This window comes from Oncorhynchus nerka, linkage group LG25, assembly GCF_034236695.1.
Source record: "Oncorhynchus nerka isolate Pitt River linkage group LG25, Oner_Uvic_2.0, whole genome shotgun sequence".
NCBI classification, from domain to species: domain Eukaryota; kingdom Metazoa; phylum Chordata; class Actinopteri; order Salmoniformes; family Salmonidae; genus Oncorhynchus; species Oncorhynchus nerka.
Window position 1 is genome coordinate 36,994,960 of NC_088420.1, and position 288,358 is coordinate 37,283,317.

At 43.2% G+C, this 288,358-nt stretch overlaps 3 protein-coding genes across 3 annotated transcripts; 2 read left to right on the forward strand and 1 right to left on the reverse strand.

Annotated features, from left to right (window-relative positions):
• The first annotated feature begins 11,178 nt into the window (after positions 1-11,178).
• Positions 11,179-113,069, forward strand: LOC115109800 (voltage-dependent calcium channel subunit alpha-2/delta-1-like). Its single transcript, XM_065009935.1, is given in 40 exon segments — positions 11,179-11,390; positions 14,190-14,271; positions 14,387-14,503; positions 35,416-35,482; positions 39,137-39,165; positions 39,703-39,832; positions 53,502-53,593; positions 54,483-54,650; positions 55,231-55,326; positions 55,955-56,033; positions 56,153-56,202; positions 56,320-56,409; positions 56,532-56,606; positions 56,898-56,978; positions 57,181-57,255; positions 62,192-62,263; positions 62,772-62,843; positions 63,709-63,770; positions 64,087-64,160; positions 64,434-64,439; positions 64,932-64,944; positions 67,165-67,169; positions 71,560-71,620; positions 71,859-71,953; positions 72,957-73,038; positions 75,211-75,273; positions 79,387-79,490; positions 80,133-80,135; positions 81,917-82,003; positions 82,180-82,247; positions 82,332-82,370; positions 82,475-82,546; positions 99,893-100,036; positions 100,200-100,252; positions 100,328-100,383; positions 102,157-102,283; positions 110,875-110,987; positions 111,913-111,995; positions 112,919-112,934; positions 112,937-113,069. Coding segments are annotated over 40 exon segments (3,105 nt in total). The 3' UTR covers positions 113,029-113,069.
• Positions 113,070-137,784: 24,715 nt separating this feature from the next.
• Positions 137,785-166,440, forward strand: LOC115109462 (hepatocyte growth factor-like). The gene is made up of 18 exons (XM_029634369.2): positions 137,785-137,967; positions 139,621-139,777; positions 140,733-140,845; positions 141,176-141,290; positions 142,165-142,307; positions 142,937-143,057; positions 147,473-147,591; positions 148,756-148,921; positions 149,011-149,144; positions 153,368-153,461; positions 160,794-160,930; positions 161,085-161,117; positions 161,214-161,319; positions 161,477-161,551; positions 161,665-161,814; positions 161,918-162,024; positions 162,129-162,271; positions 162,394-166,440. The coding sequence occupies exons 1-18, from the start codon at positions 137,919-137,921 to the stop codon at positions 162,571-162,573; spliced, it is 2,142 nt and encodes a 713-aa protein (XP_029490229.1). The 5' UTR covers positions 137,785-137,918; the 3' UTR covers positions 162,574-166,440.
• An 82,517-nt stretch (positions 166,441-248,957) lies between these two features.
• LOC115109463 (leucine-rich repeat-containing protein 4-like) lies at positions 248,958-252,970 on the reverse strand. Its single transcript, XM_029634370.2, has 2 exons — positions 252,667-252,970; positions 248,958-252,436 (listed from the first exon to the last, which is right to left on the reverse strand). Exon 2 carries the CDS (start codon positions 252,311-252,313, stop codon positions 250,250-250,252), a length of 2,064 nt encoding a protein of 687 aa, XP_029490230.1. The 5' UTR covers positions 252,314-252,436; positions 252,667-252,970; the 3' UTR covers positions 248,958-250,249.
• Between the last annotated feature and the right edge of the window lie 35,388 nt (positions 252,971-288,358).

Consider the following 288,358-nt stretch of genomic DNA (forward strand, 5'->3'; position numbering starts at 1 on the left):
TTTCATAATAAAATAATTAGACCACCCACAAATCATTACACTATTGTTCAAAATTCAATCACCCTCATTATTCAGATCAATCAAATTCAATCATCCTCTTCATTCAGTTCATTGAAGTTACATGCACCATTATCAGTTTCTATCTGGTTTCTATCGTTCATTCATCCATTGTAGCCTATTTTATGTTACTAGCTGTTGCTTACTAGCCCGAGCAATGCTGCCGTGCAAGTGGTCATGTGCTGAATGCATGGACAGCACAGATATTCTTGGAAAAAGTGACATTTGGAAAAAGAGCTGCACCTCTTAAATTTGTAGTTATATGATGAAGGTAAGTGTCATAGGAACTGCAGAATATGCCCTTTCTAGTACTATGTAGAAATCAGAATGATATTAACTGCAGGTTGCTCTTGATTTGATAAAGTGATCCTCCTTTCCCTGCATCTGTAAATTACAAGACGCGACCATCTCCTCATGTACAATTTAGCAACTGATAGGCCTGATATTGTCACGAATCAGATTTTTGTTAACTTAATCTTGTCTATAGGCTATCTCATATTATGTGGGAAATTAGTTTCAGTGTAGTTTAGATCAGGGGCGCAACTTTGGTTTTAGAAGTGGGGAAGACATAACCTGGCGGGTGGTCTGGGGGTCCTAAGTCAGAATTTGTTTGGGTATCTAAAGATAATTTCCTGCATTTATACACAATCTAGATATGGCCCTTTTGGGGTCACGTAAATTGTAAATAAGAATAAAATGTGTTTCTAAACACTTCTGCATGAATGTGGATGCTATCTTGATTGTGGATAATCCTAAATGAATTGTGAATAATAAGGAGTGAGAAAATTATAGATGCACAAATATCATACCCTCCAAAAAATGTGAACCTCCCCAAGATGGCGTAGCTGTGCAGACGTGGTTTGACCTCCTCTCGTTTACTTTTTGTATTTTCCGTATTCTTTGAATATATTTACATTTATTTTTCAATCTCTTCCGGTAACCCGCCTCACTCAATGTGACACACTGATCCGCAATTTTTTTTAGACCTTATAGCCAAAACTTTTCTCTGAAGCTAGCCATCAGAAGCTAACCAGCTAATTAGCTACAAGCTATTTAGTCATTGTTAGCCACTGCTAGCGGCCTTTACCCTCTGCACAGGCAACGGAAGTTTTTTAGCCTGGATAATACCTGCCAGCCTCTGACTGTTTTTCTGCACTACAACGCCGGATTCCTGCCGTAAACCCTGGATCATTACTCCTGATCATCACAGCTAGCTAACTGCCACCGAGGGAACCAGCCCCAAAGCTAGCCGTGAGCCAGGCGCATCTCCCGGATAGCAAACAAAATTACTACAACTACAATACCTCTTTCGCCATCTGGCCCGGTCCCTTCGTCGACACGGCGCCCCGCCGTACCACCACGACTGGTCCGCAGACCGAATTCCATCCGCTGTGCCCTCAACCGGCCTTTGCCGGACGTCGGAGCAGAAGCTTCTACTTACCCCGGCCTGCTAACTTTAAACGCTGTGTCTCCCGCGTGCTAGCGTAGCAATGACTACCCCGCGGCTTACCTGTTCAATCTATTGCTGTTCACTGGACCCTATGATCACTTGGCTACATAGCTGATGCCTGCTGGACTGTTAATTTATCACTGTACACCACTTTGTTATCTTTTATTTATCTGTCGGCCCTAGCCCCGAACTCAGGCCCTGTCTGTAGTTAACCGACCCTCTCTGCCCATTCATCGCCATTTTACCTGTTGTTGTTGTTGTCTTAGCTGATTAGCTGTTGTTGTCTTACCTGTTGTTGTCTTAGCTAGCTCTCCCAATCAACACCTGTGATTGCGCTATGCCTCGCTTTAAGTCTCTCTCAAATGTGAATATGCCTTGTATACTGTTGCTTAGGATAGTTATCATTGTTTTAGTTTACTGCGGAGCCCCTAGTCCCACTGTACATGCCTCAGACACATCCTTTGTCCCACGTCCCACACATGCGGTGACCTCACCCAGTATAACCAGTGTGTCCAGAGATGCAACCTCTCTTATCATCACTCAGTGACTGGGCTTGCCTCCACTGTACCCGCACCCCACCATACCCCAGTCTGCACATTATGCCCTGAATCTATTCTACCACGCCCCAGAAATCGGCTCCTTATTTCTCTAGAAGACCAGTTTTGTTAGCCTTTAGCCATACCCTCATCCTACTGCTTCTCTGTTCCTCGGGTGATGTGGAGGTTAACCCAAGCCCTGCGTGTCCCCAGGCACTCTCATTTGTTGACTTCTGTAATCGAAAAGCCTTGGTTTCATGCATGTTAACATCAGAAGCCTCCTCCTTAAGTTTGTTTTACTCACTGCTTTAGCACACTCCGCCAACCCTGATATCCTTGCCATGTCTGAATCCTCACATCTATCTTCAGAGTTTGTTCTGTTAGGTGACCTAAACTGGGATATGCTTAACACCCCAGCAGTCCTACAATCTAAACTAGAGGCCTTCAATCTCACACAAATTATCAAGGAAACCACCAGGTACAACCCTAAATCCGTAAACATGGGCACCCTCATAGATATTATCCTGACCAACTTGCTCTCCAAATACACCTCTGCTGTTTTCAATGAGGATCTCAGCGATCTCTGCCTCATTGCCTGCATCTGCTATGGGTCCGCGGTCAAATTACCACCCCTCATCACTGTTAAACGCTCCCTAAAACACTTCTGTGAGCAGGCCTTTCTAATCGACCTGGCCCGGGTATCCCGGAAGGATATTGACCTCATTCTGTCAGTCAAGGATGCCTGGTCATTCTTTAAAAGTAATTTCCAGGCCTCCCGGGTGGTGCAGTGGTCTAAGTAACTGTGCCACCAGAGACTCTGGGTTTGAGCCCAGGCACTGTCGCAGCCAGGCGCGACCGGGAGGCCCATGGGGCGGCGCACAATTGGCCTAGCGTCGCCCGGGAGACGCTAGGCCAGCAGGGATATCCTTGTCTCATCACGCACTGGCGACTCCTGTGGTGGGCTGGGCGCAGTGCACGCTGGCCAGGTTGCTAGGTGTACGGTGTTCCCTCCAGCACATTGGTGCGTCTGGCTTCCGGGTTGGATGCGCGCTGTGTTAAGAAGCAGTGCGGCTTGGTTGGGTTGTGTTTCGGAGAACGCATGGCTCTCGACCTTCGCCTCTCCCGAGTCCATGCGGAAGTCGTGGCGATGGGACAAGACAGAAACCTCCAGAATTTGGATACCAGGAAATTGGGGAGAAAAGGGGGTAAAATAAATGTTTTTAAAGTAATTCCCTCACCATCTTCGATAAGCATGCCCTTTTCAAAAAATGTAGACCTGACTGCCCTCGACCAGCACAAAACTTCCTGTGGCATAATGCACTAGCATCAAATAGTCCCCACGATATGCAACTGTTCAGGGAAGTCAGGAACCAATACACGCAGTCAGTCAGGAAAGCAAAGGCTGGCTTTTTCAAACAGAAATTTGCATCCAAAAAGTTTTGGGACACTGTAAAGTCTATGGAGAACAAGAGCACATCCTCCCAGCTGCCCACTGCACTGAGGCTAGGTAACACAGTCACCACCGATAAATCCATGATACTCGATCATTTCAATCTGCATTTCTCTACAGCTGGCAATGCTTTCTTCCTGGCTACCCCAACCCCGGCCAACAGCTCCGCACTCCCCGCAGCTACTTGCCCGAGCCTCCCCAGCTTCTCCTTCACCCAAATCCAGATAGATAAAACCTGGACCCGTACAAATCAGCTGAGCTAAACAATCTGGACCCACTCTTTCTAAAATTATCCGCCGCCATTGTTGCAACCCCTATTACCAGTCTGTTCAACCTCTCTTTCGTATCGTCTGAGATCCCTAAAGATTGGAAAACTTCTTCAAAGGGAGTGACACTCTAGACCGAAACTTTTATAGACCTATATCCATCCTGCCCTGCCATTCCCTGCCATTCTGAACGCCAAGTTAATAAACAGATCACTGACCATTTTGAATCCCACCGTACCTTCTCCACTGTGCAATCCGGTTTCCGAGCTGGTCATGGGTGCACCTCAGCCACGCTCAAGGTACAAAACGATATCATAATCGCCATTGATAAAAGACGGTACTGTGCAGCAGTCTTCATCGACCTGGCCAAGGCTTTCGACTCTGTCAATCACCGTATTCTTATCGGCAGACTCAATAGCCTTGGTTTCTCAAATGACTGCCTGGTTCACCAACTACTTCGCAGACAGAGTTCAGTGTGTCAAATAGGAGGGCCTGTTGTCCGGACCCCTGGCAATCTCTATGAGGGTACCACAGGGTTCAATTCTCGGGACGACTCTTTTCTCTGTATATATCAACGATGTAGCTCTTGCTGCGGGTGATTCCCTGATCCACCTCTACGCAGATGACGCCATTCTGTATACATCTGGCCCTTCTTTGGATACTGTGTTAATTAACCTCCAAACAAGCTTCAATGCCACACAACACTCCTTCCGTGGCCTCCAACTGCTCTTAAACGCTAGTAAAACCAAATGCATGCTTTTCAACCGTTAGCTGCCCACACCCACCCACCCGACTAGCATCACTACTCTGGATAGTTCTGACCTAGAATATGTGGACAGCTACAAAAACCTAGGTGTCTGGCTAGACTGTAAACGCTCCTTCCAGACTCATAACAAACATCTCCAATCCAAAATCAAATCTAGAATCGGCATTCTATTTCGCAACAAAGCCTCCTTCACTCACTCCGCCAAACTTACCCTAGTAAAACTGACTATCCTACCGATCCTCGACTTCGGCGATGTCATCTACAAAATAGCTTCCAATATTCTACTCAGCAAACTGGATGCAGTTTATCACAGTGCCATCTGTTTTGTTACTAAAGTCCCTTATACCACCCACCACTGCGACCTGTATGCTCTAGTCGGCCGGCCCCTGCTACATATTCGTCGCCAGACCTACTGGCTTCGGGTCATCTATAAGTCTATGCTAGGTAAAGCTCTGCCTTATCTCAGCTCACTGGTCACGATAACAACACCCACCCGTAGCACGCGCTCCAGCAGGTATATCTCACTGGTCATCTCCAAAGTCAACACCTATTTGGCCGCCTTTCTTTCCAGTTCTCTGCTGCCAGTGACTGGAACGAATTGCAAAAATCGTTGAAGCTGGAGACTTACATTTCCCTCATAAACATCAGCCATCTGAGCAGCTAACCGATCACTGCAGCTGTACATAGTCCATCTGTAAATAGCCCACCCAATATACCTACCTCATCCCCATATTGTTTTGATTTACTTCTCTGCTCTTTTGCACACCAGTATCACTACTTGCACATCATCATCTGCTCATCTATCACTCCAGTGTTAATCTGCTAAATTGTAATTACTTTGCTACTATGGCCTATTTATTGCCTTACCTCCTCACGCCATTTGCACACATTGTATATAGACTTTCTTTTGTTTCTATTGTGTTATTGACTGTACGCTTTATTCCATGTGTAACTCTGTGTTGTTGTTTGTGTCTCACTGCTTTATCTTGGCCAGTTCACAGTTGTAAATGAGAACTTGTTCTCAACTAGCTTACCTGGTTAAATAAAGGTGAAATAACATTTTTTAAAATAAAATAAATATTGTACTGGTGAGAGGTTAGCATGTCTTGGGGTTGATATTTGAGTTTCTGTAACTTTGTCACTCATCATTATTCACAATTCATTCAGGATTATCCGTAATCATGGTAGCATCTACATTAATGTAGAAGTATTTAGAAACAAATGATATTCTTATTTGCAATAAAGTGACTCCAAAATGACATGATACATTATTTACAAATGTATTCAACAAACGTGTAGTCACAAGCTGGATGTAATCATTGTGTGCTATGAATGTGGAATCAAATACTTCACTTTTTACTACTTTAATACACATTCAAGTGAATTTGTCCCAATTATTTTGCTCCCCTGAAATGGGGGGGACTATGTACATAAAGTGCAGTAAGGTTCAACCGACATGGACGAACATACCCTAAAATGAAAGCTAACAGTCTGCACTTTAACTTCATAGTTTGATTTCAATTCCAAACTTTGCCATTGTGACATTGTGGGAGGATAAAAACCTTCAATTTGTTTATTAGCCACTATACAGTAAATGCTAGGTTACACAATTTCTTCAGATAACAGTCTCCAATATCAACCTTTCCAATCAAACAAAAACAGGGAGAAGAGACAATCTGTAGATATGCTGAGATAAAAGACCATACTCTTTGCCAGAATTCAGCCAGCCTTCACAAGAGCAAAACATGTGCGAATATATCCCCTTTTGTTTTTTTACACCTCCAGCAGAGGAATTATATTTCTGAGTGCACTATATTCAGTTCCACTGGCGTATATACTGAACAAACATAAATACTCCTCAGTTTCATCAGCTTCCGGGTGGCTAGTCTCAGATGATCCCGCAGGTGAAGAAGTCGGATGTGGAGGTCCTGGGCTGGCGTGGTTACATGTGGTCTGCGGTTGTGAGGCCGGTTGGACGTACTGCCACATTTTCTAAAAACAAAGTTTGAGGCGGCTTATGGTAGATAAATTAACCATAAGTTCTCTGCCAACAGCTCTGGTGGACATTCCGTCAGTCAGCATGCCAATTGCACACTCCCTCAAAACTTGAGACATCTGTGGCATTGTGTTGTGTGACAAAACGGCACATTTTAGAGTGGCCTTTTATCATCCCCAGTACAAAGTCCAGCTGTGTAATCATAATTCTGTTTAATCAATTTATTGATATGCCACACCTGTCAGGTGGACCCGATTCAGGAAACTAGGCGTAATATCACAACTTCACAGGAGAGACTTTTGAACTTAAACATTTAAAAAAAATCTAAATACATTGTTTGGCAGAAATTCCTTCTCGAACATGTGAAATTTCATGTGCCTTAATATCAAATGTGTATGTCATCTGTAAATACGAATAAAATTGTTAAATTACGAGCCTAGTTCGTTTAGCCACAGAGAAATACAGCAACCTTCCCGCTAGTCCTGATTGTATTGAGACAATGAGTGGGCTGGACATACCGAGAGATGAGTTTGGATTGGTCTGCAGTGTTTAAAATGAGCTGCTTGTAATGCGTAGATAGTCCTTTCTACTGCAGTTTTTTCGAAAGATATACAGCTGAAGTCGGAAGTTTACATACACTTTAGCCACATACACCTCAGCCAAAAACAGTTTTTCACAATTCCTGACATTTTATCCTCGTAAAAATGTTCTATCTTTGGTCAGTTAGGATCACGACTTTATTTTAAGAATGTGAAATGTCAGAATAATAGTTGAGAATGATTTATTTCAGCTTTCATTTCTTTCATCACATTCCCAATGGGTAAGAAGTTTACATACACTCAATTATTATTTGATAGCATTGCCTTTAAATTGTTTAACTTTGGTCAAACGTTTCAGGTATCCTTCCACAAGCTTCCCACAATACGTTGGGTGAATTTTGGCCCATTCCTCCTGACAGAGCTGGTGTAACAGAGTCAGGTTTGTAGGCCTCCTTGCTCACACATGCTTTTTCAGTTCTGCCCACACATTTTTATAGGATGAGGTCAGGGCTTTGTGATGGCCACTCCAATACATTGGCTTTGTTGTCCTTAAAACATTTTGCCCAACTTTGGAAGTATGCTTGGTGATGGCTTCGTCCATTCGGAAGACCCATTTGCGACCAAGCTTGAACTTCCTGACTGATGTCTTGAGATGTTGCTTCAATATATCCACAAAATGTTCCCTCTTCATGATGCCATCTATTTTGTGAAGTGCACCAGTCCCTCCTGCAGCAAAGCACCCCCACAACATGATGCTGCCACCCCCGTGCTTCACGGTTGGGATGGTGTTCTTCGGCTTGCAAGCCTCATCCTTTTTCTTCCAAACATAACGATAGTCATTATGGCCAAAGAGTTCTATTTTTATTTAATCAGACCAGAGGATATTTCTCAAAAAGGTTTGAGCTTTGTCCCCATGTGCAGTTCCAAACCATAGTCTGGCTTTTTTATGACTGTTTTGGAACAGTGGCTTCTTCCTTGCTGAGTGGTCTTTCAGGTTATGTCGATATAGGACTTGTTTTACTGTGGATGTAGATCATTTTGTACCTGTTTCCTCCAGCATCTTCACAAGGTCCTTTGCTGTTGTTCTGGGATTGATTTGCACTTTTCACACCAAAGTACGTTCATCTCTAGGAGACAGAACGCATCTCCTTCCTGAGCGGTATGGCGGCTGCATGGTCCCATGGTGTTATACATGCATACTATTGTTTGTACAGCTGAACGTGGTACCTTCAGGCGTTTGGAAATTGCTCCCAAGGATGAACCAGACTTGTGGAGGTCTACAAAAAACAATCCCATGGGCAGCTTGCCTTATAAAAATAAAACAATTAAAAGTTGATATTAAAAAAAAAGTCCAGCCCATATGGCATTAGCCAGAATTGCTAGATGGCCAATCCCCCTTGATTACAGTATTTCTTCACATACCATTGTTTTAGTTCTTCACCATTAGGAATCACACACACCACACAAACACAAATAATTAATCAGTTTTACTTACAACAGTTACACAACCAACAACTGGGATTTGACAAGCTAGGCGGGAATTTGAATTGTATCAAGCCTACTTACATGAGTTGTGTTGGAAACTGCGACAGCAGACAACTATCCGACGATAACAGTAAAATCAACACGGCGTGTGGTCTGTAGGTGTCCATTCCCAGGCGTCAACTCCCTGACCAAACAAACCTGCACACTCACACGCTGCGCCCCCGCTCCGTCGCCCTTTCCAGCTGTGTAGAATGGTCCACGCCAACCGAGCAGTTTGTGTCACACACTCGGAAATAATAACCCAGCCCCGCCACAAATAATCGACTCAACTGTCAACCACGCTCTAACAGGTACCGGATTGGTTATTTATGTCGTCTCTCTCGCTCGCTCTTTCTCAACCACACCAGATTTTACTCGGTTTCATGTAAAATCATTTATTTATCTGGGAGTCTTTAATATAATAATTTGGGGGCTTCTTTACGGCCCAGCCAACTAACCTCAAAGCTACATCAATCCCCCAGACAGACAGACAGACAGTGTGAGTGACAAGTAGCAGTGGACTGATAGCCTGATGACTCACACTAAATTATTCCACTGCTCTGTCGTTCGCTACATACTTTAGTCTGAGACTGCCATAATTGAAGTTGTTTGTGTACAAAACAAATTCATCAGTTAATTGCATCGTCTCTAACCAATCAGAGTATCAAAACCAATGACGGGTTTTCAAACCGCCGCTTTTTCCACATGTGTTCTGGCTCAACCCATTGGTTTCTGGACCAATTAGATGGCCCCGAATGTGTTTGGGGAAGGGACATGGGGGTACTTAATTCTAGACTCATGGCGGAGAAAAAAACATATCCTTGGGCGTGGCGTTTGGCTGAAGCAGGGAGTCTGGGGAGCCAGGCCAGTGGACTGATAGCTATTTGAGCGCGCAATTGAACAGACTTTTAGATATAGTGATTTATAGCATTGGTCTTCAACCTTTTCTTGCACAGGGACCCACTGCCAGAAAAACCGCCGACCAAGGAACCCCCATCATACATTAGCAAAACACTTTCTTGTCTTATCATCAGGTGACTGATAATATAAAGGAGAATCAACATTTTAAAATTAATAGATTTGGTATATAGTTTTTCAGTTTTTCGATCTCCCCACATTATAATTGGAAGAGGAATTTTTTTTCAACATTTTGTTAAAAATCGCGCAAAATTTCAACGTCTTGCTACTCATGCCAGGAATATAGTATATGCATATGATTAGTATGTGTGGATAGAAAACACTCTGAAATGGTTAAATCATGTCTGTGACTATAACAGAACGTGTGTAACAGGCAAAACCCCAAGTAAAACTGTTCACAAAAAAATATATATATATCCATCCGCCAGTTGGCTGTATTGTCTATGGCAAGGGAAAATAGATATCTCCCAGTTTACAAGTCCTACAGCTTCCACACGATGTCGCCAGTCTTGGCAATTGGGTTGAAGTTGTTCCTTGGTGAAATGAATAAGAGGCACTTCATGTCATCCGGTACACGAGAGGATGTTTTGAAAGAGACCTGCAGCTATTGAATACACATACCCCGTGATCAATTTGATCGATTATTAACGTTTACTAATTTTTTATTTAATTTTTAATTGTACCTTCATTTAACCAGGCAAGTCCGTTAAGAACACATTCTTATTTTCAATGACGGCCTGGGAACAGTGGGTTAACTGCCTGTTCAGGGGCAGAACGACAGATTTGTACCTTGTCAGCTTGGGGGTTTGAACTCGCAACCTTCCGGTTACTAGTCCAACGCTCTATCCACTAGGCTACGCTGCCGCCCCTACAAAAGTAGTTTGAAGTGTTTTGTCAAAGTTCATAGGCAACTTTTTTAATTTAAAAAAATGACGTTGCGTTTTGGAAAGCTGTTTTTTCCTGGATCAGACGGGCTTCATAAATGGACATTTTGGGTATACATGGACGGATTTAATAGAAAAAAAAGACCCAATTGTGATGTTTATGGGACATATAGGAGTGCCAACAAAGAAGCTCGTCAAAGGTAATGAATGTTTTATATTTTATTTCTGCGTTTTGTGTAGCGCCGGCTACGCTAATTATTTTGTTTACATCCCCTTCAGGTATTTCGGGGTGTTGCATGCTATCAGATAATAGCTTCTCATGCTTTCGCCGAAACCATTTTAAAAATCTGACTTGTTGGCTAGATTCACAACGAGTGTAGCTTTAATTTAGTACCCTGCATGTGTGTTTTAATGAAAGTTTGAGTTTTAGCGAGTACTATTAGCATTTGGCGTTGTGCATTTGCATTTCCTGTTGGCTAAGTGAGACGCAGACGTCTCCTTAGCCTTAAGAGGTTTTAAGGGGCCAAGCCAAATTTCTTAAGTCTATTTCAGGTTGTCTTTGATGTCCACAACGAGGAACTTGAAGCTTTTGACCCTCTCCACTGCGGCCCTGTCGATGTGGATGGGAAGTGTTTTCTCTGTTGTATCCGGTAGTCCACGATTAGCTCCTTCATTTGGTTAACGTTGAGGATGGCACCACTCCTGGCACCACTCCGCCAGGGCTCTTACCTCCTCCCTAAAGGCTCATCATTGTTGGTAATCAGGCCTACCAGTGTTGTGAGTTGGATGTGCATGGCCACGCAGTCATGGGTGAACAGGGAGTACAGGAGGGGGCTGAGCACGCACCCCTGTGGGGCCTCTGTGTTGAAGATCTATGTGGCAGAGGTGTTGTTGCCTACCTTCACCACTTGGGGTCATCCTGTCAGGAAGTCCAGGACACAGCTGCACAGGAAGGGGTACAGATCCAGGGACCTGAGCTTAGTGATGAGCTCGGAGGATCTACGGTGTTGAAAGCTGAGCTGTGGTTGACGAACAGCATTCTTACGTATTTACTTTGTCTAGGTGAGATAGGGCAATGTACAGTGCAATGGCAATTGCGTCGTCCGTGGATCTGTTGGGGCTGTATTCAAATTCTTGAAGCGGGTGAAGAAGGTGTTTAACTCATCTGGGAGTGAGGTGTTTGTGTTTGCGACGTGGCTGGCTTTCCCTTTATAATCCATGATTGTCTGGAGTCCCTGCCACATACGTCTAGTGTCTGGGTCGTTGAGTCGCAACTCCATTTTGTCCTTGTACTGTCGTTTTGCCTCTTTAATTGCCTTACGGAGGTCGTAGCTGGTCTGTTTGTGCACGTCGATGTTCCTAATCACCTTGCCATGGCTAAATGTTGTGTTTTGCACTTTCAGTTTTGCACCAATGCTGTCATTTGACAGCGGTTTTTGGTTTGGATCGATTCTAATTGTCACAGTGGGAATAACGTCCTCTATGCAATTCCTGATGAACCCAGTCACTGTATACGTCAATACTGTTCTCACAGTTGACCCGGAACATTTCTAGGCCGAGGTATCCAACAATCTTGAACCATAGATTCCTTTTAGTCAGACCAAAGTTAAACTGTCCTTACCATGGGAGCTTCCTGTTTAAGTTTCTGCCTATAGGTGGGGAGGAGCAGAATGGAGGCATGATCTGATTTGCCGAAGGGAGGGTGGGGTAGGGCCTTGTAGCCATCCTGGAAGGGATATTAGCAATGATCCATGGTCTGTGTTGCGAGTTGATATTATTTCGGTAGTGCTTTCCTCAGATTTCCTTTATTAAAGTCCACCGTTACAGTAAATGCGACTTCAGGATATGGGGTTTCCAGTTTGCACAAAGTCCAGTGTAGTTCCTTGAGAGCTGTCGCGGTGTCGGCTTGGGGGTAAATATACACGGCAGTGACTGACCGAATACATTTTTCTTGGGAGGTCATGCGGTCTTCATTTGATAGTGAGGTATTCTAGATCAGGAGAACAAAGGAATTGAGTTCCTTTACCAATCACACCGTTGTTAGGCATGAAACAAACCCCACCATCTTTCTATTTCTCTGAGAGTTCTTTCTTCCTGGAGGAAGAAACTGCTGACTTGAATGCACAGGAACAATATACCTGGAAAGAGAGCCATGATTCAGTAAAACAGAGTATGTTACAGTCCCTGATGTCTTTCTGGAAGGAGATCCTCACCCTGAGCTTGTCTACTTTATTGTCCAGGGACTGAACGTCTGAATCTAGGGTCTCACTCATTCCACCTCTAATCTGGCGTCAGTGTTTTGGTGCAGCCCCTGGGATGAATAGAGCTGCCTCGGGAAGTTCAAACAAAGGATCCAGGACAGGGAAGTCTAATTTCAGCTAATTTCTGAGCAAGTAAGGAAAAACACTAAACATTTTAAAATACTCCAAAGTTGGCTAGGAGAAAAAGGAAGACCGTGTCTGTTTAGTGTTCTAGTAGGGAATATTTACACACACATCAATGCATGGATGGAGGCACACACACACACAAACACACACACACACTGTCTGCTCAGATCTCGGGGCTTTAAATCTCAGGCACTATAGAGAGGAGAGGAGAGGAGAGGAGAGAAGAACCGGATTAGGGACACAATTATTCCTTATACCTAACCTCCTCTCACCCCTCCCCCCTCTCTCATTCCCTCTCCCCAGTCACAATCCTCTGGACACATTCAAGTAACCAGCTTTACACTCATTACTCTCGGGGACTGTGTGAATAGCTGCAAATGACACACGGATGTGTGTGTTTGAGTGTGTGGCGTGGTCTGTGTGACAATGAATGACAATGATATCATCTACATCCCACTCCAACCCCCAGCCAACTGCATGCAATATTCTCTCTTCCTGTCTCTATCCCAGTGTGTGTGTGTGTGTGTGTGTGTGTGTGTGTGTGTGTGTGTGTGTGTGTGTGTGCACAATGTTTCACAATGTTTCTAAAGGTTACAGAATAAAAACAATTCTTAGTAGGCAGACCCTGATGTTTTCATCAGAGCTCTTTGTTACTCTAAGCAACACCACAGTAGCTCAGCCCAGGATGTCAGGAGGTATGCCATCAATGTGATCCCGGTGAAATAGAGAGAGCCTGAGAGATATAGAGAGGGGGAGGGAGAGGCCGTGAGATATAGAGAGAGGCAGAGATGGAGAGAAAGAGACAGACAAAGGTACTGTATGTCAGTAGTGATATTATCAAGAGCTCAGTGAGTTAACTTTAGGCTCCATTGCACTTGGATATGAAGTGGACCCATTTGGTTATGGTTGCTCTAACAAGGACGCACACATGCACACACACACAGGTAGATTTCTGCAGAGGCCTGTCCACACACATCACTGTCTGAATCTCATTGGTTTGACCCAGCTTGAGACAGCTACCTGTTGACATTGTGTGTAAACCTAGTAATACGTATTTGAATGTTTGACTTTTCCTTTGACCCTGAGAGTATGATCTGATTGGCTCTGGCAGTGTTGATGGCTAGGCCAGTGATCTTATTGGGTGACATTGTATTAGAGTGATTGTTGAGTGATTTGACTGGACAGGTGATGCCATGTTCCATTCTTGAGTCTTCTGATGTGGTTATATTGGCTTTGAAACCATCTAAAGTTATCTGATTGACAGGGATGTTGGCAGATGATAGGCTGCTACTAGTAACATAAACGCTGGCTAATTTAGGTGAGGAGGGAGTTATTTATATGAACTACTGGTATGGGATGTTTGATGTCTGTTGTTGTGATCTGATTGGTTGTTTGTGCCTCTCTCTTGTCCTATAGGATAAAGGAATGGGTGGATCAGATACAGATAGAGCTGGTGACACTGGCAGACACCGCCAGTGCCAGGAAGAGCCTCACACAGGTGACCTAACCCTTCATAACATGTTATAACGCATAGTAAGCACTATATAACATAAAACATGGATATTTATCAAGAGACACTATGACAGTATGTGTAACCAGTGCTCACTCTCTAGATCTTCCTGGACAACCAGAACCTGTACACAGTAGAGTCTAACGATGCAGAGGAACTAGTGGCTAGGGCAGCCAGGAACATAGAACAGCTGTTATTGAAGAGGGCTGGCGCTCTGGAAGTAAGACACAGGGTTTCTATGCTCCTCATATACCTCCAACAGCAAAGGCACAATGACTATTTGAGCTTTTGAAACAAGTGTGCTTGAGCGTTGAGGATGCCACTGCTACTATAATGCACCACAATGGAGTGGAGAGGGATTGAAATGAATGACACATTGACTCTTGGGTGTACGTATCTTATGGGGGTAATCACATGAATGTTAGGTTCCACTTGTAGAAAACTGAGGTGAGATGTGACAGTACAGGCCAGGACCAGGTGATGGTTAGAAGACCATGGTAATGTGAGGTGCAGGTTGGTAACAGGTTGGTGCAGGTTGGTAACAGAGAGGAGTGATATACTGTATGGCTGTACATGTATTTCTTTGAGCAGAAGTAGATCAGAGACACAACTCTCATCTTCCACTGGAATATGAAGTATGAATATATTTTGTATTCGAACCCTTTCTAATATACAGTGGGGTCCGAACACCCTTGATAAAGGAAAGCAATAACGACAGTATAAAATATAAAATTCAAACACTGAGCTATATTGTATGCAAAACAAAAAGGTAAATTATATTATTTTATACTAATAGATGTGTTCGGATTAAGAGATTTTGTTTAACAAGAAATACCCCAAAAATCTATTTATAAAAAGGAAGGGGTACTAATTATTTTTTATAAATAAAGTAGTCAAAAGTTTAATATTTGGTCCCATATTCGACCCTCTAACTGTCACGGTTCATGAATCCACTGCCTCCTTTTCCTTTTCTCTCTCTCTCTCTCTCTCTCTCTCTCTCTCTCTCTCCCGTGTTTGTGTGGGCGTGGTTCCCAATCTCGGCCTGATTGTCTGCGCCAGCTGGAATCACTTATCTTCCCTTTATATGTTCTGTAACCAGTGTTTCTTGTTGTCAGATCGTTGTTACTTCCCTGAGGTTGTGTCGTGTGTCCGTGCTCATCTCTCGCCGCCCTTGTGTGGATTATCTGCTGTGCTCCTTCCTACCCATCCGGACACTCTCCCCTGGGTTTCTCAGCACGCTCACATAGGAGGATGCGCCCTAGTCCCTGGGTCGGATTCCGTCTGAGTACAGTCTGTCTGTCCTGTTGCTGCTGTAACCTGTATTCATTAAACCATCGTTGCTTGCATCTTGCATCCGCCTCTGTATTGTTACAGAACGATCTGACCAGACCATGGATGCAGCGAGTTCAACGAGTCTGACCGAATTCATTTCCCGTAGTATCACGAGAATGGATCAACAAGAGGAGAACATCTCCAGCACAGGTCGGGCAGTACAAGCCATTGCGACGCAGGTATCCCAGCTGACCCAACAATTACAACATCTGAGGGGTCTCGCTGCGCCACCTACACCGGCAGTTCAACCCGCCCGCCAGAGCCGGATTCCCAGCTAGAGCCACGGCTACCGACACCAGAGGGTTATTCAGGTGATCCTGACTATTGCAGAGCTTTTCTTACGAGATGTTCCATGCATTTCTCGTTGCAGCCACGGACCTTCAACCGTGAACAGTCTAAGGTAGCATTCGTACTCACACTGCTATCAGGCAAAGCGGCTCTTTGGGGAACGGCGGTGTGGGCGAACCAGGACCCATGCTGCACCTCTTTCCAGACACTCTCCGAGGAGATGAGAAGGGTCTTCGATCGGGCCGTGGCGGGTAGGGAGGCGGCCAGACTACTCGCTGACCTTCGCCAAGGAGACCGTTCAGTATCGGAATACTCCATCCAATTCCGCACTCTGGCCGCAGAGTGTCAGTGGAACGAGGAGGCGCAGTGGGACATGTTCCTGCATGGGCTGGAGGACCGGATCCAGAAGGAGATTTATGTTCTGGACCTTCCCAGGAGTTTAAATGGACTAGTGGAACTAGCCTTGAGGGTCGACGCTCGTCTGAGTCGTGTTGGCCGCCGAGCATGCCCTAACAGACCGTATAACGACACGGAGGGCTGGCATGCCAGCGGCGGGAACACGGCCAGTTCAGCCTCCGCTCACGAACCCATGCAGCTGGGAGAGCTCGCCTCTCCCGGGAAGAGAGGGAGAGGCGGAGATCCCAAGGGCTCTGTCTCTACTGTGGTAGAGCGGGCCACTTTATCCACTCCTGCCCGGTAAAAGATTAGGCCCGGTAGTAAGAATGAGGCTACTATCGGGTGGTGTCACCACAGAGAAGACCTCATCATCTACTCTCCTCCCGGTAAGACTAAGATGGGCCAACCACACGCACGACACCCAAGCCTTACTGGACTCAGGAGCAGAGGGTAATTTCATGGACTTCAAGCTCGCTCACAAACTCCAGATTCCTATCACCTCACTCACGCACAAGATATCCGTCAACGCTCTCAATGGTCAAGAACTACCCAACATTTCTCACACCACTGAACCTATCACACTCATCACTTCTGGCAATCACACTGAGACACTATCATTTCTACTCATGGACTCACCCCTTGCACCATTAGTTCTCGGCCACCCTTGGCTCACCCAACACAACCCCAGAGTTGACTGGGGTCATAACTCTATATCCATGTGGAGTAACAAATGTCTTGAGTCCTGTTTAGTGTCTGCTTGTTCGTCTGTGTCTGATTCTGTGTTTCTAGAGGAGGCAGTGGATTTGTCTAACGTGCCCGTTGAATACCTCGACCTGAAGGAGGTGTTCAGTAAGTCCCGTGCTGCTTCTCTTCCTCCGCATCGTCCCTATGACTGTGCAATAGAATTATTGCCAGGTGAGTCTCCGCCTAAAGGCAAGTTATATTCACTCTCTGTTCCTGAGAGGGAGGCTATGGAGAGATACATCTCTGGTTCTCTGGCATCTGGATTCATTCGTCCTTCCTCTTCTCCAGCGGGGCGGGGTTCTTCTTTGTGGAGAAGAAGGACGGATCTCTGCGTCCTTGCATTGATTACCGTGGGTTGAATAACATCACAGTGAAGAATACCTATCCCTTACCGTTGATGTCCTCAGCCTTTGAAAGGTTACAGGGAGCATCCGTGTTCACTAAGTTGGATTTACGTAATGCATATCATTTGGTTCGCATAAGGGGGGGGACGAATGGAAGACCGCGTTTAACACCCCCAGAGGGCACTTCGAATATTTGGTCATGCCTTTTGGGCTATCCAACTCCCAGCGGTTTTCCAGGCACTCGTAAATGACGTGCTGAGAGATATGATTGATCAGTTCATATATGTTTACCTGGATGACATACTGATTTTTCTTCTTCTCTCCAGGAACACGTTCAGCACGTCAGACGAGTGCTTCAGAGGTTGTTGGAGAATGGACTTTTTGTCAAGGCGGAGAAATGCATTTTTCATGCACAATCCGTTCCATTCCTAGGTTACATCGTCTCGACTGAAGGTATTCGCATGGATCCTGACAAGGTTAAGGCTGTGGTGGATTGGCCAAGCCCAGATTCCCGTAAGGCCCTACAGAGGTTTCTGGGATTCGCCAATTTCTACCGGCGTTTCGTTCGCAACTTTAGCCAGATAGTCGCTCCTCTTACCGCCTTAACCTCCCCAGAGTGACGTTCAGGTGGTCCGATACAGCCGAGGCTGCATTCGTCAAACTCAAGAGCCGCTTTGTTTCGGCTCCCATCCTCATAGCTCCCGATCCCTCGCGTCAGTTCGTGGTGGAGGTGGACGCTTCAGAGGTGGGGGTAGGTGCGGTACTTTCCCAACGTTCCTCTTCTGATGACAAGATGCACCCTTGCGCGTTCCTTTCCCATCGGTTATCACCTGCGGAACGCAACTACGACATTGGCAACAGAGAGTTGTTGGCAGTGAAGTTAGCACTGGAGGAGTGGCGCCATTGGTTAGAGGGTTCGGGGGTACCTTTTATAGTTTGGACCGATCACAAAAATTTGGAATATATCAGAACCGCCAAGCGACTCAACTCCAGGCAGGCGCGGTGGGCACTCTTTTTCGGACGTTTTGACATCTCTCGTATCGCCCGGGTTCCAAGAATGTCAAACCCGATTCCCTTTCTCGCATTTTTGACCATTCCGAACGCCCATCCACTCCCGAGTGCATCCTACCCGGGACCCTAGTGGTCTCCACACTCACATGGGAGGTTGAATCGAGGGTCAAAACGGCCTTAGAAGGGGTAACGCCTCCGCCCGGTTGCCCGCCTAATCGGTTGTTTGTGCCGGAGGGGTGTCGGTCCGATGTTATTCGGTGGGGGCATTGCTCCAACGTAGCGTGTCATCCAGGAGTCAGTCGCACTAGCTTTTTGGTTAAGCAACGCTTTTGGTGGCCACTGATGGCTCGTGACATTCACAGTTTTGTCTTGGCTTGCTCGGTTTGTGCCACTGGGAAGACTTCTAATCGACCCCCAGATGGGTTACTCCAACCGCTGTCGGTCCCTTCGAGACCCTGGTCCCACATCGCGCTAGATTTTGTTACCGCCCTCCCGCCCGCCCTCCCAGGGCAAGACTGTTGTTTTGACCGTGGTGGACTGGTTCTCGAAGGCGGCTCATTTTATTCCCTTGCCTAAATTATCATCTGCCAAGGAGACAGCGGTAACTGTCGTGGATCACGTCTTTCGCTTACATGGTCTGCCGATGGACGTAGTTTCTGACAGGGGGCCCCAATTTGTGTCCAAGTTTTGGCAAGAGTTTTGTAGGTTACTGGGAGCGAGTGTCAGCCTGTCTTCAGGGTTTCATCCCCAGAGCAACGGTCAAGCGGAGAGGGCCAACCAAGATTTGGAGAGAGTGTTGCGATGTTTGGTTTCTAAGAATCCCTCTTCCTGGAGTCAACAACTCTCTATGGTTGAGTACGCTCACAATTCGTTGCCAGTGGCAGCCACGGGTCTCTCTCCGTTTGAGTTTAGTTTAGTTTAGGTTACCAGCCACCTATCTTTCCCAGTACGGAGTCCGAGGTGTCTGTTCCCTCTGCTCACGCTTTCATCCAGAGGTGCCGTCGCGCATGGAGCAGAGCCCGTGAGACTCTTCTCCGGGTGGGGGCGCGCACCAAGACTAAGGCCGATCGCCACCGGTCGAAGCCTCCGGTATACGTCGTTGGCCAAAGAGTGTGGCTTTCTACTAAGAACATTCCACTCCGATCCGTTTCGAACAAGCTTGCCCCCAAATTTATCGGCCCGTTCAAAGTCACCAGGATCATTAGTCCGGTGGCGGTCCGGCTCCAGCTTCCTCCGGCGTATAGGAGAATTCATCCTACCTTTCATGTGTCTAAAATAAAACCTGTGTTTCAGGCACGCATTAACCCACCGGTCCCGGTTCCCCCGCCGCCACGACTTGTTGATGGGGAACCCACCTTTTCTGTCAATCGTATTTTGGACTCTAGAAGGAGGGGATGCGGATTCCAGTACCTGGTGGACTGGGAGGGTTACGGCCCGGAGGAGAGAAGTTGGGTACCTGCTAGGGACATTCTGGATCACTCCCTTATCGATGATTTCAATCGACAGGTAAATTCGCCTGGGAACGCCAAGAGGCGTTCCTAGGGGGGGGGGGTATTGTCACGGTTCATGAATCCACTGCCTCCTTTTCTCTCTCTCTCTCTCTCTCTCTCCCGTGTTTGTGTGGGCGTGGTTCCCAATCTCGGCCTGATTGTCTGCGCCAGCTGGAATCACTTATTTTCCCTTTATATGTTCTGTAACCAGTGTTTCTTGCTGTCAGATCGTTGTTACTTCCCTGAGGTTGTGTCGTGTGTCCGTGCTCATCTCTCGCCGCCCTTGTGTGGATTATCTGCTGTGCTCCTTCCTACCCATCCGGACACTCTCCCCTGGGTTTCTCAGCACGCTCACATAGGAGGATGCGCCCTAGTCCCTGGGTCGGATTCCGTCTGAGTACAGTCTGTCTGTCCTGTTGCTGCTGTAACCTGTATTCATTAAACCATCGTTGCTTGCATCTTGCATCCGCCTCTGTATTGTTACACTAACTTTCTCACTCATCATTATTCACGATTCGTTCGGGATGAATACGGAATGATTACAGATCATGCAGTCTCATTCAAGGTGAGAAATGCAGCATGTCCTATTGGCAATATATTTGTTCTATGTACTGAGCTGTGACGCAGCTACTCTCTCGTATCTTAGCAGCCAGCTACACAGATTTTTAGCTAGCTAGCTAACGTTATATCCCAACAACATTGACGCTCAATATATTTTTGTTCTCAGCCATATTCAAAATGTAATTATTGAAATTGTATCTGTTTCGTTAGTTGACATTGTAACATCAACCTCTCTACCTGTAATGGTTTTCTTCTGGGGAAAGAGAGGCGGACCAAAATGCAGCGTGGTTAGTTTTGTGCATCTTTAATAAAGATGAAAGTACAACAATCTACAAAACAAGAACCGTGAAAAAACCAAAACAGTCCTATCTGGTGCCACAAACACAAAGACAGGAACAATCACCCCCAAAACCCAACACAAAACAGGCTACCTAAATATGGTTCCCAATCAGAGACAATGACTAACACCTGCCTCTGATTGAGAACCATATCAGGCCAAACATAGAAATAGACAAACCAGACACACAACATGGAATGCCCACCCAGCTCACGTCCTGACCAACACTAAAACAAGGAAAACACACACGAACGATGGTCAGAACGTGACACCACCATAGCTATTCTAGTTACCTACATTGGCTAATCAAACCAATGCTCAAATTACATACAATAGCATAATGGCATGACAATTTCATCAAACAGAAGTAGGAATATATAGCTATGTCTTACCTTGATCATTGGTATTAGATACTCCTTGGCCATATCTCCAATATAATTTGGAGTCTCATCACAAAGCGTCCAATGTTGTTGCAGCATTTTAGCCTGATTTATTCTCACTTTCTGACAATTATGTAATTCATTAACAACTTAGCTATTGAAATGGAAACAGCAGGTGATGAGACCAATTACAGAAAACATTACAATACCAAAGCATAAAAAAACGTAACAATATTTCACTCAAGTCAACCTTACCAACATAATTATAATACATTCATCAGTACTATTCATATCAACCTTAGCTGAAACAAAGATCATTCACTTTTTTAAAGTGATGATGTAATGGTGAATGAATCACACATTGTTAAATGTGGTAGCTGCAAGCTGTCTGTGTTTCCATCCCTCTCAGTCCAATCACCAAAGACAGCTATAGTAGAGGGAGAGAGGTTAAAAACTTCTTCAGGATCGGTGTCCCTGTCACGGGACGGTTGAGCTAACGTAGGCTAATGCGATTAGCATGAGGTTGTAAGTAACAAGAACATTTCCCAGGACATAGACATCTGATATTAGCAGAAAGCTTAAATTCTTGTTAATCTAACTGCACTGTCCAATTTACAGTAGCTATTACAGTGAAAAAATACCATGCTATTGTTTGAGAAGAGTGCACAGTTTTGAACATGAAAGGTTATTAATAAACAAATTAGGCACATTTGGGCAGTATTTTGAACAGAAATGCAATAGTTCATTTGATCAGTCTAAAACGTTGCACATACACTGCTGCATCCTCCTTCATGCGATACCCTTCCTGCAGGCTCACCCTGACATGACCCTCCAGCATGACAATGCCATGTCCTCATTCTGTGCGTGACTTCCTGCAAGACAGGAATGTCACTGTTCTGCCATGGTCAGCGAAGAGCCCGGATCTCAATCCCATTGAGCATGTTTGGGACTTGTTGGATCGGAGGGTGAGGGCTAGGGCCATTCCCCCCATAAATGTCCGGGAACTTGCAGGTGCCTTGGTGGAATAGTGGGGTAACATCTCACAACAAGAACTGGCAAATCTGGTGGAGTCCATGAGGAGGAGATTCACTGCAGTACTTAATGCAGCTGGTGGCCACACCAGATACTGACTCTACTTTTGATTTTGAACCCCCCTTTGTACAGGGACACATTATTTCATTTCTGTTAGTCACATGTCTGTGGAACTTGTTCAGTTTATGTCTCAGTTGTTGAATCTTGTTATGTTCATACAAATATTTACACGTTAAGTTTGCTGAAAATAAATGCAGGTGACGGTTAGAGGACGTTGCTGAGTTTACATATGAGATGAGAAATGCAAGATGTGTAAACATTATTAAAGGGGCATTAAAGTGGCAACCAATCACAAGGGGCAAACTATTTGCCCTCCAGGACACCTACAGCACCCAATGTCATAGGAAGGCCAAAAAGATCATCAAGGACAACAACCACCCAAGCCACTGCCTGTTCACCCCGCTACCATCCAGAAGGCGAGGTCAGTACAGGTGCATTAAAGCTGGGACCGAGAGACTGAGAAACAGCTTCTGTCTCAAGGCCATCAGACTGTTAAACAGCCTCTAACACAGAGAGGCTGCTGCCTACATGCAGACTTGAAATCATTGGCCATTTTAATTATGGATCACTAGTCACTTTAATAATGCCACTTTAATGTTTACATATCTTGCATTACTCATCTCATATGTATATACTGTATTCTATACCATCTATTGCATCTTGCCTATGCCGCTCGGCCATCGCTCATCCATATATTTATATGTACATATTATTATTCCATCCCTTTACTTAGATTTGTGTGTTTTAGGTAGTTGTTGTGGATTTGTTAGATTACTTGTTAGATATTGCTGCACTGTCGGAACTAGAAGCACAAGCTCGCATCACTTCACTCGCATCTGCTTTACATGTGTATGTGACCAACACAATTTGATTTGATGCAATGTTAAGCTAGTGGGTTTGATTCCCGGTGGTACTTATATGTAAAATGTATGCATGCATGACTGTATGCCTCCTTGGATAAAAACATCTGCTAAATGACATATGTTTTCTTGTACAGCTCCTATCACAATTTTGTCCACAGCTCAAGATGCAGCGTGTGTGTAATCTCAGTCCCCACAGTAGGGTGAGGTCCTTGCCAATGACTAATGGCCCAGTCCAAAACCTCACCCAGAGTAATACCTCATACACAGACGCAGTGTGTGTGTGTGTGTGCTTATGTTCCTCTCTCTGTCATAGAGAAGCTGGACCTCCTGAGGTGTGTAGTATATTTTGTACTTTGGTGGCCTGATGTCTGTGTAACGTTGGTTGGTCTGTGCCTGTCTAATTGACTTGGGTTTGTCACAAGACTATTTTGGGCTGCTGAGCTAAAGGCTTGGCTTCAGTCTCATGGGAGTGAACCACCTGTCTAATCAAATTGTATTTGTCACATGCTTCGTAAACAGCGGGTGTAGACTAACAGTGAAATGCTTATCTGCGGGCCCTTCCCAAAATTGCAGAGAGAAAAAAAGAGAAATAATAGAAAAATAACACAAGGAATAAGTCAACAATGAGTACGATAACTTTGCTATATACACAGGGTACCAGTATCAAGTCGATGTGCAGGGTTACGAGGTAATTCAGGCACAGGAGGTTGGTAGCACCTTAATTGGGGAGGTCGGGCACGTGGTAATGTCAAGGATCTTCCTTGCTAAGGAGTTGGCACAGGGTATCCAATATTGCTGGCGAAGTCTAGAAAGCATGTGACCTCTCCCAGAGTGGCCAACCTGCTCATGGATGTGGAGTAAGATCAGTTTGGAGATGTGGGAGTCTTTGGGGAGGATCATAGGATTCTTTAGTTCCGTAGGCATAGCAGATTTGCTTAACTTTCCTCCCACTCTCAGAATGTCATTGTCAACAATTGGATCAAGCTTACAGATTGATCCAATTGCCTTCTCTTGGCACATTGTTTTCCTTTTACAACTAGTGCAATTTCTTGTTTAAAGTGCTGTCATTGCTCAAATCGAATGATGACCTTTTCTGCTTCATCTAGGTCATCCACATACAGACTTTCTTTTCCAAATGTCAGTTTGAACTTGTCAATTTGTTCCTTCAGTGAGTTTGTTAGACTCTGATTTGATCCTGGATCAGTTTGTGTGAGAACTTTCCTTTTCTGGCTTAACTAGAATAAGTCTCTTCAGTTTCAGCATCCAGGCAACTGCTTTCTTCAAGCTGTTCCATGTTGAATAGTACTCAATCAGTTTGCTGGTTGGACTCTTTTGTTCCACACTTGTACTGTTTACGATTACGTCTTTTCTCACCTCTGGATCATCCAGAGGGATGGAGCCAAGCTCCTCGGGGACTTTCAGCCATTGAGTTTCTGTTTTTTCCAGGAATTCTGGTCCTTTGTGCCATCGCTTTGAGTTCAGGAAAATGTCAACATATAATCAATCCTCTTGAGGCATCATCGGCTGGGTTGTGTTTGGAGTTCAAATACCTCCAATGTTTTGCTTTCGATAGGTCACGGATCATAGCAACCCTATTAGCCACAAAGGTATAGAATCTCTTGGTATCGTTGCGGATGTATTTTAGCACAGACTGGCTGTCTGTCCAGAAAGTTGACTCCTCAAGTTCAATCTGGAGCTCCTGTCTTAACATCCTGTCCACTCGCACTACCAATGTTGCTGCACCAAGTTCCAGTCTGGGGATTGTCATCTGCTTGAGTGGAGTCAACCTTGATTTCCCCAGTATGAATGCGATGTGGACCTTTTCCATACCGTTTGTGAACCTAAGGTAGTTTGCCGTGCCATAACCTTGTTCACTTGCATCACCGAAGTGATGCAGCTGTGCGGTCTTGACTTGACCAAAGTTCTCAGGCATCATACACCTGTCAATGTGGAATCTGGAGAGCTGGTCCAGCTCTGAGAGCCATCTCTTCCATGAAATAGAGTGTTCTTCAGGGATGACTTCGTCCCATCCACACTAGCTTGCAGAGCACTTGAAGAATTTGCTTTGCCTTTAATACGAATGGGGCGAGGAAACCTAATGGATCATAAATAGAGCTGACAGTTGAGAGAATACCTCTTCGTGCAAGGGGTCTGTTCTTGACAGTGACTCGGAAGGTAAAGTCATCACTTTCAATGTTCCATCGGATTCCAAGTGCTCTTTCAACAGGCAGCTTTTCTCTGTCCAGGTCCAGTTGTTTTATCTGCTTGGCTTTGTGTTCATCAGGGATAGAATCCAGCACAGTGCGGCTGTTGCTGACCCACTTGGTCAATTTGACCCCACCCTGAGAGCAGACATCCCTGAGGTTTTTTGTGAGAGCTATGGCTTGTTCTTCTGTGGCCACTGACTTGAGGCAGTCATCAACATAGAAGTTGGACTTGACTGTTTGAATCACCTCTTCATCGTACCTCTCACAGTTGTCTTCTGCTGTCGTTCGCAGTGCAAAGTTTGCACAACTTGGAGAGGATATAGCACCGAAAAGATGTACCGTCATTCTGTACTCCTCCAATCTTTTGTTAGTATCACCGTCCGGGCACCATAGGAAAGTATTCTTCATGGACACGTACTTGATGGAACATTCCTTCGATGTCTGCCATCGTGGCAATGTGCTCTTGCCGAAATCTTAGCAAGAATCCTATAAGCGTGTTTAACCTCTTGCTTCTACTTGGGACGCTTGCGTCCCAACTAGAGCTCTGGAAATGCAAATGCGCTACGCTAAATGCTAATAGTATTAGTTAAAAATAAAATGCACATGCAGGGTATCAAATTAAAGCTACACTCGTTGTGAATCCAGGCAACAAGTCAGATTTTTAAAATTATTTTCGGCGACAGCATGAGAAGCTATTATCTGATAGCATGCACCAATACACTACAACACAAAAGCACAGCAGGGGACGTAAACAAAATAATTAGCATTTCGGCGTTACACAAACCGCACAATAAAATAGAAAACAGTCATTACCTTTCACCATCTTCTTTGTTGGCACTCCTAGATGTCCCATAAACACTATTGGGTCTTTATTTCGATTAAATCGGGCCATATAAAGCCAAGATATCGTTATATGTAGACTGTGTGATAAACGAAAAAAACAGCGATTTCACAACGTAACGTCATTTTTTAAAATTCAAAAAGTAGACGATAAACTTTCACAAAACACTTCGAAATACGTTTGTAATGCTACTTTAGGTATTAGTAAACGTTAATAAGCGATAAAAATCATCCGTAGGCGATGTAAAAATCATTAGCTGTCGTCTTGGAAAAAATTTCACGAGAGAGCTCTTCCGGAATGATCTGGGCGGAGACCGGAGGTAAGTGGTGCCCCTGTTTCGGTTCAACCAAGAATCAAAGATGATTCAATTCACAAGACTCTAGACAACATGGGGATGCTGTGGGAGTTGAATGCTCGGTCTTATCTAATTCGGCTCACTGTTAACAATTGCTGGAAGTGGCGCAAGGATATTTATTTCCATTTTCTGTGATCAGGTTTTCCTGCGCTTTCCGATGTAACGCACGTTATGTTATAGCCACAGTCGTGATTTAACCAGTTTTAAAAACGTCCGAGGGTTTCCTATCCACACATTCTAACCATATGAACGTACTATATTCCTGGCATGAGTAGCAGGGCGCTGAAATGTTGTGCGATTTTTAACAAAATGTTCAAAAAAGTAGAGGGTAGGAGCAACTAGTTAACAGGTCAGGGCCTTGAAGGAGTTCACTGTTAAGAGATGTACCTTTTATAGGATGATGAACAGTCAAACACCACTCGTATCGTTCCTTTGCGCTTATGGTGAATGCCATGGTGTGGTATGTACCATATCGTGCCTTTCTATCTGAGGAGCTGTTCTTGTGGTACCTTCCCGGCATAACCTTTTGTTATCATCTCTTCCATGAAGCCTTTGTACTCTGCAGCGTAACCTTTGTCCTTCTTGAACTTCCTGATAATATTTAGAGCCCGCTGCTTTGCCATGTCACGATTGTTTGGCAGGACAACATCTTTGTTGCGAAAGGGCAACGGTAAGTAGTAGTGATGGTCTTTGAGGGTTATGGAGCTTGATACGATCTCCATAAACCTACGATCCTCAGCTGACATCTCACTTTTCTCTTCATACTCTCTTTCAGGGAAGTCATGGTTGAACTGATTTACAAGAAGAACCCCCAGGTCGGCCATTGAGATATGATTGGCCATCACCGTAGGATGCCCAGATTCTTCTGCCATGGTACAACTGTCAAGAGGACCGTTCATCACCCATCCAAAGAGGGTTTTCACTGCATACAGTCCGTTGCCTTGACTATTTATGATTTGCCAGGGTTCCATTGCCTTTGGAGCATTTACGCCAATCAGGAGTTCGACGTCAGCATCAATTTCCTTCAACTGAACCTCTTTCAAGTATGGCCACCTTTTGAGATCTGTTTGAGTGGGAATATTCTCTCTTGTCACTGGGATCTTATTTGGGGTGTAGACCTTTGGTAATGCAAGAAATGTGTCGCCTTCCACATTGCCAATCTCTATCCAGATATCTCAAAGCTCTTGGTAGGACTCTCCTGCCCCATTGTTCGTAGCAGAATTTCAGTCTCACTGCCTTTAGCTTGCAACTGCCTCATGAGTCTCTCCGTACAAAATGTTTCTGAGCTACCGAAATTGAGAAACGCATAGGTTAACGCAGACTTGCTTCCATTTGCCATCTTTACTTGAACTGGCACAATTGCAAGTGCACAATCTGTACCGGCCCCAGTATCTTCACCAGCTTCCAGTGAAACAAGAGCACTGTTGACAGTCTCCTCCCGCTTTACTGCTACACCCCTCGTATCTGCCTTAAGAGATCTAAATCTCTCTCTTCCTTCAATGTGCAGGATAGTGGGGTGCTTTCTTTGACAGCTCTGACAGGTCATCATTCTTTTACATTCTTTGCTTAAGTGTCCTCTCATCAAACAGCCAAAACAAAGGCCTTTTGATCTCAGAAACTCAACCTTGGCTTCGTGTGGCTGTGCCGTCACCTGTTGGCAGTCGACCAAGAAATGCTCACCAGCGCAAAATACACATGAGATACTGGTAGCATTAGAAGGGTAGGTGCCTGGTTTCTTGACTTTGAATGTTTGTTCTTTTAGAGGTTTTTCAGAGTCACAATCTGCCACTACAGCTACTGCAGTGGCAAAGCTGCTTCCCCTACTCTTGGACTTGAACTGCTGTTTAAAGTCAGCTTCTGTTTTGGTTAAAAAAAACTTTTTGTTGGTCTTGAATAGTACAATGGATCCTGCAGTATTTTGGCCTGTTTTTCCATGAACGTCACAAGGTCACTGAACTGGGCCCTCAGGTGGCTTCTCTCTAAAATATCACATGCCGTAGACCTCCATTTGTCCCTTAGTTTGTAGGGAAGTTTTGACATGATCAACTTTATGTTGGAAGGAAGATTAAGCTCTTCCACGTTCTGTAGGTCTTGCATAGCGCTACAGCAACCTCTAAGATAGAGTGCATAGCCACCCAGTCCCTTTCCATCATCTGGTTTCATGTTTGTCCAGTTCCAAGCTTTTTCCATGTAAGCAGTGGTGACTTTGATTTCATTGCCAAAGTGTTCCTTTAACAACCTCTTAGCCTCTGCATAGCCTCTTCTGGCTTTCATATGCAGACAACTACGGACCAGATCCTTGGGCTGACCAGAGGTGTACTGTTCCAGGTAATAGAGCCTATCCTGGTGACTGCTTGTCTTATCTTCTATACCATGCTCAAATGCACGCATGAATGGCCTAAAGTTTAGACGATCACCGTCAAACATAGGTATCTCCCTAACAGGGAGTGTGGCCTGTTTGTACTGTAGTACAAGGAGGTCAGCAATTTCATTCTGCCTTTGCATGACAGTACGGAGGTTAACAGGGGCGCTAAAATAAGGTCAATTGTACGGACCAAGGCGATGTACAAAAGTGAATGAGTTAACGTTAGTTAGATAACTAGCAGGAGTTAGCTGTGTATTGTCAGCTAATTTGATGTGTAAAGCGAGAAAATAAACCCTTTTAATTGTCTGCACATGTTTGTGAATTATTGTATTATTCAACAGTGTGAAATGGTTTGGTTGCATTATTCCATAGTGTGATATGTTTTAGAGAGAAAAGTTACTAGGATTGTTAAATAGTTTGTGCTTACTGGCTAGTGACTAATGTGACACTTACGGTCAATTTGAATGTGGTGTTGCCAGACACAACGAAAGGTAAGGTAAGGGATGGATGTGATGTGAAAAGTAGAAATCTATTTTGGCGCTCCGCTCCTCCGACTCCTTCATCACCTGTAGTGGGAACAAGGAAAGGAAATAATACCCCCATTCTCTGTGTAATGTGATTGAAGCCATTTGTTTGTCTTTAGTATTGAGATCTCAGTGTGATCTCAGTTTTGTTCCTTCTTTTCTCTCATGTAATTACATTTTTCTATCAGTTCAATCAGTCTGATGATTTGTACAACACACATATATATCACACACACGTCAGTCTTCTTCTGTTTATGCATGGTAATCTTTCTGTGTTAGGATATTCGTTACATTTGGATTCCCTGTTGCCACTATTGCATTTTAAAACCCTGATAATAAATGAGTTAATGAGGTGTGCAATTGTTTTGATTGATTTAGTAACTTGTTTATGATGGCTGTGATGTTGGTGATATTCTGGTGTAGTGTACTTGTTATTGTATTTTGTTGTATTTTTTTTTCTTTTGCATTGTGGTCTCAGGGCACCATTGAAAATTAGACCCTGGTCTCAGTTGGGCTCCCCCGATTAACTGAAACTTAGTACAATTAGATATGCAACCAAGTGATTTTGCAAGCTAGCATATAATGCGTATTGCCTTTAATGGATACTTTGAGATTTATGGCAATGAAACCCTTTAACGACTTCCCCAGAGTCAACTTGTGGATACCATTTTTAGCATTGGCTCACAAAACTACTTCCAACTTCCTTCATACTGGACGCAGAGACATAAACATGGTATCCACAAGTTCATCTGACATTGTCAAAATTTCTCTTTTTCAAGTGTATTTTAAGAATGATGCAAATAATGTACAGTAGATGATGATGCCCTTATTGACATTTGAATCCGTGTTGAGGGGAATATCTGTCTAGTGGGTTGTCTATGTACAATGAGGTCATGAAATTGTTGACATCCTTTGTCATGGTTCCTCCTAACACCAGAGGGCGGAAGAGACCGCCACCGAGACTTTTATTGGACTTAGGTGTGTCTTATTATTTCAAAATTGTGTCCCCGTATTAAGAGATGTGTTTTCTGTGGTCCTTTGCAGAAGCTTGAATTGTTTACAGTGTGTGGTCGTTTCCTGAGTGAGTGGTCGAGAATTAGTGTTTATTGTTTTTTCAAGTGTACTGTGATCCTGCGGCTACCGTATCTCAGTAAAGTATTATGTTTATCCTTAACCACTGATTCCTTGTCTGGTCTCTTCACTTCTCTGCACCTACAACCTTCCATCACACCATTTATAAAGATGAACAAAAATGTTTGTATAAAATAAATTATTCAAATACCGAGCTATATTGCATGCTCCAAAAAACTGGGAAATGATATAATTTTATACAAGTACCAATTGCTTAGAGAAAACAACTTTGTTTATTGACAAACCGGTGTTCAATACCTCACCGTGAATAACGGCACTAAAGCCTTTTCCTAAAATGTTTTATGAGTTGAAGAACATATTGGGAGGGATCTTAGACCATTGCTCCACACAGAATCCTTCTAGATCCTTGATATCCTTCTCATGCACGCATGGACTGCCCTCTTCAATTCAAACCACAGGTTTTCAATGGGATTCAAGTTTGGAGACTGAGATGGCCGTTGCAAAATGTTGATTTTGTGGCCAATTAAACATTTACAGTGCAGTAGGGACTCTCCATGTGTTTACTGTTTGGTTATCTGTGTAAAACCTAGCTATGGTCTGGTGTCATTGACCTTATCATTACACATCACATAGACACGTTAATGATGAGATAGTATGGAGGGAAATGGATGGCAGGACTGAATGGACAGAGACATATTTATATAGTGTGTATTCGTGTGTGTGTGTGTGTGTGTGTGTGTGTACGTCAGTATATGTACGCGTGTGTATATTTGCCTGTGTATTTGTGTCGGTGTCTGTATTTATAGCTCCTCACAGCCTGTGCAGAGGAGGTGGAAACAGAACCAGGTCTGGAACACAGCCGAGGTCTTCAGGAACGCACCGGGGAGGTTGTTATAGTCTTACTTTTCTAATCAGGAATGTGACGGAATGTTTCCCCTTTCCTGCCTGTTCATTGTTTTGCAAGACTTTTGGACCATCATAAGAGGGTTCATGTCTATTCTTGTATTCTAATTCCTAATTCAATGACGCACAAGCACACACACACACACAACCCTAACACCATGTAATTCCACAAACACATTGTATCCACGGCAACTTACAGTTAGTTACACATGCACCTTGCTAACATACTGTGGCTACTGTGTAGTAACGAGGGTGCTGGACTTCCCGTTAATGACTTGGGGCTGACAGGAGACCCTAGGCCTGTGGACTTCCTAACATTCCACATGTGATATTTTAAGTTTCACGTGTGCTTTGTAGCCGGCGGGATTAGAATCCAGGTCTTCCACGGGAGAAGCCAATGTCTTGAGCATTAGACAAAGAGGTCTGACACTGGGTTTCTATTCCAATGTATGAATATCTCTCAAACTCACAGTATTGACTGTTCAATTCAAAATACGTCTGTCAAACTGTAATCGAGAAAATCAAAGAATTTGCTCAAATTGTGTGATTTAAGACTTATTTTAATATAAAAAGCATTTCAAGAATATTGACGTCTTGATTATTTCCAAAGTAAAGGTTACCAAAATCAAATATATTGATAAAAGCACACTTTAACCTCAATGTCAACTTGTTTTGACATTGCATTGTTGATTTTAGCTCTCCATATGATGTATTTTGGATGTTTTCACTGTATTTTGAATACTTTCAGACAATACGATTCATCACAATGCACTAAAATGACAAAGTTAACTTATTAACTCTGACAGCCTTACGCCCAAAATCATCACTTTGTAGGAAAGTACAGTAAATACACTCAATTTGAGCCCTTGTTCTTAAAAAACAATGATTAACGGAAATAAGAAATCATCCGCAACTGCTTCTTGTGCTTATTGACTAGCATATTGTTTGTTTTTATAGCGTTTAACTTGTACATTTTAAAATTGTATGATTTGTGTTCATGCGTGGCTCTATTGAAAAAGAGGCCTTGGTCTCTAATGAGATTTTCCTGCTAAAATAAAGGTTAAGTAAATAAAATAAATACAAGAAGCAGCTACTTAGCTTGGCTACACTCGTGAATGGGAAAATCTTTAAAATGTTTCACTCGGTCACAACAAATTATACATCAAAATGACCAGAAAACTTAACACAGTTTAGTTAAACATCTCTAGATACAAGAAAAACAGATCAAAAGAAAACAAGGCGACATGTAAAGCTTCTCTGTTCTTTTCACTGGGCTTCTTCCAACGGCCACGGACCAATGTCCAAAAAAGAGAATTGCCTCCCCGGTATGTATGTATGTATGTATGTATGTATGTATGCTCATTAATGCAACACCATGGAGGACTACAATAATAATGGAGTGGATGGCTCAGAAATAAAAATCGATTATTTTTAACGCACTTGAATTATTACACACAGGTAGATGTTTTCTTAAACCTGATAACTCAAATGTGACTTTCACATGTTCGTGTTTTTCAATGTGAACTTGCAATTCACATATGAGATGAACACATGTTCCTCCTCACGTGTGAAAGGTGGATCTCATACACGTGTTTAGCAGATGTTATTGTGGGTGTAGCGGTGTTGCTTCTGTTTCTAGTTCCAACAGTGCAGTAACATCTAACAAGTAATATCTAACAATTTCACAACAATACACACAATACTCTCAAATCTAAAGTAAAGGAATGGAGTTAAGAATAAACTCAGCAAAAAAAGAAACGTCCTCTCACTGTCAACTGTTTATTTTCAGCAAGTTAAACGTGTGTAAATATTTGTATGAACATAAGATTCAACAACTGAGGCATAAACTGAACAAGTTCCACAGACATGTGACTAACAGAAATATAATAATGTGTCCCTGAACAAAGGGGGGGTCAAAATCAACAGTAATAGTCAGTATCTGGTGTGGCCACCAGCTGCATTAAGTACTGCAGTGCATCTCCTCCTCATGGACTGCACCAGATTTGCCAGTTCTTGCTGTGAGATGTTACCCCACTCTTCCACCAAGGCACCTGCAAGTTCCCGGACATTTCTGAGTGGAATGGCCCTAGCCCTCACCCTCCGATCCAACAAGTCCCAGATGTGCTCAATGGGATTGAGCTCCGGGCTCTTCGCTGGCCATGGCAGAACACTGATATTCTTGTCTGGCAGGAAATCAGGCACAGAACGAGCGGTATATCTGGTGGCATTGTCATGCTGGAGGGTCATGTCAGGATGAGCCTACATGAAGGGTACCACATGAGGGAGGATGATGTTTTCCCTGTAACGCACAGCGTTGAGATTGCCTGCAATGACAACAAGCTCAGTCCAATAATGCTGTGACACACCGCCCCAGACCATGACGGACCCTCCACCTCCAAATCAATCCCACTCCGAGTACAGGTCTCGGTGTAACACTCATTCCTTCGACGATAAACACAAATCCGGCCATCAGCCCTGGTGAAACAAAATCGTGACTCGTCAGTGAACAGCACTTTTTGCCAGTCCAGTCTGGTCCAACGACGGTGGGTTTGTGCCCATAGACAACGTTGTTGCCGGTGATGTCTGGTGAGGACCTGCCTTTACAACAGGCTTACAAGCCCTCAGTCCAGCATCTCTCAGCCTATTGCAGACAGTCCGAGCACTGATGGAGGGATTGTGCGTTCCTGGTGTAACTCGAGCAGTTGTTGTTGCCATCCTGTACCTGTCCCGCAGGTGTGATGTTTGGATGTACGGATCCTGTGCAGGTGTTGTTACATGGGGTGGCAGGGTAGCCTGGTGGTTAGAGCGTTGGACTAGTAACCGGAAGGTTGCAAGTTCAAACCCCCAAGCTGACAAGGTACAAATCTGTTGTTCTGCCCCTGAACAGGCAGTTAATCCACTGTTCATAGGCTGTCATTGAAAATAAGAATTTGTTCTTAACTGACTTGCCTAGTTAAATAAAGGTAAAAAAATAAAAAATAAATAAATGTTGTCTGCCACTGCGAGGACGATCAGCTGTCTGTCTCCCTGTAGCGCTGTCTTAGGAGTCTCACAGTACGGACATTGCAATTCATTGCCCTGGCCACATCTGCAGTCTGCATGCCTAGGCATCTTTCTTTTGGTGTTTTTCAGAGTCAGTAGAAAGGCCTCTGTCCTAAGTTTTCATAACTGTGACCTTAATTGCCTACCGTCTGTAAGCTGTTAGTGTCTTAACGACCGTTCCACAGGTGCATGTTTATTAATTGTTTATGGTTCATTGAACAAGCATGGGAAACAGTGTTTAAACTCTTTACAATTAAGTTATTTGGATATATACGAATGATCTTTGAAAGACAGGGTCCTGAAAAGGGACGTTTCTTTTTTTTGCTAAGTTTATATAAATATTTGGGTGAGCAATGTCAGAGCGGCATAGACTAAGATACAGTAGAATAGGATCGAATACAGTATATACATATCAGATGAGTAATGCAAAATATATAAACATTATCAAAGTAGTGAGCGATTTCAAGTCTATGTATATAAGGCAGCATCCTCTAGTGTGCTAGTGTTGGCTATTTTAACAGTCTGATTGGCTTGAGATAGAAGCTGTTTTTCAGTCTCTTGGTCCCAGCTTTGATGCACCTGTACTGATCTTGGCTTCTGGCTGATAGTGGGGTGAACAGGCAGTGGCTCGGGTGGTTGTTGTCCTTGATTATGTTTTTGGCCTTCCTGTGACATCGGGTGCTGTAGGTGTCCTGGAGGGCAGGTAGTTTGCCCTTGGTGATGCGTTGGGCAGACCACACCACCTTCTGAAGAGCCCTGCGGTTGAGGGTGGCGCAGTTGCCGTACCATGCATTGATACAACCGGACAGGATGCTCTCAATTGTGCATCTGTAAAAGTTTGTGAAGGTTTTAGGTGCCATCCCAAATGTGGATTGACTGGTCCTCAGATAGTACGTCAAAATTTAGTGGTATCGAGATACTGTATGTAAAGTATACATTTTTAGTGTGTTACCTTTCTTTTCTAGACTCTGGCCACGGCTGCTGAGAACTTTCAGATGGAACACCAGTGGGAGGATGAGTATGCGGTAAAACTGTGATTGTAATTATAACCAACATTACAGTTACATGATATACTGAAAGTGTAACTTGTCCCTCCCACCATCAATGTGTAATAAGAATGTGGGTAATGTGTGGCATCTGTTTAGTACTGGAACATTCACCACTCATTGGCTGAGAGACGGCAACCTCCGATGACTGTACAGTACATAGTGTCTTATTACTGCTCTCTTTATGTGCTAAAAAGGGAATATAGGGTTTCAATGCACACACACATATTCACTCACACTCACAAACACTGGCACGTTTGAGTTAGTGGCCATATATCTTGCTTAATAATACCAATATGGTTTAATGCTGTTGTCATCAAGAGATTTAACTGTTATTATTCATTACATATGGTGGGCCATTAAACCACTTATGTCCACAGATGGCCTTTACCTCACAAATACCCCCCCCTCTCTCTCTCTCTCTCTCTCTCTCTCTCTCTCTCTCTCTCTTTCTCTCTCTCATATCTTATCTTTAATCTTCTACTATTTTTTATTGTTGTTGCATTGTCGAGAAGGAACCTGTAAGTAAGCATTTCGCTGGATGATGTATGTGTCCCGTACATACGACTAATAAAACTTGAAACTCTCTCCAACAAACACACACACACACACACACACACACACACACATACACACACACACAAACTCATTTGTTACAGGATGGTGACATTGTCCGGTAGCCTCTGGAACTGCCGATCTGCGGCCAACAAGGCAGAGTTCATCTCAGCCTATGCCTCCCTCCAGTCCCTCGACTTCTTGGCACTGACGGAAACATGGATCACCACAGATAACACTGCTACTCCTACTGCTCTCTCTTCGTCCGCCCACGTGTTCTCGCACACCCCCCGAGAGCTTCTGGTCAGCGGGGTGGTGGCACCGGGATCCTCATCTCTCCCAAGTGGTCATTCTCTCTTTCTCCCCTTACCCATCTGTCTATCGCCTCCTTTGAATTCCATGCTGTCACAGTTACCAGCCCTTTCAAGCTTAACATCCTTATCATTTATCGCCCTCCAGGTTCCCTCGGAGAGTTCATCAATGAGCTTGATGCCTTGATAAGCTCCTTTCCTGAGGACGGCTCACCTCTCACAGTTCTGGGCGACTTTAACCTCCCCACGTCTACCTTTGACTCATTCCTCTCTGCCTCCTTCTTTCCACTCCTCTCCTCTTTTGACCTCACCCTCTCACCTTCCCCCCCTACTCACAAGGCAGGCAATACGCTCGACCTCATCTTTACTAGATGCTGTTCTTCCACTAACCTCATTGCAACTCCCCTCCAATTCTCCGACCACTACCTTGTATACTTTTCCCTCTCGCTCTCATCCAACACTTCCCACACTGCCCCTACTCGGATGGTATCGCGCCGTCCCAACCTTCGCTCTCTCTCCCCCGCTACTCTCTCCTCTTCTATCATCTCTTCCCTCTGCTCAAACCTTCTCCAACCTATCTCCTGATTCTGCCTCCTCAACCCTCCTCTCCTCCCTTTCTGCATCCTTTGACTCTCTATGTCCCCTATCCTCCAGGCCGGCTCGGTCCTCCCCTCCCGCTCCGTGGCTCGACGACTCATTGCGAGCTCACAGAACAGGGCTACGGGCAGCCGAGCGGAAATGGAGGAAAACTCGCCTCCCTGCGGACCTGGCATCCTTTCACTCCCTCCTCTCTACATTTTCCTCTTCTTTCTCTGCTGCTAAAGCCACTTTCTACCACTCTAAATTCCAAGCATCTGCCTCTAACCCTAGGAAGCTCTTTGCCACCTTCTCCTCCCTCCTGAATCCTCCTCCCCTCCCCCCCTCCTCCTCTCTGCAGATGACTTCGTCAACCATTTTGAAAAGAAGGTCGACGACATCCGATCCTCGTTTGCTAAGTCAAACGACACCGCTGGTTCTGCTCACACTGCCCTACCCTGTGCTCTGACCTCTTTCTCCCCTCTCTCTCCAGATGAAATCTCGCGTCTTGTGACGGCCGGCCGCCCAACAACCTGCCCGCTTGACCCTATCCCCTCCTCTCTTCTCCAGACCATTTCCGGAGACCTTCTCCCTTACCTCACCTCGCTCATCAACTCATCCCTGACCGCTGGCTACGTCCCTTCCGTCTTCAAGAGAGCGAGAGTTGCACCCCTTCTGAAAAAACCTACACTCGATCCCTCCGATGTCAACAACTACAGACCAGTATCCCTTCTTTCTTTTCTCTCCAAAACTCTTGAACGTGCCGTCCTTGGCCAGCTCTCCCGCTATCTCTCTCAGAATGACCTTCTTGATCCAAATCAGTCAGGTTTCAAGACTAGTCATTCAACTGAGACTGCTCTTCTCTGTATCACGGAGGCGCTCCGCACTGCTAAAGCTAACTCTCTCTCCTCTGCTCTCATCCTTCTAGACCTATCGGCTGCCTTCGATACTGTGAACCATCAGATCCTCCTCTCCACCCTCTCCGAGTTGGGCATCTCCGGCGCGGCCCACGCTGGATTGCGTCCTACCTGACAGGTCGCTCCTACCAGGTGGCGTGGCGAGAATCTGTCTCCTCACCACGTGCTCTCACCACTAGTGTCCCCCAGGGCTCTGTTCTAGGCCCTCTCCTATTCTCGCTATACACCAAGTCACTTGGCTCTGTCATAACCTCACATGGTCTCTCCTATCATTGCTATGCAGACGACACACAATTAATCTTCTCCTTTCCCCCTTCTGACGACCAGGTGGCGAATCGCATCTCTGCATGTCTGGCAGACATATCAGTGTGGATGACGGATCATCACCTCAAGCTGAACCTCGGCAAGACGGAGCTGCTCTTCCTCCCGGGGAAGGACTGCCCGTTCCATGATCTCGCCATCACGGTTGACAACTCCATTGTGTCCTCCTCCCAGAGCGCTAAGAACCTTGGCGTGATCCTGGACAACACCCTGTCGTTCTCAAATAACATCAAGGCGGTGGCCCGTTCCTGTAGGTTCATGCTCTACAACATCCGCAGAGTACGACCCTGCCTCACACAGGAAGCGGCGCAGGTCCTAATCCAGGCACTTGTCATCTCCCGTCTGGATTACTGCAACTCGCTGTTGGCTGGGCTCCCTGCCTGTGCCATTAAACCCTACAGCTCATCCAGAACGCCGCAGCCCGTCTGGTGTTCAACCTTCCCAAGTTCTCTCACGTCACCCCGCTCCTCCGCTCTCTCCACTGGCTTCCAGTTGAAGCTCTCATCCGCTACAAGACCATGGTGCTTGCCTACGGAGCTGTGAGGGGAACGGCACCTCAGTACCTCCAGGCTCTGATCAGGCCCTACACCCAAACAAGGGCACTGCGTTCATCCACCTCTGGCCTGCTCGCCTCCCTACCACTGAGGAAGTACAGTTCCCGCTCAGCCCAGTCAAAACTGTTCGCTGCTCTGGCCCCCCAATGGTGGAACAAACTCCCTCACGACGCCAGGACAGCGGAGTCAATCACCATCTCCCGGAGACACCTGAAACCCCACCTCTTTAAGGAATACCTAGGATAGGATAAAGTAATCCTTCTCACCCCCCCCCCTTAAAAGATTTAGATGCACTATTGTAAAGTGGCAGTTCCACTGGATGTCATAAGGTGAACGCACCAATTTGTAAGTCGCTCTGGATAAGAGCGTCTGCTAAATGACTTAAATGTAAATGTAATGTAAATGTAAATTGTTTACTACAATGCAAAGGACAGTGTGAGTATTTTTATTCCTTTTCTGCCAATGAACAAACACATGGGTCTCACACAGAGCTGTATCTATAATCAACCCATAATCTCAGTCAGCAAAAGACTAGTGGTTTGGTATACCACAGCTCCTGCCTCTCTTTCCAACTCACTCTTTTCACTCTTTGCTCTCCCTCTTTTCTTACCTCTTCATTCCCTTTCTCTCTCCCTTACACCTCCCTCTCTCCCTCCCTGTCTAAATAGCCCTTGCCCCTCTTCCTCTCTCTTAGGTGAAAAGGTCCCTGGTGTGCTTCCACTTTAATTGACATTTGAGATGTATGAGCTGCTACTGTTGCTTTATTACTACTGTTGTCTCTTCCTACCACATGTTAATCCACAGAGTTTGGGCTAAACATGTTTCGGCTTGAAAATGAGGCAGGTTTAACCGTGTAGTATAATAACTAGACATGTGTCTAATGAGGGACAGTGGATTCGACATGTACACCTACTTGGTCTTAGCATCCCTGTTATAAATCACGGTCTAATATTCTCCTTTCCCCTCTTCTAGTTGGAGGTGAATCATACAGAGGGTAGGAAGAACCGGATCAGGCCAGCCTTTAAGGAGGACCCGTTGTTTAAACGCTTCACCTCTGATAACGACACTGCTGTACACATCCCTACTGACATCTACGATGGCTGTGAGTACACACCAGATGAGGCTGATGGGAGGAGCTATAAGAAGATGAGCTCATTGTAATGGCTGGAATATGATAAATGGAACAGAATCAAACATGTGGTTTGATGTGTTTGATACCATTACCAACTATTCTATTACAGCCTTTACAATGAGCGCGTCCTCATATAGCTCCTCCCACCAGCCTCCTCTGGTACACACAAACACATACTTGCACTATACACACATGCACGTATGTATGCATGAACACACACACACACACACACACACTACACTCCCCTCCACAAACACACATACAGCGTAACCATAGATATGACACAGACTGTACAAATCCCTAGATAAATGGTTCCTTTATTAACAGCAGAGCAACATTTTAATGTTTATATTCTTTGTGTCTTTAACTGTAAAATGACCTTGGGGTCATGCACAGACAATTTTAGATCAGAACTCTAACACCCAGTGTTAAATGTCACACTTGTGTGTATATGTGACCCATTGAAAAAGTGTTCAACTAAGTGTTGAAAAAAGTGTTGAAAAACATACACCCCTAGAGTGTTGGTTCCCTAACGCCATGGGTTTTTCAGTTTTTTTGTGTTATGGAACAACACGTAGTTTTACAGTATTTGAGTTGGAGGGGTTATAACACTGTAGGGTGTAAAGTCTTATTTTCATATTTCCCAGCATGCCTTGCGAGTGAATGTGACAGATACCCACACATGACTGTGTTTATTAGTGACAGACATGGTTGTTGCATTCATTAGGTTTCAGTCCAGAAGCATTTACCAAGTGACTGCCTAACTGAATGTTTTTTAATTGAAAGTAAGCCCTTCATGACCAATATATTATACATTTCACAAGGCCTAGTTATTCTCAACATTGTGGTCTGAAAATCCTGACTAATGGGGAACATCAGATGGCTATACTACAAAGCAGGATCAATGAGTTAGCCAGCTAACTTGTCCAAATAAAATAAACATATTTTTTAGAAGGCTAACCTTGAATGGGCATGGTGTAATTAACTCAACAACCCTAAACACTATCTAAGTTTAGCTTACTTAATGAACCAGCATACAGTGGCTTGTGAAAGTATTCACCCCCCTTGGAATTTTTCCTATTTTGTTGCCTTACAACCTGGAATTAAAATTATTTTTTTTACAACATGCCTACCACTTTGAAGATGCAACACATTTTTTCTTGTGAAACAAACAATAAATAATACCAAAAAAATCCTGAAAACTTGAGCTTGCACAACTATTCACCCCCCAAAGTCAATACTTTGTACAGCCACCTTTTGCAGCAATTACAGCTGCAAGTCTCTTAGGGTATGTCTCTATAAGCTTGGCACATCTAGGAACTTTGCAAATTCTTCAAGGCAAAACTGCTCCAGCTCCTTCAAGTTGGATGGGTTCTGTTGGTGTTCAGCAATCTTTAAGTCAATATCACAGATTCTCAATTGGATTGAGGTCTGGGCTTTGACTAGGCCATTCCAAGACATTTAAATGTTTCCCCTTAAACCACTCAAGTGTTGCTTTAGCAGTATGCTTAGGGTCATTGTCCTGCTGGAAGGTGAACCTCCGTCCCAGTCTCAAATCTCTGGAAGACTGAAACAGGTTTCGCTCAAGAATTTCCCTGTATTTAGCGCCATCCATAATTCCTACAATTCTGACCAGTTTCCCAGTCCCTGCCGATGGAAAAACATCCCCACGCTGTCACCACCATGCTTCACTGTGGGGGTTGGTGTTCTCGGGGTGATGAGAGGTGTTGGCTTTGCACCAGACATAGCATTTTCCTTGCTTTTCCAACACTCTTCCGTAATGCACAGCTCTGTGGAGTGTACGTTTTAAAGTGGTCGTATGGACAGATACTCCGAACTCCGCTGTGGAGCTTTCCAGCTCCTTCAGGGTTATCTTTGGTCTCTTTGTTGCCTCTCTGATTAATGCCCTCCTTGCCTGGTCCGTGAGTTTTGGTGCCATATTCCGTGTTGTGGTGCCATATTCTTTCAATTTTTTAATAATGGATTTAATGGTGTGCCGCGGGATGTTCAAAGTTTCAGATATTTTTTTATAACCAAACCCTGATCTGTACTTCTCCACAACTTTGTCCCTGACCTGTTTGGAGAGCTCTTTGGTCTTCATGGGGCCGCTTGCTTGGTGGTGCCCCTTGCTTAGTGGTGTTGCAGACTCTGGGGCCTTTCAGAACAGGTGTATATATAGTATACTGAGATCATGTGACAGCTCATGTGACACTTAGTTAAATAAAGTCCACCTGTGTGCAATCTAATGATGTGACTTCTGAAGGTAATTGGTTGCACTAGATCTTATTTAAGGGCTTCATAGCAAAGGCGTGAATACATATGTACGCACCACTTTACTGTTGCTTTTTTTTATACATTTCTTTTCATTTCACGTCAACAATTTGGACTATTTTGTGCACGTCCATTACACGGAATCTAAATTAAAATCCATTTAAAATACAGATTGAAATGCAGCAAAATAGTAAAAACACCAAAGGGGATGAACACTTTCGCAAGGCACTGTATCTGTAGTTAATTCTGGTTGTTAATCCAAGTTACCTTTGTGGTATACAGCTCCTACCTGCAAATCATAATATGCTGGTTTGTGAAGTGATTAGTAATTATATCAGAATCCAACCAGAGGGAAGATATCCAACAATTTGACTATTGTATCACCCACAACCTGCATTCAGAATGACTGCTGTGGTGAAGACCTTGACAAGCAAGACTAACTAAATCATCTAAACTGGAACAACCATCTCAGTAGCGGGGCAATAATTCCAACCACTTATAGATTGGATTAGTTTAGAAAAATGTAAGTTATTTATATTTGCATTGTGTAAGATCAATTAATGAATCAGTGTGCATTAAGAAACATAGCTATTAAATCAAACTATTCTAAAAATCAACCTGCAACAAAGCTTGCGGGGGAAACATAATAATGAGGCCCCTCCCATGTCTGATAGAGTTAATGGAAATTAAATTGACACAGTCAAATAACAACAACACCTTGCGGTGTTGATTCCACTGTGTTTCAGATAACACTTCATTTATTCACAACAGGTGTTAACCCCACTAGAATCAACACTCAGATATAACACTTACACTTTTTACCCCGACAACGAGTTTTCAGCACTTGCACATTTGCTGTGTGGAAAGTGTTCTATTGATAAACTGTATTATTGTTCAGGTATACAACATGCTCCCTATAGAGAGAACCTCCACACATGAAAAGACAGCATGTCCTCTCCCTGTTCGCTGCATAATATTAAGGGACAGAATGTGTTAGATTTGGTTTGCTAGTTGGTTGGTGTGGTAATGGGTTGGTTGGTAGCAGTGTGGTTCACTAGTATTTACCTGCTGTCTGAAAGGTGTGTCTCCTGAGTCCTTCTGACATTAAACCTGGCTGCTTTGTCTAATATTGACCGGTGTGCTGCTTTCTGTGTGTGTTCGTGTGTGTGTGTGATTGGACTTACTTGCGCACGCGTGGGTGTTCGTTACTGAGTCAGTGTGTTTGTGTGTAGGGTCAATAGCGTGTGGTGTGTTGCATCAGCCCTCACACGTAGAGGCAGCAGGATGGAGTCCCTCCTTCAGCATGCACCTCGGCCTGCTGGGATAGCGTCTGGATCCAAGGTTACCCACTACTGACCTCACAGAGAGGGAGAGGGTGCATGTGGGAAATTAGTATGTGTGTGTGTGCAGGTGTCCGTGTAAGCTAGAATGTGTGTGTATCTTGTCCCTTCCCAGACTCTGCTGGCAGGGGTTGGGGCTTGTTGCCATGTTTCCTCCTGCGTTCTCTGGGGGGGAAGATTTGTGATTGGTGGACCGTAATGAGTATGTGTCAGCCCAGTGGCCTACTGGGTAATAGTACAAGCTGTTGCTATTTATAATCCTCATACAAATCAGTAAAGAGAGCGAGAGGGAGAGAATATATATATATATATTTATATATACTGTATATATATACAGTTGAAGTCGGAAGTTTACATACACCTTAGCAAAATACATTTAAACTCAGTTTTTCACCATTTCTGACATTTAATCCTTGTAAAAATTCCTGTTTTAGGTCAGTTAGGATCACCACTTTTTTTATGAATGTGTAATGACAGAGTAATAGTAGAGAGAATGATTTACTTTAGTTTGTATTTCTTTCATCACATTCCCAGTGGGTCAGAAGTGTACATACACTCAATTAGGATTTGGTAGCATTGCCTTTGAAATGTTTAACTTGGGTCAAACCTTTCAGGTAGCCTTCCACAAGCTTCCCACAATACGTTTGGTGAATTTTGGCCCATTCCTCTTGACAGAGCTGGTGTAACTGAATCAGGTTTGTAGGCCTCCTTACTCACACACATTTTTTCAGTTCTGCCCATCCATTTCATATAGGATGAGGTAAGGGCTTTGTGATGGCCACTCCAATACCTTGACTTTGTTGTCCTTAAGCCATTTTGCCACATCTTTGGAAGTATGCTTGGGGTAATTGTCCATTTGGAAGACCCATTTGCGACCAATCTTTAGCTTCCTGACTGATGTCTTGAGATGTTGCTTCAATATATCCACATAATTTTCCTCCCTCATGATGTCATCTATTTTGTGAAGTGCACCAGTCCCTCCTGCAGCAAAGCACCCCCGCAACATGATGTGGCCACCCCCGTGCTTCATGGTTGGGATGGTGTTCTTCGGCTTGCAAGCCTCCCCCTTTTCCCTCCAAACATAATGACGGTCATTATGGCCAAACAGTTCTATTTTTATTTCATCAGACCAGAGGACATTTCCCCATGTGCAGTTCCAAACCGTAGACTGGCTTTTTTATTGAGGTTTTGGAGCAGTGGCTTCTTCCTTGCTGAGCTGCCTTTCAGGTTATGTCGATATAGGACACGTTTTACTGTGGATATAGATACTTTTGTACCCGTTTCCTCCAGCAACTTCTCAAGGTCCTTTGCTGTTGTTCTGGGATTGATTTGCACTTTTTGCACCAATGTATGTTCATCTCTAGGAGACAGAACACGTCTCCTTCCTGAGTTGTATGACGGCTGCGTGGTCCCATGGTGTTATACTTGCGTACTATTGTTTGTACAGATGAACGTGGTACCTTCAGGCATTTGGAAATTGCTCCCAAGGATGAACCAGGCTTGTGGAGGTCTACATTTTTTTTATGTCATGGCTGATTTCTTTTGATTTTCCCATGATGTCAAGCAAAGAGGCACTGAGTTTCAAATCAAATCAAATTTTATTTGTCACATACACATGGTTAGCAGATGTTAATGCGAGTGTAGCGAAATGCGTAACTTTGAAGGTAGGCCTTCAAATACATCCACAGGTATACCTCTAAATGACTCAAATTATGTCAATTAGCCTATCAGAAGCTTCTAAAGCCATGACTTCATTTTCTGGATTTTTCCCAGCTGTTTAAAGGCACAGTTAACAATTTAGTGTATGTAAACTTCTGACCCACTGGAATTGTGATACAGTGAAATAATCTGTCTGTAAACAATTGTTGGAAAAATGACTTGTGTCATGCACAAAGTAGATGTCCTAACCGGCTTAACCTTGTTAACAAGGAATTTGTGGAGTAGTTGAAAAACAAGTTTTAATGACTCCAAACTTAAGTGTATGTAAACTTCCCGACTTCAACTGTATATACGTGAGTGAGGTTCCAACTGTTCAATTGGACCCAGAGTCCATAAAGGTTTCAGGAATAGACCATGGCTGGCCTATCTCTGCTCTGTGCGAGAGGGTTGTGTATGCGGCGTGGGTGGGTGGGCGGGTGTTCATTGTCCTTGGCAGAAGATGTTATAACAGAATGTTATATTATAACAGAAGACTAACATAGGTGGAAAACCGCAGCTCATCTACCTCACAAACAAGAGAGGGGATGGAGAGGGGGAGGGAGAGGGTGCATTACATTCACTATGAACTCACTAATGGGCAGGAGCCATAGTCAGACCTCCCATTGCTGCCTCAGAAAATGTTAAACAAGCAATCCAATACAGAGAAATCTCCAGGATACTCCTCTTGATGATATCATCTTTACCAAATTTACAGGAACATGTTCCAGCCGTCTCTTGAGTTTCTGCTGCGTTTTTCCCAATATGCTGCCGACCTGAACATTTTACATTTTGTATTGCTTCATATGAACTTGATTTGGCTTGTTAGGCACAAGATAACCAATGGAATTGTCCAAGGTGTGACTTAAGTAAGAGACCCAAAGACTACAGTTGTAAAGAATTTCACAGAGAGATAGAGAGACCCCTACAGGCCCCCCCCCCCCACACACACACACACACACACACACACACACACACCAGATACCAGGTTCTCTATGTACAGTCGTGGCCAAAAGTTTTGGGAATGACACAAATATACATTTTCACAGAGTCTGCTGCCTCAGTTTGTATGATGGCAATTTGCATATACTCCAGAATGTTATGAAGAGAGATCAGATGAAATGCAAGTAATTGCAAAGTCCCTCTTTGCCATGTAAATTGGTCTTGCAGAGTTCTTGAAAAAGAATGGTCAACACTACAAATATTGACTCTTGACTCTGCATCAACTTTGTTATTGTCAATAAAAGCCTTTGACACTAATGAAATCCTTGTAATTATACTTCAGTATTCCATAGTAACATCTGACAACCTTTAGAAGTATTCATACCCCTTGACTTATTCCACATGTTGTTGTGTTACAGCCTGAATTCAAAATGGATAACAAAAAATGCAATTGCTAGACAACCATTTTCAGGTCTTGCCATAGATTCTAAAGTAGACAGGAACATTCCCCATCTTCTTGGTAAGCAACTCCACTGTTGATTTGGCCTTGTGTTTTAGGTTATTGACCTACTGAAAGAGTAATTAATCTCCCAGTGTCTGGTGGAAAGCAGACTTTCCTCTAGGTTCTTGCCTGTGCTTAGCTCCATTCCTTTTCTTTTTTATCCTGAAAAACTCCAAAAGCATACCCATAACATGATGCAGCCACCACTATGCTTGAAAATATGGTGAGTGGTACTCAGTAATGTGTTGTATTTGTCCCAAACATAACACTTTGTATTCAGGACAAAAAAGTGAATTGCTTTGCCAGTATTACTTTAGTGCTTTGTTGCAAACACAATGCATGTTTTGGAATGTTTTAATTGTGTACAGGCTTCCTTATTTTCACTCTGTTTCATTTAGGTTAGTATTGTGGACTAAATACAATGTTGTTGATCCATCCTCAGTTTTCTCCTATCACAGACATTAAACTCTGTAACTGTTTTAAAATCACCATTGGTGTCATGGTGAAATCCCTGAGCGGTTTCCTTCCTCTTCGGCAACTTAGTTAGGAAGGACGCCTGTGTCTTTGCAGTGACTGGGTGTATTGATACACCATCCAAAGTGTAATTAATAACTTCACCATGCTTAAAGGGATATTCAATGTCTGCTTTTTTATTTTTACCAATCTACCAAAATGTTGATTATCTATAATCCAGGGGTTCCAAAAGGGTTTTTCGGTTGTCCCCATAGGTAGAACCTTTTTTTCTCATAGTGTACCATCAAGTATTCTCACAGCTTGCAAACACGTAAATTGCTGTAGTGTAGTGGTCTGAGCGGTGTGCTTTGCTGCTGAGTATTATGAGTTCACACCCAGTGCTGGGCAATTGATTTTCTTTTGTTTTGGTGAGCACTGAGGAAGGTATATACCGATGTTCTCAGGATCTTTTCAAATGTCCAAAATCAAAGTATATTCCTAGTGATCAGGCTGCTACAACAGCCCTAGAGTGCCATTCAGAGAACCATGGGAAATAATTATCCATCACTCTCTCTTTCTACATCTCCCTCTCTCTTTCTCAGACTACACTCAACTAGAACCAACTAGAAAACCCAGAGGTTGAAAACAACACTAATGCATTAATAAACCCTGATAAAAACCATGATAAAAACAACACTCTTTCCATCCCACCTTCCTTCTCACCCTCCTCTCCATTTAATAGATTAGGTGATACAAGAGCACATTCTATTATGAGAGTGTATGTACGTGTGTGTGTGCATGGTTTGGTTTTACTATCATTGTGGGGACCAGAAGTCCTGACAAAAAAACTAGATTCAGACGAGTGGCGACATTTCACCGGTCCCCACAATGATTTTTATTTTTTTAGGCTTAGGGGTTAGATTTAAGGTTAGTGTTACAATTAGGGTTAGTGTTAGGGTATAGGTTTAGGGTTATGAGCTAGATTTAGTTTCAGGGTTAGGGTTTTGGGATTAAGGTTATGGTTAGGTTTAGGGTTAAGGAAAATAGGATTTTGAATGGGGAATATTATTTTTTGGTACCTACAAGTATAGTAAAACATACTTGTGTGTGTATGTGTGTCCATGCTGGCTTCTAAGCTTAGTCTTCATGTCAGGTAGAAACCTTCAAATTACTCTTCCAAGTCCGTCACTCAGTTATAAATATCAAGGTTGTCACACACACGCAGATATCCACGCACATTTACATTACATTTAAGTCATTTAGCAGCATCCAGTGGAACAGCCACTTTACAATAGTGCATCTAGGTCTTTTAAGGGGGGGGGGGGTGAGAAGGATTACTTTATCCTATCCTAGGTATTCCTTAAAGAGGTGGGGTTTCAGGTGTCTCCGGAAGGTGGTGATTGACTCCGCTGTCCTGGCGTCGTGAGGGAGTTTGTTCCACCATTGGGGGGCCAGAGCAGCGAACAGTTTTGACTGGGCTGGGCGGGAACTGTACTTCCTCAGTGGTAGGGAGGCGAGCAGGCCAGAGGTGGATGAACGCAATGCCCTTGTTTGGGTGTAGGGCCTGATCAGAGCCTGGAGGTACTGAGGTGCCGTTCCCCTCACAGCTCCGTAGGCAAGCACCATGGTCTTGTAGCGGAGACACACCTAGCCAGATTCTGCTAGTCTCCATGGATGCATGTATATCTGCTCTCCCCATTGGCTGATTAACAGTGGCACATTGATTGGTTCAGATCAATGGGTTGCAGCACTGTTTAGAAAGACAGTACAGCCAACTTTTGGCCTAGCTTCTCTGCATCACATAATTACTATGATCACAACATTGTCAGTGTTTTGTCTGTCTTATATCTGTAGCTGTAGGTCCAATAGGTCTGTGCAGGTTTCAGAGCACTGATGACTTGGCTAACAAGGTGTGTGTGTGCGGGGATAGCTAGTCAATTGCATTCAACTAATGTGTCTTCCGCATTTAACCCAACCCCTCTGAATCAGAAAGGTACTGGGGGCTGCCTTAATCCATAAGAGTCTTAGCCGGGGAAGGGGTGGCGGTACTACTAACCTATATTGAATTGTTTTAGGAAGGTCATACCAAGGATATTTGGCTATTTGATTAGAAATTTTAAGACCCCTTATAGTACCCCCCCCAAAAAATGTTAAAACATATTTGACGAAAAACACGTTTTGGCCTTACTGCTATTAGCCCATACAAACACATTGAATAACAGATTCACTACATGGAACAAAAGAGAGTCCCCAAAACAATATACAAAAAGTTTGTTCTGAAGTGTCTGTCCAATATATGAGACATAAGAAAGAGCCCTTATTTGTCACTAAACAGTACAGATACAGTACCAGTCAAACATTTGGACAACCTACTAATTCAAGGGATTTTCTTTATGTTCTACATTGTAGAATAATGGTGAAGACATCAAAACTATGAAATAACACATATGGAATCATGTAGTTACCAAAAAAGTGTAAAATATTATATATATATTTTTTTTGTTTGATATTCTTCAAATAGCCAAACGTTGCCTTTATGACAGCTTTGCACACTCTTGGCATTCTCTCAATCAGCTTCTTGAGGAATGCTTTTCCAAAAGTCTTCAAGAAGTTCCCACAAATGCTGAGCACTTGTTGGCTGCTTTTCCTTCACTCTGCGGTCCAAATCATCCCAGTTTGGTTGAGGTCAGGTGATTGTAGAGGCTAGGTCATCTGATATATATTTTTTACATTTAACCTTTTATTTAACTAGGCAAGTCAGTTAAGAACAAATTCTTATTTACAATGATGGCCTACCCCGGATGACGCTGGGCCAATTCTGTGCCGCTTTATGTGACTCCCAATCAAGGCCGGATGTGATACAGCCTGGATACGAAACAGGGACTATTGTGACGCCACTTGCACTGAGATGCAGTGCCTTAGACAGCTGCGCCATCCGGGAAGCTCTGATGCAGCACTCCATCACTTACCTTCTTGGTCAAATAGCTCTTACACAGCCTGGAGGTGTGCAGGGTCATTGTCCTGTTAAAAAACATTTGATAGACCTACTAATCAGAAACCAGATGCGATGGTGTATCACTGCAGAATGCTCCTGGTAGCCATGGTGGTTAAGTGTGCCTTGAATTCTAAATAAATCACAGACAGTGTGGGGGTGCTTTGCTGGTTGCACTATCACACCTCCTCCTCCATGCTTCACGGTGGGAACCACACATGCAGAGATTGTCACTCTGTTATAAAGGATTTGGAGACAGGCGCAGGAATACATCATCTGGGTTTTTAATACACCCAAAACAAACACATATACAAAACACTGGGATATACCCATACAAAAGAGCAAGGGTAAACCTCGTAAAACAACACAGCACGAGACCCGTAATAAACTATTCACAAAACACGCAGCACAGGTTGAGACAACGCATAGGTGCTCACACGAGCAACGGACATGGGAACAATGATCGACAGCCCAATGGGGAAACAAAGGGCAGATTTTTACAAACATAATCAGTGAGGAATTGAAACCAGGTGTGCGTAATGACACAGTTCAGTGCAGCCTAGAAGGCTGGTGACGTTGACCTCCGGAACTGGTGAACAGAATGAGCAACAGTACCGGTGGCATCCGTGACAGAGATCATCCGTTCACCTGCTCTGCGTCTCACTACAACATGGTGGTTGGAACCAAAATTCTCAAATGTGGACTCATCAGACCAAATGACAGATTTCCACCGGTCTAATGTCCATTGCTAGTGTCTCTTGGCCTTATGTTACGAATCCCTTTTGGCCCGACAGTCTAGGGGGGATGGTAATGAGACCCGTAACATAACTCATGCAAATTATTATTGTGACAAAGTAAAAGTGTGAACGAAATAACCACGACAACAGAAATCTACCGTCAAACTCTAGGTTTATTTATAAACACACGGTAATGGGGGGAGCAGGAAAAGGGGCTGAGCTGGACCCAAGGAAAGAAACAATAAGCATCCAAAACACCCATAAGCTAGACTAGCCTACTTTAACAACAGCTAACTAACCAAAAATACAGTGGGTGGTCCGCCCAGTTCTAACTAGTGTATTTAACAAAGTTCACCTACGGGTAGTGTATGCCCATGGGCGACTTGTCTTGGTTTCCCCCTTTTCCCACCAGCAAACAAACAAACACCATAACCAAAAACAATACTCACAGGTGATGACAAAGTGCTATGGAGGTGCTTAAACAAAAGAGAGGTTACGACACAAAGCAAGAGTGAAACACAGAGACCTACAGACATGGCATTTACAGAGAGATTGAGCTAGAGCAAACAAATGATGGGGTTTTTAAACCATGGGGAAGGAACTGTGATAGGGTAGGAAATAGGAGGAGGTGTGTCTTCTGATTGATGATTGATTGTTGACTGATTGGGGAGTGATGATTTTCACCTGTGAGGGGAGAAGGAGAGAAAAGAAACACACACACAGGATACACACACAGGATAACTGTATCCGTAACACCTTAGCAAGTGTTTTCTTCTTATTGGTGTCCTTTTATAGTGGTTCCCTTGCAACAGTTCGACCATGAAGGCCTGATTCAAGCAGTCTCCTCTGAACAGTTGATGTTGAGATGTCTGTTAATTGAACTCTGTGAAATATTTATTTGGGCTGCAATTTCTGAGGCTGGTAAATCTAATGACTCTCTGGAGCAGAGGTAACTCTGGGTCTTCCTTTCCTGTAGCGGTCCTCATGAGAGCCAGTTTCATCATAGCGTTTGATAGTTTTTGCGAGTACACTACAGGAACTTTCAAAGTTCTAGAAATTTTCCGCATTAACTGACCTTCATGTTTTAAAGTAATGATGGACTGTCGTTTCTTTTCTTATTTGAGCTGTTCTTGCCATAATATGGACTTGGTCTTTTACAAATAGTGCTATCTTCTGTATACCACCCCTACCTTGTCACAACACAACTGATTGGCTGAAATGCATTAAGAAGGAAAGAAATTCCAGATATTAACTTTTAACAAGACGCACCTGTTAATTGAAATATATTCCAGATGACTACCTTATGAAGCTGGTTGAGAGAATGCCAAGATTGTGCCAAGCTGTCATGAAGGCAAAGGGTGGCTACTTTGAATAATCTCAAATATAAAATATATTTTGATTTGTTTAACACTTTTTTTTTGGTTACTACACGACTCCATATGTGTCATTTAATAGTTTTGATGTATTCACTATTATTCTACAATGCAGAAAATGGTAAAAAATAAATAAAAACCATTGAATGAGTAGGTGTCTCCAAACTTTTGGCTGGTACTGTACACAGTGCATTCGAAAAGTCTCTTACATTCCAGCCTTATTCTAAAATGTATTAAATAAATAAAAATCGTCATCAATCTACACACAATATCCCATAATGACAAAGCGCAAAAACAGGTTTTTAGAAATTTCTATGAAATATTTAAAAATACTTATTTCAATAAGTATTCAGACCTTTTGCTATGAGACTCGAAATTGAGCTCAGGTGCATCCTCTTTCCATTGATCATCCGTGAGATGTTTCTACAACATGATTGGAGTCCGCATGTGGTAAATTTAATCGATTGGACATGTTTTAGAAAGGCACACACCTGTCTATATAAGGTCCCACAGTGAAATGCTTACTTACAGGCTCTAACCAATAGTGCAAAAAAGTTATTAGGTGAACAATAGGTAAGTAAAAAAATAAAAACAACAATAAAAAGACATTGAAAAATAACAGTGGCAAGGCTGTAACAGTAGTGAGGCTATAAAAGTAGTGAGGCTACATGCAGACACCGATTAGTCAGGCTGATTGAGGTAGTATGTGTATGTAGATATGGTTATAGTGACTATGCATATATGATGGACAGAGAGTAGCAGTAGCGTAAAAGAGGGGTTGGCGGGTGGCGGGACACAATGCAGATAGCCCGGTTAGCCAATGTGCGGGAGCACTGGTTGGTCAGGCCAATTGAGGTAGTATGTACATGAATGTATGATGTACTGGGCCGTACACACTACGCTCTGTAGTGCCTTGCGGTCGGAGGCCGAGCAATTGCCATACCAGGCAGAGATGCAACCAGCTCCGAGACAGGATTGTGTCGAGGGAAGTGTACCAACAAAGTCTGCAGCGTTGAAGGTCCCCAAGAACACAGTCCATCATTCTTAAATGGAAGAAATTTAGAACCACAAAGACTCTTCCTAGAGCTGGTCTAGGTCAGGGAGGTGACCAAGAATCTAAAGGTCACTCTGACAGAGATCCAGAGTTCCTCTGTGGAGATGGAAAAACCTTCCAGAAGGACAACCATCTCTGTAGCACTCCACCAATCAGGCCTTTAAGGTAGATTGGCCAGACAGAAGCCACTCCTCAGTAAAGGGCAGTAGACAGCCCGTTTGAAGTTTGCCAAAAGCACCTTAAGACTCTCAGACCATGAGACACAATATTCTCTGGTCAGATGAAACCAAGATTGAGCTCTTTGACCTGAATTCCAAGTGTCATGTCTGGAGGAAATCTGTCACCATCACTCCACCACATCATCATGCTGTGGTAATGTTTTATAGAGGCAGGGGCTGGGAGACTAGTCAAGATCGAAGGAAAGATGAACGGAGCAAAGTACACAGCCTAGACAACGCAATAGTGGGTTCGTGACAAGTCTCTGAATGTCCTTGAGTGGCCCAGCCAGACCCCGGACTTGAACCCAATCGAACATCTCTGGAGAGACCTGAAAATAGCTGTCCAGCGACGCTCCCCATCCAACCTGACAGAGCTTGAGAGGATCTGCAGAGAAGAATGGGAGAAATTCCAGGTACAGGTGTGCCAAGCTTGTAGCGTCATACCCAAGAAGACTCGGCGGCTGTAATCGCTGCCAAAGGTGCTTCAACAAAGTACTCAGTAAAGGGGCTGAATACTGATGTAAATGTGATATTTCATTTTTACCATTTTTAATACATATATCTCTAGCTTAAGCTGATCGATTTTTATATGATGCTGAATAGTTTTTCACAGGGGCTAGGTCATCAACCTTAGGGTGTTAATCAACGTCATCAGCACCTGGGAGCAGTTGGGGGTTAACTGCCTTGCTCATGGGCAAAATTGCATATTTTTCCACATTGCTGGCTTTGGGATTCAAACCAGCAACCTTTAGATTACTGGCTCAATGCTCTTAACCGCTAGGCTACCTGCCACCCTGTGTGTGCATGTGTGTGTGTGTGCGCGTGTGCGTGTGTGTTTGTGCGTATGTGGTATTTCCACTCTAATGAGAGTGAGTTGGTAGAGGGAGTCTCGTTTCCATGGTACCAGCTCATGATCCTGATAGAATGCAAAGTAATTAGCAACACTTGATGAATGTGTCTGTTTACCACGCTATGATAAGGCCAGGTGTGTGTGTGAGTAATCCGTCTGTGTGCGTGCGTTTGTCTAACCCCTATCTGTCTCCCTCTACCAGTTCAACACCAGAGTGAAGAACACAGCGTGTTTTGACCACCTGGTCCAGGCCAACGTGAGGAATAAGAAGATCCTGAAGGATGCGATTCAGAACATCTCTGCTAAAGGCATCACCAACTACACCAAGGGATTTGAGTTTGCCTTTGAACAACTCTATGCAGTAAGAGGCACTATGCTCTGTTCATAACGCTGTAGTAATAACAGATGTACAGTATAACGACAGCCCTGCTCCTTGTTATTTTACTTTGATACTTCAGGAACATACCGCACTTCATTTAAAATGTACATTCTGTTACCTTTGAGCTCTGCTCTTTCTCGTATGATAGATAATTGTCAGACACTGACCTCTACTGCAGAACTGAGCCATTACCGCTAGATGGGCATGCTGCAAAGTTAAAATTGTCTATATTGTAAAAATGTATGAAAACTAAAATGTGATTTTTGATCTTAATTTAAGGGTTAGCTGTGTGCATAAAGTTAGGTTTAATGTTAGGATTAGGTTTAAAATCTGATTATATGACTTTGTGGCTGTGCCAGCTGGTGACCACTCTGCAGTTATGACTCCAGGGCACGTTTCATGACAATAAACGCCAACCTGTGTGTTCAACCCTCCTCCAGTCTTTTAAAACCCTGATTTTTGTCATCATCTTCTTAATCCTTGATTACAGGATTTGGTGGTGGTGTGTTAGGATGGGGGATAGCAACCCCTGTTCTCTACCTTGTGTGATTTCTCTGTGCAGACTATCACTAGAGCCAACAAGATCATCATGCTGTTCACTGACGGAGGAGAGGAGAGAGCATCGGCCATACTTCAGGAACACAACTCTGACAAGAAGGTACAGTTGAAAGCACACACACATTTTAATGTATAATCCACCTAGTCGGTGACCCTTCTAGTAAACACAGAGTAATGGGTTGGATCAAGAGGAAATTGTCTGATTGCTGAACCTATGGTTTATACAGGTGGAGGGCAGATGATTATTACAAATGCACACACACACACACACTCTCTCTCACACACACACACACACACACACACACACACAACCTTAAACCTTAACCCTAGCTCCTAACCCTAAACCTAACACTATTTCTAAACTTAACCCTAAACCCCCTAGAAATAGCGTGTTGACCTTGTGGGAACTAACAAGCAGATATGAAGTGTGGTGATAACTCTACCAAAGCTAAAGCTGTTCTAGCTGCTCTGCACATAGAAAGGAAATGGGTATGATGGGGGGTAGACAGAGCATGGTAACACCACCCCCAGGTCTTCACAAAACAACCCACTGTGTGCAATGTAACAGTAGCCCACCCACGAGCAAGATTTAACATTCTATGGCTCATAATAACCCCACAGTGTCTTGGTTCATACAATACCTAACTATGGTTGATTAACTTCCATCACACACAATATGGTTCAATGTGGATGTTGCTATAACAGATTCATATGTTCCTGTGTTCTAGGTGCGTATCTTCACCTTCTCAGTAGGTCAGCACAACTATGATCAAGGTCCAGTCCAGTGGATGGCCTGCGCTAATAAAGGTATGTTGTTGTTGTTTGTAATATTGAAGCACTGCTACAGCTGTGTATGATTTGAGGTCCATTTTGGTCAACTAATATAGTTAATATCCTGATCTTAGCCCATTCTCTGTTTCTCCCAGGATACTTCTATGAGATTCCCTCAATTGGAGCCATACGCATCAACACTCAAGTGAGAAGCAATGTGCATGAACATGTGTGTGTGTTTAATGTTGTCCCAGACGTGTGTCTGTGGTTGACTTTGTCTTTAAGGTGTGTATTTGAAGGAGAGTATGTGTGTGTTTTCTAGGAGTACCTGGATGTACTGGGCAGACCCATGGTTTTAGCTGACCAGCTGGCCAAGCAGGTCCAGTGGACTAATGTCTACCTCGACGCTCTGGTATGACATCACTTCCTCCTATCCCACAACGCACCTCACCAAAATGTACCTCTACGCTGGAGGCTTCTGAAACCCAACAACGATGAGTTTAATTTAGCTTTCTTTGTCTGTGTGTGTGTTAGGAGCTAGGTCTGGTCATCACAGGAACCCTACCTGTCTTCAACAAGACCAAGTATAAAGATGAATTGGGCATAGAGGTAATCCACATACACAACCAGGAAAACAAACTCTTTACATTTACACAGATGCTCTTTCCCAGAATGACTTACAGTAGTGAGTGCATATTTTTTTTTTACTGGTCCCGCATGGGAATCAAACCCACATCCCTACCATTGCAAGCACCATGCTCTACCAACTGGGCCTCACGGGACCATTTTCAGATAATCCCATCCCAGCATTAGACGCCAATATCCTCTAAATCAGCACGACTCTTACTATTCAGACTGTGATTTGACATTTTAATTTTGAACTCTTTCCCTCTCTCTCAGATTCAGAACCAGTTGATCCTAGGGGTGATGGGGATTGACGTGTCACTAGATGACATCAAGAAGCTCACACCGCGTTACACTGTGAGTGACACACACACTAACACACCAGAACACTCCTTATTCTCTTACTTCAGTCTCAGTGTTACCTGTGACAGCCCTACCCTCTCTCGCATCAACACAATCATGTTGATGATACATTAATAATCCAGAACAGTGATGTATTGAGAAGACATGGTGTACAGCCTATGATCAACTGTCTCCTCCAACCCTCTCTGTTTCTTAGATCGGACCTAATGGATATTATTTTGCCATCGACCCCAACGGATATGTGCTGCTACACCCCAACCTCCAACCTAAGGTATGTTCTATTCTTACCTCTTCTATTCTGTTAACACGTTTTACAATCCCAACTCACACAGAGTAGACTGAGGATCTTGAGGTGCTGCTATGACTACTGTGGATCTTATGCATGTTCATATGAACACACACACATGATTGTAGCAGTGTATCTAGCCACAAGGCCACCATGATGGTCCTGACCCACCTTTAGAGAAACACAACCCACTGCTCCTCCCTACCTCTTCTATTTCTCCTCCCCTTTCTTTTCCTCCTCTCCTGACCTCCTCCTCAACACCCGCAGCCCAGGTCTTGACAGGCTACATATGGCCATGTGTGGCCCAGGACCAGGCTCTCTTTTGGGGCATGTTGTGTTCAGAGGGGGGCCTCTCTGATTCTGAGTTTTAGTTCTCATGGGACACATGTTCACATCTCATCCAGCCACAGCCAATACTATGTTCTGCTATAGTAGAGGCTAATCAAAATGGATACACACTCATGGATCTAATCTATACATACACACACAGGCACTGACCAACACACAGCATACACATGGTGTGCATGCGTGTGTGTGAAGGCATGCAGCCTCTTTCAAAGGGAACCAGTTCAAAGTGACTGGGGGTCTTGCAGAGTGTTGTATACGTTTCCTATGGAAGAACCATCTGTGTGAGTGTGTCAGTCAGGTTTTGGAGCAGGCTTCACATTACAGAGAGGGGATCAGAGATGAATGCCATCAGAAGGCCTTGGTCTGACTAATGTGATTTGAACCATGCTGATATAGTAGCCAGGTCACCCCATGACACAAGTCATTATTCGACGTCCACCCACGTCTGAGGACGTCAAGCGATGATGTGGAAACTGGCCACGAGGGGCAACAGTGACTACTGTTACCTTCAAGTAGGTTCCGGTTTTGCCGTAAGAATCTGCCTCTTTTTCCAAAGGTTGCAAATTGAAATCATACGATAGAAAGTTATTTTTGTTTTAAGCCTATCCAAAACCTTAACCCTTACCTTAACCATTTGGAGTTAATGCCTAACCTTAAGATTTCTGAGTTAATGCCTAAACTTAACCATAACCTTAAAACTTAACCTTAAACTTAAAAACCTTGAGAAACATAAATGAACATCTAATTCTGATGTGAAACTGAGAGCTAGTTGGATATACACTGAGTATACAAACATTAAGAACACCTGCTCTTTCCATAACAGACTGACCAGTTGAATCCAGGTGAAAGCTATGATCCCTTATTGATGTCACTTGTTATTTCCACTCCAACCAGTGTAGATGAAGGGGAAGAAACAGGTCAAAGAATGATTTTTTTGCCTTGAGACAATTGAGACATGGATCGTGTATGTCTGCCATTCAGATGGGCAAGACAAAATATTTAAGTGCCTTTGAACGGCGTATGGTAGTAGGTGTCAGTCAATGTTTCTGGGTGTTTCACACTCAACCGTTTCCCATGTGTATCAAGGACAACTGTGGGAAGCATTGGAGTCAACATGGGCCATCATCCCAGTGGAACGCTTTCGACACCTCATCCATGCATCGATGCATGGAAGCTGTTCTGAGGGCAATGTTAGGAAGGTATTCCTAATGTTTGGTATAATCAGCGTATAATACAGACTACCCATACAAGCGGGGCACATGCAAACCTTTGTTGAAGGTTGCAACAGTCATGGTTTGATTCCTGCCTGGCCACATGATTAAATCTTTATTATATTTAGATAAAAGAGCCTGGCCTATGAATTCATATTATTATCAAATGGAGAATAATATGTCTCCCACTGAAATGCTCCCTGCGTCACTCTCATTACAGTATGTGTCTGTTAGTAAAGGATCTGTAACTGCAAGACAAGACTCAGTAAGCCATGTGCCATCACTCTCCATGAGCTGACAATAGGACCGAGAGAGTGTAGATGTACTACACAGAAGGTTGGTGGCACCTTAATTGGGGAGGACGGGCTCGTGGTAATGGCTGGAGTGGAATGGTATCAAATATGGTTTCCATGTGTTTCATGCCATTCCATTTGTTTTGTTCCAGCCATTATTATGAGCCGACCTCCCCTCAGCAGCCTCCACTGATGTACTACAGTAGAATATAGTACAGACTTAGATTATTAGCCCTTAGGTGCTGATCTTTAACTGTAAGACCATTGAGTAGAGTGTGTGTGTACAGTAAAATGTGGTCAAGTGTTGGCATTTCCTGATGCTATAGCCCTATGAGCAGCATGCCCCTACATTCCAGGAGGAATAGATACGAATAGTGACTAGTACGTATTAGTTAGTTACTAACCTCCAGTAAAATAACGTCACATAATTAGCTCAATGTTTCACACTGTTTATTTAGACTCAGATTTTCTATGTAACGGTTTCTTTCCTCTAATCCATCTGTCCTGCTGTTATTATGTTATGTAAGTGACTAGAGACGTTTGGGTGTGCGGTTATGTGTGTGTGCGGTTATGTGAGAGGGAGAGGGAGTGGGAGAGAGAGAAGGGTGGGTCCTTGAGGAAATTATAGATGTTGTAGATAAGGCAGTTAGTTTCCTGTGATGAGTTAAGTCATTGGAGCTAGAGCTGTCTGGCAGAGAGAAGCAGTGACTAAACTAACACATGATGACCAGGGTTATAGCGGGTCCTTCCTTTGTACTGCTGCAGGTTTTCCTTTCTCCCTGGATCAATTCTTGAAACTGTATTTCCTATTTATATTCACACCATATGCATGCTTTTTAAATGATGTCCATTATCCAGTGAAAGAGTATTTTCTCATGGACCCCTGTGCTGTCTATTTTTCTCTCCTATGGGGGCCCACCCTGAAACACACACCCTGTCAATCTTACTGTGTATGATGTGTGTGTGTCCGTGCCTGTGTGCGTGCATGTGTGTGTATCTGTGCAAATGTGTGATCAGAGAAACAGAGGGGTGTGTGAATATTGAGGGTGACCTTTGACTATTTGAACATATTCTCTCTTTTTCTTGTGTTTCGGTCTGTATGTGATTATGGTTGTATAGAAAACCCATTTCATATTCATCACATAAATCCCTTGCTACATTGGAGTTGGATTTTGATCTCTCTCCCCCACCCACTCACTTACCCCCTCTCTTTCTTTCTCTGCCATATACTTTCATCCTCCCACAGACGAAACGATTTGACTGTTTATCAATGTGCATGCATTTTCTGTATTATCTAATGGCCTCTAACGCAACTAGCTCTCACAGTCTCACGTCAGAATTAGACATTTTTCAAACGTCAATTTTTGCAGTTGTTGCAAATGTCACATGTTGAAGTGTTTAATGTTAAGTTTAGGCATTAACTCCTAATGGTTAAGGTAAGGGTTAAGGTTTGGGATAGGCTTGAAAAAAATATTTAAAACAACTTTCTTTTGCAGGATTCAAACTTGTAACCTTTGGAATCAGAGGCAGACACTTATGCCCAACCCCGTACACAACACCCTAGCATAACTGTTACCTACTTGAAAGTAACAGCACTCACTGTTGCTCCTAGTGGCCTGTTTCCACATCATCTCATGACGTCATCAGACATCGATGGACATCGAATACTGACTTGTATCAGATTTAGTTCTTTATTTAATGCTAAGATCCTCTTCATCTTCCTTCTCCTCTTCTCCACTGTTCCATGTGTATTTTCTCTCCATCTAATGTAAGGATCATTTATTAACCACCATCATCACAGTGTGTGTCTGTAGCTTTTGCAGAAACTAAATCCATATGAACCTTCCATAAAGGGTAAAGGGTAAACAGTCTAAAGGTAGAGCAGCGTTGTTTTAGACCAGAGTATCAGGTTCCATCCATTTACTGGTGCTTTAATAGAGTAGATGTGTATTTCTGCTGCTACTTACATTATAACATTATAAAGTCACTGATACGCACAGAGGGTTTCACTGCTGACATTAACACTGTGTACAGTCGGTCTGTATGAGACACACAGACTCTAACAGGCATGCAGACAACACACGCACAGACTAAACCATCATGCACACAAGCAACACACACAAAAATACACACACCCACATTCCAGGAAAAAGTGCATCGAGGGCGTCGTCCCCACAGTGACTGTACGTACATACCCCAACCAGAAGCCATGGATTACAGGCAACATTTGCACTGAGCTAAAGGTTAGAGCTGCCGCTTTCAAGGAGCGGGACTCTAACCTCTGCTACTCTCTGTTTATCATATATGCATTGTCACTTTAACCATATCTACATGTACATACTACCTCAATCAGCCTGACTAACCGGTGGCTGTATATAGCCTTGCTACTGTTATAGCCTTGCTTCTGTATATAGCCTGTCTTTTTACTGTTGTTTTATTTCTTTACTTACCTATTGTTCACCTAATACCTTTTTTGCATTGGTGGTTAGAGCCTGTAAGTAAGCATTTCACTGTAAGGTCTACACCTGTTGTATTCGGCGCATGTGACAAATAAACTTTGATTTGAAGTATTCAAGTCAGTGGTAAACCCCTACCTGGAATTGATTCTCAGCTTTATAAACGGTCTGATTGTATGTACAACTATACAGGTTATCCTCTTGTGTCGAACATGACTCAAAGGGTAAGGAGCAGAGTTTTACAGTTTGGCCTGAAGCCATGCTAAGAACCAAGCACTGAAAAACATACAAACTACTGTGTTTCATTACAACTCACTGTAACAACTCAACATGCTTCAGAAGGGCCGATATAAACAGGGTCATTCTACTGAATTAACCAGCTTTATTTACTTCAATAACCCAGTGTTTCTCTCCATAGTGATGTTGTTTTCACTGGTTTCTTGTAAATATTGAATAAATGTATAAATGGGCACCTTGTGTGTGTGTGTGTGTGTGTGTGTGTGTGTGTGTGTGTGTGTGTGTGTGTGTGTGTGTGTGCTTGCTTGCCTGAGTGCATGTGTGAGCATGTGTCATGCTAACTCATCCACCAGACTAAACACCCTCCTCTCTTCAGAACCCTAAATTACAGGAGCCTGTCACTCTGGACTTCCTCGATGCGGAACTGGAGAACGACGTTAAAGTCCAGGTAAACGCGTGCGCACACACACACACACACACACACACACACACACACACACACACACACACACACACACACACACACACACACACACACACACACACACACACACACACACACACACACACACACAGGTGTTAGTTGTGTCCTGTCTCCTACTAAATCTAATTGAGTGTGATTTACACAGTGACTGGCTGTAAATGAGAGGACATATTTACAGGAGCAGTGACAACCACAACTCTGTCTGTCTCTCTCTCTCCTTTAATATATACGGTTGGAGTGAAGTTCAACGTATACAGTATGTGCTACAATCTCCTTGTTGTTATTCCGCTCTCCTCTCGCTCTCGCTCTCTCTCTCTCTCTCTCTGGTGTACAGATGTGCACTGTGTTTTAGATTATACAGAGAATGGTAGAGAGATCAAACCTTGTAACCATTCAGATATCTGACACAGGGTACAGTTGGAGACGAAACATTGTTAGATTTTGTTATTTCTCTCTCTCTCTTTCTCTGTAGATCAGGAGAATTATGATAGATGGGAACCCAGGTGAAGAGACCATAGAGACTCTGGTTAAAACTCAGGATGAGGTGAGATCAGCACAAATGACAGATCAATATGTTACTAATACTGACTCACTGATGTCATCTCCCAGTGAAAACAGTGAAATCGGGGAAGGATGAGTCCCCAGTCCAATGCTGCTGCTCCAGTTTCAACTTATGACCATGTCCCAGGACTACCTGACATGATGACTCCTTGCTGTCCCCAGTCCAATGCTGCTGCTCCAGTTTCAACTGTTCTGCCTTACTATTATTCAACCATGCTGGTCATTTATGAACATTTGAACATCTTGGCCACGTTCTGTTATAATCTCCACCCGGCACAGCCAGAAGAGGACTGGCCACCCCACATATGCTCTTCAAATTCTCTTCTTTCTCTCTCTCGGAGGACCTGAGACCGTGCCCCAGGACTACCTGACATGATGACTCCTTGCTGTCCCCAGTCCACCTGATGCTCCAGTTTCAACTGTTCTGCCTTATTATTATCGACCATGCTGGTCATTTATGAACATTTGAACATCTTGGTCATGTTCTGTTATAATCTCTACCCGGCACAGCCAGAAGAGGACTGGCCACCCCACATAGCCTGGTCAGGTTTCTTCCTAGGTTTTGGCCTTTCTAGGAGTTTTTCCTGCCACCGTGCTTTTACACCTGCATTGTTTGCTGTTTGGGGTTTTAGGCTGGGTTTCTGTACAGCACTTTGAGATATCAGCTGATGTACGAAGGGCTATATAAATAAATTTGATTTGATTTGATTTGAAGGGAGTTATATGTTGTTTAGGATTAGGACTGTTTTAAAGCCTCTGTTTGTGTGTGTATGTGTTTCACGTACATTGTGCATGTGTGTTTGCTTGTGTGTGTGTGTTTGTGTGCATGTGTGTGCGCTCTTTGACAGAGATACATCGACAGAGGAGTAAGGACGTACACCTGGGCTCAGGTCAATGGAACAGACTATAGGTGAGCAGGAGGACTGACAGATGTTGAATCCAGTTCAGAGACAACCCTTAACCCCATAGCTGTAGCCCTAGAAACTAGTGGCCATCTGAAAGCATTGGATAGGTTGCTGTAGTATTACAGTTGTCTTAGATCTCGCATTCATGAATAATATACGTCTGGCCAGTAGGGGACACTCTATGTCCCTTTCCATCACAGTAAAACAATCACTCAAATGTGTTTATGCAGATTATCAGTGTTCTGTCACCTTCTGGATGAACATGTTTTTCCAAGCATTGCCATCAGTCTGTCAACAGTGACCATACCTTTATTTCCCCAGCTTGGCCCTAGTCCTGCCAATGTACAGTGAACACTACATACAGGCCAAACTGGGAGACACCATCAGACCATCAGGCTATGGGTGAGTACACACACACAAACACACACACACATCAACACAAACAAAACCTTCTTCAACGACTCTGCTCTCAGATCAGCGAGTTTGCAGATGTCCCTTGTTTATAGAGTGCTTTTGGAACTTCTGTGAGTAATGTTTACTGTTCATTTTTATTGTTTATTTCACTTTTGTATATTATCTACTTCACTTGCTTTGGCAATGTTAACATATGTTTCCCATGCCAATAAAGCCCCTTGAATTGAATTGAAATGAGTGGCCCTCTAGACCAGTCTCCAGTCCTGCTACTCATAGACTTAACCACACATACTTTGATCCTCCCTTTGTCTCTCCCTTTGTCTCGCTCTCTCCTTTCATTCTACCATCCCGCTCTACCTCTCCTGCTCCCTCTCTCTCCTGGGCTCAGGAGTTTCTCTCCTCCCTCCCTGTCTCCCAACCCTTTCCCACTTCCTTTGTTCCCTCTCTCACTCTCTACCTTCATCCTTTCCATTACTCTTTCCTCTGTTCCCTCTCTTGGAATCCGAGGGCAGAGGGGACATATTACCCTCTACAAAGCTTGACTCTGCTCCAGGGCTTTCCTCTGGACTGTAAATCTGTCTGTACCTCTTTCTCTACCCAGACCTGGTTTATAGCTGCTCATAGCGGCTTTATCACATGGACCATGTACCTCTGATGTACAAGATAAATCCACCTCTACATCCAACTCTCTGTTGACTTTAATGTTCCCCTCCTGTCTTCTCTCTATCTGCTCCTTTATTGGATCCATACAGCCCCATGGGGCAAGTACTCAGTGTATTCTCTGGTGTATCTCACTTTTCATTATCTCTCCTCCAGTCTCTGCATGGTCATGTGTCTGTGTTTGCTTGATGAAGTATATTGATTCAGAGGGAAACAAGAGGAAGTGAAAAGAGTCTAAGACAGGAAAATGAATGACTAATCTACGGTGATAGGGAGTAATAGAAAGAGCAGTTAAGGTCCATGTGATCCCTGTCCGGCCTAGTCCTTAGAGGAGATGCCCCAAATCTACCTGTCATGTTTAACATGCTATTGAAATGATTTATTTTGTTATTTGATTTAACCAGGCAAGACAGTTAAGAACAAATTGTTATTTACAATGACGGCCCTCCCTAACCAGGACAACGCTGGGCCAATTTTGCGCCGCCTTATGGGACTCCCAATCACCGCCGGTTGTGACAGCCTGGACAGCCTGGAATCAAATCAGGGTCTGTCGTGATGCCTCTAACACTGAGATGCAGTGCCTTAGACCGCTGCGCCACTCGGGAGCCCATAAGAAATTCCTTGATTATGGACCAGATACTCATGAACCTTTTGATACTGAACCATCAGTAAACGATTTCACAGACTCCTGACATGACTGTATCGAGTTTAATGGAATTGTTTCTCATGATGTCTTCTTTTAAAAGATGGGGTGATGAACATTGATGTCTTTACGAGTGTAGAAACTATAGAGCAAAGTAAAATCCCAAGCCAAGGATTGTCACATGAAATGATAGGAGAGACAAACACTGTGCTGGAGTAACTGTGGATGTCTGTGAACAAACTATGCTTTATTGCGTGTCTCTGCATGGTAGCACATCACCGTTTTGATAGTGCTGTTGTTTTAAATCCTTCCTTTTCTAGAATTTTTAATTGGTGTAATATCAATTTGGCAAGACATCTGAAATCCCAATGGTTCTGTTTTCTCTCTATCTACCTACCCATCTCTTTCTCTCTCTCTCTGGGGTACCTACAGGGCAGAAGGGCAAGTATTCCTCTTCCCCTCTTCTGTTTGTTCGATCACTTCAGTCTCACTCCACACCTTCTCTAACTCTCCACACCACACCACACTTCATCTCTGTCCAAAACTGTGTGCGTGTGTGTGACACACATTAACTTGTCACCACTGTAACCAGTCTGTGGTTGAGATGAAAATATTTGGCATGGGCCATCAAATCCTCAACAAGTTCTACAGCTGCACCATCGAGAGCATCTTCACTGGCTGCATCACCGCTTTGTATGGCAACTGATTGGCATCTGACTGCAAGGCGCTACAGAAGGTAGTGCATGGGCCGAGCTCCCTGCCATCCAGAACCTCTATACCAGGCGGTGTCAGAGGAAGGCCCAAGCGGTACCAATGCACTCAGTCTGGAACCAACAGGACCCTGAAAATCCACAGGACATCTAAACAAGACCGTTAATAGCTAATCAAATGGCTACCCTGACTACCTGCATTAACCCTTTTTGCACCAACTCTCTTGAACTGACTATGCACAAGCACTGGACTCTACCCACACACTCACACATACTTACACTGACTCCCCAACACACACCCACGCCCACACACCCTTACATCATGCATATGCATACAGACACCACACACACACGCCCACACACCCTCTCATCATGCATATGCATACAGACACCACACACACACACAATACATACAGTGCATTTGGAAAGTATTCAGACCACTTTTTCCACATTTTGTTACATTACAGCCTTATTGTAACGGTTTTCTAATGGTGAAGGAGAGTCGAACCAAACTGCAGCGTGTAGATTACGATCCATGTTTTAATAAACAAACGTAACACGAATCTAAATACAATATCTACAAAAAACAATAAACGTAATGAAAACCGAAACAGCCTAAACTGGTGCAAACGAACACAGAATCAGGACATCAAGACACTAAGGACAATCACCCACAATACAACCAAAGAATATGGCTGCCTAAATATGGTTCCCAATCAGAGACAACGATAACCTGCCTCTGATTGAGAACCACTCCAGACAGCCATAGACTTACCTAGAACACCCTACTAAGCTACAATCCCACTAACATACACACCAAAACCCCCAGACAAAACACACCACAATACAAAAACTCCATGCCACACCCTGGCCTGACCCAATACATAAAGATAAACACAAAATACTTAGACCAGGGCGTGACAGAACCCCCCCCTAAGGTGCGGACTCCCGAACGCACCTCAAAACAAATAGGGAGGGTCCGGGTGGGCGTCTGTCCATGGTGGCGGTTCCGGTGCGGGACGTGGACCCCACTCAATAAATGTCTTAGTCCCCTCTCCTCGCGTCCCTGGATAGTCCACCCTCGCCGCCGACCATGGCCTAGTAGTCCTCACCCAGAACCCCACTGGACTGAGGAGCAGATCGGGACTGAAGGACAGCTCGGGACTGAGGCAGCTCGGGAGTGAGAGAAAGCTCGGGAGTGAGAGAAAGCTCGGGAGTGAGAGAAAGCTCGGGAGTGAGAGGAAGCTCGGGAGTGAGAGAAAGCTCGGGAGTGAGAGGAAGCTCGGGAGTGAGAGGAAGCTCAGGCAGGTAGATAGATCTACCAGATCCTGGCTGGCTGGTGGTCTCAGCAGATCCTGGCTGACTGGCAGATCCTGGCTGACTGGTGCTACTGGCAGATCCTGGCCGACTGGCACATTGGGAAGATCCTGGCTGACTGGCAGATCTGGAAGAGTCTGGTTGACTGGCAGATCTGGAAGAGTCTGGTTGACTGGCAGATCTGGAAGAGTCTGGCTGACTGGCAGATCTGGAAGAGTCTGGCTCACTGTGCAGATCTGGAAGAGTCTGGCTGACTGGCAGATCTGGAAGAGTCTGGCTGACTGGCAGATCTGGAAGAGTCTGGCTGACTGGCAGATCTGGAAGAGTCTGGCTGATTGGCAGATCCTGGCCGACTGGCGGATCCTGGCTGACTGGTGCTACTGGCAGATCCTGGCCGACTGGCACTTCTGGCGGATCCTGGCAGACTGGTGGATCTAACTGATCCTGACAGACTGGCGACGCTGGGCAGACTGGCGGCGCTGGGCAGACTGGCGGCGCTGGGCAGACTGGCGGCGCTGGGCAGACTGGGCAGACTGGCGGCGCTGGGCAGACTGGCGGCGCTGGGCAGACTGGGAGCACTGGCGGCGCTGGGCAGACTGGCGGCGCTGGGCAGACTGGGAGCACTGGCGACGCTGGGCAGACTGGCGACGCTGGGCAGACTGGGGGCACTGGCGGCGCTGGGCAGACTGGTAGCACTGGCGGCGCTGGGCAGAGGAGTACTGGTGCCTCTGGAATGAGGGGCTCTGGCGCCTCTGGCATGAGGGGCGGTAGCTCTGACAGCGCCGGACAGGCGGGAAGCTCCGGCAGCGGCGCCGGACAGGCGGGACGCTCCGGCAGCGGCGCCGGACAGGCGGGACGCTCCGGCAGCAGCGCCGGACAGGCGGGACGCTCCGGCAGCGGCGCCGGACAGGTGGGAGGCTCCGGCAGCGGCGCCGGACAGGCGGGACGCTCCGGCAGCGGCGCCGGACAGGCGGGAGGCTCCGGCGCCGGACAGGCGGGACGCTCCGGCAGCGGCGCCGGACAGGCGGGAGGCTCCGGCAGCGGCGCCGGACAGGCGGGACGGGAGGCGCCGGACAGGCGGCGCCGGACAGGCGGGAGGCTCGCAGCGGCGCCGGACAGGCGGGCGGCGCCAGACAGGCGGGACGCTCCGGCAGCGGCTCCGGACAGGCGGGACGCTCCGGCAGCGGCGCCTGACAGGCGGGACGCTCCGGCAGCGGCGCCGGACAGGCGGGACGCTCCGGCAGCGCTGGACAGGTGGGACACACTGTAGGCCTGATGCGTGGTGCTGGCACTGGTGGTAATGAACCGAGGACACGCACAGGAAGCCTGGTGCGGGGAGCTGCTACCGGAGGGCTGGGGTGTGGAGGTGGTACTGGATAGACCGGACCGTGCAGGCGCACTGGAGCTCTTGAGCACCGAGCCTGCCCAACCTTACCTGGCTCGATGCTATTCTAAAACTGATAATTGTTGTTTTAACTCATCAATCTACCCACAATAGCCCATAAGTCGCTCTGGATAAGAGCGTCTGCTAAATGACTTAAATGTAAATGTAAATAATGACAAGGCAAAAACACGTTTTTAGAATAAATCAATTGAAATGTATTATAGAAAAATTTGAAATATCACATTTACGCCAATATTCAGACCTTTTACTCAGTACTTTGTTGAAGCATCTTTGGCAGCGATTCTTGGGTTTGACACTATAAGCTTGGCACACCTGTATTCTGGGATTTTCTCCCATTCTTCTCTGCAGATCCTCAAGCTCTGTCGAGTTGGATGGGGAGCGCCGCTGCACAGCTATTTTCAGGTCTCCAGAGATGTTTGATCAGGTTCAAATCCAGAATCTGCCTGGGCCTCTCAAGGACCAGAGAATTGTGTTTCTCTCCTTTAGGTGCCTTTTGACAAACTCCAAGTGGGCTGTCATGTGTCTTTTACTGTTTTCTACCATAAAAGCCTGATTGGTGAAGTGCTCCAGAGATTGCCCTTCTGGAAGGTTCTCCCATCTCTACAGTGGAACTCTGGAGCTCTGTCAGAGTGGCCATCGGGTTCTTGGTCACCTCCCTGATCAAGGCCCTTCTCCCCCGATTGTTCAGTTTGGCCGGACGGCCAGATCTAGGAAGAAACTTCCAAACTTCATCCATTTAAGAATGATGGAGGCCACTGCGTTCTTGGGGACCTTCAATAATGCAGACATTTTTTTGGTACCCTTCCCCAGATCTGTGCCTCAACACAATCCTCTCTCGGCATTCTATGACAATTCCTTCAACCTCATGGCTTGCTTTTTTACTCTGACACTGTCAACTGTGAGACTTTATATCGACAGGTTCGTGCCTTTCCAAATCATGTCCAATCAATTGAATTTACCACAGGTGGACTCCAATTGAGTTATAGAAACATCTCAAGGATGATCAATGGTAACAGGACGCACCTGAGCTCAATCTCGAGTCTCATAGCGAAGGGTCTGAATACTTATGTAAATGAGGTATTTCTATTAGTGTTTTTTTTATACATTTAAAATATTTTCTAAAAACCTGTTTTTGCTTTGTGATTATGGTGTATTGTGTGTAGATTGATGAGGAAGCATGTTGATTTTTCCCATTTTAGAATAAGGCTGGAACGTATCTAAATGTGGAAGAAGTGAAGGGGTCTGAATACTTTCCGAATGCACTGTACACTACTGATACTGTCTATCTATCCTGTTGCCTATTTTATACCTACCTACAGTATATGTACAGGACATAGATGCATCAATTACTTCGCTCCCCTGCATATCGACTCTGTACTGGTACTCCCTGTATATAGCATGTTATTTTGTGTTCCCCTGTATATAGCATGTTATTATATGCTCCCTGTATATAGCATGTTATTTTGTGCTCCCTGTATATAGCATGTTATTTTGTGCTCCCTGTATATAGCATGTTATTTTGTGCTCCCTGTATATAGCATGTTATTTTGTGCTCTCTGTATATAGCATGTTATTTTGTGCTCCCTGTATATAGCATGTTATTTTGTGCTACCTGTATATAGCATGTTATTTTGTGCTACCTGTATATAGCATGTTATTTTGTGCTCCCTGTATAAGCATGTTATTTTGTGCTCCCTGTATATAGCATGTTATTTTGTGCTCCCTGTATATAGCATGTTATTTTATTTTGTGCATGTTATTTTGTATATAGCATGTTATTTTGTGCTCCTGTATATAGCATGTTATTTTGTGCTCCATGTTATTTTGTATATAGCATGTTATTTTGTGCTCCCTGTATATAGCATGTTATTTTGTGCTCCCTGTATATAGCATGTTATTTTGTGCTCCCTGTATATAGCATGTTATTTTGTGCTCCCTGTATATAGCATGTTATTTTGTGCTCCCTGTATATAGCATGTTATTTTTTTGTATATAGCATGTTATTTTGTCCCTGTATATAGCATGTTATTTTGTGCTCCCTGTATATAGCATGTTATTTTGTGCTCCCTGTATATAGCATGTTATTTTGTGCTCCCTGTATATAGCATGTTATTTTGTGCTCCCTCTGTATATAGCATGTTATTTTGTGCTCCCTGTTTATAGCATATTATTTTGTGCTCCCTGTATATAGCATGTTATTTTGTGCTGCCTGTTTATAGCATATTATTTTGTGCTCCCTGTATATAGCCATGTTATTCGTTATTCACTGTGTATGTATTCCTTTTGTCACTATTTAAGCATGTGACATACTGTTTTATGTGATTTGATTTTATGAACCAGTATCCGTTGGTTGTCAGTGAGTTTAAGGATTGCCTTGTTCTAGGAAAGGCCTGACCGAGACAGTCAGCAAAGTCTTCTGTCCTATCAGCCGTGAAAAGTCATGCTGACAGACTAGTGGTAATACCAAGCTTAAAAGATGGAGTTTAGCTCCATAATCACTGTCTCTCTTTCTGTCATTTCTTGTTACACTCATTCATCTTTTTTTCAGTTCTTTCTTTTCATAATGATCAGTCTATGTACTGTGTAGGCCATGTGTCCTCCACAGTGTGTGTAAGGTTCTAAGGATGTCTGTCTATTCTCTTCAGCCATGGACACTCTGCAGGTGGAGAGGTTTGATGAGTTGGGACATACCTTCATTGCCCCCAGGTGACTGGCTACAGCAGCATAAATGAATCTCCTCCACCTCAGATCATATACAACCATCGATACTCCTGTAGTTTACTTACAGACAAGAGTAGCTAGTTAATCCACAGTTTATGCCAGCATTGAGGAGCACTGAATAGCATTGAGGACAAGTTATAAAAGGGGTTGAGTATGATGTTGTGCAGATGTTGAGTTAGGTTTGAGACTACTGTAATGTATCTAATGTGTCATATTGAAATAGGGAGTATTGCAAAGGCCTGAAGGACAAGGACAACAACACCCAGTTCCTCCTGGACTTCAACCAGTTCATTGACAGGAACACAGTGGAAGAGCCATGTAAGTTGCCATGCCTGTCCCACGCACGCACACACATGACCACACGCACACACACAGGTGGAATTCTTCTGCATGCACACACACACACACACACACACACAGATGGAATTCCTCTGCATGCACACACACACACACAGATGGAATTCCTCTGCATGCACACACACACACACAGATGGAATTCCTCTGCACACACACACACACAGATGGAATTTCTCTGCACGCACACACACACACACAGATGGAATTCCTCTGCATGCACACACACACACACACACACACACACACACATACACACACAGATGGAATTCCTCTGCATGCACACACACACACACACAGATGGAATTCCTCTGCACACACACACACACACAGATGGAATTCCTCTGCACGCACACACACACACACAGATGGAATTCCTCTGCACACACACACACACACACACACACACACACACACACACACACACACACACACACACACACACACACACACACACACACAGATGGAATTCCTCTGCCTGTTTTGTTCGATAGCCAGTCAAGGTTAAAGAAAGAGTAGCTTTAGATCAATACAGTCATTAATAGGCAGTACGCCCACCCAGGAGGGAGTGGTTAGTGGGGTGAGTCAGGCCGGTTTCCCGCCACTGTGATATCATGGTGATCCATAGCCCTGTGACGGTCAGAGGGTAGCATCAGCCTGATCGAATGAGGTATAGGCGTTTGATTAGTCTAGTCTGGCCAAGGGGTGATATCATCCTGATCGACTGAATTTCCTAGAACCTGATGTTGTCATGCTTCTATGTGACTCAAAACCTCTATAGTGGTCATCATCTAATGGGTATCAGCTACTGTAGATCCTACCATCTTCCTCATCGTCAGCTAATGGAGCTCAATGTCCTCGGTGTTGTCTAATCAAGGTCAAGCTATCTTCTCCTATGTGTCAAATTTGCAGTTTGCCATGGGGTCTACTGCGGATGGTACTTCAACAACAATGTCTTCCTCTCTAGGTAATATGGCTCTGGTCAGTAGGCTGCTGTTGGATGCTGGGTTGACGGCTGATCTGGTCAAACTGTGGAAGGAGCAGACATTGTGAGTGACACACACACACACACTTCCCGTCATCACTGCATTGCATTACAGTGATCATGTAAACATTGAGAGTCAGTTAAGTGAGTCATATAGAAAGTCAGGCTATTCCCTGTTTTATTGATGTCTTATTGGAGAAACACAAAGCAGCTAATACTGCTACAGTCTAATGTATAGGTCTGTTGCTCTGAGAGTCTTCGCCTTGTTTTGCCAATAAAACATGATGAAAGAAAAACCCAGGACCAGCCATGCCAATAATTAGTGTGTTCTGAAGACACCCCAGTAATTACAGTTAAAGTTAGAAGTTTACATACACTTAGGTTGGAGTCATTAAAACTAGTTTTTCAACAACTCCACAAATTTCTTGTTAACCAACTTTTGTTTTGGCAATTCGGTTAGGACATCTACTTTGTGCATGACATAAGTCATTTTTCCAACAGTTGTTTTTTCACATATAATTCACTGTATCACAATTCCAGTTGGTAAGAAGTTTACATACACTAAGTTGACTGTGCCTTTAAACAGCTTGGAAAATTCCAGAATATGATGTCATGGCTTTAGAAGCTCCTGATAGGCTAATTGACATAATTTGAGTCAATTGGAGGTGTACCTGTGGATGTATTTCAAACTCAGTGAAATCAGCCAAGACCTCAGAAAAAAAATTGTAGACCTCCACAAGTCTGGTTCATCCTTGAGAGCAATTTCCAAACGCCTGAAGGTACCACGCTCATCTGTACAAACAATAGTATGCAAGTATAAACACCATGGGACCATGTAGCCGTCATAACGCTCAGGATGGAGACGCGTTCTGTCTCCTAGAGATGAACTTACTTTGGTGTGAAAAGTGCAAATCAATCCCAGAACAACAGCAAAGGACCTTGTGAAGACTCTGGAGGAAACAGGTACAAAAGTAACTATTTCCACAGTAAAACGAGTCCTATATCGACATAACCTGAAAGGGCATTCGGCAAGGAAGAAGCCACTGCTCCAAAACCGCCATAAAAAAGCCAGACTACGGTTTGCAACTGCACATGGGGACAAAGATCGTACTTTTGGGAGAAATGTCCTCTGGTCTGATGAAACAAAAATAGAACTGTTTGGCCATAATGACCATTGTTATGTTCGGAGGAAAAAGGAGGAGGCTTGCAAGCCGAAGACCACCATCCCAACCATGAAGCACGGGTGTGGCTGCTTCATGTTGTGGGGGTGCTTTGATGCAAGAGGGACTAGTGCACTTCACAAAATAGATGGCATGAGGGAGGAATATTATGTGGATATATTGAGCAACGTCTCAAGACATCAGTCAGGAAGCTAAAGCTTGGTTGCAAATGGGTCTTCCAAATGAACAATGACCACAAGCATACTTCCAAAGTTATGGCAAAATGGCTTGAGAGCAACAAAGTCAAGGTATTGGAGTGGCCATCACAAAGCCCTGACCTCATCCTAGAGACAATTTGTGGGCAGAACTGAAAAAGCGAGTGAGAGCAAGGAGGTCTACAAACCTGACTCAGTTAAACCAGCTCTGTCAGGAGGAATGGGCCAAAATTCACCCAACTTATTGTGGGAAGCTTGTGGAAGGCTACCCAAAACATTTGACCCAGGTTAAACAAATTAAAGGCAATGCTAGCGAATTCTAATCAAGTGTATGTAAACTTCTGACCCACTGGGAATGTGAAGAAAGAAATTAAAGCTGAAATATATAAATTCTCTTAACTATTATTCTGACATTTCACATTCTTAAAATAAAGTGGTGATCCTAACTGTCCCAAGACAGAGAATTTTTACTAGGATTAAATGTCAGGAATTGTGAAAAACTGAGTTTAAATGTATTTGGTTAAGGTGTATGTTAGCTTCCGACTTCAACTGTATATTGAACATATATTGATGCATTCATTATACCATAGACACATTTTTGTCCATTATAATCCACACACACTCAAACAAACCAAATCAATTTACTGAACAAACAACTCTATTCAGAATTAGGACATCATGAGAAGTGACTCTCCGGAAATATAGCAATCTGTTTTTAAAGTTTCTGGACACAGAGGAACAGAAAGAACACGCTCGCTCACTCTCTCACTCAGTTCATGCCTCTTTCTGAATTGTCTTGATGGTCCCTTAGCCTCTTTTGTTGAACTGTGATTGGTTTCTGTGTGTTCTTTCGGTTCCCAGGCACGGAGTCCTGGCCAGGTTTGTAGCCACTGACGGAGGGATCACTAGAGTCTATCCCAGAAGGTACGCTCAGATTTCTCCTTCTCAGTCCTACTATTAGTTAGTTAGCCTCATGCTCCCATACTATACTGTATGTGCCTTGGCCAACTCCTATTGTATAAAGCCATGAAAACTAACAAATACACTGGCACGATTCGGTGTTATGTAGCAACATTTGAAATTGTTTATTTTTTTAACGTTGGATAAAAGTAGAGACTCAGAGATAGAAAATGTTATATAATACACTACAGTTGAAGAACAATGGGGAAGTAATTCTGCTTTGAAAGTTTATAAACTTTCTTTATAAACCAGACTTTTGAGAAAATATCCCTTGAATGTTTTCTTACACCTACTGGAGAGCTCTTCTTTGTCTACACCCAGTCGGCATCGTTCACACCTTCTTAAGCCTTTGCCCCACCCATCTCTTTAAGGATTCACATGTGAGGCTACTGTATGTGCTGAACAGAATGAGTACAGCAGTGTACTAAATAACCAAAGATTTCAAGACTAAAGGCTTGTTTAACCTACGCAACGTTGTCGCAGTGACATCATGAACATTTTATTGTCCTCCGACATAACGACAACTTGTCATTGTCATTATGAAAAAGTATAAACACAAAAACAACAGGCTGCATGAGTAGCCTGGTGGTCCAAAATAGCACAATTGGTGTATTAGTATATGTCAATAGCAAACCAGGCAACTAACAGCAACTTTCTAAACAATGTTTTGGTTCGTTTATAGCTTGTTAGCTAGCTAGCTAACGTTAAGTTATCTGGCTGGCCAGTTCAAATAATGACCATATCAGAGTGTGACGAAATAAAAGCAGGACATTCTACCAGAGACTTTCAGAACTTGGACACTGTCTCTTTGGCCTAACGTTGTATCCTGATTTGACTTTGTTGCAGGTCATGATGTTCATCACATTACTGTCTCTGGTAAACACACGCTATATCAAATAAAATCAATGTTTATTTGTCACATGCACAGGATACAGAAGGTGTAAACAGTACAGTGAAATGGTTACTTAGTGGAGTCTTTTGTTCTGACATGTAGCTACCTAGCGAACCTAACAATGAACCAGAATCTCAACTCATAACATTGCTACCATGCATAAATCTGCAGTTATGCAAATGGTTCTGAGATACGAATAATATTACTACACAGATCTTACACGTAACGCAAGCTAGCGAGCCAGCCAGCTAACATTAGCTAGCTAGCTAACAGTACACTTTAACGGACAATGAAAAATACTTTCTGGGAAAAAAAATGTAGCAAGCTAGACTCTCTTACCTGTGTACATGGATGAACGCTTCTCCCTCTCTGTCAAGGATGCCATGGTTTCCCTTAGTTTGAAGATGTAATCTGGAGACAGGTGTTTTATAAATCAAATCAAATTGTATTTGTCACATGTGCAGAATACAACAGGTGTAGACCTTACATTGAAATGCTTACTTACAAGCCCTTAACCAACAATGCAGTTCTGAGAAAATACAACAAGTCAAAGATAAGAATAACAAATAATTAAAGAGCAGCAGTAAATAACAATAGCGGGGCTATGTACAGCGGGTACCGGTACAAGGGTTACCGGTAAAAAGTCAATGTCAATGTGCGGGGCCACCGGTGTCGAGGTAATTGAGGGAATATGTACATGTAGGTAGCGTTATTAAAGTGACTATGCAAAGATAACAACAGCGAGTAGCAACAGCGTTCCAGAGGGGGAGGGGGGGGATGCAAATAGTCTGGGTAGTCATTTGATTAGCTGTTCAGGAGTCTTATGGCTTGGGGTTGAAGCTATTTAGGAGCCTCTTGGAACGAGACTTGTCGCTCCGGTACCGCTTGTCGTGCGGTAAATAGAGAACATGCTATGACTAGGGTGGCTGGAGTCTTTGACAATTTTTAGGGCCTTCCTCTGACACCGCCTGGTATAGGTCCTGGATGGCATGAAGCTTAGCCCCGGTGATGTACTGGGCCATACGCAATACCCTTCTGTAGTGCTTTGCGGTCGGAGGCCCATACCCATACCAGGCAGTGATGCAACCCGTCAGAATGCTCTCGATGGTGCAGCTGTAAATCCGTTTGAGGATCTGAGGACCCATGCCAAATCTTTTCAGTCTCCTGAAGGGGAATAGCTTTTGTCGTGCCCTCTTCATGACTGTCTTGGTGTGCTTGGACCATGTTAGTTTGTTGGTGCTGTGGACGCCAAGGAACTTGAAGCTCTCAACCTGCTCCACTACAGCCCAGTCGATGAGAATGGGGGTGTGTTCTGTCCTCCTTTTCCTTTAGTCCACAATCATCTCTTTTGTCTTGATCACGTTGAGGGAGAGGTTGTTGTCCTTGCACCACACGGTCAGGTCTCTGACCTCCTCCCTGTCTCATCGTTGTCGGTGATCAGGCCTACCACTGTTGTCATCAGCAAACTTAGTGATGGTGTTGGAGTTGTGTCTGGCAGTGCAGTCATTAGTGAACAGGGAGTACAAGAGGGGGCTGAGCACGTTCCCCTGAGGGGCCCCCGTGTTGAGGATCAGTGTGGCGGATAAGTTGTTACCTACCCTTACCACCTGGGGGCGGCCCGTCAGGAAGTCCAGGATCCAGTTGCAGAGGGAGGTGTTTAGTCCCAGTGTCCTTAACTTAGTGATGAGCTTTGAGGGCACTATGGTGTTGAACGCTGAGCTGTAGTCAATGAATAGCATTCTCACATAGGTGTTCCTTTTGTCCAGGTGTGAAAGGACAGTGTGGAATGCAATAGAGATTGCATCATCTGGCCCTGAGGCCTTGGGAATGTTTACCTGTTTGAAAGTCTTATTCACATTGGCAGCGGAGAGTGTGATCACACAGTCGTCTTGAACAGCTGATGCTCTCATCCATGTTTCAGTGTTACTTGCCTCGAAGCGAACATAGAAGTTATTTACCTCGTGTGGTAGGCTTGTGTCACTGGGCAGCTCTCGGCTGTGCTTGTCTTTGTAGTCTGTCATAGTTTGCAAGCCCTGCCACATCCGACGAGTGTCTGAGCCAGTGCATTACGATTCAACGCAGTGTAGTACGATTCAACGAACAACGCAAAATAGCATGGTTCATTGAGAGCCGATGAGACGGCAGCCCTCCCCTCCGGTGCCAACGTGATCCTTTACAACAGCCTTCTGTGTGTTCTATTTTCAACTCCCTCCACATATTCGCAATCAAATCTCCATCTCCTTAGCTATCATACTCTGCTTCCACCGGGCACACTCCAATGATTTCAAAACTCTGTCCTTCAGAAAGTGGAGAGTAACATTTTTGCATTTCTTATCTTTCCATTAATACGAGTTAGAAAGCATTACCTACACATACTGAGCATGTTATAGACAGAAGCGTGCTACATCGCCGACCAATCCGAACTTATCTCTCGGCACATCCAGCGCATCCATTATCTCAGCCAATCATGACTAGCGGGAACCTTCTTGTCTTTTCCTGTGGCTAAACCAACTATGCTCGTAATTGTTTTATATTTTTTGTATTTACAGTTGGCATACAAGCTTGTTATTAGAGCATAGTTCACATTTTCCAGAAGGCATTTCTAACAAAAAAATGCATTTTGATCTAAAATCTGTGTTTAAAATGCCTCTCTGTGAAATAGCGATGCACGGCATACGCCTAGTTTTCTGAAACGAGTCACAGATAGGAGTTGGCTAAAGCACAAAGCCATTGTAAAGGTTACAGTGTTTTGGATATGGTGGATATGATACTGTTTTACTCCCCAACTTGTTCAGCTGGCTCTGTTCACATTGCATGGACAGTTAGTCCTCCTAAATCACCAGAACATGATTCCCATCCACATATACACTGGAGACATACTCAGTAAATATGGACTCTCCCCCCCCCCCACCCCCCCCCCGCCCTCCTCTCTCTTTCTTTCTCTCCGCCTTGGTGATTGTTAGAGTACAGCAGTTAATCACAGAAAAAAACATTGAAATATTTTCATATAAAACATACATATTTTTTTCTTTATCTCTGGGCCAATTCTATTCCATTTTCCCCGTGCTTTGTGCTTTGGGTGTGACTGTTATATTTATCAAAGTTTGGCCTCACATTTGAATAAATCTTTCAGACATCTGTATCTTAAAACGTTCTGTATGTGTGCACGTGCGTGTGTGTTTCAGTGCTGGGGAGGAGTGGACAGAGAATGCCGAGACCTATGACTCAAGTTTCTACAAGAGGACTCTGGATGACGACATCTATATTTTCACTGCTCCATATTTCAACAGTATGTTAACACACACACACACACACTGATCCTCTCTTCAGTGTGGTCTTCCAGCAAATCCCGGATAGCCTGCTCCACTGGACATGATAAGAGATGAGAGGCCTTCTAGTCCTCCTCTATCTTTACTTCCTTTCTATGCTGCTCCCTCTCATCTCTCTATCTACCCCCCTCTTCTGTCCCACCCCTTTCTCTTCCCTCTCTCTCACTCTCTCTACTCACTATTTTAACTTATCTAATGCTCTCTGCTACTTTCCACTCACCTTCTCTATATGTCCCTGTGGTGTTGCAGCAATCTACAGATGAAGTCGGAAGTTTACATACACCTTATCCAAATACATTACATTCAGTTTTTCACAATTCCTGACATTTAATCCTAGTAAAAATTCACTGTTTTAGGACAGTTAGGATCACCATTTAATTTTAAGAAAGTGAAATGTCAGAATAATAGTAGAGAGAATTTATTTATTTCAGCTTTTATTTCTTTCATCACATTCCCAGTGGGTCAGAAGTTTACATACATTCAATTAGTATTTGCTAGCATTGCCTTTTAAATTGTTTAACTTGGGACAAACACTTTGGGTAGCCTTCCACAAGCTTCCCACAATAAGTTGGGTGAATTTTGGCCCATTCCTCCTGACAGAGCTGGTGTAACTGAATCAGGTTTGCAGGCCTCCTTGCTTGCACAAGATTTTTCAGGTCTGCCCATACATTTTCTATAGGGTACCTTGACTTTGTTGTCCTTAAGCCATTTTGCCACAACTTTTGAAGTATGCTTGGGATCATTGTCCATTTGGAAGACCCATTTGCGACTAAGCTTTAACTTCTGGAGATGTTGCTTCAATATATCCACAATTTTCCTCCCTCATGATGCCATCTATTTTGTGAAGTGCACCAGTCCTTCCTGTAGCAAAGCACCCCCATAACATGATGCTGCCATCCCCGTGCTTCACAGTTGGGATGGTGTTCTTCGGCTTGCAAGCCTCCCCCTTTTTCCTCCAAACATAATGATGCTCATTATGGCCAAACAGTTCTATTTTTGTTTCATCAGACCAGAGGACATTTCCCCATGTGCAGTTCCAAACCATAGTCTGGCTTTTTTATGGAGGTTTTGGAGCAGTGGCTTCTTCCTTACTGAGCGGCCTTTCAGATTATGTCGATATAGGACACGTTTTACTGTGGATATAGATACTTTTGTACCCGTTTCCTCCAGCATCTTCTCAAGGTACTTTGCTGCTGTTCTGGGATTTATTTGCACTTTTTGCACCAATGTATGTTAATCTCTAGGAGACAGAACACTTCTCCTTCCTGAGTTGTATGACGGCTGCGTGGTCCCATGGTGTTATACTTGCGTACTATTGTTTGTACAGATGAACGTGGTACCTTCAGGCGTTTGGAAATTGGTCCCAAGGATGAACCAGACTTGTGGAGGCCTACATTTTTTTTCTGAGGTCTTGGCTGATTTGTTTTGATTTTCCCATGATGTCAAGCAAAGAGGCACTGATTTTGAAGGTAGGCCTTGAAATACATCCACAGCTACACCTCCAATTGACTGAAATGATGTCAATTAGCATTTAGAAGCTTCTAAAGCCATGACATCATTTTCTGGAATTTTCCAAGCTGTTTAAAGACACAGTCAACTAGTGTATGTTAACTTCTGACCCACTGGAATTGTGATACAGTGATTTATTAGTGAAATAATCTGTCTGTAAACAACTTTTGGAAGAATTACTTGTGTCATAGACCAAGTAGATGTCCTACCCGACTTGCCAAACTATAGTTTGTTAATAAGAAATTTGTGGAGTGGTTGAAAAACAAGTTTTAATGACTCCAACCTAAGTCTATGTAAACTTCTGACTTCAACTGTATTTATTTATTCATGCAGGTCAAACAGCAGTATGTGAATAGATCCAGTAGACTAGAGTAGGGTTTACTTAATAGAGAGCTGAAGTACACTATGACACCATTCCAGGAATGGGGATAGTTGACCCATGATAGATCTTTCTCTGCTAACATGCAGAGTCAAATATCTTTATGGTCACGTTATCATTCCTTGGGTACCAATCAGTGACCTAGGCCAATTACTTTCAGTGTGCTTCATTTAGCTTCACATACAGGGTAGGCAGGCTTTTGCACTTTTGGGACTATTCCATTTGTATCCCATCTGCAGCTGTTCTGTATGTGCTGCTACTGCACTGCCACAGACACATGACCATTTACCCACATAAAGACCTAGAGACCAAACAAACAAATATGATATATTCTATCATATTTGTTATGTCATGAAACATGATTTTCACTAAATGGGTTTTTAAAGCCTCACACAATTCCTGTCACTGTCATTGTCATGCAAGTGTCACTACATGTGAATGTGTTGAAACTCTTACCTCTGCTCTCCCTCACTCTTCCTCCTTCTGTCTCTGCTGCAGAGAGCAGGGAGTCAGGCTATGAGTCAGGTATTCTGGTGAGCAAGGCTGTAGACCTCAACATAGACAGAGTCAACCTCAAACCAGCGGGTGAGTGGACAGTACCGCCCCCATCTCCTTAGCTGGGTGCTTAGTTGTTGTATTGGGTACTTCTGAATTAAACTGACAGCCTAGAGAATTAGATGAAACATCCATAGCTCCTTTTGTACAGGATTATTAAATAACATGTTTCTGAATATCCTTTTTGTTGTTTCAATGTCCTGTAGTGGTGGGAGTGAAACTAAACGTCTCTGCCTGGATGAACAGCTTCATGAACGCCACCATCAAAGTCAACGTAAGAGAAACACTTTCTTTAGTTATGTTTGCTAAACTTGTGACCATTCATTCATGATGGTGTGTGCTTTTATGGCGTTTACAGTGCAAGGATGAAATCTGTGGCTGTCTGAAGAATGATAAGGTACAATGGCCTATCTCACCCTTGGAAATCTTTAGAAATGTTGATTATGTTCTATACTGACTGATGTTCTCTTTCTATCTGTCACTCTCTCTCTCTCTCTGCAGCATGTTGACTGTGTCATCTTGGATGATGGAGGCTTTCTGCTGATGTCCAATCAGGATGAGTATATCACACAGGTGAGTCTCTGTCACCTAATCAGATTGCTCTGTCACAGACATGTACATTTGTCGTACCAGAGAAGGGTCAACAGTCTGTCTGTTGGTCTGTCTGTCGGTCGGCAGGTTTCCCAGGCCTAGTTCTGGAATAAAAACATGGTCAATTTTTGGGACAGGGAAACTAGCCTTTATAAAATGCTGATCTGTATTTAGCTAACTACTCTGACTAGCCAGATAATATTTTGTTGCCTGTTTCCACAGACATTTCCTTTGCGTCTCTAAAACCCCTTTAATACCAATGTCATATCATGTTTGGCATGACAACAAACAAAACAGAGTTTTTAAAGCACAGATCTAAGCGATAACGGCTCCATAGCATCTACAGTATTCTGAAGTTAGTAGAACATAAACCCATAGTCCCAAAGCCAAGACACTCCTTTTGGAATGAGAACTGAAAGGTTTTTGTGGTTTGGCTGGCCACCAGATCTCTTCTCCTGCTCCTCTCTCCATCCCTGATTCATCTGATCTTTTGTTATTATATTTTATTTAAACTTTATTTAACAGCGAAAGACCGTGGGTCTCTTTCGCAGATGAGCCCAGCATGAACACATCAATAAACAACAATGAGATTATTCATACAGTATCTACAGTATATATACATCAGTTACACAATACATGAAAAGCAAACACGATAAGCAAAACACAATCGAATAAAACAAAACACATTCTTCAGTAAAAAGGCCCTCTAACGTCTGCATGACTTGCCCTAGAGGCACCAACTCCACCTATTTAAAGCAGATTTACCTAAATCGGTGTAGATTGACAGGATCTCCAGGGTTAGCCATTCCAGAGTCTTTGTCTTGTAACTTAACAATGAAGTAAGGTATGGCGGAAGTTTATGCAAGAGAGCTTTATTGAGAAATAATGTGCAATGCATCGATCTATAGCAGGGATGGGCAACTTTGATGGGTGTTGGGTCCACAAAAAAATATGTTATTTTATCATAGGGGGCCACAGTAGCTCGCGGGTCTGCGTGCCCACATCCATACACGCACATGTAGTCAGAGCCTTAGCCCTTTGGGGACCCTAAGCAAAACATTGTTTCCCCCACCTTGCTATCAAACATTTTAGCGACCCCCTCCCCCTCTTGACAGCAGAGAGAAACAATTGTTTTAGAGTACATTTTCTGGAACTCTATATATTTTTCCATGGGGCGTAGAGAACATGTAACAGTTGTAAAGAAAGTTTGCTACAAATGTATACATTTTGCCATGGGGGTGAGTGAGAGAAAATTGAGATTTCAAATTGTACACATTCTGCAATAGGGTGGGGAGAAATGTTTGCCGTTTTTATATGATATCAGAGTGAGAGTGACCAACAAAATGAATAGGGGCTCACCGGTCGGTAATTTGACCATAATTACTACACATTTGGATAGCTAGCCGCTAGACTGACTTACTATACCAATAAAGAAATACAAAAAGTTGAGAACCCGACTGAGTCTTCTGCCCGCCTCACATTTTGCAATTGTATAACTAATTTCATGCAATTCTACAAATTTTGCTTAGGGGAAATGTTTCAGTTTTACAGATGTACAGTGCCTTCGGAAAGCATTCAGATCCCTTGACTTTTTCAACATTTTGTTACATTACAGCCCTATTCTAAAATTGAGTGAATAAAAACATTTCCTCAGTCATCTATACACAATAACCCATAATGATAATGCAAAAACAGGTTTTTAGAAAAACAGAAATACCTTATTTGACGTAAGTATTCAGACTCTTTGCTATGAGACTCGAAATTGAGCTCCAGTGCATCCTTTCCATTGATCATCCTTTAGATGTTCCTACAACTTGATTGGATTCCACCTGTGGTAAATTCAATTGATTGGACATGATTTGGAAAGACACACACCAGTCTATATAAGGATCCATAGTTGACAGTGCATGTCAGAGCAAAACCAAGCCATGAGGTAGAAGGAATTGTCTGTCTGTAGAGCTCTGAGACAGGATTATGTTTAGGCACATATCTGGGGAAAGGTACCAAAAGATGTTGGCACAGTGGCCTCAATCATTCTTAAATGGAAGATGTTTGGAACCTCCAAGACCCTTTCTGGAGCTGGCCGCCCGGCCAAGCTGAGCAATCAGGGGAGAAGGGTCAGGGAGGTGACCAAGAACCCGATGGTCAGTCTGACAAGGCTCTCGAGTTCTTCGATAGAGATGGCAGAACCTTCCAGAAGGACAACCATCTCTGCAGCATTCCACCAATCAGGCCTTTATGGTAGAGTAACCAGACGTTGGCCACTCTTCAGTGAAAGGCACATGACAGCCCACTTGGAGTTTGCCTAAAGGCACCTAAATACTTTCAGACCATGATAAACAAGATTCTCTGGTCTGACAAAACCAAGATTGGAGGATACCTGGCACCATCCCTACGGTGAAGCATGGTGGTGGCAGCATCATGCTGTGCGGATGTTTTTCAGCTGCAGGGACTGGGAGACTAGTCAGGATTGAGGGAAAGATGAACGGAGCAAAGTACAGAGAGATCCTTTATAAAAACCTGCTCTAGTGCTCAGGACCTCAGACTGGGGCCAAAGTTCACCTTCCAAGAGTACAACGACCCTAAGCACACAGGCAAGACAACACAGGAGTGGCTTCGGGACAAGTCTCCCAACCAGAGCCCGGACTTGAACCCTATCAAAGATCTCTGGAGAGACCTGAAAATAGCTTTTCAGCGCTTTCAACGCTCCTCATCCAACCTGACACAGCTTGAGAGGATCTGCAGAGAAGAATGGGAGAAACTCCCCAAATGCAGGTACCCAAGAAGACTCAAGAAGACGCAATGCTGTAATCGCTGCCAAATGTGAGTAAATGGTCCGAAAACTTGTGTTAATGTGATATTTCTGTTTTTAATTTTTAATGTATTGGCAAACATTTCTAAAAAACAGTTTTGCTATGTCATTATGGGGTATTTTGTGTAAATTTATGAGAGATTTTAAAAATATTTTTAAATAAATTTTAGAATAAGGCTGTAACGTAACAAAATGTGGAAAAAGTCAAGGGGTCCGCGTACTTTCTGAAGGCAATGTATGTCCTGCAATTCTACACAGGGTGCAGAAAAATGTTCTCAGTTTTTAATTTGGATATTGATCCGCGGGCCTGCAAAAGGTCGCCAGTTGCCCTTCCCTGATCTACAGTAGACGAGACTTGAAAAAGGGCAAACCTACTTTCTGATACAAAATGCAATGATGTGTATCGGCCAAAGTAAAGTTCAATACACTATGAAAAACTATGTCCAATGGCTTCAGTAAAGTGGCAGCTTCATTCACATAGACGATATCGCCATGGTCAATAACCGGATTGAATGTTGACTGAAAGTTTAGTTTCTTGGTATTTAACGAAAGACGGGACTTGTTCTTATTACAGAAGCCTACACATGCTTTTTGAAAAACATATTTTCGGCAATCCAGATGCCCAGATATTTATAAGCGGGATCACAATGAATGAGAGCACCATGTGGTTTAGCCACAGAAAAAGTCAGGAACCTTCCCGCTGGCCATGATTGGTTGAGATAATGGATTGTCTGTGAGATTAATTCGGATTGGTCTGCGATGTAGCACTCTTCTATCTATAACATGAGCTGCTCAGTGTGTGTAGGGTAGACCTTTCTAATGTGGCATTTTTGAAAGATATCACAGAGTGACATTTTTTTGCTAATGCTCTCCACTTTTAATTTTTTTATTTCACCTTTATTTAACCAGGTAGGCAAGTTGAGAACAAGTTCTCATTTACAATTGCGACCTGGCCAAGATAAAGCAAAGCAGTTCGACACATACAACGACACAGAGTTACACATGGAGTAAAACAAACATACAGTCAATAATACAGTATAAACAAGTCTATATACGATGTGAGCAAATGAGGTGAGATAAGGGAGGTAAAGGCAAAAAAATGGGGTGCAAAGGAGCTAAATAAATCAATAAATTAAATACAGTAGGGAAAGAGGTAGTTGTTTGGGCTAAATTATAGGTGGGCTATGTACAGGTGCAGTAATCTGTGAGCTGCTCTGACAGTTGGTGCTTAAAGCTAGTGAGGGAGATAAGGGTTTCCAGTTTCAGAGATTTTTGTAGTTCGTTCCAGTCATTGGCAGCAGAGAACTGGAAGGAGAGGCGGCCAAAGAAAGAATTGGTTTTGGGGGTGACTAGAGAGATATACCTGCTGGAGCGTGTGCTACAGTTGGGAGATGCTATGGTGACCAGCGAGCTGAGATAAGGGGGGACTGTACCTAGCAGGGTCTTGTAGATGACATGGAGCCAGTGGGTTTGGCGACGAGTATGAAGCGAGGGCCAGCCAACGAGAGCGTACAGGTCGCAATGGTGGGTAGTATATGGGGCTTTGGTGACAAAATGGATTGCACTGTGATAGACTGCATCCAATTTGTTGAGTAGGGTATTGGAGGCTATTTTGTAAATGACATCGCCAAAGTCGATGATTGGTAGGATGGTCAGTTTTACAAGGATTATGTTTGGCAGCATGAGTGAAGGATGCTTTGTTGCGAAATAGGAAGCCAATTCTAGATTTAACTTTGGATTGGAGATGTTTGATATGGGTCTGGAAGGAGAGTCTAACCAGACACCTAAGTATTTGTAGTTGTCCACGTATTCTAAGTCAGAGCCATCCAGAGTAGTGTTTGTGGACAGGCGGGCAAGTGCAGGTAGCGATCGGTTGAAGAGCATGCATTTAGTTTTACTTGTATTTAAGAGCAATTGGAGGCCACGGAAGGAGAGTTGTATGGCATTGAAGCTTGCCTGGAGAGTTGTTAACACAGTGTCCAAAGAAGGGCCGGAAGTATACAGAATGGTGTCGTCTGCGTAGAGGTGGATCAGAGACTCACCAGCAGCAAGAATGACCTCATGATGCATACAGAGAAGAGAGTCGGTCCAAGAATTGAACCCTGTGGCACCCCCATAGAGACTGCCAGAGGAGGACCGTGTTTTGAAATCAGTGGGATGTGGAAGCAGAGTATGATAGCTAATGAGATGGAGAAAATTCTGGAATTTGATTGTAAATATGCGAAGGGAGTCGAAATGAGAACACACAGAAGGCTGTTGTATAGTACACATCTATTCAGATTACATCTTCAAACTAAGGGTAACCATGGCATCCATGACAGAGAGGGAGAAGCGTTCATCCATGTATACAGGTAAGAGAGTCTAGCTAGCTATAGTTTCGGATATCAAATGTTTCTAATTTAGTCAGAAAGTTGTTTTCATTGCATGTTAAAATGTGCTATTAGCTAGCTAGCTAATTTTAGCTGGCAGTCTCGCTAGCTAACTTTACATGTTTGATCTGTATAGTAATATTATTTGCATCTCAGAGCCATTTGCATTGCTAGTTATAGCCTAATGTTAGCTAGCTAATATTAAACCTAGTTGGTTAGCGTTAACTACCTGCAGATTACCGCAGGGTAGTAACGTTATGAGTTGGGACTATGGTTCATTGTTTAGTTAGCTAGCTAGCTACGTGTCTAAACACAAGACTCCACTATACAAATAACCATCTCACTGTACCGTTTACACCTTCTGTATCCTGTGCATGTGACAAATAAACTTGGAGTTTTATTTGATATATGTGTGTTTCCCAGAGACAGTAATGTGATGAACAACATGACCTGCACCAAAGTCAAATTAGGATATAACGTTAGGCCAACAAGTTCTAATATTTTGTAGAATGCCTGCTTTTATGTTGTCACACTCATAACGTAAGCTATTTTCTGTAATTAGTTCAGCATTAACATGTAAATAATTATCTTGTTTACTTTCCTTTAATAATGAATACAAATGAGATAAGGTTAAAATGTTGTCAGCTATATGATATGTTCATCATATAAACTGGCTAGCCAGCTAACTTAACGTGAACTAGCTAGCTAATAAGATTGAAACAAACCATAGAATTGTTTAGAAAGTTGCTTTTAGTTTCCTGGTTTGCTAGATTGACATATACAAAAAAACTATTTCAAAAGGATGGGTTTATTGGTGTTAAAATACACCAGTTATGCTATTTTGGAACAATAGGCTGCTGATGTCATGCAGCCTATTGTTTTTGTGTGTATACTTTTTATTTTTCCAAAAGTTGGGTTACAATTATATCAACTTTCAAAGCAGAATTCCTTTCCCATTGTTCCTCAACTGTAGTGTATGATATATAATTATCTTCCTATGAGTCTGTAGTTTTATATCATGTAAAAAATACAATTTCAAATGTTGCTACTTAAGACGGAGCCGGTGTATTTGTTTGTTTTCATGGTTATATACAATAGGAGTTGGCCAAGGCACATACTGTATAGTATGGGAGCATGAGGCTAACTAACTAATAGTGTAGGACTGAGAAGGAGAAATCTGAGCGTACCTTCTGGGATAGACTCTAGTTATCCCTCCGTCAGTGGCTACAAACCTGGCCAGGACCCCACCTCTGGGAACCAAAAGAACACACAGAAACCAATCACAGTTCAACAAAAGAGGCTAAGGGACCATCGAGACAAATCAGAAAGAGGCATGAACTGAATATTCCAGTGTGTGTGTGTGTGTTATTTCTGTTTCACTGTGTCCAGAACCTTTAAAAATAAATTGAGCCTCTACTTTTACCCAATGTAAAAAACACCATTTCAAATGTTGCTTCTAAAGACCTAATCAAGCCGGTCGGTCACGTTTGACAAAATATTTATGGGGAGGTCATAATTTCATGGAGTCTTTGAAGGAAGAACCCACATGGTAAAAGTGGAAAACAAGTTAGGTCGAAAGAGAACTGATTTTAACCAAGTCAAATGAATTGATTGTGTTAGAGGTTTTATGATGCTTGTACAGTGCATGTGGAAAGCATTCAGACCCCTTGACTTTTTCCCACATTTTGTTACGTTACAGCCTTATTCTAAAATGATCAATTTACACACAATACCTCATAATGACAAAGCAAAAAACAGTGTTTTAGATTTTTTTGCAAAAAAGATAATACAAAAAAAGAAATATCACATTTACGTAAGTATTCAGACCCTTTACTCAGTACCTTTTTGAAGCATTTACAGCCTCACGTCTTCTTGGGAGTGACGCTAAAAGCTTGGCACACCTGTATTTGGGGAGCTTCTCAAATTCTTCTCTGCAGATCCTCTCAAGCTCTGTCAGGTTGGATGGGGAGCGTCGCTGCACAGCTATTTTCAGGTCTCTCCAGAGGTGTTCAATCAGGTTCAAGTCCTGGCTCTGGCTTGGCCCCTTAAAAAGGACATTCAGAGACTTGTCCCATAGCCACTACTGCATTGTCTTGACTGTGTGCTTAGGGTCATTGTCCGGTTGGAAGGTAAACATTCGCCCCCAGTTTGAGGTCCTGAGTGCAGGTTTTCATCAAGAATCTCTATGTACTTTGCTCCATTCATCTTTCTCTCGATCCTGACTAGTCAGACTCCGGACAAGGGCACATCGCGCACCACTCCCCAGCATTCTTCTTGCCAATGTCCAGTCTCTTGACAACAAGGTTGATGAAATCCGAGCAAGGGTAGCATTCCAGAGGGACATCAGAGACTGCAATGTTCTCTGCTTCACGGAAACATGGCTTACTGCTATCCGATGCGGTGCAGCCAACGGGTTTCTCCACGCATCCGCTGACAGAAACAAACATCTTTCTGGTAAGAAGAGCGGCGGGGGCGTATGCCTCATGACTAACGAGACATGGTGTGATGAAGGAAACATACAGGAACTCAAATCCTTCTGTTCACCTGATTTAGAATTCCTCACAATCAAATGTAGACGCATTATCTTCCAAGAGAATTCTCTTCGATTATAATCACAGCCGTATATATCCCCCAAACAGACACATCGATGGCTCTACGAACTTTATTTAACTCTTTGCAAACTGGAAACCATTTATCCGGAGGCTAGCTGGGGATTTTAACAAAGCTAAAAAACAAGACTCCCTAAATTGTATCAGCATATGGCAACCAGGGGTGGTAAAACCTTGGAAAACTTCCCGACGCATATAAGGCCCTGCCCCGCCCCCTTTCAGAAAAAAGCTGACCACGACTCCATTTTGTTGATCCCTGCCTTAGGCTCCCACGCTGAGGTCTGTCCAACGCTGGTCAGAAAAAGCTGACTCCACACTCCAAGACTGCTTCCATCACGTTGGGACAAGTCAGATGGAATACGCTGATTGGTGTAGAGTTCATTAGAACGTGCGTGAAGATGTCGTTCCCATAGCAACGATAAAAACATTCCCAAACCAGAAACCGTGGATTGATGGCAGCATTCGCGTGCGAACCACTGCTTTTAATCAGGGCAAGGTGTCTGGTAACATGTCCGAATATAAACAATGCAGCTATTCCCTCCGCAAGGCTATTAAACAAGCTAAGCGTCAGTACAGAGACAAAGTGGAATCTCAATTCAATGGCTCAGACACAAGAGGCATGTGGCAGGGTCTACAGTCAATCACGGACTACAAGAAGAAACCCAGCCCAGTCACGGACCAGGATGTCTTGCTCCCAGGCAGACTAAATAACTTTTTTGCCCGCTTTGAGGACAATACAGTGCCACTGACACGGCCTGCAACGAAAACATGCGGTCTCTCCTTCACTGCAGCCGAGGTGAGTAAGACATTTAAACGTGTTAACCCTCGCAAGGCTGCAGGCCCAGACGGCATCCCCAGCCGCGCCCTCAGAGCATGCGCAGACCAGCTGGCCACCATTGTTCCTGTTCCCAAGAAAGCTAAGGTAACTGAGCTAAACGACTACCGCCCCGTAGCACTCACTTCCGTCATCATGAAGTGCTTTGAGAGACTAGTCAAGGACCATATCACCTCCACCCTACCTGACACCCTAGACCCACTCCAATTTGCTTACCGCCCAAATAGGTCCACAGACGATGCAATCTCAACCACACTGCACACTGCCCTAACCCACCTGGACAAGAGGAATACCTATGTGAGAATGCTGTTCATCGACTACAGCTCGGCATTCAACACCATAGGGTCATCAAGCTCGAGACCCTGGGTCTCTACCCCGCCCTGTGCAACTGGGACTGGACTTCCTGACGCCCCCAGGTGGTGAGGGTAGGCAACAACATCTCCTCCCGCTGATTCAACACGGGGGCCCCACAGTGCGTTCTGAGCCCTCTCCTGTACTCCCTGTTCACCCACGACTGCGTGGCCACGACGCCTCCAACTCAATCATCAAGTTTGCGGACGACACAACAGTGGTAGGCTTGATTCGAGACGGCCTACAGGGGAGGTGAGGCCCTCGGAGTGTGGTGTCAGGAAAATAACCTCACACTGTCAACAAAACTAAGGAGATGATTGTGGACTTCAGGAAACAGCAGAGGGAACACCCCCTATCCACATCGATGGAACAGTAGTGGAGAGGTAGCAAGTTTTAAGTTCCTCGCATACACATCACAGACAAACTGAATTGGTCCACTCACACTGACAGCGTCGTGAAGAAGGCGCAGCAGCGCTCTTCAACCTCAGGAGGCTGAAGAAATTCGGCTTGTCACCAAAAGCACTCACAAACTTCTACAGATGCAATCGAGAGCATCCTGCTGTATCACCGACGGCAACTGCTCCGCCCTCAACCGTAAGGCTCTCCAGAGGTAGTGAGGTCTGCACAACGCATCACCGGGGGCAAACTACCTGCCCTCCAGGACACCTACACCACCCGATGTTACAGGAAGGCCATAAAGATCATCAAGGACATCAACCACCCGAACCACTGCCTGTTCACCCCGCTATCATCCAGAAGGCGAGGTCAGTACAGGTGCATCAAAGCTGGGACTGAGAGACTGAAAAACAGCTTCTATCTCAAGGCTATCAGACTGTTAAACAGCCACCATTGAGTGGCTGCTGCCAACACACTGTCATTGACACTGACCCAACTCCAGCCACTTTAATAATGGGAATTGATGGGAAATGATGTAAATATATCACTAGCCACTTTAAACAATGCTACCTTATATAATGTTACTTACCCTACATTATTCATCTCATATGCATACGTATATACTGTACTCTACATCATCGACTGCATCCTTATGTAATACATGTATCACTAGCCACTTTAACTATGCCACTTTGTTTACTTTGTCTACATACTCATCTCATATGTATATACTGTACTCGATACCATCTACTGTTTGCTGCTCTGTACCATCACTCACTCATATATCCTTATGTACATATTCTTTATCTTCTTACACTGTGTATAAGACAGTAGTTTTAGAATTGTTAGTTAGATTACTTGTTGGTTATCACTGCATTGTCGGAACTAGAAGCACAAGCATTTCGCTACACTCGCATTAACATCTGCTAACCATGTGTATGTGACAAATAAAATTTGATTTGATTTGATTTGATTTTGAGTGTCCCAGTCCCTGCAGCTGAAAAACATCCCACAGCATGATGCTGCCACCATCATGCTTCACCGTAGGGATGGTGCTAGGTTTCCTCCAGACGTGATGTTTGGCATTCAGGCCAAAGAGTTCAATCTTTAGGTGCCTTTTGGGAAACTCCATGCGGGCTGTCATGTCCCTTTTACTGAGGAGTGGCTTCTGTCTGGCTACTCTACCATAAAGGCCTAATTGGTGGAGTGCTGCAGAGATGGTTGTCCTTCTGGAAGGTTCTCCCATCTCTACAGAGAAACTCTGGAGATCTGTCAGAGTGACCATTGGGTCCTTGGTCACCTCACAGGCCCTTCTCCCTAGATTGCTCAGTTTGGCTGGACGGACAGCTCTAGGAAGAGCCTTTGTGGTTTCAAACTTTTTCTATTTAAGAATGATGGAAACCACTGTGTTCTTGGAGTCTTTCAATGCTGCAGACATTTTTTAGTACCCTTACCCAGATCTGTGCCTCGACACAATCCTGTCTTGGAGCTCTACGGACAATTCATTTGACCTCGTGACTATTTGCCCTGACATACACTAACAACTGTGGGACCGTATAAAGACAGTTGTGTGGCTTTCCAAATCATGTCCAATCAATTGAATTTACCACAGGTGGACTCTAATGAATTTGTAGAAACATCTCAAGGTTGATTAATGGAAACTCCATTTCTTGTCTCATAGCACAGGGTCTGAATACGTCTTTAAATAAGGTATTTCTGTTTTTGCTTTGTCTGTATGGGGTATTGTGTGTAGATTGATGAGGGAAAGAAATAATTTCATCCATTATAGAATAAGGCCGTAACGTACCAAAATGTGGAAAAGGTCAAGAGGTCTGAATTCTATCCAAATGCACTGCATGTAAACCAAAGTGTTAAATATTGTTATATGCATCAGTTGGGGTGTCTATAAGCTTTAATTTGAGGTACTAAATCTTGCATGAAAGTGCATCCTTGTAGCGGTGAAGGCTAATATTATCAAAATGTTTACCTTGGAGTAAGTTGAGCCAATGTAAAGTTTAACAAATTGAAGTGTTTCTTCCCAGGCGTAATGCAAGGCATTATTTGGGATATAAGGTAACAACAGGGCCTGTCCAAAGCTAAAAGTGTAAAAAATGTAATGTACAAAGTGTTTGTTAGGTGTGTTAATATCCGAACGTGATTGGGAGTCCCATAGGGCGGCGCACAATTGGCCCAGCATCGTCCTGGTTTGGCCGGGGTAGGCCGTCAATGTAAATAAGAATTTGTTCTTAACTGACTTGCCTAGTTAAATAAAGGTTACATTTAAAAATAATTTAAAAGATGCTTAAAATGTTTAAAAGACAAAAAGATTATTGTGATTGTGTTGAATTGTTTTTGAATTGTTTTAAAAAGAAAGTGGTAATATTTAAATCAGTACAGACATTAATTTACCCTGTCACGCGGCTCAATTTATCCCATCCCCGGTTTAAGCGGGGTAAAGGGACCACTTTTTTTGGACAAGCTATGTTTTGAAAACTGTAATGTTTACATGAATTCTGATTATGTCCAGGTATACACAACATCCTGAAATCTATGTAGATATCTTTGTTAGAAATAATATTATATTTCCCTTGATGGTGACTGCCGGGTTGGGAAAGACTAATGGCGTCCGCATGCTTTCCATCCGGAAGAGTTCCGAATAGTTCGTACATACACTACCATTCAAAAGTTTGGGGTCACTTAGAAATGTCCTTGTTTTTGAAATTGTTTTTTTTGTCTACCACAGTGTAGACATCATTTTTTATTAAATATCTGCAAAGGCATACAGAGGCCCATTATCAGCAACCATCACTCCTGTGTTCCAATGGCACGTTGTGTTAGCTAATCCAAGTTTATCATTTTAAAAGGCTAATTGATCATTATGGCTAATTGATCATTATCAGCACAGCTGAAAACTGTTGTTCTAATTAAAGAAGCAATAAAACTGGCCTTTAGACTAGTTGAGTATCTGGAGCATCAGCATTAGTGGGTTCGATTACCAGGCTCAAAATTGCCAGAATCAAATAACTTTCTTCAGAAACTTGTCAGTCGGTTCTTGTTCTGAGAAATGAAGGCTATTCTATGTGAGAAATTGCCAAGGAACTAAAGGTTTGTTTTCACAGTATTTTACTGTTATTACAAGAGATTGGTGCAAGAAGGTTGACTGGGGTGGCAGGGTAGCCTAGTGGTTAGAGTGTTGGACTAGTAACCGGAAAGTTGCGAGTTGAAACCCCTGAGCTGACAAGGTACAAATCTGTCGTTCTGCCCCTGAACAGGCAGTTAACCCACTGTTCCTAGGCCGTCATTGAAAATAAGAATTTGTTCTTAACTGACTTGCCTGGTTAAATAAAGGTAAAACTAAAAAAATTAAAATAAAAAACACATTACAGAACATTAATGGCGAGTTGGCATTTTATATAACTTTCACTTCAAGAAGCCTTAACAAAGGCTTCCAAACTGGCAGTGACTACAGGGAAAAAACAGACATGGCAAAAAGCTAGCTGTCACATCAATATGTCCTCTATACATCATACCTTGACCAACACTATAACCACAGGGTTTAAATTGGTAAGCATCCCCTCTCACGGGTGCAACAAATAAATCCTGTTACAAGGCATGCCCCAAAATATGTTAATGAAACAACAATACCATTCACCCACTAGTAGTCAAAAGTTATTTGGCTCTCAAAAAAGATACGGTACTATATTCTGTGGGGTGGAATTACAGTACATTTTTGAAATACAGCAATTTTCCCAAAATGCACAATAATTTACAGTAAGCGGCAATAAGCGTTTCAGCATTTTTGTTTTACTGTTGATAATAACTCAAAATACTCTATAAATACAAATATTTTGTTATTGTGGGTCAACGCTTGCTAAAATACAATAAAAAGGTACATTTCCCCTCAACTGCCCCAATAGACAGGTTAGCTGACAATGTCACAAAAACAATGCACGCGATTCAATGACGCAGAAGTCAGTGTGTTGTTGTGATTCCAGGTGGCTAGATAGCTAGCAACAATGACAAGAAGCTGCCATGTGGGGAATCATAGGTGGCTCCTTTCAGCTAGTTGTATCTTGTTCTTGACATCATGTCTTGTTTTGAATTGTTTTGAAGGCATATCTATGCAAAATTAGACGTTTTGTTTTTTACATTGAATAAAATTGGAGACTCCAAGCTAGAAAATGGTATTTCATACACTGCAGAGGAACTGAAGAGAAAGTAATTCTGCTTTGAAAGTGGAACCCACTTATGGCATGTAAAATGTTTTGGTACACCTACTGGAGAGCTCTTCTTTGTCTAAACCCATTCAACATCGTTCACACTCTCTTAAGCCTTAGCCCCACCCATCTCTTTAAGGATTCTCAGTGTAGTAAACAACCAAAGATTTCAAGACTAAAAGTGGTGAAAGTAGTAGCAAAAAGTAGTAGTAAAAATGTACTTTATCTACTCCTTTGCCTATATACCATTCTGATTGTGGTGCAGGTCATGTTGTTCTTCACATTACATCTCTGATAAACACATACTATATCAAATACAATCTAAGTTAATTTGTCACATGCACAGGATACAGAGGCTGTAAACAGTACAGTGAAATGGTTACTTGTATAGTGGAGTCTTTTGTTTAGACATCTAGCTAGCTAGCTAAATAATTAACCATAATCCCAACTCTGTCGCATTCAAAACAACTCGGGACTCTGGCCTCTTTCTAGAGCTCCGACACAGATCATGCACATAACTTTAGCTAGCGAGCCAGCCAACTAACGTAATCTAGCTAGCTAACAGTATGCTTTAAATTGCAATGAAAACAACTTTCTGACAAAATTAGAAACAAATAAATTCAAATCAAATGTCATTTGTTACATGCGCCGAATATAACAGGTAGACCTTACCCTGAAATGCGTACTTACAAGACCTTAACCAACATTGCAGTTCAATAAATAGATTAAGAAAATATGTACTGAATAAACTTAAGTACAAAATACAAGTAACACAACAAAATGACATAACAAGGCTATGTACAGGGGGTAACGATACCGAATCAATGTGCAGCGGGTACAGGAAAGTCGAGGTAGTTTGTACATATAGGTTGGGGTAAAGTGACAATGTATAGATAATAAACAGCGAGTAATAGCAGTGTAAAAAAGGGGCCTTCCTCTGACGGCGCTGAGTCGGTCCTGGATGGCAGGAAGCTTAGCCCCACTGATGTATTGTGCCGTACACACTACCCACTGTAGCATCTTACGGTCAGGATGCTCTCGATGGTGCAGCTGTATAACTTTTTGAGGATCTGGGGATCCATGACAAATCTGTTCAGTATCCTGAGGAGGAAAAGGTGTTGTTGTGCCCTCTTCACAACTGTCTTGGCATGGACCATGATAGATTGTTGGTGATGTTGACACCAAGGAACTTCAAACTCTCGACACGCTCCACTACAGCCCCGTTGATGTTAATGGGGGCCTGTTCCGCCCTCCTTTTCCTGTAGTCCACGATCATCTCCTTTTTCTTGCTCACATTGAAGGAGAGATTGTTGTCCTGGTATCACATGGCAAGGTCTCTGACCTCGTTCCTATAGGCTGTCTCATCATTGTCGGTGATCAGGCCTACCAAAAGAAAAAACATTTGTCCAGTTTGAGGTCAGTAATCGCTGTTCTGATGTCCAGAAGCGATTTCTGTTCATAATAGATGGTAGCAGCAACTTTTATGTACAAAATAAGTGACAAACAATGCAAAAACAAACAAAATAGTACAGTTGGTTAGGAGCCCGTAAAACGGCAGTTAGACTCTTACCCGTATACATGGATTAATGCTTTTTCCTCTGTTATGAATGCCACTGTTGCCCTTAGTTTGAAGATGTTATCCGGAGACAGGTGTTTTATACAACATTCCTCTTTCAGTGTTCTCTTTTTGGACTCTCTCCGCATTTGACAATCATCTCTCTGCTTCCACTAGGAATTCCAACGATTTCAAACATATTCCATGACAACATATTCCATGACAACGACACCATTATACCATTTATTCCTCACCATTATAATCAGAAAACTGTCTGGTTCAATGGAAATGTTTTTACCTACAGTACCAGTCAAACGTTTGGACACACCTATTAATTCAAGTGTTTTTCTTTATTTTGACCATTTTTTACATTGTAGAATAATAGTGAAGACATCAAAACTATGAAATAACACATCATGTTGTAACCAAAAAAGTGTTTAACAAATTCTTTAAAGTAGCCACCCCTTCCTTGCCTTGATGACAGCTTGGCACGATCTTGGTGTTCTTTCATCCAGCTTCATGAGGTTTTCACCTGGAATGCATTTCAATTAACAGGTGTGCCTTGTTAAAAGTTCATTTGTGGAATTTCTTTCCTTTTTAATGTGTTTGAGCCAATCAGTTGTGTTGTGACAAGGTAGGGGTGGTATACAAAAGATAGCCCTATTTGGTAAAAGTCCATATTATGGCAAGAGCAGCTCAAATTTGCAAAGAGAAACGGCATATTTCTCTGCAGATCTATTTAAGCTCTCTGGTTGGACGGAGAGTGTCGCTGCACAGCTATTTTCAGGTCTCTCCAGAGATATTAGATCGGGTTCAAGTCCGGGCTCTGGCTGGGTCACCCAAGGACATTCAGAGACTTGTGCCGAAGCCACTCCTGCGTTGTCTTGGCTGTGTGCTTAGGGTCATTGTCCTGTTGGAAGGTGAATCTTTGCCCCAGTCTGAGGTCCTGAGCACTCTGGAACAGGTTTCGCTTTGTCATTGTGGGTTATTTTGTGTAAATTTATGAAGAAAACAAATAATTTAATGCATTTTAGTATAAGGCTGTAACGTAACAAAATATGGAAAAAGTCAAGGGGTCTGAATGCTTTCCGAATGCACTGTAGGTAAGCTATTTGGTTAACTATTTAACTAACTATTTAGCAGTCTCATGGTAGAATCTATTCAGGAGCAATTTGGTCCCAGACTTAACGCTCTAGTACAGTTTGCCATGCGGCAGCAGAGAGAACATTCTATGACTTGGGTGACAATTTCATTTGACACCACCTGGTCTAGAGGTCCTGGATGGCAGGGAGTTCAACCCCAGTTATGTACTGGGCCGTACGTACTACTCTCTGTAGGGTCTTGCGGTTAGAAGCAGTTGTGATACCAAGCGGTGATGCAACCAGTCAAGATGTTCTCAATGGTGCAGCTGTAGTACTTGTTGATGATCTGAGGGCCCATGCCAAATATTTTTAGCCCTCTGAGGTGGAAGAGGCGTTGTCGTGCCCTCTTCCTTACTGTGTTGGTGTGTTTTGGATTATAATAGATCCTTAGCGAGTGGACACAGAGGCACTTGAAGTTATCGACCCGCTCCACAACAGCCCAATCGATGTGAATGTGTTGCCTACCCTTACCACCTGGGGGCGGCCCATCAGGAAGTCCAGGATCCAGTTGCAGAGGGAGGTGTTCAGTCCCAGGGACCTTAGCTTAGCTTAGGGCTCCTGAGTGGTGCAGCGGTCTAAGGCACTGCATCTCAATGTAAGTCCCTGGCTCGAAACCAGGCTGTAACATATCTGGCCGTGACTGGGAGTCCTATAGGGTGGTGCACAATTGGCCCAGCGTCGTCTGGGTTTGGCCAGGGTAGGCCCTCATTGTAAATAAGAATTTGTTCTTAACTGACTTGCCTAGTTAAATAAAGGTTACATTTTTAAAAATATACAAAAAGTAGTGATGAGCTTGGAGAGCACTATGGTGTTGAATGCTGAGCTGTGGTCTATGAACATTATTCTCACATAGGTGTTACTTTTGTCCAGGTGGGAAAGGGCAGTGTGGAGTGCAATAGAGATTGTGTTATCTGTGGATCCGTTTGGGTGGTATGCCAGTAACAGTGGGTCCAGTGTTTCTGGGATGATGGTGTTGATGTGAGCCATGCCCAGCCTTTCAAAGCTCATACATTGAACACAGCTCTCTGTTCCCTGAACACAGTTCTTTGGGGAGGTGGACCCAGTCGTGATGATCAGTCTGGTCAACACATCTCTGTACTCCTTCAACAAGACCTATGACTACCAGTCAGTCTGCAACCCTGAGAGAGACTGCAAGGCTGCTGCAGGGCCACGATCTGTCTACGTGGTGAGACACACACAGCGCGCACACACAGCACATACCCACATGAATGCATTAATGCATGATCATGCTTTGGTTACCTTTCATGCTACACATACTGTAATGTATGTGTATATTTTGTCCATATGTTATGAAGTGTGCACTCAGTGTTCTCCTCTCCCCTCTCCAGCCCACTATAGCAGACATGCTGAGTATAGGCTGGTGGGCCTCCACAGGTGCCTGGTGAGTTGACTGGCTGGATAGTTTAACTACGGTCGTCTGCTATTTGGACCGAGCATAATGTGTTTGTCTCTGTAGGTCGATAATGCAGCAGCTCTTCTACAGTCTCATATTCCCAAGGTTCCTAGAGGCAGGTCAGTTGTAAAGGATAATATATTGGATGAAATATGTGCTTCCAAAACGGTGAATTTGTAGTTATAATGGTACAAGATGTTTGTTGTGGCTAAAATGGCTTTGGAAAGTATTCAGACCCCTTCATTTTCTCCACATTTCGTCATGTTACAGCCTTATTCTAAAATGTTTTAAAGAAAAAATTGTCCTCATCAATCTACACACAATAACCCATAATGACAAATCGAAAACAGTTTTTTAGAGGTTTTTGCAAATGTATAAAAGGTAATCAGACCCTTTGCTATGAGACTCGAAATTGAGCTCAGGTACACCCTGTTTCCACTGATCATTCTCAAGATGTTTTTACAACTTCATTAGAGTCCACCTGTGGTAAATTCAATTGAATGGACATGATTTGGAAAGGCACACACCTGTCTATATAAGGTCCTACAGTTGACAGTGCATGTCAGAGTAAAAACCTAGCCATGAGGTCAAATGAATTGTCCGTAGAGCTCCGAGACTGGATTGTGTCGAGGCACAGATCTGGGTTTAGGTACAAAATATATATGCAGCATTGAAGGTCCCCAAGAACCCAGTGGCTTCCATCATTCTTAAATGGAAGAAGTTTCGAACCACCAAGACTATTCCTTGAGCTGGCTGCCTGGCCAAACTGAGCAATCAGGGGAGAAGGGCCTTGGTCAGGGAGGTGACCAAGAACCCGATAGTCACTCTGACAGAGCTTCAGAGTTCATCTTTGTAGATGGGAGAACCTTCCAGAAGGACAACCATCTTTGCAGCACTCCACCAATCAGGCCTTTATGGTAGAGTGGCCAGATGGAAGCCACTCTTCAGTAAAAGGCACATGACAGCTCGCTTAGAGTTTGCCAAAAGGCACCTACAGGACTCTCAGACCATGAGAAATAAGATTCTCTGGTCTGACGAAACCAAGATTGAACTCTCTGGCCTGAATGCCAAGCATCATATCTGGAGGAAAGCAGGCACTGCTCATCACCTGGCCAATACCATCCCTATGGTGACGCATGGTGGTGGCAGGATCATGCTGTGGGGATCTTAATCAGCAGCAGGGACTGGGAAACTAGTCATGCTCGAGGGAAAGATGAACGCAGCAAAGTACAGAGAGATCCTTGATGAAAACCTGCTCCAGAGCGCTCAGGACCTTAGACTGGGACGAAGGTTCACCTTCCAACAGGACAACGACCCAAAACACACAGACAAGGTGATGCAGGAGAGGCTTCGGGACAAATCTCTGAATGTCCTTGAGTGGCCCAGCCCAGATTTAAACCCGATCAAACATCTCTGGAGAGACCTCAAAATAGCTGTGCAGCGACGCTCCCATCCAACCTTATAAGCTTGAGAGGATCTGCAGAGAAGAATGGGAGAAACTCACCAGATACAGGTGTGCCAAGCTTGTAGAGTCATACCTAAGAAGACTTGAGGCTGTAATTGCTGCCAAAGGTGCTTGAACAAAGTACTGAGTAAAGGGTCTGAATACTTATGTAAATGTGGTATTTCAGTTTATTAAATTTTTTATCAAAATTGTACAAAAATCTAAAAACCTGTTTTTGCTTCTTCATTGTGGGGTATTGTGTGTATATTGATGAGGTTACTGTTTTAGTAAATCAATTTTAGAATAAGACTGTAACGTAACAAAATGTGGAAAAAGTGAAGGGGCTTTGGACTATTTATTTGGAGGAGATGTAAGCACAGATGTTTTTGTGTTGTGTTTTTGGTTGTGTATGGTAACAGTTATGTAGTCTCTCTCTCTGTCTCTCTAGTGGACTCAGATGATGACATGTCTGCTAACATGTTTAAGGAGAGTTGTATCACAGAGCAGACTCAGTATTTCTTTGACAACGAAGAGAGATCCTACTTGGGAGTCCTCGACTGTGGAAACTGCTCCAGGTGTGTGTGTGTGTGTGTGTGTGTGTGTGTGTGTGTGATGTAAGGGTCGATTCCAATTTCCTCTTTCCTGGATAATAGCTTGTTGTGGGCAATAATATCTTAAATGTGAATATGCAGTATATGTGATATTTTATACAACGGGTGCGTCTCATCCTGAATGCTGATTGGTTAAAACTGCATTCCAGACGGTGTTTATTCCACAAGTTACCACTAAGACGCTTTAATGCCTATTTACTCTGTTCCATCTAACTGCGCAATCCACTCTCTCATCGGCCCAGCCAGACAATTATATGAACTTGATCTCCACTATAAAAAGCATCTACACTTTATCTCACATTTCTTTTTGACTAACTTTTAGTTTTCGACAGCGAAGATTTCTGTAAACCTTGATTTCTGTCTCTCTGAAATTTGCAACATTGTTTCAATATACAAATTCGATCTCCAGTTGTTTTAATAAAAAAATGTCTAACTAGGCAAGTCAGTTAATAAGAACAAATTCTTATTTCCAATGTCGGCCTACCAGGGAACAGTGGGTTAACTGCCTTGTTCAGGGGCAGATCGACAGATTTTTAACTTGTCAGCTCGGAGATTCAATCCAGAAGCCTTTTGGTTACAGGCCCAAAGCTCCAACCACTAGGCTATAATGAACATGTCTGGAGTTGGGATGAGACAGACAGGCAGCTTTTCTCAGCCAGCCGAGATCATGAATCAGCATAATTTTTATGGATATATACAAAGAAAGATCAATAGAAAACAGGTCAAACGAAACGAAGTGCAGCTAGTTTGCAGTCTTTCCTGCTTCAGTTTGAAGTGATTGTGTTAGCTGTGTTGTTGGATAGCTCTGAACAACATTGTCCTGACGAGAGAGCACATTTTCTTTGCCAGGTGAAATTGTGCATCATTAGCTTATTGTTATGGATGTATCCAAATAAATGTCACTAGAAAACAGCTTAAACAAATGCAAATTAAGCTACTTTGTTGTTATTCTGGCTGCACTGTTTGACGGGACTGTAAATTAGCCATTCGTTGGCTAGCTATCAAGTAAGGGATGATAACGTTGCAAGCCAGTATGGCGATAGAACATTTATAATGAACGACTGGATCGCTTCCATAGATACAGAACAAAATGACTTAACCACTGGGTAACGTCTCTGGCATCGGAACCGATAGACCGAACGACCAGCCGGCTTTGGTAGCAACCCTAGATTTGTGTCAGGAGTATATCTGGTGGATTAAATAGTATGAATAAATTCATTAAAATAACGTTTTTAATAAAAAATACTATACCAGTCAAAAGTTTGGACACACCTACTCATTCCATGGTTTTTCTTTGTGTTTGACTATTTTCTACATTGTAGAATAATAGTGAAGACATCAAAACTATGAAATAACACATGAAATCATGTAGTAACCAAAAAAGTGTATTTGAGATTCTTCAAAGTAGCCCCCCTTTGCCTTGATGACAGTTTTGCACAATTGTGGCATTCTCTCAACAGCTTCATGAGGTAGTCATCTGGAATGCATTTCAATTAACAGGTGTGCCTTGTTAAAAGTTAATTTGTGGAATTTCTTTCCTTCTTAATGCATTTCAGCCAATCAGTTGTGTTGTGACAAGGTAGGGGTGGTATACAGAACATAGCACTATTTGGTAAAAGACCAAGTCCATTTTATGGCAAGAACAGCTCCAATAAGCAAAGAGAAATGACAGTCCGTCATTACTTTAAGACATGAAAATCAGCCAATACGGAAAACTTTAAGATATTTTAAAGTTTCTTTAAGTGCAGTCGCAAAAACCATCAAGCGCTATGATGAAACTGGCTCTCATGAGGACCGCCACAAGAATGGAAGACCCAGAGTTACCTTTGCTGCAGAGGATAAGTTCATGAGCGTTCCCAGCCTCAGATTGCAGCCCAAATAAATGCTTCACAGAGTTCAAGTAACAGACACATCTCAACGTCAACTGTTCAAAGTAGACTGCGTGAATCAGGTCTTCCTGTTAATTGAAATGCATTCCAGGTGACTACCTCATGAAGCTGGTTGAGAGAATGCCAAGAGTGTGCAAAGCTGTCATCAAGGCAAAGGGTGGCTACTTTGAAGAATCTCAAATATGAAATATCTTTAGATTTGTTTAAAACTTTTTGGGTCGCTACATGATTCCATATGTGTTATTTCAATGTTTTGATGACTTCACTATTATTCTACAATGTAGAAAATATTCAAAATAAAGAAAAACCCTTGAATGAGCAGGTATGTCCAAACTTTTGACTGCTACTGTAGGTCCCTAAGGTTATCTTACAGGACAAAGCATGAATAAAGATATGTGTACTAGACCAGAGGTCTAGAAGCCTAGCAAATGAGAATTGATCATACAAAGGCATTTAATTTAATTTAATTTATAGCATCTGAAGAAGTAACCTTTCATCCCAAAACCAACCACCATTGACCAATCAAATGATATCAGTAACTTAAACACTCCCAGGCCCAATCTCCACAGGGTGTCACAGCATTTAAATGTTTGTGTGGGGAGTGAGACCAATCTAAATAACACAGAATTCCTGAGAAGATCATAAAATCTTTTTGCATATAGTAATTCAGAGTTCACCCTATACAGATACAACTAACCCCCGAGATTATGTACATACATGTAGATAACATCAAAGTTATCCTCAGTGAACAAGTTTCAGATAGATACCATACATGGATACTATACTATTCTTATATCACATTTAATATTCATTGCTCTGAATACTGTAACAGAGATATTTACATGTTGACCCTTCAGAGAGGGAAGGGTTGACTAGTCTTTGGGCATTGTCCTTTGTTCCTGCACCAGGTGTCAGAGAGCATATAAAATTAGGGCCGAGCCTACAAGCTCATCCCGATATGTCATCCTCTGGTGGGGTAGCTCCGGAATGAGATCAGTTTCCTGCCCTCCTCTGTGTTTTCCTGCTCTTTCCAGGCAGCTGCTGCCGGCTTGGCTCTGATCAGATGCACATTACCTTGATCTGTTAGGAGCTGGACACAGAGGGAAGCACTGTTTACTGAGAGCTCTCTCCCGTTTACCCCTGTTTATGTACTGCAACTCACACATGATGTGGGGGTTGAATGTAGGTAGAAATGCAGTGGGTATATGAGCCACATGTGCCTGACTTTCTTTCTCTTCAACATTAACAACAAAAGACACTTAAACTTTGAGTGCCATAAAGAAAGAGCCATTCCACAGACGGCGAGTGTTGCTCCATTGCCCTGTAGTATGTGTGTGATTTAGTATTGTCTCTGTGTATGTCTGAACCAGATTTTTATCACCACGGTAAGCACATGTGTGTGATGATGCGAGTGGCAGGAACGGACAGCTTTTTAAAAACTTCTTATGGCTAGGGGTTCCGCTAGCGGCACCCCTTGACAACATTCCGCTGAAAAGGCAGCGCGCGAAATTCAAAAATATTTTTTGAAATATGTAACTTTCACACATTAACAAGTGCAATACACCAAATGAAAGATAAACTTATTGTTAATCTACCCATCATGTCCGATTTCAAAAAGGCTTTACAGCGAAAGCACAACATATGTTAGGTCAGAGCCAAGTCACAAAAACACACACAGGCATTTTTCCAGCCAAAGGGAGCAGTCACAAAAAGCAGAAATATTGATCAAATTAATCACTAACCTTCATCAGATGACACTCATAGGACATCATGTTACACAATACATGTATGTGTTGTTCGATAAAGTGCATATTTATATCCAAAAATCTCAGTTTACATTGGCGCGTTACTTTCAGTAGTGTTTTGCTTCCAAAACATCTGGTGATTTTGCAGAGAGCCACATAAATTTCCAGAAATAATCATAATAAACATTGATAAAAGATACAAGTGTTATTCACAGAATTAAAGATGGACTTCTTAATGCAACCGCTGTGTCAGATTTCAAAAAGACTTGGAAAAACGGAAAAAGCACATCATGCAATAATCTGAGTACGGCGCTCAGAGACCAAACCAGCCAAAGAAATATCCGTCATGTTGTGGAGTCAACATTAGTTAGAAATAGCATTATAAATATTCACTTACCTTTGATGTTCTTCGTCAGAATGCACTCCCAGGAATCCCAGTTCCACAATAAATGTTTGATTTGTTCGATAAAGTTAACCATTTATGTCCAAATTCCTCCTTTTTGTTAGCGCTTTCAACCCAGTAATCCATCTACATGAGGCACGAGTACTAGGTCCAGACAAATTCCAAAAGTTCCGTTACAGTCCGTAGAAACATGTCAAACGATGTATAGAATCAATCTTTAGGATGTCTTTAACATAAATCTTCAATAGTGTTCCAACCGGAGAATTCCTTTGTCTGTAGAAAAGCAATGGAACGCAAGCTACCTCTCACGTGAACGAGCTTCACAAGCTTGTGGCCAGACCACTGACTCAAAGAGCCCTTATGAGCCCCTCCTTTACAGTAGAAGCCTCAATCAAGTTTCTAAAGACTGTTGACATCTAGTGGAAGCCTTGGGAAGTGCAATTTGACCCCATAGACACTGTGTATTCAATAGGCCAAGCTTTGAAAAACTACAAACCTCATATTTCCCACTTCATGGTTGGATTTTTCTCAGGTTTTCGCCTGCCATATGAGTTCTGTTATACTCACAGACATCATTCAAACAGTTTTAGAAATTTCAGAGTGATTTCTATCCAAATCTAGCAGTTCACTCAGGGCACTCTTTTCATCCAAATGTGAAAATGCTGCCCCCTATTACTCTCATCTGAGACAGTTGAAGAACATGTCGTGTGAAAGCTTTGTTAGTCTTTTGGTAGTGTGTTTTCCTATGTGTTTGGGTTGGAATCTGGTAGAGCTGTTTCTCTCCGGGCCTCTCCTGGAATAATAGTGAATTACATTGAAGGAATAATAGGACATTCCATAGAAGGGAAGTGCAGTGGCATGTGTTCACGGATGCCAAGGAAGGCCAAGCTTCTCCATATAAAATCAAATAATTATAAAAATGTACCTTTCGTTTCTCTGTTTCATAATGTTCCTTCAATTGGCAAGTGGCTTTCTCAACTGAGGAATCAGAGTGAGGAATCAGATCCCATGTATCTGATGCTATATGGTCAAAAAAAGAGTATGACATGTTGGCATGTTGCTGCCAGTAGCATTGAATTCAATAGCAAGTAACACCAGCTAGCATTTGGGCTCCCTTGATAATTCCGATAACCAATCAGTGTTGATCTGAGCTGAGTGAGCTCAACTGTGAATGGTCCTGGCACAGCAAAACATATGTAATTTCAAGGAAGGCCATTTTGGATTTGACTTCCTACCAATCAAATCACACCAAAGAAAAATGTAATTGTTAGCTTATGGTGTGTGCCGTTGTCCTTCAGTAGCTAGCTATGGATAGAGATGGGGATGAAGAGTATCTAGTTTAAAACGATTTTGTAGCAGCTGAAAATCAAGGAGAATGGGAGGCCAAATCCAAAATAGGGTATGGTGCAGGGGAGATGAGCATGGGGTGGAACCTAATCTTTTAACACTGAAAATTACAATAGGACCGACTGGCTAGCTGGGAGTGCTAGGCTAAAGAAGCTGTTTTGCTGGCCATGCCTTCTATTAGACAAAATTACATATTTGCTCAACAACCATTGGGACACCACTGTTTTTTCTAATCTTGTAAACCTGGGCAGGTCCCTTGACCGACATAGAAAGAAAAAAAACACATTATGGCAAACCTAAAACTTAATCTCTTTGGTAGAGTTCGGATCAACAAGACTTCGACCAGGCTGCAGTGATCCATGTCCAGAGTCCACAATGAATGTGTGAAAAAAAACAGAGACATTTTAGTAATGACATTATTACAACTTGAGCAAACCAGCTGTGAAATTAACTTTGCCAACTAAATTTAACTTGCATTTGCCTATGCTGTGTAGGTCACGTAACTATTTGTTAAATGCAATATTTTCTTTGTACACTTAAACATAACAGATGTTGCTCTCCGGTTTTAACTGTGATGAAACACAAATGTACAGTGCCTTCAGAAAGTATTCACACCCCTTGACTTTTTCCACGTTTGCCCGACAACCTCGATTCTGTCTTATGTTGCAAAATGTGTAATTGTGTGTTTACATTGAAAAGGTATATCATAAACTGCAGTTGAGGAACAATGGGAAAGTAATTCTGCTTTGAAAGATGATAAACTTGTATGTAACCCCACTTTTGAGAAAATGTAGTTCGCACAAGTAGTTAGCAAAACAATGAACCATAATCCCAACAAATACAGTTCAAACGGATTGTCAAAGCTAGCCACCATGCATGAAATGCTGTAGTATGAATCTTCAGGTAGATGAAGCTAACCAACTAGGTTCAATGCTAGCTAGCTAGCTAACATTACATCAAATCAAATTTTATTGGTCACGTAGACGTGTTTAGCAGATGTTATTGTGGATGTTTTGAAATTATTGTGTTTCTAGCTCCAACAGTGCAGTAATATCAAACAAGTATTATCTAACAATTTCACAACAATACACACAATACACACACATCTGAAATAATGGAATGGAATTAAGAATATATAACTATTTGGACAAGCAATGTCAGAGTGGCATAGACTAAGATACAGTAGAATAGAATAGAATACAGTATATACAGTGGGGAGAACAATTATTTGATACACTGCCGATGATTTTGAAGGTTTTCCTACTTACAAAGCATGTAGAGATCTGTAATTTTTTTATCATAGGTACACTTCAACTGTGAGAGACGGAATCTAAAACAAAAATCCAGAAAATCACATTGTATGATTTTTAAGTAATTAATTAGCATTTTATTGCATGACATTGTCAATGTTATTGTCAGAGGCTACCCGGAACATATCCCAGTCCGCGGGATCAAAACAATCTTAAAGTGTCGATTCTGATTGGTCAGACCAACATTGAATAGTCCTTAGCACGGGTACTTCCTGTTTGAGTTTCTGCTTATAGGAAGGGAGAAGCAAAATGGAGTTGTGATCAGATTTGCAGAAGGGAAGGCGGGGAGTGCCTTGTAGGCATGCCGGAAGTTGGAGTAGCAGTTGTCAACTGTAGTAGCAGCGCGAGTTCTTCAGCCAATGTGTTGACAGAACTTTGGTAGCATTTTCCTCAAATTTGCTTTGTTAATATTCCCAGCTACAATAAATGTTGCCTCCGGATATGTGGTTTACAGTTTGCATAAAGTCCAGTGAAGTTCTTTGAAGTCCGTCGTGGTATCAGCTTGAAGGGGAATATACACGGCCATGATTATAACTGAATATAATTCTCTTGGGAGGTAATACGGTCAGCATTTGATTATGAGGTATTCTAGGTTGGGTGAACAAAAGGACTTGAGTTCCTGTATGTTATCACAATAACACCAACTGGCTGTACAGACTCAGACAGTATATCCCGAGAAACAGAGTATGTTACAATCCCTGATATCTCTCTGGAAGGAAATCCTTGCCATGAGCTCGTAAACTTTATTATCCAGAGGCTGAACATTAACGAGTAATATACTCGGTGGGTGGTGTACCTCTTCCCCCGCCGGCGATGTTTTGGATCAGCCTCTGGAATCAGTTCAATTACACTGGGGGGGTAAGAACAAAGGATCAGATTTGGGAAAGTCTTATTCCTGTTTGTAATCCTAATAATGCTGGTGAGTTACCACCTCTCTGATATCCAAAAGTTATTCCTGGCTATATGTAATAACACAAAACATTTTCTGGGCTAATACTGTAAGAAATACACACACAAAAAAATCTGCAAATTTGCTTAGGGCCTAGATGCACGGCTGCCATTTCTATTGGCGCCATTTTCTGTGATTAGGCTATAACTGGCAATACAATGCAAATACATAATGCAAATACCAATAATATTACTATACAGATCACACGTAACATTAGCTAGCGAGCCAGCAAGCTGATATTCACTAGCTAGCTAACAGTACATTTTAACTTGCAATGAAAATAACTTGACATGTACAATACCTGAAAATGTAGCTAGACTCTTACCCGTATACGCAGATGAACGCTTCACGGCAGACTGCAACCACTTTCACTGAGTAAGACGTCCTGAGTTGTTTTCATTTTGATTGTAGCGAAAAAATTATCAATTTAATCCATTTTGAATTCTGGCTGTAGCACAACAAAATGTGGAATTAGGGGGGGTATGAGGGGTATGAATATTTTCTAAATGCACTGTATGTGGTTGAATTTATTCTGCCACTCTGTGACACCTGTATTTTAGAACATTGTCTGTGATATGGCATTATTGGCCTCATTTCGGCTATCACAGTGCCTTAGAAATGCATTTTTAACAGAGCAAACAACACAATTGTCAAAACATATGTTGGAAAGAAATATATATCAGTTTGGCTTCCCCATTGATTTTGTCCACGCACCGCTACTGGGGAAGTGTTCTCTCATGTGTGTAGTATTTAGATGGTTAGCATTCCTCTCCTCTCATCCTTTTAGTATGTACAGTATAATGTTGAGTAGCTTACTAAGACGTGTGTGTGTGTGTGTGTGTGTGTGTGTGTGTGTGTGTGTGTGTGTGTGTGTGTGTGTGTGTGTGTGTGTGTGTTTTTTTTTTTTTTCAGGATGTATCGAGCTGAGAAGCTGTCCAACACTAACCTGGTGTTTCTGATCACTGATGCCAAGACCACCTGTCTGTCCTGTGACCCCAGACCACTACGACAGGCAGAGCAACCATGTTTCCTTCCACACACACCCACACACATCCTATTGCAATCATTTTCTAGTCAGTATTACTGCTCGATTAAAACTTTTATTCTCATAGTATAAATTAATATGGAGCTGTGTATCTGAGTGGAACATCTGGAACCCATGTTGGGATCACTTTCAATCAGTGTAAAGTGTAAGTGTGTGTGTGCATGTCTACGAGATATGTGTTTGGGGCTTTAGATTCCTGCTGATGTAAAGTGTCATCATCCCAGGTCAGAGAGGGTTCAAACAAAAGGCCTGTAGTTTACAGCTCAGTTTGAGGACAAACACACACACTCATCCACACACACACAGCATACATTTAAAACATACACACTACACTCTATTGCACACAACTAAGAGGCTGTCCAATCACAGTGTCATGTTCAATCATAGGGGTGATATTTATAATGGAATTGTTAAAGTGTAACACTCTTCCACAGACAGGGTGATACACAGGTTAGTGTTTTTCGTTATACATCTTGTTCTGGAGGCAGCTCTGCAGAGTGGTCACCAGCTGGCACTACTACAATGTCATACAATCTGATTTTAAACCTAACACTACTCTCAACCCTAACCTTAACCACATTGCTAACCCTAATGCCTAACCTTAAATTAAGATCAAAGCAATTTTTTCCCCCATAAATTTTTACAAAAGAGACTATTTTGACTTTGCATCCGGCCCATCTAGTGGAAATCACTCAGTTCTGCCTCCAGGACAAGACTCCCAATAAACATCAACCTGCCGGTGATACGTATGAGCTTGTAAGGGAGTGTGTTAAAGATGTGATTTGGAGATGTATGTTTGACCAAGATGCGTCTATATTTAAGATCAGAGTGTGTGTGTATATTTTTGAGGTTTGTGTTGCAGATTTGTTTGTGCGTTAGTATTTCCTTAGTGTGTGCATGTGCAGCCCAAGGTCCAGATCGCTGTGAGCTAGCTCAGAACCCCAGGTACAGGAAAGGACCTGACGTGTGTTTCGACAACAACGTAGACGTAAGTCAAACACGTGCGCACACATATTTTATTTTTCTCCATCTCTCTCTCTCTCTCTTGTTCTCTCTCCCTCTTGATCTCTCTCTCTTTCCATTGCTTGGTTTGGATGTTCTTCATTGCCTGATTGCATGAATTGGTTTGTGTGTGTCTCTGGCCTGTCCCCTTCCTCATGTTGCTGCAGGAGTTGATGCTGGGCCCAGGGATTATCCCTGTCAATAAAAACTGAACTGAGACCTGTGTCTCTCCACCCTGTGTTACACACAGCAACTACAAACTGACCGGAAATCTACTGATAGGCCTTAAACACAACCACTACTATCTATGTGTTAATAATGATGACCAGGATTCTAGTACTGTAGCTACTTCCTTCAAATAATTAAACACACTTGGATAATCCCAGAGCAAAAGGAAAATAAGGTACCAATACAGTATATCATGTAATTCTCTACCAGGTGAATAGTGTACTGTAGAGTAAAAGAGATCTACCACCTGTTATAGACCTGTCACACACACAGGCCAGTAGTGATGTTTAGGGTGGCCTGGGAATGGAAGGTACGGGTATTGTACAGCAGATGTAGATCCTCTATGGAGAGTGAAAGTAGACCTCTCCCCACAACTGAACTATGGAAGTTGCTCTGCAGTCTATATTCCCTGTAAATAGAGGAAGTGCCAGATGGGTTTCCTGCCTTTGACGGTGTGCAGTACTGTACGACACGAACACACACACACGAAGGCCAAGGGCACGCATGGATATCCTGAACACTGGCATCAAACAACAGGAGGCTACACACACACACTGAACATTCTATAATGTTGCACCCTTCTGAACGCAAAAATGTATGTTCTCTATTATTTGCCAGCGTAATCTGAGTTTGAATTGTCTGATTGGTGCTTGTCTGATTAACGGATGTTGTGACCAACAGAAGGATGATTCTGACTGTGGGGCGGGACCTCTCTAAGCCCCTCCGCTTGGCCCATGTTGGGACTCCAACTACTGCTGCTGTGGCTCCTCACTGGCCCCCGACACTCATGACCCCTACACACACACACACATCTCAACCAGACAGTGTTTTACATTGGACCGTTTTCTGACTCTCCATCTCCTGAATGTCATCACTGATCTGTTAACGCACTGCCAATATGGAAGAGAAGTCACTCTCCTGCTCTCCGATCATTCTCCAAAGCCAAAGGGGTGCTCTTTCCTCCCTCTCCTCTCTTCTCCACCATGTTGACTGAGCTATTCTATTATATGGTGTATTCTTTGGAGCTAACCAAACCCTTTAATTCGTCATCATAAATGTACTTATATGTTTTGGTTGGAGAATAAGAGGGAGGTTGAGTGTCTGTCCTTTATAATTCACTGATACGAATGATTTAGGCTTAGTTTCTGTTGTTTATGATATTTATTATACTGTACAGTACAGAAAAAAATATAATTATGAAGACAACGAAACCTGTAACTGAAATGGAAAGCAAAGTTATTGATAATCCAACGGTTTTGAGTTACAGTTGAAGTCGGAAGTTTACATACACCTTTGCCAAATACATTTAAACTTTTTCACAATTCCTGACATTTAATCCTAGTAAAAGTTCCCTGTCTTAGGTAGTTAGGATCACCACTTTATTTTAAGAATGTGAAATGTCAGAATAATAGTAGAGCTTTTATTTCTTTCATCATATTCCCAGTGGGTCAGAAGTTTACATATACTAAATTAGTATTTGCTAGCATTGCCTTTAAATTGTTTAACTTGGGTCAAACATTTTGGATAGCCTTCCACAAGCTTCCCACAATAAGTTAGGTGAATTTTGGCCCACTCCTCCTGACAGAGCTGGTGTAACTGAGTCAGGTTTGTAGGGCTCCTTGCTCGCGCACGCTTTTTCAGTTCTGCCCACACATTTTCGATGGGATTGAGGTCAGGTCTTTGTGATGGTCACTCCAATACCTTGACTTTGTTGTCCTTAAGCCATTTTGCCACAACTTTGGAAGTATGCTTTGGGTCATTGTCCATTTGGAAGACCCATTTGCGACCAAGCTTTAACTTCCTGACTGATGTCTTGAGATGTTGCTTCAATATATCCACATAATTTTCCTCTCTCATGATGCCATCTATTTTGTGAAGTGCATCAGTCCCTCCTGCAGCAAAGCACCCCCACAACATGATGCTGCCACCCCCGTGCTTCACAGTTGGGATGGTGTTCTTCGGCTTGCAAGCCTCCCCCTTTTTCCTCCGAACATAACGATGGTCATTATGGCCAAACAGTTGTATTTTTATTTCATCAGACCAGAGGACATTTCTCCAAAAGGTATGATCTTTGTCCCCATGTGCACTGGCAAACCGTAGTCTGGCTTTTTTATGGTGGTTTTGGAGCAGTGGCTTCTTCCTTGCTGAGCGGCCTTTCAGGTTATGTCAATATAGGACTCGTTTTACTGTGGATATAGATACATTTGTACCTGTTTCCTCCAGAGTCTTCACAAGGTCCTTTGCTGTTATTCTGGGATTGATTTGCACTTTTCTCACGAAAGTAAGTTCATCTCTAGGAGACAGAATGCGGCTCCTTCCTGAGCGGTATGATGGCTGCATGGTCCCATGGTGTTTATACTTGCGTAATATTGTGTGTACAGATACACATTGTACCTTCAGGCATTTGGAAATTGCTCCCAAGGATGAACCAGACTTGTGGAGGTCTACAATTCATTTTTGAGGTCTTGGCTGATTTCTTTTGATTTCCCCATGATGTCAAGCAAAGAGGCACTGAGTTTGAAGGTAGGCCTTGATATAAATCCACAGGTACACCTCCAATTGACTCAAATTGTGTCAATTAGCCTATCAGAAGCTTCTAATTCCATGACACAATTTTCTGACATTTTCCAAGCTGTTGAAAGGCACAGTCAACGAAGTGTATGTATACTTCTGACCCACTGGAATTGTGATACAGTGAATTATAAGTGAAATAATCTGTCTGTAAACAATTGTTGGAGAAATTACCCTTGTCATGCATAAAGTAGATGTCCTAACCGACTTGCCAAAACTATAGTTTGTTAACAAGAAATTTGTTTTTGGTTGAAAAGTGAGTTTTAATGACTCCAACCTAAGTCTATGTAAACTTCCGACTTCAACTGTATTCATTTATTCATGCAGGTCAAACAGCAGTATGTGAATAGATCCAGTAGACTAGAGTAGGGTTCACTCAATAGAGAGCTGAAGAACACTGTCACCATTCCAGGAATGGGGATAGTTCACCCATGATAGATCTTTCTCTGCTAACATTCAGGGTCAAATCGTACTTTCATATCTTTATGGTCACGTTAGCAATCCTGGGGTACCAATCAGTGACCTAGGCCAATTACTTTCTAATACTTTTGGTGTGCTTTGTTTAGCTTCACATACAGGGTAGGCAGGCGTTTGCACTTTTGGAACTATTAAATGTGTTCCATTGCACCAGGCAAGCTATATTTAGTGTAACTCAAGTCTTTGAAAGTACAGTATGCATATGACCCAGGTCTGTATAGATACTGTATAGATACTGATACAGTATAACTTCATTTGATGCATCAGATTCCCAGTGCCTATGTAGCTTCAACATACCATTCATTTATCCAAAGTTATTCTTTGATGGATAGCCATTGGAATTATGTCCCAAAGTGTCCGTTGCTTGCCGTACTGTATGCTATGTGTAGTAGTAGAGCAGGAGCAGTAGCTCAGAGATATGTTTCTTATGTTCCGTAGCTAGCTGGTATCTACCTAGCCTGGGTGGCAGTCTGTTTCAGCTTCAGACTGGCAGCTAGGCTTGAACAATATGCTCCTGGAGTTAGTTTCCTACTGTATCCCCAGACTCAGGATTTCAGGAAGGTGAAAGACAGAAACGCTTTCCAAAAGGCTTAAGTTGTTTCACAGACCCTGGTGAGCAGACAACTGGAGAATGATATCAGCATATCTAAAGACTGTTTCTTTCTCATCTTCTTCTTGTTCCTCTTCTGCTTGTTTCTTCTTTGTGTTGCTTTCTAAAATGTGTAAACGAGAGTTAAGTTCTCAGTTACACATTACAAAACCGCAGCACTGTAACCCTAACCCAAAATGAAGTACTTGCTGTATGATCTTTGCCAATACTGTCCCCTCTGCCATGGCCATCTAGTGACCACCAGATTTGGAGCGTTCAGGATCATGCCTGTTTATTGGAGTAGCGTGTCGATGTGTGTACAATGCCAACGGCATGATGTAGCCATGGAATGGGCATGTCCCTGGAGTATCTCTGATTGTGTTTTAATACATTACTTACTATTTTGTGGAACTTGACTAGTCTGATTTTTTTTGTATATATTTGTTCAATAATGACATTTAGTGTATAAAAAAGAAACCGAAAAAAAAGGAAAATAATGTTCATAACATGGTGTTGATTCTTGTGCAAATATATATTCACAATAAAAGTGTATTATTGTTATGGTCTGTTCATTCAACAAGAGACTATTTATGGACATCCAACTTGGCATGAAATGACTGCTTACTGTTTGAGGCTCCCCTGTTCTCACAAGCAATAATGAAATCATATTTTTTACATTTTAGTAGACACTCTTATCCAGCGCAACTGGGGTTAAGTGCCTTGCTCAAGGGCACATCAACAGGTTTTTCACACAGTCAGCTCAGGAATTTCAACCAGCGACCTTTTGGTTACTGGCCCATTGCACTTAACCGCTAGACTACCTGTCAGTTAATAATGAAGGTCACTGTATGCAATTATAACCACTAATCTCTGCCATCTAGCAGTGTTTGGTTTAGTATCATATGGTACTGACAGACATGAAATGACCATGGTGGTCTAGTTAACAGACAAAACAAATATGACATGTTCTTGTGCTCTCCAGCACACTGGTAATGCATTTTGCAAAATGCAATGTTCCTCATATTGCTCAGATTATCTGAAAGAGCAATATGTTATTATGCAACCATTAGTTACGGCGAGTCTGCCAATGACATACCTTTTGTGTATTATTCTTCAAGGCTTGGGATTCATTATGACAACTTTAATTTCCATGCATTTTCTCGGAATGATAATTAGACTGTATAACTAACTGTTGATACATCATGGTTCTAGTCATAGTATAAGGGTTCTCACTGTGAATAACCTGGTTCCAATGGGACATTATTGAACCACAAAGTGACCCACACTCTAAAAGGCCTGCCAACTCTCATATTACCATTAGATAATGGGATATTATGGATGCAAATTTTGTCTATAATGTGCTATTGGAGAAAGATAGTGTATATGCCTTCTTTCTTTAAGCAGAATGATTTTCCTAATATCTAAGTATATTGTGATGTGAGTGCTGCTTTCTGTGCCACACATACATACAGTACACAGCATTACAGAGGACAGGCATGCTTGCAGACGAAAGCCAGGGAGATGTGTAGTGACAGAGCATGTCCCCTGTACCAGACTGTGTCCCCACTCTCCTGACAGGGGGATTCACAGAGACAGGCCTGGCCTGGCCTCTTTTCTGATCTGGTCTTTCTTACAGACCAGATGTCAGCATCACAGCTCTGACAGGACACAGTGTTGTTAGGTTTATGTTGTTGTTTATCTGATGTTATCTTTGGATGAATGCAACCACAGCTCATTTTAAGAGCTTTGTGTTTGTTAAACTGGGCAACAAAACCTCAAAAGGATCACGTTGGGCTGTACTGGGGGGTCTTGTTGTTTTGTCTATGTGTGAAGGGATGGTTACACTGTAAAAACATGAAGCACTGTAAACGTCAGTGTTTAAAACTTAAACATTAGGCATTTAGATTTGCCAATAAGTGTTCTCATCTTAAACACAGGTGTTGAGAATGCAAAATTAAACATGATAGTCAGCTTTTTCCAGTCAGTTTAAAAACAGGAAAACACCTACAGTTGAAGTGGGAAGTTTACATACACCTTAGTCAAATACATTTAAACTCAGTTTGTCACAGTTCCTGACATCTAATCCAAGTAACAATTCCCTGTCTAAGGTCAGTTAGGATCACCACTTTATTTTAAGAATGTTAAATGTCAGAATAATAGTAGAGAATGATTTATGTCAGCTTTAATTTCTTTCATCACATTCCCAGTGGGTCAGTAGTTTACATTCTACCAAATACTAATTAAGTGTATTGCCTCAATTGTTTAAATTGGGTCAAACGTTTCAGGTAACCTTCCACATGCTTCCCACAATAAGTTGAGTGAATTTGTCCCATTCCTCCTGACAAAAATTATGTAACTGAGTCAGGTTTGTAGGCCTCCTTGCTCGCACATGCTTTTTCAGTTCTGCCCACAAATTTTCTATAGGATTTAGGTCTTAGGGCTTTGTGATGGCCACTCCAATAAATCGACTTTGTTGACCTTAAGCCATTTTGCCACAACTTTGGAAGTATGCTTGGGGTCATTGTTCATTTGGAAGATCTATTTGCGACCAAGCTTTAACTTCCTGACTGATGTCTTGAGATGTTGCTTCAATATATCCACGTAATTTTCCTCCCTCATGATGCCACCTATTTTGTGAAGTGCACCAGTCTCTCCTACAGCAAAGCACCCCCACAACATGATGCTGCCACCCCCGTGCTTCAGAGTTGGGATGGTGTTCTTCGGCTTGCAAGCTTCCCCCTTTTTCCTCCAAACATAATGATCATTATGGCCAAACAGTTCTATTTTTGTTTCATCAGATCAGAGGACATTTCTCCAAAAAGTACGATCTTTTGTCCCCATGTGCAGTTGCAAACCGCATTCTGGCTTTTTTATGGCGGTTTTGATGCAGTGGCTTCTTCCTTGCTGAGTGGCCTTTCAGGTTAAGTCGATATAGGACTCATTTTACTGTGGATATAGATATTTTTGTACCTGTTTCCTCCAGCATCTTCACAAGGTCCTTTGCTGTTGTTCTGGGATTGATTTGCACTTTTCGCACCAAAGTACGCTCATCTCTAGGAGACAGAACGTGTCTCCTTCCTGAGCGGTATGACGGCTGCGTGGTCCCATGGTGTTTATACTTGCATACTATTGTTTGTACAGATGAATGTGGTACCTTCAGGCGGTCTACAATTGCGGTCTACAATTTTCTTGGCTGATTTCTTTTGATTTTCCCATGATGTCAAGCAAAGAGGCACTGAGTTTGAAGGTAGGTCTTGAAATACATCCACTGGTACGCCTCCAATTTACTCAAATTATGTCAATTCGCCTATCAGAAGCTTCGAAAGCCATGACATAATTTTCTGGAATTTTCCAAGCTGTTGAAAGGCACAGTCAACTTAGTGTGTGTAAACTTCTGACCTACTGGAATTGTGATACAGAGAATTATAAGTGAAATAATCTGTCTGTAAACAACTGTTGGAAAAATGACTTGTGTCATGCACAAAGTAGATGTCCTAACCAACCTAAGTGTATGTAAACTTCCGACTTCAACTGTATATCTGCTAGGTGTTTCGATTTTAAACGCTAGTGTTAACTTTCCCATCGTCCTATTTAGAGTGCATTTAGTCGTAAAAATGTCACTTCCCATGCCTTTTATTCAGATTAGAGTTAGTAATGTCTGTCACCTTACCTACATTTCTGCACAACTGAACAGGACATTTGATTCAATAAATATTTTCAATTACATGGTGTTGTTGTTACTCTGCTGAGTTCATTTCCAATAACTCAGAGTGAAAAAGATGTGGTAGGGGTGCTATTATCATATTTCCCAGCATGCTTTGCAGCAGGTAGATTTTTCAATATTTTGTTTTAATATCTATAGTTTTTCATGCATATTGATTGATTAATTTATCTTATACTATACAAAGATAAATGAATAACGTTTTTCTAACGCTAATTTAATCTGTAAGGGGTTGGATTTATTGCACTTGTTACTGAGATGGTTGTTCCAGTTTATATGATTTTGGTAGTCTTTATAGTTAATTATTTTACAACAGCAGTCATGCCTAGTGCAAGTTATAGGTGATAAAATATTAAAATGGTTGAATATTCTCCTTCTTGCTGGATTCTGATGGGAACTATTAATCACTTCACGGACCTGTCACTTGAAGGTCTGTTGTTGCACATGAGCCAGTGATTTCAGACCAAATTGTGGAGGATAACTAGGCTGTAACTGAAGGCCTTGTGAAATGTGTAATATGTTTTCATAAAGGGTTTACTTTTAATTGAAACACATTCACTTAGGCAGTCACTTGGTGAAAACTAAATTTACAGAAAGTTATTAAATGCAATAATCATATGTCTGTCACTAACAAACACAGCTGATCATATTTATGAATATTTTACCCTATCATGGAGAGATGTACTGCTTGGATTCTCTACCAACAATATAAATATTTTTTTATATAATTAATTTCATTATAATTTTGGACAAATTGAACATTATTTGAAGACAATAAAAAAAAAGATTTTAGAAATGTGAAATCTTATTTAATCTATTCATATACACCCCCAAGAGAAATTTGTCACCTCATTTTTTATTATTATCTGCGAGCACTTAAATATGGTAATGTTCACATTTTCATAATGTCGTTCCACTTCATGATTGTGTCCCACTTGTTGTTGATTCTTCACAAAAAAATACAGTTTTATATCTTTATGTTTGAAGCCTGAAATGTGGCAAAAGGTCGCAAAGTTCAAGGGGGCCGAATACTTTCGCAAGGCACTGTATGTGTTCAGATCCTAAACACTTGGTTTTACAGTGTAGCCTGGGGGGGGGGGGGTGTATGTGTGTAATGTGATATCCTTGTCTGTAGTGATGGGGGTCTTAGCTGTTGCCATGGCTGCCATCTTCTCACATGCCAGTGCTAAGCATTAACAGAGAATGAGAATAAGGGATAAAGAGAGGGGGGGGGGGTGAAGGAATTACCTCATCAACTTCACAAATGGTCACAGTAAAAAACGCTTATTTCTGAATGAAGTAACATTACCCAAAATAAAAGTTTCCACATAAAGAGTCAGCACACTGCTATGTGTATCTGAGTTGTGATATACTGAATGTAGGAACTACGATGTTCAACTGAAGGAAGACAAGCTCAATCTCTGCACAAAGCATTGACCATTGATATTGTAATTTGATCCTCATTAGTAAAACAGGCCACAACCACCCTAAGGCCAAAACTAACATGAACCTAACTGTAACCATACGGCCATTAGACCTAGCCTGTATAAACATCTCTTATCAAGTGGCCCTAATTTAGTTGACCTCTGACCTTCATTCAAATTGGTTGTAGATTAGCTCTTCCAGTCAGAGCAAAGAGAGGGGTGGGGGGAGTTGTTCCCGTAAGCAGGGTCCAGAACAGGATAGAATAGAAAATAATAGAATAGCATGGAACACCACTTATTGAACATTGTTAACATTAAATGTAAGGGTATTTTGCCCTCTACTTTAATCAAAGAGGGCTCCCTTCACATTGCTACGTGTGAGGTGAGCATATTGGACGCAGCGTATGAGCTGTCTCCATCTATTATCCCTAACACCATCCCTTTAGGAATTTATGGTTCAGCTTAAGCCTCTGCACACATTCAGAGACCACAGGCTTTGCCAAAACCTTAAACCTGACCACATAATCACTTGCTCTTACTCTCTTTTGCTTCGTCCTTGCTTTCTTCTCACCCTCTTCCTCCCTCTCCCAACCCAGAATTTAGCCACATCCTGGATGTCCCAGCATGAATTTACAATCAGTCAACAATAAATCCCAACATTCCCCAGTATTCCTAGTATCCTTCTGTGAGGGCTGGAATTACAGTCAACATTCCCAACTTGACTTACAGGACCAGCGGTCGGTGGAAAACGTAGAACTCTCTCCAGGTGAGTATTCTCAGTGGCACAATGAGTGGAGTTGATCTCTGCATTTCCAATCTGTTTGGAATGGGGCCCAAGCACTCTCTGTACTACATGATGACTAGCTGTAAGTTTGGCAATTACTGTACAAAAACACATGTACTGTAATGAGTGATCTGTTGGTGGTTTGAGGTACATGGCAGTCATCATAGTTTAGTGGTCTGCCTCTGGCTGTAAAGGCCAATTAGATTCCCACCGAACACAGACAAACATGAGACTGAACAATGCTTGTGTAGAGGGGGGTGCAAGTGTATGTAGTAGCTAGATCTTTCCCAGCTTCTACATGCTTCATCAAATGGTAATATCACACACACAGACACACACACAGGGACATAAGAGAGGGGTGCACAACCAAAAGCAGGTGTGTGTGAGACCCCAGCTGCAACTTGTCTGCTAAATACACATATCAGCTCTGACACAAGCAAAACCACAAACACACACATGGTGAGAAAACTGCCTGACCAGATAGAGCTATTTCTCTCTCTCTCCCTCCACAGCAGTGTCCACCAGACAACATAGGCTGATTGTTACCTCATAAGAACAGGCCATTGTGAAATAGAAGTAAGGAAGTATTATAGTGGTAGAAATGATCCCAGTTATTAGTCACCAAAGTCACATTTTGAGGAGACTGTAGGTATAGACACACCCATTTGGAATGTTATAACAATCTTTATCAGCTAGCAAAACAATAGTGGAAAAAAATATTTCTTTCCTCTTCAAGTGTAATGGTCTTTTATGTCAAATGGGACCTATTCTGTGTGTGTGTGTGTGTGACGTGTATGTATTGTACGTTGAAGGATTTGTGTCTTAAACAGTTATGGTTAGTGTGATATACAAAAGGACATGGTTTTCTACTCGGGGATTGTTTCACATCAACACCCATAAACACAGGAGATGAAGGACAAACACTAGTCTGAAAGAGAGATAAGGTGTGTCATTGGGTGTGTATGCTTGCGTGCATGTATGTGTGTATCTGGCAGATTGAAAAGGAGCTGCTGTATTTCATTGGGGAGTGTGCACCTAAGGTCGATGTCCGCACATTGGCTGCGTCTCAATCCAAAGGCTAGACTATTATGACCACGTTCCTGTTTTGCTCTAGGATGCCCACAGTACCAGTCAAAAGTTCGGACACCTACTCATTCCAGGGTTTTTCTTTATTTTGACTATTTTTTACATTGTAGAATAATAGTGAAGACATCAAAACTATGAAATAACACATATGGAATCATGTAATGTGTGACTTGATAAAAGTTTATTTGTGGAATCTTAATTTTAATTTGTGTCTTAATTTGTGTTTGAGCCAATAAGTTGTGTTGTGACATGGTAGAGGTGGTATACAGAAGATAGCCCTATTTGGTAAAAGACCAAGTCCAGATTATGGCAAGAACAGCTCAAATGAGCAAAGTGAAATGACAGTCCATCATTACTTTAAGACATGAAGGTCAGTCAATGCGGAACATTTTAAGACATTTTTTTCAATTGCAGTCGCAAAAACCATCAAGCGCTATTATGAAACTGGCTCTCATGAGGACCGCCACAGGAAATGATGACCCAGCGTTACCTCTGCTGCAGAGGAGTTACAAGCCTCAGAAATTGCAGCCCAAATAAATGCTTCACAGACTTCAAGTAACAGACACATCTCAGCATCAACTGTTCACAGGAGACTGCGTGGATCAGGCTTTCATGGTCAAATTGCTACAAAGAAATGACTACCAAAGGACATCCAATAAGAAGAGGAGACTTTCTTGGACCAAGAAACACGAGCAATGGACATTAGACCACTGGAAATCTGTCCTTTGGTCTGATGAGTCAAAATTGAGATTTTCGGTTTCAACCACTGTCTTTGTGAGATATTTTGATGTGTTTAACACTGTTTTGGTTACTACATGATTCCATGTGTTATTTCATAGTTTTGATGTCATAACTATTATTCTACAATGTAGAAAATAGTAAAAATAAAGAAAAACCCTGGAATTAGTAGGCGTGTCCAAACTTTTGACTGGTACTGTATATATGGAGACTGTTTAGTGCTAACATCTTTTTTTTATCCTTTATTTAACAAGGTAAGTCAGTTAAGAACAAATTCTTAATTACAATGACGGCCTTCTTTTTGTTGAGTTTAGTCACATAAATTCTCAATTTGCAGTAAGTAAGCCAGTCAGATGTACAGCCAGACTTATTAGCCACTCCTTTTGCCCCATCTCTTTCAACCATTCAGTTTTTCAATTCCTCATCAATCCATGGAGCCTTAACCGTTCTAACAGTCAGTTTCTTAGCAGGTGCATGTTTATCAATAACTGGAAGAAGCAATTTCATAAATTCATCAAGTGCAGCATCTGGATGCTCCTCATTAATCACATCAGACCAACAAATATTTTTAACATCATCCACATAAGATTCACAGCAAAATATTTTGTATGATCTCTTATACACTATTTTAGGCCCAACTGTTGAAACTTTGGCTTTCCTGGATATAGCCACTATATTGTGATCACTGCATCCAATGGGTGCGGATTTAGCTTTAGAACAAAGTTCTACAGTGTTAGTACAAATGTGATCAATACATGTGGATGATCTTGTCCCTGTAGTATTTGTAAACACCCTGGTAGGTTGATTAATAACCTGAACAAGATTACAGGCACTGGTTAGAGTAAGAAGCTTCCTCTTGAGCAGACAGCTTGATGAAAACCAGTCAATATTCAGGTCCCCAAGAAAGTAGACCTCTCAGTTTACATCACATACACTATCAAGAATTTCACACATATTATTTAGATACTGACTGTTAGTACTTGGTGGCCTATAGCAACACCCCAAAAGAAAAGGCTATCGATGTGCCAATTGAACCTGCAACCACAACACTTCAATAACACTTGACATAAGTTATTCTCTAAGCATTACAGGGATATGGCTCGGAATAGATACATCAACTCCTCCCCATAAGCATTTCTGTCTCTTCTACAGATGTTATATCCTTGTATTGCTACTGATGTATCATGAAATGAATTAGCTAAGTGAGCATCAGAAATGGCTAATATATGAATGTTATCTGATGTTAGAATTATAGCCTCAAGCTCATTACCATAACGCAACGTTAACTATTCATGAAAATTGCAAATGAAATGAAATAAATATATTGGCTCACAAGCTTAGCCTTTTGTTAACAACACTGTCATCTCAGATTTTCAAAAATGATTTTCAACTATAGCTACACAAGCATTTGTGTAAGAGTATTGATAGCTAGCATAGCATTAAGCCTAGCATTCAGCAGGCAACATTTTCACAAAAACAAGAAAAGCATTCAAATAAAATCATTTACCTTTGCTCCAGCGGAGTCAATCACCACCTTCCGGAGACACCTGAAACCCCACCTCTTTAAGGAATACCTAGGATAGGATAAAGTAATCCTTCTCACCCCCCCCCCCCCCCCTTAAAAGATTTAGATGCACTATCGTAAAGTGGCTGTCCCACTGGATGTCATAAGGTGAAAGCACCAATTTGTAAGTCGCTCTGGATAAGAGCGTCTGCTAAATGACTTAAATGTAAATGTAACTTCAGATGTTTTCAATGAGGAGACTCTCAGTTAGATAGCAAATGTTCAGTTTTTCCAAAAATATTATTTGTGTAGGAGAAATCGCTCCGTTTTGTTCATCACGTTTGGCTAAGAAAAAAATCCGAAAATTCAGTCATTACAACGCAAACTTTTTTCCAAATTAACTCCATAATATCGACAGAAACATGGCAAACGTTGTTTAGAATCAATCCTCAAGGTGTTTTTCACATATCTATTCAATGATAAATCACTCGTTGCAGTTTGGTCTCTCCTCTGTTCAAAATGGAAAAATGCACGCACCTGGAGATTACGCAATAGTTTCGACGGAGGACACCGAGCGGACACCTGGTAAATGTAGTCTCTTATGGTCATTTTTCCAATGATATGCCTACAAATACGTCACAATGCTGCAAACAACTTGGGGAAACGACAGAAAGTGTAGGCTCATTTCTTGCGCATTCACAGCCATATAAGGAGACATTGGAACACAGCGCCTCCAAAATCTGGCTCACTTCCTGTGTGAAATTTCATCTTGGTTTCGCCTGTAGCATTAGTTCAGTGGCACTCACAGACAATATCTTTGCAGTTTTGGAAACGTCAGAGTGTTTTCTTTCCAAAGCTGTCAATTATATGCATAGCCGAGCATCTTTTCGTGACAAAATATCTTGTTTAAAACGGGAACGTTTTTCATCCAAAAATGAAATACTGCCACCAGAGGTTCAAGAGGTTAAACAAACATCCGGTGAAAGTGTAGAGAGCCACATCATATAACTGAAATACTCATCATAAACATTGGTAAAAGATGCACGTGTTAAATATACGAATAAAGATACACTTCTCCTTAATGCAACCACTGTGTCAGATTTCAAAAGGCTTTACGGTGAAAGCACACTTTGCGATTATGTTAGGTCAGAGCCTAGCCACAGAAACCCATACAGACATTTTCCAAACAAGGAGAGGTGTCACACAAGTCAGAAATAGCATTAAAATGAATCACTTACCTTTGGTGATCTTCATCTGGTGGCACTCCCAGGTCTCCATGTTAGACAATGAATGTTTGTTTTGTTCGATAATGTCCTTCTTTATGACCAAAAAACCTAATTTTTGTTCGCGCGTTTTGTCCAGTAACCTGAATGCACAAGGTGCGTGCACTAAGTCCAGACAAAAAGTCGAAAAAGTCCAATAAAAGTTAGTAGAAACATGCCAAACGATGTTTAAAATCAAATCCTCCAGTTGTTTTTGTCATAAATAATCAATAATATTTCAACCGGACAAAAGCTTCGTCAATAGGAAAGGAGAAACAAGAAAGGCGCGTTCCCGATCAGGCGCATGGCTGATGTCTGGAAATTTCCACTGTCCACTGATTGAAAGTGCTGTATCTCCCTCATTTTTCAGAGTAAAAGCCTGAAACAATGCCTAAAGACTGGCCACATGTAGAGGAAGCCACATAGCTTGTGAACTGGGTCCTAAGTCTTTGTATGGTGCATAGGCTTTCAATGGAAAAACAGCATTTCAAAATAATAGTGCCATATCAGTTCTGTTATACTCACAGACATGATTTTAAACAGTTTTGGAAACATTAGAGTGTTTTCTATCCAAATATACTAATTATATGCATATCCTAGCTTCTGGGCCTAAGTAGCAGGCAGTTTAATTTGGGCACGCTTTTCATACGAAATTGCAATTGTTCCCGAATGAGTGAGCGTTCATGTGCAAAGAATTAGCATTTCAATTGTTATAATTATCAACTCTGTAGTGACTTTTCAGCTGACCCCCACTCCCCTTTTGTCTAACAAGCCGCCATGCCGGTTTAGCCCACTAGGGCACATCTGCTATCATTTCTTTGTAAACATATCTATTTTGTTTGTTTGTGTTATGCATTTCTGTCAATTACTTAGTTAGGAAATACATGTTTTAAGACAATTGATGTATGGATGACTCATAGTGAAGACTGGGTTCGTGCAGATAACCAACCATTTACGACGTTTGGAATGAGACTAACGTGAGGTGAAGAATAATTCATTAATCAGAAGTCTATTGATCAGATATGAAAATATCTGAAATTTATATTAGGAAAATTATAACTTTATAATCGGAATATTTTCCTTGGTGCCCCGACTTCCTAGTTAAAACCTGTTACGGATCATGCACGTTTTCGCAGCTTTTTGTTAAAAATCGCGCAACATTTCAAAGTCCTGCTACTCATGCCAGGAATATAGTATATGCAAATGATAAGTATGTGTGTATAGAAAACACTCTGAAGTCTCTAAAACTGGTTAAATCGTGTCTGTGGCTATAACATAACGTGTTTAGGAGTAAAAATCCCTAAAAAAACTAAATATATTAATCCGCCCAATTGTGATGTTTATGGGATATATAGGAGTGCCAAGAAAGAAGCTCGTCAAAGGTAATGAATGTTTTATATTTTATTTCTGCGTTTTGGGTAGCGCCGGCTACCGCAAAATCTGTTGTTTTAGGTGACGTTCCAGTACTTTGGGGGTGCATGCTATCAGATAATAGCTTCTCATGCTTTCGCCGAAAAGCATTTTACAAATCTGACTTGGTGTCTAGAATCACAACGAGTGTAGCTCCAGCAGGTGTATCTCACTGATCATCCCTAAAGCCAACACCTCATTTGGCCGCCTTTCGTTCCAGTACTCTGCTGCCTGTGACTGGAATGAACTGCAAAAATCGCTGTAGTTGGAGACTTTTATCTCCCTCACCAACTTCAAACATCAGCTATCTGAGCAGCTAACCGATCGCTGCAGCTGTACATAGTCTATTGGTAAATAGCCCACCCATTTTCACCGACCTCATTCCCATACTGTTTTTATACTGTTTTTATTTATTTACTTTTCTGCTCTTTTGCACACCAATATCTCTACCTGTACATGACCATCTGATCATTTATCACTCCAGTGTTAATCTGCAAAATTGTAATTATTCGCCTACCTCCTCATGCCTTTTGCACACATTGTATATAGACTCCCCTTTCTTTCTACTGTGTTATTGACTTGTTAATTGTTTATTCCATGTGTAACTCTGTGTTGTCTGTTCACACTGCTATGCTTTATCTTGGCCAGGTCGCAGTTGCAAATGAGAACTTGTTCTCAACTAGCCTACCTGGTTAAATAAAGGTGAAATAAAAAAATAAAAAATGTAGTACCTTGCATGTGTGTTTTAATGAAAGTTTGAGTTTTATCAAAAACTATAGGTGGCGCTCTTGAAATTTCCGCTGATTTGATCCCGACAGAGGGACCTAATCCCTAACAAGTTAATTACAATTGTTCTTCCGGCGCCGACAGAGATGGCCGCCTCGTTTCGCGTTCCTAGGAAACTATGCAGTTTTTTGTTTTTTTACGTGTTATTTCTTACATTAGTACCCCAGGTCATCTTAGGTTTCATTACATACAGTCGAGAAGAACTACTGAATATAAGATCAGCGTCAACTCACCATCAGTACGACCAAGAATATGAATTTCGCGACGCGGATCCTGTGTTCTGCCTTTCAACTAGGACAACGGAATGGATCCCATGCGGCGACCCAAAAAAACGACTCTGTAAAAGAGGGAAACGAGGCGGTCTTCTGGTCAGACTCCGGAGACGGGCACATCGTGCACCACTCCCTAGCATTCTTCTCGCCAATGTCCAGTCTCTTGACAACAAGGTTGATGAAATCCAAGCAAGGGTAGCATTCCAGAGGGACATTAGAGACTGTAACGTTCTTTGCTTCACGGAAACATGGCTCACTGGAGAGACGCTATCGGAGGCGGTGCAGCCAGCGGGTTTCTCATTCATTGTAGCTGGGGATTTTAACAAGGCTAATCTGAAAACAAGACTCCCTAAATTTTATCAGCATATCGATTGCGCAACCAGGGGTGGAAAAACCTTGGATCATTGTTACTCTAACTTCCGCGACGGATATAAGGCCCTGCCCCGCCCTCCTTTCGGAAAAGCTGACCACCACTCCATTTTGTTGATCCCTGCCTACAGACAGAAACTAAAACAAGAAGCTCCCACGCTGAGGTCTGTCCAACGCTGGTCCGACTAAGCTGACACACTCCAAGACTGCTTCCATCACGTGGACTGGGATATGTTTCGTATTGCGTCAGATAACAACATTGACGAATAGTTCATTAGAACGTGTGTTGAAGATGTCGTTCCCATAGCAACGATTAAAACATTCCCTAACCAGAAACCGTGGATTGATGGCAGTATTCGCGTGAAACTGAAAGCGCGAACCACTGCTTTTAATCAGGGCAAGGTGACTGGTAGTAACATGACCGAATACAAACAGTGCAGCTATTCCCTCCGCAAGGCTATCAAACAAGCTAAGCGTCAGTATAGAGACAAAGTAGAATCTCAATTCAACGGCTCAGACACAAGAGGTATGTGGCAGGGTCTACAGTCAATCACGGACTACAAGAAGAAAACCAGCCCAGTATGTCTTGCTCCCAGGCAACTAAATAACTTTTTTGCCCGCTTTGAGGACAATACAGTGCCACTGACACGGCCTGCAACGAAAACATGCGGTCTCTCCTTCACTGCAGCCGAGGTGAGTAAAACATTTAAACGTGTTAACCCTCGCAAGGCTGCAGGCCCAGACGGCATCCCCAGCCGCGCCCTCAGAGCATGCGCAGACCAGCTGGCCGGTGTGTTTACGGACATATTCAATCAATCCCTATACCAGTCTGCTGTTCCCACATGCTTCAAGAGGGCCACCATTGTTCCTGTTCCCAAGAAAGCTAAGGTAACTGAGCTAAACGACTACCGCCCTGTAGCACTCACTTCCGTCATCATGAAGTGCTTTGAGAGACTAGTCAAGGACCATATCACCTCCACCCTACCTGACACCCTAGACCCACTCCAATTTGCTTAGCGCCCAAATAGGTCCACAGACGATGCAATCTCAACCACACTGCCCTAACCCATCTGGACAAGAGGAATACCTATGTGAGAATGCTGTTCATCGACTACAGCTCGGCATTCAACACCATAGTACCCTCCAAGCTCGTCATCAAGCTCGAGACCCTGGGTCTCGACCCCGCCCTGTGCAACTGGGTACTGGACTTCCTGACGGGCCGCCCCCAGGTGGTGAGGGTAGGCAACAACATCTCCACCCCGCTGATCTTCAACACTGGGGCCCCACAAGGGTGCGTTCTGAGCCCTCTCCTGTACTCCCTGTTCACCCACGACTGCGTGGCCACGCACGCCTCCAACTCAATCATCAAGTTTGCGGACGACACAACAGTGGTAGGCTTGATTACCAACAACGACGAGACGGCCTACAGGGAGGAGGTGAGGGCCCTCGGAGTGTGGTGTCAGGAAAATAACCTCACACTCAACGTCAACAAAACTAAGGAGATGATTGTGGACTTCAGGAAACAGCAGAGGGAACACCCCCCTATCCACATCGATGGAACAGTAGTGGAGAGGGTAGTACGTTTTAAGTTCCTCGGCATACACATCACAGACAAACTGAATTGGTCCACTCACGCAGACAGCATTGTGAAGAAGGCGTAGCAGCGCCTCTTCAACCTCAGGAGGCTGAAGAAATTCGGCTTGTCACCAAAAGCACTCACAAACTTCTACAGATGCACAATCGAGATCATCCTGGCGGGCTGTATCACCGCCTGGTACGGCAACTGCTCCGCCCACAACCGTAAGGCTCTCCAGAGGGTAGTGAGGTCTGCACAACGCATCACCGGGGGCAAACTACCTGCACTCCAGGACACCTACACCACCCGATGTTACAGGAAGGCCATAAAGATCATCAAGGACAACAACCACCCGAGCCACTGCCTGTTCACCCCGCTATCATCCAGAAGGCGAGGTCAGTACAGGTGCATCAAAGCTGGGACCGAGAGACTGAAAAACAGCTTCTATCTCAAGGCCATCAGACTGTTAAACAGCCACCACTAACATTGAGTGGCTGCTGCCAACACACTGACACACTGACTCAACTCCAGCCACTTTAATAATGGGATTTGATGGGAAATTATGTAAAATATATCACTAGCCACTTTAAACAATGCTACCTAATATAATATTACATACCCTACATTATTAATCTCATATGCATACGTATATACTGTACTCTATATCATCTACTGCATCCTTATGTAATACATGTATCACTAGCCACTTTGTTTACATACTCATCTCATATGTATATACTGTACTCGATACCATCTACTGTATCTTGCCTATGCTGCTCTGTACCATCACTCATTCATATATCTTTATGTACATATTCTTTATCCCCTTACACTGTGTATAAGACAATAGTTTTGGAATTGTTAGTTAGATTACTTGTTGGTTATTAGTGCATTGTCGGAACTAGAAGCACAAGCATTTCGCTACACTCGCATTAACATCTGCTAACCATGTGTATGTGACAAATAAAATTTGATTTGATTTGATTTACATGATTAATGAGTTTAATCGCGTAATAGTAATTACAGAGAGTTATTTGATAAAGATTAATCTTCAGTTTAATGATGCAAAAGACACGACAGTAGCTACCAATATACTTTTAAACAACACACTTTGCAAACAAACAAAACCGGCTCTTCCTCATTCTGCGTTGAATCTTTTTTTCATCAGACCAGGGAATCTAGTTTGTCATGGTCTCAGAGTTAACCTCTTGAATCTAGGGGGCACTCTTTTCATTTTTGGAAGAATAACGTCCCCAAAGTAAACAGGCTATTTTGTCAGGACAAGATGCTAGAATATGCATATAATTGACAGCTTAGGATAGAAAACACTCTAAAGTTTCCAAAACTGTAAAAAATATTGTCTGTGAGTATAACAGAACTGATATTGAAAGAAAAATCCAATCAGGAAGGGACTCTTATTTAGAAAGCTCTGTGTTCCTATGCGTCCCTATTGAGCAGTGAATGAGATATCAACCAGATTCCTTTTTCTATGGCTTCCCTAAATGTGTCTAGTGTCACAATACATCGTTTCAGGCTTTTATTTTGAAAAATGAGCCTGAACGTCAACATTTCGTCAGTGGTCAGCTGAAGTCTCTCAGAGTATTTTGTGCGTAAAGGACAAATGCGGCCATTGTTTCTCTCTTTCCTACTAAGAAGCCACCAGTCCCGGTTGATATATTATTGAATAGATATTTGAAAAACACCTTGAGGATTGATTATAAACAATGTTTGCCATGTTTCTGTCGATATTATGGAGCTAATTTGGAATATTTTTCGGCGTTGTCGTGACTGCAATTTTCGGTCGATTTCTCAGCCAAACGTGAAGAACAAACTGGAGCTATTTCGCCTACAAAAATAATATTTTTGGAAAAAAGGAACATTTGCTATCTAATTGGGGGTCTCGTGAGTGAAAACATCCGAAGTTCATCAAAGGTAAACGATTTAATTTGATTGCTTTTCTGATTTTCGTGACAAGGGGTCCTCTGCCGTAGACCGTGTGTTCCGGGACCTTAAACACTGCTTCACCACTGCTCCTATTCTGATTCATCCTGACACTTCCTGTCAGTTCATGGTGGAGGCCGATGCTTCAGATGTCGGAGTGGGGGCTGTTCTGTCGCAACGTTCTGCCCTGGATCTTAAGCTGCATCCCTGCGCCTTCTTCTTCCACCGCCTCAACGCCACAGAGAGGAACTACGATGTCAGGAATTAGGAGCTTCTCACGTTGAAGATGGCATTGGAGGAATGAAGACAACTGGCTAGAAGGGGTGGAACTTCTGTTCATTGTGTGGACCGACCACAAAAACCTGGAGTATTTCTGCACCGCTAAGCGCCCCAACTCCAGGCAAGCGAGATGGACCCTGTTTTTTACCCGGTTCAAGAACGTCAAGCTGGATGCCCTGTCTCACAGCTATAACCCCACGGTTACCACCCCAGAGCCCAAGACCATCCTTTCCACCTCGTGCCTGGCATCAGCACTCAGCTGGGGTATAGGGAAACAGGTCCGAGAAGCACAGTGGTCCCAGCCGAACCCTGGGGGGACCATATAACCGGATGTTTGTGCCTGACGCTGTCTGCTCTGCGGTCCTGGAGTGGGCCCATTCCTCCAGGCTTGCCTGTCACCTGGGCTCTCGTCGGACCCTGGCCTCCGTGCGACAACGCTTTTGGTGGCCTACTATAGTTCCAGAGGTTTCCATGTTTGTCCCCACCTGCACAGTCTGCGCACAGAACACGACTCCTCGGCAAGCTCCGACTGGTCTTCTCCAACCACTGCCTGTCCCTCATCGTTCCTGGTCCCATATATCCCTGGATTTTGTCCCGGATCTCCCCCTGTCTGAGGGCAACACACCATCCTGACTTTGGTCGACCGATTTTCCAAAGCGGCCCATTTCATTCCTCTTCCCAAAATACCCTCGGCCAAGGAGACGGCCCAGCTTATGGTGCAGTACGTCTTCCTGATCCACGGTCTCCCAGTGAACAATGTCTCCGGCCCAGGGTTCACAGTTCTCGTCCCAGTTCTGGAAGGCGTTCTGTATGCTCATTGCGTCATTGGCCAGCCTGTCCTCCACATTCCACCTCCTTGTCCAACGGCCAGTCGGAACCAACCAACCAGGACTCTTCGCTACCTTGTCTCTGCCAACCCTACCACCTAGAGTCAGCAACTGGTATGGGTTGAGTGCGCTCACAACACCCTTCCTTTCTCTGCCACATGTCTCTTGCCCTTCGAGTGTTCCTTGGGATATCAGCCTCCACTCTTCCCTGATCAAGAGGAGGAAGTCAGCAATCCCTCTGCCCAGATATTCATCTGCCGCTGTCGCCGTACCTGGAAGAAATCCCGGGCCACTCCGTTGAAGACCACTTCCAAGTATAGGCGACAAGCGGATCGCCACAGGACCCCTGCTCTACGCTATCGGCTCTGGCAGAGGGTATGGCTCTCCTCCCAGGACCTGCCCCTCCGGGTGGAGTCCCGTAAACATTTCATCGGCCCGTTCCCCATCTCTAGGGTCCTCCGTATTCATCCTACTTTCCTTGTGTCTAGGATTAAGCCCATGTCTCACAGCCCTTTGTCTTCAGTTTCCAGGCCCTGATGGCCATCCAGGGTACACGGTGAGAAGCCTCCTGAGTGTTCGACCACGGGGCAGGAGTTTCGAGTACCTGGTTGACTGGGAAGGTTATGGCCCAGAGGAGAGGTGTTGGGTCCCCGCTAGAAACATCCTGGACCCAGCCCTCATCGTTGACTTCCACCACCGGCACCCTGGTCAACCAGGTAGGACGCCAGGTGGCACCCCTAGAGGGAGGGGTACTGTCACACCCTGATCTGTTTCACCTGTCTTTGTGATTGTCTCCAGCCCTCTCCAGGTGTCGCCCCACTTTCCCATTATCCCCTGTGTATTTATACCTGTGTTCTCTGTTTGTCTGTTGCCAGTTCGTCTTGTCAAGTCAACCAGCTGTTTTTGTGTCTCAGCTCTTACTTTTTCCAGTCTCTTTTTTTCTCGCCCTCCTGGTTTTGACCCTTGCCTGTCCTGACTCTGAACCCGCCTGCCTGAACACTCTGCCTGACCCTGACCCTGAGCCTGCCGACCTGCACCTTTGCCCCACCTCTGGATTATTGACCTCTGCCTACCCTGAGCCTGCCTGCCGTCCGGTACTGTTGCCCCACCTCTGGTTTTCTGGCCCCTGCCTGCCTTGACCTGTCTATTGCCTGCCCCTGTTGGATTATTAAACCATTGTTAATTCGACGTTGTCTGCATCTGAGTCTTACCTTCATACCTGATAGATGGTGGTCATTTTCTGTTCTGTGCATGGTGATGACCTGATAAATGACTTTACTCACATCAGCTCGGACATCGAGATCACCCAATCCTCTGGGTCGGTGGCGGCCCTAACACCAGGCGTGATGTTGTTATTGTCGAAGTATGCATAAAATGCATTGAGTTCATATGGTAGGGACGCATCGTGGGGCAGCTAAAGGCTATGTCTTCTTTTGTAATCCATAATGGATGGTAGTCCCTGCCACATATGGCGGGCATCGGAGCCTGTGTAATATGATTCCACCTTATTCCTATTTTGTCCTTTTGCTCATTTGATGACTCTGCTGAGGTCATAGTGGGACTTCTTGCACTTGTTCCTGTCCTCAGCTGTAGCCTCACGGTTGTCTGCTATAGTCCTGTGTGCAGTAGCCATGTCCTTAAATTTAGCACCAACCTCTGTGTTAATCCAGGGCTTTTGATTTGGAAAGCAGCGAACCTTCACTATGGGGACAAAGTTGCTGATGCATTTCCTAATGAAGCCGATGAAGGAGGTGGTTAGCTCGTCGATGTTATCGGTAGAGTCTTAAAACATATTCCTATCAGCGATAGCAAAGCAGTCCTGTAGCATAATCTCTGATTCTGGTGACCATTTCTCAATGGAACGAGTCATAAGTACTTCCTGTTTGAGCTTCTGCTTGTAAACAGGAAGCAGGAGTACAGAGTCATGATCTGTTTTGCCAAATTGCAGACGACAGAGGGCCTTGTATGCTTGTTTGTTGGTAGAGTAACAGTGGTCTAGGACTTTATCGCCCATAGTGACAAGGGAGATGTGTTGAATTAAAATCGCTGGCAACCAGAAAAGCAGCCTCTGTATGTAAGGTTTCCTGCTTTTTTATAGCCTCCTACAGTTCGTTAAGTGCTAGTTTGTTATTTTTATTGTCCTGAGGTGGAATGTATACAACTGTCAATAACAGCTGAAAACTCCCTCTGGAGGTAGAAGGTTCGGCATTTGACCATCAGGTATTCCAAGGTGGGTGAACAATGGGTTGTTGACACTTGCACCACTTTCGAGTCAGCTCACCAGTTGTTATTGATGAAGAGGCAAACCCCTCCCCCTCTAGGTATCCCTGACTCCACTGTCCTGTCCGTGTGTGTGTGTATAGAGTCGACTGTCCCTGTCAGCACGTCTTAATTAGCAGTAGAGGTCTGACAACAGGATCAGTGTGTTTGTTTACAGGATGATCTTCTAACACTGTGTCTGTGATTACACCCTCTACACGCACACACACGTACACACATTGTATTTGTTTGAGGAAGAACCCCTCATCCTCCAGAATCTCGCCATCTCACTCCCCTCTTCTCTTGCTCCCTCATTTCTCATCTGCCTTCCTTTCTCCTCAGGCCTGGTGGGTCACTCCAGGTCTGAAGAGAGAGAAGAGAAAAAAGGGAGTGAAGAAGAGAAAAAGAGGGAGCAAGGAAGAGAGTGAAAGAAACAGAAAGGGATGAAGGGTAAGGGTCAGCTTGAGGTCCAGATAATTTATAGCAGATGAAACATGACCTTTGTGTGCATGACACACACACACACACACACACACACACACACACACACACACACACACACACACTGCCCTGGTGCCTGCAAATCTGGAGGAACTCAAATGGACCCCTCTGCCCTAGTACCCAGCACCCCTTCTCCGTAAATGATGCCCAGTTCCAAACCAACCTTTTAAGAATCAAATAAACTTTTATTTGTCACATGCTTCGTAAACAACAGGTGTAGAGTAACAGTGAAATACTTACATGCAGGTCCAACAACGCATAGTAAAGATGACGATACAAAATAGATGACATAGAATGTGCCTGGACCTTTATTAACTCCTAAATGTGGCAGGATGAACTGGGTGGTTACAGAGTGCATGTGGAGGAGCTGTTAAGTGGACATTCTTAGCCATATCTTACAGAAACAAAACAAACCAAGGTGCTGAACACTAAATCGTGCAGTCTTAAATGGTTCCAGTGGTATGTAACAGAGCGCTACCAGAGTTCTAATCTCAGTCTGATATCTGAAAGCACACACACACACATGCTTCTATCAGATCGTTAGATTGAACTAATGGAGTTTTACTCAACCCAAAGCATGTGAGTGATCTGTACACATCTGCTTCTAGTTACGAGGGTATGAGGGTGTGTGTGTGTGTGTGTGTGCATGTGTGTGTGTGGTTATGAGAGTGAAAGTCCCTGATTCATTGGCAGGGATTGTTTATTATCATGGAGAGTGACTCTGCGGTTTCTAACAAAAAACAAAAAACCTCCTATTAGTCATCTACAAAAAGAGAGATAAAAATGAAGATGCATAGTGTGTGTGTATGTGTGTGTGAGAGATCGATTATAAAGGAGACGAGGTGATTCCCCAAGTCCCAGGAGATATGGAGGAGAGGATGTAGTTCATCCTGGTTGAGGATGATGTGTGTCACCCATCAAGACAGAACTGTTTATAGAAGCTGAGATAAACTCTGATACTTTTGCTCATGTGTATCATGCTGTCATCACTGGGACTTTTCCACTGATATTCCACTGATATACCTACCCAACATATTGTTCAACAGTGAGTGAGTGGGGTAGAGGAATAAAGTGGGAGGAGAACTGACAGTGTGTAATATGGCTGGCGCTGAGAGAGAGAGAGAGAGAGAGAGAGGTCCACACGATGTGTTTCTACTCAGAGGCATCTCTGCTGTAGCTGAGTGAAAATCCCCAGTCTCTTCGTACCGTCGTCTGGACTTTATCAACAGACGGCAATACCTTTACTATTATTGGGATATCATATAGGTAATAGTTTGGATATCGTGAACAGCCTTTGAAACAACCATGTGGATTTACAACATTATGTTTATGCTCTTAATTGTCCACTATTCCGGTAAGTTGAGGAGACAGTCGTAATAGAAATTCAGCCTTGCAGCTTGTTATTGAGGTTCAGCATAGTTGTTTAACTTTTCTCCAGCCTGGTCCCACCAAACTTATCTCAGCCTACATTGCATTTGTGATTTAATAACATCTTATTTTATGAAGGTAGGCTCTGAGCCTAATGTCGAATGGTGGAGTTTATTGATTTTTATTTTTTTTGCAACACAGCACAATAACCTGTGTAAAATATCTTACCTTGCAGTCAGCTGAGCAAGTTTTCCATTCTAACTGACTACCATCTCTTCGATCTTGCTAGTGTAACATGTCAGGGCAGAAGAGCTTTGATTAGTTAAAAAAAAAAACTGCCATCCTACAAAATTAAACTGTAAAAATAAACAACCAAAACATTTTGCGACGCTCTCTGTGGGGAGAAACTGTGAACCCCATCTCTATAGACTTTCAGTCATGATTCTACAGCAAACTTGCATAACATTATTTTATTTTTGAAAAGCCCAGAGAACCCTGTGTGCTTGGCGGCCCACCTATTTTTATATATATTAAACTGCGTCTAACGATCTGTAGCACGAGATGCAGCCTCTCAGGTAGAAGCACGTGCACCATCTCCACCTCTCATCTCTCCATTCAGCTATAGATGTGCTGGTGGAACTATAAACGATGTAAATTTGCGGTTTTCTCTCATGATAATCACTCATTCTAAAGCTTCTAGAAGAGTCTGACATGGACTCTGATCCCCGTGCTTTCACTATTTAGAAGGAAAGTATATCATGTTTGTTACAGGATATTGATAATACTTGTGTAGACAAGGTATTTGTCCATAATATGGTTCATATTAACTTAGACTTTTTTTCTCTATTACTTTTATTGAGGAAGAAAATACCGGAGTTTTAAGAAACATACACATAGCCTGACTGTCTGCTACTGGGCTGTTTATGTATTCACGTATGAGTCAACACAGCATGGTGTGGAGATGAGAAACAACATAATTAGTCTATCAATCCCTGCTGGAGAGAGGAAGGGGGACTGAGAGAAGCTGTGTGTGTGTGTGTGTGTGTGTGTGTGTGTGTGTGTGTGTGTGTGTGTGTGTGTGTGTGTGTGTGTGTGTGTGTGTGTGTGTGTGTGTGTGTGTGTGAACGTGAGAGAGAGAGAGATAATGCATCCCATTAAGTCATGTGGCAGTGGAACCAGGCTAATTGACACATCATGATGCTGCTGGTTTTGTCTCAGTGCTGATGGGAACATCAACACAGCCTCACTGGCCAGGGGATGGACACTGCATTCAACACCTTTATTTCATGCTGTGTGTGTGTGTGTGTGTGTGTGTGTGTGTGTGTGTGTGTGTGTGTGTGTGTGTGTGTGTGTGTGTGTGTGTGTGTGTGTGTGTGTGTGTGTGTGTGTGTGTGTGTGTGTGTGTGTGTGTGAACGTGAGAGAGAGAGAGAGAGAGAGAGAGAGAGAGATAATGCATCCCATTAAGTCATGTGGCAGTGGAACCAGGCTAATTGACACATCATGATGCTGCTGGTTTTGTCTCAGTGCTGATGGGAACATCAACACAGCCTCACTGGCCAGGGGATGGACACTGCATTCAACACCTTTATTTCATGCTGTGTGTGTGTGTGTGTGTGTGTGTGTGTGTGTGTACACTAGAGTGCAGGAGGAATGCATTGCAGGACTACCAGAGAAGCGATAGTGTGCGATTGGTCCAGCTGCCAGACTCTGCCCTCCAGACTATAAGCAGGAAGTTGAGCGTAGTGAAGTGTGCCCGGGGCTGCAGCCGCAACAAGCGACTACTCTTCACCTGCAGGTACGTGTGGTGCATCAGTGAAAGAACTCCTGGGGTTCTGTGCCTGTAGCTTCACCTGCTGTGTTTCTATAACTTTCCCATCTCCGTATGATGTTTTGGCTACTCTGGGGATTGTTTTTCACCTGTAGGTAAATATATGTATTGTCCATGCCAGTTTGACATCATCCCCTGGCTTTCCTTGGCAGCAGTCCAAACTCTCCATTGTAAATATGGCAGCTCTAACTCTTACTATAGTCTAATACCCTCCCATTCTCTAATGAGAAGTCTGGTTTCTCTTAGTGTCGTTCAGCAGCAGCAAGCTTGAGTCTGGTGTGCAGGACTAGGTTGCCCCTGGCAGACTGAGTCCTCTCTGATATCTCCTCTCAGCAGTAGCAGGCTAAGGGTCAATCCTATTTCAATTCAGGACACATACTGTATAGTCTCAGCCAGATTGCTCAAGACCCACTTCGAAATCTGACGTCCGTCCAGGTAAGCAGGACGTTGAGAGATGACTTCAAAACTGGCCACTAGGGCCAATGGTGAGCACTATTATCATCAAGTAGCTTGGGGTTTGCTAGGGTGTTCTGGACGGGGATGGTGGATAGACGCAAGCCATGAGTTCCGGCTCTGAGGTTCGCATGTTCAATCTCAGTGCTAGGCACTCATTTTTTAATTTGTTTGTTTAAAACCTATCCCAAAACTTAACCCTTACCATTCCAAATGAATGCCTAAACTTAACCATTATGTCATTTTTTTTTCCTTATCCCAAACCTTAACCCTTAATTTAACCATTCAGAATGAATGCTTAAACTTAGCCTTCGAAATGTGACGTTTCTTCAGTGAGACTGAGACCATGTTAATAGTCTACTATCTGCATGTTAATTGTAAGTTGCTTTGGATAAACATGCCTGTTAAACTATTATATTACGTAAATCAATCAAGATCTCTCTCTTTCTCTCTCTGTTTCTCTCTCTAGAGCATTTCTGTACGATCAGAAAAACAGGAAATGCCAGTGGCTTTCATTCGACAGGAACTCACCAGGAGTCCATAGCCAACACGACTTCAACTACCAACTCTACCAGAAGAAATGTATTGTACTATATTCTCTCTCTCTCTCTCTCTCTCTCTCTCTCTCTCTCTCTCTCTCTCTGCGTCAGTAGAAAGGCACTGCAGTGCTTACACTATGTGTCTAAAGCAGGGCTGCATCTCTTTCTCCTTGTATCATCAGAGTTTGGTTGCCGGGTTAGTATTCTAACATATTGGAACAGTGAAATGGAGCATTATGGTAGATGTGAGACCTGTCTTAATATGCTCTGTCAGATGAGTAAAACAGAAAAACATATTTTTCAGATTCTGTTCTTTCAAACACTCACAGTCTGTTTTTCCATTCCTTTGTTGACTCTTTCTCTCTCTCTGTAGCCTATGTGCAGGAGTGCATAGTAGGGACAGGAGTGAACTACAGAGGGAGGAGGTCAGTAACAGCCAGTGGAATAAAGTGCCAGGCATGGGCCTCTCCTATCCCTCACGAACACAAGTAAGCTAGAGCCTGTGTTTGTGTGTTCATGTGTGTGTGTGTGTGTATGTATATATAAGTTGGTAATTAGTCCTAAGGGACCGGTTATTCATCAGTACTAGTCCATTCTGACCTCACTCTTAACACTACACAGTCAGGGATCATTTCCTGTTGTAGTCACACTGTTTATATATGTGTGTGAGAGAGCGAGAGTTTAGTAAAACCTAATTAATTTAGTGATAAAGTATACAACCTGTGACAAACAGCAGCCCTGATACAGAGATAGTAGTAGAGGATGATGACATGCAGCCTTGTTACGGGAACAGAGAGAGAAAGTGAGTGAGATAGAGAGGGACAGGGAGGAGAGGACAGCGAGAGAGAGATAACAGAGACATCTCGTGCCAGAAGTTCATTAGAGCAGCACAACCAGAGGACAACCAACCAGAACAACCCCCGCCTTCCTCATCCTTACTCTTCCTCCCCATTCTCATCTTTTCTCCTCTTCTCCTTCCTCCTCTCTCCTCTCTCCTCTCCAGTGAGCTCACACTGGACAAGCACACACACCTCCATCACACCGTTACCATATGTTGCATTATGTTGCCTAACTCTGTGCCTTCCAAACTGTTTCAGCTGTGACCCATCTAAACCAAATGATCATGTGACTCAGCAAACAAAACCACAATCTAGTGAGGACCTCAGTCAGTACGTAGATGTGTATGACTCAGTGTTGTTTAACTACCACATGTTTCACAACACATGGAGCAGGCCTGGTCTACACTACGCAATGGAGATTTCCCTTCTTCTTCTCAACTTTCTGCACCAGATAGAAAGGGAATATTGTCCTGATGTTGGGAGGTATTGATTGACACTAACTGAAGTCCTTCTCTCGCTTCAGTTTCCTACCAAGGAGGAACAGGAAGAAGGACCTGAGAGAGAACTACTGTCGTAACCCTGACAATGCTACCTCAGGACCATGGTGTTTCACTACAGACCCCAATGTCAGACACCAGGACTGTGGAGTACCTCAATGCTCACAAGGTAGGACACATACACGCATGTCCATTTCCTTTTTCAGAATACCATTTAAGTGTACTGTCAGATGTGAGCTCTCCCTTCTCCCTGTGGCACTGGACCATAGCCTGCTGTGGTATCTACAACTGAAGGACGCAAACTGTCACATGATAAATTATCCTCTGTGGATCTTTTTTTATGTATGTATAGTTAATAAACAGCTGACAGTGATGTGATTAGGTGTGTATGAGAATATACAAGACTATCAGGGATGTGTGTGTGTGAGTGAGGAATCTACTGGGTTGTTTTCAGTCTGAGGAAATGTAGTGGGTCTGTCCAGAGAGAGTGTGTGTTCTGGTCAAAGGAAAAAATGACTGGTTAAGTTGATTTGAAAACAGGTTTCCAGTAATGACAAACACTGGAACATGAGATAACCAAACCCACAAACGGACGGAGAGACGGACGGACACACACACACACACACACACTGATTGTTGACTCATTTTACATTACATTCTAAATAGATAGACAGGACAATTATCCGGAAACATTTGTGGTCCAGCACCTCATGTTGATTATGTATATTACAGTATATGCAAAAAATAATGTCCATGGCATGTGAGAAGATAAAAAAGATCACCATTGTGTGTGTCCAGTGGAGTGTGTGAGCTGTAACGGGGAGAGCTACAGAGGTCCCATGGATCACACAGAGACAGGATGGGAGTGTCAGCGCTGGGACCTGGAGGAACCACACAAACACCTCTTCCACCCCAAGAGGTAACACACACATATGCACGCACACACACACAGAAACACACACACTCACTTTCTCTCAGTATGAGGTTCTGGGGCCTCTTCATTACAGAAACAAGGGGGTGATTAAAGACGTGTTAACAAGTCTAACACTAATCCACACCACCTGCTGCTGGGGCAGGACGCACACACAATCACACACACACACGCACACACCCTTCACCTCTGTGATGAAGATGCCCTCAGCACCTCTGAATCTCTGTTAGTATTACATTAAAAAATATATATATTATTATATATAGATATGTTTTTATCAGGGGAGCCCAATTGAGACCATAGCCTCATTTCCAATGGTGCCCTGAGACCACAAAGTAAAAGAACAAGCACACTACACCAGAACATCACCAACATCACAGCCATCATAAACAAGTTATTACATCAATGTTTCAAAACAAATGCACACCTCGGTGAACTCATTTATCATCAGGGTTTTAAAATGCCCTAGTTGCACCAGGGAATCCAAATGTAATTAATTGTATAAGTGATTCCAAAAATGTGGCGCATTTACCTACTAAAAGCTGATTTCCCAAATTCCATGGAGACTCAAGGAATCTGAATAGTTACCAAACCCGTTCACAGGGTTGGTTATCTCATTGTTTTATACGTTAGCAATGAAGTTAGGGAAGTTGGAAGCTTGTGTAGTAGGGCTTTGTAAACACAAATGGAGTAATGCATTTATCTAAGGGACTTTAATGAGGGCCAGCCAACCTTTTGATACGGGATGCAGTGGTGAATATTAAATCTACCACCAGGAGGAATGAGATGGAGAACACCTGCACTATAAAAAGTAATCACTTCTGCTAACAACATTTTTGGCTGGAAACCAGTTGCCTAGAACCATTCAAGTAACCCAACTCAATGTATTTCAATGTTCAATACGCACAAAAAGCTTATTTCTCTCAAACGTTGTGCACAAATTTGTTTACATTCCTTTTAGTGAGCTTTGATCCTTTGCCATCTACCTGATATGTGTGGCATATCAAGAGCATAATCATTACACAGGTATACCTTGTGCTGGGGAGGATAAAAGGCCATGCTAAAATGTACAGTTTTGTGGGAGCATGCAATTGGCATGATTACTGCATTTTAGAGAATTTGGTAGTACGTCCAACCGGCCTCACAACCGCAGACCACGTGTATGGAGTCGTGTGGGCGAACAGTTTGCTGATGTCCACATTGTGACCACAGTGCCCCATGGTGGCGGTGTGGTTATGGTATGGGCAGGCAGGCATAAGCTACGGACAACGAACACAATTGCATTTTCATCTATAGCAATTTAAATGCACAGAGATACCATGATGAAATCCTGAGGCCCATTATCGTGTCATTCATCCACCGCCATCACCTCATGTTTTAGCATGATAATGCACGGCCCCATTTCGCAAGTATCTGGAAACAATTCCTGGAAGCTTAAAATGTACCAGTTCTTCCATGGCCTGCATACTCACCAGACATGTCACCCATTGAGCATGTTAGGGATGATCTGAATCGATGTGTATGAGAACGTGTTCCAGTTCCCGCCAATAATCAGTAACTTTGCACAGCCGTTGAAGAGGAGTGGGACAACATTCCACAGGCCTCAATCAACAGCCTGATTAACTCGATGCAAAGGAGATGTGTCGCGCTGCATTAGGTAAATGGTGGTCACACCAGATACTGACTGGTTTTCTGATACACGACCCTAGCTCTTGGTATCTGTGACCAATAGATGCATATCTGTATTCCTAGTCATGTGAAATCCATAAATTAGGGCCTTATAATTTTTTTCAATTGGCTGATTTCCTTATATGAACTGTAAATCAGTAATAAAAACTGTTGCATGTTACATCTGTTTTTGTTCAGTAATACTTTTGATGATCTAAAATATTCTGCTTTTAAAAAGGTTTATGCTGTTTTCAAATGAAACACAATACCTTGCTCTTGTTAAAGTTTTTTGAATTAATTTTTTCTATGGCAAGACCTGAAAAGAGTTGTCTAGCAATAATCAACAACAAATTTTTAAAGAATAATGGACAAATGTTGCACCAGGTTTTGAAAACTCTTACATGCTGACTAGACCGGGCACACACGTGCGTCTGCGTGCGCAAACACGCACATATTGATTTTGTTCATTCATGCTAGACACGATCAGGACACACAGGTTAAAATATCAAAACGAACTCTGAACCAACTATATTAATTTGGGGACAGGTCGAAACACATAAAACCATCATGGACATTTAGCTAGCTAGCTTGCTGATTCTAGCTAATTTGCCCTGGGATATAAACATTGGGTTGTTATTTGTGACCAACGGCCTTGATTCGGTCATATGTAGCAAAAATATGAATAGTGTTTTTTACATTTGATAAAAGCAGACACAGAGAGCTATAAACTGGTATATCATACACTGCATTTGAGGACCAATGTGAAAGTAATTCTGCTTTGAAAGTTGATAACCTCTACGGGACTTGTGTCCCTATACCAGGACTGTTGAGCTAACGTGCGCTAATGTGATTAGCATGATTTTGTAAGTAACAGCAAACTTTCCAGGACATAGACATGTCTTATATGGGCAGAACGCTTAAATTCTTGTTAATCTAACTGCAGTGTCCAATTTACAGTAGCTATTACAGTGAAAAAAATACCATGCTATTTTTTGAGGAGAGCGCACAACAACAAATAACTTTTATCACGGCAACTGGTTTGATACATTCACCTCTGAAGGTATATAATGTACTTACATTCAGTAATCTTGCTCTGATTTGTCATCCTGAGGCTCCCAGCGATAAAATGTAGCATAGTTTTGTTTGATAAAATACATTTTTATATTCAAATGTAGGAACTGGGTTCTACAGTTTGAATACCTGCTGTCTTTGGCTCCACATCCACCCCGCCATCTAGATTTGTGAAAGTTAGTGTAAGGTAATGATCCATAATGTAAGACATTCCTGGGAGTGTGTAAACTTACCATATAATTGTTGTATGTTCTCTGTAGTTATTAACTTGAAAATGTATAAATTGACCAATTCGGCACATTTGGGCAGACTTGATACAAAATACTGTGCAGTATTGCAATGCTCCACTGGATCAATTTGAAACTTTGCACACACACTGCTGCCATCTAGTGACCAACATCTACATTGAGCCTAAACTGCAATATTATATTATGTCCTTCAGGTCCTGAGCAACAGGCAGTTAGATTTGGGTATGTAATTTTAGGATTTTTTTTTTTTTTAATGGTCAGATCCTTGTAACCTCAGTTTTGAGAAAATGGTCTATGAATGTTTTGGTATGCACTGACCTCATAGTTGTCTACACTCATTCAGCATTTTTTTACACCCTCTTAAGCTTTAGCCCCACCCATCTCTTTAAGGGTTGATCCAAGTGTTCTGTCCTAACAACAGCAGTCAAGCACCTAAGCTAGCTTTTTCCAGACACAAATGAGACACAAATGAGAGATCATTGACCATTATACTCACCCTAGCAGAGCTGGTTAGGCTATTTTTTTATGTTATCCAGAGCGTTGGTGACTGCAGCTGCGCTCCTTGCAACAATTAACACTTTTTCCACAACGTTTACTGACACCGGCCATATTCAAAGGGTGTTGAGCATTCATAAATTTGTCAGTTATTCTGCACTCTGGCACAATCAGAGTGCACTGAAATTGGAGAAGATAGCCAGAGCGACTTTACCAGCTATGTCTATCAACAGTTACGAATAATAAGATCATGCACGTAATGTTAGCTGGTGAGCCAGCCAGCTAACATTAGCTAGCTAGCTAACAGTATACTTTAACAATTAAAAATAAAAACATTTTCTGCCAAAATTAGAAATGTGTAATATTTAAAAATGTAGCTTGCTAGACTATCGTATACATCATCCCTGTCACAGATGCCAATGTTGCCCTTTGTTTGAAGATGTAATCCATAGACAGGTGTTTACGTTCTAATGGCTCTGCTGTGAAGTAGTGACCAGAGACATATACCTAGTTTCCTGAAATGAGTCACATTTTACCTTGCATGCACAAGCACAAGGTCCTTTTTTTCTGGGTCTTTGTAGAATTTGGACCCATTTTGAGTCATACAAAATTGAGTGTTCTCTACTCAGACAATTAATCCACAAATTAAAGGGAAACCTAGTTAGTTTCTAGTAATCTTTCCTCCTTCAGTCTTTTTCTTCTTCTTCTGTGGACTCGGGGCGGCAGGTAGCCTAGTAGTTAGAGCATTGGGCCAGTAACTGAAAGGTTGCTGGATCGAATCCCGGAGCTGACAAGGTAAAAATCTGTCTTTCTGCCTGTGAACAAATCAGTTAACCAGTTAACCTCATTGCTCATGTGTATCTCTATCTGTCCCAATGACTTGTTGAAATCCTACTCTTCCCTCTGTATGTTGTGTTGCAGGTATCCTGATAAAGGCCTGGTTGATAACTACTGTAGGAACCCAGATGGACGTCAACGACCGTGGTGTTTCACCACGGACCCACACACACTCTGGGAGTACTGCAACATCACAGCCTGCTGTGAGTGTCTGTGTGTGTGCATGCATGTGTGTCTGTGTGTGGTGTGAGTAACTACTCCAAATGTACAGCTTCCTTTACCTGTCATTCCGCCCCCTCCTCTCTCTCTGATTGGGTGAGGAATGCTGTTTGAAGGAACACACACCCTTTCATTTTACTCTGGTGTCCTGCTTCATTCACGGTTTATTGTTCTAAACAGGCCCTTGCAACTGTCCTGTAATTCTAGTACTTTTCACACACACAAACACACGCACGCACAAGCACAGACACATGCATGCACGCACGCACACAAAGCCACACACATACAGTACATGCGTACACAAACACAAACGTATGTGCACACACACTTTAGAAAGCTCAGGTACTCTGTTATATAAACCTCATATCAGACACACTAAGTCACACATATTATGGTCCAGTTACATACAAGATGAGGGGTGTGTGTGTACCTGTTTATACAAGAGAGTAAGAGAGAGAAATACATCTCTATAGTCATCATATTTCTGCTTGTTGAGGGCTGAAGTGAAGAGAGTCTATCTATAGAAGGTTGACAGAGAACAGCACTTAAACGCTGCAAGTGTTTTGTTTTTCTCTGTCTGGCTCTTCACTGCTCTGTTTGAGTAATCAGGAGCTCTGGAACTCGGTCTTTACAAGATGGCGTCTTTTCAGTTGGACTCTTTCTTTGTCTCATTGTAGTATCTGATACAGGCCTTGGAAGTCAACCCAGTCTAGTTTTATGGTCTAACCCTTAAACGTGGTGTTATTGAAACCAAGGCAGAAAGAAAGACATAGAAACAAAGAGTTATATTGTTTTGGCCTGTTCTACTCCCTGTACCTGTCTTTATTATCCTTACTAGTAGCAGTCTATTTTCAGACAGATCCACAGAAAACTGTCAGTTTAGATTCTGGACAGCTAATATGCTACCGTATATTTCTGGGAAAATTGAGTTAGAATTATGTCCTTCTTATTGCAACTTAATTCATCAGCTAATTGAGTACAATGTATTGTATAGAGCAGTTAAGTCCAAGTCAGCCTTGTCCTTGTTACAGTGTCCGTGTGGCACGTTGGCCTCAAGGAGAAACTATTTCAGTATAACAGGGTATAGGTGATATGGCTATGTTTAATCTGTCTCTGTCTCTTTCTCTCTCTCTCTCTCCCTTTCTCAGCCACAGACAGTGTGGTAGAGTTGGAAGTGACTACTATGTGTTTCTGGGGTCAAGGTGAGGGCTACAGAGGGTCAGTAGCAGTAACACCCAGTGGGGTGATCTGTCAACGCTGGGACTCACAGTACCCCCACAACCACTCATACGTTCCCCAGAACTACCGCTGCAAGTGAGTGAACCACACTTGTATCGACAGCCCTACACACAATATGTTTGTCTTTTTGTGAATCTATCTTTTTGTGTGTGTGTGTGTTTCAGAGACCTGAGGGAGAACAACTGCAGGAACCCAGATGGACGTGACCTCCCATGGTGCTTCACTTCAGACCCTAACGTTCGCACAGCGTTCTGCACTAACATCCCCCGCTGTGGCAAACAGAACACTGAACCTCAAGGTGAGAGCCTATTGTAACATAGCTCCAGGAGATGATACAAGTCTTCAGGTCTCAGACAGTCATAGTTCAATGAGTGCTGTAGAGTGTGCAAAGCTGTCAAGGCAAAGGGTGGCTAATTTGAAGAATCTATTTTGATTTGTTTAACACTTTTTTGGTTACTACATGATTCCATATGTGTTATTTCATAGTTTTGATGTCTGCACTATTATTCTATAATGTAGAAAATAGTACAAATAAAGAAAAACCCTGGAATGAGTAGATGTTTCCAAAATTTTGACTGGTACTGTATATTTAAGACCAAAAACTTTTAGACTTTTACTGAAGTAGTATTTTACTGGGTAACTTTTACTTGAGTAATTTTCTATTAAGTTATCTTTACTTTTACTCAAGTATGACAATTGGCTACTTTTTCCACCACTGTGAATTATTTTGCTGTAACAATATTAGTAAAATGAAGATCCCACATCTGTAGGACTCTGGTAATGATAGCCCACTACACATAAACAAACTAGCTCTGACACATTGGACAGTGAGGTGAGGCTCTGTCCCATTGGATAGAAGCTATAAACCATGGGATAGAGAGGAGAAAGAAGCTACTGTATGTCCCATTGGATAGTATCAAAAAGAAGGAGCTGTGAGGGACTCTGTGGGATTCATATTATGTAGGGTTGTGCTTTTCTCACACTCAGATGGGAACCTCGGGCCTGGGACAGTTTTGTGACAGTTGTTTTATGGTCATTATACTCGACTCGCTAAAAGTACAGTAGCCCTTATTCAGCTATCCAGTTAGCTAAACACTCATTCAAATAACTCAGTGAGAAGCAGGGTGCCGTCTTGGAAGTTTCTTGAATCACAGTGTGAAACTGCAACAAACACAAAAGTACATGTTTTCAGTTACAGTAATATAGAGCACAGAATGTCATCCACAATAACTGTACTAAATGTATGAAATAAGGAATAAGAGTATTCACTCGAGAGCCAAGTATAAAATAAAGTTACTAGAATGCAACTGTATGCTTGATATTGCTCAGCTACGTGTCCCTAGGGAGAAATAGCATTAAAGCTTATGCAAAGTACTTAAACTACCACAAGGGGGTGCTAAACAACTAACAGGTCCAGAACACTCCACGCCTGGGGTCTTTAACGATCCCCATTAACCTAACTCTGACCACTGGGGTCTTCTGAAGAAAGAACGATAACCACTTCAGAGGTAGGCCGGGAGAAGACCTTCAGAGTTCCCTCCTCGACAATTCTCACATTGACTTTCCTCACCATCCCATCCCAGCTGTTAAGGGTGTTCACGATGGCCATAGGCCATTTATTTATTTATTTCAGGCTGACTGTCCTTTATTAAGACAACTTCCCCTTCTTTAAGATCTGTGCTCTTGTCCTGCCACCACCGTTTTCAAAAGGTGTCAGCAAGACTTTGTACCTGCTTCCACTCTTGCTTGTAGAGTTCTACTTCCCAGAACATGCCTGTTGGAGGAGGGGGGACACCAGTCTTCTGTGTCAAGAGCATAGCTGGGATGAGGATGAGGGGTGATTCCGGGTCTGAAGATACTTGGATGAAAGCCTGGCATTCGTCACAGCAGTGACCTCAGCCATCAGTGTTGTCAGGACTTTGTGTGTAAGGCGTGAAGTTCCACTTTAGAGGATCATGCAGTCGAGGATGCGACGTGCAATACCAATCATCTGCTCCCATGCACCACCCATATGGGATGAGTGAGGAGGGTTGAACACCCAGGTACATTTCTGTTCTTGGAGATACCTCTCCATGCTCTCTGAACTGGAGCTTGATCCATCATCCTCAGTAAGCACCAACAAAGTTTGTACTGCAATCTGAACGTATCTGTTTTGCTATACCTCTGATTGAGAATAATCTTCTCAGGAAATTTATGAAGCTGGAAGCACTTAGTGATTCAATTACTTCTTTGTGTACAGCTCTTGTGCATAAGCACAAGAACATCGCCACCCACCATTTGCTATTGGCATGACCTCCTCTGGTGCGGCGTGAGGCCACCTCCCATGGTCCAAAAACATCCACACCGACGTAGGTGAAAGGTGGTGCTACCTGTAGCCGCTCAGCTGGCAGTTCTGTCATCTGCTGGTGTTCCGTCTTCCCGTGGAGCTTCTTGAACACGACACACTTGAAGAGTGCACTCCTGATACATCTCTTAGCTCCAGCCAACCAGAGTCCATCTGCTCGCATGGCATCCCCTGTGAAATGTCTCCCTTGATGTTTCATGGCGGTGACACACAAGTAAGGTTGCCAGGTGGTGACGAACTGGATTGATGATGGTGTTGACATGGTTTGTTCCTAATTTAGATTACTTGATTTGGTCTCCAACTCTGAGCAGCCCATCACTGTCAACGATAAGATGCAGACTTCGTAGACTGCTGTCAGTGGGAAAACTGTGTTCTGCTGTTATGCACCTAAATTCCTCTGCATAACACTCGTCTTGGACACTTTGGCTCTTTCCAGTTCTTCTTCAGTGGGATTCTTCAGACAGATGTTCCATCCATGGCAGCTGCTCTCTTGTGCAGACTGAGAGAAGATCCGAGCTATGTGGATTAAGCGTGCTACTGTCCTTATGAGACTGTTCCATTTGGAAAAACGCTCAAAACGTTTGGAGCTCAGCAGGTTCTTGAAGACTTGAGTGACATTAGAAGTCACCTGTGGCCGTATCTCAGAGTCAGAAGCAGAGTTGATAAGGCCAAACAACTCTAGATATTTGGAGGAGTGCAGGGCAGGATTCTGAAGAAAAGCTGGTCCAGACAGCCATGTCGTGTTGCTGAGGAGGGCTACTGTTACGGATCTAAACTCATGGTCAGCTGGGTTGAGATCTGCGGGCACGTACCTCCATTGGTCTGGGGACGTGGATTGCCAAATACGCTGAACTCTGTTGCTCACGTAGCCGTAGCACCGCCTTGTTTGGTTGTGGATGTACACAAGCACCACTTTGCTGTCCAAATAGTATGTGATGCTGTCAAACTTCAGATCCATCTTCTCAACTATCAACTCTGCGATCTGGACTGCCACCATGGCTGCACATAGTTCCAGTCTAGGGATAGTGAGTTCTGACTGGGGAGCCAGCTTGGCCTTTCCAAAGACAAAGCCAACTTCACTTTTTTTGCTTTGGCAATAACTATACTAGCCCTTGAACTGGCTGACGACCTCGAACTGACTGATGATTTGTAAGAGCGCGAACTTATAGACTGTGAATCGAATGCTCCATGTTTCTCTTTAATGTTTTTATCTTTCTGCGTAGAATTGTCCTTACTACTTTCCTCCATGATGTGAGGTAAGCGTGGCATGTAGGGGAAGACTTAAGTTGGCGATGTCGTGATGGCTTGTTCTGCGCCGAGATGACAGCCCATTAAATCTTTAATCCTTACTGCTAAACATGGAGGTTCCTCTCTTACGGGTAGCCATGGAAGTTCCTCTCTTACGGGTCTTTTCACTATACTGGACTCGCTAAATGTACAGTAGCCCTTAGCCAGCTATCCAGTTAGCTAAGCATTCATTCAAATAACTCAGTGAGAAGCAGGGTGCCGGTTTGGAAGTTTACTTGAATCACAGTGTGAAACTGCAACAAACACAAAAGTACATGTTTTCAGTGACAGTAATATAGAGCACAGAATGTCTTCCACAATAACTGTACTAAATGTATGAAATAAGGAATAAGAGTACTCAATCTAGAGCCACATATAAAATAAAGTTACTAGAATACAACTGTATGCCTGATATTGCTAAGCTAGGTGTCCCTAGGGAGAAATAGCAGTGAAGCTAATGCAAAGTAGCTAACAGCTAACTCAATTATTCATATTTTACAGAAACATGAACATTATGTGATAAACATTTATCTTGTGTTAATAAACACATGTACTTACAGACGTCATATGCGTCATATGAAGCTTATAAAGAATGATGTTGAAGGATTGTAACTACTCTGTCACACTTACACATTGCTTCACATCTGAAACTGCTTCCTGTCACATGACACAAACAGGTAAATTCTACACTGCTGCACATAAACTGCCACTAGGTGGTGCTAAACAACTAACAGGTCCAGAACAGTCATGTTGTGGACTACCAGTCAGGACAACAGAGATCAGTAGTGTTTTCCTAATATATTCCCCTGGGGCTGGTTTGTAATATTCTATTACATTAACATAAATATGTTTTCATATTTCATTAGCTTGGTCTCATGTATGTGTTTCAGACTGCTACACGGGTAGTGGAGAGAACTACAGAGGCGAGGTTTCCAGGACCAGGTCAGGTCTTCCCTGTTCCCTCTGGAGTGACCACAGCAACAGGTAACAAAACCACACACTACACATCTTTGTGTGTGTGTGGGTGGATGCCAGAGGGAGTGCCCTACCTATATGGAAAAAACACATGCATTTCGCATGTAAATGGATGTAGTGTCCCAAAAACACTTTTTGTTTTTGCATGACCTGACATATCAAACAAAATGGATGACGTAATACACAATTTGATGACGTAGTAAACAAAATATGTGAGCACTACTGTCTGAAATCATACAAACGTTTGAGAGTGCGTCTTTAACCTGTAGTTGACCCCCTTGTTGGGACATTCCCCACGTCCCCATAAAGACAAAGGCTATTTTAAGCTTACAGTAGGTGTTAGGTTTAGACCTAGGGTTACAGTTAGAACTAGGGATAGGGGTTAGGGAAAACATATGCTGTGTGTGTGTGTGTGTGTGTGTGTGTGTGTGTGTGTGTGTGTGTGTGTGTGTGTGTGTGTGTGTGTGTGTGAAAGCATCTGGGGGACATGCTTCAAGCCTCACCTCTGAACCTCACCTCTGAACCTGAGCCTCCTCATTTTTCGGGAACACTTCAAATCCAAACAGCTCCTCTGCTTGGCTCCCACCCAGGGGTTAGACGTCAGAGGTCAGGAATAGAGTTGAATATTTTCCTGGTAATTTACAAATGTTTCATCCCGAGAATTAATCACTTTTCCCCCGGGTGACCTGGTATTTCCAGTCAAAACCGGAAGTGTCATTCTAAACATATAAATATGTCTCAATTTGATTAGAGCATAAATGGGCATGACAATTCAAGCATGATGCTACCTGAGCTTGATGAGCCATACATTAAAGACATTTTAAGAGTCCATTCCCAAAAGAGTGTAAAAGATTGTGCAGTTATCCAAGACAGCATTTACGGTGCATTCGGAAAGTATTCAGGCACGTTGACCTTTTTCACAATTTGTTACGTTACAGCGTTATTCTAAAATGGATGAAATAGTTTTTTCTCCTCATCAATCTACACACAATAGCCCATAATGACAAAGCAAAAACAGTTTTTAAGACATTTTTGCAAATGTATTAAAAATAAAAAAGGGAATTTACATATTTACCTCAGTATTCAGCCACTTTACTCATTACTTTGTTGAAGCACCTATGGCAGCAATTACAGTCTCGAGATCCTCTCAAGCCCTGTTAGGTTGGATGGGGAGCGTTGCTACACAGCTATTTTCAGGTCTTTCCAGAGATGTTCGTACAGGTTAAAGTCCAGGTTCTGGCTGGGCCACTCAAGGACATTTAGAGACTTGTCCCGAATCCACTCCTGCGCTGTCTTGGCTATGTGCTTAGGGTCAATGTCCTGTTGGAAGGTGAACTCTCTCCCCAGTCTGCGGTCCTGAGCGCTCTGAAGCAGGTTTTCATCAAGGATCTCTCTGTACTTTGCTCCGTTCATCTTTCCCTCGATCCGGACTAGTTTCCTATTCTCTGCAGCTGAAAAACATCCCCACAGCGTGATGCTGCTACCACCAAGCTTCACCGCAGGGATGGTGACAGGTTTCCTCCAGACATTACGCTTGGCATTCAGGCCAAAGAGTTAAATCTTGGTTTCATCATACCAGATAATCTTTTTTGTCATGGTCTGAAAGTCCTTAAGGTACCAACTTGGCAAACTCCAAGCAGGCTGTCATGTGCATTTTACCGAGGAGTGTATTCCGTCTGGCCATTCTACCATATTTTTTATTTTATTTTATTTCACCTTTATTTAACCAGGTAAGCAAGTTGAGAACAAGTTCTCATTTACAATTGCGACCTGGCCAAGATAAAGCAAAGCAGTTCGACACATACAACGACACAGAGTTACACATGGAGTAAAACAAACATACAGTCAATAATACAGTATAAACAAGTCTATATACAATGTGAGCAAATTAGGTGAGAAGGGAGGTAAAGGCAAAAAAGGCCATGGTGGCAAAGTAAATACAATATAGCAAGTAAAACACTGGAATGGTAGTTTTGCAATGGAAGAATGTGCAAAGTAGAAATAAAAATAATGGGGTGCAAAGGAGCAAAATAAATAAATTAATTAAATACAGTTGGGAAAGAGGTAGTTGTTTGGGCTAAATTATAGGTGGGCTATGTACAGGTGCAGTAATCTGTAAGATGCTCTGACAGTTGGTGCTTAAAGCTAGTGAGGGAGATAAGTGTTTCCAATTTAAGAGATTTTTGTAGTTCGTTCCAGTCATTGGCAGCAGAGAACTGGAAGGAGAGGCGGCCAAAAAAAGAATTGGTTTTGGGGGTGACTAGAGAGATATACCTGCTGGAGCGTGTGCTACAGGTGGGAGATGCTATGGTGACCAGCGAGCTGAGATAAGGGGGACTTTACCTAGCAGGGTCTTGTAGATGACATGGAGCCAGTGGGTTTGGCGACGAGTATGAAGCGAGGGCCAGCCAACGAGAGCGTACAGGTCGCAATGGTGGGTAGTATATGGGGCTTTGGTGACAAAACGGATTGCACTGTGATAGACTGCATCCAATTTGTTGAGTAGGCTATTGGAGGCTATTTTGTAAATGACATCGCCAAAGTCGAGGATTGGTAGGATGGTCAATTTTACAAGGGTATGTTTGGCAGCATGAGTGAAGGATGCTTTGTTGCGAAATAGGAAGCCAATTCTAGATTTAACTTTGGATTGGAGATGTTTGATATGGGTCTGGAAGGAGAGTTTACAGTCTAACCAGACACCTAAGTATTTGTAGTTGTCCACGTATTCTAAGTCAGAGCCGTCCAGAGTAGTGATGTTGGACAGGCGGGTAGGTAGCGATCGGTTGAAGAGCATGCATTTAGTTTTACTTGTATTTAAGAGCAATTGGAGGCCACGGAAGGAGAGTTGTATGGCATTGAAGCTTGCCTGGAGGGTTGTTAACACAGTGTCCAAAGAAGGGCCGGAAGTATACAGAATGGTGTCGTCTGCGTAGAGGTGGATCAGAGACTCACCAGCATCAAGAGCGACCTCATTGATGTATACAGAGAAGAGAGTCGGTCCAAGAATTGAACCCTGTGGCACCCCCATAGAGACTGCCAGAGGTCCGGACAGCAGACCCTCCGATTTGACACACTGAACTCTATCAGAGAAGTAGTTGGTGAAGCAGGCGAGGCAATCATTGGAGAAACCAAGGCTGTCGAGTCTGCCGATGAGGATGTGGTGGTTGACAGAGTCGAAAGCCTTGGCCAGATCAATGAATACGGCTGCACAGTAATGTTTCTTATCGATGGCGGTTAAGATATCGTTTAGGACCTTGAGCGTGGCTGAGGTGCACCCATGACCAGCTCTGAAACCAGATTGCATAGCAGAGAAGGTATGGTGAGATTCGAAATGGTCGGTAATCTGTTTGTTGACTTGGCTTTCGAAGACCTTAGAAAGGCATGGTAGGATAGATATAGGTCTGTAGCAGTTTGGGTCAAGAGTGTCCCCCTTTGAAGAGGGGGGATGACCGCAGCTGCTTTCCAATCTTTGGGAATCTCAGATGACACGAAAGAGAGGTTGAACAGGCTAGTAATAGGGGTGGCAACAATTTCGGCAGATAATTTTAGAAAGAAAGGGTCCAGATTGTCTAGCCCGGCTGATTTGTAGGGGTCCAGATTTTTCAGCTCTTTCAGAACTTCAGCTGAATGGATTTGGGAGAAGGAGAAATGGGGAAGGCTTGGGCGAGTTGCTGTTGGGGGTGCAGTGCTGTTGACCGGGGTAGGAGTTGCCAGGTGGAAAGCATGGCCAGCCGTAGAAAAATGCTTATTGAAATTCTCAATTATGGTGGATTTATCAGTGGTGACAGTGTTTCCTATCTTCAGTGCAGTGGGCAGCTGGGAGGAGGTGTTCTTATTCTCCATGGACTTTACAGTGTCCCAGAACTTTTTAGAGTTAGTGTTGCAGGAAGCAAATTTCTGCTTGAAAAAGCATAGACACGTGTGTGCCTTTCCAAAACATGCCAATCAATTGAATTTACCACAGGTGAATACCAATCAAGTTGTAAAAACATCTCAAGGATGATCAATGGAAACAGGATGCACCTGAGCTCAATTTTGAGTCTCATAGCAAAGGGTCTGAATACTTACGTAAATAAGGTATTCTGTTTTTATTTTTTTTTACATTTGCAAACATTTCTAAAAACCTGTTTTTGTTTTGTCATTATGGGGTATTGTCTGTAGATTGATGAGGATTGGATTTGATTTAATGCATTTTAGAATAAGGCTGTAACATAACAAAATTTGGAAAAGGTCAAGGGGTCTGAATACTTTCCGAATGCACTGTATAATATACTGTTTATGCTACCGCACATTAAGCATGACAGAAAAACATAAAAGGCCATAAATGTAGCTATGCTCTCTTTGGTTTATAAATGTGTTAAGCTCCAGTAGGCTAATATTTTTGAGTGTGGATTGTATTACTGTACTGTATTGTATTGTATTGTATTATACTGTATTATAGGACTGGAATTACTAACCTCTTTCAATGAAGCTCGGTGAGAACATGCGATGCTGGTGCAGGATATGTGTTCAACAAGTCGGTTTGCGATATTTCTGCCCTGCTAGAGCTGCCCTGGTCAACTGTAAGTGTTGTTATTGTGAAGAGGAAACATCTAGGAGCAACAACGGCTTTTCCTCAAAATGGTAGGCCACACAAGCTCACAGAACGGAACCGCTGAGTACGGAAGCGTGTAGCGAGTAAAAATAGTCTCACTCACTACCGAGTTCCAAACTGCTTCTGGAAGTAATGTCAGCACAATAACTGTTTGTCTGGAGCTTCATCGAATGGGGTTCCATTGCTGAGCACACAAACTTATGATCACCATGCGCAATGCCAAGAGTCGGCTAGAGTGGTGTAAAGCTCGTTGCCTTTGGACTCTGGATCAGTGAAAATGCCTTCTCTGGAGTGATGAATCACGCTTCACCATCTGGCAGCCCTACGGACTCATTTTGGTTTGGCTGATGCCAGGAGAACGCTACCCGCCCCAATGCAAGATGCCAACTGTAGCATTTGGTCTGTGGCTGTTTTTCATGGTTCGGCCAAAGCCCCTTAGTTCCAGTGAATGGAAATTTTAGCGTTATAGCATGCAATGACATTCTAGATGATTCAGTGCTTCCAACTTTGTGGCAACAGTTTGGGGAAGGCCCTTTCCTATTCCAGCATGACAATGCCCGTGCAAAAAGAGAGGTCCATACAGAAATGGTTTGTCGAGATCGGTGTGGAAGAACTTGACTGGCCTGCAAAAAGCCCTGACCTCAAACCCATCGAACACATTTGGGATGAATTGGAACACCAACTGCAAACCAGCTTAATCACCAAACATCAGTGCCCGACCTCCCTAACGCTCTTCTGGCTGAATTGAAGCAAGTCCCCGCAACAATGGTCCAACATCTATTGGAAATCCTTCTCTGAAGAGTGGATGCTGTTATAGCAGCAAAGGGGGGACCAACTCAATATTAATGCCCATGCTTTTGGAATGAGATGTTTGAAAAGCAGGTGTCTACATACCTTTGGTCATGTAGTGTGTACAGCTCTATATACAGTTGAAGTTGGAAGTTTACATATATTATTCAACAATGTAGAAAATAGCAAAAATAAAGAAAAACCCTGGAATGAGTAGGTGTGTCCAAACTTTTGACTGGTACATAAAAAAAAAAAAATATATATATATATATATATATATATGTCAAAAGTGATTTTTATACTCCCAAGTGATGATTTAAATGTACAATTTATATCAAATTGTTTGCAAATGTTATTAGAACACCACACATAAGATTTAGTGTTTTTTGGTGCATATTTGTTATGCATTTTGTTGTAGAGAATTCCAGCTAATACTAGCTAGCAACTTACTGTGTCTGGTGGGGGGTTCGTATATATTTTGTACAGTGCGTGAGTGCAGAGTTGGATGGTGAGCCGTGCCTTGCATGACGTGCAATTTTGTGCTGTTTCTATCGGAATAAATCTCCATGACTGGTGCTACAAGTTGGAGTTTGTGTCGATGATTGATTGTACACAACGCAAGAAGAGTACTGTTACACTAGCTCTCAAAGTCACACTTCAGAATTAGACGTTCCTCCATGTTTCTCAAATGTCAAATTTCGAGGTTGTTGCAAACGTCAAAGTGATTAAGGTTAAGTTTACGCATTAACTCAACATTTTTAAGGTTTGGTTTAAATGTATTAATTAACTCTGAAATCTTAAGGTTAGGCATCAACTCTGAATGGTTAACGCAAGGGTTAAGGTTTGGGATAGGCTTTCTATCGCTGGATTCGAAATTCCAACTTTTGGAATCCGAGGTAGATCCACCATCCCTGTCCACAACCGAAACCTATCCCCGTCTACAACTGAAACATACTTGAAGGTAACAGCACTCACTGTTGCCCCTAGTGGCCGGTTTCCACATCATCTCCCAACATCCTCAGACATGGATGGATGTCGAATACTAACTTGTATCAAGAGGGACGTGGCTGATGCTGCAGAAAATGTACCTGTCACATAAAAAAAGTTACCATGATGAGATGATACATGCATTGTAAACTGCGCTCCTACTGAGATGAGCTGTCTGTCCCCACCCTGCGCATTGATTTTTAAATTTATTTAACCTTTATTTAACTAGGCAAGTCAGTTAATGAGAACACATTTTCATTTACACTGACTGCCTACTTGTAAAGCCTCCCCAGCCAAACCTGGGCCAATTGTGCACCACCCTATGGGACTCCCAGCCGGTTGTTGTACAGCCTTGGATCGAACTTGGGTCTGTAGTGACGCCTCTAGCACAGTGCCTTAGACTGCTGTGCCACTCAGGGATTGAGCATGCAGATAGAAGGCCATAGAGAAGACAGATTTAGACATTGCATACAATTGAACAGTTCCATTTCACATCATGCTGTTCATAGAAATAATTTATTATAATATACCGGTTTTCTCGCAGTTATTTATCCCGTGAAAAGGAAGTGGGTTTGGGCAGGAAATCTTGGTAACCCGTTTCCCGGTATTCAACCCTAGTCAGGGATCAGCGGTTTATTGTTTGTGTTAAAGAGACTCAGAGGGATCATCCCTCTCTCACACTCAAACTCACACTCACACACACACACTCGCTGTGCGTCAGTGATGGGTCCTCCTCTGAATTCCCCTCTTCTTATCATCCAGGAATGTCTGGGAAAGAATTCTGTTGGTCACGTTCCAAACATTACGATAATTTCTCTGTCAGTGGAGGTGTGAGGGTGTGTGTGAGAGAGAGAGAGAGAGAGAAAAAGAGAGCGAGAAACCATAAACACCTGTGGTAGGCTCAATATTCTAGGCTGACTATCTCTTACACTGTTATATAAACTCTACGCTTCTTCTTTGCGTGTGTTTAGTGGTGACAGAGATGCGGCGGTGCTGACTGTCAGACAGGAGGGGAGTTTCTGTAGGAACCCAGACAGAGATACATACGGCCCCTGGTGTTACACTAACAGCACTGCTATACCCTGGGACTACTGCAGCATCAAACTATGTGAGTCTCACACACACACACACACACACACACACACACACACACACACACGCAAACACACACAGCATATGTTGTAGTGGCATCATCACTGTGTTGTCACTGAGACCTGAGAGACCTAAGACCTCCATCTTGTGTTTCATCCTCTGTCATACAGGTGAACCATCAGAGAACACCATTCCACAGAGAGGTCAGTCCTTCAACTCACGCCTTCTGGTTTTCATCTTGTGCCTCTTCGGGTAAACCATGTTTTTTCAACATAGTTTCCTCTTTCTCAACTTGTCAGTGGAGGTGTCCAAGGTGTTGTGTTTCATCCATAAGAGGACCAGGATAGTAGGAGGAGCTCCAATTGCCATTACAGACGGAAGCTGGATGGTCAGCATACAGAAAGGGTAACCACACATAGACACACAATTGGCTTTGCATCTCTGTATTATATAGGTGTAAACTGCTCTTGTGACAGAAGTATAGACCATCTGTCCCAGTGGTGGAGTTGGCAAAGGTCCATCCCCAGTGTGTGATATCATGTGTGTTATGTTTCTTCACCAGGTCCAGTCACTGGTGTGGAGGTTCTCTTATACGGGAGGAGTGGGTTCTCACTGACAGACAGTGTTTCTCCTCATGGTAACTGGACCTCTCTCTCTTTCTCTCCCTCTCAATATTCATTTTTAGCTCTATTCATTTCTTCCTCTGTACCTATTTCTTTATTATACTTACATCTACCTGTCTCCAACCAGTGTTCCAGACCTGAGTGAGTACCGTGTTTGGTTGGGTGTGTCAGACCTCCGTGGCTCGGCTCCTAACGGCTCCTTCAGACAGGAAGTCTCCATCTCCCATGTGGTCTGTGGTCCTGAGGGCTCCAACCTGGCCCTCATACGGCTGGCCAAGTGAGTGCATAAACAGAAATATACAAACACAGCTGGTCGTTTTACATAGTTCTACTCCTGAAATAACTTTTTGTTGATATGATTATGTCTTTGTCTCTGTAAGGCCTGCCCTCCCTGCAGACAGTGTTCACACCATTCAGCTGCCGGTGGCTGGGTGCTCTATTGCTGAGGGTACGATGTGTAGCATGTATGGATGGGGTGAAACCAAAGGTACACACACATACCGTCATACCCATCAGGATTTTATCATCTAGATAAGGAACTGGTTATTCATTAGCTCTACTGATCAAAATCTCCCCCCTTCTCTCGCTCAGGGACGGGTCATGAGGGTGTTCTGAAGGTGGTCCATCTGCCCTTGGTCAGTAATGAGAGGTGTAGAGAACAACACAGAGGGAACCTCCACATCACAGACACCAAGATCTGCGCTGGGGGGAGGAGGGATGAGGGGGTCTGTGAGGTAAGGAGGATGGTGAACTGCTAATGAAATGTTCTGCACTGAAACACTTGAACAGAGTTTGCCCTCACCAGGAGAGTACTGTATGTCCTTACTAACGTATGTTTTATGTCTCTCTCCGTCAGAGGGACTATGGCGGCCCCTTGGTGTGCCAGGAAGGAGAGAGCAGGGTCATAGTGGGAGTCAGTGTCCATGGCAGAGGCTGTGCCCGTGCCAACCGCCCTGGCATCTTCATCAACATCCCCTTCTACACACAGTGGATCCACAAGGTGTTCAGACACTACCCTGAACCTCAGATCAACTAGAGACAAACCTTTATCCCATCATCAACTAGAGACCCAACCTTGAGACATCCTACAACCAGTGGATCCATAAGATCTTCAGACACTATCCTGACCCTTACCCTGATCTGACCAACTAGAACCACCTTGATATAGATACGTGTAAGTCCAGTAAGGAACAGCTGAGTCCTTGTGCATTTGAAAGGGGGGGAAATCCAGCCGTATTGTAAATATCAGACGCAACTCCAGACTTGATGTTGGACTGCTAAAAGACTCATCATGGGCTGTGGAGTGGAACATAATTGCGTTGATAAGACTGCTGGATTGATCTGTAGATCATATAAATATGTATTGTTACAAACATGCTACTAAGGACAACAGAAGTGTGGATATGTTGTCGGCCAACGACCATGTCCTGAAGCTGGTAAGGTTTGGAGTCAGAAAGACGCTGTAGATAAGATGGTAAAAGTGGGAATACACTTGATTCCGGACGTTACTTGAATGTACTGAAAACCAAAAGGCAGCAGCTCTCCACTTCTGTAGTGTGCTTCTGTAGGGCACTGTCAAGGGAACTAAAATACAGCTGGGTCGTTCCACCAATTCGGTGCCTTTTGAGAAGTGTAAAACGTTTCATTTGACCAAATTCTAACATTCTGCCACAACGAGCACATGTTCAACTTAATAAAACATAAAACATTTCCCATCTCAAGAGGTTAAATTAAAAAAGAGGTTGATCATTTCATCTTAAATCAGCCATAAAACCCTTGTGAAAGGGGGATGGAAGCGTCAATTGAATGCCAGCTTCACAAAATGTTTTAAATTGTTAAAACATTTCTAGCCTGTCTATCTATGGATTAACACCGTTGACCTGTTTTGCTTGACCGGCTCCGTTTTCCACCACAAAACACCAGAAAATTGCCAAAAAGAGTATAACCAGCTCACCTGCTTTTACATTATGATTTGACTATTAGATGTTCAATGTTTCTTTTGATTCAAATATTTATGTAGGAATAGTTTCACCATATTAAAATTAGAGTTCAATTCACAGAACAGGTTTGACCTTAAAATGAGGGACAGGGGTAAATGAATCACAAATGACACGAAATAAATAATAATCTTCAGAAATGACTTTACAAAGCAACAAAAATAACTAGGGCTTTACAATGACGGTGAAAACATGGAGAAATGTGGTTAAGGGGGTTAAAATCATCCTAGAAGTCACAGAGGGTTCATGAAAAAACATGTAAAAAGGCTGACTTTATCAAGTCTTTATTCATATAAAAATCTGACATATTGAATATATTGACATATGGAATTCTCCATGTGGTCTATATTAAAGGGCACTTCATTTAATGTAACAGACTTTCAAAATGCAATATTGGTGCACAATTTCTACTTTAATATCAAAGGGAAGCAAAAGGCTCTCTTTTCGTGGAACAACCCAGATCTGTACATCTGAGGGCATTTTACTGTACTATGCCTATAAGTGTCTCAGTGTAAATAGTTTTCTGAGTGTAAATCTGACAGGCTGAATGTGATATGGGTCTTATAGACCTGTGAGAGGATGGGGATGTTGGCCTTTTTAGGAACACGGAAAGATCAACATGAAGCCGTTGAAGGTAAATACATGTGTAAATATGTTTTATTTCTGTGTATGTATTGTAAAGGTGAAAGGGTATGCAGCTACAAGGCTTTCCAGTTTCCACTGACCCTCTCCCTCTCCTTTCTATCAATTTGAACTCTCCTTGTCATCTATTCTCCCCTTCTCTCTTCCTGCAGTGATGTATTCTGTTTGATACACACACAATCAGTATGACTGATTATGTGTGTGTGTGTTTGTATGTGCGTGTGTGTGTGTGCGAGTGGGTTCTGTGAATATTCTGTGAATAGTTCTATTCCCTCACCTCCCTCAGCCTCTGGCAGACATCCAGTAACTATCTACTCTGGAAATGAATTTTCATAGAATCTGTCATTGCAAACTGTTATCAAAATGGAGCTGTTGGCTGCTGTATGTTCAGTGTTATTGTGAGAGTATTAGCCTCTATCTCTATCACACATTGATCTGACTATTTCACCTGTGAATGTGAGTGGTCCCTCAAACAAGTATAGCTTTCATTGTTTTCCTGTGTGTATTTGTAAATGTAGTGAGGTTGCATTCTGTGTCTGTGTGTATATGCGTGATGTGAATTTTTTATGCTGCTATACAAGGTTGTAAAATATTACATTATATGTACATGTATACTATAGGCTACTGTTCATATATTGTTTTTAATTTGAATACTCCATGTCAATATTACAGTACTATGATATACCTGTAGTACACCGTGTTCCTACCTTAATGTATCTGTAAGTTAATCATTGAATACTGTTTTGATGTGTTTATATTTTAGTGTTACAGTATATTACGTCATGGTACTATACCCACATACAATGAGTTTGTTCATTTCATTTGCATTAGGTGGTTGTGAGTGCAATCATTAGGCCTAATTTCAATTTCAATGTTTGAGCGAGAATTTGATGCGTTCATCACCAGGCGTTATAACAGTAGACCTAGGCTTCTAACAGGTGTCTATTCAATTCGATTCAGAAAGCATCCATCGAGGGATGGAAGGAAGATGTATTTGACGCGTATCTCACATAGGTCTGTAATGCATATTGAAAACTCCAACATTGACATACATGGGACAAGAAAATAAAAGGTAGGCGCTAATGTCTATAAAAAAGTATGGAAATGTATGCACTCACTACTGTAAGTAAAATAAAATAACAATAATAATGGCGCCGGAGGGGAGGGCTGCCATTTTACGGACTCCTAACCAACTGTATTATTTAGTTTTTTCGCATTGTTTGTAACTCATTTTGTACATACTGTTGCTTCTACTATCTATTATGACCGAAAAGGGCTTCTGGACATCAAAATAGCAATAACTCACCTCGAACTGGACAAAGATTTTTCTTTAATATGTCCGATGCAAAGGATATACTGCTTTGTCAAGAAAAAGCCCAAATCCTTGTCAGTGTGAAGAAAAGAGTAGAAAAAGGGTGAGGAGGGCGGTGTGCCTTGTATAAATTTGCAGATGAGTAGGTAAACCACCACTACCCTCGGAATTATTGGCCAATGTGCTATCATTGGAAAACAAACTAAACAATCTGTGATTAAGACTATCCTACCAACGATATATTAAAAACTGTAATATCTTATATTTCACAGAGACTTTACTGAACACCGATAATAGATAAATGAATACATTTAAAAAATATATATATATGGAATTAAGGATTTTTTGTGGATGTTTGCTTTTGCGTTGAATTTGTAGCCTACTGTAGAAGAAGCCTGGTGGGAGGCCGGGAGCAAATTGTTGGCCAGCCTCAAGGTCTGTCAGAGGGCGCTATTATTCCATACAACATTCACCCTCTGATGTCCCAATGCAGCAAAATAAAAACGTAGAAAATATGTCTTAATATAACACAATGCTAGTGGCTATTTCTACTTCCTGAGGTTGCGTATGGAGCTCAGTCAGGTTGCAGCAGTCTGTTGTTTACCCATAGCTTTAGATGGAGAATTCTAATGCCCAAAAAGCATATTTTAGCATGGGCTGCACCATTGAGGACTTTCACCATTTTGAAGTACTGGGTGGGACTTACTATCGACGGGTTGGTTGATAACGTCACAAAAATTATACAAGCTGAGGAATCTATGGTGGCTCGTTTCAACTCATTGTCATTGCTACCATGTCTGGTTTGTGGTGTTTTGACTCATGTGAAGTCTATGCTAATATGGCAAAAATATTGTTAGCTAGCTAACAAAGAACTGTAGCAATGTATTTGAGAGACAACAAGTGCTCATTGTGAAAATGTGTTTCCGTTTTCAATAAATATGTGGAGACAAAATATAGTTTACATGTTGTCAACAATCTAAGCCAACCCCATCTGTTTTGCCACATAGTTGTGCACGCATTGGTTTTCTTGCACGGGTCGGTTTTGTTGCTAAACAACCCACCCGTCTAGTTGTTAAGGAAGGATCATATAATTCCATCCAGGTCACCAGGAGGGATCAACCAATTAATTATACTTGTGAGAAAACATTCCAGAACTGCAGCTGGCTGTAAACAGCCAACCTTGGCTTTATACCCATTCAAACAACACACTCCAGGTGGCACTATGCATCTGTTCAGTTTGTTTTCCAACACATAGAAGTAGTAAACGAAGAAACTTCAGTTTGCAGTATGCACCCATTCAGTTTGTTTTCCAACTCATAGTCAAATAAGAAACTCAAGGTGGCATTATGCACCCATTCAATTTGTTTTCCCACTCATAGTCAAATAACAAACTCAAGGTGGCATTATGCACCCATTCAGTTTGTTTTCCCACTCATAGTCAAATAAGAAACTCAAGGTGGCATTATGCACCCATTCAGTTTGTTTTCCAACTCATAGTCAAATAAGAAACTCAAGGTGGCATTATGCACCCATTCAGTTTGTTTTCCAACTCATAGTCAAATAAGAAACTCAAGGTGGCATTATGCACCCATTCAATTTGTTTTCCCACTCATAGTCAAATAACAAACTCAAGGTGGCATTATGCACCCATTCAGTTTGTTTTCCCACTCATAGACAAATAACAAACTCAAGGTGGCATTATGCACCCATTCAGTTTGTTTTCCCACTCATAGTCAAATCAGAAACTCAAGGTGGCATTATGCAACCATTCAGGTTGTTTTCCAACTCATAGTCAAATAAGAAACTCAAGGTGGCAGTATTTACCCGTTCAGTTTGTTTTCCAACTCAGAGTAAAATAAGAAACTCCAGGTGGCAGTATGCACCTGTTCAGTTTGTTTTCCCACTCATAGTCAAATAAGAAACTCCAGGTGGCAGTATGCACCCGTTCAGTTTGTTTTCCAACCCATAGTTCAATAAGAAACTCCAGGTGGTAGTATGCACCCGTTCAGTTTGTTTTCCAACTCAGAGTAAAATAAGAAACTCCAGGTGGCAGTATGCACCTGTTCAGTTTGTTTTCCCACTCATAGTCAAATAAGAAACTCCAGGTGGCAGTATGCACCCGTTCAGTTTGTTTTCCAACCCATAGTTCAATAAGAAACTCCAGGTGGTAGTATGCACCCGTTCAGTTTGTTTTTCCAACCCATAGTTCAATAAGAAACTTCAGGTGGCAGTATGCACCCGTTCAGTTTGTTTTCCAACTCAGAGTAAAATAAGAAACTTCAGGTGGCAGTATGCACCCGTTCAGTTTGTTTTCCAACTAATAGTCAAACGAGAAACTTCAGGTGGCAGTATGCACCTGTTCAGTTTGTTTTCCAGCTCAGTAAAATAATAAACTCCAGGTGGCAGTATGCACCTGTTCAGTTTGTTTTCCAGCTCAGTAAAATAATAAACTCCAGGTGGCAGTATGCACCCGTTCAGTTTGTTTTCCAACTCAGTAAAATAATAAACTCCAGGTGGCAGTATGCACCAGTTCAGTTTGTTTTCCAACTCAGTAAAATAATAAACTCCAGGTGGCAGTATGCACCCGTTCAGTTTGTTTTCCAACTCAGTAAAATAATAAACTCCAGGTGGCAGTATGCACCCGTTCAGTTTGTTTTCCAACTCAGTAAAATAATAAACTCCAGGTGGCAGTATGCACCTGTTCAGTTTGTTTTCCAACTCAGTAAAATAATAAACTCCAGGTGGCAGTATGCACCTGTTCAGTTTGTTTTCCAACTCAGTAAAATAATAAACTCCAGGTGGCAGTATGCACCCGTTCAGTTTGTTTTCCAACTCAGTAAAATAATAAACTCCAGGTGGCAGTCTGCACCCGTTCAGTTTGTTTTCCAACTCAGTAAAATAATAAACTTCAGGTGGCAGTATGCACCTGTTCAGTTTGTTTTCCCAATCATAGTCAAATAAGAAACTTCAGGTGGCAGTATGCACCTGTTGGCGAACTCATAGAAGTAGTAAAAGAAGAAAATGAACTACTTCAAAATGGAGATAGCCTCAATGGTGCTGCCCGAGCTCTCACATTTGCTATAATGGAACAGATACAACGATGCAGTGTATGTGTTTAGAAAACCAGTCAGTATCTGGTGTGACCACCACTTGCCTCATGCAGAGTGACACATCTCCTTTGCATAGAATTGGTCAGGCTGTTGATTGTGGCCTGTGGAATGTTGTCTCACTCCTCTTCAATGGCTGTGTGAAGCTGGTGGATATTGTTGGGAACTGGAACACGCTTTCGTACACATCGATCCAGAGCATCCCACACATGCTCAATTGATGATATGTCTGGTGAGTATGCAGCCCAGGGACAAACTGGGACATTTCAGCTTCCTGGAATTGTGTACAGATCCTAGCGACATGGGTCCATGCATTATCATGCTGAAACATGAGGTGACGGCGGCGGATGAATGGCACGACAATGGGCCTCAGTATCTATTCACGGTATCTCTGTGAATTCAAATTTCCATCGTGTTCATTATCCGTAGCTTATGCCTGTCCATACCATAACCCCACCACAATCATAGAGCACTCTGTTCACAACGTTGACATCATCAAACCGCTCGCCCACACGACATCATCTGCCCGTTACAGTTGAAACCGGGATTTATCCGTGAAGAGCACACTTTTCCAGCATGCCAGTCGCCATCGAAGGTGAGCATTTGCCCACTGAAGTCGGTTACGACACGGAACTGCAGTCAGGTCAAGACCCTGGTGAGGACAACGAGCGTGCAGTCGAGCTTCCCATACACGGTTTCTGACAGTTTCTGCAGAAATTATTTGGTCATGAAAACCAACAGTTTCAGCAGCTGTCTGGGTGCCTGGTCTCAGACGATCCCGCAGGTGAAAAAGCCAGATGTGGAGGTCCCAGGGTTTCTTGGTTACACGTAGTCTGCGATTGTAATGCCGGTTGGACGTACTGCCAAATTCTCTGAAACAATGTTTGAGGTGACTTATGGTAGAGAAATTAACATTAATTTCCCTGGCAACAGCTCTGGTGTACATTCCTGCAGGCACCATGCCAATTAAACACCCTCAAAACTTGAGACATCGAGTGGCGAAGTGGTCTAAAGTACTGCATCGCAGTGCTTGAGGTGTCACTACAGACCTGGGTTCGATCCCAGGCTGTGTCACAACCAGCTGTGACTGGGAGTCCCATGGGCCATGCACAATTGGGTTGGGTTAAGGGAGGGTTTGGCCAGGGGGCTTTACTTGGCTCATCACGCTCTAGCGACTCCTTGTGGTGGCCCGGACTCCTGCAGGCTGACTTCAGTCATCAGTTGAACGGTGTTTCCTCCAGCACATTGGTAGAGCTGTCTTCCGGGTTAAGTTGGCGGATGTAAAGAAGCATGGTTTGGGGGATCATGTTTTGGACGATGCATGACTCAACCTCCGCCTCTCCTGAGCCCGTAGGGATAGTTGCAGCAATGACACAATATTGTAATTGGGGAGAAAAAAAATAAAAACTTGTGGCATTGTGTTGTGTGACAAAACTGCACATTGGTCTTTTATTGTCCCCAGCACAAGGTGCAACTGTGTAATGATCATGCTGTTTAATCAGATTCTTGATATGACACACCTGTCTAGTGGATGGATTATCTTGGAAAAGGTGTAAAAGGGGTTTAAACAAATTTGTGCACGGAATGTTAGACAAATAAGCTTTTTGTGCGTGTGGATTATTTTTGGAATCATTTATTTCAGCTCATGAAACATGGGATCGACACTTTACATATTGCGTTTATATTTTTGTTCAGTATAGTAAAGGAGAAAACCGACATCTTTGCACCGTGAATGGAGGATGTTTTATGTACGAGCTGGTCGCGGGGGACGCGATGTATAACCCACTGGGCAGGCTGAGTTGGGACGTCAGAGGTCAAACAACGTCAGGAATAATAGCGCCCTTTGGTCGTATCTTGGGGCTGGTTGTTGGCTGAGTAAGCTAGTCTACAGTTGGTTGTGAATCAGCTGCCTGAAGTGTACCTCATCATTAGCCTACACCCAGTATGGAAATGACATATTTCATGTTTCACCTCAATGGCGGACGAGCTGCAGAAGCTGGTCAAACCCTCCTGAGATGCATCCTAAATTATGGTATTATTTCTAAGCTAGTTAGACTGAAATGCTGTGAGAAGGATCACCCGTCTAGCCTATTTATAGGCCAACAACTACTGTATGTGTGGAGTCATTATGGAACTCTGCTGTAGAGACACTGGTTGGCCACTGGGCTGTGCTAGGGTACAGGCAATATGTGGAGGATGAATAAGACCTAAATATCTATGAGCCACACACACACAGGAACACACATTCAGGGCTCTCTTTGGCTCAGGACTGTGTGTTTGTCACAGCAGTGATGTTGAGCTAGAGCAGGGTTCTCTCCCTAACGGTGTCTTTAATGTTGGCTGCTCTTATAGCCCTGCACCCACATCATGGCCCACATAACCCACTCTGTATCCAAAAAACGCTTAACAGGGACATGACTGAGAGACACTGAAACCCAAGGGAGAAAGATGGGAGGAGGGGTGGAAAGGGAAGGGAGAGATAGGGAGAGGGAGAGGGGATTAAATACTGAATCCATTGATGTAGCATTAAAGGTCCAACGCAGCCATTTTTATCTCAATATCAAATCATTTCTGGGTAACAATTAAGTACCTCACTGTGATTGATTTAAAATTAAATTGTCAAAATAGCTTCTTAGCAAAGGGCAATTTCTCAAGCAAGAATGTTGCTAGCACTGTCTGGGAGTGGTCTGAGTGGGTAGGGGAAAACAAAAAAATAGTTGTTATTGGCAGAGAAGTTTGGAACTCTCTTTATATTGGTCGATTAAACCTCCATCCCAACCAGGTCATACACTAAAAGGGCATTATTGTCATTTTCACAATATCACAGTATTATTCCAACCTCATATTGTGACCTGGCCAGTTTACTAGGAACACTCCCCTAGTATGGATTGGACCCCCCTTTGCATCCAGAACAGACTGAATTATTCAGGGAACGGATTCTACAGGGTGTCGGAAACTTTCGTTGCTCAATTGGTATCAAGGGACATAACGTGTGCCAGGAAAAACATTCCCCACGCCACGGCCCCCCCTTGGGTTGTACTGTGAGGGAGATCTTTGTGGGCTATACTCAGCCTTGTCTCAGGATGGTAAGTTGGTGGTTGAAGATATACCTCTAGTCGTGTGGCGGCTGTACGTTGGCAAAGTGGGTGGGGTTATATCCTGCCTGTTTTGCCTTGTCCGGGGGTATCGTCGGACGGGGCCACAGTGTCTCCTTACCCCTCCTGTTTCAGCCTCCAGTATTTATGCTGCAGTAGTTTATGTGTCGGGGGCTAGGGTCAGTCTGTTATATCTAGAATATTTCTCCAGTGTCCTGTGTGAATTTAAATATGCTCTACCTGGCATGATGACTCCTTGCTGTCCCCAGTCCACCTGGCTGTGCTGTTGCTCCAGTTTCAACTGTTCTGCCTGCGGCTATGGAACCCTGACCTGTTCACCGGACGTGCTACCTGTCCCAGACCTGCTGTTTTCAACTCTCTAGAGACAGCAGGAGCGGTAGAGATACTCTGAATGATCGGCTATGAAAAGCCAACTGACATTTACTCCTGAGGTGCTGACCTGTTGCACCCTCGACAACCACTGTGATTATTATTATTTGACCCTGCTGGTCATCTATGAACATTTGAACATCTTGGCCATGTTCTGTTATAATCTCCACCCGGCACAGCCAAAAGAGGACTGGCCACCCCTCATAGCCTGGTTCCTCTCTAGGTTTCTTCCTAGGTTCTGACCTTTCTAGGGAGTTTTTCCTAGCCAACGTGCTTCAACACCTGCATTGCTTGCTGTTTGGGGTTTTAGGCTGGGTTTCTGTACAGCACTTTGTGACATCAGTTGATGTAAGAAGGGCTTTATAAATAAATTTGATTGATTGATTGATACACCACCGCCACCAGCTTGTACCAGGCAGGATGGGTCCATTCGACAAATACTGTTTACTCCAAATCCTGACACTGCCATCAGCATGGCAGAACAGAAACCGGGATTCGTTGGACCAGGCAATGTTTTTTCACTCCTCAATTGTCCAGAATTATTGATTACATGCCCACTGGAGCCTCTACTTGTTTTTTTCCTGATGTGTGGTCATCTGCTGCAATAGCCGTTCCATAACATGGATTGACGAGTTGTGCGTTCCAAAATGCCGTTCTGCACACCACTGTTGTACTGCTCCGCTACTTGTCTGTTTGTGGCCCGCCTGTTAGCTTGCACAATACTTGCCATTCTTCTTTGACCTCTCTCATCAACATGCTATTTTCACCCCCACAGGACTACATCTGACTGGACATGTTTTGTTTGTCGCACCATTATTGCTAAACCCTAGACACTGTCATGCATGAAAAGTCCAGAAGGGCAGCCATATCTAAGATACTGGATCCTGCTCGCCAGGCACCGAAGATCATACCACACTCAGTGGCTTAGGTAACTTGTTTTGCCCATTACTGTTATATACAGTTGAAGTTGGAAGTTTACATACACTAGGTTGGAGTCATTCAAACTAGTTTTTCAACCACTCCACAAATTTCTTGTTAACAAAGTATAGTTTTGGCAAGTCGGTTAGGACATCTAATTTGTGCATGACACACGTCATTTTTCCAACAATTGTTTACAGACAGATGATTTCACTTATAATTTACTATTTCACATTTCCAGTGGGTCAGAAGTTTACATACCCTAGTTGACTGTGCCTTTAAACAGCTTGGAAAATTCCAGAAAATGATGTCATGGCTTTAGAAGATTCTGACAGGCTAATTGACATAAGTCCATTGGAGGTGTACCTGTGGATGTATTTCAAGGCCTACCTTCAAACTCAGTGCCTCTTTGCTTGACGACATTGGAAAATCAAAAGAAATCAGCCAAGACCTCAGAAAAGAAATTGTAGACCTCCACAAGTCTGAATAATTCTTAGGAGCAATTTCCAAATGCCTGAAAGTACCGCGTTCATCTGTACAAACAATAGTACGCAAGTATAAACACCATGGGACCATGCAACCGTCATACCGCTCAGGAAGGAGACGCGTTCCTAGAGATGAACGTACTTTGGTACGTTCACAGAACAACAGCAAAGGACCTTGTGAAGATTCTGGAGGAAACAGGTACAAAAGTATCTATATCCACACTAAAACGAGTCCTATATCGACATAACCTGAAAGACCACTCAGCAAGGAAGAAGCCACTGCTCCAAACCCGCCATAAAGAAGCCAGACTATGGTTTGCAACTGCACATGGGGACAAAGATCGTACTTTTTTGGAGAAATGTACTCTGGTCTGATGAAACAAAAATAGAACTCTTTGGCCATATTGACCATCGTTATGTTTCGAGGAAAAAGGGGGAGGCTTGCATGCTGAAGAACACCATCCCAACCATGAAGCACGGAGGTGGCAGCATCATGTTGTGGACAATGGACAATGACCTCAAGCATACTTCCAAAGTTCTGGCATAATGGCTTAAGGACAACAAAGTTAAGGTATTGGAGTGTCCATCACAAAGCCCTGCCCTAAATCCTATCGAACATTTCGTTGGGCAGAAATGAAAAAGCATGTGAAAGCAAGGAGGCCTACAAAATGACTTAATTACACCAGCTATGTAAGGAGGAATGGGCCAAAATTCACCCAACTTATTGTGGGAAGCTTGTGGAAGGCTACCTGAAACGTTTGACCCAAGTTAAACAACTTAAAGGCAATGCTACCAAATACTAATTGAGTAAACTTCTGACCCACTGGGAATTTAAAATAAATTGGTGATCGTAACTGACAAAACACAGAGAATTTTTACTAGGATTAAATGTCAGGAATTGTGAAAAACTGTGTTTAAATGTGTTTGGCTAAGGTGTATGTAAACTTCTGATTTCAACTGTATATATATTTTGTGTATTTTACCCCCTTTTTTCTCCCAATTTCATTTACGATCTTGTCTCATTGCTGCAACTCCAAAACAGGCTTGGGAGAGGCGAAGGTGAAGTCAGTCCGAAACATGACCTGCCTAATCGTGCTCCATAACACCCGCCAGCCTAACCTGGAAGCCTACCGCACCAATGTTTCAGAGGAAACACCATTCAACTGGCGACCGGGGTCAACCCAGATCTGTAGTAATGCCTCTAGTACTGCGATGCAATGCCTTAGATGGCTGCGCCCCTCGGCAGGCCCGTTCTACTCATTCTATTGTTCAATCAAACAGTAACTGAATGTCTTGATACCTGTCTGTCTGCTTTATATAGCAAGCCACGGCCACAATCCATTTTTGTGAACAGTGTGATGTACCTAATAAACTAGCCAGTGAGTGAATATATAAAACAGGACAATCATGTGTTTTACTGCACTGGGTCTTTAAAGAATTTAAAGCCAGCAGAAAATAGACAGAATAGACATTTTATATGTGAGTTCTTCATGCTAGTGCTGACATGCACAACACACACACACACAGACAGACAGACAGACAGACAGACAGACAGACAGACAGACAGACAGACAGACAGACAGACAGACAGACAGACAGACAGACAGACAGACAGACAGACAGACAGACAGACAGACAGACAGACAGACAGACCAGAGACCGAGAGAGGCCATGTCCGAACTGCATACTGTGTACTAATTGTGCTATATACTATTTAGCATGTACTGTTTAATAAAAACGTATGCAGTATGCCACGTCGGCGGTAACATATGACTTTTGGTGCATTTTAGACAAATGGGAACTCAGAGCTCAGACTGGGGAAAATGGAGGCCGCCTCGAGCAAGCCCATCAGTTGTAGGAACGTTCGTATTTTCACCAATGCGTTCAACTGAAATTGTTGCAGAAGAAGAATGCTGTCCATGCCATGAGGGGTTTTTATTTTATTTTTATTTCACCTTTATTTAACCAGGTAGGCTAGTTGAGAACAAGTTCTCATTTGCAACTGCGGCCTGGCCAAGATAAAGCATAGCAGTGTGAACAGACAACACAGAGTTACACATGGAGTAAACAATTAACAAGTCAATAACACAGTAGCAAAAAAAAAAAGAGTCTATATACATTGTGTGCAAAAGGCATGAGGAGGTAGGCGAATAATTACAATTTTGCGGATTAACACTGGAGTGATAAATGATCAGATGGTCATGTACAGGTAGAGATATTGGTGTGCAAAAAAGCAGAAAAGTAAATAAATATAAACAGTATGGGGATGAGTTAGGTAAAATTGGGTGGGCTATTTACCAATAGACTATGTACAGCTGCAGCGATCGGTTAGCTGCTCAGATAGCAGATGTTTTAAGTTGGTGAGGGAGATAAAAGTCTCCAACTTCAGCGATTTTTGCAATTCGTTCCAGTCACAGGCAGCAGAGAACTGGAACGAAAGGCGGCCAAATGAGGTGTTGGCTTTAGGGATGATCAGTGAAATACACCTGCTGGAGCGCGTGCTACGGGTGGGTGTTGCCATCGTGACCAGTGAACTGAGATAAGGCGGAGCTTTACCTAGCATGGACTTGTAGATGACCTGGAGCCAGTGGGTCTGGCGCCGAATATGTAGCCAGGGCCAGCAGACTAGAGCATACAGGTCGCAGTGGTGGGTGGTATAAGGTGCTTTAGTAACAAAACGGATGGCACTGTGATAAACTGCATCCAGTTTGCTGAGTAGAGTGTTGGAAGCTATTTTGTAGATGACATCGCCGAAGTCGAGGATCGGTAGGATAGTCAGTTACTAGGGTAAGTTTGGAGGCGTGAGTGAAGGAGGCTTTGTTGCGGAATAGAAAGCCGACTCTAGATTTGATTTTAGATTGGAGATGATTGATATGAGTCTGGAAGGAGAGTTTACAGTCTAGCCAGACACCTAGGTACTTATAGATGTCCACATATTCTAGGTCGGAACCATCCAGGGTGGTGATGCTAGTCGGGCGTGCGGGTGCAGGTAGCGAACGGTTGAAAAGCTTGCATTTGTTTTTACTAGCGTTTAAGAGCAGTTGGAGGCCACGGAAGGAGTGCTGTATGACATTGAAGCTCGTTTGGAGGTTAGATAGCACAGTGTCCAAGGACGGGCCGGAAGTATACAGAATGGTGTCGTCTGCGTAGAGGTGGATCAGGGAATCGCCCGCAGCAAGAGCAACATCATTGATATATACAGAGAAAAGAGTCGGCCCGAGAATTGAACCCTGTGACTGCCAGAGGACCGGACAGCATGCCCTCCGATTTGACACACTGAACTCTGTCTGCAAAGTAGTTGGTGAACCAGGCAAGGCAGTCATCAGAAAAACCGAGGCTACTGAGTCTGCCGATAAGAATATGGTGATTGACAGAGTCGAAAGCCTTGGCAAGGTCGATGAAGACGGCTGCACAGTACTGTCTTTTATCGATGGGTTATACAGGCCCTCATGGTGTGAGAGTTCAGAGTCATGACAATTAAGGTGACCTTTGGCGTGATGTAAAGTTGCTGTTTTCATTGTTCAAGGTAAGATGAGCCAGTCACTGAGGTAAGGAAGGATCTTGATCCCCTCTAGCTGGAGGAAGCTCAGGGCTGCACTCAAGCATCTTGGAGCCAGGGAGCCGAATCACAGGAAACGTCTGTGTTCAGGTAACACAGGAATGTGAAAGTAAGCATTCTTTAAGTCCAGGGACGTGAACCATTCCCCTGTGGCTACGGTCAACCATCCGCAACATGTGGAAGGGGAGAACTTTTAGGAAAACATTGAACCGTTTTAAATCCAGAACTGGACGGAAGCCTCTGTCTTTCTTGGAACCAGGAAATAGGTTAAGTAAAATCTGTTATGATGCTTTTAATCTTGTGACCGCACTATTCTCCAGGAGAGATGTAATATTCTGCTTGAGGGTGTAAGCTTTCAGGAGGTCTGTGGTCATTCTGACCCCTGAGAATGATGGGGGTCAGCGTCGGAACAGCAGCCTGTACCCTTGAAAGAGTCACGACTACCCATGGGTCTGAGGAGTGAGATGCCCAGTAGGTCAGCTGCTGCTGTTTGGTAAACTGGTCGAATCACGCCATAGCTTCTACCCCTACGAGTGTTTGTGGCTGCGTCACCACCTGGGTCTGGCAAGCACCTGCGTTAGGCTGGTGATAGGGCCAGGTGTGTGTGTAGTGAGAGCGGCAAGGTTCACGCACATCAGGCCTCCCTCTGCCACAAGTCTGTGATACCTTGTTTCTGGCCTGTGTTTTCTACGCTTGATGGCCCGCTCAGTCAAGGGGCCGGAGAGCTGTCCAGGACCACTGGGAGCTTTCTCAGCATCCGTCTGGAGTGGTCGGACATGGTGGCGTAAGCGAATCAGGCCTGCCGAAGAGTCACAAACGTGTCATTCAGGTTGCAGAGGTCCAGGTCTGTGTGCACTGGTTGGAGCATCTTTTTCTTTTCTAGCATGAGCACTGAGAGAGAATTCCCAATACGGGCCATGCGGGCTGCTGTGCCGTAGACCCATGACAGTAGTTAATCAGTGGACCTGCACTGAGGTCTGGGGCAGCGGACGTCATACTTCATCCGGGGAGATCATCAGCTATGCTATGCATTCATCCACCTTAGGCATATAGTAGAGCCCATGTTGTTTTGCATCGCTCATGGCAGATGGAGTCTAACTATCCTTGCCGTGGTGGGCAAGAGCACGCCGGTCTGCGAAGCATCTTTGAAGCCCCGTAAGAAAAGCTGGTGAAGGTGGCACACCTTCAGGGGCTGTGGCTTGAGGGTCATTAAGCTCTAGCCGAGCTAAGGCCGCACGCAGGACAGCATGTAGTGAGGCAGAGCTTTCTTCTGACTGTGATCAGAGCCTTGGATTGACTCCTCTGACCATTCTTAGCGTTGATGTTGAATGGGTCCACAATACTAGTTGGCAGTTCCATAGCCATGTTGGCTGAGTCCTCATCCTGTTCAATAAAGGCCGCCATCGGTTTCATGACTTTTCCCTATTTTGGTGGCCCTGGAAAGGGTCCTGGTGAACAATGCCAGACGCTGGTAAATTATCTGTGGAAACCAGGCCCTCAACTCTGGCTAGCCATGCTTCACTCCTCCACAGGCAGGATGGCACAAATAATGCAGGAAGGTCGGGCACAGGTCATGACCATCTTCCATTTGTAGTTCAGCTCCACAAGAGGAGCAGCCATGCACAGCATCATGGTGATGTTTTATTCTCGCAGCACTTTTAATTCTATCACACTCACTGTATATTTTTTAAATTCCATATTTGTTTCATTTGGAGCTGCGAGAACAACTAAATAATTATTCAGACACATTATATGTACCAGTATGTAATATGCTGTTCATTGATCTAAATGTTGATTATACGATCTGTTTGTTCTATTGATGTTTGATCTGAGTTTGATTTGTTATATGTAGGAATTCCTATAGGGGCACACTTGGCTTCCCAGCTCACCCATTACAAGTGATTGAAGCCGAAGCTACATCTCCATGTGATTTATCTATGTATTTATACCCTTTCGGGTATGAATGCAATTTCTAATGTATTTGTTCATGTCAGAATGTTACAGATGTTACTGTGTGTTATTTAGTCAGCAGCAAAGATGTTTACAACAGAACATTTGTATGGTTAGACCACTTTGAAATGAGCTGTTTTGCTAGCGATCTTTCTCGAAGGTTGCTCACTTGCATGAGGTGACTATAAATATGGAAGTATAGACTAGCCAAATTGTTTACCCTGAGCATAACCCCAAAACTAAGGACTTATTAACCAGCTCTACTTTCTTGTTTATGATTTGTTGTCATGGAGGACTGATTGGGCTCATTGATTCGAAAAGAAACTCAAATAAACGCTGCGCTCATGGAATGGCATGCTTGATCATTACTGAAAAGTGCTGTTTACAGTGCCTTCGGAAAGTATTCAGACACCTTGACTTTTTCCAAATTGTGATACGTTACAGCCTTATTCTAAAATGTATTACATTTTTAAAAATCTACACACAATACCCCATAATGACAAAGCAAAAACAAGTCTTTAAAAATGTTTGCTAATTTATGTATATATATATTTTTAATCACATTTACATAAGTAAACCCTTTACTCAGTACTTTGTTGAAGCACCTTAGGGCAGCGATTACAGCATTGAGTCTACAAGCTTTGGCCACCTGTATTCGGGAAGTTACTCCCATTCTTCTCTGCAGATCCTCTCAGGCTCTGTCAGTTGTAGGAGAGTGTTGCTACACAGCTATTTTCAGGTCTCCCCAAAGATGTTCAATCGGGTTCAATCCTGGGCTCTGGCTGGGCCACTCAAGGACATTCAGAGACTTGTCACGAAGCCACTCCTGCATTGTCTTGGCTGTGTGCTTAGGCTCGTTGTCCTGTTGGAAGGTGAACGTTCGCCCCAGTCTGAGATCCTGAGTGCTCTGGAGCCGGTTTTCATCAAGGATTCTCTGCACTTTGCTCCGTTAATCTTTTCCTCAATCCTGACTAGTCTTCAAGTCCCTGCTGCTGAAAAACATTGCCACAGCATGATGCTGCCACCACCATGCTTGGCCAGGTGATGAGCGGTGCCTGGTTTTCTCCTGATGTGATTCTTGGCATTAAGGCCAAAAAGTTCAATCTTGGTTTCCTCAGACCAGAGAATATTTTTTCTCATGTGCTGAGAGTCCTTTAGGTGCCTCTTGACAAACTCCAAGCCGGAAGTCCATCTGGAAGGTTCTCCCATCTCCACAGAGGAACTCTGCAACTCTGTCCGAGTGACCATCAGGTTCTTGGTCACCTTCCTGACCTAGGCCCTTCTCCCCGATTGCTCATTTTGGCCAGGTGGCCAGCTCTAGGAAGAGTCTTGATGATTCCAAACTTCTTCCATTTTAGAATGATGGAGATCACTGTGTTCTTGGGGACCTTCAATGCTGCAGACATTTTTTGGTACCCTTCCCCAGATCTGTGCCTCGACACAATCCTGTCTTGGCGCTCTACGGACAATACCTTCGACCTCATCTCTTGGTTTTTGCTCTGACATGCACTGTCAACTATGGGACCTTATATAGACAGGTGTGTGCCTTTCCAAATCATGCCCAAGCAATTTCATTTACCACATGTGGAGTTGTAGAAGTTTTAGAAACATCTTAAGGATGATCAATAGAACCAGGATGTAACTGAGCTAAATTTTGAGTCTCATAGCAAAGAGTCTGAATAATTATGTAAATAAGGTATTTCTGTTTATATTTTTTTCATAAATTTGCAAAAATGTCTAAAAACCTATTTTTCATTTGTCCTCATGGGGTATTGTGTGCAGAATGATGAGGGAAAAATGTATTTAATCCATTTTCGAATAAGGCTGTAATGTAACAAATTCTGGAAAAGGGGAAGGGGTCTGAATACTTTCAGAATGCACTGTAAATACATTTTTTATTTGTATCGACAGTACATAGTATTATCACAGATGTGTCTTGTTTCCGGAAAGTAGGCATATGTTGCATGTTACTACATTACAGGAGAGCCATTTGAACATAAACATTTTATTTTATCAAAATTAGTTTTTTTTTGCAGAAATGCCTTCTGGAACATGTGAAATTTAATCTGCCTTAATAACAAACTTGTATGCCATCTGTAAATATGAATACATTTTGTTAAATTATGAGCCTAGTTGGTTTAACCACGGAAAAAGTCAGGAACCTTTCCGCTAGCCATGATTAGCTGAGATAATGGATGGGCTGGAGATGCTGCGAGATGAGTTTGGCTGGTCTGCCATTTAGCCCGCTTCTGCTCAGTATGTGTAGGTAATCATTTCTAACATGGCTATTTTGAAAGATATCACAAGGAACTGCATAAGCGTTGCTAATGCTCTCCACTTTCTTAAGGACCGAGTTTTGAAATCAGTGGAATGCAGAGTGTAAGCAGGGTAAGATTGCTAAGGAGATACATTTCTGCCTTTTTATTGCAAATAATGTGATGGGAGTCAAAAAGAGAAAACACATAAGAAGTCTGTTGTATAAAACACTTGTCCCTGCATTACATCTTCAAACTAAGGGCAGCCATATCATCCATGACAGAGAGAGAGAGAAGCGCTCATCCATGTATACTGGTAAGATAGTTTAGCTAGCTAAAGTTACTGTTAGCTAGCTAGCTAAAGTTAACTGGATGGCTCGCATGCTAACGTTATATGTATGATCTTTGTAGTAATATTTTATTTATTTATCTCAGAGCCATTTGCATTGCTAGTTATAGCCTAATGTTAGCTAACACTGAATCTCGCTAGTTGGTTAGCTTAATTTGCCAGCTGATTCGTGCAGGGTAGTGGTGTTTTGAGTTGGCATAATGGTTAATTGTTTAGCTAGCTAGCTACATGTCTAAATAAAAGACTCCACTATGCAAGTAACCAATTCACTGTATCGTTTACACCTTCTGTATCCTGTGCATGTGACAAATAAACTTAGATTTTATTTGATATAGTGTGTGTTTCCCAGAGACAGTAATGTGATAAACAACATGACCTGCACCAAAGTCAAATTAGGATATAACGTTAGGCCAACAAGACCATGTCCAAGTTCTACAATTCTCTGGTAGAATGCCTTGCTTTTATTTCATCACACTTACAACCATAAGCTATTTTCTGTAATTAGCTTGCCGTTAACTTGTAAATAATTATCTTGTTGAGATTATTTTCCAGTAATAACGAATATAAAGTTAACACTTTGTCAAGTAAATGATCTATTCATTATTTTACTGGCTAGCCAGCTAACTTAACATTAGTTAGCTAGCTAACAAGCTAGAAATGAACCAAAACATTGTTTAGAAAGTTGCTTTTAGTTGCCTGGTTTGCTATATTGATATATACTAAATTAATTTTTAAACTGTTGGGTTTATTGGTGTTAAAATACACCAGTTATGCTATTTTAGACCACCAGGCTGCTGAGGTCATGCAGCCTGTCGTTTTTGTGTTTATACTTTTTCATAATGACAACGACAAGTTTGATGTTGGACGACAATAGAATGTTCATGATGTCACTGCGACAACTGTCTACAGACATGTCGATAAGTATAAACCAGCCTTTAGTCATGAAATCTTTGGTTGTTAAGTGCACTACCATACTCACTGTGTTTAGCACATGGACTCACATGTGAATCCTTAAAGATATAGGTGGGGCTAAGGCTTAAGATGATGTGAAAGATGCTGAATGTGTGTAGACAAGAGGGGCTCTCCAGTAGGTGCACCAAATATTCAAGGGCCATTTTCTTAAAAGTGGGGTGACAAGTTGATCAACTTTCAATGCAGAATTACTTTCCCATTGCTCCTCAACTGTAGTGGGTGATATACAATTTTCTAGCTCTGAGTCTGTACTTTTATCCAATGTATAAAACAACATTCAAGTTTTGCTACGTAAGACCACCAAGTACTTCTGGACATCAGATTGACAGTCACTAACCTCGATTTCAACTTCAAATCCGACTTCAATTCTGACTCAGCTGTTCCTTTGTTACCATACCAGACCCCATTCCTTTGCTTCATGGGCTACCAAAACGCTATAGGCGTAGATACGGTAGATGAGCCAGCATCCTGGTGAGACTGAGGCGAAGAGAAAATTGACCGGTACTCCCCTCTGTTCTGTTGGCAAACGTCCAGTCACTCGAGAATAAGATGGATGAGCTTAGTTTGAAAGTCTCCTATCAGAGAGACTTGAAAATCTACAATATTATGTGCCCAGCAGAGACGTGACTGGATGACTCCATATACGTAGAACTCAGTTGTTTCTCAATGCAGCGACACGATCGGACAAAACCGTCCTCGGGCAAGTCCAAAGGAGGATGGGTGTGACTTTTCATAAACAACAACTTCCAGTGTGAAGGAAATGTCAAGCTTTTGCTCACCTTATATAGAATAGCTCGTGGTAAGCTGCAGACCATTTTATCTAACAAAAGAGTTCTCATCTGTAATTATCATGGCTGTCTACATCACCCGCACAGTCGTTAAGATGGCCTGATAGCGCCTCTTCCCCCACAGGAGGCTGAAAAAATTTGGCATGAGCCTTGTGATCCAGAGGCTTTTATCTATCAAGAGAGTTCTCATCTGTTATTATCACAGCTGTCTATATCAGGGGTTCCCAACCTTGGGGGTGCACCCCTCAAAGGGGGCTCCAATGTTTTATGTCGGGGGCGTGGGACCTTCCTTGAACAAACATATTTACATTTTTATACTGATCTAAAACTTTCCATATAGTCGTGATGACTTAGGCTAGAAACAAAAGCAGTAAAATGCCAGAGGAAGATGCAACTCTAAAGCACATGGGAATGTGGTATGGCTCTATGACATTCTGAAAGCTGAGCTATAACTTTCTAAAGTCAAAGAGTCAAATTAATGGAACTTTGCATGGGAAGTAATCTTATACAATGTGTGACTCTGTCGCTATCAATTGATTTATCCACTTTATGTAAAACAGAATATGTATATTTAAATTGAGAGTTCATATAAATTATGATAATAGATCACATGTAGTAGCGGAATAACTTTTGGGGAAATCAGGTCAAGACTATATTTTCCTTATAAATTATTATTATTATTATTAAATAGCCTACGTAAAATATGTCAAGAGTGTAGTTACACTATGTAGAATTACAAAAACTAGCTTCAAAACAACATTTTCCTAGGTCCCTTAAGTCACATTTTTCAACTGTTAAAAAGGGGGCCCTGGGAAAAAAAGATCGGGAACCCCTTGTCTACATCCCTCCACAAGCCAACATCACTTTGGTACTCAATGAACTATATGGGGCCATAAACAAACAAGAAACTTCTCACCCAGAGGCAGTGCTTCTGGATGACAGAGACTTTAACGCATAGAGACTTAAAACTGTTCTACCACACTTTGACCAACACTTCCTGCATCACTCTGGGCACTAACACTCTATACCACTTGTATTCTACCCACAGAAATGCATACATCGTCCTCCCTTGTCCTCCTTTTGGCAAATCTGACCACAACTGTATTCTCCTGCTTCTTCTTTACAAACAAAAGCTCAAATTGACTTTCCAGTGTCGTGCTCAATACGGAAGTGGTCTGATGAAGCAGACGCAAGGCTACAAGACTATTTTGCTAGTACAGACTGGGATATGTACCTGGATTCCATCCAACAGCATTGAAGAGTTTAACACATCTGTCACAGGATTCGTCAATAAGTACCTACTAGCTCAGCATTTAACAACATAGTCCCCTCTAAGCTCATCACCAAGCTGGGGACCCTGGAATTGAATATCTCCTTCTGCAACTGAATCCTGGACTTCCTGATGGGCAGGCGACAGGCGGTGAGGGTAGGCAACAACACCTCCCCCACGCTGACCCTCAACATGTGGGCCCCTCAGGGTTGTTTTCTTAGTCCCTCCTGTACTCCCTGTTCAACCACAACTGTACACGACTCCAACACCATCATCAAGTTGGCTGATAACACGATGGTGGTAGGCCTGATCACCGACGGCAATGAAACAGGGAGGAGGTCAAAGACTTTTCAGTGTGGTACCAGGATAATAACTTCTCCCTCAATGTCTGTGAGTCCAAGGAGGGCATGTCAGCGCCTCTTTCCACTTAGGAAGCTGAAAGGATTTGGCATGGGCCCTCAGATCCTCAAAAAGTTCTACAACTGATCCATCGAGAGCATCTTGACTGGCTGTATTACCGCTTGATATGGCAAATGCACCACCCTTGAAGACAAAGCGCTGCAGAAGGTGGTGTGGACAGCCCAGTACATCACTGTGGGTCGAACTCCCTGCCATCCAGGACCTCTATATCAGGCGGTGTCAGAGAAAGGCCCAAAAAATTGCAACCCAAGCCATACTGTTCACTCTGCCACCATCCGGCAAATGGTACCGGAGCATCGGCTCTCGGAACAACAGGCTCCTAGACAGTTTCTACACTCTGATAGACTGATAGATAGTTAATTAAATGGTTACTCTGAGTATCTGCACTAACCCTATCTTGAACTGACTCTATGCACACTCACAAAACTATATATGCACACTATATACACACTCACACAAAACCCACACACATTCACATACACTACATACACACGCACACACATAACACACACACACATAACGACACAACACATGCACACGTACGCACGCATGCATACACACAGAAATACACACACACACTTTTACACTCATCATATGCTGCTGCTACTCTGTCCTTTATTTTACTTTTATTATTATCTATCCTAAAGCCCAGTTGCTTCAAGTACCTACAGTGGAAGTCGGAAGTTTACATACACCTTTGCCAAATACATTTAAACTCAGTTTTTCACAACTCCTGACATTTAATCCCAGTAAAAAGTCACTGTCTTTGGTCAGTTAGGATTACCACTTTATTTTAAGGATGTGAAATGTCAGAATAATAGTAGAGAGAATGATTTATTTCAGTTTTCTTTCTTTCATCACATTCCCAGTGGGTCAGCAGTTTACATACACTCAAATAGTATTTGGTAGCATTGCCTTTAAATTGCTTGACTTGGGTTAAACGTTTCGGGTAACCTTCCACAAGCTTCCCACAATAAGTTGGGTGAATATTGGCCCACTCCTCCTGACAGAGCTGGTGTAACTGAGTCAGGTGTGTAGGCCTCCTTGCTCGCACGCGCTTTTTTAGTTCTGCCCACAAATTTTCTATGGGATTTAGGTCGGGACTTTGTGATGGTCACTCCAATACCTTGACTTTGTTGTCCATAAGCCATTTTGCCAGAACTTTAAAAGTATGCTTGGAGTCATTGTCCATTGGGAAGACCCATTTGAGACCAAGCTTTAACTTCCTGACTAATGTCTTGAGATGTTGCTTCAATATAATTTTCCTCCCTCATGAAGCCATCTATTTTGTGAAGTGCACCAGTCCCTCCTGCAGAAACGCACCCCAACAACATGATGCTGCCACCCCCATGCTTCACGGTTGGAATGGTGTTCATCGGCTTGCAAGCCTCCCCCTTTTTCCTCCAAACATAACGATGGTCATTATGGCCAAACAGTTCTATTTTTATTTCATCAGACCAGAGGACATTTCTCCAAGACATACAATCTTTGTCCCCATGTGCAGTTACAAACCGTAGTCTGACTTTTTTATGGCGGTTTTGGAGCAGTGGCTTCTTCCTTGCTGTGCGGCCTTTCAGGTTATGTCATTATAGGACTCGTTTTACTGTGGATATAGATACTTTGTACCTGTTTCCTCCAGCATCTTCAAAAAGTCCTTTGCTGTTGTTCTGGGATTGATTTGCACATTTCGCACCAAAATACGTTAATCTCTTGGACACATCTCTTCCTGAGCGGTATGACGGCTGCGTGGTCCCATGGTGTTTATACTTGCGTACTATTGTTTGTACAGATGAACGTGGTACCTTCAGGCATTTGGAAATTGCTCCCAAGGATGAACCAGACTTGTGGAGGTCTACACATTTTTGTGTAGACTTGTGGAGGTCTTGGCCAATTTCTTTTGATTTTCCCATTATGTCAAGCAAAGAGACACGGAGTTTGAAGGTCGGCCTTGAAATAAATCCACAGGTACACCTCCAATTGACTCAAATTATGTCAATTAGCCTAATAGAATTTTCTAAAGCCATGACATAATTTTCTGGAATTTCCCAAGCTGTTTAAAGGCACAGTCAACTATGTGTATGTTAACTTCTGACCCACTTGACCCAAGTAAAATAATCTGTCTGTAAACAATTGATGGAAAAATTACTTGTGTCATGCACAAAGTAGATGTCCTAACCGACTTGCCAAAACTATAGTTTGTTAACAAAAAATTTGTGGAGTGGTTAAAAAACGAGTTTTAATGACTCCAACCTAAGTCTATGTAAACTTCCGACTTCAACTGTATCTATCTCAAACACCTCCTACTCCTGCATATTAATCTGGTACTGGTACTGGTACTCCCTATATATAGCCTCATTCATGTGTATTTTTTCCTCATTTTACTATTTGAGTTTCTTACTCTGCATCGTTAGGAAGGGCTCGTAAGCAATTTTTACTCTGCATCATTGGGAAAGCCTCGCAAGCAAGCATTTCACAATAAAGTCTACACCCGTTCTGACAAATACAATTTTATTTGATTTGAAGCCTGAAGCTAAAGTTATGGCAGGCAGCAGGCTGTTAACTGTTTTCGAAGATGTACAATAAATTAGTAGTGATCATTTTAAAAGAACAAAAACTACTTACCCATACATTTGAACACCACCGCAGAATCTTTGCCAATCACCATCTTCCAAGTTGTTTTGTTGTTTACTTATTATAGTGAATGGAAAAATGTCAATCTTTGTGTAAAAATTCTAAAGATTAGTAGTCAATCATGGTACCAGTAATTGCTTCTAATACACCAGATGTCTGTTTTTATTTTTATTTCGCACCCAGAAGAAGTTAAATGGATACTTTTGTTGCTAATGGCAGCCTACAGTACCCTGGTCGGCCTTCATCTTGAGTTACTACTCAATGAAAGGGGGAAGCACTGAGCCCCCGTCTCTTCCTGGAGTAGCTCAAACTGCCCATGTTATATCTTCATGAGACGCAATAATAACCCATTTCATTTGGCTTCAAAGCGTTATTGAGTCTTCACATTCATTCATATATATATTGTTATAGAGACACACACTCACTCACACACACATACACACACGGCCACCAGTCTCCCAGCAGACGTGTTGTGTCTTCTCTAAAGGCTCAGACAGCGTGACAACCCTGGTTCCCATCTGGTTAATGACCCGTAGCACACAGCTACTGTCACGGACCATCACGCCTGGTTGACTGCTGACTGCTCATACATGTAGGAGGGAGGGAAGGAGGGAGGGAGAGGGAAGTGAGAGAGGGATAAAGAGGGCCATAAGGCTGATGAAAATGCTCTCTGTCATTACGATATTCACTATTGGTTTTAATCTTACTGCTGTGTTTCTTAAAGAACAACTAAACGTGCTTTTAAAGGTTGGCTGTATAACATTTGAAATAGAATAGTAAAAAGTAAAAGTCCTTATAAGTGATGTGTATGAGTTCTCAGGCAGATCAGTCAGTGCAGTTCTCATGCAGATCAGTCAGCTTTATATTCACTCTACAGAGGCCATGACTGCATGTAGAGCTTGAAGTACATTTAGAGATATTTACAGCCACGTACCACAATCCCCCCCCTATTTGTCTGTGTGTTAAAACATGTTATTGTCATGTGCATCGGTACAGTGAAATGCCTTTCTTTCTTGCTCTTTCCCAACAATGCAGTAGTACAATAAAAAAAACATCTAAAAAAGTAAAGTAGAATAAAAACACACAACAGAAATGTTGCATAATAAAAATATCCCCATAAAACTCGCTCAGTTTAAGCTCAATCGACCATATGCGCCTATGTAGCATTTCCACATCTTTAGTGAAAGGTGACAGAGCTAGAGCAGTCTTTATCAGACAATGAGACATCCGGAAAATCAGTCTACTCGTATGTAGCGTCTGAACGGTTTGGCCTACAAACTATTAGGACCCCTCTATGGAAAAATGAGATGAACAAAAACACGTAGGTCTGAAGGTCCCCCAGTACCAGTTGAAAACATGAATGGTAGTATATATAAAAACTGCTTAGATCCAAAAATAAGGGATTAAATACATGTAGAGAAAACAAACAAATGTTTCCTTTCTTATATCTCCCAGATATAGGACAGACACTTTAGATGTTCAATGTAGTGAATCTGTTAATCATTGCGTTTGTATGGGCTTATAGCAGTAAGGCCAAAAATCAATTTAATGTTTTTTTTTATTCTTCAAGGGGTCTTGAAATTCTAAATCAAGCCTCTCTTCCTCACTCATCTCTGCGGCCACTCTCTCCATCTCTGTGGTCCCTCTCAGTTGTAGCCATCTAGGAAGGATGGGTGGAGGGACCCACATGAAACAAATACTACAGTACTTGCTATATAATTCTGTTATAAACTGTACAATACTGTAGAATACTACAGTATACTACACACTGTGGTATCCCTTCATCATGTTTAGTGCCTACTATAGAATGTTGTAGTATACTGTAGAATACTATAGTAAATATTACAGTATCATCCACACAAAAAAACATACCTACAATTTATGGGAAATTTGCTATTTTAGTAGTTCTCCTCAAGGAGAAAGCCTTGTCACCTCTGTGTCAAAGATAATAAAACAAAACACTAAAGTAAATACTACAGTGATGTCCTCAAAATCACTACAATAAAATACTACAGTATACTACAGTCTGCAAAAACACTACATTATATAATACGGTATACTACAGTCCAAAAACACTACAGTAATTACTATAGTAGATAATACAGTTGTTTTTACTACAGTATTATCTACTATAGTAATTACTGTAGTGTTTTTGGACTGTAGTATACCGTATTATATAATAATAATATACTGCAGTAAACTGTAAATACCACAATACTACAGTAAAGTCCACAAAAACACTCCAGTAAATACTGTAGTATTCACACAATTGTATATACTATAGTATTTTTTAATGTGGGGATGGTGGGCTTGGAGGTGTGTTTCTGTGTGTGACACCTCTTAGTCTCCTGTTATAGTTGCATGTGTGTGTGTGTGTGTGTGTGTGTGTGTGTGTGTGTGTGTGTGTGTGTGTGTGTGTGTGTGTGTGTGTATAGGTAAGTCAGTGCGTGAGTGTGTCTGTGAGTTTCCTCACCTGTATGTGTATACTGTATGTATGTGTGTTTGCCAGCTCTCCTGCAGTCTGTGAGTATGTGTAGTGCGTCACCCTGCTCTCTCTGTCCCAGGTCCCCGGTAGGAATGGGCATATGGTAACCCTGGGATGCGGGCTGGACTTAATGACGTTACTGTCACCACAAACACACTTCTGACATCACTGGCCTCCTCCTGAAACTAAGGCAGAGAAACCAGAGCCCTGTAGGCATCCTAACGCTGCCAAAGAGGAGAGAGAATCCACACTCATGTACATGACTAAAGGTATGTGCCCGTCGAACATCTCGTCCTAAAATCATGGGCATTAATATGGAATTGGCACCCCCTTTGCTGTTATAACAGCCAATACTCTTCTGGGAAGGCTTTCCACTAGATGTTGGTACATTATTGTTGGGAATTGCTTCCATTCAGCCACAAGATAATTAGTGATGTTGGAAACTGATGTTGGGGAATTAGGCTCGCAGACAACGTTCCAATTCATCGCAAAGGTATTTGATGGGGTTGAGGTCAGGCCTCTGTGCAGGCCAGTCAAGTTCTTCTACACCAATCTCAACAAACTATTTCTGTATGGACCTTGCTTTTTGCAGGGGGGCATTGTCATGCTGAAACAGGAATGAGCCTTCCCCAAACTGCTGCCACAAAGTTGGAAGCACAGAATAATCTAGAATGTCATTGTATGCTGTAGTGTTACGATTTCCCATCACTGGAACTAGGGGGGCTAGCCTGAACCATAAAAAACAGCCCCAGACCATTATTCCTCCTCCACCAAACTTTACAGTTGGCACTATGCATTAGGGCAGGTAGCTTTCTCCTTGCATCCGCCAAACCCAGATTTGTCTTTCGGAATGCCAGATGGTTAAGCGTGATTCATCACTCCAGAGAACGCGTTTCCACCACTCCAGAGTCCAATGGCTGCAGGCTTTAGACCACTCCAGCCGATGCTTGGCATTGGCAATGCTGATCTTAGGCTTCTGTGCAGCTGCTTTGCCATGGAAACCCATTTCATGAAACTCCTGACGAAAAGTTATTGTGTTCACGTTCCTTCCAGAGGCAGTTTTGAACTGGGTAGTGAGTGTTGCAACTGAGGATAGATGATTTTGACGCGCTTCAGGACTCGGTCCCGTTCTGTGAGCTCGTGTGGCCTACCACTTCGCGGGTAAGCCATTGTTGCTCCTAGACGTTTCCACTTCCCAATAACAGCACTTACAGTTCACCGGGGCAGCTCTAGCAGGGCAGAAATTTAACAAACTGACTTTTTGGACGGTGGCATCCTATGATGGTCCAATGTTGAAAGTCTCTGAGCTCTTCAGTAAGGCCATTCTACTGCCAATGTTTGTCCATGGAGATTGCATGGCTGTGTGCTCGATGTTATACCCCTGTCAGCAACGGTGTGGCTGAAATAGCAGAATGCCCTAATTTGAAGGAGTGTCCACATACTTTTGTATATATTGTGTATCACAACACTGAGATTTTAACACTTGCAAATTTGCAGTGTGACTGTGTCTGTCTGTGTATCTGTGTGTCTGTTTATATGTACTGTATCAGTCAAAAGTTATAGACACACCTACTCATTCAAGAGTTTAAAAAAATATTTGTATTTATTTTCAACACTGTTGAATAGTAGTGAAGACTTCAAAACTATGAAATAACACTTATGGAATTCTGTAGTAACCAAATAATTGTTAATTGTTAAACAAATCAAAATATATTTTATATTTGAGATTCTTCAAAATAGCCAACCTTTGCTTTGATGACAGCATTGCACACTCTTGGCATTCTCTCAAACAGCTTCATGAGGAAGGCTTTTTCAACAGTCTTGAAGGAGTTCCCACATACGCTGAGCACTTGTTGGATGCTTTTCCTTCACTCTGCGGTCCAACTCATCCCAAACCATCTCAACTGGGTTGAGGTCAGGTGATTGTAGAGGCCAGGTTATCTGATGCAACACTCCCCCACTCTCCTTCTTTGTCAAATTATCCTGACACAGCCTGGAGGTGTGTATTGGGTCATTGTCTTGCTGAAAAACAAATGATAGTCTCACTAAGCACAATCCAGACGGGATGGTGTATCACTGCAGCATGCTGTGGTAGTCACGCTGGTTACGTGTGCCTTGAATTCTAAATAAATCACTGTGAGTGTCACCAGCAAAGCACCCCCGCTTCATCACACCTCCTCCTCCATGCTTTACGGGCGGGAACCATACATGCAGAGATCATCCATTCACCTACTCTGCGTCACACAAAGACACGACTGTTGGAACCATAAATCTCAAATTTGGACTCATCAGACAAAAGGACAGATTTCCACCGGTCTAATGTCCATTGCTCGTGTCTCTTGACCCAAGCAATTCCAACATGAAGGCCTGTCTCCTCTGAATAGTTCATGTTGAGATGTGTCTGTTACTTGAACTCTGTGAAGCATATATTTGGGCTGCAATCTGAGGTACAGTTAACTCTAATGTACTTCAATTCTGCAGCATTGTTAACTATGGGTCTTCCTTTCCTGTGGCAGTCCTCATGACAGCTAGTTTCATCATAGCGCTTGATGGTTTTTGCGACTGCAAATTTTTCAGATTGACTGACCATATCTTAAAGTAATGATGGACTGTCGTTTCTCTTTGCTTATTTGAGCTGTTCTTGTGATAGTATGGACTTGGTGTTTTACCAAATAGGGCTATCTTCTGTATACCACCCCGACCTTGTCACAACACAAGTTATTGCCTCAAACGCATCAAGAAGGAAAGAAATTCCACGAAGAAAATGTGGTTGGGAGAATGCCAAGAGTGTGTAATGCTGTCATCAAAGCAAAGGTAGGCTATTTTGAAGAATCTCAATATGAAATATATTTTGATTTGTTTAACACTTTTTTTCATTACAAAACCCAGCAAAAAAAGAAAAACCCTCTCTCTGTTACTTTCAGCAAACGTAACATGTGTAAATATTTGTATGAAAATAGCAAGATTCAACAACTGAGCCATAAACTGAACAGGTTCCACAGACATGTGACTAACATAAATGGAATAATGTATCCCTGAACAAAGGGGGGGTCAAAATCCAAAGTAACAGTCAGTATCTGGTGTGGCCACCAGCTGCATTAAGTACTGCAGTGCATCTCCTCCTCATGGACTGCACCAGATTGACCAGTTCTTGCTGTGAGATGTTACCCCACTCTTACACCAAGGCACCTGCAAGTTCCCGGACATTTCTGAGGGGAATGACCCTAGCTCTCACCCTCCGATCCAACAGGTCCCAGATGTGCTCAATGGGATTGAGATCCGGGCTCTTCGCTGGCCATGGCAGAACACGGACATTCCTGTCTTGCAGGAAATCATGCACAGAACGAGCAGTATGGCTGGTGGCGTTGTCATGCTGGAGGGTCATGTCAGCATGAGCCTGCAGGAAGGGTACCACATGGGGGAGGAGGATGTCTTCTCTGTAAAGCACAGCGTTGAGATTGCCTGCAATGACAACAAGCTCAGTCCGATGATGCTGTGACACACCGCCCCAGACCATGATGGACCCTCCACCTCCAAATTGATCCCTCTCCAGAGTACAGGTCCCGGTGTAATGCTCATTCCTTTGACAATAAACGTGAATCCGACCATCACCCATGGTGAGACAAAACATGACTCGTCAGTGAAGAGCACTTTTTGCCAGTTCTGTCTGGTCCAGCGACGGTAGGTTTGTGCCCATAGGCGACGTTGTTGCCGGTGATTTATTTTGAGGACCCGCCTTACAACAGGCCTACAAGCCCTCAGTCCAGCCTCTCTCAGCCTATTGCGGACAGTCTGTGTACTGATGGAGGGATTGTACGTTCCTGGTGTAACTCAGACAGTTGTTGTAGCTATCCTGTACCTGTCCCGCAGGTGTGATGTTCGGATGTACCGATCCTGTGCAGGTGTTGTTACACGTGGTCTGCCACTGCGAGGACAATCAGCTGTCCGTCTTGTCTCCCTGTAATGCCTCCTTGCAGTATGCCTAAGGCACGTTCACACAGATGAGCAGGGACCCTGGTCATCTTTCTTTCTGTGTTTTTCAAAGTCAGCAGAAAGGCCTCTTTAGTGTCCTAAGTTTTCATAAATGTGACCTTAATTGCCTACCGTCTGTAAGCTGTTAGTGTCTCAACGACCATTCCACAGGTGCATGTTCATTAATTGTTTATGGTTCATTGAACAAGCATGGGAAACAGTGATTAAACCCTATGCAATGAAGATCTGTGAAGTTATTTGGATTTTTACGAATTATCTTTGAAAGACAGGGTCCTGAAAAAGGGACGTTTCCTTTATTTCATAGTTTTGATGTCATCTTTATAAATAAATAAAAACCCTGGAATGAGTAGGTTTGTCTAAACTTTTGACTGGTTCTGTATCTCTTCACGCGTGCGTGTGTATGTGTGTGTGTGTGTGTGTGTGTGTATGTGTCCCCTAGGGTATATGCTCTGTAATCTCTCTCCCACTGATCTGATTCAGGCTGACTGCTTGTGACCTTGTAAACTCAGTCAGAGGACTAGTGTTCACTGCCAACTGTGCTACAGGGTTTACCAAATCTCTCTCTCCTCTCTCTCTCTGTGTGTGTGTGTTTACACAGCATTTACAGTGTTTCCCATTAAAGGGGGATGAACTGACTGGTTTAGCCTCGGTTTCACTCCTCCTCATTAGGAAATGTGACTGAAATCAATTGTGTGTCTTGGAGGTGTGCTTTGATGCGGGTGTCTCTTGTGTGAGTTCGACACGTGGGAAGTGTTTATACATTCACTCTGCCAAACCCTTCTACATAGCAAACCAGGTAATGTGTCTGGAAGTAGCTTGGGCTACTTCTTTCACCAATTTGCTTCAGCCAGCCAGTACAACCTTGGCAAAGTTGATTTAACTTTGGATTGCACAATGTAAATGGGACAAGATTTTCATGTTGCATACCGTTTTTCTTGTTTTCTCATTTGATGCTTTTTTGGGGGGGGGGGGGGGGGGGGGGCTTATGTTTTTAGTCATTAAAATTTGGAGCTAAAATATTTTCTCATGTACCTTGTATAATTTACTGATGGTCCCCAACTAGCAAATATGGGTATCCAAAATAAAACCAAATTTACCAAGGTCATATTGCGTTCCACACTCAGGTGTTTAAGTTGGGCATTACAAACGGTCACGTGCACCTGTGCTCAAAATTATTTATTACTTGAGTGCTGCAAGCTGTGAGCAGGATTAAAATAAACCCAACCCAAGGAAAACTGTTACATACTAAATTCCGTACATGTCGCAAATCTCTGTTTGGGACGATACTGACTTTATGACCAAATCTTACACTTTGTAGTCAATTTTGACACTATAATAAATGTTTCTGATTAATATTAATGCCACAGAGGCCAGTTTTAACCAGAGAAGCTGTTTTTTTGGTTCAGTTGCACATTAACTGTATCACATCTGGCCGTGATTGGGAGTCCCATAGGGCCGTGCACAATTGGCCCACCATCAGCTTGGCCGGGGTAGGCCGTCATTGTAAATAAACATTTGTTCTTAACTGACTTGCCTAGTTAAATAAAGTAAACAAATAAATAAATAATAACAATAACTCCACACTAATCAATTAACTAGTCTAACTCCACAAAAGTACCAACTGTGAAGACCACTCAGGTCTAATAACTGTGATTGATTCCTGAATGACACCCCCCATACTGCGGTCAGCTAGACTAGGGGAACACTTTGTCTCAGACACACGCACACATGCACACGCACACACATGCACACACACTCACACAGGCACACACACATCCACACGCACTCACACACACGCACACACAGCTACATGTCCCTTGTCCTCTGGCTGCTGCCTTGTGGGTTCAGCTGAAGATCGAAGCTCTCTCTGAGGCAATGTCTGTTGTCTCTCTGTGTGTGTTTTTGTGCATTCGTGCGCTTGAGTTAGTGTTTGTGTGTGAGTGCGTGCGTGCATGTTCTTGTGTAAGTGTTTATGTCTGTATGTTTGTGTCTGTGTGCAAGCGTTTGCATAAGTGTGTGTGTGTGTGTGTGTGTGTGTGTGTGTGTGTGTGTGTGTGTGTGTGTGTGTGTGTGTGTGTGTGTGTGTGTGTACGTGTGTGTGTGTGTGTGTACGTGTGTGTGTACGTGTGTGTGTGTGTGTGTGTGTGTGTGTGTGTGTGTGTGTGTGTGTGTGTGTGTGTGTGTGTGTGTGTGTGTGTGTGTGTGTGTGTGTGTGTGTGTGTGTGTGTGTACGTGTGTGTGTGTGTGTGTGTACGTGTGTGTGTACGTGTGTGTGTGTGTGTGTGTGTGTGTGAGTGTGTGTGTGTGTACATGTGTGGGTGTCAGGCTGCCATTGTCAGCCTACTGAATGATTGATCCTTCCAGAACTCGACTGCTGTCCAAATACACTCATGCTATTTTTCTTCCTGTCTTTTACATTCCATAATATTATCTTCTGTGTTCTATTCTTTAAGTGATTATGTTGGTTCTGGTTCAATAGTTTGTTCATGAGGGAGTGGTAATTTCCCTTGGACTGATAGAGGATGATTAGACCTATCTCACAGATAGTCTTCTCCTAAAGGAAATATTAAGATGCAAAGTCACAAACAATAATCTTACATTATGATTTGTTAATGCAGTGAAAATACAAACTAGATGACAGCAATATTGATCATGTCCCCTTCTTGTCAAAAGGGGATGAGAAGAAGCACAAGCACCTGAATGCTCATGACTCCTTTCTACTCATATCAAAATTACGATGTTTCTCTGAATTGCCTTTTGAAAGCCTAGCACTGTAAAATCATATTTTATAATTTAACTAGTCATGTTGGCAATGGAACAAGCTTTCAAATCATGCCCACCTGACCCGGATTGCCAGTTACTGATGTCGGATCTTAACTTGATCACTCTTTTGATGCAAATAATTTTCCTGCTGCATTAGGAAATTAAAATTAACCTTGTGATTCCTTGAAAATGAGCAGTTCTCTTTCTCTCCATGCGTTGGCAGCCAAGTAATTGGGATCCGGCCTGCTATCAAAATAATATTCTCTCTCGCTCGCTCAAACACTATGCCTAGGTCCTATTACTGCAACATGAAATGTATTTATTTTCATCTGAAATGCAGCCATACTCATCAACAACTTGTTTTATATATCTTAATAACAGAAGATAGATATTTGTTTCCACTAGGCTATGACGTTACGAAGGAACAGTCAAAATTGAGTTCAACTGTGGCCTGGTGTGGTCTAGTGGTTAGGGCTGCTGCCTTCTTTGCGCCCATACAGTATAGGCCTACCATATGGTTTCGATTCTGTGCCCTTCTGGCACAAATAACTCAATCCCCCGATTGACTTGATTTAGTTACACATCTCAAATATAGACGGTCCAGGGATATTTCTTGATAAGAAATGATTATACCAGACACTTTTCTTTTAAAGACAGTTGTATGGATAACATAAATAGGAAACACATACAATAATAACAGTAGGCTACACCAACATTACTTTTCATTCATACAGAGTGTCAGGTAAATTGCCACACTAGATTTTCTGTGTTAATACACAAGGAAATACTTGATTTCTATTGTGTGGAATGCTTGTCAAATAGATAAATCTCCCTTAGTCTGTTCCAAAAGGACTTAGTTGTTCTGATAATAATACCAACTAGAGAGCAAACTTATCTTGAAAGACTTTGGTTGCAAGCAAGACTAAGGTAACACCGAAGTCATCTTTGAGGGAGCGGTATTGAGATCAGCTGTGTTGGTGAATTTAGCACATATTGATGTTTTAACGAAAACATCAGCTGGTGATAATCTAGTGCCATCGATGGATGCAATTGGCCTCTTGCTATTTAATTAATGATTAATGTTCCAATACATTCTGTAGGCTACCCATTAGCCTATTCATTGTCACATAATGAAAGGTGTGAAAACCGATAATAGGCTACTGTTTGTGTTTCCCTGGCTGAGTTGATGAGCTGATTTGGGCCATCAGTTGATTGACAGATGTAGACCTACTGTAGAATGGTAAACTTTCCTCCAGTGTGGATGCTGGGGTATATAGCGGCCGTTTTACGGGCTCCTGACCAATTATGCTGTTTTCTGTGTTCTTTTGTGCTGATCTGAACTTTTTTGCACTTGCATTTCGGCCATCGTTGAACATGCACTTGTGGAACGGTCGTTAAGACACTAACAGCTTACAGACGGTAGGCAATTAAGGTCACAGTTATGAAAACTTTAAGATACTAAAGAGGCCTTTCTAATGACTCTGAAAAACACCAAAAGAAAGATGCCCAGGGTCCCTGCTCATCTGCCTGAACATGCCTTAGGCATGCTGCAAGCACGCATGATGACTGCAGATGAGTCCAGGGCAAAAAATTGCAATGTCCGTACTGTGAGACACCAGAATGGCAACAACAACTGCCCGAGTTACGCCAGGAACGCACACTCCCTCCTGCTCAGACTGTCCGCAATAGGCTGAGAGAGGCTGGACTGAGGGCTTGTAGGCCTGTCCTCACCAGACATCACCGGCAACAACGTCGCCTATGAGCGCAAACCCACTGTCGCTGGACCAGACAGAACTGGCAAGAACTGCTCTTCACTGACTAGTCGCGGTTTTCTCTCACCAGGGGTGATGGTCGGATTCGCGTTTATCATTGAAGGAATGAGCGTTACACCGAGGCCTGTACTCTGGAGAGGGATCGATTTGGAGGTGGAGGGTCCATCATGGTCTGGGGCGGTGTGACACAGCATCATCGGAATGAGCTTGTTGTCATTGCAGGCAATCTCAACGCTGTGCATTACAGGGACGACATTCTCATGCCTCATGTGGTACCCTTCCTGCAGGCTCATCCTGACATGACCCTCCAGTATGACAATGCCACCAGCCATACTGCTCGTTCTGTGCGTGATTTCTTGCAAGACAGGAATGTCCGTGTTCTGCCATGGTCAGCGAAGAGCTCAGATCTCAATCCCATTGAGCACGTCTGGGATCTGTTGCATTGGAGAGTGAGGGCTAGGGCCATTCCCCTCAGAAATGTCCGGGAACTTGCAGGTGCCTTGGTGTAAGAGTGGAGTAACATCTCACAGCAAGAATTCTCACATCTGGTGCAGTCTATGAGGAGGAGATGCACTGCAGTACTTAATGCATTGGGTGGCCACACCAGATAGTGGCTGTTACTGTTGATTTTGACTCCCCCTTTGTTCAGGGACACATTATTCCATTTATGTTAGTCACATGTCTGTGGAACTTGTGCGGTTTATGTCTCAGTTGTTGAGTCTTGTTATATTCATACAAAGTTTGCTCAAAATAAACGCAGTTGACAGTGATAGGTTTATTTTTTTGAGTTTACATACAAGCAACAACATCACACAAACATCAACTGCATCATACCTGCCCAGACCCACATGCTCACACCCCCATATTCAGCGCCGGCATAACTCTACACCACTTGGCCTCAAATTGCACCAATTTGTCTCTCCGTTGCCCACACACTTTCAGCATTTAAATAAAAAACGATTTGACCTTTTCAGTGTGATAACGACAGTGGATTGGCGATAACCAGTTTTGAAGTATATGTTTTTTCAAGATGATTGATGAAAAAAGCATCATAACTTTTGGATTTAATAACATTCCCACAAAACATGGATTATTGAGTCATTCTTAGCTTTACACTTAAAACTTGTTGGGGATAGGGGGCAGTATTTTCACTTTGGATGAATTGCGTGCCCATAGTGAACTGCATCCTACTCTGTCCTAGATTGCTAGTATATTCATATTATTATTACTATTGGATAGAACACACTCTGATGTTTCTAAACTGTTTGAATTATGTCTGTGAGTATAACAGAACTCATAGGGCAGGCAATCTTCCAAACAAGAAGTGAAATTCTGAATGTGGGTCAAATTTGACGTCATCGCCCCTTCGTTTCCCAACAAGATATGGATCTGGTAGCACTTCCTACGCCTTCCACTAGATGTCCTCATTCAGTAGAATGTGCAATGGAGCTTCTGGTGTGAACTTTGACCGAATGGGAGGGGAAATAGTCATGGTCTTGGCAGAATGCAATTTCCCTGTGGCGCATTTCTCTGTGGGTGCCACCATCATTCCATTTGGCTGAAAACGTATGATCCGGGTGGAACGTTATTGGATATATATGAAAATAACATCCTGAAGATTGATTCTCTACTTAGTTTGACCAGTTTATTCGACCTGGAATATATCTTTTTGAAGTTTTCGTGCGAGTTGTCCTGGACCGGCGTCCGCTTTTGGGCACGTGAGCTGAAACTGCTAGCAAATGCAGCTAATTGGACACTAGTATTGGACATTTATGGAACAAAACAACAATTTATTGTGGAACTAGGACTCCTTGCACTGCATTCTGATGAAAGATCATCAAAGGTAAGGGAATATTTATGATGTAATTTCGTATTTCTGTTGAGTCCAAAATGGCGGAGAAATACTTTTACATCTGAGCGCTGTCTCAGATTATTGCATGTAGGCTTTTTTCGTAACGTTTAAAAAAAATCTGACACAGTGGTTGCATTAAGAACCAGTGTATCTTTAATTATATGTAGAACATGTATCTTTAGTCAAAGTTTATGATGAGTATTTCTGTTACCTGGCGTAGCTTTCTATAATTCCTCTGGATATTTTGGAGGCATTTCTGAACATGGCGTCAATGTAAACTGAGATTTGTGGATATAAATATGCATATTATCGAACAAAACATAAATGTATTGTGTAACATGTCATATGAGTGTCATCTGCTGAAGATTTTCAAAAGGTTAGTGATTCATTTTATCTCTAATCCTGCTTTTGTGACTCTATCTTTGGCTGGAAAAAATGGCTGTGTTTTTCCTTTGATTTGGTGGTGGTCTAACATAAATATATGTTGCGTTTTCGCAACATGATGGGTAGATGAACAAGATGGGTAGATGAACAAGCTGTTTATCTTTCATTTGCTGTATTGGACTTGTGAATGTGTGAAAGTTAAATATTTCTAAAGAATATTTTTGAATTCCCTGTGCCACCTTTTCAGCTGAATGGGGGGGTGGAGTTCCCCTCGGGGATCGCCTTGCCATAACAGGTAGACAGGACCCTACTCTTGTGCTGTAGAATTAGTGAATTCTGAATCTTGTATAATAAATTCTATACATTAGTTTAGGACGTATTGTTCACCCGGGACCAGGCCCTAATCCCTGACACTTTTAAAAAAATGTTTAAATTTATTTAATTTTTTATTTAACCCCGTTATCTCCCCAATTTCGTGGTATCCAATTGTTTTTAGTAGCTACTATCTTGACTCATCGCTACAACTCCCGTACGGGCTCGGGAGAGACGAAGGTTGAAAGTCATGCGTCCTCCGATACACAACCCAACCATACCGCACTGCTTTTTAACACAGCGCGCATCCAACCCGGAAGCCAGCCGCACCAATGTGTCGGAGGAAACACTGTGCACCTGGCCCGGCCCGCCACAGGAGTCGCTGGTGCGCGATGAGAAAAGGATATCCCTACAGGCCAAACCCTCCCTAACCCGAATGACGCTAGGCCACTTGTGCTTCGCCCCACGAACCTCCCGGTCGTGGCCAGTTACGACAGGGCCTGGGCGCGAACCCAGAGTCTCTGGTGGCACAGATGACACTGCAGTTCAGCGCCCTTATCCACTGCGCGACCCGGGAAGCCCTATCCCTGACACTTTGAAGAGGAAAATAAGATGATATAGAGGCAGACGTGTGGGCACTGATGAAACTTCGGCAGTTTGAATAAACCGCCTCTATTCTCTGTTCTACTGGTGAATGTACAATAACAGGAGAACAAACTAGACAAGGTCTGTTCCAGACTATCCTATCAACTGGACTTGAAAAACTGTAATATCCTATGTTTCACGGAGTCGTGGTTGAACGAGGACCTAGTTAATCATCTGTAAGCTGTTAGTGTCTTAATGACCGCTCCACAGGTGCATGTTCATTCCTTGTTTATGGTTCATTGAACCAGCATTGGAAACAGTGTTTAAACCCTTTACAATGAAGATCTGTGAAGGTTTTTGGATTTTTACAAATTATCTTTGAAAGACAGGGTCCTGAAAAAGGGACACAAACAAAAATCGCCATAAAAATCTGTCCGTTTAAGAAATGTGTTCCCAAGTATAAAAGAGAGACACGTGATCATATACAGTACAAAGATAAGCAAGATTTGAAATGATTATGTTTTAGTCAAACATTATATATGTTGGGCTTCTTGCATTCAATTTGCAGTCTACAAATGATTTGTAATTATGTTCCAGCCCTCCCCCCGACCATCCGCTCCAGGAAAAAATCAGACCGAGGCTGAATCTAGTTGGTAATCCCTGGCCTAAACACTGATCAAGCAAAATGAATGACTAAACATTCAAATCCTGTTTCTGAAGGATTAATTTTGCTGTGACAATATAGGTCAAATTAAGATCCTACATTTGTACCTGTACTTTCAATAAGAACCTTCCATTTTGGTTTTCCATCTCCAAACGTTTTGGTGATGGCATGAATGACCCTAACCTGCTGTGAAGAAGTAGAGCCTGATGGGGTGAATTAGGACCAACACAGAACAGAGGCTAACAGTAGCAATGAACCTTAGGGCAAGGTGAGTCAGACATACAGACACTCATGGACACATAAACACACAGAGTCTATTTGACTGTATTGTACTGTGACTCAAATAAAATCACAGGACTTTTCTAATGCACCTTTGAAATGACAGTGATTCTGACACTTATGACACATTCACCTGCAGTCACACCCATTCTCTCTCTCTCTTTCGCTCTCTCGCTATCTCTCTCCTTCTCCCTCTCTCTCCTTCTCAGATCGTGACTGCAATGACAAAGGCTCTCGTTCTGGGGAAGTTGCTCTCCATGTTCAGACACCCTCGTTGCCTGGGAAACCGGTAGAAAGTTGTGAGGCGATGCACTGCAGCAAAAAAAACACCAGTCACACAATCAGACAAGCACAAATGCACACACACACACACACACACACACACACACACACACACACACACACACACACACACACACACACACACACACAAATAAATACACACGTGTAATAATGTTATATTATCTTTCTTTTACTTTTTTTGTGTACATTTCCATCACATTTTTAACTGAGTCGCGTTCCATTCTAGAAGTGATAAAATTATACAGACTTGATATAGAACTTGCCAACTACCAACTTCCCTATTCTGGTCATGATGAGATTATAGATAGGTGAAATTTAAAATATTTGTTATTTATCAAATGGCATGCACCAATCCTTAATTAACACTGTTTGCATTTGATCATTTCACAATCTGTCATCTGAACACGCATGTGTTCTGAGTTTAGCCATCTCATATTTAACTACAACACATCCCCGGTGGTTCTCCCTTTACGGTCACTAGTCTCGTAGATCCCAGGGGAGGATGTCGGCTTCTCTCTGACATTTCAAAAGGGGACATACAACTCTCCCAACAAATCACAAGTTTGGATAGGCAGGGTTTATATGTGGGTGAAAATTGTGCTCATGTTTAGCTAGTGCAAGAAGCGAATATGGAAGTGACGTCACCGGTGACGCAATTCCCAATTCAGATTCGTCCTCTCTGTCCCAACTGATGCCGGAACTTCTACAGACATGTTAAGCTGCAGCATTGGTATATTACCAGAAGCAACCTGTCTGTCTAGAGCAGTGGAGGCTCCTCAGAGGAGGAAGGAGAGGACCATCTTCCTAGGTGATTTCATAAAAATAAAAACAGCGTAACATTTACAAAATTATCATTTTTAGATAAAACTATACCAAACATATTCACATCACCAAATAATTGATTAAAACACACGTTTTTACAAGGCAACCTCAACAGCACTCTGTATGGTTGCACCATGGTTTAGCCTGAGGACAGCTAGTTTCTGTTCTCCTCTAGGTACAGTACATTGACATAACAATACATAACATAAGAGGCTCATGGTTCTCATTCCCCTGACATAGACTTACACAGTAATTATGACAACTTCCGGAAAACATCCTACAACCTATCAGAGCTCTTGCAGCATGAACTGACATGTTGTCCATCCAATTAAAGGATCAGAGAATGAATCTAGTACTGAAAGCATATGTTATAGCTAGCCAGTACTGTAGTGCATACAATGTCGTGAGTACTTGACTTAGAGAAAAACAATAGTTGATCAATTTTTAACAAATTAGTTGTTGTTTTTTTACTTAAGGAGAAGCGAGAGAGAGAGCTAACTAGAGTATATATATGTATATATTTTTTTTTCTTCTCACTTTCACTTTCACTGGCGAATGCAGCTTGCTAGTTTAGCCTTCTCAAACACCTGGCTCAAACAGAAATGGATGCTATGTTCGCTAGCTGGCTATGGCTATCCAACACTGGAACTCTTCCAAGTCAAGGTAAGCTTTTGGTTTGATTAATTTATTGCCACGGGGTCCACCAGTGTAACTGCTCAACTGCTTGCTGACTGACACTGTACTGCATAATTGTAGCGGTTTTGGTAACGCATTAGTTCTAGTACCTTTGTTGACTATGACGTTAGCTAATGTGGTGACAACTATGTTGGCTGTGTGTAGCGGTTAGCGGCTATGATATGAATGTTTGGCTTGGAAATGTTTTTTTCCCGCCTGGTCACAAACAGCTGATTTGTTGTGTACTGAAGTCCACAAGCAAAGGGAAAATGTGAGAGGAGGAGCGCTCATAGATGTGAGAAGGAATTATGTTATCATGATGTTTGTATGTGGCTGCTATGAACGTGAACTGTGTTTGCGTGTGATCGGCGGTGTATTCATTCAACTGATTCTGTTGAAAAACATTTCTTAAACGGAAGCAAATTGAACCAAACCTGAATTTGTCCAATGGAAGCTCTTGTTTGTAGCTGTTGGACTAATGATTACACCCTAGATCAGCTAGATGCAGGCAAGAGTGTGCAAGGCGGTTTTGAATGTGTCACCGTCTGTCACCTTGATTACTCTAATTTTTCTCTCGACCTCTGCATCAACAATGTAAACTTTCCTACCTGCTGTAGGCTAGGTTGTAGCTACCTCATGATGGGTATAGGGAAAGTTAGAGTATCATGTAATAGCATAAACCTATTGATGTTGCATTGAGCTGGGTGAATGGAATATGAATGATAGTCATTCAATATTCTGTATTAGATATAAGACCATGCTCATAAAATTTTAATAAATGTCCCTCATCTTAAATGGCACTGACTGCCACTGGTCTATAGAGACTAGATGGTCATCTCTACATCATGTGTGTGTGGCTTGTTATCTCTGACCAGAGGGCTTTACTACAGGGACCAGACCAGAGTCATGATTGTGACATGAACAGAATAACATAACACACCACAGGAGGTCACATACACACACCTTTTTGAAGTCTTGCTAATGAAGATAAGATCTCCCTCTCTCTATCCCCACTCTTAGAGAAAGACAATGAGAGTGAGATACCACTATCTCTCAGTTATTTAAGAGGTATCAGACCCAATCCCCCACTCTTAATCTCTCTCTCTCTCTCTTTCTCTTTAGATTGAGCAATAGAGACAGACAGATAGAAATACTGAGAGATTAGGATCGTCATGTTCTGATGTGACCTCCCTCAAGAACATACACACACACACACACACACACACACACACACACACACACACACACACACACACACACACACAGCTATAATGGAGGACATATGGATATTTTTCAGTAACACTTTAGTTGATACCCAGCATCATAACAAATTATGACACGGTCATAACCATGTCATTATATGTCATAACAGCTGACATAACTTTTCAGAACCTTTTATAATATGGTAATAACACTGAAATGACATATACAGTATTTAAACCTGTAGTGACATATAGTGCATTATTTTATGGTTAGTTATGACACCTAAGTAAGAATGTAAAAACCCACAAAACCTACCACACAAGGCAAAACGTCCCATTACACCATACCCTACGTGTCAACAGTATGCTTATATATATTTTTTTTAAATTGACCATATCAAATTATGATTGTAATTGTGCACACATTGATGTCAGACATGCACCTACCTCAATGCTCTGTTGCTGATAACTGGAATGAATGCAGGAGCAGATTTCAGGAGCAGGACAAGACACCCTCTTTTTGACTGATGACTAATATATGGGCATGTACTGTACGTGATAGGCCAATCTGGCTTATATGATTATGATGGTCATAATGCATCTTGACAGTGTCATAAAGTGCATTTTCTTAGTCAAAGTAAAGTGACACGGGATGGTCATAATGCTTCTTGACAGTGTCAAAGTGCATTTTCTTAGTCAGTGTCATAAAGTGACAGTGTCATAAAGTGCATTAAATTTTCTTAGTCCAAGTAAAGCTTCTTGACACAGAATGGTCATAATGCTTCTTTAACAGTATTTTCTTAGTCATAAATGGTCATAATGCTTTTAACAGTGTAGTCAAAGTAAAGTGACACAGGATGGTCATAATGCTTCTTGACAGTGTCATAAAGTGCATTTTCTTAGTCAAAGTAAAGTGACACAGGATGGTCATAATGCTTCTTGACAGTGTCATAAAGTGCATTTTCTTAGTCAAAGTAAAGTGACACAGGATGGTCATAATGCTTCTTGACAGTGTCATAAAGTGCATTTTCTTAGTCAAAGTAAAGTGACACAGGATGGTTATAATGCTTCATGAAAGTGTCGTAAGGTGTATTTTCTTCGTTATTTAACATATTATTTTTTTTAAACACGACTGTAAAGAATTCATTACAACAGCAAATTATTTAAGAAATAAACGAAAGGAAACCTCTTGGCATGGAAAAAACTTTTTTTTTGAATAAATGTGAGTTTTGTCACTCTTATGTAGCTGTCATATCCAGCCATAAAATAACACAACATGTGATACAACAGGATATGGGTTATGACAGGTTATGACATATAATGACATTATTATAAGCAATACACCTACAGATATTGGATCTCAATTTGATCTGTTTCTTCACAGGAGGAAATAAATCCTGCAGCAGGATTTTAATATATTTAGAAATATTTAGAATCAGCAGCTGGAAGCGGTGTTTGAATACAATGCGGTACGGTACCTACCTTGGACGTTAGACTGCACATCCACTGGCGGCATTTCCATTAGCCTATGTAGTCTACATGCAGGCTACAAAGCTTCTTGTGTCAATTATTTTGTTGTCTATAATACATTTACATATTTGTAGAGGGTAGATGTATTTTTCATTAGGGAACATCTGATCAATTGTTTTATTATGTGTTCAAGGCCAGCAATAGGCAAGTAATAGGCAGAATATATTACTGATGGCCTCAGTGCCTGTGTGGTCCAGCGGATACAGCCCGGTTACAGTCAGCATGGGTTTAAATCTGGCCCACTGCCCTTTCACTCACCCTATTGTCCCGTCTTTCCAACACTGTTCTATCTATGGACTGCCCCACTCCTTAAAAAAAAACATTTTTAAGAAATCATTGGAAAAATAACAATTCAACTGTGAGTGGACGTTCAACATAAAACATGATTATCAATAATACAAGGTCGGCTAAATTGATTCATAGAACATCCACTGACCTAGCAAGCAACAATAGATGCTATGCTAACTGATTCCACTATTGAAAGAGAAAACAAAGAAATAAATACAAAATAAACTCTATATGCTGAGACTCAGGACAGAGATTTTCAGGGCGAAATAAAACATTTCAGAAGACTTTTAAGCCTCAAATACATTGCAAGTTGCCAGAGAGCCAGTGCAGGTAGCCATTCAATTAGATTAGCTAGATGTCTTATGCCGTGGGGGTAGAAGCTGTCCTGTAGGATCCTGTTGGTTACAGACTTGTGCATTGGTACTTCTTGCCGTGCGGTAGCAGAGAGAACAGTTTGTGGCTTGGGTGACTGGAGTCTTTTATCTTTTTGGAGGTTCCTGGATGTCAGGGACCTCTGAGGAGCTGAGTCCCCATGCCAAGTCTTTTCAGCCTCCTGAGGGGGAAGAGGCGTTGTCGTTCCTCTTCATCAGTTTGTTGGTGTGTTTGGACCTTGATAAATCCTTAGTAATGTGGACACGGAGGATCTTGAAGCTGGCGACCCTCTCTACTACAGACCCTTCGATGTGAATGGGGGCGTGAACGGTCCTCCGTTTCCTGTAGTCCACAATCAGCTCCTTTGTCTTACTGACATAGAGGGAGAGGTTGATGACCCCATTGCCAGGTCTCTGACCTCCTCCTTACATGCTGTTCCATCATCATCTGTGAACAGGCCTACCACCGTCGTGTAGTCAGCAAACGTAATGAGGATGTTGTAGTCGTGCCTTGCCATTCAGTCATGAGTAAACGGGGAGTACAGGAGGGGACTGTTGATGCAAGCCATGACCAGCCTTTCAAAGCATTTCATGGCTACAGACATGAAAGCTAGGGGTTGGTAGTAATTTAAGCAGATTAACTTAGTCCCTGTGCCCAAGAACACTATCTGCTTGAAACATGTTTGTATTACAGACTCAGTCTGGGACAGGTTGAAAACTGCCAGTTGGTCAGAGCATGCATCAGAGTAGTAGTATGATTTGATCTTAGTCCTGTATTGGCGCTTGCCTGTTTAATGGCATAGCAGGATTTCTTAGAAGCTTCTGGGTTAGAGTCCCGCTCCTTGAGTGCAGGTGTTCCTAATGTTTTGTACACTCAGTCTATATTAAGCATGCTGAAAATAAACACATTCGACAGTGAGAGGACATTTCTTATTTTGATGAGTTTATATATCGCCACAGAAACCATGAAACCACTATCTTATATGAATATATCAAGGGGGTAGAACGAGACGACCCGAATGAAATAGAGGGAAGAAAATGAGGAGAGGGATCTTCAAAGAGTGTTCTTAAACAATCAACTAACCTAAAAGCTATTTAATGTGTGCTGCTAGAAGTAATGTAGGTGTCTCACACGATATGCAGACATTAGGGAATTCTTTGGAGGTTAGAGACTTGCAGGTAAAACTAAGGATAAATCATAATGTGTGTAGATTATCAGGACCCTACTGTCGTAACATTTTACCTTAATGTCCTGAAAAGGTAGGAAAACAATCACTTTTTTTCAGGTCCTGAATTTGTTCAAATGCTATCATAAGCTTAAGGGTTAGGGTTTTGGGGTTCGGTTAGGGTTAGTGTGTCTATGTGTGTGTGCGTACGTGCATTTTCCCACCTTTATCAGGACCACAATGTCCTGACTAGGTTCGACTATTTTGAAAAGTCAGGAATTTAATAAATAGTATTTCAGGCTTAAGGGTTAGCTTTAGGGCTAGGACTTAGGGTTAGCTTTAGGGCTAGGACTTAGGGTTAGCTTTAGGGCTAGGACTTAGGGTTACCTTTAGGGCTAGGATTTAGGGTTAGCTTTAGGGCTAGGACTTAGGGTTAGCTTTAGGAGTTTGGGGTAAGGTTTAATACTTTAGAACCCTTAGTGGCAGTTGACAGAATTTCTTTAAATTACTACAGGGGCCACGAACTCAAAATAACGGTGCCGAAGAGGACACTACTTTTCACTGCAAAAGATGCTGTATCTGTGTTGGTTGGTGATACGGATTTGGACATGTCCTTGCAATTTGAAAAGCGATGATGTTGAGGTGAGTGAAATGAGTAAATACATGTTTGGTGTTGTCGATGTTTGATACTGTGAAATTTTGGGAATAGCTCAGATTAGCAAATCCTGTCATGTCATGATAACTTGGTTGGTGCAGGTGAGTACATCAGTGGTGGAATTCGAATGATTCCTCTCTGTCTCATGGAAATAGTTGCAGTGTTTGTCTGTATACAACGGTGACTAACTCCAGTCCATACACATTTGCGCAACCGCAGCATTCAAACAAGGCTACAATGAAAACTAATGGGCCTGTAGTGACTGTGTTGGCATCAAAATGTGGGGTGTGAACTACGTTTCTATTCAAGCGTTGATTGACGTGGTAATGGACCAATAGTATTGGAGAAAAGTTGTACGTTAAATTGTGACGTGTCATGACGTAACGTAAGGCACGCATTATGAAATTATTATTCTCTGCCATACTGCCTCTTTCCACCAGATGTAGCACTTCTCTCGCAGATTAAAAACAAGAAATTATCAATTTTGAGTGTAATGGTGATTGTAAAGGTAATTACTCGTGAGTTCATCAATAGTTCATTCAATCAATTGTTAATTTTTTGCGTAATCACTGTGAGCCATCATGACTCAAAAACCATGACAGCCGCAATTTTATTGTGAAGACAAATTTTGCGCTGCCCTAAAAACATTATTTCCAACACCTTCAAATAGGTATGTAGTAATGAGACATTTTATAAACTCTTAATAGTGTTTTATTTAAATTTTTAGAGGTGATAAGTTGGACAAATCAGGTGAAAAAAACAGTTTCCCCACACGACATATCTCCCCTTTTCACTATCACGCAGCAGCTTTCACTTCCCCACCCACCATTTTTAAAAAGCTCCATTGCCTTCTTCAATCATGCAGAGAAGAGCAGCATGATGGTCTCGTCATTGATTTTGCTGGAAAGAGGAGACATTGTGCTTTACAATGGTATTCATATGACAGTTGACCAGGAAGTATTACATTTTTGGGGGCGCTAAATTAAGGTCAAATGTACGGAACAGTGTGATATATAAAAGTGCGTAGGCTCTCGTTAGTTAGCTAACTAGTGTAATTCATATGGAAACAGCCCAAGCTGCTTACTATAGCTAGCTAGCAAGCTAGTTAGTCTGTCCAGCAAGAAAAGTTGTGTGTAGCGGTAAATTTGACCTGCGCTATGAAGTGTCAACCTTAATGTCACTTTCACTAGCTAGCCATACAGACAGCTAACTAGCCACAAAAACTAAGGCAATAGTAATTTGTGTTTATCTGTTGGACTTAGTTTATGGTTTGTCATGTTTGCTAGGTGCAGATATTCATAGACTATACATTTTCCTATTATTTGACAGCTTAGCTGTTAGTGTAAGGACCGATTCTGGAGTAGAGAAGCAGGTATGAGGAGTCAAACATTTAATCAGGAACAGACATGAAACAAGCCAGGAACAGCGTCAACACACAAGGACATATGACAATCAATGCTGAAGCAGGGAACAAAGCGGAGGTAATGACAGAGGTGATTGAGTCCTGGTGAGTCCAGTAATCACTGATGTGCGTGACGGGGGAAGGCAGGTGTGCATAATGATGGTGGCAAGAGTGCGTAATGCTGGGGAGCCTGGCGCCCTCGAGAGCCAGGGGGGAAGAGCGGGAGCAAGTGTGACAGTTAGGGTAGAGGCCTGCTCAGTGGAGCACATATGATGAGTTGAGTATTTGTTTACATAGCCAGCTAACAAGTTGCTTGTTTTGTCCTGTTTCTACCAATGCAATTCATTTGGAAACTTCACCAGCTTCGTTAACATTGGCAAATGCTGTAGTTAGTCTGACAGGCAAGAAAGCAAGAGTTGATTGGAGGAGAGAGAGAGTGTGCGTGTGGAATGGGAGACTGTATCACACAATTTATGGAAACCCCTTATTAGGAAGAGCGTATAAGGTTGAGAAAAAGAAAAATATTATATTCCTGACTACAACTGTATCCTATTTGTTCCTGCTCTCCTCTCCCTCTGTTACTCGAAGTCAGTGAAAGCTATGAAAGTGATGTGGAGAGTCAGGGCTGAGCAGCAAAAGGCAGGGAGGAAGAGAAGTTAGAGATGATTGGAGGGATAGATGCCTGAGGAGCTATTACAATGTTGGACGCACAGGCAGACAATGGTATAAGTATGTGATTTGGGGGATGCTCAACATTACGATCATAAATGCGTACATTGTGTTGGGGACCAAGCAAAGTTCCCTTTCCAGAAACCGCAGGCACTGGTCCCTGATGGCATTCAAAATGCAGCTGGTGCATTCCCTTTGTGATATGGCTACAGTGCCAGGAAGAGAGGAACCAAGAGTGTGGCACCAGTGCGTGGACCGAGTTGTCTCATTTGAAAGCAAGTGAAGTTTGAAGGGCGCAAGAGAGAGTTTGTGGTGTGCATCCGGAGAGGACGCAGGGCAAATAGTGGGAGATGTGTAGAAACCTCCTTTGGGTGCTCTACGTGTTCTGTGCAGGATGATGCCATGCTTCCAGAAGTTCCATGACATGTTGTAGGCTAAACGTAAACACTAAAGTGACAGTGTGAAACATGAATTTGTCCTTCAAAGCTTTTTGAACAGTTGTGTTGTATATCTTCTCTTTATCTCTAATACTTGTTGCAGTCACAGAATTGTCAAAGTAGCCTACTATGTCAACATTGTGTGTCAGGCCTAGTCTGTACAAAATCTTATTGAAATAGTCTGAATAGTTGTTTGCATTTTTACAGAAGAAAGACTTGTTGTCGATCAAGTAGCCTGCTTTGTGTAATGAATACTCAAGGAGAAAGAGGTGTAGATTCACACGCAGACTGCAGCAGATGTTCATTAAGCCTTCGTAGAAGGCAGAAATCGTGGTCGCAACCTGTGTTTGACCATTGTCAAACACAGGTAGGCAGTCAAAAACAAACAATATATCACAACCATACAAACAGAAACAACTGAACTAAATAGGGAGCTGATTAGACCAGGTGAGAAACGAACACAGGTGAAATCAATGAACAAAAATGAAAGACAGAGCTACGTTCCAGAACACAAAGAAACCGGGCTATATTCAAGAACGCAAAGAAAAAGAACACAAGGTTGACCAAGAAAAGAAAAGCAGAACCTTAGTGTGGTCACAATTTGGATACTTTTAAAAATATGTATATGTAAATAATATTTATAAGTATAATATATTATACTTGGTATATTTTGAGTGAGCAATTTAGTCAAACTGTCTACAATTTAAATACTTGAGGATTTTTTGTTGTTCAATGTTAATCGTTGGCACTAAGTGTCTACACAATTGAAGACGACATTTGTGTTATTCATATTGACATGAATGTGGTGTCATATTAAAGAAGAGGTTGTGCTCTTTAAAACTAAGTTGACTTGTAATTGTTGTTTGTCTTTGTTCTTGAAAAATGTCTGTTTGTTTGGAATGTGTCAGAAAATGTTATTTATTTAGAAAATTCTCAGTAATCTGGAGATATATTAGGGTTTCTGGAAATATTTTGAGGTTTAAAGTGTTACGGTTAGGGTTAGGGGTTAGGGTCAACTGTCAAATGAATACCATTGTAAAGCACAAGGTCTCCTCTTTCCAGCAAAATCAATGACGAGACCATCATGCTGCTCTTCTCTTCATGATTGAAGAAGGCAATGGAGCTTTTTAAAAATGGTGGGTGGGGAAGTGAAAGCTGCTGCGTGATAGTGAAAAGGGGAGATATGTCGTGTGGGGAAACTGCTTTTTTACCCGATTTGTCCAACTTATCACCTCTAAAAATTTAAATAAAACACTATAAAGAGTTTATATAAAATACACAAAAACAAAGCTGTGTGTGTGTGTGTGTGTGTGTGTGTGTGTGTGTGTGTGTGTGTGTGTGTGTGTGTGTGTGTGTGTGTGTGTGTGTGTGTGTGTGTGTGTGTGTGTGTGTGTTCCTGGCCTCAGATACTAAGTGCTAGATCCAGTGTCAGGCAGCACACCGCTTAATAGGTGCTACCTTGTGAAAGAAATCACATAACTTTCCTGAGCCACACACACACACTGCCCATGGCCCCAGTTGTCCTCCAGGCCAGGTTTAAATTAGATTGGGCCTTAAACCTGATTATGGCTCTTTAGATCACCATTGATGCTATTGTCAGGTCTTACCTGCTTATGACAGTGGGACAAACACACAATCTCTGCTATCTCTCAACCTACCTTCACGTATACATCAAAACCATTTACCCTACATGAGTTTGCACACACACGCGCTTGTGCATGCACATACACACAATTCTGTAATACCTCACATAATTCCTACAAAAGCCTTTGGAGGCTGTAGGTAAAATATTAGTATTTGGTTTAGGATCATGTTAGTGTTTGCTGCAAATCTGTTGTCACCCCTGAGCAGTGGAGCAGTGTTTTGTGGTATTTCACAGTGATCAACGTGCCAGACAGTGATGGGTTGAGAGGGGCTGGGCAGGGGGTTGGGCGACTGAACTGGGCGACTTCAACCTCCCGCCATCGATTCATTTCTTTCTACCTCTTTCTTTCCAATTCTTTCCTCTTTGGACCTCTCCCTTTCCCAGTCACCTCCCACTCACAATGCAGGTAATGCACTTGACCTCATCTCTACTAGATGCTGTTCGCCTACTAATCTCACTGCAAACCCCCTCCAGGTCTCTTATCACTACTTTGTTTACTTTTCTGTATCCCTCTCATCCACCCTACCCACTCAGTCCCTATCCAAATGGTGCACCATTGCAATTTTCTCTCTCTCTCCCACTACTCTCTTCTCTTCTATCCTTTCATCTCTCCCTTCTGCTAAATCCTTCTTTCTCCTGTCCCCTGATTCTGCATCTTAGACACTGTACCCTTTCCCCCCGGCCTGCTCTAGCCTCCCCTCTTGCTCAGTGGCCGAGTGACACTTGAGAGATCACAGAAAAGGGCTGAGTGAAAATGGAGCAAAACTAAACTTCCGGAGGACCTATCATCCTTTCACTACCTCCTCAATACCTTCACTTCCTCTGTATCTGCTGCTAAAGCCACTTTCAATCACTTTACATTTCAAGTGTCTGCCTCTAACCCTAGGAAACACTTTCCCACCTTCTCTTCCCTCCTTAATCCTCCACCTCCCTCCTCCCTCTCTGCGGACAACTTTGTCAACCACTTTCAAAAAACAGTTGGTGACATCCGCTCCTCATTCACTTAGATTATTGAGTCCACTGGTCCCACCCACACAGAACTACCCTACGCCATGACCTCTTTCTCCATTCTCTCTCCAGATGAATTCCTGCTAGTAGATTTTTGTCCAGACCATCTCTAGAGACCTTCCCCCATTCCTCACTTCCCTCATCAACTCATCCCTAACCACTGCCTGCATCCCCTCGGACCTCAAAATGGCCAGAGTTGCTCCCCTGCTCAAGAAACCAACACTTGACTCCTCTTTCCAAAACACATGAGCATGCTATTATTGACCAACTCTCTCGTTATCTCTCTCAGAACGATCTGCTTGAACCTAACCAATCAGCTTTCAAGACAGGTCACTCAACTGAGACTGCTTTCCTCTGCGTCACGGAGGCTCTCAATACTTTCAAAGCTGACTTTTTCTCCTCTGTTCTCATCCTCCTAGATCTATGTACTGCCTTTGACACCTTTAGCCATCAGGCCCTCCTCACCCTCTCAGGCTGGGCGTTTCAGGCTTTGCACACTCTTGGATTGCATCCGAGATAGTAGGCCGCTTCTACCAGTTGACGTGGACAGGATCTGTGTCTGCACCATGTACTCTAACTACTGGTGTCCTCTAACTACTGGTGTCCCCAGTGCTTGGTTCTTGGCCCTCTCCTCTTCTCTCTATACACCAAGTCACTCTGGTCTGTTATATCCTCAAATAGTCTCTCCTATCATTGCTATGTGAATGACACTCAACTACTTTTCTCCTTCCCCCTTCTTACATCCAAGTGGCGACACACATCTTTGTGTGCCTGGCTGAGATCTCAGCTTGGACGTCGGCCTATCACCTCAAGCTCAACCTCGAAAAGATGCTCCCAAAGGCCTGTCTGCTCCAAAATCACGGTTGACAGGATTGGTTGATTTCCAGTTTTTAAGAAAACCTTTTTTTTTTATGATTGACGAGAAAAGTATCATCCAACCCATCGGGTATCTCATTGCAACCTCATATGCCATGTCTTGAAAAATGCAGATGGATATAAAAATACATTTACATTGTAATATTTCTGCCAGCCAACTTTCTAACTCTGCCATTCACTTTTGGACTTTATAACATTCCCAGAAGGATTATTGAGTCATTATTAGTTTTACACTTCAGACATGACTTTGCCGCTGTGCTGTAGAATTAGTTAATTTTGTTTCTTCTTTAGTAAATTATATACATTAATGTATATTGGATTAAGAGAACATTTTCGTTAACTGGTGTCTTGTTAGTTAGTTAGTTAGTTCCAACATTCCCTCCATCTTGTGCCAATATTAGTTATCTTTAAGTTTTGGTTCCAATAGTTTATAATTTTTTCTAAGATAGTGTCAGTTGGATAGGCTCTCTGCAAGGTTTTGTATAGCTGTCACGCCCTGACCATAGAGAGCTGTTTATTCTCCATGTTGGTTGGGTCGGGGTGTGATTTAGGGTGGGTTATCTAGGGGGAATTGTACATCTATTTTGGCCCGATATGGTTCCCAATCAGAGGCAGCTGTTTATCGTTGTCTCTGATTGGGGATTATATTTAGGTAGCCATTTTCCCATTGTGCTTTGTGGGACCTTGTCTATGTATAGTTGCCTGTGAGCATATTATTTAGCTTCATGTTTCCTTTATTCACTTTATTGTTTCTGTGCTTTAAGTTCTCTTTCTAATAAAGGATGGAAACATACCACGCTTCATCTTGGTCCACTCCTTATAACGATCGTGACAATAGCTTACCTATCATGGCCAAAAAATGTAAAATCGACATTTTGTGATATAAGTTAAGTATTTGACAATATCTACATTTGTCAATCCAAAATGGCTTTTTAAAGCTGTACTGGAAATACCGTACATTTACTTCCTATTACTAAGACATTTACGGTTTATATGCCTTTAGTTTTCCATGAACCAATTTATCTGCAAATTCTGAAAAGATATCCAAGGAATGTACTTAAGGTTGTGTTTTTAGGGAGTGATATTGGGTCTTGTAGAATAGGTTTCATTTTCTTCCATATTTCTATAGTGTTCTTAATATATGAATATTCTTAGCTTTATCCTTTGAAAATATACAGGTCAAATATTCTGGGGATGAGTATGCTCATCTTCAATATGTACCCATTATTCCTTTCTTAACTACACTGAACAAAGTGTAAAGTGTTGGTCCCATGTAGAAGATCCCTGAAATGTTCCTTACGCACAGAAAGCTTATTTCTCTAACATTTGTGCACACATTTGTTTACATTCCTGTTAGTGAGCATTTCTCCTTTGCCAAGCTCCCCCATACATCTGACAAGAAGCTGATTAAACAGCATGCTCATTACACAGGTGCACCTTGTGACAGGGACAATAAAAGTACACTCTAAAATGCGCAGTTTTGTCAAACAACACAATGTCACAGATGTCTCAGGTTTTGAGGAAGCATGCTGCAGAAAAGTGTACAGGTGCAGTGATCTGTGAGCTGCTCTGACAGCTGGTGCTTAAAGCTAGTGAGGGAGATATGAGTCTCCAGCTTCAGTGATGTTTGCAGTTCGTTCCAGTCATTGGCAGCAGAGAACTGGAAGGAAAGGCGGCCAAATGAGTAATTGGCTTTGGGGGTGACTAGTGAAATATACCTGCAGGAGCGGGTGGGTGCCGCTATGGTGACCAGTGAGCTGAGATAAGGTGGGGCTTTACCTAGCAGAGACTTGTAGATGACCTGGAGCCAGTGGGTTTGGCGACGAGTATGAAGCAGGGGACAGCCAACGAGAGCGCACAGGTCGCAATGGTGGGGAGTATATGCGGCTTTGGTGACAAAACGGATGGCACTGTGATAGACTGCATCCAATGTGTTGAGTAGAGTGTTGGAGGCTATTTTGTAAATGACATCGCCGAAGTCGAGGATCAGTAGGATGGTCAGTTTTACGAGGGAATGTTTGGCAGCATGAGTGAATGCTTTGTTGCGAAATAGGAAGCCGATTCTACATTTAATTTTGGATTGGAGATGCTTAATGTCTGGAAGGAGGGATTACAGTCTAACCAGACACCTAGGTATTTGTAGTTGTCCACTTATTCTAAGTCAGAACAGTCCAGAGTAGTGATGCTGGACGGGCGGGCAGGTGCGGGCAGAAATCAGTTGAAGAGCATTTACTCTGTCTGAACTGTCGGAGAAGTAGTTGATGAACCAGGCAGTCATTTGAGAAACCAAGGCTGTTGAGTCTGCCGATAAGAATGCGGTGATTGATCGAAAGCCTTGGCCAGGATGATGAATACGGCTGCACAATACGGCTGTCTCTTATCGATGGCGGTTATGATATTGTTTAGGATCTTGAGCGTGACTGAGGTACACCCATGACCAGCTGTGAAACCAGATTGCATAGCGGAGAAGGTACGGTGGGATTCGAAATGGACGGTGATCTGTTTGTTAATTTGGCTTTCAAACTGTTTTGCCTGCGGCTATGGAACTCTGACCTGTTCACCGGACATGCTACCTGTCCCAGACCTGCTGTTTTCAACTCTCTAGAGACATCTGGAGTGGTAGAGATACTCTTAATGATCGACTATGAAAGACCAACTGACAATTTACTCCTGAGGTGCTGACTTGTTGCGCCCTCGACAACTACTGTGATTATTATTATTTGACCATGCTGGTCATTTATGAACATTTGAACATCTTGGCCATGTTCTGTTATAATCTCCACCCGGCACAGCCAGAAGAGGACTGGCCACACCTCATAGCCTGGTTCCTCTCTAGGTTTTTTCCTAGGTTTTGGCCCTTCTAGGGAATTTTTCCTAGCCACCATGCTTCTACACCTGCATTGCTTACCGTTTGGGGTTTTAGGCTGGGTTTCTGGGTTACAGCACTTTGAGATATCAGCTGATGTAAGAAGGGCTATATAAATAAATTACATTTGATTTGCAAAAAAACAAAAAAACATTTACTTTATAAACACTGATACCTGTTATTTTTGAGCGCTGTCTAATTCTTTCTGCAAGCTGTTCAATTGCCAGTGCAAACAAGAGAGGGGACATCCCTGTTTTGTGCCCCTTTCTAAAGCAATATCATCAGATAATGTATTATTTGTGTATAATTTTGCTTTAGGACATTTACATAATATTTGTATTAAATATATTATTTCAGATGGAAATTTGAAAGCTTCCAAAATTTTGAATAGAAATGCCCTTTCCAGACAGTCAAAAGCCTTTTTGGCATCAACAACCATTATTTATGAATCTATATCTTGTTTTTTGCGTATTGTATTAAAATTAAAATTAAAAATGTTATTGTATTTTTTGTTAGTGTCCTGTTTGATTGATATGTATAAATTCTGGTAAGACTTTTGCTATTCTATTGCTCATAAGCTTTGTTATAGTGTTATTATCACAATTGATTATACTTATGGTTCTATAATCAGTAGGGGACTCCAGGTTTTCCTGGTTTTAATATAATTGAAACTAGGAAGTGCGGTATTTAGTGACGTGTGCTGTCATTTGTGGGAATCGGGGCAGTACTTTGTCCCAAAATGTTGAATAGAATTCTATGGGAAAGCAATCCATTATTTACTTTTGGGAGATCTGTTTTTAGTGAATATTTTTTTTGTCTGCTGATGATTGTTTCAGGGTTGTTGAGTCTATTATGTAGCTCAGCTCAACCCCCGAAGTGACTCTTCACATCTTGCCAACCCCCATCGTCTCACCTTTGAGAAGCAGAGGTTACATCCTTTAGGTCTGATGTCTGATCTGGTTAACTTTACAGTAATACTATTGGTCAACAACTGTTTTTTTTTTTAAAATCCAAACAACTCAGAAGCTTATAAAAGGGTCTTAGATCCATTTCTTTCTCTTATTTGTTCCTGACTTGCTGTGGTGAGATACCTATTGTATGTTCTTTCTCTCCCATGAGCTATGGGCCATGGCACAAGCCATGGTTTCTTTGTGTCTGTCTCTCTCACAGTGCTTAGAAAAATGAATGCCTTGTAATGTTCGTTAATGCTTTGTAACTTATTAAGCTCATGCCTTGTATAATGTTATCATACATTTCACAAAGTAATTAAATGAACATATATTTTTACTGCCCACTACAGTAAGTATTATTATGTAGGCTGGTGGAAATCCCCATCAACAGAGAATTCAGGATCTCCATTATGTAGATGTGTAGAATTTATCCAACCATTAAGTAAAAATGATGTTGAATATATAATAAACTACATTCATCAATCTGACTCCATTATTATGTGAATAAATGCAACAGGCCCTGTGAATCTCTGGAGGATCTAGTCAAGGTAGCGAATAATTCCATCACTGACTCAATATGACTAGATACAAATAGCTAATCTTGGTGACCAATGTTCTAGCATTCATTTATTGAGTCAAGTAGATAAAGGATGTCAAGTTTTTACCCAAGCATGTGCTATGTGTAGTGTAAACAACAACTGTATCAATAAACCTACTAAATTATAGGAATCAAGTCCATCAAAGAATTACTCTGTAAAACAAGGTATGCATTTACTCAATTCAACTAATATAATTTATTGGTCACAAACTAATTGACACACAAACAATTACAGTGTATATGAAATACAGAATAACAGTGTAAATTACTATCACCAATAGGGTAAGACTTTACATAGTTACACGCATCTTCAATTCAGAATAATCTCTATGTGAAAAAACTACATACAGCCGCTTCGTAGCAAGTTCTCATGTATGAGCAAATTCACTGCCCTTGACATCAAATTCAAGCGGGAACAACAAGGATCCATCCAACTGTTTTTTAATTCAGATTTATAAACATTTTCATAGAAGCTTATAAAATTATCACATTGCTGCTATTTATAATTACCGCATTTGTATCTTTATCTTTTAAAATGATCACTGGTTTAGCGTGCATTCGTTTTATGAGAGGTGCAAGATCATTTCCAGCTTTTTCTCCATTATTAAGTAATATGCTTTATTTGAGTTTAACCTGTAATTGTTGTCTCTCTTCAGAAGTAAAAGTTCGTATTTGTCAAACCCTGATCTGTTTCATCTGTCTTGTGCCTAGTCTCCACCCCCCTCCAGGTGTCACTGATTTCCCCGTTATCCCAGTGAATTTATTCTGTGTGTTTTCCATTTGTCTGTTGCCAGTTTGGCTTGTCTCGTCAAGCCTACCAGCATTTTTCCCGTACGCCTGTTTCTCATTAGTTCCTGTTTCCTAGTTCTCCCAGCTTTTGGCCGTTCTGCCTGCCCTGACCCTGAGCCCGCCTTCCGTTCTGTACCTTACGGACTCTGCCTTGGATTTACTGACCTCTGCCTGCCCTGACCCTGAGCCTGCCTTTCGTACCTTACGGACTCTGCCTTGGATTTACTGACCTTTGCCTGCCCTGACCCTGAGCCTGCCTTTCGTACCTTACGGACTCTGCCTTGGAGTTACTGACCTCTGCCAGCCCTGACCCTGAGCCTGCCTTTCGTACCGTACGGACTCTGCCTTGGATTTACTGACCTCTGCCTGCCCTGACCCTGAGCCTGCCTTTCGTACCTTACGGACTCTGCCTTGGATTTACTGATCTCTGCCTGCCCTGACCCTGAGCCTGCCTTTCGTACCTTACGGACTCTGCCTTGGATTTACTGACCTCTGCCTGCCCTGACCCTGAGCCTGCCTTTCGTACCTTACGGACTCTGCCTTGGATTGACTGACCTCTGCCTGCCCTGACCCTGAGCCTGCCTTTCGTACCTTACGGACTCTGCCTTGGATTTACTGACCTCTGCCTGCCCTGACCCTGAGCCTGCCTTTCGTACCTTACGGACTCTGCCTTGGATTTACTGACCTTTGCCTGCCCTTGACCTGTAGTTTGCCTACCCCCTGTTTTGTAATACATTTTTGTTATTTCGAACTGTTTGCATCTGGGTCTTAACCTGAGGTCTGATAGTATTCCTGCTTAACTTCAGATTTTTCTAAGATAGAGATGTGTTTTTCTTTAGTTTTAATTTCTGAATCAGATTGATCTTTTGCAGAGTATCAGATTATAATTTATTTGATGTCCGCTTTAGAAGCATCCCAGATTATTTTGGGGGTTGTCTTTTCTCTATCCTTGTTACGAATCCCTTTTGGCCCGACAGTCTAGGGGGGGATGGTAATGAGACCCGTAACATAACTCATGCAAATTATAATTGTGACAAAGTAAAAGTGAGAACGAAATAACCACGACTACTGGGATCTACCGTCAAACTCAGGGTTTATTAATAAACACACGGTAATGGGGGGAGCAGGAAAAGGGGCTGAGCTGGACCCAAGGAAGGAAACAATAAGTATTCAAAAACACCCCTAAGCTAGACTAGCCTACTTTAACAACAGCTAACTAACTAACCAAAAATACAGTGGGTGGTCCGCCCAGTTCTAACTAGTGTATCTAACAAAGTCTACCTACGGGTACATTTACATTTACATTTAAGTCATTTAGCAGACGCTCTTATCCAGAGCGACTTACAAATTGGTGCTTTCACCTTATGACATCCAGTGGAACAGCCACTTTACAATAGTGCATCTAGGTCTTTTAAGGGGGGGGTGAGAAGGATTACTTTATCCTATCCTAGGTATTCCTTAAAGAGGTGGGGTTTCAGGTGTCTCCAGAAGGTGGTGATTGACTCCGCTGTCCTGGCGTCGTGAGGGAGTTTGTTCCACCATTGGGGGGCCAGAGCAGCGAACAGTTTTGACTGGGCTGAGCGGGAACTGTACTTCCTCAGTGGTAGGGAGGCGAGCAGGCCAGAGGTGGATGAACGCAGTGCCCTTGTTTGGGTGTAGGGCCTGATCAGAGCCTGGAGGTACTGAGGTGCCGTTCCCCTCACAGCTCCGTAGGCAAGCACCATGGTCTTGTAGCGGATGCGAGCTTCAACTGGAAGCCAGTGGAGAGAGCGGAGGAGCGGGGTGACGTGAGAGAACTTGGGAAGGTTGAACACCAGACGGGCTGCGGCGTTCTGGATGAGTTGTAGGGGTTTAATGGCACAGGCAGGGAGCCCAGCCAACAGCGAGTTGCAGTAATCCAGACGGGAGATGACAAGTGCCTGGAGGAGGCAGGGTCGTACTCTGCGGATGTTGTAGAGCATGAACCTACAGGAACGGGCCACCGCCTTGATGTTATTTGAGAACGACAGGGTGTTGTCCAGGATCACGCCAAGGTTCTTAGCGCTCTGGGACGAGGACACAATGGAGTTGTCAACCGTGATGGCGAGATCATGGAACGGGCAGTCCTTCCCCGGGAGGAAGAGCAGCTCCGTCTTGCCGAGGTTCAGCTTGAGGTGATGATCCGTCATCCACACTGATATGTCTGCCAGACATGCAGAGATGCGATTCGCCACCTGGTCGTCAGAAGGGGGAAAGGAGAAGATTAATTGTGTGTAGTCTGCATAGCAATGATAGGAGAGACCATGTGAGGTTATGACAGAGCCAAGTGACTTGGTGTATAGCGAGAATAGGAGAGGGCCTAGAACAGAGCCCTGGGGGACACCAGTGGTGAGAGCACGTGGTGAGGAGACGGATTCTCGCCACGCCACCTGGTAGGAGCGACCTGTCAGGTAGGACGCAATCCAAGCGTGGGCCGCGCCGGAGATGCCCAACTCGGAGAGGGTGGAGAGGAGGATCTGATGGTTCACAGTATCGAAGGCAGCCGATAGGTAGTGTATGCCCATGAGCGACTTGTCTTGGTTTCCCCTTTTCCCACCAGCAAACAAACAAACACCATAACCAAAAACAATACTCACAGGTGAGGACAAAGTGCTATGGAGGTGCTCAAACAAAAGAGAGGTTAATACACAAAGAGCGAGTGACACACAGAGACCTACAGACATGGCATTTACAGAGAGATTGAGCTCTAGAGCAAACAACTGACAGGGTTTTTAACCTCTTCAGTCGACCCTCTACTTTTTTGAACATTTTGTTAAAAATCGCGCAACATTTCAGCGCCCTGCTACTCATGCCAGGAATATAGTACGTTCATATGGTTAGAATGTGTGGATAGGAAACCCTCGGACGTTTTTAAAACTGGTTAAATCACGACTGTGGCTATTACATAACGTGCGTTACATCGGAAAGCGCAGGAAAACCTGATCACAGAAAATGGAAATAAATATCCTTGCGCCACTTCCAGCAATTGTTAACAGTGAGCCGAATTAGATAAGACCGAGCATTCAACTCCCACAGCATCCCCATGTTGTCTAGAGTCTTGTGAATTGAATCATCTTTGATTCTTGGTTGAACCGAAACAGGGGCACCGCTTACCTCCGGTCTCCGCCCAGATCATTCCGGAAGAGCTCTCTCCTGAAATTTTTTCCAAGACGACAGCTAATGATATTTACATCGCCTACGGATGATTTTTATCGCTTATTAACGTTTACTAATACCTAAAGTAGCATTACAAACGTATTCGAAGTGTTTTGTGAAAGTTTATCGTCTACTTTTTGAATTTTAAAAATGACGTTACGTTGTGAAATCGCTGTTTTTTTCATTTATCACACAGTCTACATATAACGATATCTTGGCTTTATATGGCCCGATTTAATCGAAATAAAGACCCAATAGTGTTTATGGGACATCTAGGAGTGCCAACAAAGAAGATGGTGAAAGGTAATGACTGTTTTCTATTTTATTGTGCGGTTTGTGTAACGCCGAAATGCTAATTATTTTGTTTACGTCCCCTGCTGTGCTTTTCTGTTGTAGTGTATTGGTGCATGCTATCAGATAATAGCTTCTCATGCTGTCGCCGAAAAGCATTTTAAAAATCGGACTTGTTGCCTGGATTCACAACGAGTGTAGCTTTAATTTGATACCCTGCATGTGTATTTTAATGAACTTTTGAGTTTTAACTAATACTATTAGCATTTAGCGTAGCGCATTTGCATTTCCAGAGCTCTAGTTGGGACGCAAGCGTCCCAAGTAGAGGCAAGAGGTTAAACCAAGGGAAAGGAACTGTGATAGGGTAGGAAACAGGATGAGGTGTGTCTTCTGATTGATGATTGGATTGGTGACTGATTGGGGAGTGAGGATTGTCACCTGTGAGGGGAGAAGGAGAGAAAAGAACACAGGATACACACACACACATGCCAATACATTATCAGAACCCTTTTTGTGGCGGATCTCCAAATTATAATTTTGTACAATCAGCGCCCAACGCATAAGGCGCTGGTTCTGGTTGTACATCCGGTGGAGAAAAACTAAGGGGTTATGGTCAGTATATACAATCACTGGTAGGGCACTGGAACCAATATATACTTCAAAGTATTGCAGAGCTTCCTATTACAAAGCAAGAGCTTCTTGTTCTATTGTTGCATAGTTTGTTTGACATTTATAAAATTTACACGAAAAATAACAAACAGGATGATCCACTCCACTCTTGTCCTGCTACAGTAGAACAGCACCAGCACCTCTGGCACTAGCATCTACCTCAAAATCCGGAGCAGCAAGTACAGGGGTACTACATAAGAGTGCTTTCGCAGATTCAAAAGCTCTCTTACAATCAGGGGACCACACAAATTATTTAGCCGGACTGAGCAAATCGGTCAATGGAGCAACTACCGCAGAGAAATTTTTACAGAAGCTAAGGTAGTAGCCAACCATCCCTAAAAAGCGGCGTAGCTCTCGTCTGGTGGTAGGGGCAGGGAATGCCGTTATAGCCAAGACCTTGGCATCAACAGGGCGCACCTGTCCATGGCCAACCTCTTTACCGAGATAGGTAACAGTAGCCTTCCCAAACTCGCACTTTGCCAAGTTCAGGGTTAGAGAAGCAGCTGCCAACCGTTCACATACTACCCTTAGAGAGTCAACATGATCTGACCACTCAGACAAATAAATCACTAGGTCATCAAGATATGCACTACAATTAGGAACGCCAGCTAATACGGAGTTAACCAGTCGTTGGAAAGTGGCTGGTGCATTTCGCATCCCAAAAGCCATGACTGAGTACTGGAGGCAGTTGTCTGGGGTCACAAAGGCAGAAATCTCAGAAGCACGTGAAGTTAACGGAACCTGCCAGTAACCTTTTAAGAGGTCCAACTTAGTTACATACTTAGCAGCACCAATAGTGTCGATACAGTCGTCCAGTCTGGGTAACGGGAACGAATCTGGCATTGTGACAGAATTTACCTTTCGATAATCCATACATAACCTGGACGTACCATCAGGTTTAGGAACCAGAATGCAAGGAGAACTCCAAGGGCTGGAACTTGGCGTAGCCAGGTCATTCTCCAACAAATATTTCACCTCATCCCTCATTATCTTCCTCTTGGAAGCGTTGATACGATATGGGTGTTGCTTGATAGGTGTAGCATTTCCAACATTAATGTCATGTTCCAACTCGTTTGTGCGAGTAGGAACGTCATTAAAGAGACATGGAAAACTGTGTAGTAGCCTCACAATATCATTGGCCTGTCCATCCGTTAAATGAACCAGACCTCACTGGATAGACAGCAGCATTTCTGAGTTGGGCAATCTAACACACTGCTGCTGAGTATTGCGCAACTCCAATCCATCTCCAACAACGTCATCAATATGACAGTCCACTATCATCGCAGTAGTAGCAGAGGAGACAGCAGTACCGTCCTCTGTTTTTTAACTCTCTAACTGTGTGATGGTCGGGTGTGGTATGCTTTCAACATGTTAATGTGACACAGATTGGCGTTGTCTATCAGGAGTTTGAAGCACATAGTCAGTTTCACTTATTTTATTTTCAATTAAATAAGGACCAGAGAAACGAGCTGACAGTGAAGATCCTGGAACAGGTAATAACACCAGTACTTGGTCACCTGGCTGTAGTGGACGAGAAACAGCCTCTTTATCATAGTGTCTTTTCATGCTCCTCTGTGAGGAAGACAGCGCTGCCTTTGCGAGAGCACAAGCTTGGTGTAGGCGCTCATGAAAGCGACTAACGTAGTCCAACACATTCTCATCTCCTGTACACAACTCTTGGGACAAGAACTGTTCTTTAAGGACTGTCATTGGTCCTCTCACTGTGTGACCAAACACTAGTTCAGCCGGGCTGAAACCTAGGGACTCCTGCACAGTTTCACGAGCAGCAAACAAAACTAGAGGAACTCCCTCATCCCAATCTTTCTCAGATTCCAAACAATATTTAAGTAGCATAGACTTCAGTGTCTGATGCCATCTTTCAAGCGCACCCTGAGACTCTGGGTGATAGGCGCTTGACACACGGTGCGTAATTGACAAGGATTTTAACACCTGCTTGAAGAGTTTGGATAGGAAATTGGTACCTTGATCGCTTTGTACCACCTTAGGTAACCCGAATGTCGTGAAGAATTTTACTGACAGGGTTTTTAAACCAAGGGAAAGGAACTGTGATAGGGTAGGAAACAGGAGGAGGTGTGTCTTCTGATTGATGATTGGATTGGTGACTGATTGGGGAGTGATGATTTTCAACTGTGAGGGGAGAAGGACAGAAAAGAACACAGGATACACACACACACACACACACACACAGGATACACACACAGGATACTGGTATCCGTAACAAGGTGGTTTTTATTTTTTCATTTACGTATTTAATACATTTCAGGTCCAGAAGATGAGCTCTGTTCATTCTCCAAATGCTGTTGCTAAGTGTATTTTCTATTGGTGTAATTAAGCATTATACGTGGAATTCTGAGTCCAGTAAATTGTTGAGTGCATTTTTGGATCTAAAAATGTAACTAGTTCTTGAATAGCTTTTCTTATTTTGAGAAAAAAATGAATATTATTTTGTAGTTGGGAATAGTAATCTCCTGCTGTTCTGTAAATTATTTGTAGAGATACACTTCCTTAAATTTAAATATGTATGATTTAGGTCACCAGCTAAAATAATAGTTACTGTCTGGCTATGATGTAATATAGCTTAAAATCGATCTAAAAGTACCAGGTTTGCCACTGGTAGGATATACAATGAAATCAATGTGCATTTTTCACCAAGTAAGGTACAATTCATTATAAAACAGTCTTCTTGGTCCATGTTCTGGGATATAAGCGAAAATGTTGTATTATTATGTATAAGGATGCCTACACCTCTGCTGTTACTACAGCTCCTCTTAAAATATTCAAGTTATGCTTTTTAAAATGTAACTCTGAAGAACCACATCTGCTTATGATATCTTTATCCCATACGAGTATAATACCTGCCGAAACTGAGGGGGACTCATCTATCCATAGATGGGTCATATGCTACAGACGATTTTGTGAGAAGACACATTTTCGGGATGTCTCATGGTCTGACAAACACCACTCTAGCTCTGTTCCCTTTCAAAGCAGATGCGGAAGTGCAACGTTGGCTGATGCAGAGGATTGAGATGCGTATTTTACAGGGATTATTTTTTGCGGGGGCGAGGACAGCAACTCTAGCAGGTTACAGTGCATTCGAAAATTATTTAGACCCCTTGACTTTTGACATTTTTCTACTTTACAGCCTTATTCTAAAATTGATTCAATAGTTTTTTTCCCTCATCAATCTATACACAATACTCCATAACAGGTTTATAAACATTTTTGCAATTAAAAAAAAAAAGAAAGAAATAAAAAGATCACATTTACATTAGTATTCAGACCCTTTACTCAGTACTTTGTTGAAGCAATTACAGCCTCGAGTCTTCTTGGTTATGATGCTACAAGCTTGGCACACCTGTATTTAGGGAGTTTCTCCCAGATGGGGAGGGTCGCTGCATAGCTATTTTCAGGTCCCTCCAGAGATGTTAGATCAGGTTCGAGTCAGGGCTCTGGCTGGGTCACTCATGAACATTCAGAGACTGTTCCACCGAAGCCACCCCTGCATTGTCTTGGCTGTGTAATTAGGGTTGTTGTCCTGTTGGAAGGTGAACCTTTGACCCAGTCTAAGGTCCTGAGCGTTCTGGAGCAGGTTTTTGTCAAGGATCTCTCCTGTTCATCATTCCCTCGATCCTGACTATTCTTCCAGTACCTGCTGCTGAAAAACATCCCCGCAGCAGGATGCTAACACCACCATGCTTCACCGTAGGGATGGTGGCAGGCTTCCTCCAGACGTATCGCTTGGCATTCAGGCCAAAGAGTTCAATCTTGGTTTCATCAGACCAGAGAATCTTGTTTCTCATGGTCTGAGAGTCCTTTAGGTGCCTTTTGGCAAAATCCAAGAGGGCTGTCATGTGCCTTTTACTGAGGACTGGCTTCCGTCTAGCCACTCTACCATAAAGGCCTGATTGGTGGAGTGCTGAAGAGAAGGTTGTCCTTCTGGAAGCTTCTCTCATCTCCATGACCAAGGCCCTTCTCCCCCGATTGCTCAGTTTGGAAGAATATTGATTGTTCCAATCTTCTTCCATTTCAGAATGATGGAGGCCACTGTCTTCTTCAATGCTGCAGAAATGTTTTGGGACCCCTCCCAGATGTCTCGGAGCTTTACAGACAATTCCTTCGACCTCATGGCTTGGTTTTTGCTCGGTTTTTGCTTTTGCTCTGACATGCACCGTCAACTGTGGGACCTTATATGGACAGGTATGTGCCTTTCCAAATCATGTCCAATTGAATTTACCACCGGTGGACTCCAATTAAGTTGTAGAAGCATCTCAAGGATTATCAATGCAAACAGGATGCACTTGAGCTCAATTTCGAGTCTCGTAGCAAAGGGTCTGAATACTTGTAAATAAGGTATTTCTGTTTTACATTTGTCATTAGGGGGTATTGTGTGTAGATTGATGAGGATTTTTATTTATTTAATCAATTTGAGAATAAGACTGTAACGTAACAAAATGTGGAAAAAGAGAAAGGGTCTGAATACTTTCTGAATGCACTATAAGTGTTCAAGAAACATATGCCTTTTTCCCCATCATGACGCCTGTTCACAAGTTGGATTTTGTTGGTCTTTGCTTGTATATAATTAAAGTTAACCTTAACTGTTCAGTCTATCATTGAAGAGCCAAATACAATATTTTAGCAGACATGATATATGAGGGCAATGTACATTCCATAAATTGGAAGGATCATAGTATAAATACAGATAGAGTGTGTGGGCATGTGAGCTGAGCAGACATAAAAAAAACATAAAGCTATGTATAAAGCAAAGTACGTCGGTGCTATGCCTTTTTAGGGCTTTTAAGTTCCAACTCCACCAAGAGGCTGAAATGGGAAGATTGGAGGCCCCGTGCACACCTCAGAGAAGTGTCTGATGCCCTGTCAGTCGCTCCCATCCCGAATCCCCCGGCTAAAGCCCATCGCCATGCTCACCAATAACCACCATTGAATCTTAGTTATTATGATAAACAGGGAATAATAATGATTCAACATCCTTTCCTAATCTGTACATCACTTTTATTTTACAACAGGTTTGCAAGTCACAAATAAAATTACACTGTAGTGTAATTAAGTCCTTCCTTCTCTCTCTCCCAAACCAAATCCATCCCTCTCCACCACCCCCTCCTAGTTCTCCCCCCTTTACCCCACCCACCAGGGGCAAATCTCCAACTCCAGACAGGAACTATTACCCCACTCATCCTCTTCAAACATCATAGAAGTGACTCCCTCCTGCAGGTTCATTCTCTACAACACCCGTAGAGTAGGACTTTACCTCACACAGGAAGGGGCACAAGCCCTAATCCAGGCACTTGTCATCCCCTTTCTGGACTACAGCAATTCGCTGTTCCCCTCTCATGCCATCAAACCCCTGAGACTTATCCAGATTACCACAGCCCAGCTGGTGTTCAACCTTCTCAAGTTCTCCCATGTCTCCTCTGCACATTCCACTGGCCGTTCGAAGCTCGCATGCACTACAAAACCATGGTACTTACCTATCCAATACTGTAGCAAGAGGTAATGCCCCTGCCTACTTTCAGGCTATGCTCAAAGCCTCCACCCCAACCCGAGTACTCCATTCTGCCACCTCTGGTCTCTTGGCCCTCCTACACCTACGGGAGGGCAGCTCCCGCTCTGCACAGTCAAAGCTCTTCTCTGTCCTTGCACTCCAATGGTGGAACAACTTTCCCCTTGAAACTAGGACAGCAGAGTCCCAGCCCATCTTCCCGAAAACATCCCCCCCAAACTAACACTTGCACTTTACTTTTTTCTTCTACTAGCACTGACTTTACTGATAGCTACTTTATTGAGCAAAAATATACTATTACTGAGATATGTGGTGTTCTAGCTATCTTAAGATGAATGCACTAATAAGTAAAATAATTATGCAAAAGTAAGTCAAATTAAAACATGTAAATGTAAAGTGGGATTATTCTGTTCATGGGCTCTTATACTGATGTGCATGACTAAATTTAAACTTGGGTTGCCTGCCTGAGACAAGGCTGTGTTAGTTTACCAAGCTAAAGCCTAGAAAGAAATGTTATTATTCTATCAATTGTCTCTATTGACAATGTGCAGGAGTACTCTGGTTCTTTGGCGTAATGCTTATAGAACCTTCATAAAGCTTGCATAAGCCTAAAATAAACTTAACAGAGTCGGTAGTGATGTGTCATAGACAGTCCATAGCATGATGGTTTACACTGCTGTGAAACATATTTCTCCAAATAGTAAGCTGTGGCATATAGCATCTATATACCTCTCCTTCTCTGTCTTCTAATCGATCGTTTTTTTTTCTTCTGAGAAATATACAGAATGTACCTCCCCTCTCTCTCTCTCTCTCTCTCTCTCTCTCTCTTTCTCTCTCTCTATGACAGACAAATAGAGAGAGAGAGACACACACACAAAGGGATGATAATGGACACCAACGCTCAGTGTGAATGGGGCCAGTCGATATGTGTAGTGTAGTGTGTACCCTTCTGTGATGTGTATCGGTGATGTGATTTGCACTCAGCTGACTTTCCATAGGGACTATGTACAATCTGCTCTTCCTTTGCATACTCACACAGACATACACAGACACACACACTCATCCATCCATCCATCCATTTATTCTGCAGATTGTCGTTGTAATTGCACAAATTGTACACTTTGTCCTGTTTGGTTGGTCTTTGTCCCCCCCCCCCTCTTTCTGTCTGTCTTTTTCAGTAAGCTTAGAAGCAGCAGCAGGCCAGATAATGGAGTGTGTGATATGATGCTGAGGCATGAGATGACAGCAGTCTGGCGTCCCCAGTCCACCTCTACAGCACTATGGTCCTCTATCACAGCTAAATCCTTACAGACATAGAGGGATAGACAGAGAGAGGTAGAGTGAGATAGAGAGCAAGAGAGAGAGAGAGAGAGAGAGCAATGTGTCTATGTGAAGAGTGAGAGATACTGAGGCAGTCAGCTCATTGTAATTTATAGAGCAGTGGCAGAATGTTTGGGAGTGATAAGGTTGACTGTGTAACAGTAAAACTGACACTGCCTTGTATTTTAGAACATTTACCAGACACACACAGATGCGCGGACGCGCATGCACGCACATACACACAGGCACACACGCACACACTAGAACACATTACCTCTGTTAATGGTCTGTGGAATTTACTGGGTAGAGGATTAGTGTGTGAGTAAAACCACATTAAGAGTGCTGTGTGTTTACCAGTGGTTTGTTTGTGAGCGGATGGTTAGGATGCGTGCAACGTTAATCCGCTCTGTATTAAAGGAGTAATTCTCCTAAGGACAAGTAATTGACTTCTTTAGGCTTACACTGGAGCAGTAGCTTCTCAGTCATTCACTAAAGTGATTATGAATTGATGGCATTCGCCATGTTCTAGACACCATCCACTTTCCCTGTTATGTGTATGTATGGTTTTAATAACACTGGTTATGGCTTTTAGCCTGTATGATTGAAAGTATACACACACACACACAGAGACAGCACATCCCTCAACAACCAATCACAACACTGGGATACAGTGGAACCCTGGCAACCCAGAAGCCTTGAATGTAATTGGCAGGGTCAGAGAAATTAAAGAGAAAGAAGGAAGTGAAGTTTAAAGGAGAAGAAAGAGAAACTGAACAACTGCCAAAACAGCCACTGTGTTGTTGAGAGATTTGACAGTTAGTGACTTGTTGATATACGTTAAAGGAGATAGAGGATACGATGTAAAGAGAGAGAAAGAGAGAGAGAGAGACAGATGGGGGGAGAGAGAGAGATGGCCTTTTAGTTAACAGAGGTTCTTTGTACTGGTCGGTTTGTATGAGTCAATGGAGGCTCCTCAGAGAAGAGGGGGAGGACCATCCTCCTCAATGAATTTCATTTAAAAAAAAATGTGAAACTAAAAAACGTATCCTTTTTAGACTAAATATATTCATGTCACTAAATAATTTATTAAAACACACTGTTTTGCAGTGAAAGTCTACAGTAGCCTCAACAGCACTGTAGGGTAACAGTTTCCGTCCTCCTCTGGGTACATTGACTTCAATACAAAACCTAGAAGGCTCTTGATTAGACTTACACAGTAATTATGAAAACATCCGGTGGACATCCTCCAACCTATCAGAGCTCTTGCAGCATGAACTGACATGTTGTCTACCCAATCAAAGGATCAGAAAATAAATCTAGTACTGAAAGCACAAGCTTCAATTAGCTGGCACTGCAGTACATAAAATGTGGCGAGTAGTTTGTCAAAGAGAGAAAGACAATAGCTGAACAGTTTTGAACAAATTAATTTCTTAAAAAATTTAGGAGAAGCAAAAGAGAAAGGGCTAGCTATATTTCATGATATATTGTTTTCTCACTTTCACTTACTTAGCTAGTGAATGCAGCTTGCTAGTTTAGTCTACACAAACAGCCATCTCAAACAGAGATTGACACTATGTTAGCTAGCTGGCTATGGCTATCCGACAACTCTTCCAAGTCAAGGTAAACTTTAGCTTTTATTCATTTATTGCCACCGGGGCCCACCGGTGTAACTGCTAAACTGCTAAACTTCCCGACTGTACACTGTACTGCATGATTGTAGCAGGTTTGCTAATGCATTAGTTCTAGTAGCTATGTCAACTATGACGTTAGCTAATATGGTGACAACCGTGCTTTTACACCTGCATTGTTTGCTGTTTGGGGTTTTAGGCTGGGTTTCTGTACAGCACTTTGAGATATCAGCTGATGTACGAAGGGCTATATAAATAAATTTGATTTGATTTGATTTGATTTGACAACGATGTAGGCTGCGTGTAGTGGATTGCGGTCAAGATATGAAAATGTTGGAAATGTTTTTGTTGCCATGTCACAGACAGCTGATGTGTTTTGAACTGAAATCCACAAGCAAAGGAAAAAGGTGAGAGGAGGAGAGCACGTCAATAGATGCGAGAAGGAATTATATATATATACAAAACAAGCAAATCGATCCTGCTGTTTGTATGTGGCTGCTATGAAAGTGAACTGTGTTTGCATGTGATCATTCCGCCGATTCTGTTGAAAAACCTTTCTTAAATGGAAGCAAAGGGAACGAAACAGGGAAAAACATACATGTGTCCAATAGAAACTCTCATTTGCAACTGTTGGACTAATGATTACACCCTAGATCAGCTAGATACAGGCAAGAGGTTGCAATGCGGTATTGAATGTGTCAATGTCTGTCATCTTTATAATTCAACATTTTCTCTCTACCTGTGCACCTACGTTGTAAACTTTAATTCACAGGCTAGGATGCAACAACCTCATGATGGGTACAGGGAAAATTAACATGTAGTAGCATGTAGTAGCCTAAACATATCCATGTTACATCGAACTGGGTGAATGGAATATGAATGACAGTCCTAAAAAATATTATTAATCCTCCCTCATCTTAAACGGCACAGGCTGCCACCGTTATGAGTTATGCGGTCTATGGTCACTGTGTGTGGGTGTGTTCGTATGTTAATGCATGAGTAAGAGTGTGTTCAAATGTTCGAGCCAAGTCACCCAAGATGCAAGTCAGTATTCAACGTCCATCTATGTCTGAGGACGTCGTGAGATGCCATGGAAACCAGCCACTAGGGCAACAGTGAGCGCTGTTACCTTCAAGGAGGTTTTGGTTTTGCTAGGGTGTTGTGGATGAAGATGTAGGATAGGCGTAAGCATCTGCCTCTGGTGCCAAAGGTTGCATGTTTGAATCCAGCGATAGCGTGTGTGTGTTGTTTTAAGCCTATCCCAAACCTTAACCTTTACCTTAACCATTCAGAATTAATGCCTAAACTTAAGATTTCGGAGTTAATGCCTAAACTTAACCTTAAACACTTTGAAATGTAACGTTTGGAACAACTTCGAAAATTGATGTTTGTGAAACAAGGATGCATAGTCACATGAACTCGTTGAACGTTCGTGTGTGTGTGTGTGTGTGTGTGAGAGAGAGAGAGAGAGAGAGAGAGAGAGAGAGAGAGAGAGAGAGAGAGAGAGAGAGAGAGAGAGAATGCAGAGGTGAGTCATTATCCATCCTTCTCAGAGAGGAGGAGATTTGGATGAGATGTGCTCTGTGTGGCACAAGGCTGTCTTTCTACTGAAGCAAATAGACTCTTGGACTGTACTGTATTCTCCCATATACAGTGCATTCGGAAAATATTCAGACCCCTTGACTTTTTCCACATTTTGTACAGTTAGAGTCTTATTCTAAAATTAAAACTCCCCCCCCCATCAATCTACACACAATACCCCAAGACTCTTCATAGAGCTGGCCACCTGCCAAACTGAGCAATCGGGGGAAAAGGGCCAGGGTCAGGGAGGTGACCAAGAACCAGAGCTCCAGAGTTCCTCTGTGGAGATGGGAGAACCTTTCGGAAGGACAACCATCTCTGCAGCACTCCACCAATCAGGGCTTTATGGTAGAGTGGCCAGACGGAAGCCAGTCCTCAGTAAAATGCACATGACAGCCCTCTTGGATGCATCTAAAGACTCTCAGACCATGAGAAACAAGATTCTCCGGTTTGATGAAACCAAGATTGAACTCTTTGGCCTGAATGCCAAGCCTCACGTCTGGAGGAAACCTGGCGCCATTCCTAAGGTGAAGCATGGTGGTGGCAACATCAGTCTGTGGGGATGTTGTTCAGCGGCAGGGACTGGGTGACTAGTCAGGATCAAGAGAAAGATGAATGGAGCCAAGTACAGAGAGATCATTGATGAAAACCTGCTCCAGAGCACTCAGGAACTCAGCTTGGGGCGATGGTTCACCTTCCAACAGTACAACAACCCTAGGCACACAGCCAAGACAATGCAGGAGTGGCTTCGTAACAAGTCTCTGAATGTCCTTGAGTGGCCCAGCCAGAGACAGGACTTGAACCCAATCGAACATCTCTGGAGAGATCTGAAAATAGCTGTCCAGCGACGCTCCCCATCCATGACAGAGCTTGAGAGGATCTGCAGAGAAGAACTCCCCAAATACAGGTGTGCCAAGCTTGTAGCGTCATACTCAAGAAGACTCGAGGCTGTAATCGCTGCCAAAAGTTCTTCAACAATGTACTTAGTAAAGGGTCTGAATACTTATAGTGAACCCTGGAATGTGTAGGTGTGTCCAAACTTTTGACCGGTACTGTATGTGCACAGGCTAATACTAAGTTATTGAAAACTGTCCGATGCTATTGTTATTTGATGACAGCAAAGGGAAAGATATGACATAACAAGAAAATCATGTGTTCAAAGATGTGGTATTCTTTTTTGACATTTGCAAAAAAAGATTTATCCATTTTAGAGTAAGGCTGTAACGTAACAAAATGTGAAAAAAGTCAAGGGGTCTGAATACTTTCCAAATTAACTGTCTTCTTCAGATGTTTTCTTCACTGTCCCTGCACCTAAAGTTCTGTTTGATGTGCATTAATTATTGTATGTCATGTATCTGGCTTGAGCTCTGTGTTGGTTGCATTTGCAGATGTGTACATGTCTATCACATATTCTCTCTCTCTCTCTCACACACACACACACACACACACACACACACACACACACACACACACACACACACACACACACACACACACACACACACACACACACACACACACACACACACACACACACACACACACACCAGAAGCATCAGCCACCATCTGCAGCTTCTAGCTCCTATCCGAAGCTACCCTAGCCAGGAGAGTTCACTATGGCCCACTACAGGATGGTTGGTGTGTGTGTGTGTGTGTATTCTGAGTGAACTGGGTCAGGGGTGATAGATTCAGAGATGATGTCCATTGGCGAAGAAGCACTGTTTCTCCTTCACAATAGGGGAGAGGAGTTTTTGGTGGAATTTATAACAGACTTAAGAAGGCTGTGGTCTTTACCCTCAAACGAAAGTATATTATTTTCATGACAATTTGTTTTATTTTTTTAAATTATTTTTTTCTACTGTGTTATTGACTTGTTAATTGTTTACTCCATGTGTAACTCTGTGTTGTCTGTTCACACTGCTATGCTTTATCTTGGCCAGGTCGCAGTTGTAAATGAGAACTTGTTCTCAACTAGCCTACCTGGTTAAATGAAGGTGTTCTCAACTAGCCTACCTGGTTAAATAAAGGTGTTCTCAACTAGCCTACCTGGTTAAATAAAGGTGTTCTCAACTAGCCTACCTGGTTAAATAAAGGTGAAAAAAAAAAAAAAAAAAAAATAAAAAATAATAAAAAGACTGATTACAGTGTTGATATTCATGCAGTAACCCAAAATCTGTTTCAATTCACTTCTATTGTGTCCCACTTGTACAGGCACTTCTCCACAAAGGAGTGTGTGTGCATGCATTTATGTGTGCATGTGTGTGTTATCCATGGCTGCTCCAAGTCCCATAGATCTATTGCGAATTGATTGTTATTTTGTATTGCTGTGACCAGGGACAAAAGACATGGTTAATGGAAACACACACAAAGCACATGGTGCTGTTGACATGCCTCTACTTGATTACAGTCTTTGAAAAACATGATTTTCTTCTTATGTCATATCTTTCCCTTTGCTTTTATGAAAGAACAATAACATCGGTCTGTTTTCAATAACTGAATATTAGTATGTGCACATACAGTACCTGTCAAAAGTTTGGACACACCTACTCATTCCAGAGTTCACTATAATTCTACAATGAAAATAGTAAAAATAAAGAAAAACCCTTGAATGAGTAGGTGTGTCCAAACTTTTGACTGGTATTATATATCAAAAGGAAATTCTACCTTTGAGGTTTGGTTCTCATTTTCTATATCCCATACTAAATGAATATACAGTTCTTTGGGAAAGTATTCAGACCCCTTGACTTTTTCCACACTTTGTTACATTACAACCTTGGATTAAATAAAGACAAAAGAAAAAAGTTTTTAAGAAATGTTTGCAAATATATTAAAATAAAAAAACTGAAATACCTTATTTACATAAGTATTCAGACCCTTTGCTATGAGACATTGAGATATTGAGCTCAGGTGCATCCTGGTTCCATTGATCATCCTTGAGATATTTCTACAACTTTATTGGGGTCGACCTACGGTAAATTCAATTGATTGGACATGATTTGGAAAGGCACTAACCTGTCTTTATAAGGTCCCACATTTGACAGTGCATGTCAGAGCACGAGCCAAGCCATGAGGTCGAAGGAATTGTCTGTAGAGCTCCGAGACAGGATTGTGTCGAGGCACAGATCTGGGGAAGGATACCAAAACATTTCTGCAACATTGAAGGTCCCCAAGAACAAAGTGGCCTCCATCATTCTTAAATGGAAGAAATTTGGAACAACCAAGACTCTTCCTAGAGCTGGCCGCCTGGCCAAACTGAGAAATCAAGGGAGAAGGGCCTTGGATCAGGGAGGTGACCAAGAATCAGATGGTCTTTAGACGAAGAGGAGGAAATTTGCCGTTACAGAAACACCCACCAACGGAGGACCAAGCGGCATGGTAACGGCCAGCAGCAGCAGCGATTTCAGGACTCCTGGACGTGAGAGGGCGTTTTGGACGGCAAGGGTTGCTAAACATGGGAGGAGATCCTGGCTGGAAGGGATCGCCTCCCATGGGAACAGGTGGAGGCAGCTAGGAGAGCAGAGGCAGCCGGAGAGAGGAGCCAGCGATACGAGGGAACACTGCTGGCAAGGAAGCCTGAGAGGCAGCCCCAAAAATGTATTGGGGGGGGGCACACAGGGAGTGTGGCGAAGCCAGGTAGGAGACATGCGCCAACTTCCTGTGCTTACCGGAGAGAGAGGGGGACCGGGCAGGCACCGTGTTATGCGATGGAGCGCACAGTTTCCCCAGTGCGTGTGCATAGTCCGGTTCAGGTCATTCCAGCTCCTCGTATCAGCCGGGCTAGAGTGGGCATCGAGCCAGGTGCCATGAAGCCGGCTCTACGCATCTGGTCTCCAGTGCGTCTCCTCGGGCCGGCGTACATGGCACCAGCCTTACGCATGGTGTCCCCGGTTCGCCGACACAGCCCATTGTGGGCTATTCCACCTCGCCGCACTGGCCGGGCTACGGGGAGCATTCAACCAGGTAAGGTTGGGCAGGCTCTGTGCTCAAGAGCTCCAGTACGCCTGCACGGTCCGGTCTATCCAGTGCCATCTCCATGCACCAGCCCTCCGGTGGCAGCCCCCCGCACCAGGCTTCCTGTGCGTCTCCAGAGCCCAGTACTCCTTGTTCCTCCTCCTTGCACTCGCCCTGAGGTGCATGTCCTCGGCCCAGTAACACCAGTGCCGGCACTACGCACCAGGCCTACAGTGCTCCCCGTCTGTCCAGAGCTGCTAGAGTCTCCCATCTGTCAAGACCTGCTAGAGTCTCCCGTCTGTCCAGAGCTGCTAGAGTCTCCCGTCTGTCCAGAGCTCCTAGAGTCTCCCGTCTATCCAGAGCGGCTAGAGTCTCCCGTCTGTCCAGAGCTCCTAGAGTCTCCCGTCTGTCCAGAGTTGCTAGAGTCTCCCATCTGTCAAGAGCTGCTAGAGTCTCCCATCTGTCCAGAGCTGCTAGAGTCTCCCGTCTGTCCTGAGCTGCTAGAATCTCCCATCTGTCCTGAGCTGCTAGAGTCTCCCGTCTGTCCTGAGCTGGTAGAGTCTCCCGTCTGTCCTGAGCTGCTAGAGTCTCCCATCTGTCCTGAGTTGCTAGAGTCTCCCATCTGTCCTGAGATGCTAGAGCCGCCAGTCTGTCCTGAGCCGTCAGTCAGCCAGGAGCTGCCAGAGCCGTCAGTCAGCCAGGAGCTGCCAGAGCCGTCAGTCAGCCAGGACCTGCCAGAGCCGTCAGTCAGCCAGGACCTGCCAGAGCCGTCAATCCGCCAGGACCTGCCAGAGCCGTCAGTCAGCCAGGACCTGCCAGAGCCATCAGCCAGCCAGGAGCTGCCAGAGCCGCCAACCAGCCAGGAGCTTCCAGAGCCGCCAGCCAGGAGCTGCCAGAGTCGCCAGCCAGCCAGGAGCTGCCAGAGCCGCCTTTCACTCTGGAGCTGCCGGAGTCTCCCGCCTGTCCAGCGCTGCCGGAGTCGTCCTTCACTCCAGCTCTGCCGGACTCTCCCGCCTGTCCGGCGCTGCCGGAATTCCCCGTCCATTCGGGACCCATGTCTAGGGTTCCCCGTCCAAGGTCGGTGGCGAGGGTCGCCGCTTTAAAGAGGTCACGGAGGCGGGCAAAGAGGCGAACCAGAACTTTGGTGAAGTGGGGTCCACGTCCCGCGCCAGAACCGCCACTGCGGACAGACGCCCACCCAGACCCTCCCCTATAGGTTCAGGTTTTGCAGCCGGAGTCCGCACCTTTGGGGGGGTGGTACTCTCACGTTCTGACCTCTATTTTCCTTTGTTTTGTCTTTATTTAGTATGGTTAGGGTGTGAGTTGGGGTGGGAAGTCTATGTTTTGTGTTTTCTATGTTTGGTTTCTGTTTCGGCCTTGTATGGTTCTCAATCCGAGGCAGGTTTCACATTTCTTGTTTTGTTAGTTTGTTCATGTGTAGAGTCTTTATAAATTAAACATGAATAGAGACCACACTGCATTTTGGTCCGCCTCTCCTTCAAGTCAAGAAAACCGTTACAGCAGGTGTCGTTAGTTGTCTCTGATTGAGAATCATACTTAGGTAGCCTGGGTTTCGCTGATGTTTTGTGGGTGTTTGTTTCCGTGTCTGTGTTTTTCAGCACACGGTACTGTTTCGGTTTTGTTATTTCACGTATTCGTTTATTGTTTTTGCATTTCATAGTGTACAGTGCTTTTGTTATTAAAATCGTCATAAACACTTACCACGCCACATCTTGGTCCGGTCCTTAATCCTCTTCAGACGAAGAGGAGGAAATCTGCCGTTACATGCACTCCCTTCCGATATTCTGTTTGAATAATGCAATCTACTGGAGTATATATCTGTATGCAAATATTTATTTTCCTGTTATATGAAAATATATTGTACCCTTCACTTTGAAAGTTGCTGGATGTCTGAGCAAAAATTTTGAATAGAAAACATTCTACAGTATAAATTCATTAACCATCACACCAAGACAAGTTTTTGTGAGAGAGGAGAGAGGGTTTTGATCTAGGGAAGACTGCCTGAGTAGAGGTCTGAGAAAGCCTTCAATGTGTAGGCTGACTAATAGATTGTGGAGAGAGGGATGAGAAATGAAAGGAGGGCTGGGTCATTTCTTACCCAGAGGACCATGGTTCATTTCCCACAACCCTGTTGGAGCACAAATGCAGCGGTGACAGGAGAATAACCACCGAAACCACACTGTCCTCCCTCCACAGCTCAACTCTTACATCCCACCATTCATCCACCCCTCCACCTCTCCACCCTCCATCACTGTGACCCCTGTGTTAGTCGAGAGAAAAGGAAAGAGAGAGATCGAGAGAGAGAGAGAGAGAGAGAGAGAGAAGCCTGGTCCGGAAAGACAAAGAGATGGTGAGAGAGCGGTAGAGAGAAGCCTGGTCCGGAAAGACAAAGAGATGGTGAGAGAGCGGTAGAGAGAAGCCTGGTCCGGAAAGACAAAGAGATGGTGAGAGAGCGGTAGAGAGAAGCCTGGTCCGGAAAGACAAAGAGATGGTGAGAGAGCGGTAGGGAGAAGCCTGGTCCGGAAAGACAAAGAGATGGTGAGAGAGCGGTAGAGAGAAGCCTGGTCCGGAAAGACAAAGAGATGGTGAGAGAGCGGTAGAGAGAAGCCTGGTCCGGAAAGACAAAGAGATGGTGAGAGAGCGGTAGAGAGAAGCCTGGTCCGGAAAGACAAAGAGATGGTGAGAGAGCGGTAGGGAGAAGCCTGGTCCGGAAAGACAAAGAGATGGTGAGAGAGCGGTAGAGAGAAGCCTGGTCCGGAAAGACAAAGAGATGGTGAGAGAGCGGTAGGGAGATGCCTGGTCCGGAAAGACAAAGAGATGGTGAGAGAGCGGTAGAGAGAAGCCTGGTCCGGAAAGACAAAGAGATGGTGAGAGAGCGGTAGGGAGAAGCCTGGTCCGGAAAGACAAAGAGATGGTGAGAGAGCGGTAGAGAGAAGCCTGGTCCGGAAAGACAAAGAGATGGTGAGAGAGCGGTAGAGAGAAGCCTGGTCCGGAAAGACAAAGTGATGGTGAGAGAACGGTAGAGAGAAGCCTGGTCCGGAAAGACAAAGAGATGGTGAGAGAGCGGTAGAGAGAAGCCTGGTCCGGAAAGACAAAGATATGGTGAGAGAGCGGTAGAGAGAAGCCTGGTCCGGAAAGACAAAGAGATGGTGAGAGAGCGGTAGAGAGAAGCCTGGTCCGGAAAGACAAACAGATGGTGAGAGAGCGGTAGGGAGAAGCCTGGTCCGGAAAGACAAAGAGATGGTGAGAGAGCGGTAGAGAGAAGCCTGGTCCGGAAAGACAAAGAGATGGTGAGAGAGCGGTAGGGAGAAGCCTGGTCCGGAAAGACAAAGAGATGGTGAGAGAGCGGTAGGGAGAAGCCTGGTCCGGAAAGACAAAGAGATGGTGAGAGAGCGGTAGAGAGAAGCCTGGTCCGGAAAGACAAAGAGATGGTGAGGGAGAGCTGGTCCGGAAAGACAAAGAGATGGTGAGAGATGCCTGGTCCGGAAAGACAAAGAGATGGTGAGAGAATGGTAGGGAGAAGCCTGGTCCGGAAAGACAAAGAGATGGTAGGGAGAAGCCTGGTCCGGAAAGACAAAGAGATGGTGAGAGAGAGAGAAGCCTGGTCTGGAAAGACAAAGAGATGGTGAGAGAGCAGTAGAGAGAAGCCTGGTCCGGAAAGACAAAGAGATGGTGAGAGAGCGGTAGGGAGAAGCCTGGTCTGGAAAGACAAAGAGATGGTGAGAGAGTAGGGAGAAGCCTGGTCCGGAAAGACAAAGAGATGGTGGTAGGGAGAAGCCTGGTCCGGAAAGACAAAGAGATGGTGAGAGAGCGGTAGGGAGAAGCCTGGTCCGGAAAGACAAAGAGATGGTGAGAGAGCGGTAGGGAGAAGCCTGGTCCGGAAAGACAAAGAGATGGTGAGAGAGCGGTAGGGAGAAGAGAAAGACAAAGAGATGGTGGAGAGAAGCCTGGGAAAGACAAAGAGATGGTGAGAGAGCGGTAGAGAGAAGCCTGGTCCGGAAAGACAAAGAGATGGTGAGAGAGCAGTAGAGAGAAGCCTGGTCCGGAAAGACAAAGAGATGGTGAGAGAGCGAAGTGGTCCGGAAAGAGAAGCCTGGTCCGGAAAGACAAAGAGATGGTGAGAGAGCGGTAGGGAGAAGCCTGGTCCGGAAAGACAAAGAGATGGTAGGAGAAGCCTGGTCCGGAAAGACAAAGAGATGGTGAGAGAGGGAGAAGCCTGGTCCGGAAAGACAAAGAGATGGTGAGAGAGCGGTAGAGAGAAGCCTGGTCCGGAAAGACAAAGAGATGGTGAGAGAGCGGTAGAGAGAAGCCTGGTCCGGAAAGACAAAGAGATGGTGAGAGAGCGGTAGAGAGAAGGGGGTGGTTGACTTTAAGTCAATGATTTTAAGTCAATTCATTTTAGACAAAGAGGAGGGAAGAGAGAAATAGGGACTGATCCACGTTATGACAAGGCATCTTCACAGCTCATTGGCAACATGCAGGCACAGTCTGAACGCATGACAGACTCCACTGCTACTGATAAGAGAGAGGAGCTGTCTCGTATTAGCACTACTGATGTTGTCACAGCAAGCCTTTTTTTGGGCTCTTGTGTTTGTAGACTAATGTCCAATACCAAATCAACCAATAACCCCTTATCATAGACAAAGACACTTCAGTAGATACAAAATAATATGGTGATAGCGCTACCTCTCCCATTTTGCTGCTGCCTATCCTTTCAGATCTTCACAAGGGCCGAGATCAGAGCTATTCAAATACCTTCTTTTCTATCTCACAGTTATTGAACATTGATCATAATTGTAACTGATTGGCCAGAGAGTTAAGTGGTATAGTGCCCCAAGTAGGGTTGCATAGGAAAGGTATATTAATTGTAACTTTCTAAGTTTACTAGCAAACTACTGGAAATCTGGAAAATTTCTAAGATATTATAAATGATAATATATGATGACTTTAATATGAAAATGTCAATGACAAAGCTGTAAAATGTTACCCTAAGTATTTCCCATCATTTTAGTGAATACCGTGGGTGTTTACCGTGGGTGTTTACCGTGGGTGTTTAATATGAGAGTTTCAGCGTAGCATATCATTTATATTTTTACAGGCTTTTGTTTACTTTACTTTGTCAATATACATTTGTTGTAAATGTTGCGGCGTCACATTGGTGGCAGTTTTGAAAATAAGTCAGTAGTTGGAAGAGTTGCAGAGTTAATTGTATATTATGTCATTGTTAATTAGATACATTTTTCATTAATTAGGTCATTTTCTCTTATGGTCTATCCACTCAAAACTCATGGACAATATGGACATAGATATAGATTATAGATTATATTTGATATGATTAAATTGGTCTAATTTATTCATGTATATATTACCACAATTACCATAGATTACCATAGGTTAATTGTTAGGGTTTTCCTATGGTGAAGGAGAGGCGGACCAAAATGCAGTGTGGTGGTTATTCATGTTCTTTAATAAAGGAACTAGACATGAAATAACTAACAAAACAATAAATGTGCGAACACCTAAACAGTCCTATCTGGTACAAACACAGAGACAGGAACAGTCACCCACAAACACACAGTGAAACCTAGGCTACCTAAGTATGATTCTCAATCAGAGACAACTAATGACACCTGCCTCTGATTGAGAACCATACTAGGCCGAAACATAGAAAAACAAACATAGACTGCCCACCCAACTCACGCCCTGACCATACAAAAATCAATACAAAAAAAAGGAAATAAAGGTCAGAACGTGACATTAATTACCAACATTGCTGAAAATTCCAGTAACTTTGGTAACCCTAGTGTTGACTCTGAATCCGTCTCTGATTGGAGGGAGAAAATGAAAATAACAAGTGTTTTAGCACTCCGGGATTGTTATTGGATATACCTGGTTTAAAGGATGTATATCCCCATATTAAAAGGCCTCAGACAGAGCTAATGGTCTCTCAGAGGTAACGTCTCTTTCACTGACACATAAGAGCAAGAAAACAGAACAGAACACATTCAACAAACAGACAAAGCTGCCATATTGCAGTAAAAACACCCATCACAAAAGCATTCAGATGTTAGGAGTGGAGAGGAGAGTGTCTGACTCGTTAGTGTAACATGTTCTTATTCACCTTACAGAGAAAAAGTCAGAAAACATCCACTTGACCCAGTAATGAGCGCAACTGCTCCCATCAGCACACCTGTATACAGTCCTCACACACACACTGAGGAGCAGACGGGATAGAAAACAGTCAGTAACACTCTCTAGGAACCAGTTGTCTGTAATGCATTATGAATGTATAATTTGTAGTAGATTAAGGCATTTATAGAGACAAGAGGAAGAAGGAAGATGGGAAGAGGAGAAGGAGTGGGAGGAGGAGGTGCTGAAAAAGAGGAGGACAAGGAGGAGAAGAAGGAAGAGGCAGTGTATCTGTACCCTCTCCCTGCTGAGAGAGGAAATGTCCAGCTCAGTGATAAGGCCAGTCCAATTGATGCCTGTTGGATTTAAACACAGCCTTGGTGTTCCCCTCCAAGTCTGGCAGCAGAATGCCTCTGTAATTATTGAATGGCTCATTCGTACTTCCTTTCTCTTGAAATAGACTGGGAAACATCTCTTTTGGAGCAACATGAACATTTCCAATGCTTCCCTTCCTGTCTTTCTGTTCCCCTCTGGGCCCTGATTGACATTTGGTGGTCTGAGCTGAGCTGAGGAAACAGTAGCGGTCTGTGTGTCTGCTGAGAGGAAAAGAGAGTGACTGAGTGTATCTGAAGGGGCAGATGAGAAGTTGTAGTGATGCTGCACTATTCACTACAGAACATCGCGTTCCCCTGCTCAGACTTTGCATACACCAACCAATGGTTGAGTGCCATGTCATCGACTGTGTCATCGGCACTAGATTGCTATAGCATATGATGTGGTTGTTGTAAGATGTATGCATTGTAAGATTTGACATGCGTCAGCAACGACTGAGCAGGGGAACACGACCATAATCATTTAATTCTGATGTTTGACCTTTCAACTGTGGGGCATCATGGTGATTCAGAAGCTTTATCAGTGCAGGAAAAGGCATAGTGAAACCCCCACACACTGGGAATGTACTACAGAAGCGTATTATTGATGATAACAAGAATCATTCATTTTCATTGTGAAATTGTGAAAGTGTCATTTACACAACACATAAATTACACTGTAGGCTACTTCCCCACAAAGGGGATGTACTACGGATCCGCATATTGATAGAAGGAAGGATTCCTTTTCATTTGGATATATGTTTTTGACAGTGTAACCATATGCAAACTTCAATTCAATGGTCTAAACTATCTCCCTCTCTTCTGCGCTGATCTAACAAGAAGAGGAAATCAAAATGGTAAATGACTACCAATACTTGTCTCCTCACATCAAGGTAAGTAGAAACATGTACAAGAAGAGGAAGTTGTGTTAGATTTTTGGGATGCACCCAAGCTCTGTTACTGAACCCCAAATCACCCCCCTAGCAACTATGCACATTTGTATACCTGAAAGGATTGTATGGGTGTGAGGAATATAGCAGAAATCCAACGTAGGGCAAGGTGGCTACTACCACATTACTTGTATCTATGCCTTTTAGTGCCTAGGGGAAAGGTGCTGGAGATTTATTTGGCATTCAGCGTGTGTGTGTCTATCTAACCACCTCGGACAATGTGAAGACCAGGAGATGGGAGGGAGGAGCTCCAGTGTGGGAGGGAGGATAATGCAGCATTGTATAGAACATCACTTCTAGACTCATTCACTGACAGGGACCAGAGGAAATGCAATGCAAAGGAATCACAGGGAAAGAGGAGAATAGAGGGCTCAGGGCCAGACAGATTACCAGGACGCGTACTCAGAGAATGCGCTGACCAGCTGGTAAGTGTCTTCAGTAACATTTTCAACCTCTCCCTGACCAAGTCTTTAATACCTACATGTTTCAAGCAGACCACCATAGTCCAAGACCACCATATGGTAACCTGTCTAAGTTATTATCACCCCATAGCACTCACATCTGTAGCCATGAAATGCTTTGAAAGGCTTGTAATGGCTCACATCAACACCATCATCCCAGACACACTGGACATATTCCAATTCATATAACGCCCCAACAAATCCACAGATCACGCAATCTCTATTACACTCCACCCTGCCCTCTCCCACCTGGACAAGCAGGAATACCTATATGAGAATGCTGTTCATTGACTATAGCTCATCGTTCAACACCATAGTGCCCTCCAATCTCATCACTCAGGACCCTGGGACTGAACACCTCCCTCTGCAACTGGATCCTGGACTTCCTGACGGGCCACCCCCAGGTGCTGAAGGTAGTCAACAACACATCCGCTATGCTGACCCATAACACGGGGGCCCATCAGGGGTGCGTGCTTAGTCCCCTCCTATACTCCATGTTCATCCATAACTGTGTGGCCGCGCGCGACTTCAACACCATCATCGAGATTTATGATGACACGATGGTGGTTGGCCTGTCCACCGACAACGATAAGACAGCCTGCAGGGAGGAGATCAGTGGCCTGGCAGTGTGGTGCAAGGACAACAACTTCTCCCTCAACGTCAGCAAGACAAAGGAGCTGATCGGGGACGTCAGGAAACGGAGGGCCGAGCACGATGGGGCTGTAATGGAGCAGGTCAAGAGCTTCAAGTTCTTCTGTGTCCACATCACTAAGGAATTATCATGGTCCACACACACCAACACAGTCATAAAGAATGCATGACAACACCTCTTCCCCCTCAGGAGGCTGAAAAGATTTGCCATGGGACCTCAAATCCTCAAAACATTCTACATCTTCACCATTGAGAGCATCTTGACTGGCTGCATCACCATTCGGTATGGCAACTGCTTGACATCTGACTGCAAGTTGCTACACAGTGTAGTGTGTATGGTCCAGTAAATAACTGGGGCTGAACTCCCTGCCATCCAGGGTGGTGTCAGAGGAAGGCCTTAGAAATTGTCAAAGATTCCAGCCACCCAAGTCATACATTGTTCTTTCTGCTACTGTACGGCAAGTGTTACAGATTCACCAAGTCTGTAACCAACAGGACCCTGAACATTTTCTACCAAACCATAAATAGTTTGTTAAATAGTTAACTAAATAGCTACTCAGACTAAATATCTGCATTGACCCTTTTTGGACTAACAATTCTGCTACTATTTACTATCTATCCTCTTGCCTAGTCACTTCACCCCTACCTATATGTACATATCTACCTTAATTACCTTACACCCCTCTACATTGACTTGGTACTTACCCTGTGTATATAGCCAAGTTATCATTACTCAGTGTGTATTTATTCCTCATATTCCTAATATTATTATTTTTTTGTTATCTGTAAGCGGAAGTAAGCATATCACTACACCTGTTGTTAACAAATCATGTGATCAAAATTTTATTTAATTTGATTTGATTTAGAGCATAGAAATAGCATGCACCTCTTCTTCTAGATTCCAAATCAATCCTGACCCCTGCTCCCTTGGTACTGATATACAGTACATCTGAAATGATTGGATAGGTGCAAGCGATATTGCAAAGAAATCAACAAGTTTATCAGAAGGCAAAGTGAAGCATTTGTCATATTGCTATATCTGGACCTTTCAGATCTACAGAAGTGGCTACGGGGTAGAGCTCCATTTGGAATTCAGAATGCTTTCTGTTCAGTGTCTGTGGACTGACATGCTAACAGGCTTACCAGCTAATATCGCCACACTGTGAGCAAGAGGGAAAAGGAAAAGAATGGCACGGCAATGTGTCCGAGTAGAGAAATACAAACCAAAGGTTTTATTTATTTTTGCATCCTTATAGCCTCCCCATAATGCTCGAAATAATACCTACAGTAAGGAAAATAAAAAAAACGATTTCACTGTTTCAATTACGTCCACAGAGAAACAAGCCCAATGTCCAGACATTCATTTCATTTCAACACCACTCCTTTTTTTCTTTCAAAAGCAGATCGGTCAGCAAACCCCAGTCGTTCTGCACCACATGTCGGTATCAGTGAGGGATTACCAATAGAAGAGCTCTTACAGAGAGCAGGCAAATAACTGCTTTAATGCATCACTACATTAACCCAAAACACTACAAATGCTATTAAGAAGCATGGCGCAACCCAAGGAAAGGAAAATAAATATAAAACATAATGCATTATGCAATTGAAATCTGCATGAAGTAATCACACCAAATCACCATTCAAAATAGCCTGTCCTTCATCTTAGCCAAGGGGACCTGGGATAAATCAAATGCAATCATACTAAATGGGTTTAGATTCAGTAACATAAAAAATAGATGCTTTTAGAAAGACGTGTAGCTTCGCTCCGATAAACAAAGGGTTAAACCTTAGCTGCAGAAATCCACTGCAGTCTGAAAACATTTGGCTGATAGCGACTGAACAGCAAAATCTACACTCTTCTCTCCACAGCTCTCCCTCGACAAATGACTCTCTGTCAAGATTTTGCTTGGTTGTGGCTGTTGGTTTTCTTAATCTTCCAGTCTTTTATTGCAACGTTTGGCACAGTACGAATTGGTGCTTTAACAAGCTTAACCTGTGGAGACTGATCTGATGTTAGGGCTTGTTGTTCTATAAACTGGTGTGGGTATAAAGGGGTTTTACTGCATTCTAAATGGTCAAAATAACAAACAGAACAGTCTTCCTCAAGACAGCTCCCTCAATCAATCATCATATAGGCTACCCCCACTGCATCTCAACATCTCTCATTTTTAAATAGCAAGTTACAAGTTATTAGAAAATAGTTTAAATTGTACTTTATTTTTTTAAATATAATCTTCCACCACCGTCCTCATAGTATATTTATTTTATATTTTTTATATTTCTATATTTATGTATAAGCATGTACAAGAGAGAAAAAACTGTCTCTATTTTGCACTCTGTACAAAATAAAGTTACTGTCTTCTTTGTGCATTCTATTGCATGGACTGGTGAGCAGAGAGAAAAGGAGAAGAGGAAGGGGTAAAGTCAGATACATATAGAAATCCACTGAGTTAGATCCACACAGCTAGATCCACAGTAAGGCCAGCATGAGTCCCCTAGATCTGGGTCTCTTGGACCTTCTCCTTGGTGTGAGTTGGCTTAATGACGTACGGCTCTGCGATGGTGCTGATGAGGCTGTGGTGCTGCTGATAATACTGGCGGCTGGAGGAGCGATGCAGGGAGTTTCCCAGGTTGTTATGGGTCCAGTGAGCCCCGTAGGCAGCTCTGTCCCTGTCCCTGTCTCTGTGTCTGTCCCTGTCTCTGTGGGAGGACGATGAGGACGACGAGATGTATTCCTTATTGAAGACGGTGCTGTTGTGTTCCAGTAACATGGGCAGAGCCAGCCCAGTCTCCTCAGACCCGCTAGAACCTGATCTGGCCGATGGAACCTGGGGAAGTTCCTCGTCCATCTGGATGATCTCGATGGTCCGCGCCGCTGCCACCGTGCTCCGCTGCTGGTGCCGCTTACGCAGCTTGTAGAAGGCAATCAACATGGCAGCAGCCAGGAGTGTCACCGCAACGAAGCAGCCAATGATGATCTTGGTTGTCTTCATGACCTCATCCAGGCTGGGGGGAGGGTGGATGGGGCCACGGGCCGTGGGGAGAGATATCTGGCGGGGAGTCTGGGTGTTCTGGAGCAACACAGTGGGTGTGGAGATGAAGACGGGCTGGAACACGGAGGGTGAGGCTGGGATGGTGGGTTTGGGTTTGGGGATCTCCTCTACGGTGGGCTCCAGCACCTCCACGGTCAGTGTAGTGAAATAGGACAGGTTGGAGGTGTTGAGTTCGGCGTTGCTGACATTCAGGTAGGCCGAGGCATTGGAGTTTCCCGCCATGTTAGTCACCATGCAGGTGTAGACGCCTGTGTCCGATGGCAGAACGTTGGAGAAGTTGAGTGTTCCGTCGTTAAGGACAGAAATCCGAGGGTGAGCCGAGCCATGGGTCAGAACGGTCCCATTAGGAAGCAGCCATCGGACCGATGACATGGAGGCTGTACGACACTTGAGTTCAGCCACTCTCTCTGCAGAGATGTTGAGGTCCCTGGGAGCATCCAGGATGAAGGGAGCAGAGCACTGGAATGTGGTCTGGTCCACCTCCACCAGGTATCGTCCTCTCATGTGGGCAGGGGAGTGGCAGCGGCCGCAGCAGGTGGAGTTAGTGGGGATGTACTCCCTGAGCCACCAGGACAGCCAGACCACGTCACAGTCACACCTCCAGGGGTTGTGGTGGAGATGAAGTTCCACCAGGTACTGCAGCGGGGCAAAGAGGTCATGGGGGAGAGACGACAGGTTATTATGGGCTAGATTCAGCTCCACCAGTGCCGTAATGTCATCGAAAGCGTTCCTCTCAATCACGGTGATCCCAGAGTTCATAATCCAGAGTTTCTGTAGGGAGCACAGGCCACGGAACGAGCCAGGCTTCATCTCAGGGAAAGTGTTCTCAGACATCTCCAGCTCCTCCAGGCCTGTCAGGGGTGACAGGACAGGCATCTCCATAAGGTTACACATCCCCAGATTCAGGTACTTGAGGTTCTGCAGGCCCTCAAATGCCCCGTCAGAGATGTAATCCAGCCTCCTGAGCTCGCCCAGGTCCAGCCTCATCAGAGAGGGCACCCTGTTGAAAGCATAGGACGGGATGCTCTCGATGGGGTTGTTCCTCAGCCACAGCTCCCTCAGCTTGGACAGGTACTCAAAGGCCCCGCTGGGGATCCCCGTCAGTCTGTTGTCAAACAGCTCCAGGGTGTTGAGGCTGGTCAGGCCATTGAAGGCCCCCACCTCAATCTGCCTGATGGCGTTCCTGCCCAGCTGCAGCACCTCAAGATGGTGTAGGTGTCTGAAGGTGTCAGCTTGGATGGTCTCGATGCTGTTTTCCATCAGGTTGAGGTACCTGGTGTTGGTGGGGATCCCGGGGGGCACCCTGACCAGGCCACGGCGCGTACACACCACCTTAGCAAGCTGGTTGGTGCAGGAGCACACCGCCGGGCAGTTCTGGGGGTTAGAGGGAGCACCCAGGCCGACAGGCTGGTACAAACTGAGAGCTGGCACCATGGTGAGGGCTAGCAGGGTGAGCAGGGCTGCGTTCCAGGTGGGCTGCAGAGAAACCTGGCCCACAGGACTCATGGTTCGGAGGAGTCTTTTTCAGCATGGTGGGGGGAGACAGACGCTAGAGGAGGACACACCACCCTCCTACCCTGGCTGGAACAAGGACAGGGCTCGCCACGCCATCGACGCGACTGGGAGACGCTACGCAGAGACAGACAGGGAGAGAAAGTGAGAAAGAGAAAGAGAGAGGGAAAGAAGAAAAGATAAAGAGAGAGGGAGAGTAATAGAGGGGAGGAAGAGTCAGAGTGAAAGAAGGAGAGAGGGGGAATAGAGGGAGAAAGAGAGATTAATGTGAAGGCAGAGCAGCAGCAGAAGCAGAATGCTTTGCAGTGATAAAAACAAACGGTTGAAAACCAGGATCAATCACCTACCTCATTAGTTCTGAAATGGCCTGTTTCTTCTTCCTTTCCGAATACTACGAAAAACCAATCACAAACCACAGCCGTGTAGTTCACTTCAATGGAAAATCCGAAAAGTGAAAAATATATTTAATTGCAGTTCTTCTGCTTCTTCTGGAATGTGGTGGTAATGTCCCTGTGTTAACCAATGGAACAAGATGTCTCCTATTAGCCCGTGGTGAGAGTGGAGCAGAGCGGAGTGGAGCGGAGCGGAGTGGAGCAGCGTGTAGAGACTACAGGCTCGGTGGGAAAGTACAGGCCGTGTGGGTTAAGCTAAGCAGGTGCCTGGCGTCCCCCAGCCCCCCTCCTCTCCCCCTCTCCCTGCCTGCAGCCGCAGACACACAGCCCCCTCTGTTGACGAATCAAACTGCTCCATCACGCAGTATAAGCCAGATACACTGAGCAGAAGGGAAAAAATTACAGAATAAAAATTATAAAAAATCCCCCGTTTTGGCAGGTCCTCGTGCATGTGAGCGTGTTCCTTTGTGTCCGTGTGTGTGAGTGTCGGCAGAGAGCCCTCCGTCTCTGTGACTTTGCCGACGGCTAGCTTGTGCCTGATTAGCCCCGCTCTGATGGATGGAGAAAGAGCGAGAGGGAAAAGCTAAAGGACTCCTGATGCAGTCACCCCCCTATTCTCTCTTTTTCTCTCTTCTCTTCTGGTCCTCTCCCTGCGTTGGTTTGCCTGGCTGTGTCTATAGCAGCTGCAGCCTGCCGCGTGCAGCATAGTTAGCAATAATCCAGCGATTCCTCCTGGGGGGGGGGTGCTGCTGGTTAGAGAGGAGGGAGGAGGAGGGGAGCGCAGTGCTGCCGGAGCTACGCTTTAGAGAGAGAGAGAGAGGAGTAGATGCCTGTTGTGTGGATGCGATGGTGGCTGTGAAGGGTATATATCTGTAGCTGCTATCCGTAAAATGAGCCAGGAATGGGGTGCTCCTGGCCTGGTGCCCTCTCCCCTGAGGTGTGTGTCTCCTGCCGTATCCCTCTGTCTGTCCTGGTTGTCTACAAGTTGATCCCCGGGGCTGAGCTCAGGACTGAGGGCTGTAGGTATGAGGTGAGGTAGCAAGTTGTGGCAGTTAGCTCTCTGTGTGGCAGAGAAGCTCCCGACTGGCTGCTGGACTACTGCAGTAACCACTGTGGAGGAGAGAGATAGGAAGCGAGAGAGGGGGGAAGCAAAAGGGAGAGTGAGAGAGGGGAAGAGAGAGAGGAGGCATACAAGCAGGCAAACAGGCATGACACCGTCGCAGCATCAGCAGCATTCCAATCCCCATCTCCTCTTCTCTTCTTGTTATTTATTCTACAGCCTCTCTTTTTTCCCTGTGTGTGTGTCTTGAGAGGAGCTAAGACTGTTTCTGCCCTTTCCCTTTGTCCTTCAGTGGGAACGTGAATGTAATGCTGACGCACTCCTCTCCTTCTCAGCCGTGGCTCAAACAGCCACCACACACACACACACACACACACACACACACACACACACACACACACACACACACACACACACACACACACACACACACACACACACACAGCCAGCCAGCCAGCCAGCCAGGCTCAGAGCAGTTCATTGGTTTGATGCAGTGTTCCTGTGTATTAACAAATTCACCCCCCCACTCCCTTCTCTCTCTCCCTCTGGTTTTAGTATCTCTGTTAACTCTAAACCCTCAGAGTATTTATATGTGTTTCTTCCCCCTCCCTTCTCCTTCCCAGAGCACAGAGCACAGTACACCAGTGCTGCTGTACAAATACATTGTATTGTGTGTACCAGGCAGTTTTTCCCTTGTAATTCATTATGCCACTAAGTATTAACCACATGCATGATGGCCACAAGACCGAACAATATGATATTGTTAGTGAGGTGCTGTGTGTGTGTGTGTGTGTGTGTGTGTGTGTGTGTGTGTGTGTGTGTGTGTGTGTGTGTGTGTGTGTGTGTGTGTGTGTGTGTGTGTGTGTGTGTGTGTGTGTGTGTGTGTGTGTGTGTGTGTGTGTGCGCGAGTTGGGGGGGATCTCTGACATCATTGAGGCTGGAGTTGACTGCTTCTCTCTCTGCTGGATAAGATTCTCTCTCCTCCTTTCCTTCTCTCATTTCCTCTCTAGCTCCCCTCATCTCCCAGATAGACCTAGAGGGGAAGAGGGAGGGAGATAGATGAGGGATGCTAATGCACAACATTTTCAGTGAGAAGGAATGAGGAAAAGAGAGAGGTTGGAGGGATGAAGGGAGAGCAGAGCTGATAACGCTGGATTATGTGTTATTTGAATGCAGGAGAAGGAGTCTCCCTCCCTCTCTCTCTGCCTTTAGTTAATGGCCACCTTCCTCCCTCTCCATCTCTCTTTCCATCTTTCCCTCTCTCTCTGCTGGTGTTCAGACTCGCTCCTGGGGGTGTAGTAAAGAGCTGTTAATTTCACACCAGAGCAACGCTGCTGCCTCATTTTGGCATACAGCACATATAGCCAATCATATACACCGCTTCGTCAATTCCTTTTTAATTCAAGTCAATTTAGGAAATGAATTGGACATGATTTGAATTGAAAATGCCATCATGTGAAGAGGGTATTGTAGAACCCACGCTCCATGTCCAATCAGCTTTCTGAATTCACTTTAAATTGAATGGAGCTGGACTGGAAGCAGGGTTATTGAACACTTTAAAGTAGGACACCAGGGTTAGGTCAATTCCATTTTAATGCCAGTCTATTCAGGAAGTACGTTAAAATTCCAATTCCAATTCTCTACAATGATTTTCAATTAGATGTTTTTCGTTGACTTTTTGAATTGACTGGAATTGAAAAGAATTGAGCCCAACCCTGTGGGACACTCTAATTCTCAGAGTAAAACACTCAACGGAAAATATGAAACATTAACCTGTGTAGTGTGTAACCAAGTGTATTCTGCCCAGAAGGTCAATATAGCTGTATTCATGTTTCCAGCACCACAAGTATATATACTCCAATTTAGGCACTCCTCCTTCTCTCCAATCCTTACATATTTCATGGTTCGACAGGAAGACGAAGTGATAGGGTAATAAACCATCTCACTTAAGGGGATCTGACCTGACCTCAGCCCCCTTGACGCTTAATCCAAAGCTCTCCACCCGTATCCCCTACAGCAATCCTGTGACTTCCTCCCATCCACCCAACACATTCCAAAGCCATCTGGCTCCTGCAGATAACCATTAACTTCTGATGTAAAAACCAGTCCATATCACTCCTTAGATACGATGCTTCTGAGTATAACAATGTTCCAAATTTCACCCAGAATCTAACAACACTAACACACTTTGTCTAGATGTGGCTCAACTAAGCAGTGTTGGTATTTCTACACACTCACTCTCCTCTCATGTGCACACTACTTACAATGTCTAATGTAATTCTGTAATGTATAATGGTTTTGTTATTATAGGCTACTATCACATGGTATAGGTCATAATCAATAAATCAAAAAGTCACAACTATGACAACTATGACAACTACATGCCGTTTTCAACGGATTGTTAAATAAATGTAAACTATTTGTTTTCAATATCATCATCTCTTGAAATGCATAGTCAGAACTACACATTTCCGATTGTTACACATTTAGCTCTATCGTCAGAGTTAAACAGCAAGTAACTTAAAACTTATTTGGGATAGGGGGCAGCAATTTTCACTTTTGGATGAATAGCATGCCCAGAGTAAACTGCCTCCTACTCTGTCCCAGATGCTAATATATGCATATTATTATTAGTATTGGATAGAAAACACTCTGAAGTTTCTACAACTGTTTGAATGATGTCTTTGTGTATAACAGAACTCATGTGGCAGGCAAAAAGCTGAGAAAAAATCCAACCAGGAAGTGGGAAATCTGAGGTTGGTCGTTTTTCAACTCATTCCCTATTGAAGATACAGTGGGATATTGGTCATGTTTCACTTCCTCAGGCTTCCACTAGATGTCAACAGTCTTTAAAACCTTGTTTGATGCTTCAACAGGGAAGTGGGGGCGAATGAGAGGGGAATGAGTCAGAGGTCTGCCAGAATGCCTTGAGCTCGTGACGCTCGTTCACGTGAGAGCGAGCTCTGTTCCATTTCATTTCTACATACAAAGGAATTCTCCGGTTGGATTGATAAAGATTGATTCTATACTTCGTTTGACATGTTTCTACGGACTGTAACGGAACTTTTGACTTTTCGTCTGCTCCTAGTGTACGCGCTTCGTGAGTTTGGATTTGTTTACCAAACACGCTAACAAAAGGAGCTATTTGTACATAAATGTTGGACATTATCGAACAAAACAAACATTTGTTGTGGAACTGGGATTCCTGGGAGTGCATTCTGATGAAGATCATCAAAGGTAAATATTAATATTTATAATGTTATTTCTGACTTCTGTTGACTGCACAATATGGCTGATATATTTTTGGCTTGTTTGGGCTCTGAGCGCCGTACTCAGATTATTGCATGGTTTGCTTTTTCCGTAAAGCTTTTTTGAAATCTGACAGCGGTTGCATTAAGGATGAGTGTATCTAAAGTTCCATGTATAACACTTGTATTTTCATCAACATTTATGATGATTATTTCTGTAAATTGATGTGGCTCTCTGCAAAATCACCGGATGTTTTTGAAACTACTGAACATAACGCGCCAATGTATACTGAGATTTTTTTTATATAAATATGAACTTTATCGAACAAAACATACATGTATTGTGTAACATGAAGTCCTATGAGTGTCATCTGATGAAAATCATCAAAGGTTAGTGATGAATTCTATCTCTATTTCTGCTTTTTGTGACTCTCTTTGACTGGAAAATAGCTGTATTTTAAACATAATTGCTGTGGTGCTTTCGCCATAAAGCCTATTTGAAATCGGACACTGTGGTGGGATTAACAAGAAGCGTATCTTTAAAATGGTGTAAAATACTTGTATGTTTGAAGAATTTTAATTATGGGATTTCTGTTGTTTTGAATTTGACGCCCTGCACTTTCACTGGCTGTTGCCATATCGATCCCTTTAGTTGGATCTCAGCCCTAAGAAGTTTTTTAAGGAATTAAAGATTACAATGCTTGTCTTTCATCATTTGGTTAAATATACTTGGATATGTAGTGTCAGTATTTGTTGTTGGCATGTCATGCCTACGTTTGCTAATCTTGCCAATGAAAAAAAGTAATTAAATTAGTTGACAATATCAGTCAGTTTTGTGATGACTGAGCCACCTTTTTTCCCAAAATGTTATTGAAGGTGCTCCAAAGTTTTTTACCATCATTCTTTAGGTAATTTATCTTTGTTCCATAGTGTAGTTTATTCTTCTTTTTATTAAGTTTAGTCACATGATTTCTCCATTTGCAAATCGGTTGTGCAGCCAGACTTATTTTATATTCCTTTTTTCCTCATCCCTCTCAACCTTAACATTCTTAAATTCCTCATCAATCCACAGCTAAACGTTTTTACAGTCATTTTCTAGATGGGTGCATGCTTATTAGTTACTGGGATAAGCAATTTCATGAATGTGTCAAGTTTGCTCCTCATTACACATCCCGGACCAACAAATATTATTTACATCAACAACATAGAAATCACTACAAAACATAATGTATGATCTCTTAGACACTATACCAGGCCCAGCCTTTGGAACTTAGACTGTGCTGTTCAAGAGGAAAAGATATTACAACCAAATAGTTGTCAATGGTTTTAGTGGAGCTCGGAGTCTACTTGCCCCCCAGTGGCAAATTAAACGCTCTGCACTGTATTGTGATATTTTATTGATAACGATCTTTTGTAATTATACCACATCCAAATGGTATTGCAATGATGGTGTTATAATTGTGTAATACACTGTGGTTGTGTAATAATTCTCTGTTACGTAAAATACTAGAAAATGTTGAAGTACACTACATAACCAGAAGTACTGTATGTGGAAACCTGTTCATCGAACGTCTCATTACAAAATCATGGGCTTTCCACTAGATGTTGGAACATTGCTGCTGGGACTTGCTTCCATTCAGCCACAAGCGCATTAGTGAGGTCAGGCACTGATGTTGGCCTCAAAGTCGCCATTCCAATGAATCCCAAAGGTTTCGATGGGGTTGAAGTCAGGGCTCTGTGCAGGCCAGTCAAGTTCTTCCACACCAACCTCGACAAAACATATACAGTATGTATGGACCTCGCTTTGTGCACAGGGGCATTGTCATCCTGAAACATGAAAGGGACTTCACCAAACTGTTGCCGCAAAGTTGGAATCACAGAATTGTCTAGAATGTCATTGTATGCTGTAGCGTTAAGATTTCCCTTCACTAGAAATAAGGGGCCTAGCCCAAACCATGAAAAACAGCCCCAGACCATTATTCCTCCTTCACTAAACATTACAGTTGGCACTATGCATTGGGGCAGGTAATGTTCTCCTGGCATCCACCAAACCCAGATTCGTTCGTCGGACTGCCAGAAGATGAAGCGTGATTCATCTCTCCTTGAGAATGTGTTTCCACTGCTCTAGAGTCCAATGGCGGCAAGCTTTACCCCAATCCAACCGACACTTGGCATTGCGCATGGTGATCTTAAGCTTGTGTACAGCTGCTCGGCAATGGCAACCCATTTGATGAAGCTCCCCATGAAGAGTTATTGTGCTGACGTTGCTTCCAGAGGCAGTTTGGAACTCAGTAGTGAGTGGCGGTCCTCATCTGTGAGCTTGTGTGGCCTACCACTTTGCGGCTGAGACGTTGTTGCTCCTAGGCTTTACCACTTCACAATAACAGCGCTTACAATTGACCTGGGCAGCTCTAGCAGGGCAGAGGGTCTGAATACTTATGTAAATAAGGTATTTAGGTTTTAAATTTTAATGCATTTGCAAAAATGTATAAAAACTGTTTTTGCTTTATTATTATTGGATATTGTGTGCAGATTGCTGAGATTTTTATTTAATTTAATCCATTTTAGATTATTGCTGTAATGTTATAAAATGTGGAAAATGTCAAGGGGTCTGAATACTTTCCAAATGCAGTGTATAGTGTATGTTGAATCTGTTAGGTACAGGAGGGAGGGGGAGAAGGATATCTGAAGAGATGGAGAGAGATGGGGGGAGAGAGAGAGAGCTCCTCTGAGGTGAGGCAGTGTGTGCTGGCAGATAGCAGGCAGGCAAGCAAGCAACAGAGTGACTCTAATTGATGGTCATGGCTGAGGCTGTGGCTGCACTGTTAATAACATTACAGGGGCTATGAACATGGAAAGGTCACATAGAACACTGAATACATCTCATACACTCTCCCTCACATTCTTCTTCTCTCTGTCATCTGTGTTCCATGCATCAGCAGTCCCTAAGCCAGTGTAGGTGAGGGGCAGGCTCACCAAGGGGTGTTCCAAGTCTTTATAGTTATGTGGAGTTCACTGGTCTCTGTTCAGTGTGTTAAATGAGGCATGGGAAGAACATTTATCACCTACAGAGGGAGTGTACAGAGTAAAGCCTTATGATTTGGTATACAGTAGGTTTATATAGAGGCTGGCATGGTTGTAGGGAGGTCTGGAGGCAGCAGGTAGCTCAGAGGTTAGATTGGTCGCAGGTTCAAATCTTTGTCTAACCCAGTGAGATTTTTTTGTAGTGTAATGGGTCAGAGTGTTCGTAGCGTGCTGAATGTAGGTAGTGCATTCGGAAAGTATTCAGACCCGTTGAGTGTTTCCACATTTTGTTACGTTACAGTTCATTTTAAAATGTATGAAATATTTTTTTTGCCTCATCAATCTACACACAATACCCTATAATAACAAAGCAAAAACAGATGATTTGACATTTTTGCAAATGTATTTAACATAAAAAAAACTGAATATGACATTTACATGACTATTCAGACCCTTTACTCAGTACTTTGTTGAGGCACATTTGGCAGCAATTACAGCCTCAAGTCTTCCCGCTATTTTGAGTTTTAGGACCTTTTAAGGCATACTTTTTTAAATTAGAATTTTTTACATGTATTCAACACCTTATTTTTGGCACCAAACTCTCTCTTTATACAGTGGATACGTTGATCAAATGTTTTAACTCGTACCCATCTTGGCTTACCTCCGCTGTACCCGCACCCCACCATACCCCTGGCTGCGCATTATGCCCTGAATATATTCTACCATGCCCAGAAACCTGCTCCTCTTATTCTCTGTCCCCAACGCTCTAGGCGTAGCTAGCCAGCTAGCCCCGAATAGCAGCACAGTAGAAACTATTACACTCAACGGAACGACTTGATTAGTGTAGTGTCAACAACGCAGCCAATGCCAACTAGCCTACTTAGTCAACAACGCAGCCTCTGCCAGCTAGCCTACTTCAGCAGTACTGTATCATTTTAATCATTTTAGTCAATAAGATTCTTGCTACGTAAGCTTAACTCTCTGAACACTCGTGACGTGTAGTCCACTTGTCATTCCAATCTCCTTTGCATTAGCGTAGCCTCTTGTGTAGCCTGTCAACTATGTGTCTGTCTATCCCTGTTCTCTCCTCTCTGCACAGACCATACAAACGCTCCACACCGCGTGGCCGCGGCCACCCTAATCTGGTGGTCCCAGCGCGCACGACCCACGTGGAGTTCCAGGTCTCCGGTAGCCTCTGGAACTGCCGATCTGCGGCCAACAAGGCAGAGTTCATCTCCGCCTATGTCTCCCTCCAGTCCCTCGACTTCTTGGCACTGACGGAAACATGGATCACCACAGACAACACTGCTACTCCTACTGCTCTCTCTTCGTCTGCCCACGTGTTCTCGCACACCCCGAGAGCTTCTGGTCAGCGGGGTGGTGGCACCGGGATCCTCATCTCTCCCAAGTGGTCATTCTCTTTCTCCCCTTACCCATCTGTCTATCGCCTCCTTTGAATTCCATGCTGTCACAGTTACCAGCCCTTTCAAGCTTAACATCCTTATCATTTATCGCCCTCCAGGTTCCTCGGAGAGTTCATCAATGAGCTTGATGCCTTGATAAGCTCCTTTCCTGAGGACGGCTCACCTCTCACAGTTCTGGGCGACTTTAACCTCCCCACGCCTACCTTTGACTCATTCCTCTCTGCCTCCTTCTTTCCACTCCTCTCCTCTTTTGACCTCACCCTCTCACCTTCCCCCTACTCACAAGGCAGGAAATACGCTCGACCTCATCTTTACTAGATGCTGTTCTTCCACTAACCTCGTTGCAACTCCCCTCCAAGTCTCCGACCACTACCTTGTATCCTTTTCCCTCTCGCTCTCATCCAACACTTCCCACACTGCCCCTACTCGGATGGTATCGCGCCGTCCCAACCTTCGCTCTCTCCCCCGCTACTCTCTCCTCTTCCATCCTATCATCTCTTCCCTCTGCTCAAACCTTCTCCAACCTATCTCCTGATTCTGCCTCCTCAACCCTCCTCTCCTCCCTTTCTGCATCCTTTGACTCTCTATGTCCCCTATCCTCCAGGCCGGCTCGGTCCTCCCCTCCCGCTCCGTGGCTCGACGACTCATTGCGAGCTCACAGAACAGGGCTCCGGGCAGCCGAGCGGAAATGGAGGAAAACTCGCCTCCCTGCGGACCTGACATCCTTTCACTCCCTCCTCTCTACATTTTCCTCTTTCTCTCTGCTGCTAAAGCCACTTTCTACCACTCTAAATTCCAAGCATCTGCCTCTAACCCTAGGAAGCTCTTTGCAACCTTCTCCTCCCTCCTGAATCCTCCTCCCCCCCCCTCCTCCCTCTCTGCAGATGACTTCGTCAACCATTTTGAAAAGAAGGTCGACGACATCCGATCCTCGTTTGCTAAGTCAAACGACACCGCTGGTTCTGCTCACACTGCCCTACCCTGTGCTCTGACCTCTTTCTCCCTCTCTCTCCAGATGAAATCTCGCGTCTTGTGACGGCCGGCCGCCCTACAACCTGCCCGCTTGACCCTATCCCCTCCTCTCTTCTCCAGACCATTTCCGGAGACCTCCTCCCTTACCTCACCTCGCTCATCAACTCATCCCTGACCGCTGGCTACGTCCCTTCCGTCTTCAAGAGAGCGAGAGTTGCACCCTTCTGAAAAACCTACACTCGATCCCTCCGATGTCAACAACTACAGACCAGTATCCCTTCTTTCTTTTCTCTCCAAAACTCTTGAACGTGCCGTCCTTGGCCAGCTCTCCCGCTATCTCTCTCAGAATGACCTTCTTGATCCAAATCAGTCAGGTTTCAAGACTAGTCATTCAACTGAGACTGCTCTTCTCTGTATCACGGAGGCGCTCCGCACTGCTAAAGCTAACTCTCTCTCCTCTGCTCTCATCCTTCTAGACCTATCGGCTGCCTTCGATACTGTGAACCATCAGATCCTCCTCTCCACCCTCTCCGAGTTGGGCATCTCCGGCGCGGCCCACGCTTGGATTGCGCCCTACCTGACAGGTCGCTCCTACCAGGTGGCGTGGCGAGAATCCGTCTCCACACCACGTGCTCTCACCACTGGTGTCCCCCAGGGCTCTGTTCTAGGCCCTCTCCTATTCTCGCTATACACCAAGTCACTTGGCTCTGTCATAACCTCACATGGTCTCTCCTATCATTGCTATGCAGACGACACACAATTAATCTTCTCCTTTCCCCCTTCTGATGACCAGGTGGCGAATCGCATCTCTGCATGTCTGGCAGACATATCCGTGTGGATGACGGATCACCACCTCAAGCTGAACCTCGGCAAGACGGAGCTGCTCTTCCTCCCGGGAAGGACTGCCCGTTCCATGATCTCGCCATCACGGTTGACAACTCCATTGTGTCCTCCTCCCAGAGCGCTAAGAACCTTGGCGTGATCCTGGACAACACCCTGTCGTTCTCAACTAACATCAAGGCGGTGGCCCGTTCCTGTAGGTTCATGCTCTACAACATCCGCAGAGTACGACCCTGCCTCACACAGGAAGCGGCGCAGGTCCTAATCCAGGCACTTGTCATCTCCCGTCTGGATTACTGCAACTCGCTGTTGGCTGGGCTCCCTGCCTGTGCCATTAAACCCTACAACTCATCCAGAACGCCGCAGCCCGTCTGGTGTTCAACCTTCCCAAGTTCTCTCACGTCACCCCGCTCCTCCGCTCCCTCCACTGGCTTCCAGTTGAAGCTCGCATCCGCTACAAGACCATGGTGCTTGCCTACGGAGCTGTGAGGGGAACGGCACCTCAGTACCTCCAGGCTCTGATCAGGCCCTACACCCAAACAAGGGCACTGCGTTCATCCACCTCTGGCCTGCTCGCCTCCCTACCACTGAGGAAGTACAGTTCCCGCTCAGCCCAGTCAAAACTGTTCGCTGCTCTGGCCCCCAATGGTGGAACAAACTCCCTCACGACGCCAGGACAGCGGAGTCAATCACCACCTTCCGGAGACACCTGAAACCCCACCTCTTTAAGGAATACCTAGGATAGGATAAAGTAATCCCTCTCACCCCCCCTCCCCCTGAAAAGATTTAGATGCACTACTGTTCCACTGGAGGTCATAAGGTGAATGCACCAATTTGTAAGTCGCTCTGGATAAGAGCGTCTGCTAAATGACTTAAATGTAAATGTAAATGTAGGCGACCAGTTTTGATAGCCTTTAGCCGCACCCTCATACTACTCCTCTGTTCCGCAGGTGATGTGGAGGTAAACCCAGGCCCTGCATGTCCCCAGGCACCCTCATTTGTTGACTTCTGTGATCGAAAAAGCCTTGGTTTCATGCATGTCAACATCAGAAGCCTCCTCCCTAAGATTGTTTTACTCACTGCTTTAGCACACTCTGCTAACCCTGATGTCCTTGCTGTGTCTGAATCCTGGCTCAGGAAGGCCACCAAAAATTCAGAGATTTCCATAGCCAACTATAACATCTTCCGTCAAGATAGAACTGCCAAAGGGGGAGGAGTTGCAGTCTACTGCAGAGATAGCCTGCAAAGTAATGTCATACTTTCCAGGTCCATACCCAAACAGTTCGAACTACTAATTTTGAAAATTACTCTCTCCAGAAATAAGTCTCTCGCTGTTGCTGCCTGCTACCGACCCCCCTCAGCTCCCAGCTGTGCCCTGGACACCATTTGTGAATTGATCGCCCCCCATCTAGCTTCAGAGTTTGTTCTGTTAGGTGACCTAAACTGGGATATTCTTAACACCCCGGCAGTCCTACAATCTAAGCTAGATGCCCTCAATCTCATACAAATCATCAAGGAACCCACCAGGTACAACCCTAACTCTGTAAACAAGGGCACCCTCATAGACGTCATCCTGACCAACTGGCCCTCCAAATACACCTCCGCTGTCTTCAACCAGGATCTCAGCGATCACTGTCTCATTGCCTGTATCCGCTACGGAGCCGCAGTCAAACGACCACCCCTCATCACTGTCAAACGCTCCCTAAAACACTTCTGTGAGCAGGCCTTTCTAATCGACCTGGCCCGGGTATCCTGGAAGGACATTGACCTCATCCCGTCAGTTGAGGATGCCTGGTCATTCTTTAAAAGTAACTTCCTCACCATTTTAGATAAGCATGCTCCGTTCAAAAAATGCAGAACTAAGAACAGATATAGCCCTTGGTTCACTCCAGACCTGACTGCCCTCGACCAGCAAAAAAACATCCTGTGGCGGACTGCAATAGCATCGAATAGTCCCCGTGATATGCAACTGTTCAGGGAAGTCAGGAACCAATACACGCAGTCAGTCAGGAAAGCTAAGGCCAGCTTCTTCAGGCAGAAGTTTGCATCCTGTAGCTCCAACTCCAAAAAGTTCTGGGACACTGTGAAGTCCATGGAGAACAAGAGCACCTCCTCCCAGCTGCCCACTGCACTGAGGCTAGGTAACACGGTCACCACCGATAAATCCATGATTATCGAAAACTTCAATAAGCATTTCTCAACGGCTGGCCATGCCTTCTGCCTGGCTACTCCAACCTCGGCCAACAGCTCCGCCCCCCCCCCGCAGCTCCTCGCCCAAGCCTCTCCAGGTTCTCCTTTACCCAAATCCAGATAGCAGATGTTATGAAAGAGCTGCAAAACCTGGACCCGTACAAATCAGCTGGGCTTGACAATCTGGACCTCTATTTCTGAAACTATCCGCCGCCATTGTCGCAACCCCTATTACCAGCCTGTTCAACCTCTCTTTCATATCGTCTGAGATCCCCAAGGATTGGAAAGCTGCCGCAGTCATCCCCCTCTTCAAAGGGGGAGACACCCTGGACCCAAACTGTTACAGACCTATATCCATCCTGCCCTGCCTATCTAAGGTCTTCGAAAGCCAAGTCAACAAACAGGTCACTGACCATCTCGAATCCCACCGTACCTTCTCCGCTGTGCAATCTGGTTTCCGAGCCGGTCACGGGTACACCTCAGCCACACTCAAGGTACTAAACGATATCATAACCGCCATCGATAAAAGACAGTATTGTGCAGCCGTCTTCATCGACCTTGCCAAGGCTTTCGACTCTGTCAATCACCATATTCTTATCGGCAGACTCAGTATCCTCGGTTTTTCGGATGACTGCCTTGCCTGGTTCACCAATTACTTTGCAGACAGAGTTCAGTGTGTCAAATCGGAGGGCATGCTGTCCGGTCCTCTGACAGTCTCTATGGGGGTGCCACAGGGTTCAATTCTCGGGCCGACTATTTTCTCTGTATATATCAATGATGTTGCTCTTGCTGCGGGCGATTCCCTGATCCACCTCTACACAGACGACACCATTCTATATACTTTCGGCCCGTCATTGGACACTGTGCTATCTAACCTCCAAACGAGCTTCAATGCCATACAACACTCCTTCCGTGGCCTCCAACTGCTCTTAAACGCTAGTAAAATCAAATGCATGCTTTTCAACCGATCGCTGCCTGCACCCGCATGCCCGACTAGCATCACCACCCTGGATGGTTCCGACCTTGAATATGTGGACATCTATAAGTACCTAGGTGTCTGGCTAGACTGCAAACTCTCCTTCCAGACTCATATCAAACATCTCCAATCGAAAATCAAATCAAGAGTCGGCTTTCTATTCCGCAACAAAGCCTCCTTCACTCACGCCGCCAAGCTTACCCTAGTAAAACTGACTATCCTACCGATCCTCGACTTCGGCGATGTCATCTACAAAATGGCTTCCAACACTCTACTCAGCAAACTGGATGCAGTCTATCACAGTGCCATCCGTTTTGTCACTAAAGCACCTTATACCACCCACCACTGCGACTTGTATGCTCTAGTCGGCTGGCCCTCGCTACATATTCGTCGCCAGACCCACTGGCTCCAGGTCATCTACAAGTCCATGCTAGGTAAAGCTCCGCCTTATCTCAGTTCACTGGTCACGATGGCAACACCCATCCGTAGCACGCGCTCCAGCAGGTGTATCTCACTGATCATCCCTAAAGCCAACACCTCATTTGGCTGCCTTTCGTTCCAGTACTCTGCTGCCTGTGACTGGAACGAATTGCAAAAATCGCTGAAGTTGGAGACTTTTATCGCCCTCACCAACTTCAAACATCAGCTATCTGAGCAGCTAACCGATCGCTGCAGCTGTACATAGTCTATTGGTAAATAGCCCACCCATTTTCACCTACCTCATCCCCATACTGTTTTTATTTATTTACTTTTCTGCTCTTTTGCACACCAACACGACCATCTGATCATTTATCACTCCAGTGTTAATTTGCAAAATTGTAATTATTCGCCTACCTCTTCATGCCTTTTGCACACATTGTATATAGACTCCCCCTTTTTTTCTACTGTGTTATTGACTTGTTAATTGTTTACTCCATGTGTAACTCTGTGTTGTCTGTTCACACTGCTATGCTTTATCTTGGCCAGGTCGCAGTTGCAAATGAGAACTTGTTCTCAACTAGCCTACCTGGTTAAATAAAGGTGAAATAAAAAAATAAAAAAATCTATAGTCTAATTTTGTGAAACCAAACAATTGGCAAAACGGAGAACACAGTGGTGGACCAGTTTTTGGGATGTCTCATGGTCTGACAAACACAGCTCTAGCTCTGCCATCTTTCACTGCAGATGTGGAAGGGTGACATTGGCAGATGCGGTGTACTGAGATGCAGCCCAATGCAAGAAAAAAACATATCTCTAGCTTAAGATCTGGGTTGAGCAGGCAGAGTGAGCGAGCAGTGGGTTTTAGATGTAGATATGGTTTTGAACTGTTTCTTTCTTCAGTACTTAGCAGACTTACTGATTTGTTCTATTGATTTGTTGGTTTTGTCCTTGAGCATGTGAAATTGCTATTATTCCAGACAGTATCATGTAGACTGATAGACAAAGTTATCAATATCCTTTTACCAATCTCTGGGTACATTTTAAAAGATACATTGTCCAGAATGAATATTCCTAATCGTATTCCAGTCTCAGCCTCCTCTCTGTGTGAACCAGATTACAAGCTCCCACCATATTTCAAAGTACCTGTGTGCTATAATTGTATGGAAAGAGTTCCTAAACTCTTAGAAAACATAGGTGGTGTAGTATCGGCTCAAATTATTTCTCTAACCCCTCAAAGATTTACTGGATGTTCTCAAGAATCTGGGTCACAATTCGAGTCACGTTCAGGATTTAGTTCTATTTAGTTTATTTGACAGTTTTATAACACCCATAACAAAATCACTGAGGATGACATATTAAAGTGAGAGACATAGCATATCTGTCATAGCAGAACTGTCATAAACATAGCTGATATGATAAAGCTTGGTGGACTGAGGTCTGTGGTTTGTGGTGGAGAGGTAGAATTGGATGAGGGGTGTGTGGGGAGGGCGGTTAGTCAGTGATACACAAGGGCAAGGAAGGGGAAGGGGTGATGGAGGTTTACAGGCCATTGCTTGGGGGTACGGGGGACGGGGATCTTTGACAGGGAGGTGGTGTGTAAATATTGAGCATGTTTCACCATTCCCCATATGTCCGGATGAGAGTGGAAATGAAATGTTTCAGGCAATGAGGCTGGTGACTGTGTGTTTTTGCTCGTGTGAGAGTGTACGTGTACAATTTGTAAGTCGCTCTGGATAAGAGCGTCTGCTAAATGACTTAAATGTAAATGTAAAATGTACGTGTGTGTGTGTATGTGTGTTTTAGCGGTAACAGTGAAGGGTGAGTGTGAGGCAGGATGGAAGGCTTGCAAGACTGTGCCAACAGACTAGAGTGATAGTATCGCTACAGAGGTCTACTGATGCAGCTGTTACTACTGTGATCCTATCTACAGCTAGCACTGATGTAACACACAGACAACACAGATGTATTGGGGTACTGCCACGCTGTTAGTGTGAAAGAGGTGGCTCGGTAAAACACACATTGGTGATGAAAAACCTTGTCTGACACATGGAGACTTGATTTAGCTCATTGAGATAATTAATTAGCATTTCTGCTAACAACTATTCCCATTTCCCATTGTGGTATCTCGCTTGTTGTGTAATGTCAACATCTGTACTGCCCCTCTGTTTAGCATGACCAGTCAGTTGAAGCTCGCATCCGCTACAAGACCATGGTGCTTGCCTACGGAGCTGTGAGGGGAACGGCACCTCAGTACCTCCAGGCTCTGATCAGGCCCTACACCCAAACAAGGGCACTGCGTTCATCCACCTCTGGCCTGCTCGCCTCCCTACCACTGAGGAAGTACAGTTCCCGCTCAGCCCAGTCAAAACTGTTCGCTGCTCTGGCCCCCCAATGGTGGAACAAACTCCCTCACGACGCCAGGACAGCGGAGTCAATCACCACCTTCCGGAGACACCTGAAACCCCACCTCTTTAAGGAATACCTAGGATAGGATAAAGTAATCCCTCTCACCCCCCCCTCCCCCTGAAAAGATTTAGATGCACTACTGTTCCACTGGAGGTCATAAGGTGAATGCACCAATTTGTAAGTCGCTCTGGATAAGAGCGTCTGCTAAATGACTTAAATGTAAATGTAAATGACCTGTGGTCTCATGGTCTACAGTGTCTTAGTGTGACAGGTCAGCAATGTGCAGGAGTAGCAGTTGGCCTCAGACAGAGCAGTGTGCGTGCGTGCGTGCGTGCGTCGGTGCGTGCGTGCGTGTGTGTGCGCGCATAGAGGCAGATCGATGTGACCTGCATTTATTAACCCTCGCTCAGAGCTCTCCTCCCTGATTACAACCCCCTCCGTGCAGGGTGGGACGAGGTGACTCATCAGCTGTTCTTGCTCAGTCACAACAACACACACAGTCTGGAAAATCTACACACAACCGTCCACACACAGTCAGGAGAATCAACTGCATCACAGCAGAGTGATTTCAACTCAAATGCAAAGGGGAGTCTGAATCACAGGTAGATAAAATGGCTCTGAATGATAGGAAAGTGAACCAATTGGGAAGGGTCCTATGTCAATTGTGGTGTGTCAGAAAGTGAATCAATGTAGAATCACAAGGAATGTGTATGGTTGTAAACAATACAGTGTGATGAATCCCTGAGCAGCCTGCTAGATGCTACACCACCCCCAACTGGTCTAACACACTCCGCGTTGACTCCCCTGTGATCTGTAGATCTATACAACCAGTCACATCCTGTTTCTTTCCACTCTGCCCATAACTCACTCTGATTTACAACGAGGACAAGTGTGTGTGTGTGTGTGTGTGTGTGTGTGTGTGTGTGTGTGTGTGTGTGTGTGTGTGTGTGTGTGTGTGTGTGTGTGTGTGTGTGTGTGTGTGTGTGTGTGTGTGTGTGTGTGTGTGTGTGTGTGTGTGTGTGTGTGTGTGTACTGTATATGATCAAGTGTGTGTGAGTTTAGCGGTGATGTAGAACACCACAGTAATTACATACATCACTGATTACCTGAGAGATAGTACACTGACTAACCCCACGGGAGAGGAGAGGACAGGCAGCAGTGTACAGACTCAAAGTTCAATGTTCCGTGCAGTATGGTTATAGGCAGCCATGTTTGCATGTTGTGATAGGAAGTGAAGTGCTAATGAAACACTTTCATTCAATGAGAGGTTTATGTTTTACTGTTTTCATTCGATTATTTGAGTCATACCCACCTAGTCTGGCAGTGGCTTTACAACTCTCGCTGTCTCTCTCACACACACAAACACATGCACACAAACACACGCACACACACACACACACACACACACACACACACACACACACACACACACACACACACACACACACACACACACACACACACACACATACCATAGGAGGCTGGTGGGAGGAGCTATTAGAGGACGGGCTCATTGGCTGGAATGGAATCAATGGAATGGTACAAACACATATAACACATGGAAACAACATGTTTTACCATTGATTCGATTCCATGCCATTACAATGGGGTGGCAGGTAGCCTAGTGGTTAGAATGTTGGGCTAGTAACTGAAATGTTGCTAGATCAAATCCCTGAGCTGCCCCTGAACAAGGCAGTTAACCCACTGTCCCTGGTAGGCTGTCATTGTAAATAAGAATGTGTTCTTAACTGACTTGCCTAGTTAAATAAAACATTTGCCATCCTCCTGTAGCTCCTCCCACCAGCCTCTTCTGACACAATCAACCCACTGTGTCTGGTGATGTATGAAGCCAGTGTGTGGGGGGCACTGTAGGGAGTGCCCCCCACCCTCTCATATGTAAATGAACGGAGCCCTGTAATTGGCTTGATGTTATTAATATTCTGTCAGTGTGTGACTTCATTAGTCTGGTGTTACCGTGCCAACAAGCAGCAGTAAAAAGGGACTTTGTCAATGTTTTATGCCTCATAAAGAGATGCATTTGTGCGTTTTGTTTGTGTGTGTGTGTGTGTGTGTTTGGGTGTCTGGCCAGCTGGGTGTTCAACTAGTAGCAGCACTGTAGTTGCTACCGTAGGCTTTCCATCTTGCACCTGGTGAGTCGGTACTGCCAGTAGCTGCCAATGCCGAACCCCGGGCGGCAGTTAACTAACCCGGACAACTCAGTGTCTGAGTTTGGGTCTGTGGAACCCTTGGTGGAGGAATACCATCGGAAGCAATGGCAGGTTTAGCTTGTATGGCTCCCTGGGCGAACCCCCAGCTCAGCCCCCCCATGCCAACAAAAAAGAAAATAACCATTCTGCACTAACTGTAATTTTTATTCAGTCGTCTGGAAAAACACAAATAAATTATCATAACATTAAAAACTATATAAATATATATATATAAAAAAAGGCTCATAAATATCAAAAAGAAGTGACAAAGACAAATAGAAACAAATTTGTGTTGATTTGGCACTTGAGTATCAATACATTACCCATCCCCCAACACTGTCAACCAAGAGTGAAGACTAAACCAATTGACCTTGGCAGTGTGCAGACTGGTTTCACTTCAAATATACTCCTTCTGATCATTTTATTTGACCCTGGTCATTTTGAGACTTCTGTCTCCACGAATCAAGGACAAATTATTGCATCGCCAAGCTAAGGTTGGTCGAAAATGATCTCTTCTACACCAAACAGTACCTATAATGTAACTTGCAGAAATGGATAACAAAAATATTTGGTTTAAATCAAATTATCTGTTGTAACAATATGTAGTTACAGTTCTCTGCACTTTAGTACACCTGAGACACGCTGAACTGTACTACAATGTTCATACTTTATTTTTTGTATGTTACTTTTATGTTACATTCTTCTTGAATACCCAGTTCTCTTTTAGAGTTGGCATAAAAATTGTACACTCCCTTGTATTTTAGATTTTGACAAATAAACATTGTTTGGATATATCTGAATGTCTAACAGAACTACAGAACCTTGTGCAGCTTATAGAAATATCTTCTGTGAAACCATAAATGTAGAACATTTTTGAGGATTGATCAAAAATATCCATATGTATTTCATTGTCCTCTATCCATCTTCAGAACACTGATAATGGTGTTTGGCATGGTGGGTTGTGGAAGTAGAGTGCTTGTGGTCTTGTCCAGTCTTTGGTGTACAGACAGCTGGATAAGACTGACAGAAGTGGAGTAGGGCAGATAGACCTTAACCACCAACTGTTTGGATCTCTTGCAGAATATTTGCTGGTACTGCATGTCTCCTGGAAAGACATGGTTGTGGTTACCATTTTATACCATTTGTGGACGTAGGACAACACGCCTTTGTTGGTAAAGGTGTCAACCGTGTGGGACCTAAGTGTTTAGAGACAGAATAGTGTTTTGTTTAGGGACAATGAGGGACATTGGGAGCTGCTTTTGACAGGAAAGATCAGTCAACAAAGTTAATAGCTGTGGGGCTACAGAAGGTGTGAAAAAGTGTTTACACAGTATATATTGTTGTGTATAGGAGACTGAGGAGTTATGGCACCTTTCAATCGTTCTCCTAATACACAACAATACATTTAATAACTATAAGCGCAACCAAAATCCCGTTCTTCATCTCAAAGACCTGTCTGTAAACCTCCCCCAGCCCATTGACTTGACAGATCATTCTTGTCAATAGTAGCAGGGTTTTTCTTTACGTTTCTTTGTATTTTGTTTTGAGAATCTGCAGAGAGAGGAATGAGGGAGTTGTGTTATTACTGCTGTCTTGATTTTATACCTTTCAGTCTCCCTTACTAATTGTTGTCCCACAATCCTGTTGTGCTCCATAACCGCAAGTTGTGCCCCCTCTCTCATGCTCGTGTACCCCGAATGCTACAGCTTTGGTGTATTTTCAGCAGGACCTGTGGGAACAAGGGTTAGACTAAATTGATTACATGGTCTGGAAGGTACTCTGTGGTCCTCAGGCTACCTCTAACCACCTGTAACCCCATAAAACAAACACAAACCCTTAAAAACGCTACCCAATTTATGTGTATGCCATGCTTACTGTAAATTGAGCTATCTTAGCCGTCAGGTTGTAAATATTTTTGCCAATTTACCTTCACCTTGTGCAGAGATTGGGGTTGAAAACACATGCTGGTGCAATCAGATTATATACTACCTACAACAAAACATACACTAATACACAATTTAACCACCCCACTAATTGTATTGATCTCTATGAGACTGGTTATCTTAGCACACCTAACATAGCCATTTTAATATTGTGAGCTTGCTGTTAGTTAGTTAGTTAGTTAGTTAGTTAGTTAGTTAGTTAGTTAGTTCGTTAGTTAGTTAGTTAGTTAGTTAGCTAGCATCACTAAATTGGCAGCAAGATTGCTAGCCAGCTGAGAACTAACTAACCAACCAAAGACACTCCAAAACTGAGTTAGCTATATCGACAATTAGATTTTTAGTAAGAGTGTGTTTTCCAGACAAGGGTGGGTTAGATGGCTACCAGGTTTAGTTACTTTTATTTGCTAATGTTAGTTAGCTTAAGTTAGCTAATGTTGGTCAAAGATAGAACAAACAGACAAACATGTTTACTTTGCTGACGGTAGCTACCAGTCTAGCAGTGATTTCCATGGCATAGGCTAAATGGATTGACATTTAGCTATCTGATTTAGCTGATGGCTTTCAGAGTTATATATATACCTATCTCTGGTAGGTAGAACGGTGAAAGATAACTCATATTTGTGCATGTTTCTAATTAGCACAGTCAGAACACCATACGGACACGATGACAAACGTTAGTGAAAAACAAAAGTTTTCAATGCCTAGAGAAGTTATGAGATCACTGTGTGTTGGTTGTGGGCATGCCCCATCTAATTAACAGTGCGGTATCTGCATTCGTTACAAATGCTGGACTTTGTGGTTCACTATGAGCAGATAAATACACAGGAAGTCGAAACTTCCCGATTCTACCAGTGATATTCAAATGCGCTCATTCAAGCTTCAAATCAAATCAAGTTGTATTGGTCACATACACATGTTTAGCAGATGTTATTGCGAGTGTTTCAAAATGCTTCTGCATCTAGAACCGACGGTGCAGCAATATCTAACAGGTAATATCTAGCAATTCCACAACAAAACCTAATATCTAACAGATTCCACAACAAAACCTAATACACACAATCTAGTAAAGGAATGGGATGAGAATATATAAGTATAACATATATGGATGAGCAGTGACATGGTGGCTAAGATGCAATAGATAGTAAAGAATAGATAGTGAAGGATACAGTATACAATATGTACATATGAGATTAGTCATTTGAGATATGTAAACATTCTTAACGTGACATTATTAAAGTGACTAGTGTTCCATTTATTAAAGTGGCCAATGATATCGAGTCTATAGATAGGCAGCCGCCTCTCTGTGCTAGTGGTGGCTGTTTAACAATCTGATGGCCTTGAGATAGAAGCTGTTATTCAATCTCTCTGTTACAGCTTTGATGCACCTGTACTGACCTCGCCTTCTGGATGGAAGTGAGGTGAACATGTAGTGGCTCGGGTGGTTAATGTCCTTGATGATATTTTTTGCCTTCCTGTGACATCGGGTGTTGTAGGTGTCCTGGAGGGCAGATAGTTTGGCCCCGGTGATGCGTTGCACAGAACGCACCACCCTCTGCAAATGCTGTACCAGCCGGCGATACAGCCTGACAGGATGCTCTCAGTTGTGCTAAAAGTTAGTGTGGGTTTTCGGTGACAAGCCATTTTTTTCAGCCTCCTGAGGTTGAAGAGGCACTGTTACACCTTCGTCACCACACTGTCTGTGTGCGTGGACCATTTCAGTTTGTCCGTGATATATACACAGAGTAACTTAAAACTTTCTACCTTCTCCACTGCTGTCCCGTCGATGTGGATAGGGGGGTTCTCCCTTTGCCGTTTCCTGATGTCCACGATCATCTCTTTTGTTTTGCTGACATTGAGTGAGAGGTTGCGTTTCCCTGAAGATCAAAGTCTTTAGTGGTTGTTGGAATGGATTCTTCAGAATACCATTCGAGAATGTTCTCGTAGAATAGATCGATAGTCTCAGAGTTGAACTATTTCCAGCCGTGTAGCCAATACTCCACGTGGAATAGTCTTGTCCTCTGGTAGAGTTGGAGTTTAAACCACTTCACACACCAACGTCACCCGGCATGTTTTGATCTTATAAATTCAACCATTTGCAACCTTAGCTTACAACGGGATTTGCGTGGTCTAATGTGAATTTCATCAGAAATGGGTTTTATACGTAACAGTAGAAAAGGGAGGTCCATGATGCCTAATGTGATGTCTGGGCTCACGGGGGTTTGGCCACTGAGCAGTTCATCTTTATATGACAATCCATTCTCTCATTTAGAAGGTTAATGTCACATTACATCTTTTCACAAATAATTTCATTTTTAATCACATACTTTTGACAATCTACAGATGTAAACCTGACAGCTGGGAAATGTACAATTTAAGAGATACTGTCATGTGTGTTTCCTGTACTTCATGAGATCACCAAATGAAACACACTCAACATGACTGTCCCTTAAGTGTCCACTGACTATTCCAGCATTCTCAAAAGTAGCAATATTGTTTAATTCTAACATTCTGGGGTTTAGTAGTTTGGACAAGTCTCCGTTCTGGGAGACTCTCTCCCTCAATACTGCATGGCAGTTTCCACCCGGGATTTACAACCGGAGGTAATTAACCTGGGTTAGGAGAGAGAGTGAGATAGGGCAGGGGGGGGGGGGGCGGGTCCAGGATCTACACCCAGAAAGGGCCACGTCATGGCACCACCTGGGGGTGGCCCGTTAGTAAGTCCAGGACCCAGTTGCACAGGTGGGGTTGAGACCCAGGTTCTCAAGCTTAATGATGAGTTTGGAGGGTACTATAGTGTTGAATGCTGAGCTTTAGTCAATGAACAGCATTCTTACATAGGTATTTCTCTCGTCCAGATGGGATATGGCAGTGTGCAGTGTGATGGCGATTGCATCGTCTGTGGACCGATTGGGGCGGTAAGCAAATTGGAGTGGGTCTAGTGTAACAGGTAGGGTGGAGGTGATATGATTTCCCAAAGCATTTCATGATGACAGAAGTGCCACATTTAGTTCAGTTATCTTAGCTTTCTTGGGAACAGGAACAATGGTGTCTATCTTGAAGCATGCGGGGACCACAGACTGGGATAGGGATTGATTGATTATGTCCGTAAACACACCAGTCAGCTGGTCTGCGCATGCTCTGAGGACGCGGCTATGGACGCCGTCTGGGCCGGCAGCCATGCGAGGGTTAACATGTTTAAATGTTTTACTCACGTCGGCCACGGAGAAGGAGAGCCCACAGTCTTTGGTAGCGGGCTGTGTCGGCGGCACCGTATTGTCCTCAAAGCACGCAAAGAAGTTGTTTAATTTGTCTGGGAGCAAGACGTCAATGTCCGCGACAGGGCTGGTTTTCTTTTTGTAATCCGGGTTTGTCTATAGATCCTGCCACATACCTCTCGTGTTTGAGCCATGGAATTGTGACTCCACTTTGTCTCTATACTGATGCTTTGCTTGTTTGATTCCCTTACGGTGGGAATAACAACACTGTTTGTATTCAGTCATGTTTCCAGTCGCCTTGCCATGATTAAATGCGGTGGTACGTAGTTTCAGTTTTGCGCAAGTACTGCCACAAATCCACGGTTTCTGGTTAGGGAAGGTTTTAATAGCCACAGTGGGTACAATATCTCCTATGCACTTCCTTATATGCTCGCTCACCGAGTAAGCAGGGCGGCAGGGTAGCCTAGTGGTTAGAGTTTTGGACTAGTAGCCGGAAGGTTGCAAGTTCAAATCCCTGAGCTGACAAGGTACAAATCTGTCGTTCTGCCCCTGAACAGGCAGTTAACCCACTGTTCCTAGGCCGTCATTGAAAATAAGAATTTGTTCTTAACTGACTTGCCTAGTAAAATAAAGGTAAAATAAAAAAGTGTATACGTCAATGTTATTGTCTGATGCTACCCAGAACATATCCCAGTCCACAAGCAATCAATCAAGTGTGGAATCTGATTGGTCAGACCAGCGTTGGATAGACCTAAGCACAGGCGCTTCCTGTTTTAGTTTCTGCCTATAGGAGGGGAGCAACAGGTCAGATTTGCCAAAAAGAGAGTGGGGGAGGGCCCTGTATGCATCGCGGAAGTTAGAGTAGCAGTGGTCGAGTGTGTTACTCACTTGTGTACTGCAATCAATATGCTAATATCATTTAGGTAGCCTTCTTCTCAGATTAGCTTTGTTAAAATCGCCAGCTACAATAAATGCAGCCCCAGGATATATGGTTTCCAGTTTGCATGAATTCCAGTGAAGTTCCTTGATGGTCGACTTGGTATCCACTTGCGAAGGGATATACACGGCAGTGACGATAACCGAGGAGAGTTTTCTTGGGAGATAATGCGGTTGGCATTTGATTGTGATTCTAGGTCAGGTGAACAAAAGGATTTGAGTTCTTGTATGTTGTTACAATTACACCATGAGTCATTAATCATGAAACATCCCCCCCTGCCCTTCTTCTTACCAGAGAGATGTTTGTTCCTGTCGGCGTGATGCACTGAAAATCCCGTTGGCTGTTCGGACACCGACAGCATGTCCCCAGCTAGCCATGTCTCCGTGAAACAGAGAATCTTACAATCCCGGATATCTCTTTGGAAAGGAACTCTTGCCCTAATTTAGTCCACTTTGTTAACTAGGGACTGGACATTAGCAAGTAATATGCTCGGAAGCGGTGGGTGGTGTGCACGCAGCCGAAGCATCACTAGAAGACCGCTCCGGCACCCTCTCCTCCGATGGCGTTGTTTTGGGTTGGCCTCTGGAATCAGTTTAAATGCCCTGGGAGGTGCAGAAAAGTCGTATTCCTGGTCGGAGTGCTGGTTGTGCTGGTAAATTGACGTCTCTCTGATATCCAATAGTTCTTCCCGGCTGTATGTAATAACACTTAAGGTTTTCTGGGCTAACAATGTAAGAAATAATGCATTAGAAAAACAAAACACTGCACTGTTTCCTAAGGCCCTGAAATGAAGCTGCCATTTCTATCGGGGCATCTTATCGTACCCCTGCACAATAAACTTGTGCTTTGGATAATGTTAATGTTTATGACAAAAAGAAAATGTTGTTAATATAGTAATAACTATATGCCGTGACAAAGCCAGGTTGAAATTCCTCTTTAAGACACTTTTTGTTGGTGTTTCTTTTATTATGGCAGTTACCTGTACATCTCTTAACTATTTTGAGAAAACCTAAGGGATTGGTTTAGGGATGGAATCAGTGAGTGAATGGCTGCAGCAATGGTCTGACATGCCTGACTTGCGCTTAGTAACAAATTAGGCCTAATTAGACAAAATAACATTTAAGTTGTTCAAACAGGACACTAAGTCGTTCGAACAAGATACTAAGTCATTTGAACGACGTTTTATCCTGTTCAAATGACTTACTTGCTCTTTTGTCTAATTAGGCCTCATTTGGTTTGCAGCTCCAGTTGTGCTTGTCAGACCATTGCCAGTTCTGTCCTAGGGCTGCGTTTGAATGCTAGAGCATGTAAGTGGGCCAACAAGATCTCACAGCGTTACCAATTTACTTCAGATTCTGAGGTTTATCCACGTTTTTCCAAACACCAAATTTCAAAGTTGCTCCAAACATCACATTTCTACGGGTTTTTGACATCCCGGGTCACTCCTCTTGCTCAGCATCGTCTTTCCGAGGGGTGTGTGTTAAATCCCAGTGGTATACACTAATTTTAATTGTTTTTGTTTAACCCTATCACAAACATTAACCCCTACGTTAACCATTCGGGAATAAATTCCTAAACTTAAAGGGGAATTTTTAGATGTTCAACTTCATCTCCAGCACAATCCCAACATCGAGTTATGTGAAAATGTCGAATTCCCATGTTTTATAGTAAAAAAAGATAGAGGGAGATAAGTGTTTCCAAAGACATCATCAACCAAATAGTAGACAATTAGTAGGTAAGTAGTAGGCAAAGTCTACTCATAATTGGTTTAAATCATGAGGTACACTGATGATTTCATTGGAAACACTTATCTTCCTCTATATTTTTTACTACAACACATAGAAATCAGCTATTTTCACATATGTGGCCAACCATCTCTTTTCAGTGCTATGTTCCAGAATTTGAAGTTGTGTTTTTTATATTGGATAGAAGTGCAGACTCAGAGCTTCAAAATGACATATCAGGCACAGTAGTTGGAAATGTGAGGAAGTAATGCTGTTTTAAAAGTTGATAAATGTATAATCCCATTCAGGAGAAAATGCATTCAAACATTTTGCTGTGATTTTCAGACTTGCTCTAAAGAAAAGGAACACCTGCAACAAACTGCCAAAATGGATTCTCTGAACATTAAATCACCAAGTTCCCCCATTAGGCAAACTATTAACACTATTACATTGCCTATTGTTGAGTAATAAAGATAACCTTTCACATTGAACAGCTACAGTGCTGCTTTGTTTATGCCCATTTAGCATTTTTCACACCCTCTAAAGCCTCAGACCCACCCATCTCAAAGAATTCACATTGGAATACGTGACTGTGGCCATGTGCTAAAGCAGTGAGGTAGAGTTTAAAACACAAATAAATATTTAAACATTGATTAACTTCAAGTGCTAAAGGTAGTAGTCTACAGTTAAAACACACAAATGCATAAAGGTAGAAACACTTTCTAGACCTAGGTATATATCATAAGATCCTTTGAGTGACTTTGGTTAAAGTCATGTTATGATATGAACAAATGAATCTAGCCATAGAGCATATTTATGTCCTGCCCTTTGGAGCAGGACATGTCATTTACATAGCCTTTTCATTGTGAAAGTTCTGATCTTCTCAAAGATCTAGTTGTGTCCAGTCTGGGGGATGCTTTCACATCTCTGGGAGGAAGGACATCAACATTACTCAGCAGCTGAAACTTGGTTCAAACTGAGTGAAAGCTCCTTGGCCACAACAACATCAGGCTCCAGACAATTGAAGCTGTAAAGTAGGAAAGCAGACACAAATAGACAAAACAAGTTCAAGCATTAAGCTCAAAGTACAACGACAAAATACCTGAAGTGTTGCTTGTTCACCCTCAATCGTGTCGTTGTACTGGTGGTGGGGAGCAGGATTATGCTGAAAGACAAATTCCAGATTTTGTTTTTCAAAAATGAATTAATTCACCTTCTATAGCTTGCTATTACAGGTTGACTGTGACAGCTGTACTAAAATGCCCTGTACACAATCAACCTGCTTCCAGCCAAACACTGTCAATGCAGACACTACAAGATAAATAGATAGATTTAGCGGACATTTAACTTCATAATTACCATCTGGCTAGATATGAATGGTATTCATCTAGCTAGCCATCTAGTTGGATGGGCAATAAAAACGACCTTGAAATCGATAATTCAATAGCTACAGGAGCTATTTTGATATTATATCATGGTGGCTAGCTAGCCAAATTAGCATGTGTCCCTAACACTTAACATGGGGTTTGATTAGCTTGCTAATCGATTAGCATTCACACCACAGTGGCTAGAAGACAGCTGTGTCATTACCAGGAGTTGTGTTTAAGACAAAAGTGTTATTAAAAGCTGTTTCAGCCACCTCATTATCTCAACCAGTCATGGCTAGGCAATAATCTGTATTTTCTCCTTGTCTAAACAGCTTTGTTATTTCATATTTTATTTCTATTTACAGATTACATGTGAGTTTGTTATAACAGCACATAAACGTTCACATGTTCAAAAAGGCATTTCTGCAAAAAGAGCATTTAGATAAAAATAATTATTATAATATGTTAAAATGCCTCTCCTGGGATGTAGTGACGTAGTGACATCCGAACAACATTTCAGAGTATTCATGTTACAGTGAAAGGGAACATCACAACAAATCCTTACAGAACAGAACAGAATATCAGAACATTAAAGTTCAAACAAAAAGTGTGATATCCCTGTGTGATTTTATATCCTATGAAATGTGGTATTTGTTGTTTTTGCTGATAAAACCAAGGAATGGTGTGTGCGTGTGCCGGGTGCGTGTGTGTGTGGTGCAAAAGTAAGCCAACAGTGGGGCCAGTCACACCTACACGGATGTAATGAGGGCTTTAGCAAAACTACAGTCTAGAGAGAAACCTGACACTGCAACATTTTTCTTGTCTCTCTGTGTGTGCATGTGCATACAGTATGTCTATGTGTGTGTCAGAGAGAGAGCGAGAGAGAGAGAGAGGGAGGAATTGGGAAAGGACAAATAGACAGAGGGAGCTAAGGGAATGGGTGAGGTGTTGAGGTAGACGGAGAACATAGAGGAATATGTGAGGAAGTATAGAAAGTATCTTCTCAAATTGAGAGAATATCCTGTCACCATCTGTCCAGTACATACACACATTCTGACAAAGGCAGGTGTCAAATTAAATCAAATCAAAATGTAATAGTCACATGTGCCGAATACAACAGGTAGACCTTACAGTGAAATGCTTACTTACAAGCCCCTAACCAACAATGCAGTTTAAAAAATAAGAATAAGAAAAAAAAGTAGTTAACTTGTTACGGCTAGACTTTCCGCTAGCTGAACCCCTCGACAACATCCGGTGAAATGGCAGAGCGCGAAATTCTAATTAAATTACTCTAAATATTCAACTTTCATGAATTCACACATGCAATATACCAAATTAAAGCTACACTTGTTGTTAATGCAGCCAACGTGTCAGATTTCAAAAAGGCTTTACGGCAAAAGCAAACCACGCGATTATCTGAAGATAGCACCCCAACAAACAAACACATGACATTCATATTTCAACCCGCCAGGCGCGACACAAAACGCAGAAATAACCATATAATTCATGCCTTACCTTTGAAGATGTTCTTTTGTTGGCACTCCAATATGTGCCATAAACATCACAAATGGTCCTTTTGTTGATTTCTTCCATCATTATATCTCCAAAATGTCCATTTATTTGGCGCGTTTGATCCAGAAAAACACGGTTCCATCTCACGCAACATGACTACAAAATATATAATAAGTTACCTGTAAACTTGTTCCAAACATTTCAAACAACTTTCCTAATACAACTTTAGGTATTTTTATAGGTAAATAATAGATACAATTTAAGACGGGATAAACTGTGTTCAATAGCGGATAAAAACAAAGTGGAGCGAGCTTTCAGGTCGTGCAACCTAACAAACAGTACACTACACTCGACCCTCGTTCTGAACTGCCCTACTTCTTCATTTCTCAAAGGAAAAACATCAACCAATTTCTAAACACTGTTGACATCCAGTGAAAGCGATGGGAACTGCAAGCAAGTGCCACAGAAATCTAGATCCCCAAAGAAAGCGCATTGAAAAGAGAGTGACCTAAAAAAAAAACAGATGTAGAAACTGTAGAGTGTGTTCTATCTAAATATACCAATTATATGCATGTTCTAGTTTCTGGGCCTGAGTAGCAGGCAGTTTACCTTGGGTACGCTTTTCATCCGGATGTGAAAATACTGCCCCCTAGCCCGAAAAGGTTAAAGATAAGCAGTAACATAACAATAAAAAGATACAAGAGGTACCGGTACAGTCAATATGCGGGGGCACCGGTTAGTTGAGGTAATTGAAGTATATGTACAGGGTGGCAAAAAAAAGTATTTAGTCAGCCACTAATTGTGCAAGTTCTCCCACTTAAAAAGATGAGAGAGGCCTGTAATTGTCATCATAGGTACACTTCAACAATGACAGACAAAATGAGGGAAAAAAATCCAGAAAATCACATTGTAGTATTTTTTATTTATTTATTTGGAAAATAAGTATTTGGTCAATAACAAAAGTTTATCTCAATACTGTGTTATATACCCTTTGTCGGCAATGACAGAGGTCAAACGTTTTCTGTAAGCCTTCACAAGGTTTTCACACACTGTTGCTGGTATTTTGGCCCATTCCTCCATGCAGATCTCCTCTTGAGCAGTGATGTTTTGGGGCTGTTGCTGGGCAACACGGACTTTCAACTCCCTCCAAAGATTTTCTATGGGGTTGAGATCTGGAGACTGGCTAGGCCACTCCAGGACCTTGAAATGCTTCTTACGAAGCCACTCCTTCGTTGCCCGGGCGGTGTGTTTGGGATCATTGTCATGCTGAAAGACCCAGCCACGTTTCATCTTCAATGCCCTTGCTGATGGAAGGAAGTTTTCACTAAAAATCTCACGATACATGTTCCCATTCATTCTTTCCTTAACAAGGATCAGTCGTCCTGGTCCCTTTGCAGAAAAACAGCCCCAAAGCATGATGTGTCCACCCCCATGCTTCACAGTAGGTATGGCATTTTTTGTCCTCCAAAAAGTTATATTTTGGTTTCATCTGACCATATGACATTCTCCCAATCTTCTTCTGGATCATCCAAATGCTCTCTAGCAAACTTCAGACGGGCCTGGACATGTACTGGCTTGAGCAGGGGGACACGTCTGGCACTGCAGGATTTGAGTCCCTGGGGGCGTAGTGTGTTAATGATGGTAGGCTTTGTTACTTTGGTCGCAGCTCTCTGCAGGTCATTCACTAGGTCCCCCCGTGTGGTTCTGGGATTTTTGCTCACCGTTCTTGGGATCATTTTGACCCCACCGGGTGAGATCTTGCGTGGAGCCCCAGATCGAGGGAGATTATCAGTGGTCTTGTATGTCTTCCATTTCCTAATAATTGCTCCCACAGTTGATTTCTTAAAACCAAGCAGGTTACCTATTGCAGATTCTAGTCAGTCTTCCCAGCCTGGTGCAGGTCTACAATTTTGTTTCTGGTGTCCTTTGACAGCTCTTTGGTCTTGGCCATAGTGGAGTTTGGAGTGTGACTGTTTGAGGTTGTGGACAGGTATCTTTTATACTGATAACAAGTTCAGACAGGTGCCATTAATACAGTTAACGAGTGGAGGACAGAGGAACCTCTTAAAGAAGAAGTTACAGGTCTGTGAGAGCCAGAAATATTGCTTGTTTGTAGGTGACCGAATACTTATTTTCCACCATAATTTGCAAATAAATTCATTAAAAATCATTTTCTCATTTTGTCTGTCATAGTTGAAGTTTACCTATGATGAAAATTACAGGCCTCTCTCATCTTTTTAAGTGGGGGAACTTGCACAATTGGTGGCTGACTAAATACTTTTTTGCCCCACTGTACATGTAGGTAGAATTATTAAAGTGACTATGCAAAGATAGCAACAGAGAGTAGCAGTGGCATAAAAGGGAGGGGGCAATGCCAATAATCTGCGTAGCCATTTGATTAGCTCGTCAGGAGTCTTATGGCTTGGGGGTAGAAGCTGTTTAACCTGTTTGGGGTAGGGGGCAGCATTTTCACTTTTGGATAAATAGCGTGCCCAAACTGAACAACCTCCTACTCTGTCCCAGATCCTAATATATGCATATTATTATTAGTATTGGATAGAAAACACTCTGAAGTTTCTAAAACTGTTTGAATCATGTCTGTGAGTATAACAAAGCTTATTTAGTAGGCGAAACCCTGAGTACAAACCATTCAGATCTTTTTTTTGAGGTCACTCTTTTCAATAGCTTTCATGGAGAATCCAGAATTCTAATCGACGTTTCTGCAGTTCCTACCACTTCCACTGGATGTCACCAGTTTGTAGAAATTGGTTGAGGTTTTTCCTTTGTGTAATGAAGAAGTACCATAGCTCAGAAAGAGAGTCACTTCATGTGTACCTTTTGATAGAGGTGCGTAACCAGAAAAGTAGCGTCAGTTTGTTTTGCTCCTGTATTGAACACAGATCATCCCGTCTTCAATTTGATCAAACATATACGTTTAGAAATACCTACAGTTGTATTACAAAAGTAGTTTGAAATGTTTTGGAAATGCTTACAGGTAACATTTGAGATATTTTGTAGCGGCGTTGCGTAAATTGGAAGCTGTGTTTTTCTGGATCAAACGCGCCAAATAAATTGACATTTTGGATATATATCGACAGGAATTAATCTAAAAAAGGACCATGTGTGATGTTTATGGGACATATAGGAGTGCCAACAAAAGAAGCTCATCAAAAGTAAGGCATGATTTATATTTTATTTCTGCGTTTTGTGTCGCGCCTGCAGAGTTGAAATATGCTACTCTCTCATTGTTTACTGTTGTGCTATCATCAGATAATAGCATCTTATGCTTTCGCCGAAAAGCCTTTTTGAAATCTGACATTTTGGCTGGATTCACAATGAGTGTAGCTTTAATTTGCTATCTTGCATGTGTAATTTAATGAAAGTTAGATTTTTATAGAAATGTATTTGACTTTGGCGGTCTGCATTTTCCCTGGCCATTGGCCAAGTGGGACGCAAGCATCCCGCCTACCCCAGAGAGGTTAAAAGCCTCTTGGACCTAGACTTGGCACTCCGGTACCGCTTGCCATGCGATAGCAGATAGAACAGTCTATGACTAGAGTGGCTGGAGTCTTTGACAATCTTTAGGGCTTTCCTCTGACACCGCCTGCGATAGAGGTCCTGGATGGCAGGAAACTTGGCCCCAGTGATGCACAGGGCTGTACTCACTACCCTCTGTAGTAGCTTGCAGTCGGAGGCCGAGCAGTTGCCATACCAGGAAGTGATGCAACCAGTCAGGATTCTCTCAATGGTGCAGCTGTATAACCTTTTGAGGTTCCAAATCTTTTCAGTCTCCTGAGGGGGAATACGTTTTGTCGTGCCTTCTTCACGACTGTCTTGGTGTGCTTGGACCATGATAGTTTGCTGGTGATGTGGACGCCAAGAAACCTGAAGCTCTCAGCCTGCTCCACTGCAGCCCCGTTGATGAGAATGGGGGGTGCTCGGTCCTCATTTTCCTGTAGTCCACAATCATCTCCTTTGTCTTGATCATGTTGAGGGAGAGGTTGTTGTCCTTGCACCACACGGCCAGGTCTCTGACCTCCTCCCTATAGGCTGTCTCATCATTGTCAGTGATCAGACCTACCACTGTTGTGTCATCGGCAAACGTAATGATAGTGTTGGAGTTGTGCTTGGCCGTGCAGTCATGAGGGAACTGGGAGTACCGGAGGGGAATAAGTACGCACCCCTGAGGTGCCCCTGTGTTGAGGATCAGCATGGCGGATGTGTTTTGATACCTACCCTCACCACCTGGGGGCGGCCCGTCAGGAAGTCCAGGATCCAGTTGCAGAGGTAGGTGTTTAGTCTAAGGTTCCTTAGCTTATTGATGAACTCTGAAGGCACTATGGTGTTGAATGCTGAGCTGTAGTCAATGAATAGCATTCTCACATTGGTATTCCTTTTGTCGAGGTGGCAAAGGGCAGTGTGGAGTGCAATAGAGATTACATCAAATTGGAGTGGGATAATGGTATAGATGTGAGCCATGACCAGCCTAACAAATCACTTTATGGCTACAGATGTGAGTGCTACTGATCAGTAGTAATTTAGGCAGGTTACCTTAGTGTTCTTGGGCACAGGGACTATGGTGGTCTGCTTGAAACATGTTGGTATTACAGACTCAGACAGGGAGTGGTTGAAAATGTCAGTGAAGAGACTTGTCAATTGGTCAGTGCATGCTCACAGTACACGTCCTGGTAATCTCTGTGTTGACCTGTTCAAAGGTCTTACTTGGCTGCGGAGAGTGTGATCACACAGTCGTCGGAACAGCTGGTGCGCTCATGCATGTTTCAGTGTTATTTGCCTCGAAGCGAGCATTGAAGTAGTTTAGCTCGTCTGGTAGGCTTGTGTCACTGGGCAGCTCTCAGCTGTGCTTCCCTTTGGTAGTCTTTAATGGTTTGCAAGCCCTGCAACATCCGACGAGCGTCGCAGCCAGTGTATTACGATTCGATCTTAGTCCTGTATTGACACCTTGCATGTTTGATGGTTAGTCGGAGGGCATAGTGGGATTTGTTATAAACATCCGGATTATTGTCCCTTTCCAGCTCTAGCCTTTAGCTCAGTGCGGATGTTGTCTGTAATCCATGCCTTCTGTTTGGGCTACGTACGTACGGTCACTGTGGGGACAACATCATAAATGCACTTATTGATGAAGCCAATGACTGATGTGGTGTACTCCTCAATGCCATAGGAAGAACATATTCCAGTCTATGCTAGCAAAACAGTCCTGTAGCTTAGCATCTGCTTCATCTGATCACTTTTTTATTGACCGAGTCACTGGTGCTTCCTGCTTTAATTTTTGCTTGCAGGCAGGAATCAGGAGAATAGAATTATGGTCAGATTTGCCAAATGGAGGGTGAGGGAGAGCTTTGTACGCATCTCTGTGTGTGGAGGAAAGGTGGCTTAGAGTTTTTTTCCCCTCTGGTTGCACATTTAACATGCTGATAGAAATTTGGAAGAACAGATTTAAGATTCCCTGCATTAAAGTCCCCTGCCACTAGGAGCGCCACGTCTGGATGAGCGTTTTCCTGTTTGCATATGGCTGAATACAGCTCATTGAGTGTGGTCTTAGTGCCAGCATCGGTCAGTGGTGGTATGTCCAGGCTACGAAAAATACAAATGAAAACTCTCTTGGTAGATAGTGCGGTCTACAGCTTATCATGAGATACTCTACCTCAGGCGAGCAAAACCTTGAGACTTCCTTAGATATCGTGCACCAGCTGTTGTTTATATATATGCATAGTCCGCCACCCCCCTTACCAGACGCCTCTGTTCTATCCTCCCAATACAGCGTATAACCAGCCAGCTGTATGTTGATAATATCGTCATTCAGACACGACTCCGTGAAGCATAAGATATTTCAGTTTTTAATGTCATATGACAGGTGTGTGTGTGCATATGTGTGTGTTGAGGTTAGGTAGAGATTGCAAATACAATGTTGAGTGGGAGTAGTCTGTCACCATGGTGATGTTACGATAGTAATTGGTATCCTAGAGACAGACACAATCCTGTGATGAGACACAACTTGTAGCAGTCGGCCTTCATCCAACACTAACCACCCTCTACCTGGACACGCTCGTGTGCACACACACAAGCATACACACCTGTACACACACACACACACACACACACTCTGCACGAGGAGACAGTGGCTTCATTTCAAGACTTCCTTTGGAAATTAGAGAAATCTC

Bases quoted from the DNA above. Each gene is read 5' to 3' on its own strand.
- LOC115109462 (XM_029634369.2), top strand. From the start codon at position 137,919: ATGTGGATTTACAACATTATGTTTATGCTCTTAATTGTCCACTATTCC. The intron at 153,462-160,793 runs GTAACAAAACCA...GCGTGTGTTTAG, and splicing joins TGGAGTGACCACAGCAACAG to TGGTGACAGAGATGCGGCGG. The intron at 162,272-162,393 runs GTAAGGAGGATG...TCTCTCCGTCAG, and splicing joins GGGATGAGGGGGTCTGTGAG to AGGGACTATGGCGGCCCCTT.
- LOC115109463 (XM_029634370.2), bottom strand. From the start codon at position 252,313: ATGAGTCCTGTGGGCCAGGTTTCTCTGCAGCCCACCTGGAACGCAGCC.